This window comes from Cryptomeria japonica, chromosome 3 (assembly GCF_030272615.1).
Source record: "Cryptomeria japonica chromosome 3, Sugi_1.0, whole genome shotgun sequence".
Lineage (NCBI taxonomy): Eukaryota > Viridiplantae > Streptophyta > Pinopsida > Cupressales > Cupressaceae > Cryptomeria > Cryptomeria japonica.
The window spans coordinates 371,300,808-371,568,766 of NC_081407.1; the positions used below are offsets into that span (position 1 = coordinate 371,300,808).

At 37.1% G+C, this 267,959-nt stretch overlaps 1 protein-coding gene across 1 annotated transcript; it reads right to left on the reverse strand.

The window, feature by feature from the left end:
* Nucleotides 1-114,910: 114,910 nt before the first annotated feature.
* On the reverse strand, nucleotides 114,911-242,996 carry LOC131066334 (RNA pseudouridine synthase 4, mitochondrial). Its single transcript, XM_058001077.1, has 10 exons — nucleotides 242,560-242,996; nucleotides 176,493-176,561; nucleotides 176,199-176,359; nucleotides 176,046-176,091; nucleotides 175,870-175,950; nucleotides 174,677-174,793; nucleotides 174,410-174,511; nucleotides 149,547-149,658; nucleotides 115,928-115,974; nucleotides 114,911-115,411 (listed from the first exon to the last, which is right to left on the reverse strand). Exons 1-10 carry the CDS (start codon nucleotides 242,905-242,907, stop codon nucleotides 115,034-115,036), a joined length of 1,461 nt encoding a protein of 486 aa, XP_057857060.1. The 5' UTR covers nucleotides 242,908-242,996; the 3' UTR covers nucleotides 114,911-115,033.
* Nucleotides 242,997-267,959: the final 24,963 nt, after the last annotated feature.

The window sequence follows — 267,959 nt, forward strand, 5'->3', positions numbered from 1 at the left end:
ATTGTAAGACAATATTATCTCCGGTTATATGTCGTTAGATAAATTCTATCAGAAGTACAGTTTAATGTGGTATGAATTCATGTACCCAATGGAATAAGGCACTAATCATAGTTAAGTGAATGCCTGAGTATTTATTTACTGTTTAGAATCACCATTGCTTTGCTATAACTTGCTAAATATCAGAATACTTTCATTTTATATGAATGTTATCATATGTGTTAGTCATCTCATGCTCCAAGCTGATTGAGGATCACTGAGGAATTTGCCATTCCTAATCATTCTCCCTTATTGTTGAGTCTTTATTTCATGCATGATTTGTGAGTATCGCGTAAAATCACAAATAAGCATGGGGATCACCCTCCCTGGTTCTGCAAAGCCTAAAGCATAGAAGGATCTAGCATCCTTGTCATTGTTGGTCCAAGTCTGAATAATATTAAATAGTTGGGAGTGGCTTTCCATAGATATTTTCAGGAGAAAACAACTTGGTCTTTGCCTTTGAGTAAGTGTAAACCCATTTTTGGGCACCAACACCGGTCATCCACATTTCCTGCCCAATCAACATAAGTGAATAATTGTAAAGAAAAATTGCTTTTATATGGATACCACAATCCATAATCAACCGTCCCTCTAAGATATCTGAATATTCTCTTCACTGTTGTCATATGTGTCTTCTTAGGGCTCTTCTAAAATCTTGCTACTAAACCAACTACATGAGCAATATCTGGTCTACTATGAACAACATAATGAATTTTCCCAATCATAGATATGAATTCCTTCTCATCCACTGAGGGTGAATCATCTTCTTTTGACAATCTGCAACCTGTAACCATACAAGTTCCAACCGGGTTATAGTCTTCCATTCCAAAGGTCTTTAATACTTCCTTCACATACTTGGACTGACTGATAAAAATACAACCTTTCATCTGTTGTACCTACAAACCAATGAAATTTTTTATCTCACCTATCAGAGACATCTCTAACTCTTCCTTCATCTCATCTGCAAAATTCATACTCATATCATCATTTCCTCCAAATATGATGTCATCAACAAATACTTCTGCAACCAACATCTTGTCTCCTTCAATTCTTAAATAAATATTGTTGTCCTCATTGGTTCTCTAAAATCCTATCTTTATCAGATGTGTATGAAGTCTCTCAAACCATGCCTTTGGTGCTTCTCTTAATCCATATAAAGCTTTATGCATTTTGTATACCATATCCTTATCTACTAACAATGCAAACCCATTTGGTTGTTCAATATACACCTCTTCTTCAAGAATACCATTAAACAATGCTGACTTTACATCCATTTGGTAAACTTTAAAACCTTTAAAAGTTACAAATGCAAGTAGAATTCTAACTCCTTCAAGCCTAGAAACTGGTGCAAAGGTCTCTCCATAATCTTCACCTTCCTCTTCTGCATACCCTTTGCAAACTAGTCTTGCCTTGTTTCTAACAACTTCACCATCTTTGTTTAGTTTGTTTCTAAATACCCTCTTTGTACCAATGACATTTTTATCATCAGGTCTAGGAACAAGTGACCAAGTGTTACTTTTCTCAATTTGATCAATCTCTTCATATATTGCCTTTATCTAATCATCATCCTTAAGAGATTCTCTATCTGTCTTCGGTTCAATTGTGGAAATCAGACATGCACTTTCTTATTTTTCTTCTAGTCTTCACTCTAGCATTTTTGTCACCTATTATTTGGTCTTCAGAATGATTTAACCTTACATACCTAGGTATAACCTATTCTGGTGTAATAACCTCTCTTTGTTCTTCATCTTCATCTTCTACTAGTTAAGCATCTTCATATGCACTATTTTGCTCAATATCTTTCTGCACTTCTGGTTCAATAATCACAAGTTTTTGTTCATCATCTATTGGATCAGATTTGCTAGTATCATCAGAATTATCAGAGTATTCATTAACTTTTACATTGATGCCTTCCACAATATTATTTGTCCTTTTGTTAAAACACTTGAAATCTTTTCTCTTAGTAGAGTAGCCAAGAAATGTCCCTTCATCACTTTTAGGGTCAAACCTACCAGTATATTCATCTCTTTTTATAAAACATCTGCTACCAAAAACTTTGAAATAACTAACATTAGGAGTTTTATCATACCATAACTCATAGGGTGTCTTGTCATTACCTTTCTTCACTAGTACTCAGCTTAATGTGTATACGACAATGTTGAATGCTTCTCTCCAAAAAATCTTCGGTACATCTCCCTGTATCAGCATATCCCTTGCTGCTTCAACAATGGCTATGTTTCTCCTTTCTGCAATTCCATTCTGTTGTGGTATCCTTGGAGAAGATAACTACCTCTTTATTCTATTTTCATCACAATATCTCACAAACTCAATTGATGTAAACTCTCCACCCCGGTCAAATCTTAGGCACTTAAGATTCTTACCAGTTTCCTTTTCTACTAAGGCCCTGAATTCCTTGAGCTTGCTGAAAGCTTCTAAATTTTCCTTTAGAAAAGTAACCCACATCATTCTTGAAAAATAATCAGTAAATAACATGAAATACTTGTCACCATAAAAACTTCTAGTCCTCATAGGACCACATAAGTCAGTTTGCACCAAATCTAGAATATGCTAAGAAGAAAAATATTTACTCTTAAAAGAAGATGTAGTCTTCTTACCCAATTGATATTCTTTACACATCACATCATCTAGTTTAATAGGTTGTGGCATACCTCTAACCAAATTTGACTTGCTAACCTTAACCACATTATCAAAGTTGACATGACAAAACCTTCTATGCCATAACCAACTATCTTCAACCTTAGCAATCAAACAACTGCTTACACTAGCATTCAGATGGAATAAGTTACCTTTAGTTTGTTTGCCAGTAGCAATCAGTTCTCCTTTGCATCCTAAAGTCCTTCACACTTCATTCTTAAACTTAAGATAACCTTTGTCATTCAAATAACCAACACTCAACAAGTTATGTTTCAAACCTTCAACCCAATATACATCATCAACATTACTTTTACCATTCAAAGAGATAGAACCTTTACCTTTTACCATACAAGGTGAATTGTTCCCAAATCTTACTACACCGCCATCAAATTCTTACAGAGAAATAAACTTGTTCTTATCACCGGTCACCCGTGAAGCTATTTTAACCTTAGCTCTGTTAGGAGCTCTACCTTGTTAGGAGTAACCTTGCTAAAAGATTTAAACCCAAACTAATGAGCCACCCGATTAAGGGATTTACAAGATCAGGCCTGTTAGAACCTACTTGGTTAAGGGATTTTAATACTGCTGTAACTATTAGGAAACAACAGATAAATGATTTGATCAATGAACTCTCTACTTACTAGTACAGATCCATTTAAGCTCCAATTTGCTTCACACATGCATACATCTCAATCTGGTTCAACACACTCTCCTTCTTTGATCACTGACACACTAAACCTTCTCAAACTCGACCTAAATACACTTTTCAACTAGGTCAGTTACATAACCCTAACTCATCAACAAGATACAATGAATTTACATTTTAGATCATTACAGATCATTACAAATTATTACAGATCATCATACAAATCATTACAATAAATTTTAAGACAATTACAACCATTGAATGATCATAACACATCACCGTACATCGATCTGATAAGTTGTCAAACCCTTAACATATTCTGCTAAGCACTTTGTTGTTTCCCAAGAAATTCGATCCTTATAAGTGCTTAAATGTAATCTTATCATCAAACACAGTTTCTAACATGTCACCACTAAGTAATGAACATGATAAGATTCACTGCCAAACCATAAAACATCACCAGTCAAATATCTTGATATCGGTTCTCAAACCCTACACTAAATAAACAACAATCAATTACAAACATGACTTCCGGTTCTCCAAACATTATGTGGTTCCAATCATAGACTCATTATAATGTCAGAAGCATACATTCCAAACCGCAATGCCTAACTCAACACAGATCTCTGCCACAACCATCTCCTTCATTGTTCCTGCTTACCGGTCCACTGTCAACTTAGCAAACATTCCATTATCGATTAGGCTAGATAACTTAGATAACTTAGATGATATACCAAACATAAAAAAAACATGGTTCCCATTAATGACAACACAAATAGCTGATCATAAAGCATCATACCATAATTATATCATCACCAACAGTCCATCAATATATCAACATCATCCTTTACCGATACATCATCATCTCTATCAGTTATGCCAATATGCCAACACATTCTACTGCTAATTCCAGGTGTGCAACTTCATCCTGCATATCTATCTCAAGATATAATCATTTCTTTGTTATTTTTGCACTTAGTCTCAATTTGCTTAATTCAACTAGTCTATTACAAAAGAGGGTTAATTTACTTTCCTAAAACTTTCCAAATTTACTGCAATTCACTTAGTATTCAATCTCTTACCGTTGGGGATTGGATCTAGTGAATTGAACCCCTCTTTTGAATGTAATGTGTGAAAAATAGAAGGGAATCCTTTATGAAACTTTCATTCCTCTTTTGAAGGGAGTAAAGCTTTCCACTTGATCTCCCCTCATCATTTTCCACCATATTACATTTTGGTGAACCCGATGTCTTACATGCTTTACATTGAAAACTATTGCATACTTTTCATTTACAAATTTAATTTTCTTGCAATTTACACAAACTTAGTGGTTAATTCATTCAAAACCCTAGTTGCTAAAATTGAAATTAAACTTGTATTTTGCAAAAAAATGCTATCTATTGTTTTAGATTTGAAAAATTACATTGCTTGTCAAATTCAATTCTTTCATTGTCTTGTTCAATTTGCAAATCAAATTTACAAAAAATAAGTGGTTAATTGTCAAAACCCTAATTTTCAAACATCAACTCGAACTTGTGCAAAAATTGGATTTACATTAAATTTTCAGATTTGAGACCGTTTTCGGACTTATCTTCTTGCCGAAAATTCAAATTTTCAATTTCCCTCCTTTTTCCAAAATTCAAAATTTTAAAATTCAATGGTTAGGTCCTAAAACCCTAATTTTCAAATTTAATTGGATTTTGTGCAAATTTCAATCAATTCCAAACAATTTCAGTTTTCTAAATATTATTTACTGTGGCCCTATCCATTAGGTTTGACCTTTTTTCAAAATTACAATTCAATTTCTTATTCAAAACCCTAATAGGGTCCTATTTCGACATTCAAACCTTAATTTCACCTATCTAAAGATCGTAAAATCAATCAATTTTGGGGGGTTATCTCTCAAATCGTTGTAGCTTTCATCCTTGAAAATTTCTGAAAAAACTGGGAGGACCGTGCATAACTTACGCAAAGTGCTTATATTTTTTCCCAAAATTTTGGGAGACTGTTGTGATTGTATTTAATTGCTTAAATCCAGAAAATTGGCTAATTTAATCAAATTTTGATCTCTCTAAAATAAAAAATACTTCCCAATTTCAACATTGCAACTTTCAAGGAAACATTTAAAATTAAGTGGTTAATTATAATCTTCCCTAATCTTAATTGTGTTAATTTTAAATTTTAAATTAAGTGGTATCCCATTGGCCCTAATTTTAAATTTCAATCTCTTTTTATTAATTATAAGTCTTTCTTGGAGATTGTGTCACTTCTTCTTTCCACAAAGTTCAAATTGTATAATAATCATTTTCTTGAATTTTGTATTATTCAATTTTGCAAACTTTGTTCCCAAAATTCAAAATTTAAATTCAAAATTCAAAATTTTCCTCTAATACATGATTTTTACAACTATTAGTCCTACCTGTACTATCCTCGTTAGACGAAGCATTAGAATTAAAACTTCCCGAGGTTTAATTCCTGAAGAGATGGAGCCTAATTTGGGTGACGTCTACAATGAGGATGTTGCTAATTCTTCCCATCCTAATAATATCTCTACCTACCCAATTGATGATTCCCATGATGAAGAAGAAGCTTTAACTAGAGTTTCTATATATCAACTTTCAAAACTCGACAATCAATTTGACAATTTCCAACAATGGATGTCCCAAGAATATCCTAATAGTGAAGCTCTTCCATTAATTGAAGGTCTAAAATGCATGATTCAAAGTGATAAGAATGAATTTGATATATTGTGTGGTATTTCTCACGTTGTTGATTCTATTGTTCTGCCTATGAAGAGTTGTGCTGAGAACTTAGGTTATTCACAATCTCCTACACAAATCAATCATTATATTCCTTTGACCACTTCTATGGCTAGTATTCCTACTTTCACTTCAAACATCATGGCTACTTGAACTCAAAATATCATACCTACAACCATTAGTCATGGGGGAAATCCATCTTCTTCATTTAATCCTCCATCTTTATCTATGCCTTCAATGAGTATTCCTATTGTTTCTCAACCAATTAATGTGACACAAGGGGGAAATTCATTCAATCATTTTACTCCTCCTTTTAGTGTCCCATTCTCTACTCAATCATCACCAATGCCTAATTACCATAGTGTCCCACCACTTTATTCTGAATCAATGACTTCTTTCAATAACATCAAACCACCTTCTCAATCAAACATCTTCTAACATAAATTCTTCAACCGAAGCAACCATTAATAACCTTGCTCAAAATGTTTCTTCATTATAACAACAAATTGCTTCAATGAGTCAATCCAAGTTTAGTGTGTCCACATTTGATGTTGCGAGCCCACTTTCTCTTGATATTGTTAGAGTTGTCCCTCCTAAACATGTTGAAGTCCCTCAATTGGAACTCTATAATGGAAAAGGTGATCCTTTAACACATCAAAACATTCCAAACTTTATGTACTGACTTTGCTCATGATCAAAGATTGCTTGCCAAATTGTTTACTAGAACATTAAGAGATAAGACTTTACAATGGTATTTTTCTTTGCCTTCTTATTCTATTACTTCTTTTCAACAATTAGCAAATGCTTTTATTCAATAATTTCAAAACAACATCAGTCCTAAAATCACTTTGACTGATTTAATGCATTGTAAACAAGGTGTTAAAGAAAAAGTGACTAATTTTATTGGGATATACAAGCATTTGTGTTCTCAAATCTCTTTTCCAATGCCTGATAATGATATTCAAAGAATTTTCATTTCTAATTTGAAAAAATACATTAGGAAATACTTCTCTTTTATGAGTTTACTTCCTTTATGCAGTTGTGCGCAACACTTCACAATTATCAACTGACTGTGAGTCAAATGGAGCAATATACTCCTATGGCTTTGAGTGATAAGGGTGAGAGTTCTCAACAACCATTTGCAAAGTTCAAACCAAACAAAGGCTTCATCAAATTCAATGACACCATCAATGTGAATGCTACAACAGGTGTGCCTCCTATTTCTAAAATTTTCAAAAGAGAGAAAAAATTTACTCATTTGAATGAATCTTTGTATAGAATCACGTCTCAGTTGTTACAAATAAATGTTATCAAACTTCCTCCAATAAAATTGTTTGATCCTTCTAAAGCAAGTTCACTTAACTTTGATAATAATTCATTTTGTCAGTTTCATCTTCAACCTAGTCATGATACTGAAAAATGTTTTGCATTAAAATGTAAGATTAAAGACTTGATTGATAATAATACTATATCTGTGACAAGTGTGAATGATAAGGGAAACAAATTAGTAGCTCCTCCTAATAAAAACCTTAATATTTTCATTGATCCTTTACCCTCTCATACCTCTAACGTGATTGATACTGAACACACTTCTTTCTCTCCCACTGATTTCACTTTCACATCTCAAAATATGGTTAATTTGGTAGAGAAACAAGAAACACCTAAGGATCCATGTATCACATTTGATCCTAGTGAGAGCATTAGGGCATCTAATGGCCCTTTATACATAGTTGCAAAGATCCAAGACAAACCTTGTTATGGTGTGCTTATTGATCTCTCTTGCAAGGTTAATGTCATCACTGAAGAATATCTTTATACTTTACATTTGCATCAACCGATATATGATGATACTAATGTGTTCGTTAAGTTACTTGATGGATTTTCTTGTCCTACTATTGGTTCTATCACACTTCCTATTGAGATTCATACTAAATCTATAGATGTCAACATTGTTATCATTCCTTCATCTGAACAATTCTGTGTGAAGTTAGGCTACCCTTGGCTATCTTCCATGAAGGCTATTGCTTCTCCAATCCATAAGTTTTTGAAATTTCCCTACAATGGATAAATCATAACTATCAACCATAGCTTATTTCAACCAACCGAAAGAAGCCCAGGTGTTCCTATTGATTACTTTTGGCCTCAACAATTTAAATCTCTTCCACCAAGAAGTGATGCTCTCTTTCAATCTTATCAAAAATGGAAGAAAGATATGATTTTATCCTTAAGCCAACCTAGAACTCCAACACTTGATATTCTCATCATTCTTAAAGGTGCATCTCTTCCCCTAACAGATAGAACTAATCTTCCTCCTAAGGAAGATTCCCAACCTATTCCTATGGATGATACTATGCCTTCTCCTAAGAATAACAATAATATTCCTCCTAAGGTTAGACCTATACCTCCTCCTCATGATGGACCTGACCTCCTTCCTAAACCAAACATTCCTCCTTTATATGGTGTAGTTCCACCTCCTTCCTCATATAGAGAGAAGAGACATGCCTCTCCTCTTGTCCACCCTAAAATACCTCAACCTAAAAATCTAACTACCAAAGATGAGAATATTCCTCCTTCAACAAATATATTTGTCTTCTCAGCCTTTCGCTAAGACTAGATGGAATCGTTGTGCAAGAGAACGCCGATGAAAATATTGTACTAGAGCTCATGAAGTTGTTTCTCAAACTATTCAATATCTTAAAACACCAACAGTTGACATGATTCCATTTTCTCCTAAGCAAGATGTTGAACCTAAATCTCCAAATCATAAGTTGCAGAAAACATGTGATGGCTTTACTTCTATTCATGTTAGAGCTCCTCTTTTTATAAATATTGATGAAGGAATAGGTGAAAATGTTATTCATGATGGAAATACAACTCCTAATGCTTCTAATAGTGAATATAAATATATTGATGTTGACAATCATTTATTTGCAGAATTTTCAAAAGCCTTAATCCTAGCTCCTAGAAAAGAATAAAGTGATTTAGCACATGAGCATAGTCCTTTTTTGGATCTTGTGATAGCTCCATTTGTTGTGCTCGATGTCACTCCTCTGGCATGTTTCCTTCCTTCTCAAAATAATATTCAGCAAGGTCAGGAGGTGGATGTCGTGCTGGACTAGCTGCATTAGTACCATAGATCCTCTACCTCTCTCCTTTCTTTCTCTTTTGTGAACATTCTTCTATGTGTATCTCTATTCTTCTATTTGTTGTCCCTAGTGATGTCTACTTGAGGACGATGCACACTATTAAGATTTCTTTTGGTCTCTTTTATGTTGACTTAAAAGACACATGTTCCCTTTCTTCCAAGGTGGTTTCCTTTTTTGGGGGAATGAGGACTATTCTATGCATATATATACATGATATACATGAGGTATCATAAAGCATAATGACCCCGAGGAAAGTGAAGCCACCTCGTGCTTTGTGTTTTGTGTTCATTATCATTGATTTTATTCCTCGATTGGGGGCTAAATCCTTGCGATAACGTGGTCCCTCTCTTTATCTCTCTTTGGTGTATCCTACCTTAAAGCAATCACTCTCGATAAGGCGTGCACAATCTCTTTAATTTGGGGGCATACACTTCGTTCATATTTTCCTTCTTGATACTAGGAGTTATTTAGCAGACTTTGGCTTTTCTTTGTAATTTTTGGTATCCTTTCTTTTCATGACTCACAATGAGGGGAACTTTACTACTTGTAGTCATGGTTCTCCCTCCTGATCTTCCATTTTAATTTGTCAATCAAATTTGTAAGATCCTTAGTCCACTGGGGCTTGTTGTATCTTCCCTCCTTGACGTGGTGAGAGTATTTCAATCTTGTCTCCTTGTACTTTACTGGTAGTATTGGTGTACGTTTATACTCTTGCTAAAGTGGGGGCTAAATGTAGCATCATAAAATTGTGACCCTTGTAATTTTCAATCCCATTTGGGTCTTTGCATTAGTATATGAAACCCTAAGCCTGATCAGAGACCCCAAACATGCTCAAGACATTAATAACTTGCATTTTTCATCATTTCGCACTACCTTTTTACTATTGTCTATCTTGAATTTGGGCAGGACAGGGGCGTGACTTCCTTGTCCTGGCCCTATTTTGGGCCCCCTTTGATTCCCCCTTGCATTGGGCTTGTCAATTGTTGAGCGGAAATTTTTTTCCTATGTCGGCCTAAGACGAGAAAATATCTAAACACCCCTGATTGGCAAGTATATAAGGAGCACTTCCCCTCCTATTTGCATAAGTGGAAAATAAGAAAAAATAAGAGAAATCAAGTGCAAACGAAAGTAAGGTGAACAAGTGAGAGGTCTCCATTATCGTCATCAAGCATTCAGGCATTAAGCATTTCAAGTCTCCTTTCAAGGCTAGGTGTTGCATTCAAGACAATGATTCAACCATTGAAGAGGAGATTTCTATCAACATTCAAGACATCCTATTTCACATATACATTCAAGCAAATTCGTCTACAAAGGTATCAACATTTCAATTACATCCCCTTCTTGAGGTGGATTCTACTTCAGACATTTCCTTTCATTTACTTTCAACATTTTACAACCTAAAACGAGGTTTAACTTGAAGACAAACCCCCAATCCCAACAACATTTCCCTCTCTTTTATGTGTGTAGGTTGCAAGTGCATGATTGTAATTGCATGTTTAGGCTTCATTTTCAGAGACAGAAAAACCCTTTTCGACGTGTAATTTTTTTGGAGGACCCTACATAACTTATGCACGGTCCCTACAAATTTTACTCAAATTTGCAGGGAAGCTTCATCTCGACATTCTACTGCTAATTCTAGGTGCACAACTTCATCCTGCATCTCTATCTCAAGATATAATCGGTTCTTTGTCATTTCTACACTTCTCAATTTGCTTTATTCAACTAGTCTATTGCAAAAGAGGGCTAATTTACTTTCCTAATACTTTCCAAATTTACTTCAATTCACTTAGTATTAAATCTCTTATTATTGGGGATTGGATATAGTGAATTCAACCCCTCTTTTGAATGTAATGTGTGAAAAATTGAAGGGAATCCTTTGTGAAACTTTCATTCCTCTTTGAAGGGAGTAAAGATTTCCACTTGATCTCCCCTCATCATTTTTCACCATATTACAATGACACTTAAAAATTCTATTATTCTTTTTTAAAACACCAAAGGCCATTGAATAATTTAATTACTAAAAAGTAAAAATTAACCTTTTTTTTTTTTTAAACAAATACTCAAGACAAAATAAAAATTTCCACTAATAATTCAACAATCACTTTAACTAAACAATTAAAAATAATCGATTATCTAATTAACCACAAAAGTGCTCTTAATTTAATTTATTCTTAATTTCAATTTAATAAACATGACACACATTAATTATTAATAACCATATAGTATTAATAATTAATTACTCATTAACTAACACAAGAAGAGAATAATTAAATTCACAAAACACATAACAAACAAAACTCAACTTAAACAAAATAAAGACATGACCCACATACCAGCGTTGGAATATGGCCTACTTGGCGATCCAACAAGGTTGACAAAAGACTGACGATGCTCAAAATCGAGCAAGGCTAGGGGTGACATTTAGGGCCTTAGAGCTACCTCCTCCACTTCCATCGGGTTAATTAGTTACGCTCAGACCCGTGGAGCTAGGTGGAGTCGGTACCTTGTACTTGCAACTCCTACATCACCAAACCACGCATACATATATATACAAAAACACGATAAACACACTGGTGAAGGAGAATCGTGACTTTCCATGTCTCACCGAAGTGAGTGATGGGAAATCATCTCCTCACACCCCATAGACTTCCACACATACATGGCGACATATACATAGAGAAACTCACACGCGAAGTAAATGTGTTAGTCCATTGTTAGTAACACATAAATAAACTTAACATTTCATCATTATAAAATATAATGCATAAGCAGAGTTAACATCTACTCATTCAAAGAAATAGTGCCTAATCAATATCTACTCGTCAATAAGCAATAATGCATAATAATATTCCCCAAATCACACTCCAAAGTATCATACCAGAATAACTCATCACAATCATAATGAATCAATCATCCACATAAGCCATTGAAAAGTCAACCATGGTCAACGAGGTCAAAAAAGGGTCTGATTAGGGTAGGGGTACTACATCCTCCCCCCTAGGGTTAGACTTAGTGTTGGAAGTTGCAAGGCTAGAATGGGACAACTAGGTCACAAATTCATTGCACAAACATAACATAACTCAAAATCGTCACTTATCTTATGGAGAAAGCAATCCAAAAAATCAATATACTAATGTATAGAAATCAACATCCCAAATCAACTATCTTAACATAAACATTTCTTGCCTTTTCTAAATTAAATAGTTAACATTGAACAATATTCCTTTTACGTTTCTCAATTACGAAAAATCAATGCATTAAAAGAGTTACAACAATATGTGTCATCTTTATTACCTAGGTTAAACATACAAACATCCTTATTCAACTTCTAGGAACCACTATTCCAACATACATTCATACAAGTGAAGAGCTTCTACATAAATCCTTATCCAAAAATATACATATCATATTGTACAAAGCATCATCACTTAGTCTATCCAAACATGAAAACATTTATTTTACATCAATAAGCATCATAAAGATGATATTTACATGTCTACTACAACATCCTAATTATACACATTTCCCTGCATTACCAGGTTAATCACAACATACTCTCAGATCTAACTCAAAAATTCAGTCGTAACTAATATTTCATACTACCTCTAAGGCACATAATGCATACACATTAAATGAATAAAGGTTCATGGTGCAAAATCACATCCATAACAACACCAAAACATCACTCCTAAGGCAAGATACAACCTCATTCGAAAGAAGAAATGAATATAATTACCTACATCCAACCATCTAATGTCCACTTAATTTAATTAGGACTCATGTAGGCTTTTAAAACACTCGACGAAAATAATAAGTGTACAAATCATTAATATTTATTTAAATCTTATCACACAATCTACTAGATCTAGTTCCCACTTCTTCCTACTACATCTTAATATTCAGACAATTACCAACTCATTTCATCAAAGAAAATACACTTATTTCCTTAACTAATCTCATTATTTAGTCGGGTTACCTCATTATGCCTAGAACCACTCTCTATGGTGTTCTCTCTTAACACACTATTAGAGGTTCAAGTGAACATGATAGATATAACACTTAACACATAGCTAGGGCCAGACAATACAAACATTCAAAAGGACCACCAGAAATCTCAACAGAAATTCATCCAAATAATGATCGCTAAATACAATGATAAATAAGAAAGATGCCGACAATTTTTGAAAAAAAAAAAAAATTGAGAATAGGACAAGTGCCAAATTTAAATAAAAATAAATGAGAATTTATTGGTCATTTCATCATAAGAAATCTCAAAACAAAATGCTAGCCCCATAGCCAACAAGCATAAGTCAAAAGACAGTCAAAACACTGTCGTAATAAAAACACAAAACAAAGTGACCATTTTCAGCCACACCACATGGAGTAACTGCTACACAACACCCAAGATCACACATCCTGTGTGCGTTGGAGAATGAATAATAAACACTAAGGCTATTAGACTAACTACTTTACTTTAATACCATACAATCTCTATCACAAGTATCACTTTCCCAACATTATCATTTATCCATTTACTAGAATTCCCAATTCGAATAAGGTAAGGAAGTAACATCATTTCCATATTTTCACTGACCAAACACAACATTCTTATAGTTCTTAACAATTACACAAAAGTTTTATGAACCTAACAATTCTATTTTTCAAAATAAAATGGAATCACAAAAGATTAACTTCCTATTCTCTACACACATTCTACATGCAATGATAAGATTATCTTAATCAATAATTTTTCCCCATCATGATCTATCAACATCTAAATTATATGGATTACCTATAGAATATATGCAAAAAGTATTCCATTTACTTACTTACTCGACATGATGCACTCATAGGAAAAACAAAACACTTTGGTCTTCAATGTAGAATGAAACAGACATTCCTTAGTACATGCCTCATAATTATTCGTTTACAAACAATCAATTATTTCTATAAATCTTCATAACTAGATAGAGAGAGGAGGTAAATAATTTTTGATAGTCAACCAGTTCACACATATGCACGTAAACCAACAAGATCACACAAGTATGACTTAAATTTATCCCTATATGCCTATCATCTTTATTGTACTATTTTTCATTTCACTACTGATATAATAGAATGCAAATTGACTTATCATGATATTTCCTTACATTAAATATGCCACCAATGTCCTAATTTTCAGATGAGATCAATAAAAACAATCTTTCCTTACATGCTAACCTTATAGCGAAACCACTCACTACTCTTAATTGATAAAAATACATCATTAACTATGGCCATTCATTAAATGTCAAAATATGAGGAGAAGGAAAATGAAATTACCCATTAACTAATATAGGGTTGTGTAGGCACATCAAACACGTTCTACATTTACACATCCTATTCATACAAAGTCAATTTGATATGCCAATTGCAATTACATTATTGTATTGTTCTTATAGGTCATTATTCGAGTTGGTCATTTAAGGCACACTTGTATGTGTGAAATTTGGAATATGTATCTGAAACACAAACACTCAATAAATCATTACATGAATGGTTAGTTGATCAAATCAATGAATTTAAAACCATAACAAGTCAACCTATTGCCTCCTAAAAGATGCAAGTATAGATTTGCTCTCAGATTTATCTGCGCAATACTAGTGACTAGACTACACCAAGGCGAAGAATTTAATCTATATGAATGCAAGATTAAGCAAATTAAGCTAGATGGATGCAAACTATAATATCAAGTTATATGGTTCTGTCAAGCTAACACGATTAAGCTAATATGCAATAAGATCAGATGCAATATTCTAAATGACTCTAGAGAAAAACCAACATGATAACAATAAAATCTCCAGCCTTCTTGATTAAGAGATGAGAGCCTAGATTTATAGAAAATCCAGACAGAAAGCGACGGTTGAGATTGATTGTTGATGAGCGATCAAGATTCTCCTAGAAGTAGTACAATCCAGGTGATTTGATGTGATTGGCTGCTTTCTTTAGATTTTAAGGAGATAAGATTGACCTAAAATTGAGATAAAATCAGAAAAACAAATTTATTCCATTTTCCTTTCTTAAGGCAAGCTTTCTTTGATTTATTTCCTTTTATTCAATTTTGCTCCTTTTTTGAAATTTCTTTTTCAAATTATCTCAAATCAATTCCTTTTTCAAAATAATTCCTTTTTTTATGATTTAAATGACAAATTAATTTATTAATTAAATATGCTAAGATATTTAATTAAATAAGTAGGATAATTGATTAAAGAGATTTTGATGATTTATTTAATTGAAAAGATTAATTTTCCATGTGACATTGATGATTTAGGAATTAATTAATTAGGTGCTCAAAATTGATTTAATTGCCTTTGGCTAGGATCTTGGTGATGTAGTCAAGATTAGGGGCCCATAGTTTAGATGACCATTTTTAGGGTATTACATTTGCCCCTCTTTGAATTGATGTGTGAGCAACACATTGATTCAAAGAATAGTTGATGTCAAAGAGATACTGGTTCTGAACGTGATGGATTACAAACAAATGAAAAGTGAGATATTCAACTTGATTTGAAGCGATGAAAATAAATAGATTGATCAAAGCGATACCGATCCCGAACTTGATTGAACTAGGACCGATGAAGAGCGAAAACACCGGTCTTGAACTTGATGGATCAAGAAGCGGGTACCGATCTAGAACTTGATTGAACTAGAATCGGTTGAGCGAAGAGATAATACCAATTCTAAACTTGATTGAACAAGAATCAATTAGCGAAACATAATGTCCAACTTGATTTGATGTGATGAAACTGGACACCTATTTGGATTGAGCATGTGATCATTGTCAAAAAGACTCTTTAAACCCTTGATTAGGTTTAAATGAATAACCAACTTGATGAGGTGTGATGAAATTGATTACCGTTAAGAGACTGATTTAGATGAAGACAATATCAGCTTGATTTGGTACGATGAAATTGATATGCCCCTAGAGAATGATTTGATTTGAAGAACCTCAACTTGATATGATGTGATGAAGTTGCGATTCCCCTAGAAATGAGGTCTTGTTTGATGAGATTTGATTGATGTTCGATTAATATTTGATTGGAAAGATTTGTTGCTTGGATTTTGATGAAGATTTGAAAAAAAAAATCTTGACTTTTGATGATGTAATCACTGATAATGATGATGTAATAAGTATGCCCCTTGGGAGTGAAATTGAAAGATGGTGAGATACCACAGTGATTTGAGGCAATTTAAGTGATAAAATGTTTTAGCGATGATAATTTGAGCATGAAGAATGATTTAAGAATTGATTTGAGATAAATTAAAGGACTTCTGAGTTGATTGGAAAAGATTTGAGTGTAGAGTGATGCAAAGATTAACTTGAAGATGAATGTGTCAAGTGGTCAATGTTATGATAATTTGACTAGAAAAGTGATGTCAGATTTCGATTTTGATCCCGAAAATGGATTCATGATGTTCAATTTAGCTAGGGGTACAAATTTTGTGTCAATTGGAGCAAGTTTGATATAGGATGATTCATGAGATATTTCTGATATGCGTTATTCTATATGATGTCTTATATGTATGCATTTCCTTTACAGTATGGATGCATGTAATGCTAATGATCATGAATGTTTTTTTTTGTATGCATGAAATGAATGACTTAATGGATAAATATGATGATTCTGATGCAAATATGAATGCCATGTTTTTTCTATTTTTTCTTTTTCAATGTGATAATATGGATGCAAATGAATATGCAATGGATTTGTGGATCTATATGATATGCTCATGTATGCAGCTAACATCTCATGTAGGAATTGTGATGTCAAAACACAGGTACTGAATCATGTCAAAGATAATGATGTGCATTTGACCACTTGTCAGAGAAATGATGATCATTTTAGATTCAAGCTTCATTCAAAGGAAAGAAAAAGTAAAGTTATTATGCTGAAATTTCTTGAAATGCACAAAGCTTAGTATGAATGAAACTTAAGACTTTAGTCACCGAATTTTTTATGCTATTTATCATCACTAGGTGTTTTAAGATGTCAGAGATAGACATAAGCACCAAGGCACAAAGAGCCGAGATGACCTAAATGTCATGTCCTTTTGATTTAGCAAGCAAACATAAGCACCAAGGCATAAAGAGCCAGGATGACCTGAATGTTGCTTACGTGCAAACACACCAGACAAAGTAGAGTTTCTTTTTTTTTTACTATGCAATAATGATTATCTTGTCCGCAATGACCCTTTTTATCATTCATATCCTAGGACAGATTAAGCATGACTTCAGATTGCATAATAAATAAAGTTACTCAAAACAGGCAAGGAAATAGTTCCAACCTCCCTGTAGCATACGAATAAATGGAGTTGAGGTATGTGTGGCAATTTCACCTTGATGTAAAGGCACTTATCATAGACACCCAGTGTATGAGATGTTTCCAGATCATTGGAATCATTCCTTCAAGCAGAAAACAAAAAAAAGTGTTATGCCCCCAGTCCTTGCTCCTCTTAGTCAAGATAGACTTCCTTGAGTTACTCAAAGGGAATAATAAGTGAAAACCAATTTAAAAGACACCATACAAAGAAAATTTCAATCATAGCTCAAACAGTTTTAGTGATCATTTTCATTGTTCTTGCTTTGTGTGTTTGATGAGATGTTAATGGAAAAACCTTGCAGTTGTTATGAGACACATAACTGACTCGGATTGGATGACTCGGTACTACTGACATAAAGATGACTTGGTTAAAATTCTTAGGACATTTAGATTGATCATTCGATTATCCTAAGACTTGGCATTCATCGATTTTAAGCTATGAGGGTTTCAAGAAGAACCAAGGTGTCACAAAAGTGACTGAAGCATATGTACAAGCTAAAGCAAAGATATAGGAAAGTGGGAAATAAAGAAGGAAATGCCAGATTTGCATTGATAGATGGAGCACTTTAGTACAAGAGGTGCCTGTTTACCAGGTTTCCACCTTCTTGACAAAGATTCCTTTTTTTTTAGGACTTTTAAGTTGTATAATTTCTTCAGGTGGATGGTGTTGATCGGTTTATAGAGCTATTCTCCTTCTGGTGTTGAGAGTTGGTAAGTGCTAGAGCCAAAAACTGTGGTAACAATGTAGGGACCATGCCAGTTGGGTTCAAACTTTCCTTTTTGTTCCTGATACTGTTGATTTTTAGGATTCTCTCTCAAAACAAGGTCACCAACCTGAAATTCTCTATGTTGAACTTTCTTGTTATAGCCTCTAGACATTCTCTTCTGGTAAGCTCTTAGGTGGTCGAACACCACTTGTCTAGGTTCATCCAATAACTCAAGTTCTTGCAATCTAGATATTTTGTGATCTTCATCAGTGATAAGACCTTGCAAAGAAACTCTCAAAGAAGGAATTTCAACCTCAATAGGAAAGACTGCTTCGACCCCATACACCAAAGCAAAAGGTGTAGCCCCAGTAGGTGTTCTGATGCTTGTTATACAAGCCCATAGTGTTGAATTGAGCTGCAAATGCCAATCCTTTCCAGATTTTTTGACTGTTCTATGTAGGATGGTCAGTAGAGTTTTGTTAGACGCTTTAACCTATCCATTACCTTGAGGGTAGTACAGAAAGACCAATGTTATTTGATTTTGAACTTGTCATTGAGCTCATCTATATCCTTGTTTTTGAATTTCCCTCGATTGTCAATTCCAATTGAGGAGGGGATTCCATATCTGTAGATGATGTAGTTAAGAATGAACATAGCCACTTGTTTATCAGTTTATTTGATTAGTGGAACCGCTTCAACCCACTTAGTGAATTATTCAATGGAAGTTATGATAAACTTATGTCCATTGGATGATGAAGGATAGATTTGGCCAATGAGGTCAAATGACCATTGTTGAAAAGGCCAATGTGTGATAATAGGTATGAGCTCCCTTGATGGAGCATGTATGAGATTTCCATGCAGTTGGCATTTCTAACAAGTTTTAGAAAATTTTACAACATCTTTTTCCATATCTGGCCAATAGTAGCCAGCCCTTAGCAGTTTCTGAGCTAGAGTTAGACTATTTGAGTGAGATCCACAAATAACTTCATGGACTTTAGATAACGCACATTGAGACTCTTCAATTTCTATAAACTTAAGAAAAGTACCATCTAGACCTCACCTATATAGATCATTAGTGATGATGACATACTATGAAGCATTACAGATCGGGTTTCTTTTCTCATTGCAAGTAAGGTTATCAGGGATGACTTTGTCATGTAATTAGGAATAGATATGGTTATAGTGAGATGAGCCATGCCTAATGATATAATAGACCATTTGGGAATCAGGGGAATCACAAGTAGGATAGAAAAGATCTTCCACCAGGAACTCATAGCGGAATTGTGTTTCTTGTATTTGTTGTATAGATGTCAATATAGCCATAAGATCTGATGCTTTGTTCATTGATCTAGGAATCTGCTGAAACAAAACATAGACAAAGTATTTCTTAAATTCATTAACCATAATTTTATAGGGCATTAGTTTTTTATCCTGAGTTTGATACATATCGTTAATCTATTTGATTATCAGCTCAACTTTAACAAGCAATATAACACGAGGATGCATTTTTTGGAGTTTTTGTTTGACAAGTTTGTTCCAAGAGAAATAGAAAGATGATACATTATAAGGTCAGGATCCAGACCTGGCATATCAGAATATGTCCATGTGAAGTTGATCTTTTTCTCTATGAAAAAATCAGTAAACTCTTTCAATTCTTCTGCTAATATGGATTGAGCCACAATGTATTATATGTTGAATTTGCTCTATTCCAATGTTCATTGGTTGTGTAGGTTCAATCAGTATTGATGATTGCTATTGAAAGTGATTAGGCAGAACATCAATCATCTCACCTTTAGGTACCTTGGGAAGGTTTTCGTCATCAGATACATCTTTTATTTTTACTTTTTTCGGTTCTGATACCGCCACATTGTGGTTTTTGCCATCAGAACACTTGTTTTTCTTCTTTTGATATTTGAGACTAAGATACTTGACATCCACTTCTATCATGTTCACACTTTGTACATTGACGAAAGAGTTCATGGGTTAAACTTCATTAAGGTAACATTCTAAGGCATAGTCGTTGGAAAAAGTAGGGATATCCATGGGTTGGTCTTGTAGAGTATAGTTAATAAGCTCAGAGTCTACCAGGGATAAAGATTCGACGAATTCAAGGGAATTCACAGTATTGTCATCACAACCTTGGCTGGTCAAGTTGAGTTCTAGAAGACTACCTTGCGTTAGCGTCTTGAGACAAGGAAGAGTCATAACATGATTATCGAAGTCTACGTTAGCATTTAGATAATCTTACCCAGAACACCTACCACTAGACTCTTCTCCTACTTCAAACTGGACTACGTATTGTGGTTCAATGACAATAGCTTCTTCAGACAGAGTTTCAACATTCATAACAAAGTAGTCATAGTTTGGTGTTGAATAGGTAATATCATAGATGGAGCTTATTTCAGGTTGATCAAGGTTAGAAGATGAAGCATCTGACTCCTCTTCAAGCGACTTAGTAAAAGCATGTATGGTATCAATATGAACATCTTTTATGTTGCAAGTTCCTTCTTGTTCTGGTTCAGTAATAACCTGTAGTTCACATAGCCTTGATGACTTCACGAGTTTGTATCTTCTTTCCAATTCAACTTCTTCTAGATTGATGACCGGTCCTACTTGACTAGCCTCCAGTTCTTCAGTTGTGTTCTCATACTTGATTTTTTTTGTCTCATTAGATGGAGATACAGTAGGTGAGTGATTTTCTCATGATTTCTCTTTTCTTAGCTATTTCTCATAAGCTTCTTATCTTTTTAGTCTAACTTCCTCTAGTTCTCATTGTTAGATACGTGATCAGTCCCAAAGACACTGAGAGGGAGGGGTGAATTAGTGTCTAACCGGTAAACAAAATATTTAAACTTGTTTTCATCTTTATAACCCAAATTAATATACCGGTAAGCAAATAATAAGGCAGTAAAGAGAAACAAAAGTATAACCATCAATGCACACCATAACACAGATATTTTTGGTGAAACCCGGTAGGGGAAAAACCTCGGTGGGATTTGTGACCCATAATATTTACTCACTGGCCAATATGAAAAAATATTACTTATACAATAGGGGCCTGCACATGCAGGAAGGCCAATAGCATAGAGCTCACTGCTCAACAACAAAAATGGAGTCGCACTAACTACAATTGGATGGTTAAATCAAATGACAATGTACTACTCAAAATAGCATCTGCAATGTTGGATTCAGTACCGGTTTAATCTATGTTAGATACCTCTGCCATAAACCTTGCTTCGCTCTGCTCTGCTCTTATTCACTCATAAAATAATTACATCACAATTCATACACAATTATTCGCTCTCATATACCGCTTATATTTATTATCTAATTATATTTCAAAATAATCTATAAGATCTCATACATATATGAGTCTGTACAATACATCATGTTGGCTATACAAATAATATTACAATACAAAACAATATAATTTCCATGTCGCCTAGGAGTGTCGGTAAGATCTTATGTCGATGTGGGTTGGATGCCAGTGAGAATAGATTTGTAATGCCTTCTGGTGGCAGTAGATGATGTCTGTTGCCGGTGTAACCTGTGAACCATATTACCAGTTGCTTGCCATCAATGACAACATCAACTATTCTCATCTGAGTGTATAATTCCAACACTCGTTGTAGCTTCATCTATAGTATCATTGGATTCTTCAGGATTTTCTTTAGTAGATGCATCTGATAGAGATTTTGGACCCCATTCATACTCATTTGAGTATGTTTCTAAATCTTCTTCTGGCATCATTCCCATATATGTGATAGGAATGTTTAATGGTGCAAACATTTCTTTGATTCTTTCCAGCTATTTTCTCATTTCTTCTGGAATTTCTAATTCTAGTGTTTTTCCTATTGGTACCTTTGGAACTTGGTTATAAGCTTCTTCTTCTCTTTTGAATGCCAACTCTTCTTGTTTTTTCTCATATTCTTCCTGAGTTTGTTTTATGTTTACTTCCTTTGATGTTTAATGTGGCTGATAAGATTGTCATTTTTGACTTGATGGTTTATCTAGATGGTACCCAAGTCCGTATTAGTCCTTTGTAGACTTGGTTTGCAGCTCGATGGGTTTAGTAATTCCTTCTTGACATTTTCCCAAAGGACATGTACCTAAATACCCCATGCATTGGATTATCTGATAACCTTTACCATATTGGTCAGGGGAAATTTTACAATGTTGCACTTCTCTATCTTCATTTTCTCCTCTGTAAAGCCATTCGAGAACAACTATCTCTTCTGTTTCATTTGCAAAGGAAGTAGATGATTGCACAAAAGTACCATCATAGATATGTTTGTAGGTGAAGTTTGTGGTTTCATAGCTTTAGATGGTTTTCCAGACTATCTAGGTGATGGGGGAAGAGATATCAGTGAAAGTACAAGTTCTATCTTGTATCTGCCCATGCTGGCATCTGTGATTTTTAGTCTTTAATAAGTTCTTCATCATAGCTTCTGAACTCCCAGCTATAGAGGTTGCTCTGTTGTGAGGAACAAGAATATCAACACATTATTTTAATGTGTTTCAAGCGTAGCCGGTATCAACAGGAACACTGACCTCAACTCCATTATAGGGAAACTTCAAGCACTGATGGTATGTAGATGACACTACTTGCATATCATGAATCCATGGTCTACCCAACAAAATTTTGTATGACAGAGGAAGGTCAAGCACCTGACAGATAACAACTCTTTTCATGGGTCCTACCCTGATTGGTAATAGCACCAAACCCTTAGAGGTTCTCTCTTCTTCATCGTAAGGTTTTATTGTTATCTTCTTTCTTGGATCTATAACATTCTTAGAAAATCCCAATTGTATGAGTAGATTGTAAGTATAAATGTTCAACCCAACGCCTCCATTTATCAAAACACATTTGACTTAGTGTTTATGGATCATGGCTTCAATGTGTAATGGTTGATTATGTGGATGGGTCAAGGAATTGTTGTCTTCTTCAAAGAAGGACAGGTAGTGAGGTGAGGCTAGGTGACCCACCATAGATTGAAAGTGATCTAGATCTAAGTCTTTAGGGATATTGGTAGTGAGAAAACATTTGTCCAGGATCTATCTATGAGAAGGAGAGATATTAAGAAGTTCAAGAATAAAGATTTGAACAGTAGTTCATTTTAGTTGTTCAACAATGATATAGCCGGAAGAAGATGGTGAATCCAGCTATTTAGATGGGGAAGGCTTAGAAGTGATTGTAATTGGTTATTTGTTTGAAGATGTTGGCATTTTTTATGACATTGATGGATTTGATGATGACGTTTGATCAGAAGATGAGGAACCAACTCTTTTGAGAGTAACTTTTCCTTGAGAATGGGTCATAATGTTTGCAACTCTCAGTTTCTTTTGCTCTTCTTTGACTATGATTACATTACAATGCTTTGATTGAGAAGGTTCAAGCATGTTGATGATGTTATCGTCATTGGTATAGGTGTAATTTATCTTGGCACCTCCCTTAGATTTAGAGGAATCTCCTTGCTCATAAGTAGGCAAGGGATCTTTGAAAGTTTGTGATCAGAGTTGGTTTCATGATTCCCAACAACAATTTTGCCATTATCGATAAGGTCTTGAATCTCATGTTTGAGTTTCATATAGTTATTAGTTGTGTGACCCTTGTTTCGATGATATTCACAGTAATCATTTTCCCTCCACCATTTGGGTTTGACTTCACGATCATATGGTTTGGAGTTGTCAGGCAATGTGATTAGATCATTTTCCAACACAGTCTTAAGAGCTATTTCATAGGATTCTCCCAAAGGAGTGAAATCATGTTTAGGCTTTGAAATCCAAAGCTTATCTTTAAACCACTCTTTCAATTTCTTAGGAGGGTTTTCCGTAGCACTTTCAACAGCTTTGAGGGCCTGTGTGCCACTAGTTAGATTAAATAATACTGGTTTTAGTTTTGGTTTAACAGTATCAACTACTCCATCGTTCACAACATTTCTATTATTATCTTTATCATATTTCCAGTATTTGTTTTTCTCTTTAGAATTAGAGTCATGTTGTGTTTCCTTATAAAGTGAGATTTCTCCTTTCTTCACAAGAACATCTTCTATTTTGAGAGCATTGTCCACCATCTTATTAAATGAAGGATGTACTTGCATTTGAATATTAAACTGTAACTCAGGAATCAGATTGTTAACAAAGATGTCCATCTTTTCAGAATCAGGAATGGGTCGTGAATATCTATCTAGAAAATATTTCTCCAACATTTAAGGAAAGTGAGGAAAGGTTCTCTTGTCCTTTGTTTTGTAATGCAGAGGTCAATCATGGTGATTGGATGACGGATGTTGTAGGAGTATTGTTGGAGAAATGGTTTGACCAGCTCCTCAAAAGATTTAATTCTTGTAGGCAGTTTTGAAAACCACTCCATAGCTTGTCCTCCTAGACTTCTTGGGAAGAGACGCATAAGATATGTTTGTTCATGCATTAATTCCATACACAGAGAACATAATTATCAGACATGGTCTTGAGGATCCAAGTTTCCATCATATTTGTCAAATTTAGGAATTTTCGTTCTTGAAGGAAATGGAAGCATGTGAAGATTCTTGTCGAATGGGAACATGCTGATTGTGTCCAATGAATACTGTACTGAAAATTTATCTTTGCCTTTCATTTCTTTGATCTCAGTTTACAATACTTGCAATTGTTTGGTTACCAATGATAATGGCGTCTCTTCTTCCTTAATGATATTGTTTTCAACATTGTAGTTAGTGAGAAGTTTGGCTCCTTGTTTAGCCAACTCTAGAAAATGTTCTTTTTCCCGGGCCATTATAATTTTCATCATTTTTCTGAAATCTTTGTCCTTTTGACATTTAACTATAGTATCTTCTTCAGGTTCAGAAGGTTCAGAATCACTAGATGGGGCATCACTATTAGTAGCATGAGTGTTAATGTTATCATGAGTACTACATTCAGAAGCCTCTCTTTCTTGTCTTTCCCCGGACATATTGGAAGATAAATTGATCAAAGATTGGTTGGCTTGATGATGAAGGTTTGTCAAAGATTGGTTGTTCTTGAAAGAATGGATTAGTTTTCAATGAGAAAGACTGCCTCTTACTTTCGTCAGAATTCTTATAAGAGCTCATGGTTTGAACATGCATTTACAATTGATGTGACTGAGAGATAGAAGTGATACAAATGACAAGATCAAATCAAAGCTAGATGTTTGTTTGAGGTGATAATTGGATGAAGAGATTGAGACCAAGTTTTGTTTCAGGAACAATCTATCATGTAAAAGACATGATCTAAGAGGATTAGATTGATGGATGATTGATTGAACTAGCTAGGATATAATCGATAAAATCATGTAACACTATGGCCAGGGCATACTATCAAGATGCTATGCTTAGGATGAAAAAGACTAGGTATATGTTGTCTTGTGATGTATCAGGATTGACCAAGAAAGTATGACAGAGGTCTATAAAAGATATCAAAATCATGCAAACAAAGTTTTCTAGACTCGGGAAGACAGATTTTTGTACGAAAAAATGCCTAAGACCATACGACAAACTAGGTTACTCGTACGAGATACTGTTATAAGTGTTCAAAGAAGACAATGAAATTTGCAAGCTTGTACGACAATTCTCAGAGGCTCATACGATAATTCTCATATATCAGTATGACAAACTGGGCAATTGAGGTTTTGACTCGTACGAAATAAGATCAAACAGGAAATGAGTTTTGACAGGAAATAGGGTTTGGACCACTGAGTTTGATGCTTCAGTTTATTATTTAGGTTTTCTAGTTTCAGTTTTAGGTTGTTCAGTGATAGTTTTAGATATTTCAAGGATAAAGACACAACATACATACAATATATAAAGTGAATTCAAGCACAACACGCTAACCCTAAAGAATTTGGTTGAAAGAGAAAACCTTTGCTTGCAGACTTAGGTACACACCCAATAGATAATCAAAATACAGTCGCTAAGTCTCACACAATGGATTCTCAACATCGTATTAGACGACTCCAAATGCTAATGGGGGCACAATATGGCAAGTATCTTGGGAGAGTTACTATCTCTCTTGCACAAAGATTATCCCCCTTTCAGAGGTGAAACCGAGTAGCTTCTATCCTAGAGTTCTTAGTAAGGGTTTTCGTTCGAAGTTACCCCTTGAAGTCGTGCACGCACGATTGAGGCCTATATCCCAACAAGGTACCAAGCAAGATGTAGTTATGCAAGCGTGATTGAGACCACGAGGCCCTACAAAATGCCCAATATGAGAAATCTCAAAGAGAAAACTCAAATAATTCCGTCCTCCAATACTTTAATCTCAAAGAGGCCTATTTATTATAGTGAGTCAGAACACTTGGGTCATTCTTGCAGGGTGAGTACTTTTTCTGACTATGACAGGCCCTCTAAAAGGTACACATGCAACAAAGCAAAAAAGTTTTAAGGGTCTAGATTTCTGATTATCTATACAGACAAGAGCATACTCTCCTACCTCTATCCTTTCCTCAAACACATCATGGACACATGTTCTTTTACTAAATTGAATTTAAGTGCCTAAGAAAATAATTAAGAAAACATGATGTTTGTTTGTATCTCTTTAGGCAACCTGCAAAAAGGATGTATTAGTAGTCATATCATTTGAGCAATAGATTCCTTGACAAGTGTAAGTTTGAGCGATAGATTCTTTGACAACCAAAATCTTGGATTAATATTCTACAAAAAAACTTGTCAAGCTGTGAAACTCACTTAGATAGATAGAAAATAGATCAGGGTTAGTATTAGTGCCAAAAAATCAAATCAGAAAAACCCCTAAAAGTAAAATGTTTTTCATACGAGAAAGCAGAAAATCGTACGAACTTTCCCACCTAACCATACAAGAATTCTCACCTACCCATACGGCATAGGATAGAATATCGTACTATAATAAATATAATGTCATACGATATTTTGCAGAGAATGTACAGAAATAATTTGAAAGATGAGAATTTGATGATTTGTGAGGTCAAAAAATTGAGTTTCCTGTGCCACAGTGGGCGCCAAAAATGTGTGTGGAATTTAGAATTTGTATTTGAAACACAAACACTTAATAAATAATTGCATGCATGGTTAGTTGATCAAAATCAATGAATGTAAAAGCATAACGAGTCGACCTATTGCCTCCTAAAATATGTGAGTATAGATTTTCTCTGATATTTATCTAAGCAATACAAGGGACTAGACTACACCAAGACAAATAATTTAATCTATATGAATGCAATATTAAGAAAATTAAGCTATATGGATGTAAACTATAATATCAAGTTATATGATTCTATCAAGATAACATGATTAAGCTAAAATGATTAAGCTAAGATGCAATATTCTCAATGACTCTAGAGAAAAACCAACATGATAACAATAAAATATCTAGCCTTCTTTATTGAGAGATGAGAGCCTAAATTTATAAAATCCAGAGAGAAAGCGACGGTCAAGATTCATTGTTGATGAGTGGTCAAGATTCTCCCAGAAGTAGCACAATCCAGGCGATTTAATGTGATTGGTTGTTGTCTTCAGATTTGAAGGAGATAAGATTGAGCTAAAATTGAGCTAAAATAAAAAAAAATGATTTATTCCATTTTCCTTTCTTAAAGCAAGCTTTCTTTGATTTATTCCCTTTTATTCAATTTTGCTCCTTTTTTGAAATTTCTTTTTCAAATTATCTCAAATTAATTCCTTTTTCAAAATAATTCTTTTTAAAAAAAAATTTAAATGGAAAATTAATTTATTAATTAAGTATGCGAGGATATTTAATTAAATAAATAAGATAATTGATTAAAGAGATTTTGATGATTTATTTAATTGAAAAGATTAATTTGCCATGTGACATTGATGATTTAGGAATTAATTAATTAGGTGCTCAAAATTGATTTCATTACCTTTGGTTAGGACCTTGGTGATGTAATCGAGATTAGGGGCCCATGGTTTAGATGACCATTTTTAGGGTATTACATTAATCTGATTATATCCTAGAATGCATTTTTAGGGTATCGGTAGGGTAATTTGTATTCTATTATATCAGTAGTGAAATTTGGATTAATCTGATGGATTCTATTATATCAGTAGTGAAATTTGCATTCTATTATATCGGTAGATTATATCAAGCAATTGACTCAAATTGGATGACTCGATACTACCGACATAAAGATGACTTGGTTAAATTGTTTAGGAAATTTAGATTGATCACTCGATTGTCGTAAGACTATGATGTTGACCGATATAATAGAATCCATTAGATTAATCCAAATTTAACTATTAATATAATAGAATGCAAATGAGTCGATATAATAGAATCCAAATTTCACTACCAATATAATAGAATGCAAATTGACTTATCATGATATTTCCTTACATTAAATATGCCACCAAAGTCATAATTTTTCAGATGAGATCAATAAAAACAATCTTTCCTTACATGCTAACCTTATAGAGAAACCACTCACTACTCTTAATTGATAAAAATACATCCTTAACTATGACCATTCATTGAATGTCAAAATATGAGGAGAAGGAAAGTGAAATTACTCATTAACTAATATAGGGTTATGTAGGCACATCAAACACGTTCTACATTTACACATCCTATTTATACAAAGTCAATTTGATATGCCAACTACAATTACATTGTTGTATTATTCTTACAAGTCATTATTCGAGTTGGTCATTTAAGGCACACTGTGAAATCTTTTAATGAAAACACACCCAATTCCCTCCTATACCACAATAACCTGATCCCTTTACATATCCAAGATATATTCTAAAATTAAAGTACACACTAACTTGTCCAAGGTTCACATAAGGGTTTTAGGAAATCATAACATTTTCTCGCAACGAGAAGACATACACAACCATAAGCACACAAGATATAGATATTTTAATTTCCAAAGAGAAGAAGGAAGGAAGAAATGCATTCAATTCACTATGAATATGCACTCAACATTTTCTATGCAAGCTCTCATAATTATGACACTAAGTCCATTTACATGTATAACACAAGGGCAATCATACTTTTAGACTTAAGACAATGCATTATCCAACCTAATATGCTAGTCTAAAGAGTATACTATCGGTTAAGAAGGTACATCCAATTATCTCAGAAAATGAGAGTAATTGCAAACCTAAACATCTTACAAGAAAACAACTCACAAATAATCACATAACAAGCACTAATCATCAATTGAGTCCACATATTACACTCGTTTAGGGTTTTCAAAAAGAGTGAGAAAAGAAATCGAGCATGAAACATATAATATCTTCAAGATTCCAAGTGTTAATAACAAGCATACATCAAAGAGACAAGCATATGATGAAAAGACTATATACCACACTCCAAACTAAGGGCACAAGCTACACCAGAGATCCTAGTGTTGGAAAAACATTGGCTCTGATACCAAGTGTAATGCCCCGCCAAGAAACCCTAAAGGATATAACTACAAACACTCAAAAAGAGTGCAAATTTTTAAATAATACAGAACACATAAACGTAAAAGATAAACATTGCAATAGAAGTTGAATGTGTGGAAGACTTAACTCAAATTCCTAAAGGGTTTCCCAACATGAGTTACTTAATTAAACTAATCTTTACTTACGATCAATTAACCACTTAAGAAATATATTTAACCATTAGGAACTTAGTTACACTAATCAATTATTGTTTCATACTTTGCACGAGATAACAATAACATTACTATACTTCATTCATGATAACACGTTCAATTATATTACAACAATGATTTAATTAAAGGAATAAATCCTATCCTCTAAATCCCATCATAGTAAATTGTTCTTACATTACAAGTGTAGTACCCCTGCCCTAATCAATTTCTAATCTCGGTTTGACCTTGGTTAGTTTATCATAATATAATGATTATAGTCAGGTGTTTTGATTTTAGTGCATAGCTGTTAATGTGGTTTTCGCACCAATTCGTATGTAAGTTATTAATTCTCCTATTTTGTGTTATTATCTTGGGCTAACGTGTTCATTAAGTTTATATATGTATGCATGTATGACTCTTGGTTGCAGGAGATTTCAGGTACAGTGTCGCATGGGTGCGAGGTTCGTCTCCACCTGAATTTGCAGGTTTGAGTTTACCTCTTCAATCCTTAGAGTTGGATTAGGTGGTCACGATAACCTTGTTCGACCATAGTCATGCTCAAGTGAGCGTCATCAGTCATCGTCAGTTTTCCCTTTTGGTTGGGTTGCAGGTCATCTGTTTGTTTGGTGTTCTTGGGTTGCGTGTTTTGTGTGTATGGTTAAATTGAGCAATTAGTCCTTAGTATTTAATTTGATTAAATATGTGTTTGTGCATTAAAGATTAATGGACTAAATTAAATAGGGTTTCCTAGCGGGGCATTACATTTGGTATCAGAGCCAAGTTAAACTTTTCCGATTAAGGAAATATACATTTAAACGAACCAAAAATAGGAAAGCTTTTATTAAATCCACAAATTACTTCCTTACGCACATATAGAGACATACCAAAATTAACTATTAATGAATATATATTTATTAATCCATGATTAATAAAATATAACAAATTAATAATTAATAACAAAATTAACAGATCAAGTATTTAATTAAAAAAATATACATTAATAATAAAATAGATTTTGAAAACTAATTAATGTATATTTACCATTTATACAATTAATTAATAATAAATTAATCATAAATTATTAAATAATGATCATATTTAATCTTCATTAAAAACTTTATTAAAATTAACATTTATAATAATATTAAATTATTATATATATATTTTTTGAATAATAAAAAAATATATATTAAAAAAACAATTTAAAAAAAAAATAGAATATAAGAAGGGGGGAGGGTACCCACGTGGACCCCCATGTGCCCCCCCCCCTTGGTAGCTCACGCTGCCCTTAGGCAGTGCTGCTACCCAAAGGTAGCAGGCGTTGTCCTTAGGCAACGTTGTCCTTATCAGAGCCCATGTTGCAAACACTGGGATCTCTAGTGTCGCATGTGCCCTTAGTTGGTGTGAGGTGTATCGACCTTATGTGTATGCTTGTCCTCCTTTTTGGATGTGTGTGATTGAGTAGACCTTAACTTGTGTGTAATGCGTGTGTTCAAACCTTGTTTTCACCTTCTTGATGTTGGTGTTTTGAGTGATTGATTGTGCTTTGTTTGCTTATCGATGTCTTGGTCTACAATTACTCATATTCTGAAAGAGAGTCGTATGTACCTTCCTTATTGAGTGTTGTACTCTTTGGACTAATCCATTTGGGTTGGTCTATGCTTGTCTTGAATCTGAAAGTGTGAATTGTGCTTGTTTAAGATTATGATCTAGATTAGTGTTGTCCACTTGAAGGACTAGTATGGCAAATATTGAATGCTTATTTTGTAGCAAATTGAATGATTATCACCCTTCCTCCTCTCTCTCTCTAGAAATTAAAATGTTTGGGATATGTGTAATTATCTCTGATTTGAGTTTTCTTTTTTGCGAGAGAAAAGATTGTGATTTCTTGAACCCTTGTGTGAACCCTATGACGCTTATGTGTCTTTAGATTATAAAAGGGCTTCAGGTTGAAAGTTAATATTGGTTATTGGGAGGAAATTGTATGTTTACATTAAAATAATTCTCCATGTGTTTTGTAGGAGTAACATAATTAAATTCTATCTTAAGTAATGTGCATTAATATGCGAATAGTTGTTATGTGAAACTACTTTGTTTGTAAAAGAAGTATTAAAGGGAACATGTTATAGTAGCTTCGAGAGTGTATTAATATGTTCCACGAAAGATTGTTTTATGTGTTTCATTAAACCGGTTTGATTGAGGATTTATTTTAGCAATGCTCCATTGAACTTGCTTTTGGATATATGTAATTACTTTATTATGTTTAGAAAGTGCAAATGAAAAGCCTGTTTGATGTGTAGGCATTGATATGTATTATTTTGTTGATAGCTCCTTGCTTACCTTCTGATCGTAATTTGATTCTCAATGATAGGTTGCAAATTATGATATGTGTCTGTACTGTATTAAAGTAGTGAGTGTTCTCAAGAGGCCTTGCATCATCGATAAGATTACCTATTTTGATCTCTGTTGTTTGGAAAACTAGAACATTCTGTTGCAACCATAATTATTGGAGATGTCATGTAGTCCAATTGGCATTCTTCTAAAAACGGTAGCGAAATGAAAACCATGCAATTAAAATGATAGGTTTATAGTGATAAATTTTAGTATATAGTGTGATCTTGATTGATCTTGTTTCTTTGTAGGAAATAGTTGTATTATCAAAATCTCTTTTCCTTCTCCCTTTGCCTAGATTATAAGATTTTTAGAAATGCTATGAAGAATGCATTGATTTAAATAGAATGGTTATAAAACATGTGAAATTGTACTGTTGCATTTTGGCTTCATATTGAAAGATGAAAGTCCTCTTTGGAAAATAATTTTCATAGTTAGTAATTTAGTTATGAATGCTTAGTGAAATTTGAGAAGGATATAGGAATGATGTTATTTCCTTATGTAATTTTGAATTGATAAGAATATCAGTACTTGTATCTAGAGTAAACTTTATTCAGTTATTCATGTGGAAAGCATTATTTAAATCTTCCTTGAGTAGATGATAGCATACTGAAAAGTACTCCTCGTAAATGAGACTAAACCAATACTGGTGTATTCGTGTGTATTGTAAGAAACCAGTACTTATTGTATGTGCCCATGGGTTGGTGAAGTAGTCAACCATGGAGGATATGTTGCTTATGAGTATGGGAAACCATACTGCCTATGTGATGTTGCTTATTTGTTTCCCTACTGAGTACCAAACCTCGGGTTGTGGGTAATTTAGTATGTTAAGGGGTAGTATTAGAAGTCACCATTCCTTGAAAAGTATGGATCGACATATGAGTAATGTTGGCACGAAGCAACTTTAGCTTCTATATTTCAAGGAATGATATAGTTATTCAATAGAACTGTATCAAAGGTGTACTCAATACTTTCCCTTTTGATGAATCTATTTATAGGTTTATGTGTGACAACCTATTTCTCTCCTTTATTTGAGCATTTTGATGGCATTTCTTGAGCATAGTGATGGTGTATTTTGGAGGATCCTTCACCTTGTCTTCATGAAAGGTAGGTTTATCCACATGAGCTGCCAGTTAGTATGTGATGGTGGGCATGTGAGTGGACCTTAGCCATGTATACCTTTGGCTTACGGCGAGTATCCTTATACATACGTCACTATGCGGGACGTGACCTGCACGTGCTTGTTTCCATGAGGTACACTACCATGCAGGATACTTCCATTACGTGTCTTCTCCGCTTGGGGTATTGCCATGCCGCATGATGACGTGATGCAGGGTGATGTCAAGGTGCACACCGCCATGCCATGTGGGTAGTGTGACTATGTCACACCACATGATGAGCTACTGCGATGGCTAGATGATTGTTCCTTCCTTCCTCGTTGGTGTCTAGATGCTAGTCACATAGTGATGTTATGTGCAGTTGTGATATTCTTATTATTCCTTTGGGGACAAGCAATTTATTTTACTTTGACTTTGAAGGCTTAGCCACAATCTTGTGATCTTTTGCATTCTTGATTTGGTGTTGCAAATTCCGGATTATTTTCTTGCCTTACTATTGGAATTGATGATTTATTATCTTTATTCATCTGTACTTTGTTGGCTAAACTGATTTATCCCTATTGTTTTTGTATGCTGGTCTTGTGTTGAAATGTGAAATTCCTCTCCAAGGATGTATGAGATAGTCTTGGTAGAGTGTGTATGAGGAAGTAGATGTAAGGAACCTTGAGGATGGGGGTATGTGAGGCTGTGATGTAGCTAGGATCCACTACCTACCTATGTGTGGTGACTATCTCTTGGAGGCTAACCAACTTACTCAACAAGGGATGTTCATGAAGGTCTTGTATGGAAGGTAACACCACTATGGTGTGCCTAGCACCATCCAACCTTGAGTGAGATATGTTAGGGTTTCAAGCAGATCCGAAGCAAATATGAACTAACAATTATATGCAGATTTAAATACAAAAGATAAAGGAATAAAATAGGACACAGATAACCCAGAAATTTAACGTGGTTCACCCAGAATGGGTTACGTCCACCATACACAGCCGTCCAATCTTTCTTATTATCCAGCAAAAATAGTACATCAACCTTACAATGTCTTAAGCATCCCAGCCACTTATAACATGCATTTTTAGGGCAACAATCAAAGTCGGCCTTTTTAGGATTTTATTACAATGTCGGTTTTCATCAACAAAAAAATACCCCAAATTTTTTTTTCTCAGGGGCTCCCACCCCCGAACCCTCGCTTCTGAGTGTACAGTACTTTTCTGATCAATCGCCACATTTCAACAATCTCCCACTTGGAGACTGATCAGGCTCCACACTGAACAATCTCCCACTTGGAGACTGATACTACACAACACCACTATACATGCAGCATCTGCTGGATAAAACACTAGGACTTGACTAGTATAAATTCCACAATTATTAATCAAGAAGACCAACAGAAACTGATGAAGAAATCAACTTCTCCTATGGAAATGCCTTTGTGAACATATCAGCAGGATTCTCACTTGTGTGAATCTTCTCAAGCCATAACTGACCCTCCTCCAAAACAGTCCAGATGAAGTGGTACTTGAGCTGAATGTGCTTTGTCCTTGAATGAAAAGTAGAGTTCTTCGCAAGATGAATGGCACTCTGGATATCAGTATACAATGGGCTATCCTCTTGTGTCTGACCCAATTCCTCCAGAAAACATTGCAACCAAATCATCTCCTTGCTGGCTTATGTAGTAGCAACATACTCAGCTTCAGTGGTTGAAAGTGCAACAACCTTTTGCAGCCTAGAAATCCAACTGACTGCAGTTCCCCCTATAGTAAAAACATACCCTGTAGTACTCTTCCATGAATCAATATCACCTACCAGATCAAAGTCAACAATTCCACTTAGAGCAGCATTAGATCCTTTGAAACATAATGCCTTCGTAGTAGTTCCTTTCAAATATCAAAGAATCCATTTCACAACATTCCAATGTTCCATACCTAGATTACTCATAAACCTGCTCACAACTCCCACTGCATGTGCAATATCTAGCCTTGTGCATACCATTGCATACATCAGACTGCCAACAACTGATGAATACAAAATGTTAGACATTTTATTAACCTCTTCCTGTGCCTTTGGGCACATCTCCTTAGTCAATTTGAAATGACTAGCCAAAGGTGTACTAACTGCTTTTGCATCCTGCATGTTAAATATTTTCAACACCTTTATATATTCACTTTGGGAAAAATTCAAGGTTCTATTTTTCCTGTCCTGTGTAATCCTTATACCGAGAATTTGCTTAGCTACACCCAAATCCTTCATAGCAAATGACCTGGCTAATTTCTGTTTAAGATCATTTATATGTTGCATGTTAGACCCAGCAACAAGCATGTCATCAACATAAAGCAACAGGATAATATAACTGCCATTATCAAATCTCTTAAAATATACACAATGATTAGAATGACATCTATGATAACCATGTTCAGCCATGAAACTATCAAATTTTAAATATCATTGTCGGGGTGCTTGCTTTAGGCCATACAAACTTTTCTTCAACCTGCACACGAAGTTCTCCTTACCTTTGACCTCATATCCCTGTGGTTGCAACATGTAAATTTCCTCCTCCAAATCTCCATGGAGAAAAGTTGTTTTGACATCTAATTGTTCAAGATGTAAATCATCTGCAGCCATAAGACTAAGTACAGTTCTAATTGAAGTCATTTTTACAACTGGAGAAAATATTTCATCATAATCTATACCCTTTTTCTGTGCAAAACCTTTTACCACAAGTCTGGCCTTATATCTTTTCTAACCTCCTTCCTCCTCCTTCAGCCGATAAACCCATTTGTTAGGCAAGGCTCTTTTTTCTGCAGGTAAAGGGGCTAAGTCCCAAGTCTTATTTTTCATCAAGGAGTCCATCTCCTCTTTCATGCCTAGCTCCCACTATTGTTTGGCATCTACCTGCATTGCTTCTTCATATTCTTCTAGTTCACCGGAATCCGTTAATAAAATAGAATACAAAGAAAGAGAAAATCTTTCAGGGGGTCTACTTGTCCTCGTAGAACATCTAACACTTGCAGGAGTTTGTGGGACAATATGTTATTGCTAAGCATCAGGTACCTGCGGCATTTCATTTTCAGGAATCTCATCCAACACCACATATTCTTGTTTGTCTTGTTCATGCTTCTTTTCCTGCATCTGTTCTTTATACATAACCTTCTCATTGAATATAACATCTCTACTTCTAATTATTTTCTTATTTTCAAAATCCCATAACTGATAGCCATATTCATCTATCCCATATCCAATGAAGGTACATTTCTGAGATTTAGCATCAAGCTTGGTTCTGTTTTCTTTATCAACATGGACAAAAGCTTCACAACCAAAAGTTTTTAGAAAAGAATAATTTACCTTTTTACCAGGCCATGCCTCCTCTTGAATACCACCATCCAAAGGGGTTGAAGGTCCTCTATTTATCAAATAGACAGCAGTATGTACAACATCTTCCCAAAAATGTAAGGGCAATCCAGCATGCAATCTCATGCTCCTTGCGCGTTCCATGATAGTCCTATTCATTCTCTCTGACACACCATTTTCCTGTGGAGTTCCTGGAACTGTCTTCTACTTTCTAATCTTATTTAAGGAGCATTAATCTTCAAATTCTTTGCTGCAATACTCACCTCCATTATCCGATCTGAGACACTTCAACTTTTTTCTTGTCTCATTCTCAACCAAAGCTTTCCATTTCTTAAAAGTTTCAAAAATATCTAATTTTTGTTTTAGGAAATATACCCATGTTTTTCTGGATGAGTCATCAATAAAAATAACATAATAACAAGAGCCACCAAGAGATGATACCTGATCCGGTCCCCATAAATCTGAATGTACAAGCTCTAACTTCTCACTCTTCTTCTCTTTCCCAACCTTGAGAAATCTGACTCTTTTCTGTTTACCATAAACACAGTTTTCATAGAACTCTAAATCAATCTTCTTTAGTCCTAGCAATATATTTTTGGAGTGAAGGGTTTTCATCCCTTTCTCACTGTGCCCAAGCCTATGGTGCCACATTATCGAATTTGTTCTTGCAACATTTATTGTTGTTGTCCCTGCAGTAACTTTATCTGTAGCAGCTAAGGTAGAGTGAGTGTTACCAGTACACAGATATAATGTGCCTACCTTCTCACCTTTAGCTACAACTAATGATCCTTTAGTGACCTTCCACATACTGTCTAAGAAGGTAACTATGCAACCTTCACTACCTAGTTGCCCTGCAGAAATTAAATTTCTTCTTAAATTAGGAACATGTCTTACCTCCTGCAGAAACCAGTCATTACCATTATGCAACTTGATCTTTATCTTTCCTTTTCCAACAATTTGACAGGGCTCATCATCACCCAAATATACCTGTCGAAAATCACCTTGAACATAATCTAGAAAATATTTTCTATGGGGTGTAGCATGAAATGAAGCCCCAGAATCTATTACCCAGGAATCATTAACATTATCCAAACATAAGATTAAAGCATCTTGTAAAGTATTACTTGCAATATTAGCTTCCTTACTGTCATTTTCATTTTTGTCTCCTTCTTTGTTTTTTCGAGACCAACAGTCTTTCTTTAGATGACTAGGCTTTCCGCAGTACCAGCAATCTTTCTTTCCTCTAGATGAGAGCATCCTTTCTTTGACTTCCCTCGTGACTTCTCATTCCAAGGGCCTTTTCCTCTTTCCTTTGATCTTCCTCTGTTCTCCACATTCAAAACACTACCCGATGATGTTGGAGTCTCACTTGTGCTTTTCCTTTGCATTTCCTCGCTTAGGATAACACCAACAATATCATCAAATACCAAAGTATTTTTACCAGAGACAGAGTTATTTACAACCATAACCAAGCTATTCCAGCTTTCTAGCAAAGAACATAAAATCAAGAGAGCCCTAACCTCTTCTGCAAAGGTAATTTTTACTAAAGACAATTGACTGGTAATTGTATTAAATTCATTTAAGTGCTCCGCTACAGATCCTCCCTCACTCATTTTCAAATTAAACAAACGCTTCATAAGAAATACCTTATTTGAAGCCGAGGGTTTCTCGTACAACTTAGCCAATGTTGCCATCAAATCTACAACCGTTTTTGCTTCTGTTATATTGAATGCTATAGACGGCGCAAGGCACAATCAAATGGATCCCAGTGCCTTTCTATCTAAAATGTCCCACTCTTCATCTAACATTGTGGTCGGTTTCTTTGCCTTTCCTTCCAATGGCTACCACAAATCCTTTTGATACAAGTAATCCTCCATCTGCATTTTCCATAACTGATAATTCTGGCCGTTAAACTTTTCGACCTTGAATTTGGAATCCTCCATTGCTCCCACTTAAATCTGAGAGTCCTGCCAATTTATAGAATACCTTGCTCTGATACCAATTGTTAGGGTTTCAAGCAGATCTGAAGCAAATATGAACTAACAATTAGATGTAGATTTAAATACAAAAGATAAAGAAATAAAACAGGACACAGATAACACAGAGATTTAATGTGGTTCACCCAGAATGGGTTACGTCCACCATACACAGCCATCCAATCTTTCTTATTATCCAACAAAAATAGTACATCAACCTTAAAATGCCTTAAGCATCCCAACCACTTATAACATGCATTTTTAGGGCAACAATCAAAGTCGGCCTTTTTAGGATTTTATTACAATGTCGGTTTTCATCAACAAAAAAATACCCCCAAAATTTTTTTCTTGGGGGCTCCCGCCCCCGAACCCCCGCTTTTCTCGGGGGCTGCCGCCCTCGAACCCTTGCCCGAGGCTCGACCCGGCCCTGGACCCCGGTGAGGATACGTGTTGAGTGTACAATACTTTTCTGATCAGTTGCCACATTTCAACAAGATATTGGATATTTATGATCATATTGTGGTTATGAGATTAGGCATAGAGATGCTGATCGTGCATGTTATCTTTGACCGAGCATTAGACATGCTCACATGTGGCCTTTTGAGTTATGCATTCCAGTTATGTGGATGGTTATTATTTGTATCATGAAGTAAATTGTGTTAACTTGTCACTATTTTATGGGACATAGTCTTTGGAAAGGTTTTCATTTATGCCTGGCAAGTGTAAACAATTGTGTACTATTTGTTGCTCTTATTTCTTCGAAGTTAACTTGGTTGTAGAAATTGAATTTTGAAGCTAGTTCTATGTGATAAAGTTTTGTGAAAAAGATGTATTGGTAAAAGAAATTGATCATGATGGCATGTTTTCTGGTCATATTTGGTAGATGAGTATGGTAATTGTTGTTTACCTCTTTTAATGCTTTCATTTGGTGTAATGAAAGGAACAAATTTCTTGTATCTCTACTATGCTTATTGATAATTCCTAGAATATTTTAACAAGTTTATGGTTTTAGATGTATCTTGCCAATGGGTAATGGCATTCATAAAGGATTTTGCAATAATGTTTCATTTATTTATGGAAAGATTCCTATGTGCAATTTGATTTTTGTTGAATGAGCTTTAGGGCTAATGCGTGCGACATGATCTCCATCTAGCCTTACGACTTCCAGGAGTAAGTCGGAACCTAGGGGGGAAGAATGTAGTACCCCTGCCCTAGTCAATTTCTAATCTTGGTTTGACCTTGGTTAGTTTATCATAATATAATGATTATAGTCAGGTGTTTTGATTTTAGTGCATAGCTATTAATGTGGTTTTTAAACCAATTCATATGCAAGTTATTAATTCTCCCATTTCGTGTTATTATCTTGGGCTAACACGTTCATTAAGTTTATATATGTATACATGTACGACTCTTGGTTGCAGGAGATTTCAGGTATAGTGTCGCATGGGTGCGAGGTTCATCTCAACCTGAATTTGCAGGTTTGAGTTTACCTCTTCAATCCTTAGAGTTGGATTAGGTGGTCGTGATAACCTCATTCGACCATAGTTGTGTTCAAGTGAGCGTCATCAGTCGTCGTCAGTTTTCCCTTTTGGTTGGGTTGTGGGTCATCTGTTTGTTTGGCATTCTTGGGTTGCGTGTTTTGTGTGTATGGTTAAATTGAGCAATTAGTCCTTAGCATTTAATTTGATTAAATATGTGTTTGTGCATGAAAGATTAATGGACTAAATTAAACAGGGTTTTCTGGCAGGGCATTACAACAAGGATAACATATTATTACAGTTGCACTAAATACACCAAGTCTCATAAAAATACATAATGATTACATCAAATTACAACTATCGTGAAGGCATACATATAACATATGATACAACCAACCACATAAGGTCCAAGAGATAAAAATATGATCCAAGGGAAACAAAGAGGATCCAACTGGTGCAAGGGAATGAAGAAAATCCAAGAGAACATCTGGAGCACCTACGAAGCTAATCCCTCGCAAGAAAGAATGAACAAAATACCTGATGGAAAGTGGCACTACCACCTAACCATGTGGCCCAAAAGGAACCACCCCTCTATGCTAGGAGATAGTAATAAGGCCCTCAAGCAAGCCAAAACAAAGAATCAAATGGTATAGCATGTACATCGGGTACTCACATAAGGCATAATCATACAAATATGACTCTCACAAGAGTGCTCCAAGTAAAGCCAACACATGACTACACACTAGTGAACATAAGGAAAGAGTGTCATCACATAGCTGGTATGGGTTATCCTAGTAGGCCTCCATAGGCCCTGACCCCCATATTGGGTTATCATGGTAGCCCCTCCCAAAACCCCGACCCCCATCCATGACTCATGCATACCCAACAAACTTCTCGTGAAGACAAGGTAGTTGGTTTTCCATTCCCGGCCTTCTCACTGCATCTTGAGTCTGTACTAGCACTCAAACATGAACATGGCACAATTAATCTTGATAAATGTTTTAAACCCAACCCCAAATTATTAATTAAGTTATCACTAATTAATCAACTTCCAAGGGGTTATCCTGGCAGCCACTTTGGGCCCCGACCCTCACTTAGAAGCTACTCTTCCTTATGACACTACACAACCTCCAAAGAACCCCAAGGCAAAACACAAAAGCCAACTAATGCAAGGAGTTCAAAAAATAAAACAAAACAAGACCACAACCAAAATAAAGCAAGTACAACCACAATCAAAACTTAACCAAATCAACTTGCATGATAGACTTGCATTCAACAACATAACAACATGACATGGGAATGACTCTTTCAAATCAACACCAAAATACATCAATCAAAGTACATACTCAAAAGGGTACACTTGCACTATAAACACATCCATGTTAAGGAATCGTAACGATCACTCCAAATATAATTAAAAACTAATGTTATCTAATTGTAGCTCTTTCAATAACTGACTCCTTCATGATAAAAAAATCCACAATAGGGAATAACGCATAAAAAGGGCCTACACCCAAAAAGACTTGCACAATGCTTGATTTGAAGACCATACACCCTTTAAAAGAATAAAAACAACTCGTAGACTAAATAAGCCATCATTTAAAACAAATATAAATCTTTTCAATTAAAGCCAATTTGGCTATAAACAAATTTTATTTGCATTCAAATGTCTAATTAATGAAAATAACAATACATTATATTTGAGAACCAAAATCATTATTTAAAAAAAAAGATCTTTTCAATTAAAAATCATATCGACTGAACTTAATTGATGACTATCCATATAGCCTTTAATTTTCACAAAATAAATTACGCTTATAACCAATCAATCTTTAAAATTTAATTCGCATTGCTAGTTCCATATATATATATTGAAATCCGATCATCATTTTAAAAATAGAATCCTACTAATCAATTTCTCACATTAAAATACACACACACACACACACACACACACACAATCAAATTAAAATATACTAAAATATCATTGGCCGCCTGAAAAATATATATATAGTTTTTCAGCAGACGACAAACACATACTGTGTGGCCAATACCTCACAGCGTGAGGGAAGGAGCTTCCACGACAGTGAAGAGCTCCCCCCATGGTTAGGATGAGGAGCCTCCACATGCCGTGGAGAGCCCCCCCCCCCTACAGTTGTGGTGAAGGGACACCACTGTGGGTTGAGAGGCACCATGACTGTGGTGCCCTCTCTCCTCCCCCCCCCCCCCCCCCCCCCAACATTTTCACAATTTTTTTATATAATTTAATTTATTTAAAACACTCCTCTCTATGATTTCAAACAGAAGTATTTTTTTTAATTATTTTTTACTAAAACAAAATTCCAGCAGCAAATAAAAAAATATAGTCCCCTGCCCTGAAATAGGGTATGGAAATTTGCCAACAAATTCAATGGTAAAATATTTAAAATAATACCAAAATTTTAAAGACATTTCACAATCCATTTTTTTCTTCCCAAACAAAAAAATTGAAAAATTTCAAAACCCCATGAACCAATTGTACCCAAAAAGGGAAGGAAAAACTTCTTCCAATTTCACTAAGTTTGATAGAAACCCAGCTATAAGAGCATTCTCAACAACAAATTCTTTCAACTAGACAAAGGAGGAAAACAAACAATCACACAATCTCAGAAAATTTTATAAAGAAGAACAAGCAAAAGAATCAAGCAACCAACCTACAAATGCTTTCCTGGAGGAAATTTGAGGAAGAGTCATCCCCAATCCTTCCAAAAATGCCAGAGTTCACACTAAAACCCCAATAGCCGGCAGAGAGGAAGAATTTCTCCAGCATGAGAAAAAAAAGAATCCCTCTTTTTGAAATTTTTTCCATTTAAAAAGGAATTTCACCCAAAAATATATTTTAGGGCACAATTTTTTATTTTTTTTATCAAAATTGAAAATCTAATTGAATTTTTAAAACATTTACATTTTTCACTTAAAACATTTGCATGACATACTTAAAAATTCTATTATTCTTTTTTAAAACAGAAAAACCATTAAATAATTTAATTACTAAAAAGTAAAAATTAACTTTCTTTCTTTTTTTGAAAAAAAAAACAAAAAAACTCCAAAATATTAATTTCCACTAATAATTCAACAATCACTTTAACTAAACAATTAAGAATAATAGACTAACTAATTAACCACAAAAGTTCTCTTAATTTAATTTATTCTTAATTTCAATTTAATAAGCACGGCACACATTACTTATTATTAACCATACAATATTAATAATTAATTACTCATTAACTAACACGAGAAGGGAATAATTAAATTCACAAAACGCATAACACACAAAATTCAACTTAAACAAAACAAAGACATGACCCACATACCAACGTCGAAATAGCGGCCTACTTTGCAATCTGACAGGGTTGACAAAAGACTGACGATGCTCAAAATCGAGCAAGGCTAGGGGTGACATTTAGGGCCTTAGAGCTATCTCCTCCACTTCCATCGGGTTAATTAGGTACGCTCAAACTTGTGGAGCTAGGTGGAGTCAATATCTTGTACCTGCAATTCCTACATCACTAAACCATGCATACATATATATACACAAACATGATAAACACACCGATGAAAGAGAATCGTGACTTTTCGTGTCTCACTGAAGTGAGTGACGAGAAATCATCTTCTCACACCCCATACACTTCCACCCATACATGATGAAATATACATAGATCAACTCACACTTGAAGTAAATGTGTTAGTCCATCGTTAGTAACACATAATTAAACTTAACATTTTATCATTATAAAATACAATGCATAAGCAGAGTTAACATCTACTCATTCAAAGAAATAGTGCCTCATCAACATCTACTCCTCAATAAGCAATAATTCATAATCATATTCACCAAATCACACTCCAAAGCATCATACTAGAATAACACATCACAATCATAATAAATCAATTGTCCACATAAACCATTGAAAAGTAAACCATGGTCTGTGAGGTCAAAAAAGGGTTTGATTAGGGTAGGGGTACTACATGCATCAAATCAAAAACATAAATCAATTCAAGCAACAATAGATGAACAATCAATCAAGTATGTAATCAATTCGGTCACATGCCTAATCAATAAAGTGATCATCCCTATCTATCATCCATCAATTTGTCTTATACATGGAAGGGTACAATAAAAAATAGACAGATCGATCTTATATGGGGTATTAAATCTTTGGAACCAGATGTCATCCTCATCATCACACAAGCAATCGACATTGACAAATATCAGTATGGTTGTTGACTCAATTGGTCAAGTTAGTCTTATCTTTTATTAATTTGTCTTGGGTCATGTTCTTATGCTACTCAAGGATGTCCATAGTTGAATAGAGGAGATAGGATGGATCATGATCCTTTTTCCTTGTTTTATGTTTGTGGTGTATTTTTATGAAGTTCTAGGGCACATGTATTTTGGGTGTTTGTATTAGCATGTTCATTCGGAAAGCATCCTATGCAAAAATGAAGTTAGGGATCACTATGCTTGTGAATATCACACATACCTCAACCCTTAGTAAAACAACCCTAGAATGGATGGATACACTCCTTGTCTGTAGTATGTTTATTAATTAATGAGAAAACATGTACACCTTGGCCTTTCCTTCCTTGGTGAAAAAACCTCCATTGATACATAATAAGGCTCAATGATCAAATTGTCGTACCAAATAAGACGCACAAGAATTCATGATAGTTTCACTTCCTTATATCAACTATTATATTCATCAATCAATTCTATTCCCTAATCACTCATTTCTTATTGATTCATTCTTCTCACTAACTATTATTCCATTAATGCACATAGTCATTTTGGCATGTTACTTTGGCACACAAAAATAAGTCATTCCTACATCCATCAAGTATTCATCACATATATGGAATCTAGAATATAGATTGCATATCATATAGAAGTGTGATCATATTCATCATAAAAGTAGATACATCCATCATAAAGCATTTAAAGAACATAAAACATCACATAGGTACCATAAACCATCCACCGCATAGTAAATATCATAATATCACACATATAGAATAATGAGACATCATATAAGTTTCATTACCAAAAATGCATATCATATATAGCTCAAAAATTAAAAAATCAAATACAATGTCATCATCTCTATGAAAAATAATAACGTCCATGGGCTCACACAAAAAATACACAAATGTCTATCATTAAGAGGATCAACCGATTCTCTCTCTATCCTAAACATTTGGAGCCCTAACCCATCCCCCAATCGAAGTGCCTACACCAAGATATCTAGAAGGTGGTGGTGGCCTATGTGGTGGTCCCATAACACTCCCATTACTAGTTGTATCCCTCAACCACGTCTGGCTCTATGAGCGGCTCTAAGACCAAAAATACATGTATCTCAGTGCCCTCTAATCTATGGGTACCATACTCTCATATAATTGGTACCAATAAGATACCTCATGCCCTAATTCATACAGATGATCAACCACAATCCTCACACTAAAATCTGACCCATCTATGAAATATCTCTATGAATAGCTTGTTGTGCCTTGACCATGGTATCATCCCAATCAACCCACATATGGTATCTCTCTACAATAAGAGCATATCACTCCTATATCCACTCATCCTGATCTTCCATAAATAATGCCCTATCCTTAGCCTTGTGCCTCTTTGTTGTACCAAGTTGTGTCTATAGCATTACAATCTAACCTTGTAATGTCTGAATCTGAGCCCTAGAAACCCGTAGGTCTAGTATTTGAGTGACATCATTGCCCGCCTATACATCCTGCAACTAAACATTAGGCACCTATATATTTGGCATGGTTGCATCATCCCCACTATGTCTCTCATCTCTATCCACATCATCATCATCCTCTGAATCAAAATTGGAATCATAGTCATTAGAGCTTGAACTAGAATCATTTGAAGAGCTAATCTCCCCAGTCTCCTCCTTAGTATCCCAGATCTTCTCCACATCCATGTCCATCTCCCCTCACCTCCACTTGGTGCAAGATATGGACCAATCACCTATAAATTCTTCCTATCTCCACTCCTCATCTCCTTATACTATCCACCATAGAGCCATAACTAGAGAATCTTGTCCACCACCACCTCCATCATCACCATCTCTACCCTCACAACCTTGACCCTAACCTCTAATTGTGCCTCTCCCCCTCCTCCCTCTCCCTCTACCTCTATCTCCTCTTTTCCTATGCTCTCCACCTTGCCCACCATCTTCACCTTGGCACTATCTCATCCTACAACCTTTAGCCCCAATAATAGGTATTGTTGGATCTATCAATGAAGTTAGCCTCTATGTAGCCCACCACATATCATACTATGGTGTAGTCCTTGCATCTATAAAATTTAATTTTCAATGACCACTAAACTAGACAAAGATTGTTAAACTCTACATAAGTAACCTATGGACAAATACATGGCCCTCACTCTGTAACCTCTCTAGTTGAGCAGGTGAAGTATGTTGTCCCCTATGATACTCACAGCACATCACCAAACTATCTCAAGATCCGATCTGGAAACTGCAAATCTATGATCCTCTAACATCTCACTGTAGACCAATAAAATACCTCTATTGTCTATAATACGGACGATGTTGGTCATCATCATCCCAATTGGGGCAATCTTTGAATGGCCTTCAAGTGAAATGTTGCAATATTTTACTTTGATGTCAGCAATATAGAGGGTGACCCATGTGCCTTTGAACAATTTCATCTAAATATCTATTTACATAAGGTTGGACTACCTCCAACTATATGTCCACCATAGGTCAAAATACTATGATGTGCTCCCAATCCCACACCTTTGAGAGCATGATACCATAGTTGTTCGACTAAGTTCCTAAATATGCCACTGAATGTAACTAATGATATAATATGGTCATTCCACATATACCCCAAGAATAAACTCTGCAACCATGAATCATACCCTCCAAAACCATACCCCACCCAACAAGAAAACCATGCCCTCACCTGTCTTGAGCTAATGTAGTGTCCCTCCTAGGCTTACATTTTGATTCATAATTTGATAGACTTATCTAGACTTATGATGATGGTTATGACTTTATTTCTATGCAGTAGACATTTATGATGATATGGACATGTGTTATAATAATGACTTTTGATGATCTATGTGATGGATGATATGTTATGAATATTTGAAGGATGGATGTACTTATATGTATTCGAGATTCTTATGTGATTTATATGATTGCATGATATATGATGATGATACTAACCCTACTTCATGATGATGATTTTATAAGATGTGTTTATATTGGGTGACTGTCTTTGTGAAAGGGACAATACCTTATCACTCATCGTGAGCATGATAAGGTGTTGTGATTCTCTTTCACTTGCCTACTACTATCATGTTGTATGTATATGTTAATTTATGTTTATCAGTGGATGCGGGATTGCAGGTACTAGACATTGAATCCACCTGGTCTCACGGGTCTGAGTGTGTCCTAATCCCAATGACAGTTGTTGGAGATGAATTGGTTTTTTCTCACCTACTCATGGTCTAATATGTTCACCTTGTCAGTCGTGTTGGGTGTAAGTGTTGTCCAATCTTGAGTCGGTATCTTGTCCTATCTTTGTGTGGTTGGTTATGTGTGTGTGTATGATTTATCATGGATTGGATTAATAATCCTATGGTCGGATAATAATTATTTAATTAATGTTGAGTAATAGTTATTAAAGTTATAATTAATCAATTAATTAATGGATATTTGATTTATTGTTATTGAGTTTATTAATATTTGATTTAATAATTAATTGGTTTTATTTTGGATTTAATTAATTGTTATTTATTTAACTGATTTATTGACTATTTCTTTATTTAATTAATTTTATCCTTTTGATTTTATTTATTGTTGATTGATTTCTTTGAATTTATTTTAGATATAATTGTTAAGTTGATTTTGATTAATTAATAATTATAAAAGTATAAAGCCTATTTCTATTTCTACACTCTTAAAAAGTAATAAAATTATTATTTTGCTTATACTATGCATGGGAGGTGTAAAAATAAAATAAAGTTAATTTTACCCACCCTCCTAATTGATTGGGTGAATTTGGAATAATAGGTAAGAAATAGAATAAAATATTCTTACCTTGGAACTATACAAGATAGGTAAGAAATATTGATTTTTGAATTATTTTGATTGGTTGGAATTTTTGCATAGTTTGTTGTGTATTTTCTATTTATTTGAAATTTCTGGATGGCTGTCAGGGTTACCAGTTGGCAGGATTTTGATTGAAGCTTTGAGATTTTGGCCTGGATCTTGGTTTGTATTTGGATTTTGGAAGCTTGGATTGTCAAAGCTCTTCTTTAGTTTTCATCCTTGGATTTGCGATCTCCAGGTTGGAGTTCTTTCATTTTTAGATTTTTAGAAATTTTGTCTTCTTTGTGTCTTCTCGTGAAATGATTTATTTGTAATTGTTGAATGGATGGGGAAAAGAAATAAATTATAATTTAAATCCTTTGGAATTAAATGAATGAAATGGGGAAATTACAGATTGCTCCTTATGTTTGAGAGAGATTTTAGAGTTGTTTGTATGTGTAGTGAATAATGGGTAAATGTATATATGTATATACTTTTTCTAGGTGTTTGTAGAATGTTTTTATTGTTATTTAATGTTGATTTTGGTATTACACTCCTTGTGAACTCCTGGTTGTATTAAGGGTTGGTTTTCCTATGTCTTGAGTGCTTATGTGACCTTGTAAGAGCTCCTGAAGATCACAAAGAGTGCCCATGTCATGTTTTAGATATTTTTAGTGTTTTTGTTGGAGTATTGGAGTGTTTGGTAATGTTTTGGTTTAGTTATTTTTGCCTATGCAGAGATAGGATTCTCTCCCTTGCTCTTTAGATCCAAAATGCAGTTTTAGCAAAAATGACTATCCACTGAGTTGCAAACTCTTCCCTGTGAGTTGAATTTAATTCATAAACCATGTGTACACCCTTTCTAATTCTTATCCAACCTCCTGGTCATGCCCTTGAGGTCATTTTTGTCTCCTAATTGAACCTGGGCAGTTATCTTACCTTCAAGATCCTTCAAATTTGAGATATGACACACTTTACCTAAAACACCACCAAAACTACCAAAAATGCCACCATACTAACTAGAAATTCCACCCTATCTTTGAGGAATGGTTCTATGCATACCAGGAATGCCATAGTTCATACCCTGAAAGATAACAAACTAACCAAGAGAGCTAACCTATAGATTGAGAAAGCTGGTCTATGTACCCAAAACGCTGACCAATGGACCAAAAATGCTAAGTAATGAACCAAAAACACTATGATATGTACCCAAAATGCCACCCTAAAAACCAGGGACACCACTATGCATACCAAGAGAGCTAAATTGCTCTAGAAGGCCTAGAAAGGTCAATTTTAGTGATGTAAAGTCCTAGTATGGATTGTGTGAGTTCTCAGAGACATGTGAAGTCTATGTTGAGAAATTTTAATTTTTTCATGATGTTTTATGATGTATTTTGTGCTCCAGTAAGTTGGATCATTCCCTACCATTGAGGAGTTTCCTTATGCAGAAGTTGCTCCAGTAAGAAGTTGTTGCCTTGTTTGAGGATTGCTTCTATGGATCCAGTGGGATGTTTTGTACCTCATTGTTGAGGATTTGCAGTAGTTTATGATGGTCTTAGGTTTCATGTTCTTTCTCTGGTACTATGCCTATGAGGCATTGGTGAAGGCCCTATGCTTGTAACAGTTCATATGTATGCTCTATGTGCAGTATGTGGCCAGTGATGTTATGTGTTCTTTAAGGCCTTCTTGTGTACATTCCTTCATGTTTTGTGATGTCATATTATGTGCTACTCTATGGGTTGGCATATTATTAGGGGGAGTAGGCTTCCTTGTGATGAATGGGGTCACGTGAGTTATGTTGCTTGGCACCTAGACCTCCAGGGCACAATGGGAGTTTTCCTCTTTTTAATTCAGTGATAACATGTAATAATTTATTGGGTTTGGGTTTCACCTAATAAGATAATTCTATTTGGTTGGGCCATATGAGATGGCACGTCAATCTCCCTTGTACTCACATAGGTTGAGATAGCTCCACATGTCTATTAAGGGATTGTTTTTACCATTCTTTTGTGAGCCTAGATTGTATGACTATTAGGAGTATGGATTGCTCTTCTTTGTAAAGATAGCATACATGTCTACTATGGGTGCATATTTACCTTCTTTTTGAGGCTAGCATGTAGGAGTGTGACTAGTAAGGATGAACATATTCCCTTCTATATGAGGACAACATGTGATGACACTCCATTCCTACATGTGACCATGTCCATATGCCATGATTTATTGACGCCTCTGGAAGAATCTATTATTGACTTTTAGCCATGTGTCCTCATGTGTTTATTGTTATGTTGAGTTTTTTATGTGCTATGATGAGTACCATGGTCGTTAGGTGTCAACCTAGGTCTTGAGTGAGTGTTGGAACCCCATGTCATCTCCTAGCATGAGGGGTGGTTCTTATTTGGTTCCACATGGCTAAGTGGTTTGATGCCTTCTTCCATTAGCATGTTCTTCATTGGATGTTGCATGCGTAGACTTGGACTTCTATTATCTCTTCATTTGGATGTATATTGGAACATAATATATGTAATTATGATTTTTATCATGTGGTATGTAACTCAAAAGGATGTAATTATAAAGGAAGCCATGTAATCAATATCTTGGATTATGTGTAATGAGACTTGTAGAAGATTGATTTAGAAATGAGATATATAGGATAATATTATTGTAAATGGATATTCATGATGAATGTAATTTCCAGCTAGCAGGAATTAAATAATTGCAATGATTATGTATATCAGAGCCCATGTTGCAAACACTGGGATCTCTGGTTAAGTTTTTTGCTCTTAGTCTTGCATGATGTTCTATAATGCTCTTGAGTTGAGTTGTTCTCGAGATTTGTGATGGAAAATATTGGAATATCTAGGGATCTTGTATGTTTATGCCTTGTGTTTCTCCCTAATTCTTCCTAGAAATCATAATTGTGTGCAAAATGTGTATTCATTTATGATGCATGCTTCTTAGATGAGAGTGATGTCTATACGATTCTATGCAGTCTTACTTGTTTGTAAATTTTAATGCTTACTTGAATATTAGAAGTTGTCCTCCCTATATTAATGATCATGCTATAGGATTGAAGAGAATTGTGTGTGTTCTCTTTGTTGGCATTATGGATGAATTGATTATGTGTTGCATTTATGTTTTGTCATTAATGTCAACACTAGCTATTATGATTGGTTACCGGTAGACGGGTTTTGGTTACTGGTAGAAGATCTAGTGTTACCAACATAAGAGACTATTTGTTGGACACTTCCGACATGTTTGGATTAGTGAAGTATGTTTGATTTCATGTGTTATATGCTCCATGAGCATGTTTTGGTTATTTGGTATTGGCTTGGCAATCGGATGCTATCATACACTCTGGTAAACCCTTACCGACAAAACTTTCATTGAGGAATCATGACAGGATGCATAATTGGTGTTGGTGCAGTTTCTTCATGGATTTCAGGATTCTGAAGATGTTCTTTGATCGTGATTCAAGTTCTTGAAGATATTGATTTGGTGTGGTGGACCCAAAATAAGTGTGGTACCTATCTAGGTTATGGACCGATATCATGCTAATGTGTACTCTACATGTTACTGGGATGTTTCGAGAGGATTTATGGATTTGTTATTGTTGTTTTGGTCTTAAGACGACATGGAATTTCATTGTAATAAGGAATTATGTAATGATCTCCTTTAGGTGGTCAACCTAATTGGTTTAGGCCTTAAGGTTTGTATAAATAAGAGGTAGAAACCCTTTGTAGTGTATCATGATTATTAAAAAGGTCACGGTGAAGGAATGTAATGTGCGAATATTGTAACATCATTTAGGCATAGGAGTTGGTCAATCATTGGTGATCGAATTGGATTCAGAAGAGGATACCTCTGACACTAAGCTTAACCAGGACTGTAATTAGGCATGGTAGATGCTATCTCTGGTAGTTCACTCTATTGGATTGTTGCATCCTCTCTGTAATCAGTGAGACTCATTTTGTAATGAGTAGTACACTCTAGGCAGTGTGCCTTCCTACAAGTGCAGGCCCCTCATTGTAACACATACTTTCGACAGAAGTATCATTTGACTGTGGGTAGGCTTCCCACTGTGGTTTTTCCCTTTCTGCATTTTCCACGTACAAATCATGGTGTTATGTGGTATGATTGCTTTGCATTAATTATCTGGTTAATTGTTAAATTGTATTGTTTACCGATATATGTTCCTACCGGCATCTGTATGTGCTTTACCAGTACTTGATTTGCTTAAGGTTGTATTGTGGATTAAAAGTTATAATCTATTAACAATTGATTCACCCCCCCTCTCATTTGTTCACCAGCTATCCTAACACTCTTAACTAATGTTATGTTTGTAGGATCAACTTGTTGCATTAAGCCTCTTATGAATAGTAAGATGGAGTGTCTTTTATATGCATATAAGAATGATTTGTGTAAATCATGATCTGAAATTGAAGAACTTGTATGCTATACACTTGTATAAGAAAATAGTAGTTGTCTATGCCCTTCTCTTTCGTGTATTCTTCCTTGTAAATGTAAGGGGATTTAACTAGTGAAGTATGAGTACCAAATAGAACTTTTGGGTGTTTTCATATATGTATGATTTTTCATTTGAGAAAAGATTGTTTGAATGAATCATATCTTCTGGTAATGGCTTGAGATTTCTAACTACATTTGTAATATTAGGAGACCTCATATAAGTTGAATTTGCATATCTAAGAAAATGATGTGTATAGTTGCACAGTATGACAAACGTAACATGTCTAGGAATTTTGTATTGCTCATGCATAATTCTTGTGTACATACATTGGTTTATTGGCAAGTGTTTTTCCTTCTCTTCTTTCCATTTGGATAAAAGTATCATAGTTCTTATGAGTTTATTGATAATGAGTAGAAGCATTGGATACTTATTGGTGTAGTATGGTATTGCATTTATTAAAGGAAAAGATTGGATAAATAAGATTGTTTAAAGATTGAGATTTGTGCATTGCAACCATGATGTTTCTTAGAGGAAAAATTAATTAGAAATAATGCATATTGCATGGAAAGTGTAGGAAGTTTTATGAATCAAAGGATAAAAAGATCATGTTGATACTCATATATTGGAACGTAGAAAAGAACAAAAAATAAAAATAAAAATTTGATGCATTGCATGCATAGTATAGGAAAATTTGGGAATCATATCATTATGTCTTTATTTGGTTGGTAAGATAAAAGACTTAGTCTTAAGTAGGTATGGTGTGGATAGTTGAAATGTATGATTTGATCAAATGAATAGACTAAAGACAAGATGATATCTCCTTATCCTATTTAAATTCAAATGTAAGTGTTTTTTTCCTTGAATTCTATCATGATGAATTGATAGTGCATTGTATGAAGTGGTAGTGCAATTTCATATGAATGTGCCTCTTGATCACTAGATATGCTTGATTTGTGAATGATTATAGTTAAGGGATAGTAGGAGATAAGAACCGAGTAAGGCAATATATGTATGTAGATGAATTTGTGTGCATGGTATTAAATGGAAATTAAGTGGGGGTAAGCAAGGTTGTGATATCAAGTTTCATGTTTAATATAGGCAATTGATTGATTAATGTTATGTGTGTTAAAGTATATCATTAAGTGATTAATTGAAGAACCAACATTTTTCTCTACTATAACTTGGTAAAGGTGATCATTCTATAGGTAGATATATTGAATATTAATAATGTGTGAGTGTATGTCTGGTGCTTGTATATCTTCTTGCATATGTATTCATTCATAAATTATAGTTGCACATATTATCTTAAAGGATTTCATTGCAACAATAATGGTAAAATTAACTTGAGAATGTAAATAGATTTATGATTTAAATTTTGGTGTGCACTCTCTAACACATCCAGGGCACTAATCTTGGGTGTTGTGTAGTGACTACTCCCTTTAGAGTGACTAATGTTGGTCGCCTTGTGATAAGGATTTTGGTGAATTGGTTATTTTTATTTGAGTTATTTTCAAGGTGTTGTTAGTTTGATTTTTGGATCTATTTGCTTTAGGATTGGCCACTAAATTCTTCTTTCAATTGTTTTGTTCTTGTGGTGGCAATTGTCACACTTTATTTCTTGGTTGATTTGCTGGTAAAATTTCTCTCTTTTTTTATTTAATGTTGTATTTAATGATTCTCTCCTTTTTGGATTTTCTCCTTGTTGTCTATAGTGGTCATTTTGTATGTTGAGTTGTGGGCCCTCGTCCTATGTCAATGTTGTTCTATCATGTTTATCTCAAACCTCTGATAGTATGTGCAAGGGAGGACACTGCAGAGAAGTGCACTAGCCCTAGAGAACAATTAGATAATAATGACATTAGTAGAATATGAAATATGTTGGTAAGATGTCATGTATTGGAATTTTATAAAGTTCATGAAATATTTAATAGAAGTGCAGCAGAATTTGAAGTATTTGTAATATGTCAAGTTGATAAATGCAAATGAAACTGTTGCTTTCATATCTTCATTGAATGTTTATGTATAGGTATCATGCAAACTGAATGAGTTAGAGTGCCTTGTAATAACTGATTGGATGATATATGTTTAGATTCTTGCATCAGAGTAGCATAGTGGAAGTGTGATAATGATTGAGAAGTTTGAGTATTGCAGATTTTGCTTTCCTTGAGAATTATAGAGTATAGATTTCTGGTAATCACGAGATTCTCCTGATCTTACCCAGTCTTGAAGGAATTTTATTCAACTTTCCTCATATAGGAGTATGACATGTGGCTTCTTAAGGATGTGCCTATGTGTGAAGTAATGTGTAAAATGTATACTTGTCTTCTTAATTGCATTCAACTAGATGCTAAAGAAAGTGTTGCCATGCTTAAATTGTGTGAGTTACGATGATTTTTGCTTATAGATGTTAACTCGGATACAAGAATTACAGTTTTAGTCTTTCAAAGGTTGTTAAATAAAGTTCTCTTGAAGAGATTTCAATGATTTGTCATTCTTATTGTAACCAGTAAGAGTTTCTTTGACTTTTTTAATCCCTTATGTAATGCATTTACTTGGATAATTAAAGTGTAGAAAGAAAACTTTTTTGTAATCATTATATTACTTTGAGCTAGAAGTAGTTTGAATTAAGAAGTTTTGTGTTGATGTGTGTATGTTTACAAATTAATCCTTGGCAACTTCCAAGAGTACGTCAAGCCTAAGGGGTCCTAATCGCAATGGAAGTTGTTGGAGATGACTTGGTTTTCCCTTGTCTACTCATGGTCTAGTATGTTCACCTTGTCAACCACGTCAAGTGTAAGTGTTGTCCAGTCTTGAGTCAGTATCTCGTCCTATCTTTGAGCGGTTGGTTATGTGTATATGTGTATGATTTATCATTGATTGGATTAATTATCCTATTTTTGGATAATGATTATTTAATTAATTAATTAATGTTGAGCAATAGTTATTAAAGTTATAATTAATCAATTAATTAATAGATATTTGATTTATTGTTATCGAATTTATAAATGTTTGATTTAATAATTAATTGGTTTTATTTTGGATTTAATTGATTGTTATTTATTTAGCTGATTTATTGACTATTGCTTTATTTAATTAATTTTATCTTTTTTATTTTATTTATTTTTGATTGATTTTGTTGGCATTGCATGAATATTGCATTGATGAAGTATAGTGTTGTCATTGATGTCAATAGAAACCGGTAATGATGCAACAATGCAACCGCTAGTAAAGTAGTGATGGAAACCGGTATTGGTATTTCAAGCAAAGTGATCAACCGGTAACCCTAACCAGTTGATATGTAGAACCCTAACCGATTGGAGCTTGGTGAATTGGTTGTGATGATCTATGACCGAATGATCATCGGAGATGAAGGTGCCACGTAAGCATGATGCATGTGATGCATTTCAAAGTGGTTTTGGTGTGTGAAGACAATCATTTATCTTGGGAATGAGCAAATGCATAGAATGAAGTGGAAAATGTGTGATGAGCTATAAGATCCAATGTGCAGTGATCCAAAAGCAGTTGATGTTGTCTAAAACAATGTGTAGTTGATTGCTATGTAATCCAATGGTTATGATTGAATTGATATGTTTGTAATCTTTATGAGATTTGTAGGTTTTGTGATGTGTTACTAACCTATTATATTTTCTTTTAAGGTCGATGATTTGTTTTTAATTGTGTTGGCAATTCGGTTAAGTTTAGCAAGTTGTTTTTAAGTTGGGATTAAGTTTGGTGAAATTTTAGTTTATTTTCTATCTGCTGATTCACCCCCCCTCTCAGTAGTTGACCGGATCCTTATTGTTTCATCATATTATCAATTGGTATCAGAGCATTTCAGGTCCTCTTGTGTTTAAGTCTAATAGCTCGAGGAAAATATCTAGGAGAACATGATGAAGAAACAAGGTCTAAAGCTCAATAGGGAAAGCTACAAAATCTGGAGTGATAGGATGGAGATCTATATCAAGAGCTTAGGAAGTCAATATTGGGAACATGTTGTTACTAAATATAACTTACCTAGTGGGATTTTGTCGAATGATCAAAAGAAGGAGCAACAAAAGAAAAATCAAGCATTGGAGGCCATTATAAGTTCCTTGTTTGATTCAGAGTATGTTGATGTCCATGGATTGGAGACTGCTACAAAGTGTGGAAGAAACTGGAAGATATCTATAGTGGTAATGAGCATGTTAAGATTGCCAAAGAGGAGAGTCTGAGAGGTAAATTTTATGATATGTGGATGGTTGAAGGAGAAAACATTCAACAGTATGGTCAAAGGATCAAGGAGATAGTCGGAGAGACCAAAAGTGTTGGAGGTATAGTGGAGGATACCATAGTGGTTAGAAAGGTGTTGAGAACCCTTCTACCGGTCTACGCTATCTGAGTTGCAGCCATTTAGGAACTCAATTCTATTGATAAAACAAAGGTAACTCTTGACTCCATCATTGGTAAATTAACTACATTTGAATTAAATGGTTTTGATGGAAGTGTTCAGATATCAGAATCTGCATTTAGAGCCTCAGTTTCAACTCCATTGATAAGGAAAAGCAAAGAAGTGAGCTATAGTCATGAGTCTAGATCCAACAAAGAGGTAGATGATGAAGATAGTCTGATTGATATTGAAGCATTGTTGACCAAGCGGTTACCCAGAGGTACTGGTAATTATAGAGGTAAATTACCTTTGAAGTGTTTTGCATGTAACCGGATTGGACATATTGTTGCTAATTGTCCTAATGGAGATAATGAGAAAAAATGTGAGAAGTATAAGAAGTATAAAGGAAAAGGTAAAAGAGATTATCTCATTCCAGTAGATGGAGTAATTACAGATGAGGAATCTAAGGAAGATGCAAATTAGGACATTGTCTTTGTTTCTATTAAAGAAGAGACATCATATCAGAAGGCATTAGTCTCTCGCATGGATAGTTTTGATGATTGGATTATAGATAGTGGTTGTTTACACCACATGACCGGTGATCGGAGTAAGTTCCTTACTTTGAGAGAGTTTAATGGAGGTGTTGTGAGATTTGGGAATGACTCACCCTGCATGGTGAAAGGAAAAGGTTCCATCTCTTTGAATGGAAAAAGCAATGCAGATGATGTCTACTAGGTTGAAGGACTGAAACACAATCTTTTGAGTGTTGCTCAACTCAATGATAAAGTTTACCCACTGGAATTCAAGAATGGTGTCTGCAAGATTTATGGAAGCAAAGGTGAACTGATTGTAACCGTCAAACAGACCAAAGGTAACTTGCTTCATTTAAGTTCTAAAGTGAACAATTGTTTAATTGCAAAAGTAGAAGATAGTTGGCTTTGGCATCAAAGATTTTGTCATGTAAATTTTGATAACATTGTAAAAGCCAGTAAATCCAAATCAGTAAGAGGTTTGCCACAGTTGGACAAACTGGTGAATGCTTTGTGCAAGGAATGTCAGTTAGTGAAGATGATATCCTCAACCTTCAAGACCAAATCTTTCTCAGTAGAACATTTGCTAGATTTGGTTCATACAGTCCTATGTGGACCAATGAGGACTAGGAGTATTAAAGGTGATCATGATTTCATGATTTTTACTAATGATTTCTCAAAGATAAAGTGCTTAAGAACTGATCAAGGTGGTGAATTTACTTCAGAGTAATTCACTAGATACTGTGAAGATAATGGAATTAAGAGGGATCTTTCTGCACCTAGGACACCACAATAGAATGGTATCATAGAAAGGAACAACCAATCATTTGTTGAAGCTTCTAGGAATATACTAATTGAAGGAGGTGTAGCTAAGAAATTCTGGAGAGAAGCTATCAACACAAATGTTTACACAATGAACCGAATACTGGTTGAAAGAGGTAAGGATAAAACTCCCTATGAGTACTAGTATGGTAGATCACCTAATGTCAGTTACTTTTAGATTTTTGGTAGCAGATGTTTTATCAAGAGAGGTAATTATGTTGGTAAGTTTGATGCCAAGAGTGATGAAGGCATATTTCTTGGTTACTCCACCAAGAGAAAATCTTACAAGTGTTACGACAATGAACCAAGAAGATCAATGAAAGTGTTAATGTTCGAGTTGATGAGTTTCTTGAGAAATCAAGAGAAACCAATGAGGAGAAGGAAGAAGAAGAACCTTACACACTATTTTTGGAACCGAAACCGGTGAAGCTAGAAGTTGGAGAACAAAACAGAGAAGCCCCAGTTCAACCAAAACGGGGAGGTCCAACAGAATAAGAAGAAAGTGAAGAAGAAGAAGAATCTGGAAATATAGATCATGTCATTCCAAGGTATGTTAGACTCAATCATATCCCCGATCAGATTATTGGAGACATGAATGCAGGTGTGATAACAAGAACAAGGCTTAGAGAGAACTCTTTTATGGTTTCCACCATTGAACCAAGAACTGCAAAAGAAGAATTTCCAAATGAAGACTGGATCAAGGCTATGGAAGAAGAACTTGACCAGATAGAGAAGAACAACACTTGTTCATTGGTACCCAGACTTGAGAACAAGAATGTAATAGGTACAAAATGGGTATTTAGGAATAAATTGAATGAAGATAGAGTAGTGGTAAAAAATAAAGCCAGACTGGTATGCAAAGGATATGCACAAGAAGAAGGTGAAGACTATGGTGAGACATTTGCACCAGTTGCAAGATTGGAAGGAGTAAGGACTCTACTTGCATTTCCAGCATACAAAGGATTCAAAGTATATCAGATGGATGTGAAGTCAACATTCGTAAATAGAATATTGGAAGAGGAAGTCTACATTGAACACTCAGATGGTTATGCTTTAAGTGTAGAAAAGGAGATGGTGGTCAAATTACATAAGGCATTATATGGACTGAAGCAAGAACCTAGAGCATGGTATGAGATATTTCACTCTCACTTGGTAAAGATAGGTTTTCAGAGAACTAGTGAAGACAATAACATGTATCTCAAGTCAGAAGGAGATAAAATACTGGTAAGTGAGGTATTTGTTGATGATATCATTTTTGGAGGAAATGATGATACGTGTCATGACTTTGCCAATGAAATAAAAAATGAGTTTGAGATGTCACTGGTAGGTGAGATAAAAAAAAATTATAAGTCTGCAAATCCAACAGATGAAGGATGGTATTTTCATCACACAGTCCAAATATGTGAAAGAAGTATTGAAGACTTTTGGAATGGGAGATTGTAAACCAGTTGCAACACCAATGGTTACAAACTGTAAATTGTCTAAAGAGGATGATTCTGCATCAGTGGGTGAAAAAGAGTACAGGTCAATGATAGGTAAACTAAATTATATTGTCCATAATAGACCAGACATTTCTCATGCAGTAGGATTGGTTGCCAGATTTCAGAAAATCCCGAAGGAGACACACATGGTAGCGACCAAAAGAACTTTTAGATATCTAAAAGGCACAATTGATTATGGATTATGGTATCCATATGTACGAGACTTTGATTTAAAATTCTATACAGATGCAAACTGGGAAGACAATATTGATGACAGGAAGAGTACAATCGGAGGAGCATTCTTTCTTGGAGGAAGACTAGTGTCTTGGAGCAGCAAGAAAAAAAGTTGTATCTCACAATCAACAGCAGAAGCTCAATATGTCACATCATATATGAATTGTACCCAACCAATCTGGATGAAACACATTTTGGAAGGTTTCAAGTTGAAGATATCAGAACTAGTAAGGATTTTATGTGATAACATCAGTGCGATAAACATTTCTAAGAACCCAATGTTGCATGCTAGGACAAAGCATATTGAATTGAAGTATCCTTTCTTGAGAGAGAAAGTGCAAAGTAAAGATGTGTCACTGGAGCATGTATCTACTAAAGAATAGCTAGCGGATATCTTTACTAAACCTCTACCTAAAGCTACTTTTGAGTATCTTATAGGTAAGCTAGGGGTTATACCCCTACATGAAGTCAATTAAGCAGATGTGGAAGACATCAGTCCTAGAGCTTATTGAAAATCTTGAAGTAGGATTGGTGTAGAGTGGAGCTACTCCATAGGGGGAGCAACTAGTTGTAGATCGGTGAAGCATGGAATGGTTAACCTTCACTTTAGCATTGTTGTCAAAGGGAGAGAAGAATTGTATATGATTGATAGCCAGTTACCAGCTAAAGACATGGAGATACAATTGAAGAAGAGTACATGGAAAAATGTAAACCAGGATTCCTATACCTGTGTATGTTCATTACTCTCGATCATCACAATCAAAGGGTATTGATATTTGTATTGTCATCAACGCCAAAGGGGGGGATTGTTGGCATTGCATGAAGATTACATTGGTGAAGTATAGTGTTATCATTGATGTCAATAGAAACCGGTAATGGAGTTGTATTGCAACTGGTAATGATGCAAAAATGCAACTGGTAAAAAATTAGTGATGGAAACCGGTATTGGTATTTCAAGTAGAGTGATCAACCGGAAACCCTAACCAGTTGATATGCATAACCCTAACCAATGGAGCTTGGTGAATTGGTTGTGATGATCTATGACCGAATGACGATCAGAGATGAATATGCCATGTAAGCATGATGCATGTGAAGATAACTATTTATCTTGGGAATGAGAAAATGCATACCATGAAGTGGAAAACATGTGATGAGCTACAGGACCCAATGTGCAGTAATCCAGAAGTGGTTGATGTTGTCTAGAACAACGTGTAGTTGATTGCTATGTAATCCAACGGTTATGATTGAACTGATATGTTTGTAATCTCTATGACATTTGTAGGTTTTGTAATGTGTTTCTGACCTATTGTATTTTATTTTAAGGTCAATGAGTTGTTTGTAGTTGTGCTGGCAATTCGGTTAAGTTTAGCAAGTTGTTTTTGAGTTGGGATTAAGTTTGGTGAAAGTTTAGTTTGTTTTCTATCTACTGATTCATCTCCCCTCTCAGTAGTTGACCAGATCCTTATTGTTTCATCATATTATCATATTTATTTGAATTTATTTTAGAGTTGTTAAGTTGATTTTGATTAATTAATAATTACAAAAGTATAAAGCCTATTTCTATTTCTACACTCTTATAAAGTAATAAAATTTTATTTTTCTTTTACTATGCATGGGAGGTGTAAAAATAAAATAAAGTTAATTTTACCTACCCTCCCAATTGATTGGGTGAATTTGGAATAATAGGTAAGAAATATAATAAAATATTCTTACCTTGGAACTATACAAGATAGGTAAGTGTAGTGTCATAAAATTGTGACCCCTGTAATTTTAACCACCTCGCCTCGGCGACGACACCTCTTTCCCTAACCAAGACCTATTTGTGCATTTATAACCCTTCCCTCTTCCTTCTTCATGTCTTGTGTCTTCTTTAGACCCTGTTTGGGCCCCAGAATAAGGCAGGACAGGGGCATGGCGCCCCTGTCCCCACCTCCTAGGGTGACCTTATGTTAGGTCTGCCCGATCTCCTATGCATCTTTTGTCTTTAGGGTTTGCAATTCCTCTTTGTCAGCCTTTGGTGGTTGAAAATTAATCCCCGAGGAATGTATAAAAGGGAATTCAATACCCTCATTCATGGATGGATTGACAACGAAAAGAGAGATAGAGAGCATAAAGAGAAGATACAAGATTTCAAGGTCATCATCAAGCATTCAAGAATTCAAGTCTTCTTCATTCATCCATTGGGGAAACATTACAAAATTCACTTTCAAGCATGTGTGTGTGTTAGGGTTTTGTCATGTTACATGCCATTTCATACAACATTTGTGATTACATTCAAGAAGCAAAGCAATCATCATCAACAACAAGTTGTAGATCTACAAGGTATACATCTCCATTGTTTACATTCAAGCATTTGCAATTACTTTCTTTCTAGGTTGATTCCTCAACGGGGGTTTGACTGAGGCAAACCCCTATCCACAACCCCATTTTCTTCTCTTCTTGTGTGTAGGTTGTAGGTGTGCAGCTGTAATTGTAGGTTTGGGCTTCATTTGCAGAGATGGAAGAACCCTTTTCATTTTGTGGATTTTGTGGCGAACCATGTACATTCTCGCCATGATCCTGACGACTTTTCTCCAAATTTGCAAGGCAGATCCGCATCAGTCTAATTAGCTCAGATTCAAAGTTACAATGCAATCCCAAATTGGTAACTCTTCATTTCACTCATTTCCTCTCTTTTCCACATAATCAACAAGTCAACTTTCTTATTTACAAAAGAGGGTAAATCCTACTTCAACCACTTGCAATCCACTCAGAATTCACATCCTTGTTTCCCTTGGATTTGGATCTAGTGAATTCAACCCCTCTTTTGAATGTAAAGTTCCTCCCAAGTAAAAATCATCTTAGTGGCTTCCTTTCTTTCTCCTGGGTGGGGAGTCACTAGGATCCAATTTTCCACTTAACATTTTGGTGAACCCGACGTCTATTATAATTTCTCATTCTTAGATCTGATTCATTACAATTTGAATTTCAAATTTTCATTTTCAAGTTTGATCTATTTGCAAATTTTAGAGGATTAATTGCATTAAAACCCTAATTTTTCATTTTGAGAAAATTAAGCTTGTGAAGTGTAAAATTTGCATTGCTTGTTTCAAATCTGATTTCTATTTCAAAATTGTAATTCAAATCTGTCCCTTTATTCTGAAAATTCAGTGGTTACATCATAAAACCCTAATTTTTAAGATTCTTCTATTTTCGACCTTTGGCTGCAATTTTGACCGATCTAGACATCTCCAAATCAGTTGTTTTTTTGGATTCCGCATTAAAATCATAATCTCTATCATCCCTAAAAATTTCAAAAAAAGTTCGTTGGACTGTGTGCGTTCTTGCCATAGTCCTCAACTTTTTTTCCAAAATTTCGGGAGATGAAATTGACTGTATTTTTTTGCTCAGATCCAAAAAATCAGAATACTTTATCAATTTTACCACTCTCTAAGGTCAAACACAAAGTCAAATTTCATAAAATTCAAATTAACTTAATTTTCATCAAAAGGTCCTAATTTTAGATCTGCTTTTCCAACAAATTCAGATTTCACTTAAAAGACCTTTAAATGACAATTAATAAATTGGATTTACTTGCTCTTTCACATGTGATTACATTAATTTTTGCATATATTTATCATGTGTCGGATAAGAGTTTCTTCCATTTCCTCTTTCTTCTCTTTCTTCATAGCACTTGGCCATATTGTGTTGTTAGGATTTCCAAATTATTAGATCTCAAAGCTTTCATGTATCATTTATGTTGCATTATGGTGATGTTGTTAACAAAATTCATTTCCTATGTTAACCATCTTAAATATTTTGTAGTTCCTAACCCTTGTACCTCTCCTAGGGTATCTTGTGTGAAAGAAATGAGATCTAATGTTTTACCCAATGATCTTTCTACAAGAGAGCAAGCATTGGAAGTAATATGGATCCATCTTCTTCTCATACACACACCCTTGAGCAAGGGGGGCAACATGAAAACATCAACATTCTTACATCTTAAGATCCACCTTATTCTTCTAAGACCTATCTTCAACATCAAAGTCTATGTAGAGAGGATGATGTCATGCATTTTATTCATGACCCTTCTCCTCACATAGAAATCACTAAAAATGAGCTTTTAAATGATGAAGATGTTCTTCCCCAATCTTCCAAAAAGGATAAGCTTGATAAAGGCAAAGAGATTCTCATCCCACATGATACTCCTCCTTCATCTACACATCATTTTCTGTCTCCTTACACATTAGATTTCAAAAAAAATCATGATATTATTCCTCCATGTAGTCAATTGTAATATTCTTATAGTCGTGGATTTCATATAATTACAAAACAAGGTTTTAAAGGACAGGGAATTGGGAAAGTTGATCATGGAATTTGTGTCCCTATAAACCCTCCTACACAAACTACTACAAGAGGCCTAAGAAGTAGTACCCCTCTTTCTATGGACGAATTCCTTATAATTCAAAACTTTCAAGAGAGCCCGCAAGAATGCTTCTTCTTCAAAGCATCCTTTTTGTTCATTTCATCAAACCCATGACCATAATGCTTATGATTGCCCTGATTTTCAAAAATCTATTCAAGATGGCATAGAAAGTGGCAAAATTAGAGTTGTGGATAATTAAACTTCTTCTCCTAACAAACCCTCTTCTTCATGGGAAGATGATGTTTACCATCCTGACAGATTAGCTGCAAGAATCTATTGGAGGTTGAAATATGACAAGAACATTTCCTTTCCTCCTCAAAATAAAAACAAAAATCTTAAGCAAGTGAAAGGTATTGAATATTGTATTTTTCATGATTTATATTCACATTCTATTGGAAAATGTTATGCATTTAAGAAATTTGTTCAATTACATATGATCTTGCACACATTTTTCTCACAGAAGATCTAGTTGTCTTTCTTGGTACAAATATCGTGCCTTAGCACTTCTTTTCCCTTCATGTTGCTCTTCACCCTATGGCATAATTATCTCATTTAATGGGGGATCTTTATCATAAGTGGTGGTAGTATTTCACTTTAACATACTTTGGGGGAGCAACATGAAGTCTATTTCTCTTCTCCTTTCTATACATTTATCTCTATCTTTGTGCCTTACTCATTATTAGATCTCTTTTCTTGAATATGGTTATTCTTATGTGAGCATATCATTTTTCTTTAGTTGGAGAGGATCATCTTTAATGAGTACTGTACTTCTTCTCCTTCCTTCATTCTCTTGTAAATCTTACCTCTTCTATGGTTTTGATTATTCGCAAGTATGATATTCCCCTTAGAAGGGAATGATCTCTTGAGAAGCATGTATCCTTTCCTTGAGAGGATTTTGTTCCACTTGGATGGCATGTCTTTTGACACTAATCACCATCAGAGAATGTGTAATATTTCTCCTTGTTCTCCTCACTTGGGGGTCAAGGATTTTTTCTCCTTTCTCTTGCATCATTATTTCCTTTAGAGGTTGCATTTTTCATATGTGATTATCATTTCTTACAATGGTATTTTGTTATGACTAATCCCCCTTGGGGAATATATTATGTTTTTTTCTCTCTTCTTTTTGAAGATTACCACTTCTTGAGACATGTATTTTACATTTACTAATGTATTTTCTTGCATGTGTTCATGTAAGTTCATTTCACATTTTCTTATGTTTAACCTCTCTCTAGTAGATTGTGTAAGCTCTTCTTATTGTCCCTTAACTTGGGGGGCAATGATCCTTCTCTCTCTCTTTCTCTAGGGATCCACCTTTTCCTATTTAGTGGATGGTGTGAGTTCTATTACTTGATGTCATTCCTTGTGTAGAATCATTGGTTATTGGCTTAAGGAATAAAACCTCTTTTACACTTGGTAATGTACATCTATGATAAATCCAACCATCCCTCTTGGGGCTAAACATGAGTCATCCCTCATCAAGAATCCCTTTTCACCTAGAAATAGGAGGCAGGATTGCTTTTTTGTTCTTTCCTTTTCTTGTTCTGGAAGATGTTATATTTTTCTAAGAAACCACCTCTTGGGGGTAGATGTATTTTTAAACAAAGATCTCTTCTCCTCCAAGGATCACCTTTACACTTACAACAAGATATCTCTTTTCAACTATCTTATCCTTTCTTGAAGATTATTCCCTCTCTTGCTAGAATTTATGACATTGTTGCATGGCAAATATATTCTTTGTGATGAAGGTACGTATCCTAGTTCTTCTTTCCTTAAGATATCAACATCAACCTATGTTGAAATCTTAAGGGGGGGGGGGGGTGGGGGGGGGTCACCCACACTGCTCTTTTGTACTATACTTCTCTCATGCATTGAATAGTGGTACATTCTCGGAACTAGGGGGAAACCTCTTAGAGCAAGATGTCGTCACTTTTTGTATAGTGGGTCATTCTCAGAAACAAAGCGTGATGTCTTCACTTATTCTTGTCTTGTACAGTGAGACATTCTTGGAACTAGAGGGAAACCTCTTAGATAAATATGTCGTCACTTTTCTCTTTTACAGTGAGACATTCTGGGAACCAAAGGGAAACCTCTTAGAGAAATATGTCGTCACTTTTCTCTTGTACAGTGGGTCATTCTTAGAACTAGATCACGGTCTCTTAGAGCGAGATGACGCCACTTTTCTCTTATGCAGGATGATTATTCTCGGAACCAGAGCATGGTCTCTTAGAACAAGATATCAAACCTTTCTTGACACTTGTACTATACATTCTATATAGGTTGTAGCGTACTCAAGCATAGACTCCTATGAGGCGCTTCGAACCTCACATGCACACACAAGCATGAGGTTGAGTGGAACTAACGGAGTTATCACTCTCTCTCTTTATATGGATCACCTAGGCAAGCTCTAGGGGTGAGATTTTCCATGTTCTTCTCTCCATGGATCACCTATTTTTAGGGGTGAGACATCCATGGTTTCTTTCTTCTTCTATTTTCTTCTCATGGATCACCAAAGTGTGTATTCATGTTCTCTCTCTTCTTCCTCTCATGAACTCATAGTTTTACTATTGATAGTTCATGGATGATGTCACCTTTTCTCTTTTATGTGGTTGCTTGTGTTTATGTGATGGCATTGGTCTTTGTGTCATGATTAGTTGTTGAGACATCTAAGCTCGAGATCTCTTTGGCTAGTTAGTTTGTCATCTTGTGTCTTGTTATTGTCATGTGTCTTTTTGCGCTTTGTCTTTTTTGTGTGTGTCTTGTGACTTTTTGTTTTGTGTTGTCTTGCATATGTTGTCGTGAGTTGAGACCATAAGATTGGGGAATTTTTGCTCCTCAATATTAGTGATGTCTTATACTCCTTGTGGTTTTTCTCTAAATATCTCATCTTCATCTCTCTTTTCTTCTACTTTACCGACAGTAGTGCCATAAACCATACTCCCCCTAAAGTGGGGGCTAAAAGTAGTGTCATGAAATTGTGACCTTTGTAATTTTAACCACATTTGGGGTCCTCACCTTGGCAATGGCATCTCTTTCCCTAACCGAGACCTATTTCTGCATTTCTAACCCTTCCCTCTTTCTCCTTCATGTCTTTTGTCTTCTTTAGACCCTCTACAAGCCCCAAAATAGGCCAGGACAGGGGCGTGGCACCCCTGTCCCCACCTCCTAGGGTGGCCCTATGTTAGGTCTGCTCAGTCTCATATGCATCTTTTTTCCTCAGGGTTTGCAATTCCCCTTTATCGACCTTCGGTGGTTGAAAATCAATCCTTGAGGAATGTATAAAAGGGAATTCAATACCCTCATTCATGGACAGATGGACAATGAAAAGATAGATAGAGAGCATAAGGAGAAGATCAAGGTCATCATCAAGAATTCAAGCATTCAAGTCTTCTTCATTCATCCATTGGAGCAACATTACAGCATTCACTTGCAAGCATGTGTGTGTGTGTTAGGGTTTTGTCATGTTACATGCCATTTCATACAACATTTACGATTAAATTCAAGAAGAAAAGAAATCATCATCAAGAAGTTGCAGATCTACAAGGTATACATCTCCATTGTTTACATTCAAGAATTTGCAATTACTTTCTTTCTAGGTTGATTCTTCAACCAGGGTTTGACTGAGGCAAACCCCTATCCACAACCCCCTTTTCATCTCTTCCTGTGTGTAGGTTATAGGTGCGCAATTGTAATTGCAGGTTCGGGCTTCATTTGCACAGATGAAAAAACCCTTTTCATTTCATGGATTTTGTGGTAGACCATGTACATTCCCGCCATGGTCCCAAAGGCTTTTCTCCAAATTTGCAGGGCAGATCCACATCAGTCTAATTAGCTCAGATCCAAAGTTATAGCGTGATCCCGAATCGGTAGCTCTTCATTTCACTCATTTCCTCTCTCTTTTCCACATAATCAACAAGTCAACTTTCTCACTTACAAAAGAGGGTAAATCCTATTTCAACCACTTGCAATCCACTTAGAATTCACATCCTTGTTTCCCTCGGATTTGGATCTAGTGGATTGAACCCCTCTTTTGAATGTAAAGTTCCAATTTTGATTTTTGGGTTATTTTGATTGGTTGGGATTTTTGCATTGTTTGTTGTGTATTTTCTATTTATCTGAAGTTTTTGGATGGCTATTGAGATTACCAGTCAGCATGATTTTGATTGAAGCTTTGAGATTTTGGTTTGGATCTTGGCTTGTATTTGGATTTTGGAAGCTTGGATTGTGGAAGCTCATCTTCAATTTTCATCCTTGGATTTGCGATCTCCGGGTTGGAGTTCTTTCATTTTTTAGATTTTCAGAAATTATGTCTTCTGTGTGTCTTCCCATGAAATGATTTATTTTTTATTGTTGAATGGATGGGGAAAAGAAAGACATTATAGTTTAAATCATTTGGAATTAAATGAATGAAATGGAGAAATTCAAGATTGCTCCTTATGTTTGATTGAGATCCTTGATTTTTTTGTCTATGTAGTGAATAGAGGGTAAATGTATATATGTATATACTTTTTCTGAGTGTTTGTAGAATGTTTTTATTCTTATTTAATGTTGATTTTGGTATTATACTCCTTGTGAACTTCTGGTTGTATTAAGGATTGTTTTTCCTATGTCTTGAGTGCTTCTGTGACCTTGTAAGAGCTCCTGAAGATCACAGAGAGTGTCCATGTCATGTTTCATATATTTGTAGTCTTTTTGTTGGAGTATTGGAGTGTTTGGTAATGGTTTTGTTCATCTCTTTTGGCCTATGCAGAGATAGGATTCTCTCCCTTACTCTTTAGATCCAAAATGCAATTTTAGCCAAAATGCCTATCCACTGAGTTGCAAACTCTTCCTTGTGAGTTGAATTTAATGTGTAAACCATGTGTACACCCTTTATAATTTTTATCCAGCCTCCTAGTCATGCCCTTGAGGTCATTTTTGTCTCCTGAGTCAACCTGGGTAGTTATCTTACCTTCAGGATCCTTCAAACTTGAGATATGGCACACTTTACCAAAAATGTCACCAAAACTACTAGAAATGCCACCATACTAACAATAAATACCACCCTATATACCAGGAATAGTACTATTCATACCGGGAATGCCATAGTTCATACCCTAAGAGCTGACAAACTGACCAACAGAGCTAACCTACAGATTGAGAAAGTTGACCTATGTACCCAAAATGCTTACCAATGGACAAAAAATGGTATGCAATGAACCAAAAACACTATGCTATGTACTCAAAACACCACCCTACAAACCAATAATGCCATTGTGCATACCAAGAGAGCTAAAGTGCTCCAAAAGGCCCATAAAGGTCAATTTTAGTGTTATAAAGTCCTAGTATGGATTGTGGGAGTTCCCAGAGGCATATGAAGTCTGTGTTGAGAAATTTTAATTGTTTCATCATGTTCTATGATGTTTCATCATGTATTTTGTGCTCTCATAAGTGGGATCATGCCCTACCATTGAGGAGTTTCCTTATGCAGAAGTTGCTCCAGCAAGAGGTTGTTCCCTTGTTGTTTAAGGATTGCTTCTATGGCTCTAGTGGGATGTTTTGTACCTCAATGTTGAGGATTTTCAATAGTTTATGATATTCTTATGTTTCATGTTCTTTCTTTGGTACTATGCCTATGAGGCATTGGTGAAGGTCCTATGCTTGGAACGGTTCTTATGTATGCTCTATGTGCAATATGTGGTCAGTGATGTTATGTGTTCTTGCAATCCTTCTTATGCGCATTCCTTCATGTGTTGTGATGTAATTTTATGTGTTACCCTATGGATTTTCATATTATTATGGGGAGTGGGCTTCCTTGTGATGACTGGGGTCACGCAAGTTAGGTTGCTTGGCACCTAGACTCCCAGGGCACAATGGGATTTTTCCTCTTTGTAATTCAGTGATAACATGTAATTAATTGATTGGGTTTGGGTTTCACCTAATAAAATAAATCTATTTGGTTGGGCCATATGAGATGGCACATCAATCTCCCTTGTACTCACATAGGTTGAGATGGCTCCACATGTCTATTAAGGGATTGTTTTCACCCTTCTTTTGTGAGGGTAGCTTGTATGACTATTAGGAGTATGGATTTTTCTTCTTTATGAGGATAGCATTCATGTCTACTATGGGTTCATATTTACCTTCTTCGTGAGGCTTGTACGTAGGAGTGTGACTATTAAGGATGGCCATGTTCCTTTCTATACAAGGACAACATGTGATGACACTCCATTCCTACATGTGACCATGTCTATATGCCATGATTTATTGTACGCCTCTGGAAGAGTCTATTGTTGACTTTTAGCATCGTCTTGTCATGTGATTATTTTTATGTTGAGTTCATTATGTGATATGATGAGTCCCATGGTCATTAGGTGTCAACCTAGGTCTTGAGTGAGTGTTGGAACCCCATGTCATCTCCTAGCACGAGAGGCGGTTCCTATTTGGTCCAAATCATCGGGTGGTTTGATGCCTTCTTCCATTGGGATGTTCTTCATTGGATGTTGTGTGCATAGACTTGTATTTATATTATCTCTTCATGTGGATGTTTATTAGAACATAATCTATATAATTATGATTGTTATCATGTGGTATGTAACTCAAAAGGATGTAAATGTAAAGGAAGCCATGTAATCAATATCTTGGATTATGTGTAATGATACTTGTATAAGATTGACTTAGAAATGAGATATATAGGATACAATTATCATAAATGGATATTCATGATGAATGTAAGTTCCAGCTAGTAGGAATTAAATGATTGTAATGATTGTGTATATCATGTGGATGGTAGTGAATATTTAATAATGATCATGTATTCCTTGATTTGAAGAATGTTAATCCTTAGTGTTAGATACTCTTGGGATATGCAAATGAATGAGTAGTTGTAGATTTGTATGGATTCAATTATTCTCTATTACATGTTTGAGTTAAGGAGATGATTTCTATCCATTAGGGTTAAAATTGTATCATGTTGATTTGCTAAATGTGGATACAAAATATGTACTCTTGTGATTTGTAATATTTTTTTATATGATGTTGGAAGATAATGACCTCGGAATGTATTAAGATAGTGTTATGCCATATGATATTTATTGTGGAAGTGTTCATTAGCAGTGGGTTTGAGTTATATTATTTATGTGTTAAGAAGGGTTATCACTTGTTGTTATGATTTGTGTATGAGCATGTGGTTAGTAATCTTTATGTGATGATATGTACTTTTAAGAGATGATATAGTTTCACTTATAGAGCTAGATATGTGGTTTCATTGAAAGTTAGATGAATCTTGTTAGAATGTGAATGAGAAGAATTGTTAGTGTCATAAATGATCTTAGAGATTGAAGTAGAATGAAAATTATAATAGTGTGTTGTTGACATTTCATATGGTATGTGTTGAGAGATTCTATTATGTATGGATTGGATGGAAATGATATAGGTGTCTTAGGTGGCATCATGCACCTAGAATAATTAAGCATTGATGTTATACTTCATGTACTTGTGCATGTTAGTAATCCTATTGTTAGGCATTGTGAATCTTAGATTATGATCTAGTACTATCTTATGAAGGGATATACGTTTAGATTCATAATGAATAGAATAGATGTGTAATGATGGGGATTTTGAACGTTTGAATTGGTGCTCTAAAATGGACTTAGTTTATAGGATGTTACTCTTAAAAGTAGTGGCATTGAGATACCCTAGGGGAAAGAATGATATGATGTGTTATTCCACTTGCATAGTTGTGTTATGATGTTCTATGCTTTGTTGTAATTAGCAAAATATGTAATTTGTAATGATGCACTTTAGTAGATGATGTATTTTATATGCATTAGATGGATGTTATAAATGTATGTGTTGTTTAGTATATGAGCTTAAAAAAAAAAATCTCAATTTGTAGTTAGATTAGTTGTATTTCTCTAGGGTATTTTGGTAGGCATTACATCTGGTATCATAGCCCATGTTGCAAACACAGGGATCTCTGGTTAAGGTTGTTGCTTTTAGTCTTGCGTGATGTACTATAATATTCTCTTGAGTTGATTTGTTCTCGAGATTTGTGATGGAAAATGTTATTGGAATATCTAGTGATCTTATATGTTTATGCCTTGTGTTTCTCGCTAATTCTTCCTAAAAATTATAATTGTGTGAAAAATGTGTATTCTTTTATGATGCATGCTTCTTAGATGAGAGTGATGTCTATACAATTCTATGCGGTCTTACTTGTTTGTAAATTTTAATGCTTACTTGAATATTAGTATTTTTCCTCCCTACATTAATGATCATGCTATAGGATTGAAGAGAATTGTGTGTGCTCTCTTAACTAATGTTATGTTCGTAGGATCAACTTGTTACGTTAAGCCTCTTATGAATAGTAAGATGGAGTGTCTGTTATACGCATATAAGAATGATTTATGTTAATCATGATGTGAAATTGAAGAACTTGTATGCTATACATTTGTATAAGAAAATATTATTTTTTGATGCCCTTCTCTTCCATGTATTCTCCCTTGTAAATGTAAGGGGATTTAACTAGTGAAGTATGGGTACCAAATAGAACTTTTGGGTGTTTTAATATATGTGTGATTTTGCATTTGAGAAAAGATTGCTTGAATGAATCATATCTTCTAGTAATGGCTTGAGATTTCTAACTACATTTGTAATATTAGGACACCTCATAGAAGTTGAATTTGCATATCTAATAAAATGATGTGTATAGCTTCATAGTAGGGAAAACATGACATGTCTAGGAATTTTGTATTGCTCATGCATAATTCTTGTGTGCATACATTGGTTTATTGGCAAGTGTTTTTCCTTCTCTTCTCTCCATTTGGATAAAAGGATCATAATTCTTAGGAGTTTATTGATAATGAGTAGAATTATTGGATACTTATTGGTGTAGTATGGTATTCCTTTATTAAAGGAAAAGATTGGATAAATAAGATTGTTTAAAGATTAAGATTTATGCATTGCATCCATGATGTTTCTTACATGAATAATTAATTAGAAAGAATGCATATTGCATGGAAAGTGTAGGAAGTTTTATGAATCAAAGGACCAAAAGATCATGTTGATACTCATATATTGGAACGTAGAAAAGAAGAAAAAATAAATAAAAATTGATGCATTGCATGCATAGTATAGGAAAATTTGGGAATCATATCACTATGTCTTTATTTGGTTGGTAAGATAAAAGCCTTAGTCTTAAGTAGGTGTGGTATGGATTGTTGAAATGTTCGATTTGATCAAATGCATAGATTAAAGACAAGATGATATCTTCTTATCCTATTGAAATTCAAAAGAAAGTGTTTGTTCCATGAATTCTAGCATGATGAATTGATAGTGCATTGTATGAAGTGGTAGTGTAAAATCATATGAATGAAACCTCTTGATCACTAGATATGCTTGGTTTGTGAATAATTATAGTTAAGGGATAGTAGGAGATAAGAACCAAGTAAGGCAATATATGTATATAGCTGAATTTGTGTGCATGATATTAAATGGAAATTAAGTGGGGGTAAGCAAGGTTGTGATATCAAGTTTCATGCTTAATATAGGCAATTGACTAATTAATGTTATGTGTGTTAAAGTATATCATTAAGTGATTAATTGAAGAACTAACATTTGTCTCTACTATAACTTGGTAAAGGTGATCATTCTATAGGTAGATATATTGAATATTAATAATGTGTGAGTGTATCCCTGGTGCTTGTATATTTTCTTGCATATGTATTCATTCATAAAGGATAGTTGCCCATATTATCTTAAAGGATTGCATTGCAAAAATAATGGTAAAAGTAACTTGAGAATGTAAATAGATTTATGATTTAAATGTTGGTGTGCACTGTCTAACACATCAAGGAACTAATGTTGGGTGTTGTGTAGTGACTACTCCCTTTAGAGTGACTGATGTTGGTCGCCTCGTGATAAGGATTTTGGTGAATTGGCTATTTTTCATGGTGTTGTTAGTTTGATTTTTGGATCTCTTTGCTTTAGGATTGACCACTAAATTCCTCTTTCATTTTTTTTGTTCTTGTGATGGCACTTGTCACAATTTATTTCTTGGTTGATTCACCAATAAATTTTCTCTCTTTTTTTATTTAATGTTGTATTTAATGATTCTCTCCTTTTGGATTTTCTCCGTGTTGTCCATAGTGGTCATTTTATATGTCAATTTGTGGGCCCTCGTCCTATGTCAATGTTGTTCTATCATGTTTATCTCAAACCTCTGATAGTATGTGAAAGGGAGGACACCTCGGAGAAGTGCACTAGCCCTAGAGAAAAATTGGATAATAATGACACTAGTAGAATACGAAATATGTTGGTAAGATGTCATGTATTGGAATTTTATAGTTCATGAAATTTTTAATAGAAGTGCAGTGGAATTTGAAGTATTTGTAATATGTCAAGTTGATAAATGCAAAAGAAACTATTGCTTTCATATCTTCATTGAATGTTTATGTATAGGTATCATGCAAAGTGAATGAATTAGAGTGCCTTCTAATAACTGATTGGATGATATATATGTAGATACTTGCATCAGAGTAGCGTAGTGGAAGTGTGGTAAGGATTGAGAAGTTTGAGTATTGCAAATTTTGCTTTCCTTCAGAATTATAGAGTATAGATTTCTGGTAATCACGAGATTCTCTTGATCTTACATAGTCTTGAAGGAATTTTATTCAACTTTCCTCATATAGGAGTATGACATGTGGCTTCTTAAGGATGTTCCTATGTGTGAAGTAATGTGTACAATGTATACTTGTCTTCTTAATCGCATTCAACTAGATTCTAAAGGAAGTGTTTTCATGCTTGAATTGTGTGAGTTGCTGTGATTTTTTCTTAAAGATGTTAACTCGGATACAAGAATTACAGTTTTAGTCTTTCAAAGGTTGTTAAATAAAGCTCTCTTGCAGATATTTCAATGATTTGTCATTCTTATTGTAGCTAGTAAGAGATTCTTTGACTTGTTTTATCCCTTATGTAACACATTTACTTGGATAATTAAAGTGTAGAAAGAAATCTTTTTTGTAATCATTATCTTACTTTGAGCTAGAAGTAGTTTGGTTTAAGAAGTTTTGTGTTGATGTGTGTATGTTGTCATAGTAACCCTTGGCGACTTCTAGGATTAAGTCGAGTCTAAGGGGGGGAGGATGTAGTGTCCCTCCTAGGCTTACATTTTGATTCATGATTCGATAGACTTGTTTAGACTTATGATGATGATTATGACTTTATTTCTATGTAGTAGACATTTATGATGCTATATGGACATGTGTTATATTGATGACTTTTGATGATCTATGTGATGGATGATATGTTAGGAATATTCAATTTATGGTATTTCTTGATGAACTTATATGTATTCGAGATTCTTATGTGATTTATATGATTGCATGATATATGATGATGATACTAACCCTACTTCATGATGGTGATTTTATAAGATGTGTTTGTATTGGGCGACTGTCTTCGTGAAAGGGATGATGCCTTATCACTTATTGTGGGCATGATAAGGTGTTGTGATTATCTTTCACTTGTCTGCTACTATGATGTTGTTTATATATGTTCTTTTATGTTTATCAGTGGATGCAAGATTGCAAGTACCGGACATCGACTCCATCTGGTCTCATAGATCTGAGTGTGTCCTAATCCCAATGGCAATTGTTGGAGATGACTTGGTTTTCCCTTACCTACTCATGGTCTAGTATGTTCACCTTGTCAGTCGTGTTGGGTGTAAGTGTAAGTGTCTGTGTGTGTATGATTTATCATAGATTGGATTAATTATCCTATGGTTGGATAATAATTATTTAATTAATTAATTAATGTTGAGTAAGAGTTATTAAATTTATAATTAGTCAATTAATTAATGGATATTTGATTTATTGTTATTGAATTTATTAATGTTTTATTTAATAATAAATTTGTGTTAGTTTGGACTTAATTGATTGTTATTTATTTAACTGATTCATTGAGTGTTGTTTTAATTAATTAATTTTATCCTTTGGATTTTATTTATTGCTGCTTGATTTATTTGAATTTATTTTAGATATAGTTGTTAAGTTGATTTTGATTAATTAATAATTATAAGAGGGAACTATAAAAGATAGGTAAGAAATATTGATTTTTGGATTATTTTGATTGGTTGGGATTTTTGCATATTTTGTTGTGTATTTTCTATTTATTTGAAATTTCTGGATGGCCACCGGGGTTACTATTTGGCAGGATTTTGATTGAAGCTTTGAGATTTTGGCTTGGATCTTGGTTTGTATTTGGATTTTGTAATCTTGGATTGTGGAAGCTCTTCTTCTTCATCCTTGGATTTGTGATCTCAGGGTTGGAGTTCTTCTTTTATTTTTAGATTTTTCGGAAATTTTGTCTTCTTTGTATCTTCCCGTGAAATGATTTATTTGTGATTGTTGAATGAATGGGGAAAAGAAAGACATTATAGTTTAAATAACTTGGAATTAAATGAATGAAATGGGGAAATTCCAGATTGCTCCTTATGTTTGAGTGAGATTCTTGAGTTGTTTGTTTGTGTAGTGAATAGCGGATAAATGTATAAAAACAATAGCGGATAATTTTTTTGAATGTTTGTAGAATGTTTTTATTTTTATTTAATATTGATTTTGGTATTATAATCCTTTTGAACTCCTATTTGTATTAAGGGTTGTTTTTCCTATGTCTTGAGTGCTTATGTGACCTTGTAAGAGCTCTTGAAGATCACAGAGAGTGTCCATGGCATGCTTCATATATTTTTAGTCTTTTTGTTGGAGTATTGGAGTGTTTTTTAATTTTTTGGTTCAACTCTTTTCGCCTTTGCGGAGATAGGATTCTCTCCCTTTCTCTTTAGATCCAAAATACAGTTTTAGCCAAAATGCCTATCCACTGAGTTGTAAACTCTTCCCTGTGAGTTGCATTTAATGTGTAAACCATGTGTAAACCCTTTCTCATTCTTATCCAACCTTCTGTTCATTACCTTGAGATCATTTTTGTCTCCTGAGTCAACCTGGGCAGTTATCTTACCTTTAGGATCCTTCAAACTTGAGATATGGTACACTTTACCAGAAACACCACCAAAACTACCAAAAAAGCCACCATACTAACCAGAAATGCGACCCTATCTACTAAGAATGGTGCTTTGCATACCAAGAATGCCATAGTTCATACCTTGAGAGCTGACAAACTGACCAGGTGAGCTAACATTATAGATTGAGAAAGTTGACCTATGTACCCAAAAGGTTGACCAATGGACCAAAAATGCTATGGATTAAACCAAAAATGCTATGCTATTTATCCGAAATGCCACCCTACAAACTAGGAATGCTATTGTGCATACCAAGAGAGCTAAACTGCTTTGGAAGGCCCATAAAGGTCAATTGTAGTGTTGTAAAGTCCTAATATGGATTGTGTGAGTTTCCAAAGGCATGTGAAGTCTGTGTTGAGAAACTTTAATTGGTTCATGATGTTATATCATGTTTCATGATGTATTTTATGCTCCGATAAGTGGTATCATGCTCTACCGTTGAGGAGTTTCCTTATGCAGAAGTTGCTCCAGCAAGAGGTTGTTGCCTTGTTGTTTGAGGATTGCTTCTATGGCTCCAATGGGATGTTTTGTACCTCAATGTTGAGTATTTACAATAGTTTATGATGTGATTATGTTTCATGTTCTTTCTTTGGTACTATGCCTATGAGGCATTGGTGAATGTCATATGCTTGTAACGGTTCATATGTATGCTCTATGTGCAATATGTGGTCAGTGATGTTATGTGTTCTTGAAGGCCTTTTTGTGTACATTCCTTCATGTGTTGTGATTTCATTTTATGTGTTACCCTATGGCTTGGCATATTATTATGGGGAGTGAGCTTCCTTGTGATGACCGGTTTCATGTGAGTTAGGTTGCTTGGCACGTAGCCCGCCAGGGCACAATGGGAGTTTTCCTCTTTGTAATTCGGTGATAACATGTAATAATTGGTTGGATTTGGATTTCACTTAATAAGATAATTCTATTTGGTTGGGCCATATGAGATGGCACATCAATCTCACTTGTACTCACATAGGTTGAGATGGCTCCGCATGTCTATTGAGGGATTGTTTTCACCATTCTTTTGTGAGGGTAGCTTGTTTGACTTCTAGGAGTATGGATTGCTCTTCTTTCTGAGGATAGCATATATGTCTACTATGGGTGCATATTTACCTTATTCATGAGGCTAGCACGTAGGAATGTGACTAGTAAAGATGACCATATTCCCTTCTATATGACGACAACATGTGATGACACTCCATTCCTACATGTGACCATGTCCATATGCCATGACTTATTGTACTCCTCTGGAAGAGTCTATTGTTGACTTTTAGCCTTGTGTTGTCATGTGATTATTTTTATGTTGAGCTCATTATGTGCTATGATGATTCCCATGGCTATTAGGTGTCAACCTAGGTCTTGAGTGAGTTTTGGAACCCCATGTCATCTCCTAGCATGGGGGTGGTTCCTATTTGGTTCCACATGGTCGATTGGTTTGATGCCTTCTTCCATTGGGATTTTCTTCTTTGGATTTTGCGTGCGTAGACTTGGATTTCTATTATCTCTTCATGTAGATGTATATTGGAACATAATTTATGTAATTATGATTTTTATCATGTGGTATGTAACTCAAAAGGATGTAATTGTAAAGGAAGCAATGTAATCAATATCTTGGATTATGTATAATGATACTTGTAGAAGATTGATTTAGAAATGAGATATATAGGATAAGATTATTGTAAATGGATATTCATGATGAATGTAATTTCCAGATAGCATGAATTAAATGATTGCAATGATTGTGTATATCATGTGGATGGTAGTGAATATAATAATGATCATGTATGTCTTGATTTGAAGGATGTTAATCCTTAGTGTCAGCTATTCTTGGGATATACAAATGAATGAGTAGTTGTAGGTTTGTATGGATTCAATGATTCTCTATTACGTGTTTGATTTATGGAGTTGATTTCTATCCATTAGGGTTAAAATTGTATCATGTTGATTTGCTAAATGTGTGATGAATACTACGAGGGGGGGGGTGAATTAGTATGCCAAAAAATACTGTAAGAAAACTCTTAAACAATTTAGCAGATAACCGGTGCAGCAGATTCACTAATAAACCGGTTAAGATAAATGCAAACCAAATAGAAAACAAAGCATTCACTGACAAAAGCACAATCACCATAACACAAGATATTTGACGTGGAAACCCAAATGGGAAAAACCACGGTGAGCAGAAACTCACAAGTAACTATCTGCAGAATAGTAACCAGGTTGGTTAAGGTCAGACCGGTTAAGGTCATACAATGTTCTTCACCAGAACAGATCTTGTTAGGAATCTAGATCTCTATTAGGAGATAAGTCTTGTTAAAGACTACCCATTAGAGGATTTAAGATCCATAGTTGTGAACCACCTTGTTAGAGGATTTACAAAGGCTTTGTTGAGCCTACCCGGTTAAGGGCTTTAGAATTGTCAAAGATGTGAGTAATCAACAACTGAATGATCTAGACAATAACACAATATGCTTAATTAGATCCTTGACAACTCTTTGTTAATGTATTTCAGCATTACTTCAGTCTTCTATATCTGCACACTCTATCTCTTCACACAGACCTAACCTTCTCTTCAATGATCGCACATAATAACCTTCCCTTTTTTGTGTTACATACAAAACCTAGACACAATGTCCTTATAAAGGAATCTGATTTCATGTTGGTTCAATAATATTAGACTACAAGTTCCTAGGTGCAGTGCATCTAGACACATTTGGTAACATGGCACAAAACACCACAAAAGTGTCAGTGGCTGATAACTCATCACACATTACAATAATATTGGTTGGTAACTCATCACAGATATATATCAGTTAATAGAATATACTAATTACCAGTTGTCAAAAATGAAGACTGGAAGATCGTAGCATTCTGATAAAAAATTGACTACCGCTTGGGTCCTTCGTTCCACTTGAGATCCTTGTACCGCTTGGGGTCTTCATGCTGCTTGGGGTCTTCAGTCAATCTGTGACCGGTAAACCATCTTCTGGAAAATATCGATAGTCTAAAGACTACACATTCAATGACATACAATACCAGTTGGAACAACTACTGGTTGAGAATAACCCATACATCAAGTAAGTGTGTGTCCATCAATGACAATCAAAACATCATCAAAATACCAACAATGTGGATACAAAATATATGCTCTTGTGATTCGTAATATTTTTTAATATGATGTTGGAAGATTATGACCTTGGAATGTATAAAGATAGTGTTAGGCCATGTGATCTATATTATGGAAGTGTTCATTAGGAGTGGGTTTGAGTTAGATTATTTATGTATTAAGAAGGGTTCACTTGTTGTTATGATTTGTGTATGAGCATGTGGTTAGTAATCTTGATGTTATGAAATGTACTTTTAAGAAATGATATAGTTCCACTTATAGAGTTGGATATTTGGTTTCATTGCAAGTTAGATGGCTCTTGTAAGAATGTGAATGAGAAGCATTGTTAGTGTCATAAATGATCTTAGAGATTGGAGTAGAATGGAAATTGTAATAGTGTGTTGTTGACATTTCATATGGTATGTGTTAAAAGATGCTATTACGATGGATTAGATGGAAATGATATAGGTATCTTAAGTGGAATCATCCACCTAGAATAGTTAAGCATTGATGTTATACTTCATGTACTTGTGTATGTTAGTAATCCTATTGTTAGGCATTGTTAATCTTAGATTATGATCTAGTACTATCTTATGAAGGGATATGCGTTTATATTCATAATGAATAGAATGGATGTGTAATGATGGGGATTTGGAACGTTTGAACTGGTGCTCTAAAATTAACTTATTTTATAGTATGTTACTCTTAAAAGAAGTGACGTTGAGATACCCTAGGAGAAAGAATGATATGATGTGTTATTCTGCTTGCGTAGTTGTGTTATGATGTTCTATGTTTTGTTGTAATTAGAAAAAGATGTAAGTTGTAATGACGCATTTAGTAGATGATGCATTTTATATGCATTATATGGATGTTATAAATGTATGTGTTGTTTAGTATATGAGCTTAAAAAAAAAATCTCAATTTGTAGTTAGATTAGCTATATGTCTCTAGGGTATTTTGGCAGGAATTACAACTAACGTACCGACTATCAAGCTGCACAACACCACTATATACCTATCATACATGGCCATCGAATTTCTCCATCTAATCTCATACAAGTCATCCATTCCCAACTCCTCTGGTCCACACTCATATATTTGGCACACAGTTGTAATCTCAAGTCGTGGATCATAGGTAACCTCCTCCCCATGGATAGGAATGTGAACGATGAGCCAAACATCCTCTAAAATAATTGAAGCCTCTCCACTCGATAAGTTGAAGAGCTCGTCTTAGAATTCTAGTGTACCACAAGTACATAGTGATTAGACCTCTGTTTGTCATAACCTTGGACATAAAGCACATGTGGTATAGACCAATATGTCAGAAGTAGGCTAACTCATAATCATCCAATTGGTGGTGCCAAGAAAGGCCCTTATGCCTATTCTCTCAAGCACCAAGGACCAAAATAATGCCTTGTGAATCATACTTAATGTCAGCACATTCCTATCACATAACCTAATTGACCCGTCTCAATGCAAAACCTAGTCCTAACAGCACATAAAAAACCCTAAACGAGAAATTGTGTGAACCTAAAAAAACAAAAGCATAATCCTCAAATCAATTGTAAAACACTAATAGCACATGCGTAATCCTAATTGCAATTATGCAACTTTAACATCAATTACACAAAATAGCACAATCCAATGTGTAAATGTTAGAGAAAATGTGAGATTCATATCAATTATGTAAAAATATCATCAAATGCACAAAAATTTCATCAAATGCATAAAAATTGATACTCAATTATGTAACATTTAATATTTACCATCCTCGAAACTAAAATTCAAAATGCAATAAATGCTACTAAGTGGCAGTATGAGTTTCTAACTTTTCCCTCCGCTAGTGCCCTCTAGTTTGTTGAACATCCTGACTTGCCTTGATAGATGATGCCTATGCCCACCTCCGACCATCACTCCGCAAATGCTCAAAAATTGCTCTAAAATCACTCTGAATCTTCTAAGCTCAAAGAGTGAAAATGACCAAATGAACCCTAAATTCCCTTATTTATAACCAAATAGAGCCCTAATTAGGGTTTCCTACCCTATTGGTCATCATCCCTTTTTCCTTTAACACCTTGTAGGTTGGTCATACGAACCTCGCTTCTCCCACAAACTTCATATTTGGGATCCCGACCACATTGTCATCAAATTAGCCTTCAATGCAATTTTATTTTTTTGACCAATTTCCTGAGGGGGAAACATATTACACTATTGCCACTGTGGCATACTAGGGCATATTTTTCTTGATTTTTCTTTTAAACAACACCTAAAAATGCATTGTCTCAAAGAGGGAAAAATGTAGACACCTAAAATTGTCTTGTGCCTACAAACACAAATTTTACTAATTATTCTCCTTGATAATTAAATAATTACAATTATTTAATTACTTCATCTTTATTCTTCGATTTCATAACCCATGATTTATATCTCCCTCTAATTCCTTGATCATTTCCCTTCTGATTTTAATTAATTTATCTTCTTATTTAATTAATTTTAATTATCCACTAATTAAATAATATTTATTGTTTAATTAAATTCAATTTTTATCTTCTCATAATTAAATAATCTCTAAATTATTTAACTAGCAAATAATGTCCTCTTAATAAATTTATTTAATGTCATTTAGCCTTCATTTTGAATAATTTCATTTCCCTCCAAATTCAAATTAACTTCATTTCCCTCTAATTCCAAATTCAAGTTCATGTTTTCAAAAACACAAATTTCTTCCAAATGACATTTCATTTCAAATTTACTATATCACATGTGGAAATTCCTAACTACCATTGACACTTACTTCTAACTAGCGAGTCAACAATCACTTTTTCTAACTAGTTAGTCACTTCCCCTCTTTTTGAAATCACCTTTTTCTAAATACTCAATCAATTTAGTTCCACTCTCAATCAAATCACTTAACCAGATAAGTCAATTGCGTTATTTTCTCAATTATATCTAGTTACATTAGTGATTATCTCCAACCATCTTGTCTCATGAAATCTGAGCCACTAATCATCTCAGTTCTCAAATTGATCTCAACCATTGAATTGAATTTCAAAAAATCTATAAATTTATGTTCAATCCTCTATTTTCATCAACCACTATCTTTGTATTCTTGTGCATCTATTTTATAGGTTTTTCATAAGTGCGACTTTGAGAGCCATCATCCAACACAAGGAAAAGAAGGATAATGGAGGCCAAGTGCTTGAGCATCGGTATTGAGTTTGTTTGTTTCATTATTATTTCATTTTGTTGATTTATCTCAAGTATTCCTTCATTGTGTTACGAATGGACTTTGTTATTAGATTTAAGGTTTAGTGGTTTCCTTATTTAGTCTAATTAACATGTTGATTTCCTCTTGTACACATATACATTGTTATTTTTATCATAATATAAATCTTGAAATTTACATTCTATTTTTATGATGAATCTTATTTATGGAAGTCTATGAGCCTAGAATTATATTTGTGTGTCTACATCTAGATTTTTTGTGAGTTATTTTCCATCAATTTTCCCTTTTTACCTTTGGCATTTCTAGTTAAAATACCACAAAAATACCAAAATTTGATCATTCAACGAAGTTGCCCCTCCTCAACACAGAGGTCAGTCACTATTCCATAGCAATATCTCCAACCATTGAAATAGCTATCACTATTCCTTTGGGTGAATAAGATCATTCTTGGAGATACAATCATAGTGACAAATTTATTTACCAACAAATAGTAAAAAATGTTGGAGCTCATGGAAGAAAGTGAACTTCCTTGACACATGAGTGCATTGTTGGCATACTTTTTAAACTTCCTATTTGAATTGGCCAAATTAAAAATACCTCCAATTCACATGAAAATTAAAAATGTGATTGATTATATCGCTAATTTGTGCAAAGAAGATCTACCTCTTGTCAACCAAACTCAACCAATTGGAGCTCTAGCATTTTACCAATCTTACCAACATGTTGATCTTCCTTTAAGAAAATGTGTTGTTTCTCAAAATTATTATTATATGTATGCTAGACTTATATAAAGGATTTTAATTTAGGCACACCATCATCCATTATAGTAGAAGCATCAACTTCAAAAAAGAAATCCTTATAATCAACATTATCTTGATTAAACCTTTTGATAATAGGTGGCCAATACACATCACTATCACATATGATTATGTAGCCCATATCTATATCACATATTTGATCTAGATGTTTGTTGCCATTATCAATATAAAATTTGGTACTTAGAGATGCCTCATGTGAAAAAGTAATTTTTTTATATTGTCTCTTTGTTTCACACTCATTTAAGTGATTTGTTCTATCATATACGATACTAAAATCATACCTACAATGCACCACTTCTTCAACCATAGAAACCAAAATATTTGGTGACCTTATTGCAGCACACTCTACATGAGAAAGACAAAAAATATTATACCAAATAAATAGGTTCTCATATGTGTGCACATGATCACCATCTTCACACCCTTCAAGGAAAAGGTTTTCAAACTAAAAATAATTGATTGATCTAGAGTTTATTCCAACAATATCATCACCAAGTGCATTCATGTCTATGCCACTATTATGCAAAGAAAAATTAATATCTTTATTATCAATGATAGGGACAAAGGGAGGAAATACATCAATCAAGAAACTAGTTTCTTGTCCATCTTTAATATCATAAACATGTAAACACCCCACATAATCAATAATGAATTGATTCACTTGACTATTCAATCATGCACACATCTTCCTCTTTTTCCCTATATTACATTTTTATTGACTGGGTTAGAACTAATTGTGACTCGTCATTCAAACTTACTCCTTTTAGAACTTCATGTTCTTGAGCTAGTTGAACCTCTTTCTTGTTCATTATCTATTAGTGAATTTGACCCTTCTTTCTATTTTTTACCTTCCTCACAATAATGTTGGCACTGATCTTATATTTTTCCCATTGTGATTTGTTATTTATTCCCATGGAAAGTCTCTCTAATCTAACAATAGTATCCTTATTTAATGTAGGGACAAGTTTGAATCTCAATTGATACTCACTTCTTACTTGTACCACTCCTTCATATATATGGGCTTTCATATCTTTGCATGATGTCTTGGAATATAATGGTAGCTAAATGAGTTCCTTTGGATTTTGCATGCTATGAATGGTAACTCATACTATTCTAGATCAACATTATGCACATCCTGAAATCCCAAATCAATTGCATCATAATCACTATACTCATATTTTTTATTAATGGAGTCATATGCTAATATAAAATACCGGTCATACTTTTATTCATAGTATATAGAATAACCCCTCATGACGAATATCTTCCTCTCTAATCATGGAAAGAACATTTGGATTATTGAGGGTGGCAAGTTGAGCTTTCCACAACTTAAAGAAGTTACTATTTTTCTTGTCTAAGGTGATACCACCTTATCATGTTCAACTTCTTCTCTACATGAAAACTTGGGAGGAAGAGGATAGTTACTAGTATCATATGTTTTGACATCTAGATAAATCATGCCAAAATTTTGTGCACATTAGTATTTATCCACATTCATCATATCGATAAGGATATAATTTATTTCTAATTAACCCTCTTGTTTCTCAACAATTGTCATTTTTATTTTCGTCTCTAATCTAAGTTGATGTATCAACTCATTTATTCCATCATTCCAGTCATATGATGTATTGGGAGAAGGGGGAGATTGGTAAACATGATATATAGTACAATATCTCTATATGTCCCTTATACCGACAACCATATAATTTATTTATCTATAATTAGACTGACAAATTTTCCTATTTTTCATAATGCTACAATTATCTAATGTCTTTAGAAGTATATAAGTATTATTCCCTTGAATCAATAAATAAATTGTATTTACATGAAGAACCAAATTTTGAGACTAGATAGGTAGGCTTGGATGAATTACCATTATTTTAAGTGTCCCATAGATGTCTTTGTGCACTATTGGAACCATATATTTTCTCATATTGGAGCATGAGTTACCTTCTCTCCATCAAAAACTTTTAATTTGATTCAAGTCAGCACTCTTCGCTAGTAAGCTATAAAATAAAATAAAATATTCCTGCATTTGAAGATTTGAAATACAAAATAAGGATTATTTTCTTGTTGTGAGTTGTAAAAGTTTTCAAGATGAAAAATAGGCTTTTATATCCCTATAAATTATGTTATTTTATTGGTAATCTGAGCTATAGGTCCCAAATACCTAATCCTACATAGTCTCCTAGATGCCAAGGGTGTCAAACCCAGGCAAAATACCAAGATTGGATTACTTGAGAAACTTGTGCCCATAGAAAGTCACGAAACCACCCATTAATTGTAATGGAACTCTATGAGACATAACCTATATTTAGGTTGGCCAATTATTGAGGTGGGTAAGAGCTCCTTCGCTTATAACTTTATTGAACCAAGGGGGGATTCCCTAAGGTATTTATACAAATATCACCACAATAACTAAAAAGTAACCCTAACACAAACTGAACCCACCATATAGTGTACACATACTAAGGTTGTCACTTCATGGTTAGATGTTGATTTACAATACTTAAGTTTGAGCACCTAGTTATATCATCTTTGACATATATGTTGATGAATATGTTTTATAATGACTTCTTGTAATGTTATATATAATTAGACATGACAATTCAAAAAGACTAAAAAATATAAAATTAAAAGTATGTTATATTAATTTTTATGTGTATAGGATGATGGTAAGGAGACAATAAAATAATAGTGCTTTATCCATTGAGAAATAAAGTTGTTGAGTTTATAAAAATCATGAAAAAACTAAAACCAATGTGATACATTAATCAAGATATCATAGAAGACCAAGCATTTTAAAGTGCACAAGGAAGTTAGGATCTACACATACATTCAAAAAACCTTTAGATAATTTAAGAATATTAGATAAGTTTACTTAACAATCCATGAAATTGCCCTTTTTTTATTATTATTTTGAGAAGATACCTTGCAAAGACTTTACAAGGATTATATAATTATCTAGTTGACCAACTAAGCAACATGCATCTATAAATACACACCATACATATGGAAACACTCAACTAAGGTTGATTCTACCATTAACCATTAAATCTACAAAGGTAACAAGTTCTTATTATAAATTGGGATGAATCTAGATAATTAAAATAAAAAATGCAATGCCTAGCTCTAGAAATTGAGACCCTAAGGTTTAATTTATAAGTATTTATTTTTATTAGACGCCTCTCTAGTCTAATGTCATTCCATTCCTTCAATAACACGAATGAATGTCTTTATACCCCACTACGATTCCTTCCAAATTGCAAAAAATATAAACTTATAATCAAATCCTAAAAATCTATAACCTCAAAAATTGTAGGTGGTTCTTGTATCTCCCTATAATGTTTTTCATTATCTGATTACCTTAAAATTACCTCAAATATGTCATCATTTACCCACAAGGTATGGGGAACCACTTCAACTCACCAAAAGGCCCTACAAACATTACTTTCTTTTACACTCAATAAGTATAGAAAACCCTTATTAGGCCTTAACATAGATTTTATAATGTCGTCAAATCATCGACACACAAAGTTACAATCTTTTCACTTCAAAAATGAAAAGGTTAGAAAATTACCATCAAGCTCCAACATGTTTGTGTGAATAAGGTATTTTACCTTACTAGTTCATTGGTAGGTCCTATTCACATGTTGAGTTTACTTAGAACTCAAGAATCTTTATAGATGTCCTTACTTCTCATGTGATCTTATCCTATCTTATCTTAAGTTGTCTCATGTTATAGAATACATGTGTCATGATATTGTCTAAACTTATCTCTCACCTTGCCTATATAAGAAAAGAACTATATCTACATTTTGTAGAATTTAAACATCAATCTTTAATGAAAATTACCCATAATAAAGAAAAAAAATTCTCTTTATAGTCTCTTGTGGAAGGCATCTTTTTGTTGTGTATGTGATCTTGGAGGATTGATTCTATTGGTGACTCTAATATAGTATCAATTATTTAGATCTACAAGCCCCTTCTAAGATCTAAGAGGTAATTAGGTATGAGCTTTTACTAGGTGCACGTCGATGCAAATTGGAACTCGCCATTAAATTTATATTGTTCAAGAAAGTTATCTTTGCCTTTTGTTTCATCCAAACTAGACATATGAGGCTAGATCTGTGAGGCTTTCAAGTTGAAAGGTAGTTGCTAGATCCAAAAAGTAGCTATGATTTTGGAGTACTTTGGGCTAAAATAGACCTTATTGTTGCATCCAAAAGACCCAAAAACCCTAACATTGATCATCAAATAATCAAAATTGAAGACATTTGCCTAAAGCCCTCAAAACAATTTCTACCGTTGATCATTAGTTATGCTTGTACAGTCATATGCAACTCATATGGTATAAAATTTATAAAATTATATGAAATTTGTACCATATATAGTCATTGGATCTAACATTAACAATTTGTGGTACCTAGAAAAATATATTTAGTGTTAGCAACATATTCCATGTAGACCTATATCAATGTTGTACAACTTCTCATGAAATTGTGTGCATTACCAATCACATTGGCATCAAGTATAGCTTTGTCATTTTATTAAATAAAAAATTGTTTTTTATTTTAATTTTTATTATGCTTACTACCTATTTTCATGTTCATTTTGTGACAATTCATATCCAACAAGGAGTCGATCCTCAATAGGCAACGTGTAGGTAGTTGTCACCCCCATGCCACCACTTTGCCACCCGTCTATCACTCTATCAGAGGTGGAGTTTGCTTAAATCCAACATGTAGACCAAGGTCTTATGAGAATCATGTTTCTATCATCAAGGGCCAAATTTTCCCTCATATGCCCTAAGCAGGGTCTTTTTTGAATTGATATAATTTTCTACCAAAGTGTTAAATTTTACAAATTAGATATCGATATAAAACTAGTTTTGATAACTTTGAATTGGTGTAGGGATTTTTTGTTAATCTTATTGCAAGTGCAATTAATTGATAATTGAAGTCAAATATTCATTTGTGTCTCTTGATTTCATAACTTTTTGTCTAAATCTTAAATTTTCCTGATTTTTGCAATGTTGGAAAGGTATTGAGGATCTTCATCAAGCTATCCATCCACTTTTCTAGTTTCAACCTCGACTACATTTCTTTTTTACTTTTTCCCCTAATTTTGTTTTGGATGATTACTAGGACATGTTGACACTTGAGAAGGTAGTTTTTTAATTAGATTACTTCATTCTAGCTACTTTAAATGTATTGATCTATGATAAATCATTTGAGTGTATTATTATTATAATCATGGTTTATCCAACTCATCCTTCCATATTCATTCCATCTAAGGACAATTATGAGTACTAGAAAAAAGGCATCTTGAAACATTGTAGGTGGCTCAAATTTTTCCTCATATTTGTGGACTCATCCTTAAGTCAAAGACACGATAGAAGAAATTAATTTGGGGTAATAAAAATGACCACATCATAGGATTGATTGGTACAAGTCTTAGTGTCAACATCTTTTCGGAGGCCTATTATCGTATCTTAAGAATCAAGTGTCCACACATGATTTGGACCAAGACTTGGGAGATCTATGTAGATCCATAAAATCCTCCACTCCTATATGACCTTGGATTAGATTACCTCATTTTATTTGATGGTGTTGATAATCTACCCTTTAATGATGATAAATTAGAGGAGTTTGAATATGATGTAGAACTTGAGCATCTTGATAATCAAGATACCTCTCTTGTAGCTCCCACTTCTCCAATTAAGATCATAAATTTAGATTTTATTAATTTATCAAAGTTTAGAGATGCTTATTCAAAATCTTTTGGTGACTCTTTGTAGTGGGTAAATCATATTCTTTCAAGTACATCTTTGTGGGATGATTACTTGATAGGTATTTTAGATTTGTTTGTAGTCTCATATTTTAGATTTTGAGGAAAAATTTGAGTGGTTATCTCTACTCTTTGATGGAAACTGCATCATAGCTTTTGTCACATCATTTTTGTCTTTGGATATAATTCAAGTTTAGTTACCACTTGATCCTAGTTTGTCACCTTCAATATTGATTGAGCATATACATTATTTGATTGTGGTAGCATCATCTACCATGGACATGATGATGCATGAGAATATTTTAAAGCCACAAACATCATACATTTGGATTCTTCTTCCTATTAATTTTTATCCATAATAGGAAACATTCTTACATTTGTACTTGGTTTTATTTCTTTCCAAGGGGAGACAAATTATTTGTAGATAATGGATCATGTTTTATCTTCAAGCATCTATCACTTTTGTAGGAGATTATACATTTTTAGGGGTTACATAGTCCCTCTCTTTCCCCTTTATGTGAGGTCTATTGATCGTATATTTGTGATAGATGTAGTCCTTCGAGGAACATGATGATTCATCCATTCATAATTTTGTATCACTTGTACATAATTATTTTCTTGCATTCTCTCTTTTGGAGAGATTTTTTTCTCTTTTGCTAGGTTTATAAGATATATTTTATAAATGGGTACCTAACGTGACCTTGTAGCTAGGACTCATAATCCAGGCATCATTTTCATTTGTCTATTCCTCCCTAAGTTGCACTTAAGGGGGTGGGGTGTATTGGTGTGAATAAGGAATTTTACCTGACTAGTTCACTAATATATCCTATTCACATGTTAAGTTTACTTAGGTCCTATGAATATTTCTACAATTCCAAGCAAGGATATTCAAACCAAAATATACAAACCATCACAAATCATCACCAACTTGACATATTGCAACTCACCACTAACCCAACTAGTTTAACTCAACTAGACCACTATAAATGTGAGTGTGTGACAACTCAGTAAGGCATATATATAATATTACCAAACCAAATTACTCTCCAAAATGATACTCTTCCTCTTGTTCGGAGGCTTGTTCATTTCTTGCATCCAACTTAGCACATCACAGCAATAATCAGTTGTTATTAAACCATATATATACATAATATATTTCATATTCAAAATACCTTATTGATTGCATAATCATTCATATAGTTCCTTATCAAGATAAATATATTCAAAACATATTCATGTGTTAAATCATTTTAACTAAAACAAGTAATGCTAAATAGTAATATTGCAATGGGTTGTAACATATCCTCCCCCTTTTGAATCATCATCCTCGATGATTTTTTAAGTATCAACTCTAACATAAAGCATAAACTAAAAACATAGTAGCATTTCTTTTATGAATTTTCGAACTCAAACAAAACATAAGGAAATTTTTGCTTAATCTCAGTATAATCCTCCTAGGTAACAGAATCTTTAGCATATTGAATCCACTGGACCTTGTGTTGCAAAACTTCTCGCAAGTGGAGCTTGCATGTTTTGATTACATTAAGAGGTTTGACTATTACCACTCTTGGATCTTGTACTTGCAAGGCATTCCAATCAAATACATGGTTATCCCTTGGTATGTACCTCTTAAGATATGATACATGAAAGACATTGTGCATCTTGACAAGAGCTAGTGGCAATGCTATTCGGTGAGCAATAGGATTAACTTCTTCGAGCACCTCAAAAGGACTGACAAAACGTGGAGCTATTTTGGATGACTTTCCAAACTTTATGGAACTCTTATGAGGTTTAACTCTTAACTATACCTTTTCCCCCACTGAAAAATGTATAGGTACCCACTTGGAATCTACATAACTCTTTTGCCTATCATTAGCTTTTGTTAGTCTCTACTTAATTATACGAACTTGCTCCTCCATTTCTGCTAGCATGTCAGGTATAAGATTTACCCTAGCCTCAAGCTTATCCCAGCTTATAGGGGTTTAGAACTTCCTTCCATACAATGCTTCAAATGGAGCCATCTTAAGTACATAGTGATAAGGGTTGTTATATGAAAATTCTACTAAGGGTAAGTAATCTTCCCACTTGTATTGTTGATCCATGTAATATATTCTTAGTAAATCTTCCAATACTTGGTTTACCCTCTTAGTTTGACCATTAATTTATGGATGGTATGATAAAATTATATTCAACTGAGTCCCAAGTGAAGAAAATAAGGTTTTCCAAAACCTAGATGTCGCACAAGCATCCCTATTAGAAATAATCTTTTTAGGGATTCCATGTAGTCTAAATACCTCTTGAATATATTTTCATGCTATAACAGGAGCTCCATCAATTAAATTCCCTAGAATAAAATGTTCTACCTTGCTAAGCTTGTCCACCACTACCAGAATGACATTATGCTTATTCCTTGACATAGGTAGACCTTGAAAAAAATTAATACTAATGACTTACCAGTTACTTTCAGAAACTTCATGAGGATACAACAATTCTGCAGGGTGATGATGTTCTTCTTTTACCCTCTGACATTCCAAGCAACTTTCTACAAATTTTACAGCATCCTACTTCATCACTTTCTAGAAATATAATGGCTTAACTTCAACCAACAACTTTGTTACTCTGATATGTCTAGAATATGGTGTTGTATGAACTTCTTTCCATACCAAATTACTTAGTTCCTCGGAGTTAGGTACATAGATTCTTCCCTTAAACCTCAATAATCCATTGGATTCAAAAAAAAATCCTTCATACCTTTGGTCTTGTGGAATATCTAAGAGTGCATTCCTAACTTTCTCATAATACTCATCACCCTTGGATTTCTGCAACACTTGACCCATGAAATGAATTTGAATTGATAGCATTGAGGAGATATGCCTCCTTCTACTGAGCATTTGCAACTTGATTCTCCTTTTCCTTGATGTAATTGATATTGAAATCATAATCTGATATCAATTCCAACCATCTTCTTTACCGAGCATTCAAATTTGGTTGGGTAAATAAATACTTCAAACCGTGATGATCATTTTTCAATTCAAAGGGTTTTCTGAAAAGATAGTGCCTCCACATTTGTAATGTGTGGACAATTGCAGCTAGCTCGAAATCATGTGAAGCATAGTTTTTATCATATGGCTTCAACTTACTTTACTCATAGGCTATGACTCGCCCTTCTTGCATCAACACTCCACCCAATCCTTCTCTCGATGCATATGTGATGATTACAAAATCACCATCTAGATTAGGTACTTTTAATACAAGAGTTGTAGTCAACTTCTCCTTTAGTTGGTCAAATGCTACTTGACATTTTTTTTACCACTCAAAATTCTTCCCTTTTCTTTGTAATGAAGTAATGGGAAAAGATATCTTAGAAAAGTTTGCTAAAAACTTACGATAATACCCAGCCAAACCATAAAACTTCTAACTTTTGATACTTTTCTTGGTACTAGTCATTTTCTTGGTACTAGGTATTCAAGTACTTCTTTTATATTTGCAGGATCAACTGCAATTACTTCTGCTAAAATCACTTGACCCAGATATTGTACTTTCTTCTGAAAAAATATACATTTGGAGAGTTTCCCATACAACTTATGCTCTCTTAACCATTGTAGGATGATTCCCAGATGTTCAAGATGCTCCTCCTTATTCTTGGAATATATGAGAATATCATCCAAGAAGACCAACACAAATTTATCTAAGCAATATCTGAATACATTATTCATCAATTTCATGAGTGTTGCAGGTGCATTCGTTAGTCCAAAGGGTAGGACCATGAACTCATAATGACCATACCTATTTCTAAAGCTATTTTGAAAATATCCTCTTCCTTGATCCTTAATTGATGATATCATGATCACAAATCAATTTTTGAGAACACTACTGCTCCTCGCATTTAATCAAATAGATTATCAATACATGGTTTTGAGTACTTGTTCTTTATTGTTTTTTTATTGAGCAATTAATAATTAATGCACAAGTACAGTGTACTATGTTTCTTCTTCACAAAGATCACTAGTGCTCCCCAGGGTGAAACACTTGGTCTGATTAATCCTTTAGACAACAGCTCCTCCAATTGAGTTTTCAACTCCATTAACTCCATTATGGTCATCCTATATGGAATTTTTGATATAGGTTCTAATCCTAGAATGATGTCAATGGAGAAATCAATCACTCTCTTGGGAGGCAATCTAGGTAATTGTTTTGGAAATACATCCACATATTCCTTAAGTATAGGATACTTTTCCATGTTTGACTTTCCTAATTCCCTTATCTCACCATACTCAACTTCTTGACAGTCTTGGGGTCCATAATACATTACATCATCTTGTGTTATAAACTCATTGCTTTCCTCGAGTTTTTCCATTTTAATAGCAAAAAGTTTACAACCTTTCTTCTCGGCCCAATGCATTTGTATGACACGGGTTTGTTGCAACTTAACTTCTTTAAGAGTTCCTTGAATAGATACCTAATTTCCCAGATCATCTAGGCATTCTACAGATTGGCATGGCAATCCACTTCGGCACTATGTTTCCATAGCCAATTCATCCCTAAAATAACATCATAAGAACCTAAGGGGGCTACATGAAAGTTCACTTCTATAGGAAAACTTGGAATTTATACCCTAGCTTCAAATAGAAATTGTTCCACCTTAGCTCTTGTTTGGTTTGTATATTCTACAAATCAATATTTTTCTATATAACCGGTTTTTCTAGAAATGTTACTAGCTTTACTAGGTGAAACAATATCCCTTGTGATCCCTTCTTGATTCATTTGTATTGTTGCAGTATCCTTTGTCCCTTTCCTTTGAAAACCTTGTCCATCATTTAGCTTCTTTGGAAAACTGATTATCTTGTGACCACTTAAACTTCTTTTGACTCCTTTCTCGGTAGTTTTAGATGGACTTAAGCCTTTTCTCTTGCTTAATATCTTTTTTGTACACTAATTCCATGGTGGTAGGACCATGTACATCTACCTCACATCTGATTTGAGCATTAAGACCCATGATAAACTTCCTTATGTGAAACTGCTCATCCTTTTGGTACATGGGTACATACTTTAGAAGACAGGTGAATTTCTCCTAGTATTCATTCACCGTGGAGTCTCCTTGCCTCAGGTTTTGCAAATCAATATAGAATAATTGTGGTAACCACCACTTTCAAAATATTTCCACAAACTCACTCCAAGGCTTAAAGATCTCAACCCAAGCTCCATTTTCTTGTTCATCCACTATTTGGATGCTTCACCAACCAACTAATAAGCTCCCCAAACAAATTTAGTATTTGGATGCTTCACCAGCCAACTAATAAGCTCCCCAAACAACTTTAGTAATCTTCAAATTAATTCCTAATCTCAAAATATTTTTCCATTTCAGTTAGCCATGCTTCAACTGCATCCCCACGAGTGGTTCCTTCAAACTTCAGAGGAATGACTTTCTTCATGTCACAGGATAATTCACTTGCAAGCCTTTTTCTTGTACTCATTTCCACACTAGTTTGTGTTTCCTCATTATTGTGATCACTTGCTTGTGATTGATCATGATTATTCTCTTCTTCCTCATCATCGACAACTTTTTTCCTATGCCTTTATGTTTCCTTAACCTTTTTCTCTAGGTTCTCAATTCTCTCTCTACTTTTGTTCATCATAACTAGAATACGATCCAATTTTGCCTAAGTGTTATCCACACCTTGGCCTTCTTCTTGGCTACCCTCCTGGTTGGTTCTTGTCCTAACCATTTTTCACAATTTTGGTTCACCTGGAGGTTTCATTTGTATTAGATTCTAGGAAGGTTATAGATATTCCAAAAATAAAGCATCATTCATTCAAGCATGTAAGTCTAAAGAAAATTTATGCACATGTTTTGTCAACCCAAAGTTTTATTTATATAATAAGGATTTCAAATATCCTATCATTTACATAGAATGACTATTCAGATGGTCAAGGGGAGAGTACCCCTCAAATTCACTTTCAGATACATAATCACGAGGAAAATATGCCTCTGATTTTTGTTCAAATTCATGGTCAAAGGGTATATAACCTATAGACTCATCTTTAGATACATACTATGGGGAATATATCCCACTGATTCATTACTAGAGGAAATTACAATTATTTCCAACAATGTGGGTATACGAGGGTCCCTACATATCATGTGAAGACCAATACTCCATTCCATAGGCATTTCTCTAGAAAGTGGTAAGGAGTTTGACTTGGCAAGGGAGACAGGAGGTACAACGTTAACTACTTCTTTTATCATCTTTTTCTCCCGACGACCACAAGATAAGGCATGATTGAAAGTCTCACTGTCACTCAACCATATTGTATTATCATGATTGGTTCCCTCTATGGTTTTGACAATGGCTTCTTTTTCCTTCTTGACCTTGAGGTAGTACTCATTTCCAATTACTGACTTCCTAGTAGTTCTCCTAATATGCACCATCATGGCACAAGAATTCTCAACATTAGATTCTTTTAATGATGATGGAAAAGTTTAGTGAGTACATAGGTTCTCGAGATGAACATGGTAGCTTTGATACCACATGTAACATGCCCATTGTTTTACCCATTTGATTTACAAAGTTTTAACCCAAAAGTGAAAGAAATGCATTGCCAAAATACCACTAATAAAAAATTTCCAAATTCCATTTCAATAATCAAGGTGCATATTTGAAATAAAACTCATTCTGACTTTTTCATTGCATTGTAAAGTATGTACAATATCATATTCATAAACATATGAAAGCATTTACATTTCCCGCTTCAAATTTCCATTTACTTTAGGAATATTTTAATACATACAAGCTTCTATGAACTTAATGACACATAAGTAATACAAATGGTCCAAATGTCCTTGTTGGCATACATCCTCAAATATTGGTTGTCAACTGCATGAGGAAGAGCATCACTCAAGCACTTTTGAATCCAACCAAGACTTTATAGTCCCCAGTGCCTCTTCTAATAGAAGCGAACCAACCCTTCGACGAAGAGTTTGGTTTGGTGAGCTCACAATAATAGCCTTATGAGCATAGTATTGTGTCCTACATAACTAGAGCTACCATATATTGGTTACAACCTACATGTATGGCGTTCTCAGTCTAGTATGTAAACCTAGATCACAATGAACCGATAATGTAGACAGTGGCAACCTTCACTACTTTGCCCAAATAATTCATCACCTAGTACTTCAAGTGAGTCGTATGTCCACCCACTTCATTTCTCTATTTTTTAAACTAACCATTTATTCTATACCCATACCATTCCCATGAGATAATAATATAATTATTTTCTAGGTTATTCCCATCCACGAATTGACCTACCCCTAGGATTAGCCAACTCAATCATTCCTATTTACTAAGAAGCATATCATTGCATAGTTCTAACTTAGCTATCACACACACAAATATTTTCATAAAGATTAACAAGTTTCTATCACATAAGAATGCATATACTATAAGTAACATAATTTCAAACATTGCTTAAGTTAAGCTCACACAATATCATATAATATATCTCAATATAAAAGAAAGGAATAATCCTCATGCCTGTAATATAGCTACCACGCAATACCGAATCCTTCCTCCGATTACACTAGCTTCACAACTTATCCACTAACGTAGAAATTCCCAAGTCTCTACTCCCTCATGATTCTTAAACTATTATTTTCTCTCAGTTAAGAACAATAAGCAAAATGAAAAGAGATTATGGAGATGAAAAGTTGAGATGTGATGAGATGATCTATGCTCCAAGAGAGCTCCTCTATTTATACATAAGTTTGAGATACTTAATGCTATAATTAAGTTCTTTGAATTGCAACCACTCTCCCTCTCATCGCCACCACTAAAACTATGCGTCCTCTCTTCTAATTACAAAGTCAACATATAAATAATCCTACAAAATACTACTATGAATCATCCTTAATATTATACTTAGTAAAAAATAATTAGTTATCATTAAACATTACCTAAACAATTTAGACTTCTATCTCTAGTCACCACATACTAAGCGACCAAGTCTACTCATGATTATTTGCATTAATAAATGGGTCGATGCTTGGTCAAATGTATCGATTATATTAAAAAACCTACCTTATAAAGTGGGGGGGGGGGTGGGGGGGGTTAATGAGCGTATAGCGGTTCCCACACATAGCGCTTACCATAGCATGAAGAAAGGAGAAGGTGGTTGTTTACCACCACTTCACCCTCCTTTAAAGTAGGGTGCACCACCTTCCATGGTGGGCATCCCTTCCATACCTCCCTCCTTCGTATTCATGGCATGCTAATGGGGAATAGACCAAGTCAAAAGATATACGTGGAAATCCATAAAAAGAAGACTGGTAATATATATATATATATATATATATATATATATATGAAAGCATAGAGATCTAAACCTATCATAGAGATTCATTCCAAGAAAGGATATTCAAACCAAAACATACAAAACATCACATATCATCACCAATTCGACATAAGGCAACTTGCCATTACCCAACTAATTTAACTCAACTAGACCACTAAAAATATGAGTGTGTGATAGCTCAATAAGGCACATATATAAGATTACCAAACCAAATTCCTCTCATGTGTGATACTCTTCCTCCTGTTTGAAGGCTTGTTCATTTCCTGCATCCAACTTAGCACATCACAACAATAGTAAGTTATTATTAAAAAATATATATACATCATATATTTCATATTCAAAATATCATATTGATTGCATAATCATTCATTTGATTCCTAAATAAGATAAATATATTCAAAATATATGCATGTGTTAAAGTATTTTAACTAAAACAAGTAACAGTAAATAGTAATATCACAATGGGGCGTAACATTATATTTAGTTATCTCATGTTATAGTATTAAAAAACTTGTCATGATCTTGTCTAACCATATCTCTCATCTTGCCTATATAAGCAGGGAATCATATGTACACATTGTATAAGTCCAATATCAATATAATCTATTGTGCCCACAATTAGGAAATATTTTGTTACTCTCTTGTGGAAGGCAACTATTTTTGCAGGTGACCTTGGAAGATTAATTATGTTTGTGATTCTAACACAACAAGTTTATGAAAACTTTGTTGGTAGCTGACACGAATTTTAGAACCTCTTCATATAGTTGATGTCTCTCTAAAAAATGTTTTTACTTCAAAAAAATAAGAGGTTAGAAATGTACAATCAGGCCTCAACAAGATTAGGAAATGTTTTTTACTCCCAACACTAGTTTTGAAATCCCGTCTATGTGTCAACAATATTTCAAATAAAACAATTTCATTGAGCCAAACCAAAGGGTTTAAAATCTTGTAAAAAATACAAATGCACTACGGTATTCACCCAACATAAATACAATCCATAGCCAAAAGAAAGAGGTAAGGACAAAATGCAACAACATGTAGAACCAAAAAAGCTAAGAGACATAACAAATTGGGGTGACAGGACATTCCAAAATGCATAAAAACATGGCCCAACACCACAAATTTCCACTTAACTAATGAGGATAGTGGATACTATAACAAATATTGAGGTGACTATAGTGGAGTTTGATGTAGGAATAAAAAACAAAGAGAATAAACTACATGTTATAAATGTGGAGAAATATGACACTATACAAATAAATGTAAAGAAGATAATAAGAAAACTTGTGGATTTTATAATAATTAAGAACATGAGTTATTCACATGTGAAAGAGCACAAATATACTTAAAAAAAATGCACCACTACAATATTAAGAGTGTAAAAGTGTTGGGTAATTTGGACCCAAGTCAACAAAAGAAAAAAATTATATGTGAAAAGTGCCCAAGAACCCACACCATGGAGAAAGCTTATGCCAAAGAACATATGACTTAAAGTTTATAAAAATGTAGACACAATAACCAAAGAAGTGTTAGAAAAAAAATACCTTGGGAATAAGGAAAAACAAGACAAAAAACCTTATCTAGATATAGAGGGAAAAACAATGTTGTAGTAGTCACCATAGAAGGGAAAGGCACTAGTAAATCAAGACATTAGATAGATAACATGGTTGATGAAGAAGATGATTCTTTTTATACCACTAAAAAGAAGAATGAAAAAGTCATAGATGAAACTAAATAAATAAAAAATTAGAATAAGATAAAAAAGACTATTATAAATCCTACTTTTCGAAAAAGAAGCCTTAACATTAAAATAGTTAGCCTCTTTTCTAGATTAAAAGAAAAAGAAAACAAAACAGTTTTTCAAATATTAGAATAAATAAATATAATCAATTCCTCATATTATAATCTTGACAAAAATTTCAAGATAATAGAAAACTAAACCAATAATGATAAACTTACACATCAACCAAAAACATATTAAACAAGTAATGATTGATTTAGGAGATATTAATATGACCCCCAAAAGAGTATAGGCATATTTTAGGAGACCACAATTACATGAAACCTCATACAATATCAATCTAACATATAGATCAACTATAAGCATAATGGGTAGATAGAAGTTATTCTTTTAGGAACTAAATAAATAGTAGGTTTTAAAGCAATAGAAATGAAAGAACCATTTGACACCTTCAACACCCTATTCAGTTTACAATGGTTTGTAAATAGTAATGGTATTATTGATTCTAGGAGAGACGCATTGTTTTTAAATGTAGATAGTGAAAAGGTAGTACATATACCTCTAGACATTGAAATGACTCATGAATATGTAGAGGGCTTAACACAAGACAATTATAAGGAAGAACCAAAATAACTCAAATTCCTAGAAAAAATTACTAAACTAGAACCTTTTACTGAACCAAATTTAAAAGGATAAATCTACAGTAACAGTAGTAATGAGCACAAATAGTGAAGATGTATTAATGCTTATATAAGGGAAGAACTAAAATAATAATTTAGGAAAATAGGCTTACCACAAACATAGATACCCCATTGTGAATAAGGAGTAACTTCATTTGGTACAAATATCAATCGTATTGTCTAGATTTCATGTTGATTCAACCTAATTGCACATGGTTTATTCCATGTTTAAGTTACCAAGATACTTCGGGGTGGGTGACTTGTCATATCTAGAAAACATGGAAATAACATTTAATAAAGAATACCTAACATTAGATGCACTACAACTTACTTTAATTTCCTGAACCACACAATGTTGTAGCATATGGAAACCCAACATCTTCATATGGGAACCCCTTAAATGTTGATACAAAACACATGAACAATATTTGAACACATTAAAACAGTGTATGAAATATGATAAAATAGTATATATATAATTTTTTTATCAAACACTTACACCAATCTCACAAACTGGGTACAATAATTAGGAGAAAGGGGGTATTATAACAAAAAAAATCTCTCTCCAATCCAAACAAGACCGTCCACAATGCACTTAAAAAAGGGATATTATCTTCTTATCCACAAAAGAAGACCAAAAAGAAAAGGAAAAGGAAAAGGAAACATCAATACCCTCATACTAAAAATGCATATAGAACCTTGTAGAATGTATGGATAAACATGAAAATTGATTTGAAAAAAGGTGTTATAACGCATAGTAGAATAAAATGGAGGATGATGAAGAACTGTAGTTACAAAAATGGGATATTGAAGTTAGGGAGGTGAAAAGGATAATAACATTAGAAACTACACCAAAAAGTAAACTATATTATAACAATCTATTAAAACTTAGAGAAGAAAACATAGGAATCGGGCATAGAACTAAAATGGAAAAGATAGGAGATTACTAGGATGATAAATAGGTAGTGGAGGTTGTAAAAATCCTAACAAAATATGAAGATATATACCTCAAAAAATTATAAACCATAAACAAATTAAGGAAGAAGTAGAAGCTCTAAAAACCCAACCCAAAGAAGGTGTGAAACCCCAAAACAAAAGACCATATTGGATAAACCCAAATATGAAGAAAAGGTAAAAATAGAAACAAAAACATGTTGGCCATGAGTATAATTAAACTATTGGAGGATGCTCAATGGATTATTCCCATGGTAGTACAAAATAAGAAATCTAATAGAATCAATATATTTGTAGACTTTAGAGAACTTAATGAAGTGTGTGTCCATGACCCTATTCCCACGCCATTAATAAAAAGAAGTCTTAGAATCAGTCATTGAAAGAAATATACTCATTTACTAATGGATTTTCTAGATACCGCCATGTCAAGATCCAAGAAGAAGATCAACCTAAAAGGGCATTTGTAGTAGAATGGGGATCTTTTATGTATATAGTTATTCCCTTTGGTCTAAAAATTGCACTACTAATATTAAGTCAAGTAACGATTAATATATTTAAAGATTTTATATGTGACTACTTAGAAGTCTACCTATACGATTAGGCAATCTATGAGTTACTAAAAGATCACATGTCCAAGCACTTTGGCTAATTCTAGAAAGATGCACAAGTTTACAAATCTCATTAAATCTAAAGAACTGTGTGTTTGTGATACCATTTGGCATATTAATTGAACATATGATATTTAAAGGACTTTTGGTCAATTCCCTAAAGGTGGAACTTATTATAAATACACTACCTCCAAAGAAAAAAATAGAGGAATTTTTTTTCTTTATAAATCAACTATCACAAAATATTTCTCCAAGGTTATGCCACAATCATTTTACCAATAGAAGAATTATTGAGACCTTGTCATCACCATCATCATCATCATATGATCATGTAATTATAAGATATAGATAAAGATGTCCCCACATAAATCATTCAAGAAAAATATTTTGAATTTTATTAAATGAAACTTTTTATTTTCACATTTTAGCATTAAAATGTAATAAATAAATTAATAACTTTCATATTAAAATGGTGGCATCATATTATTTTTTACACAGTTTTCTAATGAGGGATGAATTTTAAGAAGGACGAGGAGACAATGATGTGTGGATGATGAAGCGGCATTGGTGGTGCAAATAAATATAATACTTAAAGAGTTAGTTATAAAAACATGTGTGAGGAATAAGTAAAAGAATTACAAATGAAAATTTGGTAGGTTAAGTTTAAACTACTAAACATTACAAACATGACAATGGTTACATTGAAAATTAATAATGGTAGGTGGAGGTTTGGGAACAAATTTCTCAATAGTGTTGAAGGGTACTGCCCGTCATGGGTGGTTAGAGACATAGCCCCTAGTTAAATTAATGGGCGGTGCCCCTCGTGAGGGTCTAGGGATAGAGCTCTTGTCACCAAGAACAAATTAAGGCCTTTAAAACCACATAAACTTTCATGGTAAATGTCATCTTCACAATTCTCTCACTTACATTTTGCAACACCAAGTCCTTACTGTTCTAAAACTTAAGAATAATTTGAATGGGTTAGAAGGAAAACTTATAGTGTTTGGGGTTTAGATGAAACTCATGGGCCATTAGGGTTAAGGCCTAGGCAAGAGTTTCAAAAAAATGCACTTTTTTTTTGTCTAACCAAAAGAGACGCTTACGTGTCCTTGAGACATCTATGGGTCTCCTGAATGTCCCCTAAAAATCCTTAAAAAGGGGACATCACAAAAACATCCCTGAGACAACAAAGCAAATGATGGGACAAGTGGACATCCTTGTCTCAAAAATGGGAAAATTTTAAAGGGTGCATCTCGTGATTGTTAGGATTCCCCTTAGATACTGAGAGGGGGGGCTGAATCAGTATCTGACCGGTAATTAGAATTTCTTAACTTAAAACATGAAGAGCATATTATAACAGTGTACCGGTATGCAAGAAATAATGCAATAAACAGAAATGAAAGCAACCACATAAGAAACACACCATAACACAGTATTTTAACGAGGAAACCCGGTGTGGGAAAAACCTCGGTGGGATTTGTGACCCACAATATTCACTTACTGGCCAATATGAGAATATTACTTACAAGAGGGGCTTGCACATGCAGGAAGGCCAATTGCCTAGAGCTCACCACTCAATGGGAAGTCTCATTGACTTACAATGTGGATTATATAAATCCAATGTCTTGTACTACTTTACAATAGCATCTATAATGTCATATTTATTACCGGTTTCTGCTCTGCTTCTTACATAAATCCTTTAACCTATATTTCGCATAATAGGTCTGCCTAATAATTTTTCCTTCTTCCTTCTTCCTTCTTCTCTTACCAAATGTCTACAATGATCTCTCTTATATATAAGAGTCATTTTACAATGATATCAAGTCGGCTTTCAAAGTTTTTACAATAATAAACAAAATATAATATAACAAAAATCTTGTCGGCCTCTGTGCCGGTATGCTTCCTTTCTCTACCGGTGCCGGTGGTCTGAGTGCTGGTGTAGAGTGTGATTTGTTGATGCCAGTGTAATGCCTTGCCGGTGCCATAGGATTGTAAGGTTGCCATCAATGACAAAACCTTCAATCACCTACAATGTCTCATTGGAGTGTGCATATGCCAACAATCTCCCCCTTTGGCATTGATGGCAACACTCATGAGAAAATTCAAAAGTGTATCCAAAAATATGTTACCAAAAATGTGTTAACAAAAATGTGTGTGCTCCCCCTAAGCATATGATTCCTGTGATATTGGATTTTCTCATACCACTACTCCCCCTTTGGCATCAATGACAAGGTTGTCAAGGTGTCAATAGAGTTGTAGCTTCAACCTTGTACCTGTGTGGTCACCATTTGAAAAAGATCAGCCAAAATTAAGTTTATACTATCCATAAACCTCTTGCTATCCTTTATAGTTGCATCTGTTCTTTGAACTGTATCGGTGAGGTGCTGCATATGCTTTGCCGGTGTTCTCTGTCCCTGTACAAGTGCCTCAGATATTTCCTTCCGCATGTATGCTAGATAGTCCAATCTTGGACTCAGTCTTAGTCTCAAATTCTTTGCCTTGTCTATTATTCTCTCCTTTTCTCTTCCTAGCTTAAGTAACTCTTCCTCAAAACTTGTTATCTTCTATTCAAAAACTGATAATGTATCAGGTGAGTTAACAAAACTATCTACAAGTTTATTGATTTCATCTTGTACCTTGCTCATCTGCTTATCTATGTTAGTTGTTAGTAAGTTTGTCTTGCATATGTCTTTGGACAAAGTTTTGAACTCTTTTAGTAAGTTGCATAGTGCCGGTAGAAGTGTGTCAAATTCCCTTGTACACTTCTTTATCTAATTTTCAAAGAATTTTTGCTTTTCAAGTTCCATCTTATCCTTTAATGCCTCTTCCTTTATTTGCTCAATTGTCACTGTGTTCTCAGTGATGTACTTGGACAAAATGTCAATTTGACTTAATGAATCTTTATTGTCTATGTTACAATTAGGACCTAGCCTCTTCAAAATTGGGATTGTGTTATCTATAGCTTTGTAAGCCTGTGAACTACAATCAGTTATCCTTTTGATTGAATCTAAAAGTACTTCTATTACATTAGTTGATTTATAGCCTGTTGATGAGGAACCAACATTCTGAATACCATCGGTGGTAGAAGTAACCAAGTTTGTAGTGACCTCTGGTAGGTCTGTTTGTGTTTGCATTTCCTTAAGCAATGGTTTTTGTACTTCTCCTGTTGCCGGTTGCACTGTTTCCACATGAATCTGTTCCTGTACCTGTTCCGGAGCCTTTTGCTCTTCTTGTTTCTCTGTCTGAATCTCTGCCTGTTCTCCTGTGTTATCATCTGCCAGTTTCTCTTGTGTTTGATCAGTTTGCTTAGTTATCGGTGGCTCACTAGCCATGTCTGTCTTACCAGTTGTATCTTTATCTACCACAATGTTGATCTTTTGTGTATCAACATCTACTGTGTATAAGACTTCAGGATTAGGATTTATATCTTCTACATTCATACTTTCAACTGTCGATTGATCTTCTGTAGTTGTTGTTATTACCGGTGGAGTAATCAAAGGAGGTGGGGGTAAGTTGTCTTTTACTGATACTAGGAGGTCCACCAACTTTTCCTTTACCCTTGTCCTTGTCCTTCTGATATACCTTTATAGGTTTGTGGCTCATGTACTCTTCATGTTTTTCTTTTTCAACTAGGAATATATCCCATTCATTTTTTGTTTCTTCAGTTACCTCATTGACTCTTCCAACCATTAATGCAATATGTCGGTGTGCAGTAGAGAATACTGACCGGTTGGCTTCTGCAATTAAATCATCTATTTCTTTAGGTGAGTTCACTGGGTAAACAACAAGTAATTTTTCTATCTTGATTTTCTTGTCAAGCTCTACAACAGCTTGTCTTCTTGCTTCCAGTCTTTTGAACAAATCATCTAGTACTTCATCTACCACTTCCATCAAAAATTTCTTATACATGTCCATGTGCAAAATAACACTGTTCTCAACTTGTTTTTTTTCATCTCTTGTCAAAGTACCATACAATTTCTCTATATTCTTGAGTTTCCCTTCCTCTGTAATTTAATTTAGCAATATGTCAAGAGGGGCCAAGTTTTGTTGAGTCCTCTTCCTCTTCTTGGGTGTCAGTTTCTTCTTTGGTGTAGTCTTTCTAACCGGAGATCTCATTGCTTGTTGTTTCTGTCTAGTTCTCCTAGGTGAGGGTGTGGTTTCCAGTGAAGGATCTCTTTTCCTTACAACTCTCTTAAAAGTTGCAGGCATGTCATTCTCCGAAAAAGTACCTACCGGTGATAGGTGAGTTTCAGGTTGTAAAGTTCCTAACTCTTCCTTAGTGATACCGGTTTGTTTCACCACATCTTCTTTAATAGCCTTTGTCTCTCTAGAACCTCTTCTCACAACTAGTTCAACCTTTTTCACTCTCTTCTTAGATTGAATTTGTTTTTCTATGGTCTCAGCACTACCAAATACTTCTTCCTTTGGTTCATTCGGTGCTTCCAGAAGTGCTTTAGCATAAGTTTCAATGATAAGGTCATCAGTCTCATAACCCATTTCTATTACCCAAGTTGTTCTTGGGATGACTGCTTCCATCTAGATCTCATCCTTTTTTATTACAAATCATATGTTATCCTTATACTTGTCAACAATCTTCTATGATAATCCGATTCTCTTCTTCATTTTCGCCTTAAGTGCTTGAAAGTATTCATGGATATTATTTTCTTTGTCTTCACCCATGTTATTAAATAGGTCTGTTAACTATTTCCCTACCGGTATATCCAATCCAAGTTCTTTATAGCCTATACCGGGAACCTGTTTTGTTATGTGTAGCATCAAGCATACAAGCAAATTACCAAACCTAAAAGTTCCTTTCTTATCCTTCTTGATTTTGCCTAAGTTATCAATCAACTCATCTTTTAACCACTCACATATATCAATTTTCACATTGTTTGTAATCATGTCATAAGAACTCTTAATGCATAAACTTGAAACTGAGTTGAGTCTATTTGCATGAGTAGCTTTATACCCTAAAATCGTGCTAATAAATCTCACATTTATATCTGTTACATCATTTACTCTCAAGGACCTTCTATCTGATGTTGCACCAGTTAGTTTAGTTACTAGGTCATTTGAGACCTTTTTAGTCTTGTTTGGTCTTTTACCAGTGGAAGGTAACCCTGTGACAGCTTTCACAGCTTCCTTGGTAATTTTGTGAATTGCATCTAACCAGAAAAATTCACCATGTACCCTGCTTAAGACTATCCTAATCACATCCTTGGGAAATTCAGGAATGCTAAGGATTTCAGTAAATCCTAGGGTTTCAATGATTTTATGTTCCAGTTTTACATTTCCGGATTCATCACATATGATAGATTTATACATTGTTTTGATATCTTCATCTCCTAATTCCTCTATGTTGCAATGGATGTAAATTATGGGGTCTTCAGCATAAACAACTCCTTTTGGAATTTGAGAAAAAGCACCTACAGTATCATCTTTCTTTGCTACCTCGAGAACTAGTTGAAACACGGGCCTAGGGCGTTTTATAACCTCGACTATAGTAGGGTTTTATATATATTCAAGTGCAGAGGTGGATGCCATGATGATAAATACCTCTTTCTGTCTTTGGATAGATTGATTGTTGAAATGCATTTGCCTCTATGCTCAAAATGCTTTAGCTCTGCAAATTTCGCGATCTTCGAATGTTTGAAATCTTGGTGAAGTGAAATGGAGCTAAAATCACAAATTTATAGAGTCTATTTGCCATCTACCACATTTAATCCATGTCGGTTAAATAGTCACTTAACATTGTCTACCGATAATGAAGTAATTTCCAACTTCTTACCATTAACCAAGGGAATAATAGCATATGTCTCATTTATTGCCAAACCCTCAAAAAAGATTTTCTTCAATTTGATGAAGAGTTTCCTACTGGTGGAGTACTACTCTGTCCTGTCAGTGAAGCACTACTCTGTCCTGCCGGTGAAGCATTGATTGGTTCTACCGGTGGAGGAGTATTCCCAACATTTAGGTCAGCCTTTCTAATCCATTGTTTTGAGAATTCTTGCTTAACCTCTTCAACTTTTTATTTTCCTTTCAAGCTAGAACTTTTGTTGTCTGTTGGTGATCCTTTACTTCTACAGAATTTTGCAATATGTCCAATCTTATTACATGCATAGCAAGTCACATTATTTTTCTAAATAGCTTTGCCATAACCTATGCCGGTTTGTGTTCTACATTGATTAGATAAGTGTCAAAATCTTCCACAAACATAACATCTTACATTCATTCTGCAATTTTCAGAGTTGTGACCAACTTTGTTGCATTTTGAACATTGACCGGTGGGTGTGTTGATGTTCTGATAATTTCTAGATCTACATTGATTTTCTCTATGCCCATACTTATTACAGTTAAAGCATTTTCCATTGAATTTATAAGCATTAGTTTGCCTTACCGGTTTGCTGTGATCATGAGTGTTTGAGTACTGGAGCTTTCTCTTGCTTCAAAGCCAATTCCACAAGTATCACCATTAGGTTTCTGAATCTTCAACATGTCACCAAGTTCTTTTGAGCTTTTCTTGAATTTATCTTTGTGTTGATTTGCAATATCCAGTTCTCTTTGTAAGATCTCTTTCTGTCTCATCAGTTCATTGGAGTCATTCTGTGTATGCATCAGATCTGTCTTCAATAGGTCATTTTCATAACTAAGTCTTATGTTCTCATTTGCTACATCACTTAGTCTTTTGGTCAATTCTTCTTCATTCTTCTTCCTATCTTCAATTTCTTTACAGAATCTCATGGTCATATCTTGCATCTCATTCTTCATTGTTATGTTCTCCAGTTTCAGCTTGCTTATCTCATCATTAAGTGATTCATTTTCATCATTCTCATTTTGCATCTTTTCACATAATTCTCTTCTCTTGTTTCTTGCAATGCTAAAATTCTCTTGAAGTGCCTGAATGATATCATGAGCTGCTTCTAGTTGCTTCATCAGATTTTCCATCTTTATCGATGTCAAGATCTTCCTCAAGTTGTTAGGTTTCTGAAAATAGAGGACCAAGCTCTGATACCAATTGTTAGGATTCCCACAGATACTGAAGGGGGGGGGAGTGAATCAGTATCTGACCGGTAATTAGAATTTCTTAACTTAAAACATGAAGAGCATATTATAACAGTGTACCGATATGCAAGAAATAATGCAATAAACAAAAATGAAAGCAACCACATAAGAAACACACCATAACACAGTATTTTAACGAGGAAACCCGGTGTGGGAAAAACCTCGGTGGGATTTGTGACCCACAATATTCACTTACTGGCCAATAAGAGAATATTACTTACAAGAGGGGCCTGCACATGTAGGAAGGCCAATTGCCTAGAGCTCACCGCTCAATGGGAAGTCTCACTGACTTACAATGTGGATTATATAAATCCAATGTCTTGTACTGCTTTACAATAGCATCTATAATGCCAGATTCAGTACCGGTTTTTGCTCTGCTTCTTACATAAATCCTTTAACCTATATTTCGCATAATAGATTTGCCTAATAATTTTTCCTTCTTCCTTCTTCTCTTACCAAATGTCTACAATGATCTCTCTTATATATAAGAGTCATTTTACAATGATATCAAGTCGGCTTTCAAAGTTTTTACAATAATAAACAAAATATAATATAACAAAAATCCTGTCAACCTCTGTGCCGGTATGCTTCCTTTCTTTGCCGGTGCCGGTGGTCTGAGTGCCGGTGTAGAGTGTGATCTGTTGATGCCAGTGTAATGCCTTGCCGGTGCCATAGGATTGTAAGGTTGCCATCAATGACAAAACCTTCAATCACCTACAATGTCTCATTGGAGTGTGCATATGCCAACAGTGATTCACTATTAAATATGTTTTAACAAATTCGTAAAACTCTTTTACATCGAAGAATCAACATAAAACTACTTACCGATAATAAAAATACTACTATTAGAATAAATTTAATGTCTAATAATACCATACTAAAAGAAAAATGAAAATTTAATGTCCAATAATACTATACTTAAAGAGCAATGAAAAAATAAAAAATATTAAATTTAAATTCAAATTTAACTTCAAAAAATAAAACAATAGATGAAATGATAAGAACAACAAAATAGTAATGCAATGGAGAGCCATACATCTCTCCACCCACGTGAAATGACACTAGGTTCTTGCTTGTAGATTTTCTTTTAATGTGCATGATCAAGAAGGGCTATGAAGTTTTCCACCTAGATCCAACTACTTCTATTTGGTTTTGTTTATTTTATTCACTTTTCAAATTTGTACAACCCCACACCATGTTAAAAGGTATCATTTAATTAGTTACTCAATTTCAAGACATGGTTAAATGCTTAGAAATTCTTCTCGGTTAAAAGTTGCTTTGTAATTATTTACTAACATGCATATGTTAAATGGTCATAAAAAAAATTACTACTTATGAAAACTAGTCATGAAAATGACTTCTATTACAAATAACTCCATGTCGTGAATCCCTCAACATGTACACCAATTCTAAAGCTTTATAGTTTCGTCTTTCAAATGTTTATATGGTCTTACGTACTTTTTTTTAGAGCTTTTCAAGTGCTTATATCTATTTGTGTACTTTCTCTACCTCTTTGTTTTATTAGTAGAAAACAATTAAGTACTAAAATGTTAATTGGAAATAGCATTCAAAGGTAAAAGTGCAATCTGATGGGAAATGCTAAAGATGTGCACCCTTTATAGGGAGTATTAATATAGAATATGTAGTGTTGAAAATTGCATACCCCTTTGTAATTCGACCTATATCTTTTGTAACCACTTTGGTGTCCATTCCCCTAACACCTAAGTAGGTTCACTTCAGCCCTTGCATCAGCCTTTTCCCTCTTAGGATGCTCAAGACACCTTTCAACAGCTATCCTTTATATTTTGTTCCATGTTAGCTGCGTGTTTCTCATCACTTGTTGTTTTGTCTCGACACTAGCATGTCACGCGGACGTCCCACGACATCTTAACGTTTGAATGTCAGTTTTGAGCGCAGCTTTCCACTTGTCACCTATCTTGGTCGATGAAAACGACTTAGAATCTTCTGAAACAGCTCGCCAACCCTCTCTTTCCCTCCTTTTCTCTCATTTAAACCCATCTTTCTCTTCTTTTCAAGCTCTCTAGATTATGGACACAATATCTCTCATTCTTTGGACTCTCACAGCTTTCTCCGGCTCTCTCTCGCTTGCTACAAAAGTCTCTATTTTTCTACAACACTCTCAAGCTCTCACAGTATCTTTTGAAACTCTCTTGGCTTTCTCAAGCCTCTTTGGTAATACTATCATTCTATCTATCTCGTCTTTGAGCATCCTGGGATTTATCACATCCCCTATCTACTCAATTATTTTATCATTCTACTTATTTATCTTTCAATCTATCTATCTATCTAGGTTGTCCATGGAGGTGGAAACACCAAAACAGGGGTCTGAGGCAGACTCCAAAACACAACCCCCAACATTTTCCCTTCTTGCTTGTGTGTAGGTTTATAATCGTGGGAAAGTTGTTTTATTGCGAGAGGCTCCAATCGTGGACCGGTTGTGAGTTCCTTTTATCTTTTCCTCTTTACTTTATCCTAATCATTTCGTATTTCACATCTGTTAGCTTGGTTTCATAGTTTTCTGCACTTTCATCACATTGCACCCATGTCCTGTACTTTCTGTATGACCTCTGCACTTCATCTATACAGGACGACAGTGCGCCGCGCTGGTGTCCCAGCCTTGCACGCTCGTCCTTGGGACAGAGGCTTAGTAGAGTCGTCTGAGAATCTAAGGTTGTGGGTGGTTCCTCTAGCTTGTTATTTTTATCCCCTGGCTCACCTTAGTGCCAGTTTGAGTGAGGTAGCAACGTGTTGATTTGTTCTTTGAGATTCGTCATCTTGGAAGTGACAAATCCCCCCCTCTACAAAATATATGAGATATATATTAGAATAATATATTTTTTATTATAGTTAAAAAGTTGTTCAATTGGTTGCACACAATTGGCAAGAATAGTAGCGTGTTCCAAGATTTTGTCATCCAAAATACAATATAAGGGAAAAGAACATAATCATCCTACAAGTTACTCTCACAAAATGGATACCCCTTAATCTTTAACTATCCACCAAAGAAATACCATCTTAAATCGATAACCCCGATACCAACTAATTACAAAAATGACGAGTATGATGTAAATCCCTTAGAAAGAAAAATATATATAGTTAGAAATTAGGAAAGTTACTCTCACAAAATGGATACCCCTTAATCTTTAACTATCCACCAAAGAAATACCATCTAAAATCTATAACCCTAATACCAAATAATTACAAAAATGACGAGTATGATATAAATCCCTTAGAAAAATATATATAGTTAGAAAGTAGGAAAGTTTCAAATCATTTCTTCCATAAATGTGGTTTGTACTCGAAACATTATTTCATACAGCTCTTTAAACAAAATCATGTTTGAACAAATTATTTCTTCTCTAGTTGTGTTTGTTACACTTAGATTATTGCTTAGGACTTTTTAACTATTTTTTCTTTCATATTTTGTTTAGGTCTCTTACGATTGGTTTTTTCATGCTTCCTTCATGTTTTATAAGTTGGGCATCTATCTTAAGTCGAACAATATCTTTCTTTGTTTTGGTTCACTTAAAACCATGCGCTACCTTCATTGTAGCTTACAAGCATCTTTGCAATAATTGCACCCTTGGTAAGTCATTTAACGATTGAATGTTTTTAATAACGTCCACGAGGCCAAACCGCCTATGGGACCCACGGATAGCTAGCAAATCATGCGAGACCCAAACAAACCCAAACGGAAAACTGTGACTGCTAAACCTTGTTCTCCTTCGACAACTTGAATCTTCTGTTGTGCATCTTGGTTAGGAAATCTGCAACTCTGGTTATCTTTTCTTCATCAAATAGGTTTGTCAAGGTGTTTACATTTAGTGTCTCAACATAATTGATCCAAATATCATTGCAATCTGGATACTCCATGATATAATGTCATTCTATCTCCACCACCCCTTGAGTGCAATATCTACATCTTCTATCTTCCCATTCCTATTTGAGTGCAATATTTACTCTTATAAAATGCCATACACATCTGAAAGATAGCCTGTATCAGTTAGTTTATGTTGAATACGGACCCTTAGAATAGTCCCCTTAAACTGTGCCCTGGAATGATGAGGCTAACGTATCCTAGAACTCTTGTCCGAAATTCTTTTCTTTTACAATTAAATATTTTCTTTCAATACATAGATTTCCTTATAGAAAGCTCATTAAACGTCCTACTGGTGCAAAATTGGATAAATTATAACAGATCTTTGTACATAGGGGAGAGGACACATAACTAGGTAAATGTTTTCAAAGTACAGACAAGATAGAATTGACATAAATCTTCTGGAGTGGATTAACGTATAACAAACAAATCTTATCAACGAATTTCAAAAAATCACTTACGTGATTGCTGACACAAAAATGTTACCATTCTTTGAACATACAAAATGTTCTCTTGATTCACTAAGAGAACAACAGATAATTAAGTGCCACCTCAAATTAAATGCCCTTTTCATGGTTGAACTATAAACCACAAAATTTCAAGAATTACTACAAGAACTAAAAAAAACACTAGGAATAAAGTTGAAGAAAAAAGTGCATTTGTCTTCAGCCACTATAGTCTTACACCCATACAATTTAAAATAGCTAAATCAACACAAGCCAACAACGTACATCAAAAATATGCATAAATTGAAAAGAAATGAGTGCCATATGCAAGTGATTTTGAGATTCAGATTATCCTAACTAAAGGCTTCTTAGATTCAGGGAATGTTGTTGAATGGTCTTCTAAAGAAAAGCATGAAAATTGGAAACCCGATTTCTTTTTAGAGAAGAGTTTTGCATTCCAATAAGAAAAAAATGTTCAAACTATCTCCATGTTTGTGCTTTTGTATGGGAACTTAAGTCCAAATTATCTCCAAGTGCAAACAAAATATAATTGTGTTAGACCAATACTTTGATAATTAAAGACTAGAATAGATAATGTACACTGTTATAAAATGCACAATAGGTTTATATGCCATATTTCTTGAAGAAGATGGTAACACTCAAGCAGAACACACCATTTCTAATCATTAATTAACTAGAAGCTTGTTTCTCTTGTGATTCCACACATAAAGACATAAAATCCCAGCTTGCCAACATATGATAAGGCAATGGTGCAACAAATTTTAGCATGTCAGTATTGGTATCTCTCTGATCTGGCATATCCAATTGCTCCAGGGCCTTATTGACATTAGGAATTGCTAATTTTCTGCAGTGAAGATGGAGCAAGGGTGTTTTTGCCAACACACTACCTTCTTCCACATTGGCCTCTTCAGTCCTATTGCGCTGTGTTGCAAACTCTTGACTAAGGTCCATTTTGGACATTGGCGACCAAGCCCTGTGTATAGACCATCCATACTTAAAATCCCCCACGATAGGTGTCCCCAAGGCTTCAGCACAATGAACTCGAATCTACAACAGTAAGACTTAAGCTTGTTAGATTGGATTATCATAAAGAAAATAAAAACAGTATTCCCTATTTTCCAAGTGTTCATAACTATCACATCGTTTCTTCCAAGTATATGAAAAGAAAGGCAACAAAAAGAAAGGGGCAAGAAACTGCTTTCAACCGAAATGACAAATATATCTGGGTATGATAAAAATGTGTAGTGTGAAGTCAAACAAGTAGGAATACAAATTCCAGGAAGTAGTAGGCAACATGAGCTAAACTGAAAAAAGCTTTACAATTCTTTTTGACCAGGCAAGTTGCATGTTCTGTTTTCCCATTTGAAAGGTAAAAGAAATCATCTTTAATTCAAGTTTCCCCATGTTGTTCAGCGCCAGTTTTCAACCTCTCTTCCATTATGCACTCCTCCGCTGGTGGTTTTCTGACCTCATTATTTGTTTCCATCTCCAAATTATAACCTTCTAAACACCAGGAAAAGCAAAAGAAAATGAAATGTAAATTTTCAAAGCAAAGAATTGTACCTGATGTTTTCTCCCAGTAAATGGGAAGAGCTCAAGCCATGTGCAACCTACACAATCAAACAATGTTATTTTAAGAAAAAGCAAGAAAGAGAAAATTTATACGTAACTACCTTAAGAATGCATGGATGAAAGCTAATAAGCTAACATAAGAACAAATGAATAGTGATCACAAGCACCTTACCAGAAACAAAAACTTAAAGTATAGGAAAGGAAAAACATATATGCTTATATATTTCATGTATATATTCTGATGAAGAGAATGACACTGAGTTGAAGACAAACATGGGGAGAATACTAAACAGGCATGTCATAAACCAAACAAGCATTGAAAGGTTGTAAGTTTTTATAAAAAAAATAACTAAAATGTTAGATAAGTGCTTTACAATTTTGTTTTTTTTTTTAACTTTTTTTCCCCGTCTTGGCCGAATCTAGTGAGTCTGCCAAGACTCGGCAAGTCCGGGTCTAGAGTCCCATAGACTCTACAGAGGTGGCTCACCTTTGGACTTGCTGGGTCATGTAACACTATTCTAACGTTGGAAATATTAAAAGGGACAACTAAGTGTAGTAGCTCATTTTAGAGGTGTTGAAAAGTTATTTCTAACAGAGGCTTTAAAAAAAAGACTTTATTCATGAACAAACATGATTATTCATCAAAAAGATGAAAATTGCTTCATAAAGTTAATTATTTATTTTATAAAAGGAGTTTTGGAGCAATCAAGGAAAAAACTAATATTTTATTGCTTCAAAAAGTTATAAAAGGAGGTTGGGGGCTCATTGTTTGTGTTGTTGATAAATTTCATTTTACTTCTGCATTTTAGACTCTTGGAGAGAACTTGTGCTATTTTCATAAACCCTTAAGGACGAAGACCCTATTGAGTTTGCTGATTTTAATGGTGAAAGACCCTCCCTAGCTAGTTTATGGTGGTTTCACTTCAGAAATCACATCAGAGCTTCAATGGAATATGACGTGTGAGTTATTGAGATGGTTTGCAGCTTGTTCTAGAGTAATTCTTGGCTGTATGGAGGTGCTTGGTTGTAGAGATTCTGTATGAGATGATTTGTTGTTGATCAGATTATGTTGGAAGATGTTTGGGGTTTGTGGCACTAGGGTTGGATGGTGTTTCAGACCTCCTCCTTTCTGTTTCAGATTTTTGACCTGCATATGATAGAGATTTTATAATGAATAGTGAGTTTGAGGGTTCCTATATCAACTGCAGTGCTTGATCAGTGATGGGTATGGTTCATTGTGTTATTTGAGTGATTTCTACATGATATTCAATGCTATTTCAGATTCATATTAGCTGTTATTTAATATCAGACCTGCGTATAAGTGTTTGACAATGATTTTCAATGTTACTTCAGTGATTTCAAGGCTTCTCCGTCATCTTCTACACCTGTCCTTCACTTGGGTATAATTGCTTTCGATTTCATATAATTCACAGTGATATTACTTCATGAAATGTATTGCAGCAATATTTCAGTTTGAAAATCAGATTTAGAGCTTATATTGCAGCTCATGTTAATCATTGTAATTACTCATTCTTACTTACAATGAGATATGTTTGTAATATCCAAATGGTTATACCATCAGTTACTTTTGTGCATGCATTTCTCAGATTGCAATATTGGACTGTTTACATCCAGTACATATAGCATTTCATAACTGGCCAAGCCTGGTATTATCAACCATTTTGGTTTGAATCAAAGCTTGACTCATGCCAGTAGTTTGCATGTTCATTCTGTTTATCATGCACGTTGCTGAAGAAGAGTAGAAGTGGTGAGCTCAACCGCCTAGTGCATGCTTTGTGGGAAATTACAAACTCCATTGAACAAATGTGGCATTTGGTTGTCGTGGACACCTGTTGTGTACGTACTCATTTGCATGGTATTCATTATAATAGCAGATTGAGTAGAAGTGTGGTACTTAGCACCACATGCCCTCGCCTTGCCTATCTTGGGATCTAGGTGATCATAAGGTGTATTGGAGATTGCCTATTGCTTGGTTTATCAGTTGAGATTGTTTGGAAATAAGTAGGGGTGATCATTACATATTACCCAAAGAAGGGAACACCTCCCACAAAAGGAATTGGATGCCTATAACCTTGTTAAAACTTTGCTAAGGTGTTGGTTAGGAGAGTGAAAGTCATTTTACCTCAGATCATTTCTCCTACTAGCAAAAGACTGGTTGAGGGGAGGTATATTTTGGATAATATTTTCACTGGTTGGGAGGTGATGAATTGGGCTAAGATATCTAAACAGAGTATGTGCATCTCTCTTATTGAATTTGAAAAGGCTTATGATCATATTGGATGGCCCCTTGTCCTTCTAATTTTGAAATCTTTGCGTTTTGGGGAAGCTTTCTACAAGTAGGTTAGTGTGCTGAGAAAAGATGCTTCAACACAAATATGTGTTAATGGGTAACTATATTCCTCCTTCCCCTTGCACATCTGTTAGGCAAGGATGCCCACTTGTTCGTTCTTGATCTTTTATTATTGTTGAAGCAATTCACCTATTTGTTCAAGGATTGCTCCTTGGGTCCACCTATGAAGGGACTTGCTCAGCCTAATGGGGACTCACTATTGAAAGTTGAAACTACAATTTGCTAACGGCCTTGCTCCTTTTCCTAAAATGGATGAAGAATATTTTTGTGAATCTTAATAGGAGTTGAAGTGTACTACCTTGCTTCTAATTCAAAAATAGCTATTCATCAATATAATATACTAGGCTAGAAAGTGAATCCCCTAGGTGGCTAGTTGATTAAAGGTGGAGCAGGGTTGGTCCTTATAAATTGTGTAATATCTCTTGTAGTGTTTTAACCGAATATGCAAGGAATGTTTGCTAACAACCTGTCTTTTCAATCTGCGTGTTATGCAACTTTGATTTTTGTGTGTTTGCTGATGTATGTCTCAGAAGTTTCAGTTTGATATAAAGGACGTCAAACACCTGCTCCTTATGGAAGAAAAACTACAAATGTCTTGGAAATGAAAGTATAATTGCCAAGAATGCATAGACAACTTCCTACAGATATATCAAATTTGGTTCTCAAATATGGTCAACTACTAATTGGCATTATGGCAAACAGTTGTCATACATCCTCAGAAAAAGTTATATAAGATGCAACCAATACTCCTTCAATCTTAATTCATATGATAACCCAATATGTCATTACAATGATAGTGATATAATCAAACACATGGACTGATAGCAATTAACCATTTTCAGACTTCTGAAGACAAATGACAGTCCTAATCTTATGCACACAAACTGATAATTTCAATGAAGTTTATTTGCAAATGAACCTGGGGTAAGGCGCCTTGAAGAAGCAAGCAATATCATGAGTGAGGGAGTCTTCAATGTGCCATTTCAACCCTCAATACAAATCGCCCCTGCTGCTGCAACTGAAGTCGGATACAATGATGATGTGGTGGCTGCAAGTCCTTTATTCTCCTTCAAAAATAATCGCCCTTCCTAGACAAGTGTAGCACTGTCCCTATAGCTGAGATTCGATGCCAAATAGGTGACTTGTTAGGAGCTGCCTGCCACGATTTTTGACTCAGTCTGATTTAGCATTGATTCCTCCACAAAATCAACCTAAAATTGTCTTCAAAAGAATCGCCTTACTCCACCAAAAATATCGCTGTCCTCAAAACCTTGAAGTGATGCATTCCCAATGGCCTATGAGCAAAATCGTGGTGGAGGAGGGTCTGCAGCAATGTGTCTCAGATCTGATATATCACCTGCAAACTACACAAACTCCTCCAATATGCTTCAAGAACATTCGCCTAGCCTCTCCAAACGTGTAGACACAATTATCACTATTCATTCACTCAATAGCTGAAGTCTTCAACAAAAATTGTACACCATGCAACTGATATAAAACTCCAATTAGCACAATATGAAGTACTGAATGTCCCTCAGCAACCCTTCGGAGGATCTCTCACCCCCTCAGTTATGCAGATCAAAGGGAGGTATCGTTCCCTAAGACCAAATCTGCGGACAACCCTTGGCTCCACAACCACAATACAAGAGAAGATAACAAATAACCAATGATGCACAATGAACCAACCTCCGATATTTATCCTTATTTCTCCACATGATTGGTTCCTTCTAGAAGATTCTTCTCTAACTCGTATTCTCCTTTTACACTTTAATTATTAAAATAAAATAATATTATGTTATAAAGTGCAATTATAACATCACACGTGTGATCTCATCAAAACCATGTAGAAATAAAAATGTGAAGCCATGCATATCCGCCAAATCAACCCTCTATTCAACACCTTGGCCTAAGAGGGTCAAATAATAGGCCAACCTCGTGAATGTCCACATGCTAAGGAGAAGGGGACATTACAATCCGCTCTCCCTGAAATTGATTGCCCTCAAGCAATCTCAATGCTAGATGCTGCAGAATCTCCTCGCTCTCCCGGGTACCATCCTCAACCGACAAATCCTTCCATTTGATTAAATATTCCTTGATGACTCGTCTCCTCAACTGATCCTCCCTTACATCCAAGATAGTGAGGGTACTAAAATCAACTTACCCTCATCATCCAAGGGTGGTAGAGTTGTGGAAGGGATCACATGATGTACGAATGCCTTCTTGAGGCGTGGGACATGAAACACATTATGCACTCTGTTGTCTATCGGTAACTCAAGCTCATAAGCCACCTCCCCAACACGCCTGACAATCCGATAAGGTCCATAATATCATGGCTTAAGCTTTTCTGCACCACTCTTCTTGAGAGTGGACTGCCCATATGGCTGCAACATCAAATACACCATGTCACCTACCTCAAATGAACGCTCTACTCTCTTTTGATCTACATACTGCTTGTGCTGATTTTGTGCCTTTTGTATATTCTCTCGAAGAGCCCTCATAATATCCCGATTCTCCTGTAACATGTCTCCTGCACTAAGCACTCTAATGTCACTCATCAACAAATCAAGCAAGCTAGGCGCCTCATAACCATATAATGCCATGAATGGTGTCATCTGAATAGAATGGTGGTAAGTGGTATTATAGCAATACTCACAAAGATATATCCACTTGACCCAACCCTTTTGCTGCCTTGCAATGTAATTCCTAAGATATCCCTCCACCCACTTATTCACTATCTTTGTTTGTCCATCAGTCTACAGGTGGTAGCTCGTGCTCGAAGTGAGCTCGGTCCCACAAAGTCTAAAGAGCTCCTGCCAGAAATGGCTCATAAACCGGCTATCTCTATCACTCACTATACTCTGAGGTAAACCATGCAATCTAAATATCTCACGAAAGAAAAGCTCTGCTACCTGTGTAGCTGGATATGTAGTGGTGATTGGAAAGAAATGAGCATACTTAGTCAAACAATCAACCACCACATAAATACAATCCTTACCCTGCACCTTAGGTAAACCTATGATGAAGTCCATGGAAATGCATTCCCACTTCCTGTCAGGAATCGGAAGTGGTTGGAACAAGCCTGCAGGGTATGTGTGGTCCTGTTTATTCTGTTGGCAAACAAGACACTCTCTAACATATCAAAGAACATCTGATTTCAAACCCTTCCAAGTGAACCTCTCCCTTTTCTGTTTGTATCTCTTGAAGTAGCCAAGATGACCTGCCATAGGTGTATCATGAAAGATTCTCATCACCACGTTCTTCACATCCGATCCTGGGGTCAGAAATATCCTCCCCTTGTAAATGATTAAATCATTCACAATGGAGTACCTATCATCATGAATCGACCCCTCAATTATACCTGAAGCCCAAGAGTCCTTGGCATATTCTGCCACAATCAGATGCCTCCAATCCTCTGAAACCTCTGCCATGGAGCTCAAATGTGGACGACGAGACAGTGCATCAGCAACTACATTTTGCGTACCTTTGACAAAGGAAATGTCGAAGTCATGATTGCAACTTGCTTACCTATTTTTGCTGCCTATCATTAAGATCTCGCTGCCCAAGGAAATGTCTCAAGCTGTTATGGTTAGTTTTTACAATGAATTTGCTGCTTACCAAATACTGCCTGCATTTGGCCAAAGCGTGCATGGCCAACATTTCCTTATCATATATGTTGTAGCTCCTCTCAGGACCTCTCAACTTCCTGCTCTCAAATGCAATCAGATGTTTGTCGTGCATAAGGACAACCCCAATCCCTTCACCTAAATCATCACACTGCAACTCAAAGGGTTTGCTGAAATCTGGCAAAGCAAGTACTGGGCAGGTAGTCATAATTTGTTTGAACATCTCAAAGCATTCCTGCACTTCGGGGGTCCAAACAAAAGCTCCCTTCTTAGTCAAATATGTGAGTGGAGCTGCATGCCGTGAGTAATCATTAACAAACCTGCGATAAAAACTGCACAAGCCCAAAAACCCTCTAAGTTGTGTAAGATTCACAGGTATAGGCCATTCTACAATTGCCTTGACCTTGTCGGAATCCATATGCACTCCTTCAGCACTAATGATGTGACCTAAATAAATTAACTGTCATACCCAAGTCACACTTGGATTCTTTGGCATATAGAGACTCCTTGCCAAGAATACCCAAAACTGTATCAAGATGTGCAATGTGTTCCTCCCATGTCCTACTGTACACCAAAATGTCATCAAAGAAGACTAGCACAAATTTCCACAATTGTGAATGAAACACCCTGTTCATCATGGACTCAAATGTAGCGGGTGCATTGGTTAGGCCACATGGCATAACCACGAACTCAGAATGTCCACAATGACAATGAAATGTCGTCTTCTCAATGTCCTGCTCCCTAGCCCGAATCTGATGATATCCTGACCTCAAGTTGATTTTAGAAAAATACTGTGCACCACATAGCTCATCAATCAATTCATTAATTCTAGGGATGGGATACCTGTTTTTGATAGTCTTTTTGTTCAACAACCTGTAGTCAATACACATCCGCAACGTATCATCCTTCTTCTTGACCAAAACTACGGATGAAGAAAAGGGTGACTTACTAGGTCGGATATGTCCCATAGCTAGCAACTCCCTAATGGTTTTTTCTATCTCATCCTTGAGCCGCTTAGGATGCCTGTAGGGAGTGACTATCACGGGCTTAGCAACCTCTTCCAACTCAATGAAGTGCTCTATCTCTCTATCTGGAGATCTACCAAGTGGAATCTCGCTGAAGACCTTATCATGCTTGATTCTCAACTCCTAAATGTTAGGTGGGTAGATAGGTTTTTGTTGCTCTTCCTGTGTTGGCTGCAAAACACAACCTGTTGCCCAATCAACCATGTCACGTCGCAAGAGACGCTCCATCCTCCTAAATGATATAGTCCTGCAGCTAGTGTCCCGAGTGCCTTCAGCACGTGTCTTTCCATCCTTTTCAAATCACATTTCCATATCACGGAGGTTGAGGGTGAATATTCCTATGTCATGCAGCCATGTCATTCCCAAAACCATATCTGTGTCCCCCATGTTTACCACATAAGAATCAGCCTTGAATTCAAAATTATTCAAGCGCATAGGAAAATTCAAAATCATTTTGTCACACTTGAGAGTGTAACCATCAACAACCTTTACACGTATTCCCACAAAATCCTCGGTGCGTATGCCTCGTCTCTCAACAAGTCTTGCATCAATAAAATTGTGTGTTGCACCTGCATCAAGTAGAGTGATGATTTTCTGTCCAACAAGTACTCCTCTCATCCTAAAAGAACCCTCATGTTGGATGCTAGTGAGACGCGCCTCCTTAAGCTTCACTTCAGACTCTAACTTCCCCTTCTTGTTCTGACTTTTCTGATTTTGAATCTTCATAATCTGATTGCTGGTCAGAATCTGATCCTTCATAGAGAGCCCACATAGCCCTGTTTGCTTTCCCTTTAGGCCTTAAAGGATAGTCATGATTAGCATCATAAGGCCCCTTACAATAGAAGCACAATTTCTTCTTTCTTAAGTCATTAAGTGTCTCAAGATCAAGCGGAAAAGTTGACTTACCCTTTGCCTTATCTTCCTTCTTTGGAAATTTCTTGTTGTCGCAGTAGGAAGATGACTCCTTTGATGTAAACTTGCTGGTAGGTGCGGCAAATTCCATCCCACGTTCTTTCTTCATAGCTTCTTGTAAAGATGGAGGATCGAAGGCTTTCAATCAGCCCTTCAGTGGTTCCATTAGCCCTTCAATAAATAAGACTACCAATCTTCTTTCGCTGATATTAGGAACCATGACTGATAATTGTTGGAAATCAGCAACATATGCTTCAACGGAACCATGTTGCTTAAGTTGTGCTAGCTCACGAAAGCTTACCTCGGGGTCTTTAATGTCAGGTCTTTCAATCAGTTTTTTAGTGAGCTCATCATTAGTGGTAATTAAGTTGTGACCAAGAGTGATCAACCCGTGGTACCACCACTCATGAGCAGCTCCTTCAAAATGTAAGGTGGCAAATCTTATTGCATCTTCTTCAGGCATAGGTCTTAATGATAGATAATTATCAAGTTTTTGTACACAAAATCTAGCTGTACATTTGTTGCTTCCATCAAAATATGGCAGAGTGATCTTGCCAAGTGTTTGTTGATAATCATTTCTTGGCAGAATATAATGATCATTTCTTCCTCCTCCTCTCCTATTCCTTTGATTCATGAATTGATCAAAGGTCCATTGATCCTTCAAATCAGCAGGTAATGCATTGTACTCTTGGTAAGCTTGCCTTGCTTCATCTCCAGAGGTTGTGGCTGCAACAACTGGAGATTGTTCTTCCCTTGGTGTGAAAGTAGGGAAAAGTGGTCTAAAGGCTGATTCTCTACTAGTAGTTATGTGGACAGAACTGTCTCTTTCAATATTCCTGATATTTTCATTCTTTCCGTTGTGTTCAGCTTCATGACGTTGACGGAAGTTATTGTTGTTGGACTGCTGTTCCATTTTTCCCAGCAATCGAGACATCATGTCTAGCATGGTGTCAAATTTCCTCTCAGTCCGTGCATCTTTGTCTTCTTCTACCAAAGTCTGAATTGTCTTACCAACGGCTCTTTCCCTTAGTGCTGCTGACAATGTATCTACTTCAGGTACTTGTGGATTTTGGTACTGCTGTCTCTGTTTATTCCCTGTTATAGTACCTGATTTCTCTTGCACTCATTCACCAAAAATCTGATCACAGGATGGCAGGATGAAAGTTCTGATACCATTGTTATATCCCTTGTAGTGTTTTAACCGAATATGCAAGGAATGTTTGTAACAACCTGTCTTTTCAATCTGCGTGTTATGCAACTTTGATTTTTGCGTGTTATGTTGATGTATGTCTTAGAAGTTTTAGTTTGATATAAAGGACATCAAACATGTCCTCCTTATGGAAGAAAAACTACAAATGTCTTGCAAATGAAAGTATAATCGCCAAGAATGCATAGACAACTTCCTAGAGATATATCAAATTTGGTTCTCAAATATGGTCAACTACTAACTGGCATTATGACAAACAGTTGTCCTACATCCTTAGAAAAAGTTATATGAGATGCAACCAATACTCCTTCAATCTTTATTCATATGATAACCCAATATGTCATTACAATGATAATGATATAATCAAACACATGGACTGATAACAATTAACCATTTTCAGACTTCTGAAGACACATGACAGTCCTAATCTTATGCACACAAACTGAGAATTTCAATGAAGTTTATTTGCAAATGAACCTGGGGTAAGGCGCCTTGAAGAAGCAAGCAATATCATGAGTGAGGGAGTCTTCAATGTGCCATTTCAACCCTCAATAGAAATCGCCCCTGCTGCTGCAACTGAAGTTGGATACAATGATGATTTGGTGGCTGCAAGTCCTTTATTCTCCTTCAAAAATGTAGTGTCCTAAATTGTACCCGGTGCATTTATGACACTTGTGCATGATGCCTAAGGCATTTATGACGACCCTGTGATCGAAATTGTAACATTTTGTCATCGTAAGGCCTTCATTCCAAGGATCATTGCTTAGCCCTGCCAACCCTTTGGGGCCTATTCCCGACAAACGGCAACGCGACGCGGGGATGTTCGTGCACCGCACTAACATCCCAGAAAATGGTTAGAATTCAAAAGTGTCGGTGACTCAGATGCACGCCGACGCATGTCCCTAGGCCTGCGTCGTGCCGTAACGGCTCCCCGCGCTTGCTTCGAATTAAAAACCCTCTTCAACTCATTTGAAAGGGTTCCCAATTTGGGTTCTTGGCTATCTTGATCTTTGTGCTCTCTCAAGCTCTATCAAGGAACATCAATATCAAAGGCAAGCTATCAATACCAACATCAAGCTTCTCGAACTCATAGAAATATCGGATGAGGAGTATGAAGAGGGAAATTTTGAACTCAGGGGCATATTTTGTCGTCTATCCATCTCAAGGGAACCGAGATTTGGAGGATCCAAACTACCGACCCTCGATCAGAGGGAGCACAAGGACGAGTCAAGGCTTGGAAGTACCCGAAGTGTTGGGGACACTAGAGGTGGACGTGTAGAGGATGCGAGTGTGGTTGAGAATGCAGGGAAAGCATCGAAATGTGGCGATTGGAACAGTCCACCCAAATCTGGGACACAAGGGAGTAAGCGAGTGAGAAAGATGGTGTCTCCTTCGACAAGTCCGAACGTGGATCAATAGAAACTGCCAAATTTCACAAGCAATGGGTCAAAGGATCCTACACGACACTACAAGACGTGTGAAACCATTTTAATTGGCAAGCGGCCAATTAGATAAAGGCTATTGGTTGAGGGTGTTTCCTACAACATTACGAGAAATAGCCATCAATTGGTTTTTAGGATTAGAAGAGAAACACACAGAATCGTGGGATAGCCTGAAGAAGGCATTCCAAGAGGAATTTAAACTCCTAAGAGACAACAATGAAATTGTTGCTGAAATCTACAATACCAAACAAGGGAAGCATGAGAGTGTACGGGCATACAATCGTAGGCTCAAGGAGTTGCTAAGTAAGATAAAGAACCAGCCAGTTGACGAGTTGAAGAAGAGGTGGTTCATCGAGGGATTCACCCCCTCACTGCGCAAGAAGATGAAATTAGTGCCTTTGTCCTCATATGTTGATGCTTACAATTGGCCGATGGACACCGAGAGTGAAAACAAAACATCCTCCCAAGGGAAGAGGAAGATCAACGATGATGAGAGCACCAAAGGTAGCAGTGATGAAGAATCCAAAACAGTTCAAGCCCTTTGACAAGATATGTTGAGAATGATGAAATAATTGAAGGCCGAGAAAGGAACCAAAAAAGAAAGTAATGAACTATGGTGTACTTAGTGCAAAATCGAGGGGCACGCGAAAGGTAATTGTCCTAAAAAGATGTTTTGTAAGATTTGCTAGGTGATGGGTCATTCAATAAAGGAGTGTCCACATAATTTGAAGACTAGAAGTATGCAAGTACTCTTCACACAAGGAAAATCTAGCCCATCGAAACCACATAATGTATTGTAAGGCAGTCATGGAAATCAATGAGGGCAAAATCAAATACAGTATGACTCCAGAGGATGTCCTATCATACAGTGTCAACAATGTAGTGAATGGGAACACTTTGCTTGAGATTGCTAAAATAAGGAAGACAACATACAATTATTGTGCAAATGGTGTGGATAGGGGAATCATGAAGACATTGACTACCCGAAGCAAAAGGGCATTAATATGCTAGATGTGGCAAAACAAGATGAGGCAATTCTGGCAATCACAAGAGCACAGATGTAGAAGGCGGTGTTCTTAGACCCTTGTACGGAGAAGGAACAACTTCGAGAAGCCAAAGTAGAAGTAGAACAAGTGTTGGTAAAGGACCGAATAACTTCCAATGGAATTGCAAGTATGTCATTGCGGGAGTCATAAAAGAACATAGTTCGACAAGTGCTACAGACAACCATACCCATCAAGGTGACACACCTCCTTCAAACTACGTCACATCTGAGAGTGGCAATTACCAATACGGTCAGTGATGACACAATTAACCGAAAACAATGTAAACCATAAGAGGAACCGATAGGGAAACCACCACATGAAGGGATGAGGCCAATGATCCAATGTTGTTGATGGTGAGTATCGGGTGGAAGTCAACCGTCGTCGAGATGGAAATAATGGGGAAGAAGTTGACAAACACCATCGTCAATGGAGGCTCAAGAGTAAACGTATTGCCAAAAGATACTTGGAAATGCCTTGGAAGACCAACGCTCTGGTCGGCAACCTTTCACTTGGTAGGTGTTGACCAACACAACATCAAGCCATTGGAAACATTGACGGCACAAAAAGTAATGATTGGGACACAAACATTTTTTCTTAGATTTCGTAGTCATCCTGTTGTAGAAGAAGGCATATGATGCACTCCTTGGGAGGGGATGGTTGATTACTGCCAAGGTGAATCATAATTGGAAGTGGAACACACTCTCGATCGAGAGTGATGAGAGGAAGTACGTCATCAACCCGAGGAACTAGGTTGCGAGTGAAGAACTGGCATCTTTCAACTTAGTGTCTAAGGGTGGAGATTTTCGGATGGAGGAAGGACGAAAAACAATGGAACCTAATGACGAAGTGGTGCTCGAACTAGAAGTTTGCTCTGAAGATGACACAAGTTCCTTGAACGGACTATTCGATTGGCAAATGGAGGACTACGAGGTATTTTTGCCAATGTGTAATTTTCTTGAAGCTACAACGCATGGTGAAAAGGAATTGATGAAAGTGTGTAAAGTTATGGACGATACATTTGACAATGAGGAGATGAACAATGGAAGGAAAAACAATACGAAATTGAAGAAAATTGAAAAACTAAGGCAAAATATGGAGTTGGCCAATGAGAATTTTTTTTTAAAATGGAAGTATTAAGTTGGTACACCACCCAACACTAGTACGACACTCAATACTCAATGCATGACCTCTAAGGAATTTTATAGTATGGAATCTAAGTCTTCAATTCATACAGCAGCATTTGGCAAAGCCCATCCAACAATCTTGGTACCACACCTTAAGGAATTGGCAACTGCATTTTGAGGTTAAGGCATACTATACAACATTCCCATACCCTTGCTCAGGATCCAAGACCGTATGCCACAAACAACCTTGCGAATTTGGGCAGAGGAAGGGACATTAGCACATGCCTGTATGAGAACATTAAACTGTATAAGGAGCAAATTGGAAGGTCGTACGACAGGAAGAGAAGGAAACTGGATGAGTCATACGAACAAGAGAAGATCAAATTGTATGGATTGAAATCGTACACCAAGACATTACAAATTGAACCGAACATGTCATATGAGGAGAAAAAGGTGTCGTACGAGGAGAAGCATAGGTCGTACATGAAAGTAAGCACTGCATACGACCAAAGTAAGTTGTACGAGGACATTGGGCTGTACGACAAAATTGAGGACTATAAGACCGTATGTGGAGTACTGCATCAACCATATGTGAACACCATTAGCTTGCACGTAAGGTTTCAAACTGTACGTATTTTGTTTCAGATTGTATATGACTTGTATCAGACCATACGTGATGTGTATCAAGTCGTATGTGAGGTCAGGTGAGCCATTCGTGGCCAGGTTGTATGGGAAGGGCAAAGAAAGCAAGTGGTAGGAGAGAAATCTATATTTTTTGGCTTCATCAACAATCTTTTTGACGTCTTAAAAAATTAAAAAAATGATGTGCTGCCCCTCAACCCTGCAAGGAGCATTGCCCCTTGATCCCATTGGAGGAGCTGCCCCCAGACCCCCGCAAGGAGTGCTGCCCCTTGACCCTGTTGGGAGTGTTGCCTCTAAGCCCCCATGTGATTTGGCAGGTACACTACAAGTTGGGGTTGTCCGATCCAAGTCATTGTCTACACTCTTGTCATTAGTCTTCCCAAATATTACTTGATCTATACTTGTAGTTTGGAAGACAACTTTATCTTTTTCTGGGGGGGGGGATGATAAAGTCAACATAAAATGCCTATTGTTATGTTTGATAATATTGGTTATTCGACAATGTATTAATTGTCCAAATTAAGTTTGTTGTCACTCTCAGGTAGTTAATGTATCGATTGGTTGGCAATTGTGCTCCTCTTAGCAATCATCGGGTCCTTTAAATATGTTGTGTACCATCAAGGAAGGTAGTAGGATAGAGTGAGATCATTTATAATCCCTAGCCAACCATCTTTGGTCTTATTTTCTACAATAATTTCATGTGCAAATAAAGATATATTTTACTCATGCAAGCCATTTTAGCCTCACGCCATCCCTTGGCCATGCATGTGGCGAAAAGGGTGCTAGGAGACGAGGTCATAAAAGCCTACCATCGCTACAGGGTGAACACAGACATCACATCGATGTTCTTGGCTATGTTGGTTTACATGGGAGTGTCAAAGGCAAAGGCCAAGCGTCTATGCCAGATGGTGTTCAAACATGTGCTTTTAAGAGAAATTGATGTTGTGTTGGATAATATGGACGGCAACCTCCTCATTCCACTCCCACATAACTACTATATGTCAGGTGGGTGTGGGGCGGAGGTAAGAAAATTCCCTATAGTTCACACCCAATTGCTAGAGATGCTTGAAGAGCAATGGGATGGCATGGAATGAAGCATTACTTTCCTGTTGTGGCTTGTCCAAATCAACCAGGAGCCAAAAGGCGAATGGGTGAAGAGCTACATGGAGCAAGAGGGCCTACTAATGGAGAGTGATAGTGAGAGTGGGGAAGATTGGGGTTTTGGCACAGGTGAAGATTGGGTGGCGAATGATTTCAGAGATGTGGAGGAAGTGGCGGCCAGCTCTGCTCATGACGCATGCAACGACTGTCTACTGGTGGCCAGAGCCATGGCAGTAAGGAAGCTGAAAGCGAGCAAGGAGGAAGATTGATGGGTAGGCGCATCCTCCCATGATGAAGATACATTTTCTTTTTTGAAGTTGATACTCACTGGTACCATTTTCCAATTTTGGTGACAATTTTGTGGTTTTCTATTGGGGTGGTGTTGTGACCTTTGTTGGCGGCAATATTGTACACGGAAATAAAACTAGTTAATTAAGTTGTAATTGTGTTGGTTAGTTGGCAACCGAGGGGTGGCAGTTGCGGTGCGACGGTTGGTGCTCGCACCCCCTCAGTATCTTTATATACTTCTGAATATAACTTGTGAAGGAAAAAACGATTATGAATGGAATAACATCTGATATATTGCATCTGATATCTATGGCATTATTATTCTGCATTACGTGCTTTATCTGTGTACTTTAAGTTATTCACCCGAGGAGGCAAACATTTGGCACCGTTGCCTAGATGTACTCGGGAACGGAAAACGCGGATGGCGCACGGACACAATGGGCCTACCCGTTGGTGAGATTAACCCAGAGGCCGACAACGCGCAAACGGAACAATCGTTGTGGCACGCAGAGCGTGATGGCAAGAGGCGAAGGGGAAATTGAACCCTGTAATAATCTCGACACAATGTTGAGATAAATTGTGGCCGAAAGGAAAAATAATAAAAGTTTTTTTTGTGTACATGGCGTGCGCTTGCTGTGTACGGAAGTGATTTATGCCCAATATATTAAATAAAGATAGAAATAAAAAAAGCAGAAACGGACGAGTGGGAGGCCGCGCAAAGGGCCTTGATTCTGGAGCAGCAAGTAGAACGTAGATGGAGGCTGAGGCAACTTGCCGAAGGACGACCTGCCGAAGGGTGGCCCGAGGGGAACCAAGGAGGTGTCACGGAGGGTGTAAAAGCCGACGGAAATTTCTATGCGTCGCCAGAACACCGTAGGGTGCAGAGCCACGAAGAGTTTCTGGAGGAAACAAGGTTAAGGAGACATCTAGTCGAAGAGACCCGGGATCAGTTCAGAAACTTATCCCTTACACCACAAAGTGAGGATCATCAAAGGGAGCCAGGAGTGGGCGCAGGTGACAACGAAGGGGAGGATAACCATACGGTAGGTGCCACACTCGGCAGGCAAAACACCGTAGCTCCAGTCACCCATGCAGGACACACCACCGGCACCGGAGGGATCGGAGGGAGCGGCGAAGGGGCACAGACACAGCCACAGCCACCTCCAGGAAGACGACCTCCATCGATGGGGAGTAAACAGAAACTGTCGAAGTTCAATGGCGAACGGTGTTACCGACCAAAACGAATGGGTAACACAGTTCCCATCAACTTTAAGGGGAGTGGCCATAAACTGGTACTCAGACATGGATAAGGCCAAAGTCGGCACATGGCCCGACCTGAAGGAGGAGTTTGGAATAGAGTTCCGCCTCTTGAGAGATGACAACGAAATAGTCGCCGAGATCTATGGAACGAAGCAGAACAAGAACGAGACTGTCCGAGCCTATAGTCGGTGGCTGAAGGAACTATTGGGAAAAATGGAGAGTCAACCAGCAAATGGGTTGAAAAAGCGATGCTTCATGGAGGGACTAAAGCATTCCCTCCGAAAGAAAATGAAAATCATTCCACCTACATCGTACGAAGAAGCATACAATAGAGCGATGGATCTCGAGAGCGAGACCAAGACATCGAAGAAAAAGAAGAAGGATAGCTTGTCCGAGGAGGATGACTCGTCACAGGAAAGCAGCAGCGACAGCGAGGCTGGCAAACGGGTGCAAGCGCTCCAGAAAGACATGGAGCGAATGATGAGGGAATTCAAAACAATAAGAAGCACCGGTCGGACTGAAGGGGACATATGGTGCACTGAGTGCAAAGAGGAGGGGCACACAAAGGGTACTTGCCCAAAGAAGGCATCCTGCGAGATTTGCCAAGTGATGGGACACTCCACCAAGGAGTGCCCATACAACATGAAAACCCGGAATACGCAAATGAACCAGCTGCTGTTCACGGAGCAGGCCACAACGTCCACACCAGCGGGTACGGGCCAACAAGCGAACAGCAATGCAACCTCGGGAGGCTACCGAGATAACCAGTGGGGAGGACAAAACAACAATAACGACACAACAAGGAGCCGGATCCATTACAACTCCAAAGGTTGACCGCCGGTACAATGCAGAGCGTGCAGCCAATGGGGGCACTTCGCTCGAGACTGCCCGAAGGGAGAGGCCACACAATATTTGTGCAAATGGTGCGGACCGGGAGACCACGAAGACGCCACCTGCTCGAAGTCCGGCGTCAACTTGCTCAATGTCGAGGAAACCGAAGAAGAGGAAGTGCTGGCCGTAACCCACGCCCAAGCCAGACACGCAATGTGCCCAGACCCTTAGATGGAGAAGTGAAGGGTACGGGAAGCACGGGAAGAAATTGAGAAAGAGATACGAGAAAGGGCGAAAGCGAAGGGTACGGCGAGTACTTCCAGCCGACCGGAGGCGGAGGATGCTGTACTAAATCAAATTTTAAAATTAAAACTGGAGGTGCCTGTGAAGGTACACGACCTCCTCCATACGATGCCTCAATTACGAACGGCGTTGCTAAATAATCTCTCCCAACCACGCACCAATACCAACCACCGCACAGATGTTCCTGGGGGGTCTGCAATAGACCCCATGCTGCTGGCAGTTAACACTGGAAGGAACCCGGCCATTGTGGAGATGGGTATCCTTGGCACCATTCTAACCGATACCATCGTCGATGGTGGATCAGGAGTGAATGTTCTTCCAAAAGAAACCTGACGGAAGCTGGGGAAGCCGACGCTGTGGCCATCTACATTCAATCTGCTCGGAGCAAATCAGCATGGAATCAAACCCATCGGGACACTGATGGGCCAACAAGTTACCATCGAGATGCAACCCTTCATACTGGACTTCATGGTAATCCCACTAAAGAAAAAAGGGTATGATGCGATCTTAGGGAGAGGGTGGCTGGTGGCAGCCAAGGCCACCCACAACTGGAAGAACACTCTGTCTACGGAGAATGGAGGAAGGAAGTTTATCATAGACCTCGGGACACAGTTAGTTAGTGAGGAACTGGCATCATCTTCGGAATCAAAGGGTGAAGGAGAAGGCAACCTGAGGAACGAAGGACGAGGCTGCAGGGAGCCCAACGACGAAGGTCTTCTCAAACTAGGAGAGTGCTCCGAGGATGAGACAGGGTCATTGAACGGGCTCTTCCATTGGCAGATGGAGGATTACGAAATGTTCCAGAGCTAAAGGCTCGAAGTAGAGGAACCAGAGCAAGTAACAGAGGAGGTGTACTTGCCAGAATACATAGAATATTGGAAGGGAGACGCCCCAAACCTCGGTGAAGTAGATAATCCGAAGATCAATTGTGTTGGCAACAATTGGAACCCTGTGTGGAAGACCGCAACTTTCAAAATCTTTATTATTCTTCTTCTTCTTATGTACGGGAAGGAGACCGTGGTCCCTGTAGAATTCGTGGTTCTAGGTCTTCGGATGGCCATGGAAAATAGACTTGCCACCAACGGATCCAAATTGAAACCCTACCACGCAAAGCGCGCAGGGGACCCAAGAGGCCGGAAGGACGCCCAAGAGGCCGGAGGGGGACCCGAGAGGATGGAAGGTAACTCGAGAGGCCGGGCAGGCGACTTGAGAGGCACGGGACCAACTGGGCGAGGAAAACCGAGAAGGATGAAGGGCGATCCAAGAGATAGGGGACCCGAGCCGACGACTCTCTAGACAACTAAATTAGGAAATTGGATTAAAACACACACACACACACACACACACACACCGTACGGTCGTACGGCTGGGTCAAAAAAAAAATTAAAAAAAGAAGGGGCATGGTGGACATCGGTCGTGGTAACCACCGTCATGCGGTGGCACCCGCAACTACAAAGCCCGAAGCCTGCAAAGACAAAACAATTAAAACGAAAAAAAAACATAACCCCCGCAAACACATAAAGCACCACGTAGCCCACGCACAAGGAAAAAAAAAAAAAAAAGAGAAGGATCGCAAAGGGAGAAAAAGAAAAAAGAAGGCGAAGGAAACCCACAACCGTCATGCACGAAGGAAAACACGTAGCCCAGTGCGCACAGCAACGCAGCCATAAACGCAGCACCGCACAAACAAACACACAGCCATACGGTGCAGGGGTGTTGACCGCACGGGAAGGTGGTCGTACGATTGGAGGTATCAGTGTTGTTGTTGACCGTACGGGGAGGTTGTATGGCCGGGGTGCCATCGGGGACATTAAAGAGGAAAAAATTTAAAAAAAAAAAAAAACGACGACGACGACCAGATTGAAAAATCATTTGATGACATCTAGAGCCAGGACGCTGAAAATATTAGAGTGGAGAAGAAGGGTTTTTGAATCTTAAAATATCACATAAATGATGTGCGCCATGGACTTTCGTATGGTTCTGAGGGTTGTAAATTGGTGTTGGCGGCTAGGGCGCTGCCCCAGACCCCAGTTTATTTTTGAGCTACAGTACACTTGTTGGAGTTGGGTGAAGGGCATTAGAGACGTCACGAGAAGTGTTGTGGTTGTCCGTACTGTGAGAAAGAAGCCTGCAGCTAAGCATTGGCGGGGAAGCCATAAGCCGTAGAGGGAGACGGATTTGGAGGTTGGGAACAAACAGAGTTTGAGGGAAGGCATTGCAGGTCCGCGCAGTTGTATGACACCGAGGAGTTATTCAGTTCAGTTATTAGCCTTTGGGGAGAGTGATGGAGGATTTGAGGTGTCTCCTAGCCTTTGTGCCAGCAAGTTGTGGCCACCTCCAAGCAAGAATGGTACGCTTTGAGGAACTTGGAGTATGTCTCGGCTGGACGTGAGGTTGCCTTGGTGGATGCAGAGAGGGCTCAGGAGGAGCTGACCACCAGGTTGGAGGCAGTACTAGCGTGAGACGTAGCTCAGCGTACCTAGGAGTTGGATGTCGAGAGGGCAGTGCGGGTGGCTATCGAGGACAAATTGGCTAGGGAAGACAGTATCATTTGAGTAGCAGTTGGTGGAGGCTGAGACTGAAAAGCATGTTTTGCAAACAAGTTTGGTTTAGGCACAGGAGGACTTTGATGTCAAAAGAAGCAATAATGGTGAAATCCGCACTTGAGCATCGGATGGTAGCAGAAAAGGGTTTTCAGGCGAGGACGCAGCAGGTGTATAAGTTCCGGGCTCGACTGGCATCAGCAGTTCTATTTAATGTCATCTCTATTTTGTATTAAGTGGTCCGAAGACGACTTCTTTTCTTTTGGGGGGGATGATGTTGGCGGCAATATTGTACACGGAAATAAAACTAGTTAATTAAGTTGTAATTGTGTTGGTTAGTTGGCAACTGAGGGGTGGCAGTTGCAGTGCGACGGTTGGCGCTCGCACCCCCTCGGTATCTTTATATACTTCCAAATGTAACTTGTGAAGGAAAAAACGATTATGAATGGAATAACATCGGATATATTGCATCTGATATCTATGGCATTATTATTCTGCATTACGTGCTTTATCTGTGTACTTTAAGTTATTCACTCGAGAGGGCCAACAACCTTTTCACACATCGCCCCATTGCAAACGAGGACCCCCTCTTCCTGCTTTCTATGTTTTGTTAGTTTAGGGTTTCTGGCAGTCAGGTGGCAATTTGAGTTCCCGAGTCACATTTTTTATATGATCATGCCCAGAGGTCTTCAAAGTGCTAGTAATGTTTAAATTTTAAGTTTTGAAGCCAATAGGATCAAGTGTTAGAAAATGTTAAAATGTCAAAGTGATCCTTAATTTTGCCTATGTATTGAGGTTGCAACTTCTTTTAAATTTGAGCGTAAATGTGTTTTGAGTGTTGCAAATTGGTGAGAATTTTGTGCTAGAGCATCAAAGGTCCCTATAGGATTCATTTTTCCACTCATAGGAGGTAGAACATGTCAAGTGAGCACAAAGTCCCAATGGACCCTAGTTTTCCACCCCTCAAATCCAGTTAAAATGTTAAAAGTTCTATTAGAAATAGAATTTTCATTGAGCGAGAAGATAGAATTTGACAAGTTTGGGCTTTTACAAGTTGAAAATCATCATAGTCCTGATGGAGAACATTTTTCCCCCATGAAATTAAGGTATTAAAGTGATCTGTCCCGATGGGAGCCATTTTTCCATTGAGTTTCAAGTGTTTTGGGGAAAATCTAGATGCATCTAGATTCTCCACTATGGTTGTCTTGATGGAGTCGCGTTTCCACCAAGCCATTATGAGCGAAAATGTACAAGGAAAGTGAGTCCAGATGACCCACGTTTTTCCACCAAGAGGTAAATGACCAAATTAAGTGCAATTACTTGTCCAGATGAGGTTCGAATCTCCACCAGAGAGAGAAATAAGCAAGATAGAGTGAAGTGTGGACAAATCTATGTTGTCCCAATGAGGTGCATTTTTCCACTAGGGTGAAACTGTGAATTTTGATTGATTTTAGTTGTCCTGATGGAGTTCGATTTTCCCCTGGAGACCATTTTGATGAAGTTTGACAAGTTTTAATGAGATTTTTTAAGTCCAATGGACATTTTTCCACTAGAGATGTTTTTACATGAAATGATGAATTTTAATTGTCCAGATAGGCATCAATTTTCCCTTGGAGTCAATTTGGGGATGCAAGTGAATGAAATGATGAAACTAAGTTGTCCAAATGAGGGTAGATTTTCCCCTTAAGGCTTTAAGTAACAAATGGAGATGAATTTAAGAGAAATTATGTGTCCAGATGGGGTTTGATTTTCCCCCAAGTGGCTAGAGTTGATTTCAAATGAAGTTTAAATGACAAGTGTGCCCCAAATGATATTAATTTTGCATTACCACCAGCATTTAATGATCAAGTGAAATAATTTTAATGCAAAGTCTGGAATCCCTATGCAAGTCGATTTTCCACCAGGCTGATAGAAGAGAAGTTTTATCCCACATTGCTTGTTTGGTGATCTTGCAAGATAAAAACAAGAATAAAAGGACTCAGCCAGCAATTAAATAATATGATAATACAATTGATGTGACAGTTTGAAGGCAGATTGGAGGCATACCATTGCTAGTTGAATGTTCGAATTTGTCCAAGTGTGGAGCTGTGCCTCTATTGGAGAAGATTTCCAAGCTTTTGTGTGGCGCCATTGCTGATTAAGGCAATTTGGTGTATGTGGCGCCATTATTGGAGGGCTGGCAATATCATTTTGGGGACGCCATTCTGAGATTTGTGAGCATTTGGATTTGACGCCATTGCTGGTAGAGGGGTGACTTTGTCTAAATTAATGTTTGGCGTCATTGTTGGGTGAGTTTGTGGCACCATTGAGGGGGCGATATTGCTGGTTCAGATCTGAAGTATCATTTCCAGCACCCTAGACGCAGCATTAACTTGTTCTCGGTCCACATTTGCTGGTCCAAACTTCATTCCCCACTGGAATTGTGTTCTCAGAACTGACAAAAGAGAAATCAGACCTGAGACGTGTTGGAACAGCCAAGATTATACATTTTTCAGACCCAAAAGGGGCATATTCAGACTTTGTCCTCAGAAATCAGACTTGACACAATGTTTTAGCATTCAAAATCAGTCAAGTTCTGAGCATTGACAAGTGTATTCAGACCTGGAAAAGTGTTTCAAACAGCGAAATCCTTCATTTTCTGAGTTTATTGGGGTGTCTTCAGACTTTGCCAGTTTTGTTCAAACTTGTATTACGTCAGAAAATCAAGTTTTAAAGGAGGCAATATGCTTTATTTGATCAAAATTTATCTAATTTTCAGAATTCATATTATTCATTGTTAGAATTTCTGATTTTGAATTCACAAATGCAACAAAATCTTTAAAAATCAGAACTTAGAGAATTCTGAAAATAAGCTATTAGAATTATTTTTAGCATGATATTAACTTCCAGCTTCGTACAGGTGCCATGTCTAAGGCATGGATATCAGCAAGAAAGAATCAATTGAAGATCATACAAGAGGGCTTCAATCCGGATTCGCATATATCATCCCGATGGAAGAAGGTAGCAGACACGAACATGGAATACCTGGACATGAAGTGGATGAGGCAGAGAATGTTTGGAACAAAAAATCATCTTCCATCCACCTTATCGGCTAATATCATCAAGAGTGGAATCTACCAGGCAGCTGGTTTTCCACCATCCATTCAATGCTATGAGCTTGTAGTCAAGTGTGCGAAGCATTATGATCACAAACCAGAATGATCAATTCACCTGAGGCGGCAATACTGACATACCTAGCTGAGGAATCTATTGCCCTAGGTGTACAAACATGCAAGAAAGGACCAAGGAAGACGCCCAAGATAAATTTGACAGAAGAGCGGAATCATGTATGATAATTATCAACAACGAGTGGGTCCTTGAGACAAGGTGTCACCACTCCAGGTTACCCAAGAGGCTCTTAAGTTCGGAATTCAAAGAGGAGTACAGTAATCTAATATTTCTACTCAGCCGAGTCATGGGAGCACCTAAAGGGATGCTATTTGAAACGTGGATGTACTATTTTATTGATAGCCGGAGAAATGGTGATCAACTGGGCGAAGATAATTAATGATAACCTTGACATCCAGTTGAGAGGTTTGGAGAAAACGAAGACATTCAATATGACCTCCTACCTTGTCTATGTACTTGCCAAATGTGTTGTGTACAAAGGATTGATACGCAAGGGCGAAGTCGGGAATGGTCCAAAACAATACAGAGTTTACAAGTACTATTTGCAACCCCACCTGCACGAGATTGAACATTATAGAAGGGTGAACAATGCTTTCACCATGTACATCACAAGACTCTTGCAAGGCAGGATACATAAACGGTTGTCCAAAGAGTGTACAAAGGATTGATACGCAAGGGTGAAGTCGGGAAAGGTCCAAGACAATACAGAATTTACGAGTGCTATTCGCAACTCCACCTGCATGAGATTGAACATTATAGAAGGGTGAACAATGCTTTCACCATGTACATCACAAGACTGTTGCAAGGCAGGATACATAAACGGTTGTCCAAAGAGACAACAATACTTATAGAGAAGTACAGATCGTAGTATATCCAGTTTCCTACCTTCATATAATTAAGGATTCGGGGATCCACATCGGAACCATACAAACTTCCTGGCTATCAGATAGACAGGATGGTTCTACTTGAGGTGGTGGGATAGCTTTTGGAGTATGATTTCCTCCAAAAGGAGAAGCACAAAACAGGGATAACTTTTCTGATCACACTTGGAAAGATGATGGAGGTATGCCACAACGCAACCGTAGTAGATTCCGTCAATGAGGAGTTGGAGTTCTATCATCTTGAGATCTATAAAGGCAGAGATCAATTCGACCCATTTCAGAGAATTGTAAAGATTAAAGGAGGGAACTTATACACAAAATCGACATCGAAGACTATTGGGCCAATCTCATGGATGAGTTCGCAGTTAGAAGGAAGATGTGGTCTTGAATGATAGTGGACTTCATGAGAAAATGTAACCTCTTCTCCATTTCAGATTAGGTGCAAGATGATGGGGATCACATCCATCCGCAATATGTAAATGAGAAAGACAAGCCTATCACATCGCCTAGTTGGACACAACCTGAGTTGGTAGATTCGAATGTTTTGATGAGAAAAGTAAATGATTACTCCAAGGAATAGGTGCACAAGTATGTCAATGAGTTGAGAAAAATGAAAGTCCCCTTTACCTATGATAAGATGAGAAATGAGGACTCCTCTCTTGATGATGACGAGAGAACAATAAGCAATGTTAGGGCACATAACGATGACGAGAGTCAGGCTCCCAAAAGAAGGAAAGGTATGTTTGGAGAATCGCAAGCTAAATGCAAGGAGATTGTTAGCCAGGAGTCAAGGCAAAAGAAACATAAGTCTAATACTCCTCAATCTACCATGAGTTCCTCATCCATGAAGCAGAATGATATGACAGAGAAGGACAAAGACTCCGAACAGAGTTCCGACACAAAGATCCTACCGGAGAATAACCAAGATTTACATGCTACGACACAATCAACACCACATGATGATGATGAAGAATAGCCAGTATCTCCCATAGTTCAGCTGGAGGTCGACTTCGGCAACAATGTGGTAGATTTGACTAAAGATAAAGATACAGATGATAATATTATTTCAGCCTTGAGAGGACTGGATGAAGAACAACACCTTGAGTATGGGATGGAATTCTCTACCATTTCCGATTGGTTGTTGAGCAACATGCAAAAAAAGAAAATGATAGAGGCGCAGCTCGTAGAAGATATTGATGACTTCCTAGCTGGGGTTGGCAAAGAAAAGGAGCAGAAGAAAGCGAAGACATTCTCTAGGATTACTAGAGATGATACAGGAGAACACATTGCACAAGTGGTTGTCTTGATAGGTGATAAGACTAGAGATGTGGTTACTCCTATGGATTATCAGGTTACCATAATTGACCTTGGACCTACTACGAAGAAGCAAGAATTCCAAGAACTAGATGATACGGTCAAGGCAATTGAGGCCCAATTGGATAGGACTATTGAAAAGAAAGAGATGCTTGAAAGTGAGAACAGGAGACTCAAGGAGTACATTGAAGGGATGAATTCCCTAAGGCGTGAGGATCCTACCTTTGTCTCACCCATTGCTATTGCTCATTGATCCCCCTTTGATAATGAGGCAATGAGGAATACATATCAAGAGGTTGGAAAATGGATAGAGGATGTTTCAAAGCAAGCAAATGATTTCCTAGCTCAGTTTGCTCAAGCATTTGACAAGACAGTGATGTTGATATTCAGGATGCAGTACTTGGGAGGAGTTTGGGAAGATTTCCAACCAGTGCAAGAGAAGACTATTCCTCGCTTCAAAGTGTTGAAGTGAATTCCAATGTCCACATTGATCTAGGAGGGAGTTGTTTAGTTGGGCAATGTTTATAATTTCCATGGTTGGTATTGTTCCTTGGCCATGCGAAAGATTGTGCATGATCATGCAAAGCAAGAGTGCGTGGAGATGGAAAAATTTGTTCAAGAGATACAATCCAAGATCCTTGCATCCATTGAAGGGATATTGGGACTAGATGTCCATGCTTCCAACCGTTTTAACTTGGAAGAATTGAAAGAGAAAATGTGGTTTATTTACTTCAAGCAGTTGGAATCTTTGAGGAAGAATCAGCTAAATGACTTGGTTTCTCTCGTGAATCACATCAAAAACTTGCAGACACTTATACTAAATTGGGAGAGCATTTTATATGCTTGCTCAGATGGCTTGGATGTGATCGATTTGCCATAGGAAGGTCTACCCAGTGTTACAATGGAGGAACTCAACTCACTCTTAGCTAGATTAGTTGATTATGCAACTAGAGAGAGGGATGTAGGTCAAAATCTTCTAGAAGATTCCCTACTTGATGACTAGGTGTCATCCCATTGGACCTCCTTTTTATATTCCACTTTTTAAGTAAACCCTAATTGGGGCAACATTAGGACAGTGTTGGCATGATCTTGGCCATTGATTCTAGAATGAATCTTGGCCATCCATTTCATTTTGAACCTCTATATAAACCCATTTGACTCTCATTCGTACGAGAGATTTTTGAGAATTGTTGTCTACACACTGCAAATGTGAATATAATCATTGAAGTTTGGTGATTTTGTTTAAATTTTGTATGCATTTGTGGTTCTCAATGCCTCCAAATTAAGATTAGAATTTGTTTCAAGTATTTTAGATTGGATGAAAGAAGTGTTGAATGCATTTGAATGAAATTCGTTTAATCCATACCACTAGCTTCTTGCTGATTGTAAGTTTGCCTTGTGTGGTCAACTGGAATTTGAATTGAACTTAACTTCAATTAATGCTCGTCCATTGACATGCATTGCCTTGATGGTATTGATGTTGATGGTAGTAATTTGAACATCTCTAAATTTACCTTAGATGATTGCACTAGCTTGTGTTGAATTGTTTTTTGATGGTGAAAACTGGCCTAGTTGAATTTCATTGAATCATTCATTGCCTCTTGCATTCTAGGTCAGATAGGATTAGATTAGAACTCCTAAACCCTTATCCTTTTACATTTTATTTAAAATCTTTGTTAAAATAGATTGAGAGCTTAATTGCAAAATCATAAGTCATCTGAAATCATTGGCAAATCTGTGTCCATTCATGATAAGTTTGAAGTCATAAGAACAATTGTGTAAGTCCCCGAGTGAAAACAGCAAATCACGTCAACCATTTTTACATTGAGTTACCCTCATGTCAAGAACTCACCGTAGAAACCTTGGAATTGTCTTAGTTGATCAGACATTTAGCATTCGAGGTGATTTTGTTCAAGAGAGGGTAAAATATTTTGGTATTTTATTTTGTGTTCAATTGTGCCTAAGAAACACATCAACAGGTGGCTAGGCACTATTTTGTAAGTTGGGGGGTACTTTAGCTATGGGTATTGGTAGGGCGTACACACCAGACTGTATGGATTCTGTAGATATTGAAACATATATGTCAATAGTAGGGGTGGGGACTGAAATTATAGTCAATGATGAAAAGTCTACTAGGAATAGTTAGTATGGAGCAGATGATGGTAGATATGGACCAATATCAGTCCATTTGACAATGTAAATATTTTTCCTAATTAATACAAAGGGTTCTGCCCCTATCAAAATTACCAAAAAAAAAAGACATTTTTTACTCCTGTATCTGGTATGCATTGTTATCTGTATTATTACTTCCTGTATTTAGTTTATCAGATATAGCAGTAAACAAGAACATAACAGAACTTGCACTTTATTGAAAAGAGCAAGATTGAAGGGTGCAAGAAGAAGGTTTTACTAGTCTGAAGAGGAACTATGGCCCACTATAAGTTGGGTTGGAATCACTAAATTGTTGAATGCTTCTACCAAATTCTAAGATTCTTTTGTTCTCTATTGTCTTTCTCTAATCAATGATTTTGCAAACTCAATCCTCTATGAGGGATGTCTAATCCAGCTGATATTTGGGCTAACATTCAGTGTCCTAGAACTAGAATTGCATGTAACTGGATACAAAATCAGATACAAATATGGTATCAAATTTCAATTAGTAAATTTTCAAGGTCCCTTGAGAGAAAGAAGACTAGATAAGACAAATAGAGAAATATACATATATTCAATTGTTTATACATCTAATGGTATAGAACATAACTTCAAATATATTTACTCATCTTGTATATATAATCATAATGATTTTATATTTGAGTTTACAATACTTATTTTGTTATATAATGTTTGCGTCTTTAGTGATCTATATGTGTGTATGGACAAATTTTTATTTTTTTTGCAAATTTTGAATGTTTATACATAAAGCCTAAACCGGTTACAGCACCAAACAGCATGGTGTCATATCCACATATATTAAATACAGCTCAAATGTAGGCCCATAGATACAATATCCATGTTGTATCCAAGAGTATTGTCTCTTTATAAAGTATCCAAAACACATACATGTATCCAAACTAGGAAGGAAAATTATTTGACAACTTTTCTCAGAACCAAATAACTCCTATCATTGGTTATTGTTGCATCAGAAATTGACGGTGGGGGATGATTGTTATTCTATTGAATCTAAATAGTCTTGTGTGTGGTCATTTGGAACTTTTTTCACTTATTTAATGACTTTCCTTTGGCTAAAATGGTTTGGAGCTGTCTTCTATCTTCTTCAGTTGCTTGTTCTAGCAAAAATAGAATTGATTGGATGGATACAGTCTTCAGTTTTATTAGCAGTAATGCTCCCTTGTCCAAATTTTTTGTCCATGGCATGGTTTGTACGCTCTTCTGAAAAACTATGGTTTATTTGGACTGAGAGAAATAAGGATGTTTTCCAAAGTCATAGAAAACTGCTAACTGATCACTGAAATTGCCATTTGTATCATTTATTGGCAAGTTGGTTTGTTGGTTCATAGAAGTCAAGAAGATGTAGAGAAATTTGTCCAACATGGTCCTCCTTTTCTTGATTTTCAATTTGAAGAAGGGACTCATAAATGAACTGCTGGTGCTCACAAGGTTGTGCATGGAGAAGATGGCTTGCCTGTGCAGGTTGGTGGCTATGATGGATCTAGTTTTCCTACTAGCTTCACCCATGTTGTTGTAAACAGAGACTCCAAGTCAACCGGAAAAGAGATGGCACATGGTGATGAAGAGGTTCCAAATTCATAGTAATGACAGTCTTAACAATGATGAATTAGATGATGCTTCTACCATGTACCCTGCTGTCCCAATCAATGCTTATCCAAATTGGTGGCTGTGAGAATGTATTAATTAAGGATTAATTCTTTTTAAGATTCAAATTGAAAATTTTATCAAGCACTTTAATCAGAAGAAAGTTGACAAAGAAAATAAGAAATGCGAAATGGTATTCTGTGCTGAAGTTTGTTCATACACGTTTGATTCTAGGTTAAGGGTTTCTTTTCAATGCTTTAATATCCATATGCTTCTATGTACTTTGTTTTTCAGATTGGATGTAATTATATCATGTATTAGTCTGAATTGTGCTCCCTAGGAGCCTTCTTTGGTTGTATTGGTTCTCAGCTTCTGGTTTGAGCCATACTTAAACACACTACTCTAATATAAACAACAACAACAACAACCAAAAAAAAAAAGAAAATCAAAATCAAATGACTGGGTATTTTTCAATCCATTTCTGTTACTCAGTGGATAATTTTTTTTCATGTAATATGTGCTTGACACTATCATGGTCCATTTGAACAAAACATTAACCATCGAGCACGTATTCTCTCATTTTTCAAATGCACGTATAATCAATAGAATCTAGTCTCTTTAGGTTCAATTTTCAACTTTTGAAGGCAATCAGATGATTGTCGTCCATTACTAAAGTACAATACCAACACCTAATGCATCGCATTCTATCACAAATCGCTAAGTTGTTGAATCAGGTACGGGAACAGGTACGTGGGTATGAAACACCAGTACGGCATTAAAAATTTTGGGGGCTGCGTACGTTTATACAAAAATTATATATATATATGTATGTAGCTAAAAAATAGAATTAAGTTTAGAATGTCATATACCAATACATATGCTAAACAAAACCATTACAAATTTCAATTTTTTTTATATATTAAATATAAGGTAAAAAAACTTTTACATAAATAAACCAACAATGTCTAGGCTGTCAAGCCATGAGGAGCACACCAGTGAGAGTCAGATTACAACTTCATACATGAGAGTGCTAAGAGCATGATCAAAAAATTACAGACCGCATAGGGTGTGCACCAGGATACAGCAGTATATAATAGTATGTACCAGTATGTAACATTATATAACATAATATGACAGTATATAACAAAAAGAGGGGGAACATATGAATAAGCACATCTCAGCTGTCAAGCCACGAGGTCCACCGCATCTGGCCTTCCATTTCAAATTTCAAAACATAACATACTAATTTAAATTCAATTTTCAATATCAAAAAGATCAAACTAGAATCTCATGATAGATAAGTTATTAGTTCACTAATCAACATTGTAGGTCCTAAGAATATCGAAAAGATCAAACTAGAATCACTAAACATTTTGGAAACATTTTGTCATCTAAAAATGTGAACCCCAGAGGTACTCACAGCAGATTCATTTCAGAATCCAATTCCGGTACGTTTTGTACCTGGAATTGCCAGAAAAATCCCACGATTCAGCAACTTAGACAAATCGTTTGGAAAAATCACAGCTGTTATCACTAAGGTGGAAGATGAAGCATCCTAAGCGTGGAAGAACTACTTTTTGCTTCTTCAATTGATGCCATTTGTATCATTTATTGGCAAGAATTCAATTTCCCATTAGCCTTGGTTATTATTTATTAGTCTATGTCTAATGCTCTCAACATTGAAAAAGACTTGGTAAAGCTCTCTATACAATTTTATTAAAAGAGGTTTCTTTTTTATGGTAAGGATTTTTGTAATGTCCCCTATTGGGATTGCCCTAAATCTTGCCCTTATTATTATCAACACTGCTCGCTTCCTCTCTTTATGAATTCTGAAATTGGTTATGAAGTTCGATGCTCCCTTGAATGGATCGAATCCGATCGATTGATCTTCTTCTTGGTTTGATGCCTTCTTCAAATGATGTCTCCTTCACTTTATACTCTTCATGGACACCAAGGGTCACATCTTTTGGTTATGAAAAGATACATCTATTTGGCAAAACAGTTCCCTTTTTACTTCTTATCGATGTAAGGAAAATTTGTGATGACACCAAAGTATTAAAGAAAGATATCAATGCTAAGATTGTGAGCACCAAGCGTGCAGAATCCCTGTGACAATAAGCAGACAGTTATTTGAAAGAAATCATTGATCTTGGAATGGATAAGCTGGCAGTAGAGAAAATCTTGCAAGGTAAAGATGATACTTGGTGTCAAATGTGGAGAAAAAGTATTGAATGGAAATTTACTTTCTTGGAACAGAATGTTTAGACCAGAATTAGTTGATAAAAGAGTCTAATCAAGTCAGATCTGATATTCAGAAAGATCTGTCGAGCATTGGAGTTAATTTGAAGAAGAAAGATAAAGCAGAAGATGAAGAAGTAGAAACATTGAAAAGTGACTTTGAGAAGATGATTGAGGAGTTGTTCAATGAGCAATCGTTCAGCACAGAGAACATCACGAAGATAGCCACAATTGACTCTGGTCTGGTATATTGTGATGGTTGTCCAGCAACCTTTACAGCTAAACTGGATCATGTCAAAGGAAACAAAGCTCTCTAGAAGCTACGAACTATAAATGTCATCATCCCACAACACGGTGAGATACCAGTGGCTACCCAAGCATTCAGATAATACAAGGCCAAATGTGCAACCCACTCATCACAAGGAGAAGACTACAATGCTGACTAAGCTAACATGCCACCTCAATAGTTTATTTCATCAATGAAATTATTTTGAAACTTTTTAAGTTGTATAATGTAAAGTCTGTTTTAAAAGACTTTAAAAAATCAGTTATTCGGTTACCTTAGAAGTTTTAAGTATGTAACCAAAGACTTTACAACAATGATTATTGTTTTGATACTCGACTAAAAAGATAGGCAATAGAAATAAAATTTTGCCAATTTTAAGAAGGTTGTGAGTGTGTGCTTGCAATTTAGAATATTTAGAATAAGAAATCTATTATTGTCTATGAGACATAACTGATTTCTATATCATCATTCTTTTATGTGAGTGTGGTAATTCTTTTGGAATATTTGATCTTCTCTTGGTTGGTAAACATTTCGTTGAAGAAAATATTCATCTCTGGAGGTGATAAGTTAGCCGGTGTTCTAAGCATTGCCTTGAGAGATCCATGTATTTATAAGCATAAAATTTTCAAATGTTATCACTCTTTTGATTTGAATAAATATTTATATTCCTTTCCTACTTTCTAGTAAAAAGCATATCATCGATTTTATTTAAAAAGAAATTCAATCTTCAGAGGGAATTCTACCTCCAAAATTCAAAGAAAAGTTGATAGTCTAAGATACCAGGTACGGGCCTCGGAGCCCGGGTGTGGAGCTGGGTTGGATCCGGGTCTAGTCCGGTCCTGATGCAGCCTTGGTTTTGACCCAAAATCAGGGACTTTTTGTGCATAAGTTTTGTTTTTAAATTTAATTAACCATTTGCCTCCATCCTCGACTCTCTTGCCCTCCACCTGCAAAAGCCTCCGCATTCAAATAAAACTTATTTTTGAAGTCCTGTTTTTAATTTAATTTTTTGTGTTCACATAAAATTTAATTTATTATGTTTTAAATCAGTCATTCAGTATTTACTTTTGTTTTTTACTAAATGTTGAAATTTAATATTTTAATATATTTAAATTAAATTTAAATTATAATATATTAATTATTTATATTATAATATATTTATTATTTATATTATTATATATTATTAATATTTTAAATCAAAATTATTATTTAGTTTGTTTTGTGTTTAATTTTATTAAATGTTCAAGTATATTAGTATATTAATGTTATTTTATTATTCATTTTAAATTTATTGCTTATAATTTAAAATATGTATATATATATTAAATTATATATATTAATGAATATATATATGTATGAATGTACCCATACCCATATCGGCAACTTAGTTGATAATCATACAACTTACCCAACTGCTGGTTAAGGAATATACAGTTAGAAATATTAAGGTTATATAAAGACAAATATGTTACCCAACAAAAGTCAAACTTGTACTTCTCTACCTTAAAGTTATCTTTCTAATTTCTTGTTTAACATAAATGTTGAATTCTAGTGAAGTTTCTAGTTTGTAGTTTCATATTGCTTTAAAAAATAGCAAAATTTTCTTATTTAATTGTTTTATGTTACTTTACATTTTTTTTTCTTAAAGTTTACTATACTTTGTAATTCTCATTATAATTAATTTTTAATTTTAATAAACTAACTATTTTTTATTTTCTTACTGTTTTTTTTATTTCAAAATTTAGTAGCTTCGATTTAGAACTCAAAGCTATACTAAAGGATGGGGTAAAATAAAAATAGTTAGATTCACCACGATGAATTGATTTCTAATATTTCGAAAGTTTGTTATAATAAATAAAAATAATTATAATTTAGTTTGAGATGATGTCACTGTATATAATAATGTTAACTTTTATATATTTTATATTAATTATACAAAACATACCCAAATGAGTCAGCCAAAATTTTGAAGTTGGGTTTTCCCCGTATGAGTCTTTTACAAATATCGTCTACAAGCTTAAGTTAGTATTTGATTAACAAAGAACAACAAACAGTATGTTCACTAGAAGAAGAAACTTTTCTGCACAAAAGAATCATCAAAATGGTACTGATGTAGCAACAGTTTTCAAGAATTAAATATAATTTGTACCTTCAAAACCACAAGCGTCCACATGAAAGTCAAAAAATGAGTATATCCACAAGATTTTTCCAAGAAAAACTTTTTAACTCACCATGAACTGGAGGTCCTATCACTCGATAGTCTGTTATAGCATCTTGTCCTGAGTCTGCTCCAGAACCATCAGCAATGAGTATCCTTTCTGACTTTCCATCATCCAAAATCACCTGTGACAAATAAAACAAGTAAAGAAAACTTCACGAGGTGAGAAGAAAATGGAGCATGTGCATGTCCAACACACAACTTATACACGCATTAATATAAAACATATGAAATTCAATTTTAAAAAAATTGGAAAAAGAAAATCCCATACCAGTATGAGGAACAAATGGATGAACGTGAAAGACAAAAATTTAATAGAAGAAGAATGATTTTAACTTCAAGCCCATTATTCTCAGACAAATTCACTATACATAAAGGATTTAAATTTAATAAATTAGAGAAGCATTTATAAAAAAAATACGAAGGCATCCAGAATATAGCTACAAAATAAAATTAATGTGAAACCTTGGAATAAAAGTATATAATACATCAAAGTACATTAGATCCATTAACAATTACTATGAAATTCATTAATCTATCCACCTGCAAATTAGAAAAAGAATAGATCAATAACATCATATTCCACATGTCATTCATCAATATAATTATAAAAAAAAAAGACAACGAAACCAATACTTAAAATGAAAAATCAAAATATCACTCCAAAAAGAAGCACCCAGCTCAAAAGTAATAAATAAATAATTGCATAAAAATCTCCCCACAACTCATCATCAATGTCACCATCCCTTCTGCAGCTATTTGTCTTAAATTTGAGAAATTTTGATTCAATACCAAAAGTACAGAAATCTTACTTGCCTAGTCAGAGCATAATATTAAATTAAAATTCAACGCAGATTCAAGGAAAGAGGGAAAGCGAGTGATTTTGGACATGCTTAGTCTAACTTGATGATATCATCCAACCCAAATATTGTCAAAATAAGTCAAAATGGGATCACATGAATGATGATTATATGAGGTCATGCAATGTCATTCCTATATGTCCTAACTCAAGTTTCCTCCCTGCTCTCTCATGAGGTTATCCTATATTACCCTGAAGATATTGTAAATAGATTCATTCTAAAATGGAGGTCTATTCATGGTTGTAATTTCTCCATCTGGCATCCACTCATGGTATAACTCTCATGCAGACTTTCTTTTTACCATTTGGGTTTGGTGATTTTTAAATAAGTTTGATTCCACACATAGGTAGGAAGCGTGACTTGCAGATTGCAAACTGCACCACTACATATAAAGAACATAAGGCAAAATAGTATTTATACAAGAAACATAAGCACCTACCTCTACTCTGTTATACTTCTAGTATAAGCATAAACATGAGCAGTATTAATTCATAAATTCAAGTAAAAATGCAAATTGTACACAAATCCAGATAGCACAAATGGTTTTATTTTTGAAGTTATCGAGGATAACATAAGTAGTAATTCTTTTACTTTTGAAGTCACTAAGGAAAGGGTAAAACTATTGCTTTTAGTTCTGAAGTTTTTGATGATGATTTTTCAAATTTGCATGATTTTGATCCAAGCTCACTCCATAATTCACAACCATAGAAGATGACAGGTGTAATCAGGAAAGAATGCTGCTTCATTTTATCCCAATTCCAGAGACATCTTTCTACTTGTTTTCTAAAGTGTAAAAGACTTTCCAGCATCCATATATTCTGTGAGATTTTGCCAAGATCAAGAGGCAATGGAAAGCACAAAAATAAGAGAGAACAAAATAGATGATAGAAATAAATTGTATTCCATCAAGATGAAAATACCGATCAACTGGATCATCAAGCGATACATACAATGAATATGAGCTTGCTTATATAGGCAAGGCTATATGGATATGTGAGCACACAAACATGACATGTGGCTCAATAAGAAACAAGGGTAGGTAGGAAATAGGTGTGGGTAGGTAGGAGAAACATTATAATATTCCACATGAGGTGGATCACCCACTAAATGTGGAGTGTAACAACAAGATCAACACCATAAAAGGTGGAAATTCTCCTACACACACTATCCCAATGTGGCACAAACACCCAAGTGTCTCATACCCAAACTACTATGAAATGCATGTACCCAAGTAAACTTAAGTAAGGTGTAATAATATCCAAGATGAATAATTATTTACACCAACATATTCTTTCAATACAAAGATTTCAATTCACTGATTGTATAAGATCAAGTCTAGGGTGTTTGTCAAGAAGAACGTGCTCTAAAAGGCATTTGTAGAAAGAAACTATAGGTTAAGTTGTTTTCTTGGATTTGATAACCATGATTTAAGTTTTATCAAAATTTAACATTGGATCTGAATTATTGTCAAATACATGTAAAACGGAAAACCATTAGTTGGTATTTAAAGTTCCACAAGGTGATTAGCCAGTTGTACAACATTGTTGATATATGGTGTAATGTCCCCCTTGGGGATTTATCAGCAATCAGTCCTAAGACAGCAATTCCAACTTAAAGTGAGAATGGTAATCTATCAATAAATAGAATTCTATCAAAACTGAAGATATTGTATTACAATATTTAATTTAAAAATACTAGAACTAGTTCGTGAGACAGTACTTATATTGATAGCTTTCCTTGATTTGACAATGGATTTATGCTGATAATCTTCTCCAATCCTTAATGGAGAGGGTTGATTTCTGTTACCGGTTTGACTGTAAAAGCCTGCAACAATGGAGGTGCTATTCCTGATGCAAATCCTTTTAACATGCAACCTCTTATGCCACTAGCAAATGATGCTCAAGAGAGCTGATCCGCTAAGGCTACAAGTAGAAGACCAATGCCACAATTGATGCTTCAGTGGAATGAATTTGTTCCTTATTAAATATCTTGCAAGATATGAATGGATGCAACCCTTGCTTGGGAAGAGACACATCCTTGTCTTAGACGCAGCATGCAAGATAATATCAATTATTGTCTTTTAGAACCAATGACACCCCTTACTTCAAATCCGATCATACCTCTTCATGAATGAATCTCTGTTTGTTAATGTTTGTGCCTTTCCATGATCGCTGTTTTTATTAATGTTTTGCCTAATGAGTCATACCTTAGAATCTGACTTAATCATTCTTATTAATGACTTAATCATTCAAGGCAAGGCATCTTCAAATTGCTCGATCTTTCACATCTGTAATCTGCTCATATCTTGAGAATAGTTGCTGCTTTAGTATATGTATAGACTTTACAATATCAGTGTTGTTCTTTAGCCTTGATCCATTCACCTGATAAGAAGTAAACAGTGCTATTAAGGAAGTCTTTTCTAAACTTCTAAGCCCTTTGTGCCTTCATATTAAGCACCTTGTTGTAATGTCTCCTTTGTTAGATTTGCTGATTCATACTTATGTTCATGTTGTGAATTGCTTCTCTTACTTGCTGACCAAAGCGTATCCCTTTTACTGTAGTATACTTCCATTTAATTGTTTCACCTTAGTACTCTTATATGCTGATCCTTAATGAGATTATCACCACCTTAATCATGAATGCAGTCAACTGTTCATAAAGTCGACACTGTCTGATATTGACTGTCTGCATATTGAGATTGAGTTCGCTGTGTTGTGTAGACACTGCATGGTGAGAACGCTGGAACAGCATACACTCGAGATAGATCTGTAGGATGTAATAATTGCCATCTTCTGATAACAGATTCTACTTTATATGTTTCTAATGGAATCGCACCTGTCCAACATAGGATAATCGCTTCTCTGTCATCATTATTGACTTGGGTACTTAGGAAGTCGACCATAATCTTCTGCACAGTTGTAATGTCCCCATGCATACCACTAAGAACAACGATGTTACTGCCTGTGACTTAATAACAGGTTTGATCTGATCTGATCGATGGTGTTCCCCATGGATGCTTTTGATTCCTTTCCTTTATATCTTTCCATGTGAGGGTAAGGTCACACCTCTTCATCATGTATGTCCTTTAGCAAGAGACACACCCTTTCACCATTAGCACCCTTTGAAAGAGTGCAACTCTTCATTATATCTACCCTTTCAATGGGACACAACCTTGCAAAATCAGACCTGTACTCCTTATTTAAATCAGATCTGTACTTCTGATTCCCTAATTATCCCCCTTCAAATGAGTTCTCCTCTCCCCTTTTATACCTCATATTTGGGGGAGTCACAACTTATCATTTCATGCCTTTTGATCATTCATTAACTCTAATCAATTTTTAATTATATTTAATTATATTCTTTTATATTTTAATTTAATTTTTATTTTTATTCTTTTGTATTTTAATTTTATTATTATTATTTATTAAATTATAGTTCAAAGTAGGGACATGACATATGGTGATAATTTAATGCTTCAGTTGTTCAGATTGCTCCTAATGCAACTTGTCTCCTCTAAGTGATTTCTAAGCTGTTTGTGACTATTCCAAAGAGGATAGTGAATAGAGGAAAACTTTATTTAACACCAATATTGTAATGTATTTCTTCTGACCAACCTTGGTTGGTGTTGAGTTTGGAAATGACTAATGCATATAATCTGTAAAATATTGGTCTAAAATCATGGGAGCTTCTAATCCTTCCATACATAAAGTCTCCTTGACAATGTCCAAAGCTTCTTCTGAAAACAACAAAGAAAACAAAGATATCTTTTTGTCAGAACACATTTGCAATTATTACAGTTGTGAGAACATGATGAGAAGTACTCTGTTAGCTTTTTAAGACGACTTGCCATTCAACTCTTAGTTTGTTGTCATCTCATTATTGACTTGTTTTTTGTAAGATAGCAAATAAATCGCTCATATTTAAAACCTTGTAAAATCCTTAGGTGAAAAAGAACATTAGGATATATGTCGAGCCCAAAGGCTCTAATACTTTGGATGTTAGTACTTAGTATAATGGGTATTGTAATGTCCCCAAATTATAAATACCCAAATTTTTGCCCTAGATCACAATTTTTAATTGATCAAAGTAGGTTTAGAGATACCTTTCACTTTGATTGAGGTCCTGCAAACAAGTTAGGAATCATTTAGAATCATAATTCGTAAAACAGATCTCTTTAATTAGAAATCAACAAGCATATATCAGAATTATAATTCCAATCACAAGATTGCTTAAATTAGTTTGAGAAGGCTCAACCATAGAAGAGCTAAGATAGGGTGCCCTAGAAATCCTTTACTCTAAGCCCAAGGTTAGGACCGTATTCTCCTTGGCCCCATGTGGTCCTTAACAGATGGTCCTCAACCATCTTTACGAGGTTCCATACCTAGTGAGGAATCTATAACTGTTCCCCTCAATTTTGCCCCTTCTATCCTACTTCACATGATTGAGCATTCTTAATGCATTTATTTGCCATGACAGAGAGCATGAGGAGCATTCACAATAGGGTTCCATGGAAATCCATCCTTTCTAAACCCAAAGGCAGTACCCTTTGTACCCCTTTGGCCCATGGGACTCCCCGGTCTTATACCATGAGGTAGTGTACCTAGAAGATGACCCTAACACAGTTCCCCTAGTTGTAATTCCCCAATTTCTCTACCATGGCTGGTTACGGCAGTCAGACAGTATAAATATGCATAACATCTTATATCCTAATCACATATTTCCTATGTCCATATACTAAACCAATCATAGATAGTAACACACCATGAATCAGCAATATATCTATTATGCTATGTCAGGTAATCATAAACAGCAATGCATAGTAATTCAGAAGTATGCAGATATACACAGAATCGTTATAAATACCATTGTAGTATGCTTGTCAGATGATACACAGAGTTATTATGCAAAGAACTATTATTATACTATGTATGGAAATCCATACCACAACCAATATATGAATTGCACTTGTAAGTATTATTGCTTTCCTTGTCATTTGATTTTCTTGTTATTCCTTCAATGCTGATGAAGTCATATTATACCCCTCCATCGGGTCTATAGAGTGGTGTCATTCCTATAGAGTCATGACCCATGGGAGGGTCATGTTGGTTTATTTGCCCATCACACCTCCTCTCATTTAATCCTCCTTTGATTTGAGTTTGTTAATCACTATATCGGTTAGAGCTGGGTTACCCATTCATTAATGCTTAATCGTCCCATTGGTCAAAGGAGAATCGCTGTTCCCAGAGGAGAGAGAGGGCAATTCACAAGGCAGCGCTCAGTGGTTACAAATCTGTTCGGGGTGGTGATTACGGGCTGCGGCAAACAGTCTTATGATTAAGAAATTGTGAAAGTGAGACAATTTCTAATTAAAAACTGTTGAATCTGGTTGGGGTCATAACAGGTAGTTATATGACGATATACCCATATGTTTGTCACATACTATTGGAAATAAGCCGCACCCAAACCAAAGATGGACCAACCACAAAAGAGTCAATAGCTCAGTGGTAGAGCACTCTAACAACAAATGGAAAGTCCTAGGTTCAAGTCCTAGCTAGTCCATGAGCAGTAACTCAACATGGTATCAAAGCCAAGCCAAGCTAGGAGCCCCAAGCACCTATAGTGTGGCTTAAGGAGGGGGAGTTGGAAATAACTTACACCCAAAGGAAAGATGGGCTAACCACAAAAAGGCCAGCAGCTCAGTGACAACACTCCATCAGCAAATGGAAGGTCCTAGGTTTGAGTCCTAGCTGGTTCATGAGCAGCAGCCTAGCACATACGATTGTGATTCTACTTTCTTATATTGAGTACAATGCGATTTGAATTCTCTTTGTTACACTCTCCAATTCTTCAACATTTCATGTTCTACATTACGTGTTGTGAGTATTCATTGTCTACTACTTTTGCAAAATATTGCACTCAACACTAACATATTTTAAGAACCTCAGGTTCTTTAACATGTGGTTCTTTATATTCTTAGCAACTAGTGAAAACATTTCAACAATGAGGGTAGTTTGGTCAAGCCAAGTATTGCATTACGAGTCAGCTTTTCTAGAGAAGAGCTCTAAACTCCACATACAGGTAGTTTAAAGACTTCGTCTCTAGTATATCTATAGAATCCTGAGTTGTTCAAAAGAGAGGAAGCTTGAATGGAAAAAGGAAGTTGTATAGTTTATGTAATGTCCCCTTCCTAGGTGACAGGTAGTTGAGCAGGGATTGGCCTATCATTGGGTTCCCGTAGCCTAATCGAATGGAGAGGGGACCCATACTGAGGCTTGTGGAGTTACGCATGGGCTTTATAGGCCATTTTGGATGTTCAGTTTGTTCCTATTTTTTTAGGAGGGATCCCTTTTTTAAGGGAATGATTGAGAGTAGGTTCCGGGGTGTCTACAGACCTTTCCAGATGATTTGCAACTATCTCCTATTTTTTAGGGGGGACTGCCAGTTGACTGGTTCACCACCAGGAGGACTGGGGAGTCAAGCAGGAGCCCTTACGTGCATTTTCAGTTGATTGGAGACAGTCTCCTAACTTTTCGGAGAATCCCTATTTCCTAAGAGGACATTGTCAGTTCACTTGCTATATTTGGACATCACCAAGATGGCACATGCATCATCAGTTTTCAGTTTGGGGGAGGCCAGGTGATGGAATTTGAATAGATTAAATGTTACAGTTTGACTTTAATATTTAATAAAAAGAAATAAAGTTAAATGATTATAATATCACTTTATAATAATTTAATAAAGTATCCTAATATTATAATAAAGGGAACCACCTTGGGCCATGATGGTTAGGGGACATGACTTTGTTTTTAAACAACTTAAAATAATAAAATGAAGCCTAGGAGAAAAGGTACGTCCAGGATAGGGGAGAATTAATAATCAAATAAATTTCATAAAGTATCTTTTAAGTGGCAAAGAGAATATCCAAAAGGGATCGAACTTTTGGAGGGAAGAGGAAAAAAGGTAAAAAGTTAATTTGGGCTTTCATTTCATTCATTCATAAAGTTATTTTTTGGAGAGCAGCAGCTGTGTGCAGAAGAAATTCTCAGATCTACTGTGGAGGACGAAAACCCTTCATAGTTTGGTGGTCCACGGGTGTGAGAGATCATCCAAGGGATATTATTCTTCAGTTTGGGACAGGTTATCAGCCATTAAATTGCAGAAAAAGAGGATTTAATTGGCTGGTTGCAGAGAATAGCAGCGATCAGCACCTTCTTGGAGCAGTACAGGGACAGTCGTTTACAGATTGGGCCTTCTAGAGGTCAAAGCTACTAAAAAATTGCAGTATCTCAGCCAGCCATACCATTTTGTGGACATGGGCTTCAAACCCTAGGCACGTACATTGGGTTTCTAATAGGTTTTGGAGCTGATCTATCATTTGTATTAGCTGGGAATTGCAAATCAGATATGGAGCAGAATTTTGAAGTTCTGTTGAGCTGAAAAAAGACAATTTGTTATTCCAGACTTGTATCAGACCTTTGCATCCAATTTGGGGTACTTACAACAGCCTCTTATATCCATTTCGCCCTCTATTTACGTTAAATGTTTTCATATCAGCAATTTCTTTAGATCAGCAGTCATTAAAACTATTGCAAAATCAAGAAAACATAAAAAATCACAAAAAATCAGAAAACACCAAAACAGCCCAAAAAACAAACCTCTTATCTCGCTGGTCAAAGACAAATCAGAAAACCAAAAATCAGAAATTTTGGATCAGATTCAGCTTGGGATATTTCAGTTTATGCATGATGTTTGAAAAGGAGAACTAGGGTTTTTAAAGTGGCCCTTAATCAAGAGAGTAATATATGGCATCTTATCATATACATGGATTCCTTGCTGGGGTGCTTTTTCATTGCATTGAACAATTACTTCGTGTAAATCTCCGAATATGTGCTCAAAGATTCAGGGCTAAAGAGCTAGATGTTGCAATGGATCCTCCCAGTAGGAGTAAGGAACTAAGGGACTAAGTGAAAAACAACCAGAAAATACTGAGAGGGGGAGGGGGTGAATCAGTATTTTAGAACTAAAAACTTTTAATACACAAAATTGAGACAAGATAAACAAAGAGAAGATGACACAGATTTTTATCACGTGGAAAACCCAGTAACCCAGTCGGTAAAAACCACAGTACTCACTAATTCAAAAATTGGGCTACAACCCAGTACAACCAAGAGCATCTACTCTGAACAATAGAGGCAACAACCTCAAAGAGCACCAACTTCAGATCTTTTACACAGGCACCAACCTGGACTTGCAAAGTAAATTTTTAAAACAAAATGAGAACAAGATTAGCCCAGACAGGCTGTGTGTTCCGACAGTTAAGTTCACAATAAAATCTTCACCTTACAGTTTCATTTCAAACTCAGTATTTTATAACTGACAGTTTCTTCTTACTTCAATCAATTTCACAAAGTTATTGATATGCCTGTATATTCTCAGTTTAGAAGAGCTTACTCCAGAGAAAATTCATTTCAGAAACCCCCTTTTTCATACACCATCAGCTTGTGAAGAATCTTCAAAAAGGCTATATAATTCAAACATTTTCAGAACCCCCAAAAAAAACCTTCACCACAGCACAATATATTTTTTATTAAAACAGCTCCAGTTTTTAAAAATTGATGCTTCAACTTGCATCCAAATCTCTTTTTCATACTCGAAAAAGACAAACGTTATCATCACCGACCTAAGTCACCAGGTTCGAATTCGAATTCGAAGTTCAACAACTTTGAAATTCAAATGAAGTTTGATGAGGGAAAAATTCGAAATGTATAAAATTCGAATTAAATTCGCCATATGTAATTTTTAAATTGTTTTAATAAATATATGTAATATATCTATAAAATTGTCTAAATAGTTTAACATTGATAAATAGATTTGAAATCGTTACAAAAAGATGACATATTTATAAAATATAAACCATAGGAAACAATGAAACATATGCTTGGGCACGAACGGCGGCAAAAACGGCAGGCAAAAATTGCAAGCGAACTTCTCCTTGCAGGCTGCGACTATCACGGGTCCGCGACTACTTCTCCTGCAGGCCGCAACTCACGACAGACTGAAGATGTGTTTAAAAAATATTAACAGAAGAAGAAGGCCAAAAATTAAAATTAAGAGAGAAATTTAAATTAAAAAAAAAAAAAATTAAATTCGAATTTCAACGATTTTTTTTTTTTTTGAAGTTCGGCAAATTTCAAACTTCAAGGATGAAATTCGGCCAAACCTGGTGACTTAGTCACCGACTGTCAAAGGAAATGCCACATCACCACCTGTGCGTTTTCATATTCTACACACCTGCAACCCATTAGAAGACAGACCACCGTTTTTTTAATATCCAAAAATTTATCAGAATATAATAAAGTTTTTAACGCATCACCCAAATGCTTTTTTCATCTATTTCAAACTGCGAACTAATCAAAACGTATATCCACAACCTTCAAAGAAGAATATAAGGACCAACTGTTTTTACGAACTTCGCTCGGTCAGAACAAAAGCCAAGGAATAAGAATCGACGCACTAAACCAGTAGCCAGGTTGCAAGAAAAAAAAACAAAAAACACCCACTCCAAACATCTGCCGCATAAAAGTTAATAACTCCAAACAGCTTGGTCTGCACCTCACAAAATGTCAGATGGCTTCAAAAGAAAACAACCACACTTATTAAATCATTTGCCGTTTTAAAATATATCCAGCTCATGAAAATTCTTTGGAGGTTTTATTAGATTTTTCTGACAGCAGCACACTGTTAAAAAATTTCGAAAGAAAACACTTCAGCAATGTAACACAAAAACAAGATGACAGTCAGCACTAAGTACTCCAAACACGACAGCTGCTCTTTTAATTTTCACCGCTCCAAAACACAGCAGCTGGACTCTGAACCACTGACGACTTCTGACAGAAATTCAACCAAAGTTTTGCACACGTTCACATTTTCTGAGTTTCCACAATCTCTTCGATCATCCAAAAATCACTAACAACAAAAACGTCTTATTTACCAGCAAGTCGAATGATTTCCATCTTTAAAAAATGTTCCAGCCAAGCAAAAGAAATAAAAACGGCTTCGACAGGATATGACACTGACAGAGCAAAATGCCTTCACAGTTCGCAGTGCTGGTGACAAACATTCTCCCAGAGCAAATACATAATAGCCATAATGCCACATATTTCTGGCATTACAATGCCAGCAAGGAAACACAATGAAAGAAAACATTTGTTGTATGCGACTCCCAAAGACTGAAGAGATTTAGCCACATGAAGAGCAGGCGTTTGACATCAATGACACTTACCACTAAGGACCATGCAACATGTTTCTAGCAAGGGCAAAGGCAATAGCTGTCTAGCTTGTTCATAAAATTGAATGGGGAGAGTGTGAGTGCAGCATGACAAAGATCGAATGATAGTGATGGGTTGTTCCTCTAAGCCAACATTCTGCAAGGATTTTCTGGTACAATTGATGTATGATTTCCATTACAGCCAATATTCTCAAGTTGACCATTGAGTTATCAATGCAGAGACTATTAGACACAATGCACCACTGAGAGGGGGCTGAATCAGTGGTTCTCAAGCTTTTCCCTTTAACTATCCCTATGAAAGTATACCAATTAACAGATCTAGCTGAATGCAAACTTACCGGTTAGCGAGGAGACTAGACACAAATCCATTCACAGAAAGGGGCATCACATAACACCAATATATATGAGGAAAACCCAAGATGGGAAAAACCTCGGTGAGTAATGCTGCTGGAGACTAACGCTCCAATCCAACCTCACAATGGAACTCTATTACAATGTTTAGGGCACCAACTCAAGGAGCACCAACCCCTAACTTATGGGCTACAACCCCTACAGCGAGCTACAACTCAGAGACCACAAAAACATTCAAATACAAAAGTAATATCCTGGTTACAAAAGAGTTTTGCGACCTCTGCACATAACTTCCTTTTGTCAGTGAGACACCTTCTCTGCTACACCGGTTCACTCTTTTGTTGCTGCATTGTTGGTAACCTTTGCTGATTCACCTCTATTCTTCTTCTACTCTGCTAGATCTCCTCCTCACTACTCTACTCTTCAGTCCTCTCAACTGTCTTCCTATCAGTAAAAGCACCTACCGGTTATCTCCTCAGATGCACTCTAGCTGCTATACGGGTTGCTCAAACCATACCAGTTAACTCTCTGTTAAACCCTATCACTGGTTTAACCTTTGCTCCCTAAGTCACTTGTTGTCGGGGATAATCATTATGTTATGTTGTCATATTATGTTTATGTCGTCGTCGGTAATAATGAGTTACAGCAATCAGTTAGTTAGTCGTCCCGAAGGGCAGTCGGACGCGACGGTTGGTCGCACCCCTTCGGGTATTATATATTGCATACCATTCCTTCGTGGTGGCATCATAATAGTTGTATCAGATGTAATGTGATAGCACTTGATGTACATGGACTGTTGAATTAACACAGAAATCGATTATTTAATATATTTCCATTATGTTCTGTGCATTTACTTTCTGCATTTAATCGTTTACCCATATGAGGCAAACATTTGGCGTCGTTGCCTAGACATACTTGGGAAAGGAAGGAGCGGATGGCGTACGGACACCATGGGCCTACCGTCGGTGAGATTAACCCAGAGGCCTACGACGCGCAAACGGAACAATCGTCGTGGGATGCAGAACGTGATGGCAAGAAGCGAAGGGGAAATTGAACCTTGTAATAATCTCGGCACAATGTTGAGATAAATTGTGGCCGAAAGGCAAAATAAATTATTAAAAAAAAAAAAGTTTTTTTTTGTACATGGTGTGTGCTTGCTATGTACGGAAGTGATTTATGCCAAATATACAAAATAAGGATACAAATAAAAAGATACAAAGTGACGAATGGGAAGTGGCACAAAGAGCGTTGAATCTCAAACAGCAAATAGAACGAAGGCGTAGGCTAAGGCAGCTTGCCGAGGGATGACCGGCCGAGGGGTTGCTCAAAGGGAACCCAGGAGGTGTCACGGAGGTTGTAGAGGCAGAGATAGACGGAGAGAATTACACTCTCTACACTGTCGTAGGGTTGCCCGAAGGGAACCTAGGAATCACGGAGGGTGCCTAAGGAGAACTCGACAATTCGCCAAAATACCACCGTAGGGTAAGAAGTCGCGAAGAGTTGGTGGAACAAACAAGGCGAAGTCTAAACCTAATCGACGCTACCAGAGACCTACTAAAGAACTTGTCCATTTCGGAGGACAACCGGAGGGAGACGACCGAAGGTGATGGTACGGCCGACGGTGCCGAGGGAGCACAAGAGTACCATACGGGAGGTAATTTGTTCGGTTCGGGGTCAACAACCTTCTCCGGAGGACCCACGAGTGGAGGGTCAAGTGCAGGAGGCAGAGGCGGAGGATCACCACGTACAAGCACACAAGGCACCAGAGGAGCGAGACCTAGCGGTGTGATGGTAAGTAAGCAGAAGCTGCCGAAGTTCAATGGCGACGGGAAGGAAGATCCCGTCCGCCATTGCCGCACTTGCGAAACCATATGGTTAGCGAACGGTGTTACCGACCAGGACGAATGGGTAACACAATTTCCAACAACCTTAAGGGGAGTGGCCATCGACTGGTACTCAGATATGGATAAGGCCAAAGTCAGCACATGGCCCGACCTAAAGGAGTTCCGGATAGAATTCCGCCTCCTCAGAGACGACAATGAAATAGTCGCCGAAATCTATGGCACAAAGCAAAACAAGAATGAGACGGTCCGAGCCTATAGTCGGCGGCTCAAGGAACTGTTGGGGAAAATGGAGAGTCAACTAGTGGATGGGTTGGAAAAGAGCTGGTTCGTGGAGGGACTGAAACACTGCATCCGGAAGAAGATGAAAATTGTTCCACCGACCTCATACGAAGATGCATATAATAGAGCAATGGATCTCGAGAGCGACACCAAGACATCCAAGAAGAAAAAGAATAAGGATAGCTAGTCTAAGGATGATGACTCTTCCGAGGGAAGCAGCAGCGATGGCGAGTCTGGCAAAAAGGTGCAAGCCCTGCAGAAGGATATGCTGAGGACGATGAAAGAGCTGAAGGTTATGAAGGGAGGTCCGAGCAAGACCGACGAAGGGGAGCTTTGGTGCACGAAATGTATGATGGACGGCCACACAAAAGGCTCCTGCCCAAAGAAGGCCTATTGTGATATATGCCAGTTGATTGGGCATCCCACCAGGGAATGCCCCTACAACATGAAAACACGAAGCAAACAAGTATTGCTTATGCAGCAACAACCAACTACATCGGGCGGTACCGACAACTCCCAGGCGAACAACAATGCAACCTCGGGAGGCTACCGAGATAATTGGTGCGGAGGACGAAACAACAATAACCACAATAACAATACAAGGAGCCGGATCCAATACGACTCCAAAGGTCGAACGATGGTACAATGCAAAGCATGCACCCAGTGGGGGCACTTCGCTCGAGACTACCCGAAGGGAGAGGCCACACAATATTTGTGTAAATGGTGCGGACCGGGAGACCACGAAGACGCCACCTGCTCGAAGTCCGGCGTCAACTTGCTCAATGTCGAGGAAACCAAAGAAGAGGAAGTGTTGGCCGTAACCCACGCCCAAGCCAGACACGCAATGTGCCCACACCCGTAGATGGAGAAGTGAAGGGTACGGGAAGCACGGGAAGAAATTGAGAAAGAGATACGAGAAAGGGCGAAAGCGAAGGGTACAGCGAGTACTTCCAGCCGACCGGAGGCGGAGGATGCTATACTAAATCAAATTTTAAAATTAAAACTACAGGTGCCTGTGAAGGTACACGACCTCCTCCATACGATGCCTCAATTACGAACGGCGTTGCTAAATAATCTCTCCCAACCACGCACCAATACCAACCACCGCACAGATGTTCCTGGGGGGTCTGCAATAGACCCCATGCTGCTGGCAGTTAACACTGGAAGGAACCCGGCCATTGTGGAGATGGGTATCCTTGGCACCATTCTAACCGATACCATCGTCGATGGTGGATCAGGAGTGAATGCTCTTCCAAAAGAAACCTAGCGGAAGCTGGGGAAGACGACACTGTGGTCATCTACATTCAATCTGCTCGGAGCAGATCAGCATGGAATCAAACCCATCGGGACACTGATGGGCCAACAAGTTACCATCGAGATGCAATCCTTCATACTGGACTTCATGGTAATCCCACTAAAGAAAAAAGGGTATGATGCGATCTTAGGGAGAGGGTGGTTGGTGGCAGCCAAGGCCACCCACAACTAGAAGAACACTCTGTCTATGGAGAATGGAGGAAGGAAGTTTATCATAGACCTCGAGACATAGTTAGTTAGTGAGGAACTGGCATCATCTTCGGAATCAAAGGGTGAAGGAGAAGGCAACCTGAGGAACGAAGGACGAGGCTGCAGGGAGCCCAACGACGAAGGTCTTCTCAAACTAGGAGAGTGCTCCGAGGATGAGACAGGGTCATTGAACGGGCTCTTCCATTGGCAGATGGAGGATTATGAAATGTTCCAGAGCTAAAGGCTCGAAGTAGAGGAACCAGAGCAAGTAACAAAGGAGGTGTACTTGCCAGAATACATAGAATATTGGAAGGGAGACGCCCCAAACCTCGATGACGTAGATAATCCCAAGATCATTGGCAACAATTGGAACCCTGTGTGGAAGGCCGCAGCCTTCAAAATCTTTATTATTCTTCTTCTTATGTAGGGGAAGGAGACCATGGTTGTCGTAGAATTTATGGTTCCAGGTCTTCGGATGGCCATTGAAAATAGACTCGCCACCAACGGATCCAAATTGAAACCCTACAACGCGAAGCACGCAGGGGACCCGAGAGGTCGGAAGGACACCCAAGAGGCCGGAGGGGGACCCGAGAGGCCGGAAGGACACCCGAGTGTCTGGAGGGGGACCCGAGAGGATGGAAGGGGACTCGAGAGGCCGGGCAGGCGACTTGAGAGGCACAGGACCAACGTGGGAGACTCTTGGGCGAGGAAAACCGAGAAGGATGAAGGGTGATCCCAGAGACAGGGGACCCGAGCCGAAGACTCTCGAGACAACTAAATTAGGAAATTAGAAGAAAAAAAAAACCGTATAGTCGTACGGGTCCGCACGACAATTGACCGTACGGCCAGGAAAAATAAAAAGTAAAAAATAAGAAAAAAAATAAATAAAAAATTAAATAATTAAAAATAAAAATAAAAACCGTACGACTGGGAAAAAAATTTAAAAAAAAAAAAAAAGCGGAGACACCGTACGGTGGGGACCACGTTAGTGGCACCGCAGGGTCCACCGTGCGGTGGCACCCACCGTACAATGGCACCGCGGGGTCACCGTACAGTGGCACCGTGGGGCCACCATGCGGTGGCACCGCGGGGTCACCGTGCAGTGGCACCGCATGCCGCCATGCGGTGGCACAGTGGGTCACCATGCGGTGGCACCGCGTGCCATCGTGCGGTGGCACCGCGGGTTACCGTGCGGTGGCACTGTGTGTCCACTATGTCGTGGCACTGTCTCCACCATAAATAAACTGCAGCGCCAAAGAGAAAATTCCAACGCAGGCAAGGAAAAAATCACAAGGCAGACAAAACAAAATCACGGAGGAAGGAGATTGAACACCGCACACCAGCACGCCAAGTACATCGCACCCCGTCATACACCATACTACCAACTGACACGAGCAAGAGAAACGCTGGCAGCTGGAAGCAGAAAGTGGTGGCAACTGGGTAGTTGGAAGGAGGAAGTGGTAGAAAGTGGCAGCTGGCAGTTGGAAGGAGAAAGTGGCAAGCCTGAAGGAGCACGGCAGCGGTGGTTTACAAGAGGGTGAGAGGGAAAATACCATGGTACAGCAGGGATAAAGGTGGTGATGGCATGTGAAAAACAAATTAAAAAAAAAAAAAAGATGACCAAATTGAAAAATCATTCGATGACGTCTGGAGCCAAGACGTTGAAAATATTAGAGTGGAGAAGAAGGGTTTTGGCATCTTAAACTATCACAGAAATGATGTGCGCCATGGACTTTCGAGTGGTTCTGAGGGTTGTAAATTGATCTTGGCAGCGACGACGCCACCCCTCGCCCCCGCCCTGTACTGCGGGGCGCTGCCCCCGGACCCCGCGAGGGGCGCTACCCCTCAACCCCGTTGGGGCGCTACCCCAGACCCCGCGAGGGCACTGCCCCTTGACCCGGCTGGGGGCACTGCCCCTTGACCCGGCTGGGGGCACTGCCCCCAGTTTATTTTTGAGCTACAATACACTTTTTGAGTTGGGCGAAGGGCATCAGAGAAGGCACGGTAGTGTTGGGTTGTCCCGTACTGTGAGAAAGAAGCCTGAAGCTCAGCATTGGCGGGAAGCCCTACGCCGTAGAGGGAGACGTATTTCGGGGTTGCGAACAAACAAAGTCCGAGGGAAGGCATTGTAGGCACGCGAAGTCATACGACACCAGGGAGTTATTCAATTCAGTTATTAGCCTTTGGGGAGTGTGATGGAGGATTCGAGGCATCTCCTAGCCTTTGTGCCAGAGGGTTGTGGCCACCTCTAGGCAGGAATGGTACGCTTTGAGGAACTTGGAGTATGTCTCAGCTGGACGTGAGGTTGCCTTGGTGGATGCATAGAGGGCTCAGGAGGAACTGACCACCAGGTTGGAGGCAGTACTAGCGTGAGACTTAGCTCAACGTACCCAAGAGTTGGATGTCGAGAGGGCAACATGGGTGGCTATCGAGGACAAATTGGCTAGGGAGACAGCATCATTTGAGTAGCAATTGGTGGAGGCTGAGACTGAAAAGCGTGTTTTGCAAACAAGTTTGGTTTACGCACAGGAGGACTGTGATGTCAAAGGAAGCAATAATGGTGAAATCCGCACTTGAGCATCGGATGGTAGCAGAAATGGGTTTTCAGGCGAGGACGCAGCAGGTGTATGAGTTCCACGCTCGACTAGCGTTCGCAGTTCCTGCAGTTCTCTACCTTGGTTTTGTTTGATGTCATCTCTACTTTGTATTAAGTCATCCGGAGACGACTTCTTTTCTTGGGGAGATGATGTTGTCGGGAATAATCATTATGTTACGTTGTCATATTATGTTTATGTTGTCGTCGGTAATAATGGTTACGGCAGTCAGTTAGTCAGTCGTCCAGAAGGGCAATCAGACACGACGGTTGGTCGCAACCCTTCGGGTATTATATATTGCATACCGTTCCTTCGTAGTGGCATCATAATAGATGTATCAGATGTAATGTGATAGCACTTGATGTACATGGACTGTTGAATTAATACAAAGACTAATTATTTAATATATTTCCATTATGTTATGTGCATTTACTTTCTGCATTTAATCGTTTACCCGTATGAGGCAAACATTCTCTTCTACTATTTTCACTCTGACTGATCTAACTCTCTCATACAGCGCTCAATCACTTCGCAACAGCTCTATCTTCTTCCATTCAGCAGCACTTAACAATATCTTTGGCTTGCATATTTATAGCCCAGTCTTCCCGCCAAAAAACAATTCAAATCACAGGCGGTTAGGGTTTCCTCATCAACCTCGAGGCAAACCAAATCCAATCAGATCTCATCCGATCTGATCGCCCAGACAGTTGTTTGCACAACACCGCCATTAATGCGCCTTCCAATGCACGTTTTCTAAACTTAGCAACCACGGTCCTGTATCTCGACTTGCATCTGTCAAAATGCCATTAATATCTCTGTTGTTTCCTTCTCGAGGTCTTCTCACAATCTGATTTTCTTGCTTCGATTCAGGTGCCACCAACTCCCTGATCTTTCTCTGTCGTTCACTCTTTCTCGAGCCACACTCCTCTGATCCGATCCACAAATCACGGGATCCATATTAAATGCACACCTGTAAAAACACCTATCCCTACATGGCACTTCACCAACCTCTACAAGCTTGCAACTTCATCTCTAAGTGGCGTTCATGTCAGCATCCAACTCTTCTCGAACAGTTGTGTCGGTATGGATTGCATCACCGACCAACTCCATTACCGGGTTCATCTACCAGCTTACTAACCCTGCCGGTAAAACCTTCAAACCAGTCTGTCATCAACCTTGCACTTTGCTTCTCTTTTGGTGGAACACTCAACCAGTCAGCACTCTTGCTAACCAACCTTATGCACATCTTCATCAGATGGGATTCTTCCACATCTGCACTTTGTCTGTATTATCGGTGGACATACATACCAGTAAACACTCTTGATGACACTATGTCATCAACCTTCACTAGACTCCATCTTCAATCCGACCATTCTCTTCTGTCTGCATCTGCTCACCCTTGCCTCCTTCTTGATCAGCTCAGACCATATCTCAACCAGTTTGTCAAAGAGACAAACTGATCACACTTCATCTGTTCCGGCAACTCAACATGCCTTCTCTGTCGGTCCAGTGCATATCCCTGATTTCATGCACTTGAGGCATTCCTTTGATTCACCAGTAGATCCGGTGTGAGCCTTCAAACACCTGCCTTTACCCCATCTTCCTTATCTCACAGAACTATGATGCACATTTATGCATAATAGGAGATAAGCTCCACTTATCGATGGTAGTGATTTCTTGTCATTTGCATCCTGCAATGCACTCATGGCTTCCTTGTTTGTGCAGCGTGTCTTCAACTAGGCACATGTGGTCAGGTGTGGGCACATTCACTGTCAGTCATCTCTTTGCATGGTGACTACATCTTCATCCGATGGGAGTCCTGTTGTTCTGCAACCTCACAGCATACCGGTGACCTGTTCATTCTTCTCCTCTAGTGTTGATGTGATTTAGATAACATTCTGCCTCTTCATCACAAACAACATCCAAGCATCCTACTCATTGTCAACACTTCACTTATCAGTTGACATACTCTCCTTACCGATGATACACTGTACCGGTAACCTTACCATTTCATCCACACAAGTCAAGCACTAACTTGTGTACCGGTGACTCGAGTGGTCATTCCTTTGAATGACATTCTCTTTCTTACCTTACCGGTGTTCTGCGACACAAGGAGATATCAAAGATATCTCATCCTGTAGTCCTCCATGACAGTGTTGCACATACATTTCTCATACCGGTAGTTATCCTATACAGGTTGGCATCAATGACAACACAATGCCAACAATCTCCCCCTTTGGCATTGATGTCAACTCATGTAGTATCTGGCATACTACAAACTCTTTCTCCCCCTTTGACAACAATGGCAAAGGGCATTGTCAGGATATCATTCCTCCTTGTATTTACCGGTCATTGACAGAATTCTTTCCCCCCCTTTATCTTCATTGGATGCATCTCCTCCTTTGGTACCACTTGTTACATTTCCTCAAGTCACAGCGCTTGAGATGGAGGACTCAACCATCAACTAACACCAATTGAGCATGCAAATCTAATACTATTTGTTAAAACACTCAATTACAGAAGGATGTGTCAATGAATACTACTCACCTGCCGGTCAAACTGCATCACTTCCCGTTTGATCCCAAATTTCTTTAGAATCAAATGTGATTGTACTATGAGTACAACCAACCAAATGACAAGTAGATACCCATAACCATGAAATTCTCTTGGGTAATCCTACTACACTTTCCAACATCTGCAGTTTGGGCAATCAATTACCATACAAGTTCAAGCATGACGGCTCTACATCATAAGCACTTGAACTCCCCCTGAGTGATACATCTCAGGTCCTCATCTCCGATCGGGTCTACCGAGACTCCAATCATTTCCATATACCGGTTGAATTGTGCAAGAGAGATCATCTGATTATCTTTCAGCTCCATTATTTCACCACAGCCTACGACATGATCTAGGATGTACACAATGCCATACAATGTCATCATCAAGTCATAGATCAAACTGGTTAGCCCAAAAACATGCGAGCATGCATGATCAACCTCTGGGCCAACATATGTCATTCAGGGCTTTTCCGATACCACCTAAGACACAAACTCCACATTCCATGCTACTGGGGCTATTGCAGTGATCTCCAGACTCATTGTCTTACATAACCTGCAAGTAACTCATAGCATTCATGTCGATAACATCCTACACATATCGGTTTCCTGTACCGGTCCATCATCACTATCGGAGCACCTTCCTGTGACTCCTAACATTTTGTGTCACCTTGTTTCTGATTCCAATTGTTATCTTGTCATACATTGACACATGCAGTAGCGATCCAACTCTGATTTGTAGGTGTGTAGCCAAGTTAGCCTCTACACACACTTATCATCTCATATCCATCCATCATACCGGCAACACCTTGTTCTTCCAAGTATCCTACTTCACTAAGGGGGTGAATGATCTAGTTCAATATACTACTCCCCCTGAGATCCTACATCTCTTTTAGGCCTTAGAAGATATCACCTGTACATTGAATGCCCAGTGCCGGTCCATGGTCTTCTTCCTCCATACTTGCTTGGTCTCAATCTTCTTCCCATTTTCAGGCTTGGGAGCAGGTCTTTCCTTCTTCTGCTGATGGGTCCTTCCATTTCCTAATTTTGCCTCACAGCCGGAAGTAGTGCTATAGTAGCACACAGCATCCATCCCAACTTCATGATTGGGGAATCTCTTGACATACCGATTTGACCATCTTCTTCTAGTCATGTTGTTGTGACTAGCAACTAAGACCGGTGGACCTCTTGCTTCTGCAGAGACATTTCTTCTTTGGTTCCATGCAAGCTTCTGACTTCCATATGCTCTGTATCCACCTTTTTGCAGAGCATAGTTGCTATATCAACCTCCATATGACTACAAGTTCCTCTTCCTGCAATCAAACACACTATGGCCAATTCCATTGCAATTATGACAAACAATATTTGCATAACCGGGAGAGGGGACATGCATGTATCTACTCTTGGATACATTTTGCTCATATGCATGATATCTATGAGATCCTAGATTATTCCTTCAAGATCTCTTTCTACAATCTTTTGTCCTATGGCCATAACTATTACATGCAAAGCAATAACCAGTAAAGGATGGCATATGACTTACAAATTTATTTTGCCATGCATGGGGAGATCTTACCGGTCTAGCATCTCGATTTCTCCTCCTTTGAGGATGGATCCTTGGTTGTCCATTCTTTGCAGTCCTTCCATCTGGTCTCTTCTTCTCCCACACTTGCTTTGACTTGTGGGTGGTAGCACTTCCTTGTCTTCTACCAGTAGGAGGTCTTCCTTGTTGTCTTCTCATGTTCCTGCTTCTGATGAAGCTGTCTTCTCCCATCTTCCCTTTTCCTTTGGGATCTGCATTGTTCCTCCTTCTTGCAGCACCAGTCTTCATTCTTGTCTGCAAGTCTTCACCAGTTGTATTTAGGTCAACCTTCTTCCGAGGTGCATTTCTAACTGTGAAAGTTTCCTATGACCAAAAGAGGTGACACATCAAACTGGATTGCTTGGACTATTTTGAATTTTCTAATCCAATCCCAACTAGACAATTAAGTGATTATATGTACAATATGGTTATGGGATGTTACAAGTAGTTACAAAATGATTCATGTCCCATAATTGGTGTAACTTGATCTTCCAAATACCAATGGTTGGGTTGCTGATAGTTAACAATCCAATTCCATGTTCTGCAGATGAAATGTTATGCAAGTGTCATGTCTGTGAGGCTGTTGATTGCACAACTGACCAACAGCTGGCATACAAAGGGTTGCACTATATGCAAAGTGTTGCACAATGTCACAAATGATTGTGCAGTAGCACAAACTGCTATTGGAACCGGTCTGCTACAGCAAGGGCCTCTAGTCATCGGTGCAAGGTTCCTTGAAGCTTGTGGAACTGCACTGTGATCACAATATCTGCATAGCAAACCTCTACTATGCATCATGCATTAGGCCATCTCCATGATTGTCTTATTCCTCCTTTCAAGAACCCCATTCTGCTATGGAGTGAAAAGGGCTGAAACCTCTCGTTCTATACCCTTCTTCTCACAATTTTCTTTGAATTGTTTGGAAGTAAACTCTCCTCCATTATCTGACCTAAAACTTCTAATATGTCTACCAACTTGATTCTGTATAATAGACCAAAGAATTCAAACTTGCATTTCCAAAGAGAAACCTACATTTCTCGAGAAAAGCTCATCAACCACTAGAGAAACATGTCTTGCCAATGATGTTGTAATTAATTTTCATTATGATTCCCACAAGTCATTATAAATAAGGTCATCTAACCCTTTGGGTTGCCATGCACTTTCAGTTGGAAACAACTGCCTTCTTGTTTAATAGCTAAGCACACTATACATATCTCTTTCGTATTCTGAACAAAGGCAGCCCATGAACAGTTTCAATTCAACTAAGTGCCAAAAGGTACTGAAAAATTTAAACGGCCATATTTTTCATGCAAATGGAAGCCAATATTCTCCTCCACAACAAGTACATGCTCACTTATTGTGGGCAGCTAAAAAAGCTTGTATAAACCTCCCTGAGCAATATAAAGAAAAACTACAATATTTTGTTTGGCATTTAAGAGCAAGCATTTATAACCATTGAAAGTCAAACTGATATTTGGCCCCTAAGTGAGTTGGCTAATTGAAAGCAACTTTTTCCTTCATTTCTTAGAAACATAGATGGCATCCCAAAATACATATTTGACACATCATTTGAAATGATATGAACATCAACCCTTTCTTTGATTGCATGAACTTACCCATATCCCAATGAAATTTCCTCTATACAAATATTACCAATAATATACTCAATATACCAATCCTTGCAACAGGTAAAATGTTGCACTGCACCAGAATCAAAGTAATAACAACCAATAGCATCCCGGCTTTCTTGGGAGACAGAAAAGCTGTATTTCTCTCTCAAAAATTGGTCTTTATCCATTTCTACCACATTTACATGTCTGTGCTTTTTATCAAAATGATCATATCATCTTATGATACAATAGAAACACTTCACCTTCACGTTGGGTAAAGACTCTGGCTGATGTGTTTGTCTTCGCCATTGTATTTTGCTGCAAAAACACTCTCCATGTGTACACAATTATACTGTCCCATTTGTCTCCATTCATTTCGCAAAAGATCGAAATAGATCTATTCAAACAGTAAAGTTTGAATAATCGTGATTAACTGCACACATGTTTCAAAGGAATATAGCAAACCATTCAACATCAAAATAGCCATGTTTTTGTTATCTACCTCTTTGTTAATGGCTAATAACTGATCACCCAGTTCTTTTAACCTAAGCCACTTCTCTTACAAGGATCCTCCTCCAACCAGTTTTGTGGAAAACAACTAACTTTTCAATCAAACTGTCCATCATCTAATATTTTAGTTGCATAGGAAGGTGAAGCAGATATAATTCTGGAGATGATAACTCATTCCTTAAAGGACCATATGTGTCTTTTGACTTCACTAATCATCTGGATGTCTACGGTGGTTGCTTCATCAGATTTCTGACAAAATCTATTGAGTTTACTTTCTTCCTTCAAATGCAATAGGCTGTTATATGTGCTGCTGTAGATAAACTATAATTCTTCAGAAATAATAATGTCAACTACTAGAAATTTACTATGCAAGGGGGTAGAGGGCAAAAGTATCAGTCATAAGCAATTTGACATCACTCATGTATTCAATACACTGGACACCTACCTATAATGCTTCCAGAATATGTAAACTATTAGAAATTGTCACCATTCTAATTCATTTATTAACATTTTTGAGCATTGCAAATGGTAAACTGAACAAATAACTATCTTTTGTATATGAGTTATATTATTGAAATTTTCAAAACAGACTTAACAAACATTTCTAGACAATATTAGATTTGAGTTAGCAATATAAATAATCATTCAAAATGTGTATACATATACAAGTTTATGAGACAATTGCATCCCACATGAAGAAGCAAACTATGTCTGTATAGAAAAAGCGCAAGAGTGCAACATACATCCAACAAAAAATTGACCTCCTAGCTCAAAGTTGTAATCCCCGTTGCAGTACTAAATGTACAACATGTGTTATCTGTAAAACTAATACACTTGCAGAATAGAAAAACGTTGCATTAATGTCGACAATAAATGCATTGCACACAGCAAGCAGTATACCTTTTTAAGGGGAGCAACTATTCGACCTTGCTTTTGCTTTAGGATGCCAATAACTAAAGCCCAGTATCTTCGCTTTATGTTTCTTCCAGAAGAATCAAGATTCTATATAGCAGAATCAATCAATCAATTGAACTGGAGGGCTAAAAAGATCTGTTTAAGAGAAATTAAAAATGCAAGAAAAGAGACATGAAACCCCAAAAACATTTTCCTAAAAATGAACTTAATCAAAAACAATAAAAAGACGTAATTTTAAATGCATGCACATACATCGGACAAGGATGTTGTGTTAGTCTTTTCACGAAACAAAGTATGAAGTAGTTTTGCACTTTCACGTGTCCGCCCCATCACCAAAATTCCACTGCACTCTTTGTCAAGTCTGTGCACCTAAAATTGCAACAAATAGCCAATGTTAATGAATCTTAAACCCCTGCTTAGTTCCACAACTTCGAATGTTAATGCATTATCTAAAAAATTACAATCCAACCATTTTTCCTGAAAAGGAAATAAGTGTCAATAGAAAGAACTTGTCCAAACAAGAATTAATGCATATGTATGAACTGCTTGTATCATATCATCTACTTAGCTATGGTGCCTTTAATCTCTTAGGCAAAATACTCCAGAGAATTCATACGTAGCCTGTCAGGGATATGTATTTCTTAGTGACCATAAATTGTGCAAATCATTCAATACCTTAAAATTGCATCCGGATTCCAGAAGCCCAATGTCTGGTAGAGGCCTCTCTGTCAGGTGATATGGCTCCACATTAAACTAGGAAGAAAATTAAGACGAAAACACATTGCACACAAAGATAAAGATAGTGGCCAAAAATTATGCTTTTATCATTGATTGAGGCTAGGTCAACCAACAGGAGAGAAATTCTCGAACACCAAGCAGAGAAAAAAAGAAATATGTAAGCGACAGGGAAGAACAAAAGATAGTGGTCAAAACTGATGCCTTTACATTCTTTGTTAGTGCAGTTACAAAGGTATAGAAGGATAAGGATGGCTTCTGGCTGGAGAAGCCCACGCACATCTAAAAAGCCCCGCAACAGAGAGTGCAGGTTACATGTTAGTAAACTTAGTTTCAATTCAATCAGAAAGGGTTCCATTCAATTGGCCCAGGAATTCATGAAGATATTTAGAATGAGTGTGATATTTACAAGGTGAGAAATTCCTATGAGAATTCTCCTCACAAAACCAACTTGCTTTCCCCCATCAATACATCAGTCAACATATATTGGCAAATCCTCACTATCGTTTTCAACTTTAATCTCATTGGTAACCATCACAAAGGAAATGTGATCTGAAAAATAATGCAAGAAACTTAACAGAGCAAGCTGAAGAAAAAGACAGCCAAGCTGATCTCAGAACCCTCTTTTGTATTATTGAAATAGTTCTTATAGCTCAGCTGATGGGAAAGGAGCATATGAATGTTGAAACACCTTTGTGCATCAGGCTTACCAATCGAGGAGGTTCCATATAGTCATATTTCAATGCTGCTGCTGCCAATGCATCCAAGCTTTTGTGAATGCCAGTGCCACCCTGTAGCAAACATACAAAGATAGTTTAGCCACCATTCCAGGACATGGAACCAATTATTCACACAGAAGAAAATATCATGGTTCAAAATGGCAAACCTGAACAGGTAAACCTGGAGGCTTATTTAAGACAATTATTGCCGGATCCTGAAATAACAGATTACTGTAGTTAGTTTAGATTAGGCCATGCTGCTTACAGTAACCAAGTTTGCAAATAAGACAGCTTGAAATTAGAACTGAGTTTGAGGGTATTCCTTGTATATTTCAAGACTCCGTATGTACTTTATTTCATCTGTACTTGGGTTGAAGGTTTTTCTTTGGACAGGATTGTCTTTTTTAGGACTTTTACTCTCAGAGACAGTAATAGGCAAGTATAGTTTTGTCCCTGGCTTCATAATTTCTTTTCCTAACACCTGCCATTAAACATTATGTTAATAGAGAATTAGGATTTCATCATTGAAAAAAAGAAATCAAATCAAAGAAACAAGAAAGCATTCAGTACAGTTTAAAACAAATACACTGACACTTGAAATTAAAAAACCGCACCCGTTTCAGTTGAGGCTTATGTTTTTCTTGCTCGTGCTGACTTTGTGAATCCATGGAATGCATTCTAACCTGCACATTAGCAGTATTATGGAGCTCCAACTTACCATTGGGAGATGAATAATAATTTACAAGTGAAATAAATGAATTAACAAAAATCAGGCAGGAATAAAAGGGTATCTCGTGTTTCTCTTTTAACATACAAAATCATCAGAGAAAGCTATCTAGAGACATGATTAAATAGAAGCTCATCAAACCTTTCAACCTCTAAAGGCTGTTAGAAAATTAGAAAATAACAGATAGTAATCCAATCATCATGTTAAATTAAAAAAGAAATGATATAATAGGAAATTAGAAGATTAATACAATTATCAATAAAAGACTGTTCATTTTGATATTGATCTATTATGTTGTAAAAGCATATTCATCGATGCATCCTCTTTGAGTGTTTTCCAAATGCTTAAATGATCAAAATATTGTCATGTAGAGAGAAAGATGAAATAAATTATATTAACATCCACAAACAACCAAAACAGATCAATGAAACTCAATAGCACAAGAAGTTATAAACACTCAAGGATTTGAAAAGTAACTAAACACTCAAACAATGTAAACAAAGCTAGAGTGGGTGAACCTAAAACATGTAAACCCTAACCGTTTGATCTCAGTACAAATATAATACCATGTAAGAGAGAGGCCCCTTAAGAAAACAGTGAGCTACTTAAGATCAAAGCTGGAGACTAAGTTTGGAAATCAGCAGTATCACATAATATTAAACAAAACAAAAACAACCATTTCTCATTCTCTCTGCCCAATATTTGATGTTCTCTTTCCTCCATTATTACTACTTTGCAATATGGTTTTGGGATGTTAAATTTAAATAAAGCTATTGTTCTACATACACCAAAGAAGAAAAACTTGAAAAGACACTAATTGTATGTTCAAAGTTTTGATTTGGCAGGAATCCTAAATATAAATCTCTATAACAGATCATATTTGTCAGTTCCAGAATCACTTAATGAACAGTGACAATCTCACAAAAAATAGTTTTCGCAACTAAGCCACCTGTTTGACCTAATAAGAAAGATAATGGTTACAAGTAGCATTCTTAATTGTCCCCCTGAAAAATGGCAATACCTAATAGATTGAAAACTACAGTTTCAAAAATAGAGGGTTAGAATGATAAACAAAGATATTCAGACACGAAAATGGACAGAGCACACAAAAACAATATACTATAGTAACAGTAACACGTGACTAGCATATGGGCTAGGACAATTGTCTAAAGATGAATATTATCCCCCTTCCATTTAATCAGATACAACAACTGTTTTACAGCACTATGGTAGTTTAAACTTTGACCACCTAACAGTATTCTGAAGACTACAGTCAAACAATATCTTTAATTGATATTGCAATTATATTGCCTTGCCTGATGGCACTCCATTACAGTGCACCAGCTCCTCCTCTTTATTCTGATTATATGTTCTAGCATCATTTGATTGTATGACCAAGTATTGATTATACCTTATTTACTATTCTTTTTATAACAAGAGAGGCGTGCTAACTGAACTAACTCAGTGGGAGTAAAGATATTCTATTATGACAGTTTGAAAATCATATCATGAAACTTAATATGATTTATTTATGCCATTTATGTATGAGTGCTGTATTTCTATTTGATGATGATGTCATAATTTGAGGTCTCATGTATGGCTTTTAATGCATTGAAATTAATGGTATTCCAGTTACTAGATGATCACATGAGCATTTTTTATATATGCACTATTTTTGGATGCACTGCTTATTCTGGATATTATGATTCTTTATATATAGATTAAATATGGGTATGCTTATTTTTTATATCTATTTGGCTGCTTCAATGGGACATTACATGGAAACACAAAAACATTTATACATTTAGCTTCCACTGCACGGGGTATTGCATGGCAGCATGATGACATGTCAGCGCCACAATCCTATTGAGGTAGATGATAATGCTTGTGTGCTTGAACCTTGGATGATTGTACATATTGGACCGTATGACTTGATAGAAATTCTGCACCCTCTTAGAGAATGTGAGCATGTTTTAAAGTAAATCACTTTTCATAAACTTTGGATGAGGATCTATCATATTAGTATCAAGTTCTATTGGCCCTTGGAGGAGAAATGCTTTATTAAACAATGCCTTATTGGACCTTGGGGGAGGAACTTTTTATTAAACAACACCTTATTGCCCTTTAGAGGGCATTTTTTATTAAACTAAAGTTATCTGGATTTCATGGCCTTGCAGAAGAAGTTACTTTATCAAAATCATGTTCACTTAAAATTTTGATTTTCAAAATTAAGAAAAATGAGCATCTGACCTCTTCTAAAGTTTCACCCTCCCATGACAGCTAAAAAACATAAGGTAAACGCTCCACTCTTGTGAAAGTTGACTCGATGGTGTTTCCCTTGTCATGTACGAAATGCAAGCTTTCACACACATGAGAGAAGAATTCTACCTTCTTCCGATATTCAGATCAGTGGTCTCTGGAACTTTATCATTCGGAGGCTATCACCACTCAGAAAAAATCCTTACATACAGTCTCTCGAGATTCTCGAGCCCCCAAGTTGATCACTCCTTTCAACGCATTTAGTAAACCAGCAGCCTTAACATCTTTTGGATATCATTACTACTTTAATAGATAAAGATAGCCCTATGAAACAGCATCTTTCATCACATTTACTTCAACATGTTCCCCATCCACATCATGTTCCTATTTCTTCCTAACAGCATGGACCAACTTCTTCTCACCAACACAAATCTGTTAATTTTGTAACGTCGGTCGTACTATTTCATGCTTCCAATATATATATATATATATATTTGATTACATATACTAATATGTTGACGTTAACTAATGATAAAATAAAACCAAAGTTAACTTATCGCGTTTGAACCAACAGTTACACCGTTCATGGTATCGGGTGGTAAAGCGATTCTCAAACAAGTCACACTCCTTCCGATCAAGTAAGTAAACGGTGACTAGTTTATATACTGTGGTGAGAGGTACGTAGGGAAGAGATGTGTCTTCCCACGTGGGAAGACATATCTCTTCACTACGTAACCCCTCATCCACTTACATAGCATGCTTACATTGGGGAGGATGAACACACCGAAATTGATAAGTGTGGTGCATCTTTAAAACACGCTATAGCAGATAAAATACAACTTTCAGATCATATCTCCATCTCTTCTATTTTGATCAAAGAATTTTGAAAGAACTTAATATGGTATCAAAGCGAAGTTAAGGAAGATCATACTAAAATTCTGTAACGATCTCATAAACTTTCACCAGGCTCTTACTAAGATCACATTCCCATAATCCTAATGGCAACAGGAGTTAGGTTTGAAGATAGATTAGATGGAGCATCAAATTTTGTATCTTGGAAATTCAGGGTCATTCTTGTTTTGAAAGAAAATAAAATTGACTCCCGTGTCAAAAGTGAAATTCCTAAACCCTCTGATGATACATAGAAAATTCAGTGGAGCAAGGACAGTGAGAAGGCCCTTAAGATAATTGTGGATTCAATAAGAGACCACATTGTACCAGTTATTTCTAAATATGAGATGGCCTTTCAGATGTTCAAAGCACTAGCTGACATTTATGAAATCAACAACACTAGCAAGTGTTTGCCCTCTCGGGTGAATAACTTAAAGCATAAAGTACGTAATGCAGAATAAGAATGCCATCGATATCAAACAAGTATAAGATATGTTATTCCATTCATAATTCGTCTCCTACACAAGTTACATTCGGAAGTATATAAAGATGCCGAGGGGGTGCGAGCTCCAACCGTCGCACCGCAACTACCACCCCTCGGTTGCCAACTAACCAACACAATTACAACTTAATTAACTAGTTTTATTTCCGTGAACAATATTGCCGCCAACATCATCCCTCCCAAAAGAAAAGTTGTCTCCTGACGACTTAATACAAAATAGAAATGACATTAAACAGAATTGCTGACGCTAGTCGAGCTTGGAACCCACACACCTGCTGCGTCCTCGCCTGAAAACCCTTGGCTGCTACCATCCAATGCTCAAGTGCCTCTTTGACATCACAGTTCTCCTGTGCCTAAACCAAACTTGTCTACAAAACATGCTTTTCAGTCTCAACCTCCACCAACTGCTACTCAAATGATACTGTCTCCCTAGTCAATTTGTCCTCGATAGCCACCCGCGTTGCCCTCTCGGCATCCAACTCCTGGGTATGCTAGGCTATGTCTCACGCTAGCACTGCCTCCAACCTGGTGGTCAACTCCTCCCGAGCGCTCTCTACATCCACCAAGGCAACCTCACGTCCAGCCGAGACATACTCCAAGTTCCTCAAGCGTACCATTCCTACCTGGAGGTGGCCACAACCCTTTTGCACAAAGGCTAGGAGACACCTCAAATCCTCCATCACACTCCCCAAAGGCTGCTAACTGAACTGAATTACTCTCTGTTGTCATACAATTGCACGGACTTGCAATGCCTTCCCTCAAACTCTGTTTGTTCGCAACCTCCAAATCCGTCTCCCTCTACGGTTTATGGCTTCCCCGCCAATGCTTAGTTGCAGGCTTCTTTCTCACAGTACGGACAACCACAACACTTACCGTGACATCTCCTATACCCTCCGTCGAACTCCAACAAGTGTACTGTAGCTCAAAAATAAACTGGGGTCTGGGGGCAGTGCCCGCAGCGGGGTCTAGGGCAGCGCCCCTCTGGAATGTCCCCGATTGCACCCCGGCCATACAACCTCCCCATACGGTCAACAACAGCACTGACACCTCCAATCGTACGGCCACCTTCCCGTGCAGTCAACACCCTCCTTACCGTACGGACACACCTCCAGCGTACGGACAACATGCTCAACTGTGCACACCGTACGGTCCTCCTTCCGCACGCCCAACGCAATGCAACCATACAGTGACCACTGACGACGAAGCGGTTGCATGTGTGTTTGTGCGGTTGCGTGGTTGTGCCGCTGCGTCTTTTTTTTTTTTTTTTTTCGCGTGCGTGGGCTGCGTATTTTTCCTTTGCGTGCGTTTTTGTGTTTTGCACTTTGTTTGTGCGGGGGTTTATGTGTGCAGGTGTCCACCGCACGGTGGTATCCACCGTCGATGGTTCCACCGCACGGTGGACCCACTGTTTGGTGGCTCCACCGCCGGTGGTCCACCATACGGTGGCCCCCACCATCGTGCGCCTTCTTTTTTTTTTCTTTTTTTTTCCCAGTCGTACGGTCAACTGTCGTACATACTCGTACGGTCAACTGTTGTACGGACCTGTACGGCCGTGCGGTGTTTTTTTTTTTTTAATATATAATCTAATTGTCGAGAGTATTCAGCTCGAGTCCCATGCCTCTGGGATCGCCATTCATCCTTCTCGGTTTTCCTCGCCCGACAGTCTCCTGTTGTGGTCTTGTGCCTCTTGAGTCGCCTGCCCGGCCTCTCGAGTCCCCTTCCATCCTCTCGGGTCCCCCTCCGGGCTCTCGAGTGTCCGGCCGGCCTCTCGGTTCCCCTACGCTCTTCGCGTGGTAGGGTTTCAATTTGGACCCGTTGATAGCAAGTCTATTTTCCATGGCCATCCGAAGACCTGGAACCACAAATTCTACAAGGACCACGGCCTCCTTCCAGTTAATAAGAAGAAGAAGAATAATAAAGAGTTTGAAGGCTGCGGCCTTCCACACAGGGTTCCAATCGTTGCCGACACAATTGATCTTCGGATTATCTACGTCACCGAGGTTTGGGGCGTCTCCCTTCCAATATTCTATGTATTCTGGCAGATACACCTCCTCCGTTACTTCCTCTGGTTCCTCTACTTCGAGCCTATAGCTCTAGAACATTTCATAATCCTCCATCTGCCAATGGAAGAGCCCGTTCAATGACCCTGTCTCATCCTCGGAGCACTCTCCTAGTTTGAGAATCCCTTCGTCGCGGGGCTCCCTACAGCCCCATCCTTCGTCCCTTGGGTCGCCTTTTCCTTCATCCTCCGATTCCGAAGATGATGCCAGTTCCTCGTCAACAACCTGGGTCCTCAGATCAATGGTGTACTTCCACCCCACTTTCTCCATAGAAAGGGTGTTCTTTTTCCAGTCGTGGTTCACCTTTGCTGTAACCAGCCACCCTTTGCCTAAGATGGCATCGTACCCCTTCTTCTTGAGTGGGATTACCACAAAATCTAGTATGAAAGGTTGCATGCCAATGGTGACCGGCTGGGCCATCAAGGTGTCGAGTCGCTTGATAGCGTGTTGGTCTGCACCTACCAAGTTGAACGTGGGTGGCCATAGTTTTGGCTTCCCCAGCTTCTTCCACGTATCCTCTGGCAGTACATTCACCCCCGAACCTCCATCCACGATGGTGTCTTTGAGGATAGCCCCGAGAATTCCCATCTCTACTACAGCAGGATGCTAACCACTATTTAAGGCCAACAACATTGGGTCAGCCGAGGGGCTAACCGGAACTTCCGCCCGTGTGGCACACACAGGTGCTTGCGCAGTGGTTTGTATGGAACTAAAAATGGCGGTTCTTAACTGTGGCATTGTTTCTAGAAATTCCTTTACCCTTATAGGTACTTCCATCTGCAGTACTTGCCCAATGATGTTATTTTCCGCTTCCGTACGGGATGATGTACTCGCCACCTCGTTGTCCCGTCGTTCGGTCGTCATCTCTCGTTCAATATTGGCCTTTGCCTCCCGTAATCTCTCCTTCTCCATACGGGGGTCGGGATAAGTGGCTTTTTTCGTCTGGGCGCGAGTGATCACCAGTACTTCTTTCTCACCAGTCTTCTCAGCCTTCTCAATGTTGAGGAGATTAACCCCTGCCTGTGGGCAATTTGCGTCCTCATGGTCGCCTGGCCCACACCATCAGAAGAGGTGCTAAGGGGTGGCTTCCTTCGTGCAATCACAGGCGAAGTGCCCTCACTGATTACAGACCATACATTGGATAATTGGCCGGCCCTTGGCATCATACTGGATACGGCTTCCGTTATTGTTATTGTTGCTATTCCTTCCGCCACCGCATCTGTTGTCCCGGTAACCTCCAGATGATGTCGTCGTGTTGGTTTGCTGGGCCATACCCACTGGAGCAGATGTTGTGGCCTGCTCCGTGAACAACACTTGGCTCATTTGTGTACTTTGGGTTTTCATGTTGTATGGGCACTCCTTGGTGGAGTGTCCCATCACTCGGCAAATCTCGCAGAATGCCTTCTTTGGGCAAGTACCCTTTGTGTGCCCCTCCTCTTTGCACTCAGTGCACCATATGTCCCCTTCGGTCCAACCGATGCTTCTCATTGTTTTGAATTCCCTCCTCATTCGCTCCATGTCTTTCTGGAGCGCTTGCACCCGTTTGCCAGCCTCCCTATCGCTGCTGCTTTCCTGTGACGAGTCATCCTCCTCGGACGAGCTATCCTTCTTCTTTTTCTTCGATGTCTTGGTCTCGCTCTCGAGATCCATTGCTCTATTGTATGCATCTTCGTACGATGTAGGTGGAACGATTTTCATCTTCTTTTGGAGGGAATGCTTTAGTCCCTCCACGAACCATCGCTTTTTCAACCCATCTGCTGGTTGACTCTCCATTTTTCCCAATAGTTCCTTCAGCTGCCGACTATAGGCTCGGACAGTCTCGTTCTTGTTCTGCTTCGTTCCATAGATCTCGGCGACTATTTCGTTGTCATCTCTTAGGAGGCGGAACTCTATCCCAAACTCCTTCTTCAGGTCGGGCCATGTGCCGACTTTGGCCTTGTCCATATCTGAGTACCAGTCTATGGCCACTCCTCTCAAGGTTACTGGGAATTGTGTTACCCATTCATCTTGATTGGTAACACCGTTTGCTGCCCATATGGTTTCGCACGTTCGACAATGGCGGACGGGATCTTCCTTCCCGTCGCCATTGAACTTCGGCAGTTTCTATTTACTCCCCATCGATGGGGGTCGTCTTCTTGGAGGTGGTTGTGGCTTTGTTTGTGCCCCTGCGCCGCTCCCTCCGGTGTCGGTGGTGTCTCTTGCGTGGGTGACTGGAGGTACGGTGTTTTGCTTGCCGAGTGTGGCACCTACCGTATGGTTATCCTCCCCTTCGTTGTCACCCGCGCCCACTCCTGGCTCCCTTTGGTGATCCTCACTTTGTGGTTTAAGGGATAAGTTTCTGAACTGATCCCAGGTCTCTTCGACTAGATCTCTCCTTAACCTTGTTTCCTCCAGAAACTCTTCATGGCTCCGCACCCTACGGTGTTCGAGCGACGCGTAGTAATTTCCGTCAGCTTCTCCACCCTCCGTGACACCTCCTTGGTTCCCCTCGGGCCACCCTTCAGCAGGTCGTCCTACAGCAAGTTGCCTCAGCCTCCGTCTACGTTCTACTTGCTACTCCAGAATCAAGGCCCTCTGCGCGGCCTCCCACTCGTCCGTTTCTGTTGTTTTATTTCTATCTTTATTTAATACATTGGGCATAAATCACTTCCATACATAGCAAGCGCACACCATGTACACAAAAAAAAACTTTTATTATTTTTCCTTTCGACCACAATTTATCTCAACATTGTGTCGAGATTATTACAGGGTTCAATTTCCCCTTCGCCTCTTGCCATCACGCTCTGCATCCCACGATGATTGTTCCGTTTGCGCGTCGTCGGCCTCTGGGTTAATCTCACCGACGGGTAGGCCCATCGTGTCTGTGTGCCATCCGCGTTTTCCGTTCCCGAGTACGTCTAGGCAACGACGCCAAATGTTTGCCCTCTCGGGTGAATAACTTAAAGCATAAAGTACGTAATGCAGAATAAGAATGCCATTGATATCAAACAAGTATAAGATATGTTATTCCATTCATAACTCGTCTCCTACACAAGTTACATTCGGAAGTATATAAAGATGCCGAGGGGGTGCAAGCTCCAACCGTAACACCGCAACTACCACCCCTTGGTTGCCAACTAACCAACACAATTACAACTTAATTAACTAGTTTTATTTCCGTGTACAATATTGCCGCCAACAGCAGGGCTCTCACCGTAAAGAATCAACTACACCATATAAAGATGAATAAAGGAGAAACAGTAACATCCTATTTCTTGACAATCACTAAGCTTAGGGATCAACGGTCCACTATTGGACATCTAGCAGACAACAAAGAACTTGCTATGATGACCCTAAATGGACTTCGTACCTCATGGGAATTGTTCATTCAAGGAATCAGTGCTCGTTCTAAATTTCCTAAGTTTGATAGATTGAAAACCGATTGCATTCAAGAGGAATCTCGGCTTGTCACAAGAGGAATAAAACAAAACAATGGTAATGAAGACATTCAAGTTCTAAACTCTAATTCCCACAAGAAACGAAAGAAGAAGAACTTTAAGAGAAAGAGGGACAACAGCTCAAATGGGAAGAGGTCTTCAAAGAAGAAGAGAGACATTTCTGAAGTACAATGCTTCAGATGTGACCAATATGGGCACTATGCAATGAAGTGTCCAGACAGGATCAAACAACAAGCTTCAATGGCAGAAATTAAGAAAGGGAGTAATTCCGAGAAGCTAGTCTTCTACTCAACCCTCTCTAGTCAAGTAACCTCCAGTTTCAACACATGGGTGATTGATAGTGTAGCATCTTGACACATCACTGGATTTCGTGAGCACCTAGACACACTTGTGGAAAGTTCATATGAAGAAGTGACAATTGGTGATGACTCAAATTATCCAGTTATGGGAATAGGAACCTGCAATATCAACCTAAAGTCAGGCATATCCCTACAGCTAACTAGAGTTCTATTTGTACCTGGTATAAAGAGAAACTCAGTCTCAGTTTCTGCACTTGAAGATAAGGGTTACAGATTAACCCTTATGGAAGGAAAGGTACTTGCTTGGCCAAAGAACTCCGCCATCAAGAAAGCCCACACCATTGGAGTAAGACAAGGGAGCCTTTACTGACTTTGCACCACTCCACCTCTAGCCTCGATTCATGAGACTCCAGATTCGAATGAACTTTGGCACAGAAGATTAGGGCACCTTCATTTCCATGCCCTACCTAAGATAGAGAAGATGGTGATCGGCTTACCCAAGCTAAGTCAAAAATCTGAAGGAGCATGCAAAGGGTGTGCCTTGGGAAAGAATACTAAAGGGTCTCTTAATTCAAGCAACAGTAAATCCAAAAATGTATTCGAATTACTTCATTTTGATTTATGTGGACCCATGTCTGTACCCTCATTAGGGGAATTTTTATATTATGTAATATTTGTAGATGATTATTCTAGGAAGACCTGGATATATCTCCTGAGGTACAAAGAGTCTGAAGAAATCCTTTCTAAATTTAAGAAATTCAAAGCTCTTGCAAAGAATATGACAAGTAAGAAAATCATAACCTTAAGAACAGACAATGGGGGTGAATACACTTCTTATATGTTTAAAGATTATTGTATAAATGCTGGGATTAAGAGGGAGTTAATTGTACCTTATAACCCACAACAAAATCGGATAGCTGAAAGAAAGAATAGGACTATAGTAGAAGCTGCTAGGGCTATGTTGTTTGACCAAAATATAGAAACCTCATTTTGCGTTGAAGCATCTAGGACAATTGTGTACATTCAAAATAGATGTCCTCGTTCTCTTCTTGACAATAAAACCCCCGAAGAAGCCTTTATTGGCAACAAACCTAACATAAGTCATTTCTTGATCTTTGGGTGTCCAGTCTATATTCATGTCCCCAAAGAAAAGAGGTCAAAGTTAGAACCTTCTAGGAAGAAAGGAGTATTTGTTGGGTACAGTGAAACCTCTAAATCCTACAGAATATACATACCTGGTCAAAGACAAATTGAACTAAGCAGAGATGTCATCTTTGAGGAAGACATAGCATTCAGGAGGTCCAAAAGCTCTAATGAATTAGAACACGAAGATCCTCCTACAAGTTTGGATGAGGATTCCACCCCTGAGATTTAGAGGGAGACCCTTGAAGATACTGAGCATGAAATTCAAGGCTTACCTTTAGAAGAAAATTATCCTGAAACTAGGAAGAGATCACTTTGGGCTAAAAAGATGCTTCAAGAAGCTGAAAATTATGCTGCTCCAAAGGGGACCTTCAGAGAAAGTAAGAGACCTAACCTATTTTCCAGTTATACTGCCTTGATATGTGAGATCATTGATGCAGAACCTTCCTGTGTTGGAGATGTGCTCAAGCATCAAGTTTGGGAAGATGCTATGTCAGAAGAGTATCAATCAATTCTGAAAAATGATGTCTGGGATATTGTGCCTAGGCCTAAAGGCAAATCCGTGGTATCTTCTAAATGGCTATTCAAAATCAAACATGCAGCAGATGGCAGCATTGAGAAGCACAAAGCAAGGTTTGTTGCCAAAGGTTTCTCACAGAAAGAAGGTATTGACTATGAAGAGACATTTGCTCCTGTTGTCAGATACACTTTTGTCTGAGCAGTTTTGGCTATTGCAACATCTAAGGGATGGAAAGTCCATCAAATGGATGTCAAGACTGCTTTTCTGAATGGTAAGATTGAAGAAGAAGTTTATTTGGACCAACCTGAAGGTTTTGTGATTCATAAGGCTGAATCACATGTCTGCAGATTAAAGAAAGCTCTTTATGGACTGAAACAGGCCCCTAGAGCATGGTATGAAAGAATTGATCACTATCTCTTGGAATTAGGGTTTTTCAAGAATGAAGGAGATCCAAATCTCTACTACAAGGTAATCAATCGTGAATTATTAATTCTAATTCTTTATGTTGATGATCTACTAATCACAAGAGAGGATAATTGTATTTCTTGATGTAAGAAAGAATCAGCCTCTAACTTTGATATGAAAGATTTAGGAATTCTTCACTACTTCCTTGAATTGGAAGTTTGGCAGCAGGCAGATGGTATAATCCTTAATCAAGGAAAATACATCATTGATATACTCAAGAGATTTAGAATGTTGAATTGTAGATCCATGACCACACCTATGGAGACAAATCTGCACAAGCTAAAGGAAACAGCAGTAGAATCAGAGTTTGCAGATCCTACACTCTACAGACAGATCATTGGATCTCTGATGTATTTGGTAAACACAAGACCTGATATATGTTATGCTGTAAATGCACTAAGTCAGTTCAAGTGTGAACCCAGGGAAATACATCTTGTTGCTGCAAAGCATATTTTGAGATATCTTCGAGGAACTATTGGTTTTGGTTTGAAATATAAACATGTAGAACTTGACCTACATGGATTCACTGATTCTGATTGGGCTGGAAACATAGTTGACAGGAAAAGCACATCAGGATGTTGCTTTAGTTTAGGATCAGGAATGATCTCATGGATATGTAGAAAATAGTCTTCAGTTGCTCAGAGTTCTACAGAAGCTGAATACATTTCAGCCTCCATGGGAGCAAGAGAAGCTATATGGCTCCGGAAATTGCTTGTAAGACTGTTTGGTCAGCCCTTAAATCCTAATGTCATCTACTGTGACAATCAGAGTTGCATCAAGCTTTCAATGAATCCAGTATTTCACGACAGGTCTAAACACATTGAGATTCCTTATCACTATGTTTGAGATATGGTGGAAAGGAATGTGATTCGACTGAATTATATTAGTACAGGTGATCAGATTGTAGACATTCTTACCAAGCCTCTCTCCAGGATCAAGATTGAACACTTTAGAGATAAACTTGGTATGGTTGAAAATGTTATTTAATTTTGAGATAGTCTCTCATTTATTCTGATATACTAATATATTTAAAGATGTTTAGTGTGTAAACTCTTTTATTTGTCATGTGTGTGACTCCATGACTGCATGGGCCTTCTGTGAACATTATTGAAAGGTGACGACTTTTCAATAATGAACATTTGTTTCAAATTGATATTGTAAGGCGCCGATTTTACAATTATCAATTTAACTATCTTGATGGATATCATATGACTTGATATCTGTGGACATGTCATGATAGTATATATATCTCTAATACATTATGGTAGATATCTGTTGATTGATATCATTAAATAAACCATAATTATGATACAGATCTTTATGATGAATATTATGAACATAATATTTGTGGACATGCCATGAAATCATTATCAGTATGGTATGCATCATGTGACTTGATGCCAGTGCACATACCTTACTTGATAACTATGAGTTATGGTGAGTATCATGAGACCTGATATTCATTCTTGAACCATATCTCTGAATATCACTATGGTGTGATATCTCCTCTCTTCACAATCAATGGATGAATTGTGATGTTTTCTCTAACATGAAATGTGTCCTCCCTAGTTAAGAGGGAGTGTTAATTTTGTAACGTCGGGCATACTATTTCATGCTTCCGATATATATATATATATATATATATATATATATATATTTGATTACATATACTAATATGTTAAAGTTAACTAATGATCAATAAAACCAAAGTTAACTTATCGCGTTTGAACCAACGGATACACCGTTCATGCTATCGGGTGGTAAAGCGATTCTCAAACAAGTCACACTCCTTCCGATCGAGTAAGTAAACGGTGACTAGTTTATATACTGTGGTGAGAGGTACGTAAGGAAGAGATGTGTCTTCCCACGTGGGAAGACATATCTCTTCACTACGTAACCCCTCATCCACTTATATAGCATGCTTACATTGAAGAGGATGTACACACCGAAATTGATAAGTGTGGTGCATCTTTAAAACACGCTATAGCAGATAAAATACAACTTTCAGATCATATCTCCATCTCTTCTATTTTGATCACAAAATTTTGAAAGAACTTAATAAAATCCACTCCTCTCCAACCACCCCCTTGGTCACAAGGGCAAATGCCTATTACAATCTTCTTCATTACTACAAGGGTTACTTGGGCTTTGGATGTTAAATGCTAGGTTATCCCAAGTTTCTAGGATGGGGACAACATGGGATGCAGGAACGAATTTCAGGGACATCTTTTTTTCAAGCCATTTTTGGAGACAAGGGATGCCAAATGGGAGGGCTACATAAAAAATAGGGAAATTCCAAATATTCATATGATATCATTGATAAAGCATTCATCATATACATTATAAATCCTTAATACATATCATTTGTGTTGAATTTGAGAGTCCACATAAGAGTCAAACAAATTAGCACAAAGTTTGTTCAATGTTCCAATCTGTTGAGTAGAGGTCCTCTCAATCAACAAAATTGTGACTGTGTGATCCAACACCATGAAGATAACATGAACCAATTGTCTATTGAGGCAAGTTGCCGAATTGTCTTTCACCCTTCTTGTGCTTGATTACCAAATGGAACTATTGCAACAATGACATCCACTTCATGTATCACACAATTACTAACTTCCTTTGTGTGTGTTAGTGGCAAAATGAATGATCATCTCCTTACCCAAAAAGTGTCACCATTGCTTGACAACTTATACTATGGCATACAATTCTTTCTCATAAGTGCAGTAATGTTGCACTCTATCATTGAACATCTCTGAATGGTAGGCAACCAAATGCCCTATTGAATGAGCACTATAATAAGTGCATCACCAAATGCATCAATTTGAATCTTAAAGGAGCATGCAATGTCAAGAAATGCCAAAATAGTGCTTTGCAAAGTCGTTGGAGCTCCTCAAAAGAATTGTCACACAAGTGAAAAAACAAATATTACCTTCACATGCATGATTTGACTAAGCAATGAAGTGATGTACAAGAATCAAAGAACAAACATATAGTAGAAGTTTGCAAGTCCACAAAAGTTGTGCAATAAAATGACATGTGGAGTTGGCCAAATCTCAAATCACTCTATTAATCTCCAAATGGCATGGATGCCCATGCACTCAATGATGTGCCCTAGATGTTGAATTTGTGTTATGCCAAAGGTACACTTGCCTAAGCTAGCTTGCAACTTGTGTTGGAACAGAGTGTCCAAGACGTGCAAGTCGTTCTCAACATGTTCCTCCAAGTCTTGTTGAAGATAAGATGCCATCCAAGTAGAAAATGACAAAGGAATTGGTGAAGGGTCCCACAATGTTTTTCATCAAGCAAATTAATGTCAGTGGAAATTTGGTTAGGCCGCAAGCCATAACCATCCATTCGTATAGTCCCTCCTTGGCATTGAATGTAATTTTCCAAACATCTTTCAAATGGCTTGATACATGGTGATATCTTGATTTGAGGTTGATCTTTGTGAAGAATTAAGCATTGGTGAGCTGTTCCAATCGATTGTTGATACACAAAAGATGATATCAATTCTTCACTATGATCTTGTTAAGCATGAATTTGTCAATGTTGAGGCTCATGTCCAATCTTTCTTCGGTGCAAGGACTACCAAACTGCCACATGGAGAAGAGTTGGCCTTAACCTTGCCCTAACCGATCAACTCCTAAATTTAACACCAAACTTCATCACTCTAATGAATAAATTTGTGTATTAGGAAGAGGATATTTGGGGATTGAATCAATCCTATTTTGCACCACATATGTGCCAAAAGGTTAGTGGACTCTTCAAAGGTGTTTGTGTATTGCTGCAATTATTTAAATTATTGTTTTTATGATGTTGTTTACTCAACATTGTGTATTGCCAATGTGCACTTGCTCCCCTATGCAAGTATCACAGGGTGAACCATGAGAAGCACAAACTTTTTCAAGTGCAAGATGATCTTGTGCCATTGCATGGAAAAACTTAAGAGGTATTTGGTTTTCAATGACGACTCGTGAAGTTAGAATTATCAATTATCAACGTGTGCCATCCATCTTTGTGGTTTCACATGATACACATCATCTTCATCATATACATATGGCCTCCCAATTAGAATACTGCAAACTTCCAACAATGCAATGTCACGGGTGACTATCCTGCATGCATGAAAGTGCATTGTCATTTAATCTAAACATCCTTACCTCGCTACAACCATCCTAAAGAGTATGGCTTCAAGTGTTCTTTAGTGGAAAGATCTAGGTACCTCACAATATCTAGCACAATGATGTTCTTTTGGCTGCCATTGTCAATGATGATATGCAATTGTTGTTTGTTGACCTAGCACCCCATGTGGAATAGATGCTCACATTCCTTCAAAGTATCAATTGTTAAACCACTTGTGTTGATACACAATGCCTCCCAATCAATATCATGCCTCCCAATCAATATCCTCAAATTGTGCAAGATCTAATGTGGCTTGCACAATGAGAGATTGTTGCATGCAGCATACAATATCATTGTGGGAACTTGTGCGACCAGGAGGACACCAAATATCACCTTGTTTCTTCTTGCCCTTGTCCTTGCTTACCATAGACAACGTTGTGGTGTTTGACTTTTGAACAAATAATTTGGAGTTCTATTATTGTTTCTACAAAGGGGATTTTTACTTCTATGCCAAAGGCTTGGAGGTGGTTTCTTGTGCAAGCTTGTTCTTCAACAATGAAAACTTTTGCTTGAGATTCACTTTGGCTTTGATCTTGTATGCATGGAATAAAGCATGCCCCAAAGTTTTCAAGGCTAGAAACTCCATCTTTAACAAAACATAAGGTGATAACCCACTTTTGTAATTGATCACCTTGTGTTGCTCAAGAGTGTCTTCATCCAAAAGCACAGAGTAGTGTAGTTCTTTTGTTTGCTCCTTACGCTATCACAGCAGCCAAAACATTGTATACTCATCCTCAAAATGTCTGAGGGGTAGTATTCCTCTTGTCAACCATTGAAAAGGACCTTCATGTCCAAATTGAATTATGATCCCTCTCACAATGCACATTGAACTTATGTTATCAGTAGTACACTACTATGGACATTTTCAGCACCATTAAAAGAAAACTTTTCTTCATCTATGAACTGATTTACAGAGAAATAAGCTTCCAGTTGTCACAATCAACTATCCAACATTGTGGCATCAATTTTTCCTTCGAATGTCAATGTATCCATGTTGACTTGTACTTTCAAAGAATTTTGAGGTTGCTCAAGAACAAGTGGTTTGATGCATTGTGGTGTGAGTCCAAGTTGGACCATAAGAATTTGGAACTACCTCAACAGATCCATGCAATGTACTTCTTGAGCATCGTTGATCATGTTTTGAACATCTAAAAACACTTTTGATGATTTCTTTGCGCCTACCATGTTGCTCTTGTTCCAATGTACACCTAGTAACTCAAAATCAAAAGATGAATTGAGTGAACAACTTCCCTTTTGTTGTTGTGTGCAAATTTGTACTAGCATATGAAAACAATGCTAAAACACTAATGATCAAAATCCTAGGCAATCTGGGGGACAAACCCCTCTTGAAAAAGATGGTGTTTATAGATCATAGGCAAGAAACAAAGAATTAATCACTAACATACAATCAAATACAAACGAAAGACTTTAGGCAAATATGCTACTTCTATTGTTTGTAATGGGGTACCTATATAAACCCTCCTCTTCTCATTTGTAAAGAGAGAGATTTCTGAGAAATTGTTGTAGTGATACTTCTTAAGTACCAGACATAATTCATTGTTTAATTGTTGGTGAATCTTTGTCCACTTTTGCAAGTTAGGATGGTTTCTCGGCTCTTATTAGAATAGATTTAATTTCCAAGTTGATAGATTGAATGAAGGATTTGATAAAATTCCTTAATGTAGAGTTGATGTGTTTATACCTTTTATAATTGGATGATTTTCAATTATTTCGCAAAGTTAGCCTGAACCAGTAAATGAGAACTTAACTTCTATCGCTATATTCATGGTCCAATATGTTGGTGAATATCAGTGATATGAAAATCTAGAAGATAGCACCGTTCTTGCGTAGTTGTTGAATTTAGCGAAACAAGAATTTGTTTTGAATTCCACTCTTGCAATTTCTATCTCCAGAGTTCATAGGATAAGATTATGGTTAGATTTATCTTCGTAAACCTTCATCCTTTTGCTTTTTTTTCAGGTCTTAGTAGAAGTAGGATTGAACAAAACTTATTGAAAAATTATTTCAAAAAAGAAAGTCAAGAATCAAAGGGATCTTTAGATTAATTAGCTTCTTGAACAATTATGTAAGTTCCCCTTGAGATTACCAGCATATCACAATGAACCAACTAAGACTATCCGTAATAATTTGGGAACCTTGGAGTCGACTCTGTGATCACACAGTTCAACTGTTTAGCACATAGAAGATTTTGATCAAGAGAGAATAGGATATCTCTCGGTATTTTATTCTGAGTTGAGCATGCATAAAAACCACACCAACAAGTCTATACCAGATGGATTGGGAAGGTGAGCTTCATCGACGGAGGAGATGGCCGACAGAGAGAAGATGGTAAGGTGTCTTCTAACCCTAAGGTGTCTTCTAACCCTAAAGTGCGTAGGTGGCTTTTACTGCTTAAAAAATTGGTTATTGGTACTATCTTGCATTCCTATGGTCTAGATTCTAAAATGTGTGACATTTGTGGAACCTTTGAGTCTTTTGAACATCTCTTCTTTGATTGCGTTTGTGCCAAGGCTATTTGGTCTCTCTTTTTTGGACTGCGAATTAATTGGAATGATACTTGTGGCTTTTCTTGGCATGAAATCCTGGCTGGTTATGTTGATGCCTTTAGCCCTAACTTAAATAATTTTTGGCTTGTTTTTACAAATGAGGTTCTTTGGTTTATTTGGAAGAAAAGGAATGCAAAGATTTTCCAGGGCATTAGAAGGCACCTTACTGAATTCAAATGTGAGCTCACCTATTTGATTATTATGTTGCAGGTCTCAGCTTCCCTTGAGATTCCTAAAGAACGCTTCATGATTCTACTTAAAGAAGGCATTACAATTGTCTACAAAATAGAGATTAAGTCAGCTCACTTCTTCCCCAATGGAAGGAACAACTTTAATCAGCGGGAGCTGGAACTTCTTAACAAGTTCTTGGAGGAGAAGAAGATTTCTAAAACAACACATGATGAAGATCCCAAAGTAAAGAAGACTGCAGATGACTACACGGTTCCAAAAACTTAACCCCCCTTTGATTGAGCCACCCCTTGGACACTATGAAGAGGATAAGGCTGAATGTAGTAATAATGTGTTGGTAAACAGATTTCTCACTGCAATTGTTTCTCTGAAACTGACCCTGTTCACCCGAAGGGCAGTGAAAAACGTTCCAACAGTTGGAGAGATTGCAGTGAATCCACAATCTTCCTCTGTGTTTGAGAAGGGCAGCTCCCTTGTATGATAGGGGTATTTAGGATTTTTGTGTACTTTTAACCTAAAAGTACATAAAGGAGAAAACATAAAACTAAAGAGATATAAAAGGTACAAACCCCAATGATAGACATAGGAACATCAACTGAGATTTCCCAACCGGTAACAAATCACAACAAGAGTTTATAACATAATATGTTTAGCCATGAGATGGTGATAAAAGAAGAATGACAGATCTCGACATAGAAAGAGATAGGCTACTCTAACACATTCAAACTGACATACCAAAGATTGCATGTGTATCATCACATCAATTACACAAATCCCATATGCATAACAAGACTACAAATTTAACATACGAGAAATTGGTAATGATAACACATGAATACATTTAGAACACGCGAACTAAGATGCATTCTTCATTATCCTTTTGAAAATATACAAGTTCAAAATCCTTTCTATACATGGTGCAAATAAAAATGTCATTACAAGTTTCTCTGAAAATTTCTACAAAGTTTCCCCTCTGTAAAAGTCCCCCTCTTTAACAATAGAAATGGCCTTGTATTTATAGGCCTCACAAGATAATTACCTATTAAATAACTTTCATTTTCAGGTTAATAACTAACTCATTTTTGCGTAAATAGAGTCAAGTTTTTAACCTTTCCACTTTTGCGCAAAAAGAGTCAACTGCTTAACCTTTAATTATAATGGGTGACATAAGTCACATTTACAAAAAGACAAGTTCAAACTTGTAACTTCAATGAAGAACCAAGTCAAGAGACTTTATGTTGAGGTAGTTATCTATCTTCATCCACTTCACCTATAGTTGTCATCATCTCACCATTTAGCCATTTCAGGACACAAAATGTATATCCTTACTCCACAAGGATGAAAAAGAATTTTATTCAAGGCTGCATGGGTACTCGTACCCAGCCCTTGGGTACTCGTACCGGAGACTCGAACGCGTCTCCCACACCAGAAACTTCATTGGAAACGTCTCCACAGAGAGGAGACTTCTCACTAACGTATCCGCCCATCTCCCATCGTCTCCAAGCCAACAAAAAAAAAGGAAACCTTAAAATGTTTAAAAAAAAAAAAACACACAAGCAACAAAATAATCAAAATGTAGTACAAATGGAAAAAAAACAATGCTCAAAACAAATGCAGGTCATAAGGATTTCTTAAAACGTTGCAACAACCATTAGTAAATTATTATATTATATTTAATGTTCAATGTCATTATATTTTCAGAATTTCTATAAATTATTAAATTATATTTGAAAGAAATTGGCATCTCCAAGTACCCACGTCTCCTATTTTGCAAAAATAGCCGTACCAGTACCAACACCAGTCTCCAAAGTCTCCAAGTACCCCTGTACCCGTGCAACCTTGATTTTATTTGTACCACAAAGTATCCACACATGTTGAAACATATTTCTTTTTCTTTCCCAAAAACCACCATGAACTCCAAGTTCAAATGCTATTACATCGAAGTTTGTATCATCTGGATATTTGTTGAGCAACATAAATTTTCCCACATTTGCACCTTTAAATAGAGAATTCTGGTCCATCAAGCTTGCCAAGCTTCTTAGGGACAAATGCAAAGGAATATTCCATTGAATCAAATGAAATTGGCAAATAAATGTAGCTTCATATACAGATCATCAATGTCTCTCATAAACATAAGGCTTGTCTTCAAACTCGGTAAAAATCATTCAAGAAAACGTTTTATAGGAAACCATAGATAATCAAATACAATATTCAACATGGGCATTCTCAGGTCGCCGCAACAAATGTGATGTCAATTCCAATCCAACTTCAGTTGATACCCCTTTGTAATGGATATGCCATTTTAACCCTTCTTTATGGCCTCGCAACAATACAATTAACGGTTGGGTTCCATGTCACATTGAACAAATTAATCATGGTCGTGCTAAATTGACATCATTACGGCTTCTATATTACACAGAACATGGAGTATATTGGCAAAGGTTATAGAGCTTGGCACTGCAAATTGCATTTTCTCAAAAAATTCTAATGCCATTTTAACAAATTTATTTTGTGTACATATTGCAACATTGCATTACATGAGATCAAGTCCCTTCGAAGAATTTTGTCAAACACTATGTGCACCTTGTGTAACATTCCACATTTTGCAAGCATGTCTACCAGACCAATTCCAACTATAATGCCTTGATTCAGTCCATGATCTATTTTCCAAAGCTCCCAAAACGGATTCAACAGATCTATTTTGTACATACCCTGAACACAAATCTGCAAAAAGATATCTCTTCAAGTCATTTCATTGAGCAACTCATATTCTTTCCATGCAATGACTTTTGAGCACTAGCTACATACGAAGAAGGATACAAAATATGTTGTAGAGATGGGATTTACACATGTCTGTCACATATGTTCGGAAGTTTTTAGACCACTTTCAAACAATCCATAGTGTCCATATTCTACAATTATTTCAATTCATCCCTTGCGATGGCATCTTTTCGAGGCATTTTGCAAAACAATTTAGGGACAATGTTTGTGCTTCCTATGATGTCCCCTTCCAGTTGACATCTGTCAGCTGAGTAGATTAGCCTATCACTGACACTCGTAGGCTAATGAGGTTGGTTAGAGGGTCTCCATGAGATTGATTCTTCATCTTCAGAGTGAGCATTACAGGACTGGCTTTCATTTGAGGTCTCCAGAACTCCGTTTGAGACACTTTCTATTTTTAGCAGTCCTGCTACTTTTAGCCAGTGGGTTGGGCAGTGGCAGAGTATGGCTTGGCAGTCTCTAGTTGTGACGGCAAGCAATTCTGATGGATAATTAGAGAGATATTAATATTTAATTACTTTAATTAAATATTAAATGGCGAAATTTAATGTTTTAATATTTTTAAGTCAATTTAAGTTATAACTTAAGTGAGGGTCTATTTCTCATTGGATGGGGCCACTTTTATATTAAACTGAAAAGAGATTTATTTTTGAAGTTTAGATAGTCAAAAATAAATATTAAAAGTTAAAACATCATTTAATGCCAAATCGTACTTTTCTTGGGAATCATGCCAAACCCTAAAGGGAAGAGATAAAAGAAGTTTTTAGGTCTTCTTTTCATTATTTGAAGATTTGATATTGAGTTTTCTCTGAGGAGACTTTGGCTTGAGGGTTTCAAAAGGGGTTTCTTCCTGTAGATGATCTAAAAGTATCGATATAGGAAAACGGTGGATTTTTGTGCTTCAACATTAGAGGTTGTGAAATATCAGTTGATTTTCCTTTCAGTTGGTTTTATCCAGAAACCAAGATCCCAAAGGAGATGCCTAGCTGGTAGCTTCAGTTTGAGCTGCTAAACTCACCATTCCGAGTAGTTTCGACTAATAAATAATTTTGCTGTCATTATTTGTTGTTGTACGGCAGCAAGGATAAATAAGGGGTTTCATAAATTTGAGGTATTTGACAATAAATCTTCCTGGTCTTGTCTGATTTCTTTATTGAAGGTGTTTATGCAAATTGGATGTAATAAGGCTTTGATAATGCTAATTTTATGAAGTTCAATTAATTTCCAGCTCTCTCCAATGTTGCTTTTCGCATACTATTTGTTCAAAACTAGCCTTGTTGTTAGAAATTGCAAAATACAAACATAAAACGCAACAAGTTCAACTAAACCTTCGTTGTCTGAGTTGAGAACCCTTGGTAGGTTCTTACAGTGGTATCAGAGCTAAATCCTGCCATCCTAAGGGTTTAGAAGATACATGCAGTCACAGGAAGCGAGTTCACACAGGTATTACACACGCAGAAGAGCCCTCCTTGAAGGAGAACAGAGTCTTAACAGGCAGTCAGACACTATGGGTGATAGGCATACAAGCAGCCCACCCAGAGGCCACGGAGCTGAGGATGACGAGACGAGAAATTTGTAGGACTATTGCTACGAGGCAGCAACAGACAGGCACTCACCACCATGATGGAGCGTATGAATCCTCCAAACCAACACAATCAGGAACCAAAGGATAATAGGAGTGTAGCCGATATTCCTAGACCTCACAAGGCAGCTACACGCACAATTGATAGGCCTTCAAGGGCTAATTTCTTGGTAAAGGAACCTGAGGCTGTTGCTAGAGCTGAGGCAGAGCCTGTCTTTGTTGATAATGTCATGACGGTACATGATGAGTGGAGTGTGATAACCCTCTACTGTATCACCTGATGTAAATCTTACCTCAGTATCATAAAATCTACTCTTTATTTTTGCATTCATTAACGAGTTCAATAGAAATATATAAAATGAAGAAAACAATTATTAAAATAATATTAATGTATTAAATAATCTTAATATATTAAATGAGGAAATAAATTATTAAATAATGTTAATATATTAAACAAGGTTAATATAAGAAATAAATTATTAAATAATTTAATATATTTAATATCCTAAATGATGAAGAAATGAATTATTAATAATTAACTAATGTTAATTATTAATTAGTATTGACATATTATATAAAGCTTAAGTTTATTTTAAAAAAAGAAGGAAAGATTTAATGCAAACCACGGAGATTACCCCTTCCCACGGAAGGGTTCCTGTGGTGGGTCGCAACCCCTCCCTCCACGGGTATTAAGGGAGACAAACCACAGACCGAAGCGAAGGGCGGAGAGTAAGGAAAAGGACAAGAACTGTGGCTACGTCAGCAGAGGCGGTAGAGAAAGTAAGACGATAGCATCGACGCAACAGGTATGTGTATACGTGTGTGTCGCACACACACATATATATACTTGTATTCTTTTGGTAGATCTGTCATACGAAGTATGTCTCCAATCTCTTTTACAGAATTATATTATTATTATAATGCTGTATGTTACAGAATTATATTATTATTATAATGTTGTCTGTTACAGAATTATATTGTTATTATAATGTTGTCTCATACAGATATATAAATATGCGTACAGGTGTGTATCCACACACACATATATAGGTCTATATACCTGCAATCTACTTGTTCATGTAGAATCGATAATAGGAATAAAGAAGTAGGTAAAGGCAAACATAAATTATAATTTAAATGATGAAAATATAAATTGTTATGAAATGTTGGCTATTAATGAATGAAAATAATTTGGCTATGTGATGGAGGCTAATGGGAGAAATCCCCCTAGCCTAATTCAAGATTATGATAATCCCTGGTAGGCTGTATATACTGAGTATTTATATGCATATGTGTTAAGGCTTGGGTGTCAAAAGTTCACCAAAGAAGAGAAGGATCTGGTTGGTCCTCTCTGGTAGACTTGGATGATAAGATGTATCATCCAAGGCAAGGAATTGATCATATATGATGATCTTCCTTGGTAGGCTTGGATGCAAGATGTTACATCCAAGACAGGTATCGAATTACCCATCGATTTCCTCGTAAGGCTTGGAACCATGATGGGTTCCAAGAAGGCGAGCATTACAACCGCCTAAGGACATGTCCCAATACTGCATTTGTATCCTTTTTAATAAATAAGAATTGAGGCTAGTTTTAATTAAGTAATTGAAGTTTAATTACAAATTAGATTAGCTATATATATATATATATATATATATATTTGTTGCATTCTAACAGTCTGTTCTGCAGGACACAGATCTCTAACTAGTAGGGACATTACAGTGGTATCAGAGCATAATCCTGCCAACCTGTGGAAAGGAGTCTTTGTTTATGATCACATGTCAGAGGAAGAAAGGCACGAAAGCAATGGCCGATCAATTAGCCAAACAACTTCAGACTTTCATGGAGCAAACCAATGAGAAATTCGAAAGAATGAGCCAATTAATCCTCCAAGCTACAAACAGCAACAATAGAGATGTTCCAAACCCTAGAAGAGAGACACACTCTAATCACGTCGATAACGAACGATCTCCTCAAAGTTCTAGACAAACAATTCCCGAATTTCTTCCAAGAGAAGAACATATGGGAGATGAAGAGGAGCAAGCCACACTTGGGGTGGAAGAAATCGCCCAAATTTATGCTAGATTAGAGCCGGAAGTTCAGAGGGTGGTTTCCTTCAGGGACTTCTGTAAGTCCAAGACTAATGAAGGTAGAAGGAGGAAGCCTATGGGTAAAGACCTCAAAGCTAAAATTAACAAAATGTCCCTACCATGCTTTGATGGGTCAAGGAAGGATATCGCCCAGGCTTGGATCCAAAAACTAGATACATACCTTTCATGTGGCCCCATGACCGAAGGAGATGCTATAAAGTTTGCCATACTCCATTAACCAGAGCAGCCCATAATTGGTGGCATAATGGTCTCATTACCCTAGGCCACAAAAATATCTCTACCTTTAATGAGTTTACTCAAAAACTCATCAGCCGGTTTGATCAGAAGGACTCAGAATGGTACGTCCAAGAGTTAACCCACCTTTAGCAATCAGGAACCATTGAAGACTATATCGACCAATTCCAAAACCTATCAGTAATGGTCCCTGACCTATCCCAGAGAAGGCTTACTTACATGTTTTTCGAAGGCTTGAAAGACACTATTAAAAAAATTGTAAAACACCTGAAACCACAGAATTTAGTAGAGGCCATTAAGAAAACTAGGATGCTCGAATATAATGCCCCCAAGAACATCCCAGCCAAAACACCGCATAGGAATGGGGGACCCCAGAGGGACCATCGGAAGAGGCCCTGCCGCTTTTGCAAAAAACCTTGGAGTATGAATCACCGATGTAAGGAGAGAGAGGAACTCATGGAGAAGGGGTTATGTTTCAAATGCAAGGCCCCATGGGGGAAGGGCCACGAATGTAAAAGAGGACAGTTAAATAACACAGAAGAAATACAAGATGAGGAAAGACCCTATAAAAGGGCCAGGTTTGAAGGCAACGAGCCGCGTACCTTGGCAATCATCACTCAAGGAAGTGAGAAAAGATGCTTCAAACTCAAGGGGATAATCAAAGGACAGAAAGTAATCGCCTTGGTAGACACAAGAGCCTCACATGATTTCTTTAGCAAACACTTAGCGGCAAAGAGAAGGTTAAAAACTCAAGAGTTTGGAGGGTTTGAAGTGATCATGGACAACGGAGTCATAGACAGGTGCACTAAAATTATACCTCAATTAGAAGTCACCTTGGGGGGACATACAATTAAGAGGAACTTCTTTGTGGTGAATTTAGAGAACGACATCATTTTAGGAATGCCATGAATAAACTCATTGGGCCGGTTCACCATGGACAGTCCAAATCGAGAGATATGCTTCCAACATGAAGGGAGAGAAATAACCTTAAAAGGAATCCCCGATGGCTCTCCAAAGATAGTATCATGTAATAAAATGGAGAAAATCCTTAGGCATGATCAAGGAGAGTGGGTCGCCCAATGTAAGGTCTTGGATAAATCTCTGACCGAAAGGTCAAACCGTTCATAGTGATATACAACCCATCCTTAGGAGACACAAAAAAGTCTTTCAAGACATTCCCTCGGACTTACCCCCAAAAAGGGGATTTGAACACTCCATTGAATTAGAAGAAGGAGCAAAACCCGTCATTACAACTCCTTACCGCCACCCCCACAAATTCAAAGAGGACATTGAAAAAACCATAAAAGAGTTATTAGAAATGGGACATATCCAACCAAGCAGCAGCCCCTTTGCTTCATCAGTGGTATTGGTCAAGAAGAAAGAAGGGACGATGAGAATGTGCATAGATTACAGGGCCCTGAATAAAAAGAATATAAAAAACAAATACCCTATTCCGAGAATTGGCGAATTAATGGATGAACTACACCGAGCAAGATATTTCTCTAAAATTGATCTAAGGTCAGGATACCATCAAATTAGAATGAGGGAAGAGGATATTCCCAAAATAGCATTCAGATGTCACTATGGGCATTTCGAGTTTTTGGTCCTACCATTTGGTCTCACTAACGCCCCGGCCACCTTCCAGTCATGCATGAATCATACATTCAGGCAACAATTGAGAAAATTTCTTCTAATATTCTTTGATGATATATTTATTTACAGCAAGACATGGGTGGAACATCTCCGGCACATTGAGGAGGTATTAAATATTCTTGAGTCTGAATCATTATATGCCAAAGTCTCCAAGTGGTAATTTGGGATGAAAGAAATCATCTACCTAGGACACAAAATTAGTGAGGCCGGAGTGAGTGTGCGGCCTGCAGGCGTAGGCGTGTGCGGCTGCGGGAGTGTGCAGGCTGAGGGCGTGTGCGGCTGCGGGAGTGTGCGGCACGTTTTATTTGCACGGTTGACGGTGTGCGGTGACCACAACACGGTGGCATCCACCGCCGGTGGCCCCACCTCATGGTGGCTCCACCGTCGGTGGTCCCACAATCGGAGGTCCCACCGTACGGTGGGCCCACTTTCGTTTTTTGTTTTTTGTTTTTTTTTTTCGAGATCAGATTTAGTCTATTAAGCATCCTGACTGGATGGTCCGGGCTCCCTCCATTCGTGGTAAATTTTTAATTTTGACCCGTTGACGGTGGTCCCACCATACAGTGGGCCCACTTTCGTTTTTTTTTTTTTGTTTTCTTTTTTTTCAAGATCAGATTTAGTCTATTAAGCATCCTAACTGCATGGTCCGAGCTCCCTCCATTCGTGGTAAATTTTAAATTTCGACCCGTTGACGGCATCTGGTATCTCTTTCCCATCCAGCGTCCACAACTTAATTGCCCCGTTGGTATTGACCTCGCATACCTTGAAGGGCCCTAGCCAACGCACTTTGAATCTCCCAGGTTTGATTTTGTTCCTTCCGTTGAATTTCAACACCAACTGTCCAGAAGTAAACTTCATTAATCGGAGATGCTTGTCGTGCCAAACCTTTCATCTTTGCTAGGCTGTCTCTGTCACCCACTGAGCCATCATCCTTCGTTCGTCCAATTTGTTCAAAGCGTACAATCTCTCCCTAAGGCTTTCCATGTCGCCAAGTCGATTATCGATGGCGATCCGGAGACTCGACACCATGAATTCAACTGGCACCACGGCTTCTTGTCCATACATTAGCTGGAAGGGAGTCTGTCCAGTAGTTACCTTGTAAGTTGTTCGGTATGCCCAAAGTACTGACGGTAGGCGCTCCTCCCAGTCATCCTTCTCCACTCCGCAAGACTTATAAATCACCGACATGATTATTTTATTGGTCGCCTCGGCCTGCCCGTTCGCCCGTGGATAGTAGGGGCTTGATAAGGTGTGGAAGATTTTGAACTCCATTGTTAGCAATCGGATTATGTGATTTACAAAATGGCCTCCTCTGTCACTCGTCAGTTGGATTGGAATCCCATACCGCGTAATGATGTGTTCATAGATGAATTTTGCTGTATTGACCGCCGAATTGTCCGGTAAGGCCCGTGCCTCCACCCACTTGGTCAAGTATTCTGTTGCCACTACAATGTATCTGCATCGTCGGGCTCTACTTGGTTTTAATGGTCCGACGAAATCCAATCGCCATCTCTCAAACAGTTCTTGGGCATTCGATGGGTTGAGGGGCATAAAATCCCTCTTTAATGGTCCTCCGGCCCGTTGGCATGTATCACAGCTTGTCACCCACTCTCTGGCGTCATTATGTATTGTCGGCCACCACAGTCCTACCAACAAAACTTTCCTGGCCGTGCTGTCGGGCCCCATGTGTTCACCTGCGGACCCTTCATGTGCTTCCCTTAGGACGCCCGGAATTTCCTCTTCTAGGACGCATCGCCGTAGGATCTCGTCGAGCCCCATTTTATACAAGAGGCCATTAATGAGTTGGAATGTCCTGCTCCTCAGTACCAGTTTCCTTCTTTCTCCTGGTGGCATCTCCCTCGAGAATCATGATGTCGACAAGTATTCCCCCACGCTTGCATACCAGGCGGGGAGAACCGCGATGCAAAATAAGTGAGCGCCTGGAAAATCTTCATTCACTCCTTCGGCTGGTTCTCTTGACTGGATTCTCGACAACTAATTAGCTATCACATGGCTCTTCCCAGGTCTTACTATAATGTTGAATGTAAATTCCTACAGCAATAGCAGCCATCGGCTGATTTGTCCTTGGATAATTGGCTTGTTTACCAAGTACATTAAAGCCTAGTGGTCCACATAAAATGTGAACGGGGTGGCCAGCAAGTAATGTCGAAATTTCTGGACGGAGTACACCATCCCGAGGGCTTCCCTTTCTGTGGTGCCATAATTTTTCTCTGCCTTCAACAGGAGTCTGCTTGCAAAGTAGACCGGGTGATCTAGCCCGTGGTCGCCAACCTGCGCCAATGTGGCCCCTATGGCAAAGTTGGATGCGTCAACGTGTACGTGGAACTCTTTGTCCCAGTCAGGATATGTTAGGATTGGCGCACCCACCAACTGTGACTTCAGTTCTTGGAAGGCCTCCTCCTGAGCCGTCCCCCATGTATACCGTTCACCTTTCCTTGTCAGCTTGTCCAGAGGGCAAGATACACGAGCAAAATTTTTGATAAATCGCCTGTAATACCCTATGTGTCCCAGGAAGGATTTGACTCCCGTGACATCTATCGGTGCCTCCATTTCCACTATCACCCGAATCTTGTCTGGGTCAGTCTTGAGTCCCGCCTTACACACTGTGTCCTAACAGCTTCCCTTGAGGCACCATGAATCTGCATTTTTTGGGGTGAGTGCTAGGCGAGCTCGCCTGCATCTCTCCATGCATTCGCCAAGTGCGGCCAAATGTGTATCTTGGTAACTGTAGATGGACCAGTCGTCAAGGAACGCCCTGAAGTTCCCTACTGACATCTTTTCAAATATGTGAAGGATTATCCGTTGAAAGGTCGCTGGTGCGTTGCATAATCCGAACGGCATTCAATTATACGCATACACACCATCCTCCACTATGAAGGTGGTTTTTAATTTGTCTTCTTCGGCGATGGATATCTGGTTATACCCAAAAAATTCATCCATGAATGAATAAATTTCATGACCGGCCACTTCTTCCAAGATGCTATCCGTAAATGGTATTGGAAACGGGCTTTTATGGTGACCGCGTTAAGGCATCTAAAATCGACGCATATTCGGATTTGGTTTGCCTCCTTTTTAAGGGATATCACTATGGGCGACACCCACTCGCTGGTCTACACTTTAAAAATAATCCCGGCTTCGAGCATACGTTCAATTTCATCATTCACTCTCGCCGCATAGTTTTTATTCATTCTGTACGGCCTCTTCCGTACATGTACGGCCCCAGGTACGAGTGAAATTTGGTGTACGCACAGTTCTGGCGGCACCCCTTTGAGGTCCTTATACGTCCAAGCGAATACATCCTTGTATTCCATGAATATTTTAAACGCGGCAGCTTTCAGGACTGGATTCCAGTCGTCGCCAACCAAGATGTTCCTTGGCTCTGCTTTCGTGCCGAGGTTTGTAGGTTTTACGGACTCTTCGTACCGGATTGGTTTTGTCATGTCAAACCTGTGTGCTGGTACTTCGTTGACCGGGGCATCCCCTTCGGTGTATTCCCCGTACGCCGACGGAAATTCATTCTCGTCCTAATCCTCGTCAACCTGCAACATGTTACACCCATACAGCAGCTCGTAGTCCTCCATTTGCCAGTGGAAGAGCCCATTAAGGGAATCGGTCTCGTCCTCAGAACATCCTTGGATTCCCAGGACGCCTTCCTCGTTCGGTTCCCTTCCGTACTTTCCTCCATCAACTCCGCCTTCGCCATCTGATTCTGACTCTGACGCGAGTTCTTCACTCACAAGTTGTGTTTTCAAGTAGATAATAAATTTTCTCCCGGCTTTCTCCATTGACAACGTGTTACACTTCCAATTGTGATTCACTCTGGCTGCCACCAACCACCCTCTGCCCAGAATGGCGTCGTATCGTTTCTTGGCGAGCGGAATCACCACGAAGTTGAGGACAAATAGTTGTGTCCCGATGGTCACTTGTTGCGCCATGAGCTTTCCAAGGGGTTTGATACCATGTTGATCCGCTCCCAGTAAGTTGAAGGTTGACGGCCATAGTGTCGGCTTGCCAAGCTGCTTCCAGGTTTCTTCCGGAAGCACATTCACTCCGAACCCGCCGTCGACGATAGCGTCAATCAGAATGGTGACCAGTATTCCCATTTCTACCACCGCCGGGTGCCGGCCACTATATAGTGTCAGGACCAATGGGTCTGTAGGTGTTCTGCTGGAACCACCAGTACTCCGAGTCGCTTGACTATGCGGGGTGACTTGGACCGTACGTAGGAGTGTCGTACGTGATTGCGGCATCGTTTCCAAGAGGTCCTTCATCTTCACCAACACTTCAATCTGCAGCATTTGCTTCAGCATATTTTCCTCCGCTTCAGAGCGGGAACTACTTACCGCTTCCTGGGTGCTCCCTTGTGCCAACATTTCCTTCGCCACTTTAGCCTTCGCCTCCAACGCCCACTGCTTCTCCGTGCGAGGGTCCAGGTATGTGGCCTTCTTTGCCTGTGACCGTGTGATTGCCAATACCCGTTCCTCCGTCCTGTCGATGTTGAGCAGGTTCACTCCTGACTTTGGGCAAGTTCCATCATCGTGGTCTTGAGGCCCACACCATTTGCATAGTTTTTGTGGAGTTTCTTCTGAGGTGCATTCCCTGGCAAAGTGGCCCCATTGATTGCAGGCTCGGCACTGGATCATTATTATTGGTCCTCCCCCCTCGCCGGTTGTTCCGGTATCCGCTAGATGATGCATTATTGTTGGCGGTTTGCGAAGTTCCGACGACCGGCTGCTCTTGCGTGAAGAGAACTTGTTGGTTCCTGGTTTTCATTTTTTAGGGACATTCCTTTGTCAAATGTCCTGCAATCTGACAAATGTTGCAGAAAGCCTTCTTGGGGCAGGACCCTTTGGTGTGTCCGTCACTCCTACAGTTGGTACACCACACGTCATTTTCTTCAGTCTTACTTGTACTCCCTTTCATGGCTTTGAATTCTTTCAGCATTCGTTCCATGTCCTTTTGGAGAGCGTGCACCTTTTTACTCGATTCGCCACCGCTACTGCTTTCCCCGTCAACATCTTCATCATCGTCAAATGAATATTTATTACTTTTCTTCTTCCTTGATGTTTTGTATTCGCTCTCTAGGTCCATCGCCCTATTATAGGCGTCGTCATATGACGTCGGGCGTACAATTTTCATCTTTTTTCGTAGGGAGGATTTCAATCCTTCAACGAACCATCGTTTTTTCAAGCCCTCTGCTGATTGGCTTTCCATTTTACCCAACAATTCCTTCAGTCACCTGTTGTATGCCCGTGTTGTCTCCTTGGTACCTTGTTTGGTACTGTATATCTCCGTTACAATTTCGTTGTCATCACGGAGCAACCGAAACTCCTCCGTGAATTCCTTCTGTAGGTTGGCCCACGTGGCCACTTTTTGCTTATCTACATCAGAGTACCAATCTATGGCAACTCCACGTAACGTGGCTGGGAACTGTTGTACCCAGTCATCCTGGTCTATCACTCCATTGGCGGACCAAATGGTTTCACATGTACAGCAGTGCCGCAAGGGGTCTTCCTTGCCGTCCTCTGTGAACTTTGGCAATTTTTGTTTACTCGCCATCCCGAGTCGTCTTCCTGGGGTTGGCTGTGCCTGTGTCTGTGGCCCTATGCTGCTTCCTCCGGCGTCGATGGTGTGTCTTGCGTGGGCGACTGGGGGTACGGTGTTTTGCCTGTCGTGTGTGGCACCTACATCCGTACGGTTTCCCTCCCCTTCGCTCTCACCCGCGCCCACTCCTGGTTCCCGTTGGTGATCTTCACTCCATGGTGTAAGGGATAAGTTGCTAAACTGATCCTGAGTCTCCTCGACTAGATTTCGCCGTAACCTTGTTTCTTCCAGAAACTCTTCGTGGCTCCGCATCCTACGATGTTATGGGGACACGTAGAAATTTCCGTCGGCTTCTGCACCCTACATGACACCTCCTTGGTTCCCCTCGGGCCACCCTTCGACAGGTCGTCCTTCGGCAAGTTGCCTCAGCCACCGTCTACGTTCTACTTGCTGCTCCAAAATCAAGGCCCTCTGCACGGCCTCCCACTCATCTGTTTCTGCTTTTTTATTTCTATCTTTATTCAATAGATTTGGCATTAATTGTCGCACATTTCCATAACTCACAATACATAAATCAAAACACGTCTTTATTAATTCATCTGCTCAAATACAACTCGTGTCAATGACACTTTTATTTGAATATAAAAAGTTCAAGGTTCAATTCCCTCCTGGCCTAGCGCCATCCCGTTCCGTTTCCTGTCGGCTGTTTTCTTCGTAGTATCAAAGGATCTATTGGCATCGCTCTTCCTGGGCAATCTCCTCCAGGTGAGCCTGTTGTGCCAGCGATGCCTGTGCAAGCAACCGGGGGAGGTGGTTCATCAACCGGTTTACTGCCGGGCTAACCTCCAGAACTGTCCACACAGCACTTGGTGGGATTTCCGCCTCCGCCGCCTCTCATCGGACGTAGGTCTGGATGGCTACCTAGAGCAGAATTGAAAATTCTCTCGTTGTCGTGTCTTCTCCTGTGTACAATTTTGTTCACGCGTCGTCGGCCTCTGGGTTTATTTCACCAACGAGTAGGCCCATCGTGTCCGTGCGCCATCCATGTCTTCCGTTCCCGAGTACGTCTAGGCAACGGCGCCAAATGTTTGCCCTCTCGGGTGGATACTTAAAGCATAAAGTACGTAATGCAGAATAATGTCATAGATATCAGACAAGTATCAGATATGTTATTCCATTCATAATTCGTCCCCTTGACAAGTTACATTCGGAAGTATATAAAGATACCGAGGGGGTGCGAGCGCCAACCGTCGCACCGCAACTGCCACCCCTCAATTGCCAACTAACAAACCCAATCACGACTTAATTAACTATTCTTATTCCCGTATACAATAATGCGGCTAACAGGGGATTTGTGGGACTATGCAGCTACTATAGATGTTTTGTAAAAGGGTTCCCCAAGATTGCAGCACCCCTTACTGATCTAACTAAGAAAGGGGCTTTCACAAGGAATGACCAAGCCCAACAGGCTTTTGAACAACTTAAAATAACCATAAGCTCATGTCTAGTATTGGCCATTCCCAACTTCTCTATACCTTTTGAACTACAATATGATGCATCTCGGGAGGGAATTGGGGCAATCCTCATGCAAAAGAAACACCCCCTAGCCTTTGAGAGTTGTAAACTTACCGAAGCAGAAAGACACTACTCTAATTATGACAAAGAAATGCTAGCCATAATGCACGCCTTGGCCAAATTTCGCCAATACCTTGTGTTGGCGGCATTATTGTACACGGGAATAACATTAGTTAATTATGTGTAATTGTTTTGGTTAGTTGGCAACCGAAGGGTGGAAGTTGCGGTGCGACGGTTGGCGCTCGCACCCCCTCGATCCCCTTTTATACTTCGGAATGTAACTTGTAAAAGACACTTATTGATGAATAGAAGATCCGATATACTTTGTCTGCTATTTACGGCATTATTCTGCGTTATGTTCTTTATGTCTTAAGTTATTCACCCGAGAGGGCAAACATTTGGCGCCGCTGCCTAGACGAACTCGGGAACGGAAGACACGGATGGCGCACAGACACAATGGGCCTACCCGTTGGTGAAGTAAACCCGGAGGCCGACGACGCGCGGACAGAACTTTACACAGGAGAAGACACGGCAACGCGAGAATTTTCAATTTTGCTCCAGGTAGCCATTCAGACATGTGTTCGACAAGAAGCGGCGGAGGCAGAAATCCCACCAAGTGCCGTGTGGACAGCGCTGGAGGTTAGCCCGGCAGTAAACCGGTTGATGAACCACCTCCCCCGGTTGCTTGCACAGGCATCGCTGGCACAACAGGCTCACCTGGAGGAGATTGCCCAGGAAGAGCGATGCCAATAGATCCTTTGATACTACGAAGAAAACAGCCGACGGGAAACGGAACGGGATGGCGCTAGGCCAGGAGGGAATTGAACCTTGAACTTTTTATATTCAAATAAAAGTGTCATTGACATGAGTTGTATTTGAGCAGATGAATTAATAAAGACGTGTTTTGATTTATGTATTGATATAGAATATGTAAAAGGGGTGAATAATAGGGCAGCAGATGCATTATCCCGAAGAGCCCACCTCAATACCTTTACCAGCATCTCAAAAGACTAGAAGGAAGAAATCCTTAATGAATATGATCAAGATCCACAAGCAAAGGAAATTTTGAAGGGAAACCCTCCCAATGAAGATTTTAAAGTTAGGGGAGATCTCATCTTGTACAAGGGAAGGGTATACTTGACCCCTCAGACCAGATTCAAAAGCAAAGTCCTAAAAGAATTCCATGATAACCCCCTGGCAGGACATCGAGGATACTACAAAACGTATAAACACATTAGGGAAAAGTATGCATGGAAAGACCAAAAAAGAGATGTCCAAAAATATGTACAAGAGTGCCTAACCTGTCAATGCAATAAAACCGAACTCATCCACCCAGCTGGTTTGCTTCAACCATTACCTATTCCCAATCAAAAGTAGGAGAGCATTTCTATGGATTTCATAACAAGGTTGCCAAGGGCACAAGGAAAGGATAGCATTTTTGTGGTGGTAGACAGACTCACGAAGTATGCCCATTTTCTTGCAGTTTCCACAGAATACAAAGCCTACCAAATAGCCGATCTATTCTTCAGGGAAATTTTCAGACTCCACGGACTCCCTCAGAATATTGTCAGTGACAGAGATAGCAAGTTTATTAGCCAATTCTGGCAGGAAATCTTCAGAATGGCAGGAACAATCTTGACCCCTAGTACCAGTTACCATCCTCTAACTGACGGGCAAACTGAAATAGTGAACAAATGGATAGAGGGCTACCTAAGGAATTATGTTACAGGGCAACAGACTTCTTGGGTTAAGTGGCTACACCTAGGAGAATATTGTTACAACACGACACACCACATGTCAATAGGGATGAGTCCCTTCCAAGCCTTCTACGGCTATGAGGCCACAACTTTTGGGGAATTAATAACCCAAGAAATAAAAGTACCAAGAGCACAAGATTTTGTTCAACAGAGTAGGGACATCATGAAGACCTTGAAAGAGAATTTACAACAAGCCTAAAATCAGCAAAAGATCTATGCAGACAAGAAGTGTATGGAAAGGACGTTTGAAGCCGAAGATCTAGTGTTTTTAAGGTTACAACCTTATAAACAATCTTCCCTCAAGAAGAATGGGGCTGAAAAATTAAAACCCCGGTTCTATGGACCCTACAAGGTAATTTAAAGGATTGGGGAAGTAGCTTATGAAGTAGAACTTCCCAAAGAAAGTAAAATACATAATGTGTTCCATGTCTCCCGACTTAAGAAGGTTCTCGGACAACACTTGGCTCCATGCACTGAACTACCTCCCCTAGATGATGAAGGGAAACTCACTTTGTACCCTGAGATCATTTTGGATATGCGGAAATGGGAACTTAGGAACCGAACCATTACCGAATACCTGATTAAATGGAGGAATCTCCAAAATGAGGATGCTACTTGGTAAAAGGAAGAAGATCTAAAAATGCTTGAGGACAAGCAAAGTTGAAACAGAGGGACAGTGATAACCCTCTACTGTATCACCTAATGTAAATCTTACCTCGGTATCATAGAAATCTACTCTTTATTTTTGCATTCATTACCGAGTTCAGTAGAAATATATAAAATGACGAAATCAATTATTAAAATAATGTTAATGTATTAAATGATAACATATTAAATGAGGAAATAAATTATTAAATAATGTTAATATATTAAACAAGGTTAATATAAGAAATAAATTATTAAATAATGTAATATATTTAATATCCTAAATGATGAAGAAATGAATTATTAATAATTAAATAATGTTAATTATTAATTAGTATTGACATATTCTATAAAGCTAAAGTTTATTTTTTTTAAAGAAAGAAAGATTTAATGCAAACCACGGAGATTACCCCCCCCCCCCCCCCCCGGCGGGAAGTGGTGAGACGGGAGTCTGAGCCCTGGGCTGCAACCACCGTCACACTCCTTCCCACGGAAGGGATCCTGTGGTGGGTCGCAACCCCTCCCTCCACGAGTATTAAGGGAGACAAACCACAGACCGAAGCAAAGGACGGAGAGTAAGGAAAAGGAGAGGAATTGCGGCTGCGTCAGTAGAGGCGGTAGAAAAAGTAAGAGGATAGCATTGACGCCACAGGTACGTATATGTGTGGACGTGTGTGCCCCACACACACATATATATACTTGTATTCTTTTGGTAGATCTGTCATACGGAGTATGTCTCCAATCTCTTCTACGGAATTATATTATTATTATAATGTTGTATGTTACAGAATTATATTATTATTATAATGTTGTATGTTACAGAATTATATTGTTATTATAATGTTGTCTCATACAGATATATAAATATGTGTACAGGTGTGTATCCACACACATATATATAGGTGTATATACCTGCAATCTACTTGTTCATGTAGAATCGATAATAGGAATAAAGAAGTAGGTAAGGCAAACACAAATTATAATTTAAATGATAATGAAAATATAAATTGTTATGAAATGTTGGATATTAATGAATAACAATAATTTGGCTGTGTGATGGAGGCTAATGGGAGAAATCCCCCTAGCCTAATTCGGGATTATGATAATCTCTGGTAGGCAGTATATACTGAGTATTTATATGCATATATGTTAAGGTTTGGGTGTCAAAAGTTCACCCAAGAAGAGACAGATCTGGCCCGTCCTCTTTGGTAGACTTGGATGATAAGATGTATCATGCAAGGCAAGGAATTGATCATATCTAATGATCTTCCTTGGTAGGCTTGGATGTAAGACAGGAATTGAATTACCCATCGATTTCCTGGTAAGGCTTGGAACCATGATGGGTTCCAAGAAGGCGGGCATTACAACCGCCTAAGGACATGTCCCAGCATTCGTATCCTTTTTATTAAATAAGAATTGAGACTAGTTTTAATTAATTAATTGAAATTTAATTGCAAATTAGATTAGCTATATATATATTTGTTGCATTCTAACAGTCTGTTTTGCAAGACAGAGATCTCTAACTAGTAGGGACATTACATGAAGTCTTCTTCCACCTAATGTTAGGCAGAATCTGAATTTTGATCAGTTCATGAAGCAAAAACGGGGAGGTGGAGAGAAACAAGCAAGAGAGGAGGCCTCGTTTCCAACATAGAGATCTTGAATTTGCCACAAGCAAGCTCACTCTACCTTATTATGATGGCAGCTGTGAAGTAACAGCTAGGTCTTGGATCCATAAACTGGATACATACTTCACACTGAGACCCATGATTGAAAGGGATGCAATTAAGTTTGCAACCTTACATTTGGACGGTACTGCACATGAGTGGTGGCATAATGGACTCATCACTCTCCAACATGATGAGATTACCACCTATCAGGAGTTTGCTGATTTGTTAGTGGAGAGGTTTGATAAGAAAGACCCAGAGTCTTACTTCCGTGAGTTAGCACAGCTGAAACAAATAGGGAACTTGGAGGTGTATGTTTCAGAGTTTTTGAAATTGTCATGCATGTTTAATAACATGTCAAATCAGCGGTTAGTAGTCTTGTTTATAGAGGGACTCATGGAGCCTTTGAGAGGTTGGATCAAAGCATTTGATCCCCCAACACTTCTACTTGCCATTAAAAAGGCACGAAGTATGGATGTGACAGCCACACAAAATAAATTTGGGTCGAAAGGGTCAACGTCTTTCAAAAATAATAAGAATTACAGCAAAGAGAAGGAAAAATAAGACTTTAGAAATGATTACAAAGGAAAGACGGCAGCTCCCCCCTTAGATCGTGAGACACTTAACGATTTGAGGTAGAAAAAACTATGTTTTTATTGCAAAGGTCCATATGATGCCAACCATATTAGAATAATATTTTATTATTTTATTAGTAATGCTCAAAATTGTAAACTTAGTGTAAATATCTTAATAAGATCTTGCTCGATCTTATTAACAATTTCTTTTTAGAAGCTTGCCCTCTTGTAATTCTTTGTAATCCTATTTATTGAGCGTTTGCTCATTGTTAATACATTCAATTTTTTACCAATTACTTGCGTAATATGGTATCAGGGCCTTGGTTATTTTCGAAATAATTTTTCAATTAAAAATTCGTCATGAATTTTTTAACAGTTTTTTTTGAAAAATTTCTTTGTTTATTCGAAATTGCTACTGGTTTGTGTGGATTGGTCGAGGGTTTTTTTTTCGCATCATTCTTTCTGCTCATGAATTGTGACATGATTTAAAATCGCGTTTTGTCTTCTGCAGTCTATTTCCACGATTCTGTTTTTTGGCAAATTGTTTTGGCTGCGGCTACTAGGGTTTTCAGCTATTTTCTAGCTATTTTCTGCCCTCCCGCGACCCGTCTCTCCTACAGTTAGCGCGACCACCCGACGTGACTTTTTTCTTGCTTGCAATTTTTTTTTCAGCCATTTTTTGGACCGAAATCTGCATTTTCGACTAGGGTTTTTTCCCTTCAGATCAAGTCAAATTATTTTTTGATTGCAAATTCTTGATGGGTTTTTCGAGATCTCAACTGGGTCGTCGTCAGAATTTTTTTCGTGCCTTGATTTTTGTGCCAACGGATCCAGATTCTGACAACAAATTCTTTTTGGGTTTTTTGCAAGGATTTCTAGGTTGTCTTCAAATTTTTTTGGGTCATCTTGAATTTTTTTCTTGAAATTTGTGCCATTTGTACTTCATTTTTTGAAGTTTGTACTTGCATCTGCCTTTGTTTCTGCATTGGGATTTGTATTTTTTGAATTTTGTGCCAACGCCTCTTCTCAGTTTTTTCGTTTTTCGTGCATTGGGAAACGTGCAAGATGGCGTCATTGACCAACTTGATGTTGGAAGGCAGTTAGTGATTTAATGGGAAAAATTATAACACCTGGAAGCAGCGCATGCTGACTATTTTTGAATATCGCCGCTTAGATAATCTTGTTTTGGGCATGAAGTCCCGTCCTGAAAGACCTGGAGCTGACCAGGACAATTTTGATGACCGCAATCGAGAAGTTGTTATGCTTCTCAAGCTCTCTGTTACAGATGACCAGCTACCTCAGATTGCTTCCAACAAGTCAGCTGCAGAAATCTGGAAGCATCTGAAGGAGTTGCATGAGACATCCGACAAGAGTTGAGCCTTTTTTCTAAAGAATCAATTGTTCTCCATTATGATGGATGAACGCATGTCCTTACATGAGCATCTTACAAAGATTAAGGACATTCGAGATCACCTCGAAGCAATTGGTCAGCAAATGGAGGAAGAGGATTTGGTAGTCATAAATTTGAAAAGTTTACCAAAACCGTATGAGCACTTTATAGAGACTCTCAACATTACTTCTACTAATGTTGATCTGAAATTTCCAGAGTTATGCACCAAACTTCTGCAGCAGGATCGTTGGAAACAACTGTTTGTTAGCGGTGCTACTTCAACCTCCTCAAAACATGCCTTTGCTGCCAAATCCTTTCACAAGGATAAAGGCAAATCCCATTCATCCCAGTCCTTTCAGCAGAAGGGCTCTTCTCAGTCTCAAGATGGTTCCAAGAAAAAGAAGGTGCAATGCAATTACTGTCACAAATTTGGTCATATGATCAAAGATTGTCGTACCAAAGTGGCTTCCGAGTAGCGAAAGAAGGGAGGGTCTCAACCTAAAGCCAATGTTGTTGAGCACACAGAGCAGAAAGAATCTACCTTTTATGCCTTCATGGCTAAAAGACCTGCAGATCATGTGAAGTCTTATACCTGGTACATTGATTTTGGTGCTTCTCGTCATTTCACTCACAAGCGTGATTGATTTGTTGAGTTCTCTCCCTACACTGATTCAGTTATTTTTGGAGGTGGTGAAGAGTACACTGTTGTAGGCAAGGGCAACGTTCAGATACGATCTGGAGGGAGGAATCTCATATTCCTCAGTGTGTACTATGTTGCTGGTATGGAACTTAACCTCCTTTCTGTCAGTCAGATTATGCGGCATTCTCCTCAGCTGGATGTCGTTTTCAATACACATAAGTGCTTGATTGTTGATCGTGCTTTTAGCACTCTTGTAGTTGTTGGCATTGAGGATCATGGTCTCTATAGACTTGTGGATACAGGCGATTCTCTTGAGCATGCCATCGCAGCTAAATCTTCATCTATCAACAGTCTCTGGCATCAGCGATATGGTCACCTGAACATTCATTATCTTGCACAGCTTGTTCAGGAAGACTTAGTACATGGTCTACCTGATATTCAAACTAAGAATTATTGCGTTTGTGAAGCTTGCCAGGCTGGGAAGCAGCACCGAACACCGTTCAAGAATGGTGACTCATGGCGCGCCTCTAAGGTATTGCAGTTGGTCCACGCTGATGTATGTGGTCCTATGAATACTACTTATGTTACTGGGTGCAGGTATTTCTTGCTTTTTGTTGATAATTTCAGTCATAAAATGTGGGTGTATTTCCTTAAGCAAAAATCAGATGTGTTTACTGTATTTCGAAAATTTAAGGCCTTAGTAGAAAAAGAGTCTAATTCTTCTATTATTACTCTTAGGTCTGATAATGGGGGGGAGTTTTGTTCTTCTTCTTTCTCTACTTTATGTGATACACATGGCATAAAACGTCAGTTAACCACACCATACACCCCTCAGCAAAACAGCATTGTAGAACGTTGTAACCGCACCATTACAAAAATGGCTAGGTCTATGATGGAACATAGAAACGTTCCTAAGAAATATTGGACAGAAGCAGTGTTCACAGCAATCTATCTTCTTAATAGGTCACCCACTCATGCTGTTAAAAATAAGACTCCTGAGGAAGCATGGTCTGGTCGCAAACCTAGGATCAGCCATTTGAAAGTTTTTGGCTCTTTAGCTTATGTGTGAATTCCTGATGCCAAGTGCACTAAGTTGGATTCCAAGAGTTAGAATCTCATGTTTACAGGGTACAGTGACAACCATAAGGCTTACCGACTGATTGATGTAGACTCTGATCGTCTTATCTTCAGTCATGATGTTGTCTTTGATGAAGAACGAGGACCATTTCATCTTTCCTCGTCTCAGCAGCATTCTGAGGATCAGCCTTTGAAGGCTTCTAACTTAGTTATTTGTCTTCCATTCGTTTCACTTGATGGGAGGGATGATGCAAATTCTATATTTGATGATGCACTACCTGAGTTTCCTCCAGAAGATGCTAATCTTCCTCCTACTCCTGATCCTGATCCGCTTTCTCTTCCCGTTATTCCTCCTGCTCCTGATGTTGGCACATCTACTCTTCGGCCTAAATGGTGGGCTAAGACCATCAGTGCTCTTCGTCCTCATGAGCTCATTGAGGGTAGAGCTTCCAGAAATAAGGGCAAACAGCAAAACACAGTTAATTTTGCTCTTATGGCTAACATCCACAGTATCTATGAGCCTCAAACACATGCAGAGGCCAAAGGGATTCCAGAGTGGGAACAGCCAATGGATGCTGAGTTGCAAAGTCTTCAAAAGAATCACACCTGGGTTCTTTCAAATCTTCCTCCAGGGAAGAAACCCATTAGTTGTAAATGGGTATATAAGGTCAAGTATCATGCAAATGGTACCTTAGATAAATATAAGGCCAAATTGGTTGCTCGAGGATTCACACAGCGAGAAGGCATTGACTATGAGGAGACTTTTCCTCCTACTGCCAAGATGAGTACCATTCGTCTTCTTCTCGCCATTGCAGCTAAGTATGGTTGGAAAGTCCATCAGATGGACGTGAAGAGTGCCTTCCTCAATGGTGAATTGCAGGAAGAAGTCTACATGATGCAACCTCCTGGTTTCAAGGTTGTCGGTTCAGAACCGCAAGTGTGTAGACTCCGAAAAGCAATCTATGGACTTAAACAGGCTCCTCGAGCATGGTACATAAAAATTGATCAATACTTGGTTGCTCATGGTTTTCAGCGTAGTCCTTCAGACATTAATTTGTATATCAAACACTTTGGTAATGATGTTCTCTTTCTTGTTGTCTATGTGGATGACTTGATCATTACTGAGAATTCAGCACATTTGATTTCAAAAATCAAACAGGATTTGTGCAGCACTTTTGATATGACAGATTTAGGAACTCTTCATTATTGTTTGGGTGTTGAGGTTTGGCAAACTGATAGCAGCATCTTCCTTTCTCAATCTAAGTATGCCAGAAGCTTGCTTGACAGGTTTCGAATGCAGGATTGCAAACCTGCTTCCACACCTATGGAGACTGGTCTGAAATTGTCAGCCAAGTCTGATTCTCCTCTTGTAGATGAAACACAATTCAGGCAACTAGTGGGCAATCTCATCTATCTCACTGCCACTAGACCTGACCTTAGTTTTGCAGTGAGCTACATCTCACACTTCATGACAGCCCCCAGGGCTGATCATTAGGTAGCAGCGAAGCGTGTCCTACGCTATGTGAAAGGCACCTCGGATTATGGACTTCTTTACATTAGGAGTGATGATCCTAGACTCAGTGGATTCACAGATTCAGATTGGGCAGGCTCAGTTGATGACAGGAAATCAACCTCTAGATATGTGTTCAGTTTGGGATCTGGTGCAGTCAGCTGGACTAGTAAGAAGCAGCAGGCAGTGGCTCTCTCTTCGACAGAAGCAGAGTATAGAGGAGTTGTTAAGGCAGCTTGTGAGGCAGTTTGGCTTCACCGGATGCTTGGAAATATGCAAATATCTCAAGAAGGTTCGACTCCCTTGTTTTCAGACAATCAGGGAGTTCTCAAACTTGCCAAGAATCCAGTCTTCAATGAGAGAACCAAACCTATAGAACTTCATTGTCACTACATTCGGCAGTTGGTTGAAGATGGATCCATTCAATTGCTGTATGTTCCTACCTCGGAGCAGTCAGCAGATATTTTCACCAAACCCCTCAGTCCAAATAAGTTTGTAAAATTCAGGGGGTCTATTGGTGTAGTTGACAGATTGAGCATTAAGGGAGGGTATTAGAATAATACTTTATTATTTTATTATTAATGCTCAATATTGTAAACTTAGTGTAAATATCTTAATAAGATCTTGCTTGATCTTATTAGCAGTTTCTTTTTAGAAACTTGCCCTCTTGTAACTCCTTGTAATCCTATTTATTGAGTGTTTGCTCATTGTTAATACATTCAATTTTTTACCAATTACTTGCGTAATAAACCATGATTGTCCTTTGAGGCCTAAGGGCAAGGCAAACAGAGTAATGTGAGCATATTATGAAGATTCAGAATCTGATCAAGAAGGTCAGCCTGCTGGTTATGATGATTTAGAGGCTGGTAATGACACACCGGATCCTCCGAGACTTGACAAAATGGATACAAAAGGTGATGAACACCTTAAGGAGGCACTCCTCACTAGTATTCAGCAGGAAGGGTCATTTAGAATGAGAGGAGTACTTGTTGATCAGAAAGTTATTACCCTACTAGATACTGGAGCCACACATAACTTTATTGATGTCAAGTTAGTTGAGAAGAGAGGAATCCAAACAGAGGAGTTTGAGGGCATCTGTGCGAGGGTGGCAAATGGTTACACTTTAAAGTGTAACAGGTTACACAACTCCCATTGCGTGTAAACAATTATGAGTTCAAAACTGATTACTATGTGGTTCAGATGGGTGATACAGATTTGGTCCTTGGTATGAGGTGGTTGCATGAGCTAGGCAAGTTTACACTTGATTTGCAGGAGATGGAGATGTCTTTCACTGTTGATGGAAAGACACGTGCTGAAAGCTATTAAGGACAGCAACTTTAGGATGATTACACTCAGGCGGATGGCCAGGCTTGTACGCCACGATCAGACTAAGTGGGCAGCAGAGTGTATGATTATGCCTATACAGCAAGATGCTCAGAAGTTGAATATCATCCTAACATTCAGATACTGAAAACCAAACATAACAAGGTTTTTAGTGACATACCATCAGGGAGGCCACCAGATAGGGGCTTTGAGCACATCATTGAGCTAGAGGAGGGTGCGAAGCCAGTAATGATTACTCCATACAGACATCTAAAGCGCCTGAAAGATGAAATAGAGAAAACCATACAGGAGCTTCTGGCTATGGGACATATTCGTCCTAGTAAGTCCCCCTTTGCTTCTTCAGTTGTTTTGGTGAAGAAGAAGGAGGATGGCACATTGTGGATGTGTATTGATTACAGGGTCCTTAATAAGCGGACGATCAAAAACAGATATCCCATTCCGCATATTGATGAGCTCATAGATGAGTTACATGGTGCCTATTATTTTTCAAAGATTGATTTGAGATCAGGCTATCACCAAATTAGTGTCTGTGAGCAGGATATTGAGAAGACTCCTTTTCGTTGTCATTATGGACATTTTGAGTTTGTGGTTATACCATTTGGGCTAACCAATGCACCTGCTACTTTCCAGTCCACAATGAACAAAGTCTTCAGACATCAGTTGAGGAAATCAGTATTGGTGTTCTTTGATGATATACTAGTTTACAATCATACTTGGGAGGAGCCCCTCAGTCACTTAGATACAGTTTTGAGCATTTTGGGTAGGGAGTCCTTGTATGCCAAGGAATCCAAATGTGACCTTGGAATGACTGAGTTATTGTACTTGGGCCATATTATCAATGCAGAGGGAGTGCGGATGGATCCAGAGAAGATCTTTGCTATTGTAGATTGGCCTACTCCAGTGAACCTTACTCAGTTGCGTGGGTTCTTGGGCCTATGTGATTTCTATCGCCGCTTTGTTAACAGTTATTCATGCCATGCAACACCTTTGACAGACTTGATGACGAAGGGTGCCTTCTTATGGACTGAGGCCCAGGAGTGTTTTGATAGGTTCAAGGAGCTCATGACTTCATGTCCAATACTTGCTACACCTGACTTCTCGAAGTCATTTGAGTTACAATGTGATGCCTCTGGTGAGGGCATTGGGGCGGTGCTTATGCAGGACAAGCACCCTATTGCATATGAGAGTAGGAAACTCCGTGGACCTGAGAGGATTTACAGCATTTATGATAAGGAAATGTTGGCCATAATGCATGCACTGGCCAAGTTTAGACAGTACTTAGTGGGCAGCAAGTTTTGCATTAAGACTGACCACAATAGTTTGAGACATTTCCTTGGGCAGCGTGACTTAAATGACAGGCAACAAAAGTGGGTCAGCAAACTTCAAGCTTATAACTTTGATATTTCCTATATCAAAAGCACATAGAATGTAGTTGCAGATGCCTTGTCACGTCGTCCCCACCTGAGTTCTATGGTCCAGATAGCAGACGATTGGTAGCATATTATATTGGCAGAGTATGCCAAAGATAGCTGGGCTGCAGGTGTGATAGAGGGATCAGTAGTGGACAGCAAGTATACAGTTGTAAATGACTTGATCATTTACAAGGGGAGAGTGTACTTGATCCCAGGATCAAAGTTGAGGAGTAGGGTACTGCGGTTCTTTCATGATGAACCAATGGCAGGACATCCCGGGTTTTTCAAAACCTACAGACAGGTTCGTGAGCACTTCACTTGGAAAGGGCTCAAGGCGGATGTTCTACAGTATGTTAGAGAGTGCCCTGTTTGTCAGCAAAATAAACAGGAGCATACATACCCTTCTGGTTTACTTCAGCCACTTCCAATTCCTGACAAGAAGTGGGAATATCTATCTATGGATTTCATCACAGGGTTGCCGAGAGCACAGGGACGTGATTGCATATTTGTGGTTGTGGATCGTTTGACGAAGTTGCCTACTTCTATCCGATTACCACCACTTATTTAGCTATTCAAGTAGCAGAGTTGTTCTTCAGAGAGGTATTCACATTACATGGCTTGCCTCAGACTATTGTCAGCGATAGGGATACTCGGTTTAAGAGCCACTTTTGGCGAGAGCTTTTCAGACTCTGTGGGACCGAGCTTACACCGAGCACCAGTTACCACCCTCAGACTGATGGTCAGACTGAGATAGTTAATACATGGGTGGAGGGATACCTCAGAAACTATATTTCAGGGCAGCAAAAGGCATGGGTGAAGTGGATTTACCTCTGTGAGTATTGTTACAATACCACTCACCACATGTCCATTCAAATGACACCATTTACAGCACTGTACAGGTATGAGCCTCCTAGTTTCATTGACTTATTGTTGAGTGCCAGTAGGGTGCCTAGTGCGGGAGACATGCTACAGGAGAGCCAGGACATTGTGAAGACTCTTAAGGAGAATATAGCCAAGGCACAGAATCAGCAAAAGCAATATGCTGATCAAAAGAGGACAGCGAGGTCGTTTGAGATAGGAGACATGGTGTATTTGATGTTGCAGCCATATCGGCAGTCTACTCTAAGGAGGAGTGGAGCAGAGAAGCTCAAGCCACAATATTATGGCGCTTTCAGAGTGACCAAACATATAGGTGAGGTGGCTTATGAGTTGCATTTACCGGCAGACAGCAAAGTACACAATGTGTTTCACGTGTCACGTCTCAAAAAGGCATTGGGACACCATATTGTTCCTTCTACAGTTTTACCACCCCTGGATGATGAGGGGAAATTGACTCTTGTACCTGAGGCTATCATTGAGTTCAGGGAGAGGAATTTTAGAAGATGTACTATCACAAAGTACTTGGTGAAATGGAAGGATTTGTCGGTAGAGGATGCTACTTGGGAGAGCGAGGAGATCTTATAGCATCCGGAGTTGAGACTGCTTGAGGACAAGCAATTTCAGGAGGGGTGGACTGTGATGTCCCCTTCTAGTTGACATCTGTCAGCTGAGTAGATTAGTCTATCACTGACCCTCGTAGGCTGATGAGGTTGGTTAGAGGGTCTCCCGGAGATTGATTCTTCATCTTCAGAGTGAGCATTACAGGGCTGGCTTTCATGTGAGGTCTCCAGGACTCCGTTTGAGACACTTTCTATTTTTAGCAATCCTGCTATTTTTAACCAGTGGGTTGCGCAGTGGCAGAGTATGGCTTGGCAGTCTCCAGTTCTGATGGCGGGCAATTCTGATGGATACTTAGAGAGATATTAATATTTAATTACTTTAATTAAATATTAAATGGCGAACTTTAATGTTTTAATATTTTTAAGTCACTTTAAGTTATAACTTAAGTGAGGGTCTATTTCTCATCGCATGGGGCCACTTTTATATTAAACTGAAAAGAGATTTATTTTTTAAGTTTCAACAGTCAAAAATAAATATTAAAAGTTAAAACATAATGCCAAATCGTACTTTTCTTGGGAATCGTGCCAAACCCTAAAGGGAAGAGATAAAAGAAGTTTTTAGGTCTTCTTTTCATTATGTGAAGATTTGATATTGAGTTTGCTCTGAGGAGACTTTGGCTGGAGGGTTTCAGCAAGGGTTTCTTCTTGTAGATGATTTGAAAGTATTGGTATAGGAAAACGGTGGATTTCTCTGCATCAGCATTAAAGGCTGTGAAATATCAGTTGATTTTGCTTTCAGTTGGTTTTATCCCGAAACCAAGATTGGGCAGATTAGAAAGGGTTTTATTAATTTTATACAAAGGATTGATTGCAGCCATAGAGTCAGGACAGAGGCAGAAATAAGTGTGTTTACAGCTAGGGTTTTTGTGCATGTACAGCCTGCAGATCTGCCGTACCTTTCTTCCTTGAAAGGGTACGATTTTGTTGAAGGAGTCGTCCAAAAATTCTGAAATAAATCCCAAAGGAGACGCCTAGCTGGTAGCTTCAATTTGAGCTGCTAAACTCACCATTTCGGGTAGTTTCAACTGATAAATAATTTTGCTATCATTATTTGTTGCTGTACGGCAGCAAGGATAAATAAGGGGTTTCATAAATTTGAGGTATTTGACATAAATCTTCCTGGTCTTATCTAATTTCTTTATTGAAGGTGTTTATGCAAATTGGATGTAATAAGGGTTTGATAATACTAATTTTATGAAGTTCAATTAATTTCCAGCTCTTTCCAATGTTGCTTTTTGCATACTATTTGTTCAAAACTAGCCTTGTTGTTAGAAATTGCAAAATACAAAACATAAAATGCAACAGGTTCAACTAAACCTCCGTTGTCTGAGTTGAGAACCCTTGATAGGTTCTTACACTTCCACATCTTGTATGCATGTTGATTGCAGGCTGTTGCAACTACAATATATGACAAGGGTCCTCTAGCTTTTATGCTTTGATATATGTCCACAATCTATTCATAAGCTTCTAAACTGGCACGACTGGGAGGATGTTGGTAGGGATTGTGGAATTTGGCTTCTCACATACCAATTGCATTTAGTTGGAGTTTTCAAAGCCTTTTCAACAAACCCATTCTGCATATATCCAGGAATCGTGTTTTCCATAAGGCATTCTATTAAACAGATCGCAGAGTTGATGTTCTTATCTATCTTTACACATTTTGTATGCACAACTTTCTAAGCATTTCCAACTATAACATCTGACAAAAATCTTCCTATCAACAAGTCTTGATGGATGTTTATAACCTGTTCCAAAGTCTCTGGGCGGTGATAGCAAATTATAATACCACACTTCATTTTATTCTTTTTTCTTTTGTCAAACAGTTCACAAACTTTGTCTATCTTCTCAAATTTTGCAATGACTTTCAATGAGAGTACTTTTGAAAGCTTTCTCAATAAAACCGTTCTATGAATATCCTACAATCATTTCCATTTCATTTGCCTTTGCGCATATACTCTACAATCATTAAACATTTGATTCCTTGAAATGACATCTCTTGAAGGTACTTTGTCAATCAATTCAAGTGCAATATCTATGAAACCACATTTTGCATACATTTTTATCTCTTTATGTTTCAAAAGAGTTCCATGTTCTTATCTCGGTGCTCTCATTCTAATGTAGTGTGTGAGGTATGTTGGCAAAGTTTGTTGAATTGCATCCATCCGTTGCGTTTCTAAAACCCTTTTCAACACATCCACAATCTGAATGCTAATAATCATTGCCTTTGATGGAGTGACATCTAAGACACTTTGTAAAATAGTTCACACGCCATGCATATGGTTTCATATTTGAATGCATGTCTATTAGAACATTTCAACTATAATGCCCAAAAAAAGTCCCTTCATTATCTATGCTTTGATGAGTGTGCATACCCTGCAATGATTGCATTCTCTTCTTTGGATCATTCTTTCAAAAACAGTTTGCATGCCTTGGCATACCCTTCCATGTAAATGTTATTCAATTTTCAATTCAAGATGCAAGTTATATTCAAGCTTATCTTTTCTTTCAAAATATGTGTTATATCTTTAATATGATAAATCAGATTATCGTCTTGTATGTTGCAGATGAGAGGAGTATTTATTGATTTCAATATCCTTCTCACAAATGCCGATTGATATATATATGTAAGCAAGGGGGATCAAGCAAAACCTTGACCAATCATGTCTATTAGACATGACCGATCAAGACATTACTTGATCGCATCTTTTGAGTTATCGTAGTATTTACCAATCGATGTATATCACTTAACAACCACCCAATACTTAATCGGTGTGTCTATCATATGCAAGAGAACCGATACTAATCGGTATGTATTAGTTACATATGATAACAATTAATGTTTCACAGTTAATATGTTAACCGATATTAATTGGAGTGCATTGGTTAAGCCTAATAACAATATGTTAACCGATATTAATCGGAGTGCATTGGTTAAGCCCAATAACAATATGTTAATCGATTTAATCGGAGTGCATTGGTTAAGCCCGATAACAATCAGTGTTCATATGTTAACCAATATTAATCGGTATTCTATGCTAACCGATGATTATCGGTAGTTAAGCATTAATCGAACTTTGCAAGGATATATAAATTGAAGAATGATCATGAAATGAAGGAACAATAGCTTGAAGTCTTCATCATAGTTTATTGATAGGATAGATGATTGAATGAGGGACTTCATTTATCTCTCATTCAATCATTTATCTTACCGAGCCTATCATGCATTAACACTCCCTCATAGCTAGGTAAGATAAATGAAAAACAACATATCAAGCATCACAATTCAAATGATGGTTAGTATTCATTACATAATCTGACTCTTCAGAAAATCATATCACCTAATCACATGACATGAAATATCACCTAAACACGTGATACAAATGTTCATCACATCAATCTTGTGATGACAAGATGTCACCTAAGCATGTGATATCAATATCACCTAAACATGCAATACTCGAGGATAAACATATGAGGGTGATTAAATTCTCATCTTATCCAAGTTGTGGTATGTGCACTAACATCTTATACAAATATTTTACCACAACACAGTCATGGCACATCCATGACATACCAGAGATCCAACATGATAACCGATTTGAACATCATAAGATTGTCACCTTATAAAGTCTACATACAAGTGTTCATCATCTTGAGAGATCGTCACCTCTTAGATATGAACCCAGGGGATAAAATCAAAATGTCCTAACATGACAAAGAAGTTTACACACTAAACATCTTATTGATATGTAAAGCAAATTACTTTTCTATCATACCTAAACCTTTTCTGAAGTGATCAACCTTCACTCTGGAAAAAGATTTGGTCAGAATATCTACAGTCTGATCTCTTGTACAAACATATTCTAATTGGATCACATTCATGTCTACCATATCTCGCACATGGTGGTATGGAATCTCAATATGGTTGGATCTGTCATGGAACACTGGATTTGCTGAAAGTTTTATGCAGCTTTGATTGTCACAATGTATGATGGTAGGTTTCATAGGCTCTCCAAACAATCCCACAAGCAACTTCCTAAGCCATAATGCCCCTCGGGCAGCCATGGAAGCTGCAATGTATTCGGCTTCGGTGGAACTCTGAGCCACAGAAAACTACTTTCTGCTGATCCAGGATATCATGGTTGAGTCTAAACTGAAGCAACACCCTGAAGTGTTTTTCCTGTCAGTCACACTTCCAGCCCAATCTGAGTTTGTAAATCCGTGTAGGTCTAGATCAACTTTCTCATATTTGAGACCAAGGTTTAGAGTACCTTGTAAGTATCTCATAATGTGTTTTACTACAATCAGGTGGATCTCCTTAGGCTCACACATAAACTAACTTAAGGCATTAAATGCATAACATATATCTGGTCTCATATTTACAAGATACATCAGGGACCCAATCATTTACCTATATAGAGTAGGATCTGAGGGTTGAGATTCTGTTGCTGCTTCCTTAAGTTTATGAAGGTTTGTTTCCATTGGAGAGGTCATCGGTCTACAGTTTAGGATTCCAAATCTCTTCAAAATGTCTATGGTATATTTACCCTAGTTTAGTATAATGCCAACAATATTCTGCCATACTTCCAAACCTAGGAAGTAATGAAGGAGTTCGAAGTCCTTCATATCAAATTCTTTAGCAAGGTCTTTCTTACACTAATCTATGAAGTGATCTTTTCCTGTGATTAACAAATCATCAACATATAAAATTAATATTAGCATATCACCTATGTTTTGCTTATAGTAGAGATTAGGATCTGCATCATTCTTGGAGAAGCCTAATTTTGAGAGATAGGTATCAATTCTTTCATACCAGGCCCTAGGAGCCTGTTTAAGTCCATAGAGAGCTTTCTTGAGTCTACACACATGTGAATCTGCATCATGAATCTCAAACCCTTTAGGTTGCTCTAGGTATACTTCTTCTGAGATCTCACCATTAAGGAATGTTGTCTTAACATCCATCTAATGAACTTTCCATCCCTTTGATGCTGCAATGGCTAAGACTTCGCTTACTGAAGTGCATCTGGCTACAGGTGCAAATGTTTCCTCATAATCAATTCCTTCCTTTTGAGAGAACCCTCTGGCTACAAATCTAGCCTTGTGTTTTTCAATGCTGCCATCTGCAGCGTGTTTGATTTTGAAGAGCCATTTGGAGGTGACAACAGATTTCTCAGTCGGCCTAGGGACAATTTCCCAAACATCATTTTTCATAATGGATTAGTATTCTTCAGACATGGCATTCTTCCATACTTGATGTTTAAGTGCATCTGATACATTAGTAGGTTCTGCTTTTGAGAGATCATTCAGGGGAGCGACGTAGTTGGTAAGTTTGTTAGGCCTTTTGCTTTCTCTGAAAGTTCCTAAAGGGGCAGCATACTTCTGAGCTTCTTCTACAATTTTGGTGGCCCATAGTGGTCTTTTCTTGAAATTTTCTCTAGGTGGGTTTTGAGTTTCGCTTTCATTTTCCTCAAGACTCTCCCTCTGAAGCTCAGGAGCAGGGTCTTCATCTATGCTAGAGGTAGGGATATAGACTTCGGGTTCTATTGAGCTTTGGGCTCTTTTGAAGGCTAAGTCTTCTTCAAAGATTACATCCCTACTTGGTTCAATATTCTTCTAGCCAGGTATATAGATTATGTGGGCCTTGAAGGTTTCACTATATCCTACAAGTATTCCTCTTTTTCCAGAAGGCTTTAATTTTAATCTTTTCTCCTTAGGTACAAGAATATAGATAGGGCACCCAAATATCCTAAGGTGGCTGATATCTAGTTTTGAATTAGTAAAGACTTCCTCAAGGGTTTTATCTTCAAGATGGGAGTGAGGACATCTATTTTGAATATATACAGCAATACTAGTTGCTTTTGCCCAAAGATTGACATTTAGATTCTGATCAAGAATCATAGCTTTGGCAGCTTCTACAATTGTCCTATTTTTCCTCTCAGCTACCCCATTTTGTTGAGGATTATAAGGTATTGTTAACTCCCTCTTATTCCCTAAATTTTTACAAAAATCTTTAAATAATTCTGATGTGTATCCCCCCCCATTATTAGTTCTTAGAGTTTTAATTTTATTTCTTGAGTAGTTTTTTGTTAGTGATTTAAACTCTTTGAACCTATTGAGGATCTCTTCTGATTCTTTACACTTCAGAAAGTATATCCAAGTTTTCCTAGAGTAGTCATCAACAAATATTACATAATACAAAAATCCCCCTAAAGAAGGTACGGGCATAGAAGGTACGGACATAGGTCCTCATACATCAGAATGAACTAACTCTAAAATTTTACTTGTTTTCCTAGTACTATTTTGAAAAGCACCCTTAGCATTTTTACCTAGGGCACATCCTTTGCATGCCCCTGAATGATATTGCTTTAACTTAGGTAGGCCTGTGACAAGGTTTCCCATTGATGATAAAGCTCTAAAATTCAGGTGACCTAGTCTTCTATGCCAGACTTCATTATCATCTGTAGTTTCATGGATTAGGGCTAAGTTGGGCTCTGTGCACAGCTCATACAAGTAGCCTTGTCTTTGACCAATGGTTTTAGCTTTCTTGATGGATGAATTCTTTGGCCAAGCCAACACTCTGTTGTCCATGAAGGTCACTCTATATCCATTATCCTCTAGTGCTGATATGGAGACTAGGTTTCTCTTGATGCCTGGGACATATAGTACTCCTTTAAGTTGTAATGATACGCCTGACTTTAGTTTGATGGTGCAGGTTCCAACTCCTCTGACCGGATGTGTGGAGTCATCTCCGATAGTCACTTCCTCATCATTCTCCTCTATCATGGAGTCTAGCACTTCTCTGAATCCTGTAATTTGTCTGGATGAGCCACTGTTGATCACCCAGGAGTTAACCTTGTTTGATGCTTGGTTTGTAAGTGCTGAATAGAGTACATACTTCTCGGAGTCATCTTCCCTTTTAGATTTTCCTGTTTTGGCAAATGTGGCTTGTTGTTTTGCTCTTTCTGGGCATTTGGCAACATAGTGCCCAAATTTGTCACATCTGTAACATTGAATCTATGAAAGGTCCTTCTTGAAGGTGTTCTTGCCATGACGACCTTTTCTCTTCCTAAATTGTTTCTACTTGCTTTTCTTGTTTGAGTTTGTATTTAGAACTTGAAGATCTTCATCTATATTCTTTTGCTTGATCCCTTTCTTATTTAACCTTGATTCTTCTTGGAGACAATCTGCCTTTAGCCTATCAAATTTTGAAAATTCATCCCTTGCACTGATGCCTTGGATGAATGTTTCCCATGTACTAAGCAACCCATCTAGAGCAATGAGTGTTAATTCTTTGCTTTGGATCTCATATCCAAGAGTTGCTAGTTCATCCCTTAGGGCTGATATTCACATGAAGTAGGCATTGACTGATTCTCCTTTGATCATGGCTATGTGATTTATTTATCTTTTTAAAGCCAAGGTTCTACTAGCATTGGATATCTCAAATGCATCTTCAAGTGCTTTGAACATGTTGTAGGCCATTTCATGTTTTCTTATGATGGGCATAATATTATTTCTCACCCCATCAACCATGATTTTGATGGCCTTTTCATTTCCCTCTCTCCAAGTTGTTTTGTCAGGTTCAGTCTCAAGTTCTGCAGTTTCAGTTTTTACAAATTATTCAACTTTATTTTCTTTTAGAATCATCTGAATTTTGAACTTCCATGCTGAGAAATAATCACCTCCGCCGAGTCTATCTTCAAATCTGATAGCGCTAGCCATTAGAAGAAATGTGATGTTGAATATATGCTTGTTTTCAATTTTCCACAAAATTGAACAGCCTCAGGTTCGATTTAACCTGGCTCTGATACCATGTAAATGTTATTCAATTTTCAATTCAAGATGCAAGTTATATTCAAGGTTGTCTTTTCTTTCAAAATATGTGTTATATCTTTAATATGATAAATCTGATTATCGTCTTGTATGTTGCAAATGAGAGGAATATTTATTGATTTCAATATCCTTCTCACAAATGTCGATTGATATATATATGTAAGCAAGGGGGATCAAGCAATGCCTTGACCGGTCATGTCTATTAGACATGACTGATCAAGACATTACCTGATCGCACCTTTTGAGTTATCCTAGCATTTACCAATTGGTGTATATCACTTAACAACCACCCGATACTTAATCGGCGTGTCTATCATATGCAAGACAACCGATACTAATCGGTATGTATTAGTTACGTCCGATAACAATTAATGTTTCACAGTTAATATATTGACCGATATTAATCGGAGTGCATTGGTTAAGCCTGATAACAATATGTTAACCGATATTAATCGGAGTGCATTGGTTAAGCCCGATAACAATATGTTAACCGATTTAATCAGAGTGCATTGGTTAAGCCCGATAACAATCGATGTTCATATGTTAACCGATATTAATCAGTATTCTACGCTAACCGATGATTATCGGTAGTTAAGCATTAATTGAACTTTGCAAGAATATATAAATTGAAGAATGATCATGAAATGAAGGAACAATAGCTTGAAGTCTTCATCATAGTTTAGCGATAGGATAGATGATTGAATGAGAGACTTCATTTATCTCTCATTCAATCATTTATCTTACCGAGGCTATCATGCATTAACATTCCACATCTATAGGCATGCCTACAAGGGTAATTGCAGCTATAACATTTTACAGAATTCATTCTCCTTCACACCACAATTCGCATATATGTCCATTCTGGTAGTTGCAATTGATGTTTTCTTCATTTTGATGTACGTTTATAGCCTATCCCAAGGTTCTTATTGAGCGTAGGCAGGGAGGATTTTGGCAAAGACTTTGTTTCTGTCTCACCAATTGCATTTGCTTGAAAGCTTCTAAAGCTTTTTGAATAGAACATCTCGTGCTGCTTCTTCAGTAATTGCATACATCAATAATAAGGTAGTTGAAATTCCACCACACTGCAACAATCCTCTATCCTTCATGCCCTGATGGATGTCGATACACTGTAACTGAGTTACCATAGCTGCTCTCTTTTTGTTTTTCTTTAACTTTCCATAGATTCTTGAAAAGTAGTTACATACTATTGAGATAATTTAAAAAATCCCCGAATAAATGAGGTTGGAAAGCTAGGATTTTCCAACATTTGAGCATAAAAGGTTAGGATTGCTCAATTTTTGAGCATTTCTAACCATTTGGGAGGTTAGGAAGTTCGAAATTTTGAGCATGTGAGCACGTGGAGGTTAGAAAGTTGGATTTTCAAAGCAATGGAGCACAATGAGGGATAGGAAGAGTGAAATTAAATGCCTTTTAATTATTCCCTCCAAAGACATTATAATGGGAAATAAACAAAGTTAACTTAAGAATATTAAAATTGTTTTTGAAAAATAATTTAAATATTTCCCATTAAAATCATAGTGACCCGGTTTGAGAAAATAATCATAACTTTTGACTGGTAAATGATTTGGCTTTGAAATTTCAACCAAGGATAGAGGGGGTTGGGCTGACCATAACCCATAAACATCTATTCATGATGAGGCATTGAGAATGATTTTTTGAAGATAGGCTCTTAAAAATATAAGTATTAAAATCTCAGAACTAGTGAAATGGGTCCTCTTGAAAATTGGCCAAATTGCCCGTAATGGTAACAATTACATGCTCATAAGATGGTTCCCCTTGACACTTCATAGTTCTCAAGACTTAATTGTTTTTGTGCCTTGGCCAATGCATGACAGGACTATACATAATAGGACTCGGAGATTATGGTCTTTGAATTCAAACTATATAATTGTATATGCTGAAGACTTTTGACAAGTACACATTTTAGATAAGCCAGACATTAGATTTAGTGCAAAATTTTAAAATTTTAAAGTTTAAAAACTGGGGCAACATAATGTCATAGGTTCTTGGGACTAGTTTCTTCTAATCTTCTTTTTGGTGCAATATCATGTATATCAGATGTAGAAAGAAAACTTTGTCTAGATTTTGATTCTGCCTGATACTTTCTGAAGTTCTTGCTCCTTATAATGTAATCTCTATTTTGATCTACTATATTTAATAGAAAAAAAAATTAATCCCCTAATCCCAATGAAGGCAACCTAGATTACAATTTACAATATATATAATTAGGCACTAATAAATGACATATAGGGATTAAATGAGTCATGGTTGGTCATCACATATCCCCATACATCTAATGGGTTAAGGGCATAGCATGCCCTTCACCTTAAACAAATGGCATCCTCAACACTGATTAATTGTGGATGCTTGTGCATGAAATAATTATCTTTCCATGTAGCATTTTTGAGAGGAAAATATTTCCACTTGATGAGGCTCTCCATGAGAATCCTAGTCCTCAACGTAATTGAGTGTTTACGAAGAATTGCTTCAAGAACCAAGATGACTCTTCCCTCTTAATCAAGCTTAGACAATGTTGCTTCTTGTTAAAATCCAATTTTTAGTAACTTTCTTTAGAAAGGAGAAATGAAAAATAGATATAGTTCTATTGCTAGAGGCAACTCTAATTTGCATGCCATACTACTAATCTTTTGTAAAATATGATAAGGACCAAATAATTTGGGTGGGAAATTATTATTCTTCTTTCATTGCTTTAGGGACATTTGCTTATATCGTTGAAACCTCAAAAGAACCCACCCTCCCACTTTGAAGTTCCTCTCACGCTATCACTAGCCATCCAATCTCATTGCTTCATTGGTTTGGTGTCATGGCAAGATTCACCTTAAGAGAGTGTTTTGTTTTTATGTTGAGTTTGATCTTCAACACTAGAAACTCTTGGTGGTAATGGTGGAGTCTCTAGAAAAAATTGCCTCAAAACTTGTTGAGCCTTTCTTGAGCACAATTTACATTTGACAAGAGTTTACCATTTGTGGATATATGCCATCAAAATTGTGCATATCTATATTTGAAAAGAAGTGCCTGAAACTTGCAATAGAATTAGTTGGTTGTTGATCTTGAATTAAATTTAAATTAATGAAACAAAAGAATCCTCATTTCTCTTAGAAAGACACATTTGCTTCCCGACTTGTGATGTGAATCTCCTACTTCAAAATTCCTTTCACTCTGATGTTGGTCATCTCATTGTTTCACTTGATTTAGTGCCAAGGCAAGATTCATCTTGACAAATGAAAGTACTAACTTTTGCTATAGAATGCAGTCTTCCACTACATGAATTCTTGGTGGTGACGGGGAAATCTCTAAACAAAATAAAGTTTCCCCAAAACTTTTTGAAATTTTTTTCTTGAGCAATTTTAGCATTAGATCTGACTTAGGAGCTATTTTCAAAAAAAAATTGTACTTGAACTTAGTGGTTGTTGGATTGAAATTAACCTCAAAATCTACGGACAACATCTCTTCTATTGTCGGATCCTCTTATCCAGATGCTTCTATGGTGTGATTGGATTTCCTCAATTGTTGTTGAATCCCCTACCATGATATCACCAACTAATTTCACCATAAATTATTCACAAATCTAAATTTTCCATAGAATTTATTCATAACTTCTTGAGTCCAATACTAACTTTCAGTTAAAAAATCCAGAAAACTCGTTGATTTTGAAACTTAGAAGTGAGTGTGGTGAAAAACCCTAATTTTGCAATTACTCCTTCAAATTTCCTCAAACTCATGATGCAGCTTCTTTGATGTGTCCCTAATCATCCCTCCATATTTCAAAAAAAAATTGTGTATGAAATTACTTAGCACAAGAGAAGAATATAAAAGAAAAGAGATGAAAATATTTGATTACAATAAGCCACTTCAAGGGAGCAACCTTCAAAAGTCTTACAATACAGTCATGACCCCACCATGATACCTTCTCACACCATTCTTAAAAAGAGAACGAAAATGCCAATGCTCAGAAAACTGTCTTATTTATAGGACTTCACATTTTTTGTGCCTTAGATTGAAGGAATGAATGCATCACGCAGCAATCGTCTCCATAACGGCAAAGATGAGAAGACAACGGTTCTATCACATCGAAGGATAGCAATCCAAATCATCATAAGTACATAAACTTATGTAGACACGGCGATCCCTACACAAGACAACAATACAATGCTAAGACTGAGGCACATGTCAACGATTTGTATTTCAACTTGTGCTTAGTTTAGTACAAGTATTACTAGTCATTAATGAGGAGCAATTACACCTAAACAGCAGCCGGTTATTTGTGAAAAGGTAAAGGACAAGTCATGAAGAGACACTACTTGTAAGAAAGTTGTGATCTTGGAAGGGGCATAATCCTCCACTATTGCTTGGGGGATATATATATACAGCATATCGGCCACTCCAAGAAGGCATCGAAAAGGACCAGAAATCATTAGATGTAATCTGCACTCATAGAAGGAGGTCAGATCTGATAAGTAATCAGCATTCAAGAATAGCAGTCTTATAATTTAGCAAGTGACTGTGGTATGCAATGTGATGATTTGGTTATGTGATTTACATATTTTGTTAGTAATTAATAATGAGATTTTCTTTATTTAATCTTTATATATTTTGTCATAATTATTAATGAGAATGGTTAATCTAGTTAGACTCTTTAATTATTATTTAACTCCCCTACAACAATTATGTGAGCATTAGTAATGATACACATTAGGGAGAGGCAGCAGACCGGTTCCCACGAATTAAGTAGGCCACCCTCTGTGGATGGACGAGAGTGTTAGATTTGTGTGAATGTTGTAATTGATGTCAAACCCGGTATTCCGGTTAGTACCGGATGTGGCATGTTGAGCAATAGTGGAAGATAGGTATGTATGTGATATTGGGCAGTAGAGCATGTATGGTTTACAAGAGTATTTTCCAGAAGATCCTCTTCTCCAGAATCTTGTATTTTGCTAATCATGGTTTGTATCAAGTTTCAATATTAGTTGTGACAATTGAATTGCTATCCGAATGCGAATGTTTGTATTGCATTATGATTTATGAATCCTATGCTCCAGAATCTGTGGTGTTTGTATCTTGAAGATGGAAATTGTTTTGCTTGGAATGTGTATTTATGGGTCCGTGTCTATGGGTCCAGTAGACCCTTGTTTGTTTCGGTAATTGAAGCGTGTGAAGGAAGCATGTACAAGATCAATGAAGCCTAACTTGGTTACCCTATTTTTTGGTCAAGGCATGTTTTGGTAGCGTGTTGTTCCGCGCAATGCTTTATTGTATATCTTTTGTGTTTGGCCAACATATTATCTCAGTGTATGTGCTTACTGGTATATATATCTGTTTGTGTGTGCGTGTGCGTGTGCGTGAGTGTGTGCGTGGGTGTGTGTGCGTGTGTGTGTGTGTGTGGATGTGTGAATCAATATAGAAGAAGTGAGCGTGGTATTCAAGCAAAGAGAGAAGATAGAGGAACAAAGTCTATGCAAGCAGTGTGAATTGTGGAGTATGATGTATGTGTAAGAGCGAAGGTGTATGTGGAAAGTGCGCGTACAGTTGGCACTAATCCCTTACCGGATCTGTTGCAAGCAATTGGAGTGATAGAGTGAAGTTAATGTTGCAATAATCCCTTACCAGATCTGTTGCAGGCAGTCGTGTTGACAAATTGGAGAGATCCCTTACCGGATCTGCTGTGAGTTGTGGTTTTGATATTTGAGCTTATCTTGGAACTGACCTCATGCATTTGGAGATGCAATTTTCCTCAGTTCACTTATTTCTATTGCAGTGAGCATTCCGACAGTGAGCCGCACTGTAATCAGGTAGTGAGCCATCCGACAATGAGCCACCCTTTTTGTAAACACCATATAACTAGTTATATTATCTTGAGAGTTAACCCTCTCCATGGTTTTTCCCATTTGGGTTTTCCACGTATAAAAATCCGATGTCTATCTGTGGTTATGTTTTTTGTTAACTATGCATTTGTTGTTACATGTTGATGAGATTATTTGCTAAGGTTTAATTATCCGAAAAGTTTTAATAGTGTGGGAATACTAATTCACCCCCCCTCTCAGTATTCCGGTCCATTGAACCATCCAACAGAGAGTTCCTGCCACTTGTGAGTCAAGGGGTGTCATGTCACACTCTTGGGCTTAATTGTGCTAAACAATCTCTGGGCACCCTATCGTGCTTCCCCTTTGATCCCTACAATGGTTGGTTGTGGGAAGTGAAACTATAACCTAAAACAATCATATATAGAAAAGAAAGGATACACGTTGGGGATAGGCAACAGACCAGTTCCCACGAATTAAGTAGGTCGTCCCAGGTGGATGGACGAGAGTTCCTACCACTTGTGGGCCAAGGGGTGCCATGTAACACTATTGAGCTTAATTGTGCTAAACAATCTTTGGGTGCCCTATCGTGCATTCTTCTCCAATCCATACTATGGTTGGTTTAAGGAATGAATAATGGATTAGATTCAAGTAGGATTATTATTCAGCATTTCATTTAATGTCAATTGTTCATTTACTCTTAAAGTTCAATAACTATTAGATGAATTGATTATAGGATGCTAATTAAAAAATTAATTATATTGTTGGAATTGTTACTATTAGGCAAAAATAGGCCTATCACAATCAAAGGACATTACAAATGGGATCAAAACTTCCAATTCCACACTCAACAACTACTCGCAAAGTCTTACTTATGGGCATCATTGGGCAATATTAATCCCCTTATCCCAATAAGGCCAACCTAACTTACAATAAATACAATTAGGAACTAATAAATGACTAGTAAAGGATTATACAAGTCAAAGTTGGTCATCACATATCCCCATACATCCAATGGATTAAGGGCATAGCATTCTAGATCACTTAACAACCTCATCATCTACAATGCATGCCAATGCACTATTTTAGTGTCGAAGTCCTTTGAGGGTGAGATTAAAACTTGACATAGCAATTTCCTAAGGCAAGATAGACACTAATCCCTAGATAATTGGGTTTGACAACTCAAGACATATATTTCTATTATTGTTTCACCCAGTGAAGCAACAATCGCCAAACAATCGCGATTATACCCAATTAATCGGGAATTGCCCAGGTTGCCAATTTTTCCCCCCCGATTTTTTGAAAAAATCGTGTATTTTTGGTCAACAACTTTCAACGATTTCTTCAGCGTTTAATCACGATTAAACAGTTCGATTAATCAGGTATTAAAATCGCGCCAAAAAAAAGCCCTTAAATCAACGCTAAAACCCAAAAAAAACCACAAACGGAGAAAAAAACCCTACAAACTGCCTATATAGCAGCTCGCGCGACATATTATTTCCACACCAGCTCGAAAACGACCAAAAATCGCGTGACGAAAATCGTGTGACGAGTTCCTGCAATCTGTAAATTTGGCCATAGTTCGGCGAATACAGGGTATATAATTTACGCCAAGAGGGGTCTACAATCGCAGCCACCCGTTGACGTCTATAAATAAAAACTGCAGAGTAAATCACGGTTTGAACTTTTAATCGCCAGCGTTCACCCTATTTCGTTCAGCTTAATATTAAAAAAAAAATTCATTCTTTCCATCAATGCAGCTTTGAGGGCGGGAGATTTGTGGAATTGAAATAACTATATTTGAAGCTTCATGCGGAATGAGACACGTATCCTCTTCACTTTTTGCTCCAACACAGTTATTTTAAAGGAATACTGTTTCTATTAAAATAATATTACGAATTTTATGGTGTTCAACGTCATTTGATAAACTTAAAGTAGATTTAAAGTGGAGATGTTTTATGCTTTAAAAATTTAATTATTAAATTTATTTGAACTTTTTTATAATAAATAAAATAATATTTTTAAACATATTAAACTTTATTTTTTATAATTAAATTAATTTTTTTTTAAATATTCAATTTCATTGTCATAATATAAATATTATGTTTATTTAGTGGAATTTTCAAAACATTTATTCATTTGTTTAAGTGAGGAATTACATTTGATTCATATTTTTCTAATATTGTTAATACTAATATTTAACAGTATTAGTATTAGTATTAGTATTACTGTTAACTGTTAAGTTAGTATTAGTACATTATTGTAACAGTATTAGTATTAGTATTACTGTTAACTGTTAAGTTAGTATTAGTACATTATTGTTAAATATTAGCATTAGTAAAATATGAATACAGTTAAGTGTTAGTATTAGTATTACTGTATTAGTCCCTGAGATAGCATCAAACAAAAAAATTCTTAAGTAGCTATTTTAAGGTTAACAAGAAGGTAAAATGTGCACAACCTTATAGTCTTACTCCTTACCAGAAAAGATGAAGTAATCAGTGATATGAATATAAACAAACAAAATCTACAATTCATATGTTGAAGTGTCTATTTTATTTGCCTACAATATCTCTATGCTATGGAAATGCCCTAAAATATTTTTAAAAAATGATTTTTTATTTATTTTCTACATTTTTTTACGTTTTTTGTAAATCCGATTTTTTCCTGATTTTTTCAAAAAATCTTATACTTTTGTTTTGCCAATTATTCCCCAAAAGATTAATGCTTCTTTGGTTTCACCCATGAAAAGAAGATTGTGGTCACCACACTAAAGATGTCCAAGTCAACCCTACAAAGGTAGAAATCCTTGGCACAAAACTATGACCTTGTCAACACTACAAATAAGTCAATAAAAGCTACTTGTGGATGTTATCCCTTGAAGTACTACAAGAACAAATACATGACATTTTAGTAGTTCCAATAGTGGAAGAATCAACAATTCAAGAATATATAGTCAAGATTCATGACATGTTAACAAACTTGAGAATTTGTGATACTGAGCAAAACAAAGTGCTACAGTAAATCAACAAAAGTTAGCCTTACATTTGTGCAAAGATGTAATCCCTACTCTCTGAAACCTTGGGACACACCTATCATCAAGCCTTTAAGACGTTAGAGAATGCCAAGTTAAATAGAAAATTTGTCCTTTTTGGCTCAAACCAAACATGCCAACAACATGAAAAACCAACCTAGACAAAAGTAGAAACCTTCGCAACAAAAAAATAGTCTCCCACGCATTAAGGCTTTGGTTACTCTAGCACAAGAGAAAGGTAGCGGGAAGCAAAGGAGAAAGTGGTTCATACATCACAAAACTCACACCCACAACAACTCCAAATGTCACACACAATAATCTCTAATTGTGAGAAATTGACCCTAAAAGAACATGTTTTCTAATTTGTGGACTACAAGTCAAACAGAAATCCCTTATTTTTGTACTGGGATAAAACAATATTTTTCTCTATAACATGATAAAATTGTATCCCCTGCCTGACCAAAAACAACATATTGGCCTTACTTTTAATATTGATGTCTCCTTGGCAAGTGTAAATAACACGTATTACTGATACCTCCTCTCTCATGACTATCTCATCATTACATCTTGGAAATACTCAATGGTTGCCCCTACAATTATCTTTGCAACGCAAAAATGTTATGCTGTCTATGATAATTTTATGGTGGTGAAAAGAGGCCAATGCTTAAATTTTTATGTTTCACTTGACATCAAGTTTTTGTTTTTTAAAAATATTCTGACAACAGATTCTAAAATGTCATGAGCACTAAAGACATTTCTTTTCGGTCATTTTAAGAAATGATCTTGTTCAATAGTTAAGAATTTTAGTCTTTAAATATCTCTCTCAGAACAAATTTGAAAATGTCTTGGTAAACACATTTTGGCTACAACTTTGGTACATGTATAAAATTTATATTCTGGGTCTGGTTGAAATTCAAAACATTGGAAAAAAACCTTTTCCTTTATCATATTAATAAAGTTACTAAGTATAAGGTTAATAAAGTTACTAAGTATAAGGTTTACTTTGAAAGAATTTGGTAAAATATCAGAAAAAGTATATTCAGCGTTTATATAACTGAGACCAGAGTAGTTTAAAAGTTAAAACAGTTGCATAAAGGGCTTGTTGAGGTATTATATAATTGAGTCTAGAGTAATTCGGCAAAGTTGCATTAACTAAGCCTTCTGGGATGTAGATGACTTGTTGAAGTGGGGTATTGTCATGCAAGAGAGCAAGGTTCCAATACCCAGCGAGCAGAGCTATGTGTGAGAATGGTGTTGAATTTAGGAATATTTCAAATTTAGGAAAGAAAGAAAAGAATGAATGAGAGAGAAATGCTAATAGCTCTCATTGGGTGGAAATATATTTTTTCTTCAATTTATTTTTTTAACAGAAAACAGAAAACGTTCATATTCAAAGGATTTTTTCTGCAAGAAGGAAAACGGAAGAAAGCCTCCCATGTTCAAAATAAATGGTGGTCATGGTCTAGTGGTTGAGATGGATATAACCAATTCAAAACATCAACGTTCAAATCCTGGTGGGCATAGAGCCCTCCCATCTGCTTTGGAATGGTGTTGAATTTGGGAATGTGGACCAACCAACTGTCCAGAAAAAGGGATTCGAGGCCTAGTAACTTCTCCTCGATGCAATTCAATTCAGAAAATGAGTATTTACGACTGGCGAGGCTCAATGGAATTACTAAAAATTAAAGGAATCGTAGGTCTTGTAGCTCTCTTTACCTGTCGCAAACGAAACAGCTTCTGAATAAGCGTATGAGGTATGTGAGGGCAACACTGCGCTACCCATTTGAGAGCTGTGGTCGGTGAAGGCGTAGGGTTGTTCGAAGAAGAGTTGATCAAGTGCTTCCCAAGCGCTGTACTATCCACTGTTGAGGTAAACGGTGGAAGTGTCAGCCATCTTCTCGAACCCTTTTCTTCTGCATCTTCATTGTGAGTGATGACGGTGGAGAAGGGAATGGAATGAAGCTGCTCCTTTAGTGCATTTTGATAGCCACTTCCTCCAACTTTGCCTGAACGCAAAACAAAGAGAAGATATGCTGATGAAGAACAAACCCGCCCCAGAGCCATTTAGATTCTTCAAACTCTTAAACAGCTTGAATTTGAAATATACAAGGCTGAACGAAAAGCGTAGCTTGCCCCGCCTCTACTTGCTATTGTCTACCTAGTGTCAGTGATCTTATTTATTAATTAATTGAAAATCGGAATATAGTGGAATTTTTATTTCCAATTAAATAATAAATGTGATTTTTAACTAATTTTTATTTCGAATTAATTAATAAAAATGATCAAATGTACATTCTAAAGTTTGTATACACACCGTTCTTATATTTGTAGTCTATATGAAAGATATTTGGATGTACGAATTTACATTCTAAAGTTTGTATAGACACCATTCTTATATTTGTAGTTTATATGAAGGATACTTGATGTACAATGATATTTACATGTAAATCTAAATACCAACCCTTAAAGCTATTGCTTGGGTGTATCATGTAAAAACCGTTAATGTTGTCATGGTTGATCTAGGTCATGACAACCACCTTTCACCTCTTCTTATAGGCATAGTGCTTCTAAAGGTTGTATAAATACCATTCTCATATTTATAGTCTATGTGGAGGATACACAATGATATTTACATGTACATCTAAATTCCAACCCTTAAATCTATTTATTGGGTGTATCATGTAAAAAATGTTAATGTTGCCCACGGTTGATCTAACTCATGAGAGCCACCTTCTACCTCTTTTTATAGGCATAGTGCTCCTAGTTGGCTTTTTTCGGTTGTCATCTCTACAATTCATGCTCAACAATCTTAGAGGACATTTCTGATGAAGAGGGTGTTCTTACTCAATGGATGCCAATTGATGATAATTATACTCTTGTGATGTATGGCAAACCCCCTTCCTACTAATATTGCTTTAGGGGAGAGGGTCGGATGGTGGTGTGGGCTCCTATTGTGGGGATAAGAGTTGACTATTTGAGCTTCACTTCTTAAAAATTTATTCATTAAAGTTAAATAAAGAATGCCCCATTTTTCCAAATATTCATTATTAGATAAAAACAAAAGTACTCATTTACTTTCATAAAGGTTCAATCAATGTTTGGCTAATAATTGTATGTTTTCTCAAATAGATTGTCATTAAATATTAATATTTTAACAGTATACATTCAATTTTACAAAAATAGTGATGTGACATGAACAAATGGAGTATATTTTCATCTATGTTTGACATGACATTTGTCCAACTTGCAAATACATATAACAAGATTACAAAAATAACTATTCCACTTATCATTCCTGCTATAACAACTTCATGTTCCACTATTCCCAAGTACTCCATCATCTACTCCACATAAAACCTACAATTACTAAACAAATAATCTCGAGCTCACCTTTATGAAGTATACATGTATTAATTAAGAATTATATATATAAACAAAGAGATAGAATTAGATATAACTTGAAAACACACACATATGTGTGTATGTGTATGTATATGTATAAACATATATGTGTATGTATATACACACATATGTGTGTGTGTATACAAATATGTACATATGCATATACGCATACACATATAAACACATATGTGTATGTGTATATATACATGTATATACATAAATACGCATGTATGTGTATATATGTATATATACACATCAAAACACACACACACCAAGAGAGACCCCCTTTTCTACTCAATCAAGAATCCCCCCAACTAGCACTTTATAAGTCAATGCATTTACAATGCTTGAGTTGTTTTCTAGAGTTTTACAATGCCCAAAAATGGACTTAAATGCTAACAATACAAAATTATCTTAAAATGAGAACCTCAAAATAGCACCAATGTGTAGTGTGCTTAGAAAATTATTCACTTTCAAAAAAAAGAACCACTTCAATCAAAGGTCGTATGTGAAAGTTACATTTGTTTCAAGTTCAAAAAATGAGGATTGTCTTTTAGATCTGATGATAAAAATAATTTTCTAGAAAATTGGGATCACTTGAGAAAAATTGATTGCACCACTGTATAAAATGTAAAATTTTACCCTAAATAATAAAAAAAAATATTTTGAAAAAACAACTCTGTATGATCAAGATATCGCGATCTATAGTTCAAATGCAAAATACAAAACCTCAATGGAGAGGGGCCCATAATTTAAAAAGTCAACTATTGCCAAATCTGGCAAAATTTTGCTAAATCTAAAGATCTGTCAATTTTAGAGGACTTCCAAACAAATTTAAACCCTGCCAGATGTACAAGATCTTCAAGTTTAGAAAATCTACCACATAAATTAAGACTACAGACAAAGATGGAGAAACCACCAAAACTACCACTAACTTTAGTGGGACTACCAAGTTTGGAGGATGTGCCAAAAGGATGGCACAAAGGCCACGGCGCTAGCATAAAGGTTGAGGCCAAACGTAGGTAGAAGTGCAATTTTACAAAGTTATTTCTCTTTTCAAAAAAAAATCACTAATAAAAAAAAAAAATTAAAAATAACAATAATTTGTATTGGGTTGGGGGGGCAAAGCCACACCCCAAACCTAAAATAAAAGTGTTTGTGGCCCTTGGGTCCATGGCCACTATGTGGCGCAAGGCTCAAGGCCACCACAAGCCAAGTGCAAGGGCTGACAACTTCTTACGCTCGTTGGTGCACCCTGGTACTTCAAAATATACTATTATTTTTATTTGATTTTATAATTTTCAAAAAAGCTTTTTACAATATAAGAAATTCTACCCCTTTTTCTAAATTTTTTTTTTTTTTTTTTCTTTAGGCAAATCTAAAATATTGATGCAAAAGAATCTTACACAATTGAATCTAGATACATCACTCGTTATTTTTAACATAGGCAATGAAAATTTAATGTCTTTGAGAAATACATAATATTTTAATGTTTGTACCCTACTTTGTGCAAGTGGGTTGTATGACTCGCTTGCAAATTTGTTTTACCACAAATTTGACTTTCTTTAAAATTGACAAATTGACAATCAATTTTAACATTTTTGGGTCTTCTGAATGCATTGGCAAGGTCCATTTCATCTCAAAGAGTCCCAAAAGAACAACTACCCTCTTGATCTAGCTTTGAAATCTCTTCTTCGGACCTTCATAGAATTGACCTTTAATGTACGATCTGAACAAAATTAAAGATGATTTTGACTTTCTTAGCTATGTAGAACTCAATGGTGAGCTTGAACTTCTTCCAGGGAGCCCCAAAATACTCGCATTATGTTGTCCTTGCTTTTGTTTCAAGCAAAAACAAGACAACCCCTATGAATATTTATTCAAATTCGATCTCATTTCTCTAAGGGTTCATTTTTCAAGGCATTTTGGCCGCCTCATTAGTCTTTGGGAAACTTTGTTTTTGTTTCCCTATTTTTGTTTTGTTGGTTAAATTTGAAAATTTAACTTAAAAACAATTTTTTTGTCTTTTGGTGTAAACTAGGACTTAAAGTCTGAATCTAAACCATCTTTTGGTCCTTTGTGCAAAGTTGGATTTTAACTCTGATATTGCACTTGTTAATCCTAAAATGGTGCACTCCAAACTCACAAGTCCGAATTACACCCTTCTTGAGATTTATGTGCAAATCGGACTTATGAGTCCGAAGTGCACATTTATTTAGCACGACTTAGCATATTAATTGCAAGGTCTTTGGAATTGTTTTGATTTCTTTCCCTCTTTATATTTTTTCGTTTTCTTCTTACCCTCATTCATTTATGGTTTGAGGGGGTCGTGGTTGCATTGGAAGCACTGTAAATACCGAAATTCTCTTCCTGGGTGAGTCCCCTCACTTCCTTTCATTTCATTCTACAGTTATTTTTTTTCATATTTTCTTGCTTACAGTGTATGTTCAAGATTTAGACCCGTCATACACTATTGTTTTTCCTAGTTAAGATGAGTTTATGGTGGGCCTTAAACCCAAACATACACTATTTTCATCCCTTTGCCAATTCTTGTATGGAAAATGGTTTATGTCAGGTTTGTAACCACGACATACACCATTGTTCTATATGGTGTGTGTCGTGGTTATTACCCGGCATACACCATTGTTGCACGCTTCCTTACGATGCATGGTAGGGTCAAAACCCCAACATACATTGAAAGCCTTCCTTACGGTGTATGTTGGGGTTGTGGCTCCACCCTACAACGTCTTCGTTGATATTATGTGTTGTTTTTACCAAGTGCGGTGACATGGTGCATATCGAGGGTATAACCCCACCATACACTATGGTTTTTTCTTTTGGTGTATGTCAAGGTTATAACCCCGACCAGCACCAAAAGCAGTGATCTTTTCATTTCCTCTTTCCAAATCATGTGAATTGGGTTTCTAAGCCTGATTGTTACCATTTTTTATTGTTTGGTCCCCCATGGTGAACATCGGGCTTCTAAGATTGGTTTACACCATTGATGTTTTTTATTCCAAGTACAAATTGGACTTATAAGTTTGAAATGCATCTTGTTTTTCTATCACCAATTTTTGCTGAAAATCAAACTTATAAGCATGATTAACACTAGATACACACACATGTAGATTGGAGATATAAATCCCGTTCGCATACAAAGGTATTTTGTTTTATCAATAAATTTAGGGTTTTGGAATCCTAATAAGGTGATGCTAATGAGCTAAAGCATGGTGATGATGTTTTTCCAAATGTTGCAGTTGTTATCACAATCAAATGACAGAGCCATCACCAAGAAAGAAAGCAATGAAGTTCAAAACACAAGATCATCATCTGATCTTCCCGTCTTCATATGTGTCCTTTGACATTGACAATACAAGGGACATAGACATAAGACACGTAGATCTTCAAGGTTTCTTGAAGAGAATTAAAGAGCCGCCACAATATTACAAAATGGAGGCAACCATCAACAATGGCATTCATTTGGTTGTGGCTTTCCCCATGTCAACACAGAACCCTAACTTTTTGTTAGCATTAGCTAACAAATATGATCCAGTAAGCAAGTTAGTCAAGGATGCAGAGGGGGAAAAGACTCAACAAATTGGATGAGGATTTCCGTGACGCCATTTTCAATTGTCTAGACATATAGATCAATATGACAATACTGACATGCAATCAAGACTGACATATTATGACAACAACTCTGATAAGTGCATAAGAAATATCAATGATAACAAGTTGAAGACTCCAAGGCCTACTATTGCAAGATGGTTAGAGATTATCCAACGAAGTGATTTCCTTGAAGAGGTCAATGATTTAATTATTCTTATTAGTAGATTAAAGGACTTCCCATTTAAAATGCATATCACAAGTGGATGTATCAATACATCAATATTATCTGGAAAACTAAGAAGATCTATTGGGGTAAACATATAGTTGATTCTTTGTGTGAGAAACTGATTGAAGTTCCTACCACTCTGAAGTTATATATGACTTCATAGCTAGTTCATGCAACAACCTCAATGTTGCATTTTCCAGGGTTGTCAATCATAGGAGAAAATAGTCAAGTTCCTGTATACCAATATTTCACACAGTTCACTATCAAGAATAGTTTGCATCATTTCAGGAGGGTGAATGATGCTTTCTTTTATCATTATATGTGTATGTTTGATAAAGATCTTCAGAAGAAGAGAGTATTGGCTGAAGCATGGAATGTGGTGAATCGGTATGGTGCATTTTCTTAGAATTCCCTACTTTCACATATCTTAAAATAGGATGTTTTGATGGTGAGCCGTTTATGCTTCCTAGGTACACCTCAGAAAAAATTGTGCTCATGGAATTAGCTCGTCAGATGGTGGCGGTGCATGAACATCAATCCGGTTTGCACAAGACTGGTTTCAAGTTTAATCTCATCATTAGGAGATATTAAATTAATTATATCAACAAAGCCAGAGCCATGGATGAAGAGATGAGAAGAGTCAAAATGAGGTTCTTCAAGGCCACGAAATACTTTGACTTCAGAGGTATGCAGAACAAACTAAAGAAATGTTAGACTCATGTTCACTAGGTAGAGGAAATTTGGATTGATTGTAGCACAAAGAAGGATATCAGAAGGCTTGATTATTGTCACCTTACTCTGGAGCAAATTCAGAACCTCAACCTTGTTGATATCCCCAAGGATCTTGAAGATGATGGAGACATTTAGATCATATATATAAAAAGAATAAGGTTGTGAATTCACCTCTGCCTCTTATTCAATGGTCCCAAAAGGAATATACTTCAATTAGGGCCATATTTCAGAATATCCTTGCCAACACCAAAGTTTTGCTAACACAGAAAGGGATTCAATTAAAACCTTTCCAAACTACATCTGAAGATGATATTACAAGGTCTGTTGAGAGAACTTTTGAGTTGAGAACTAAGAACGCACAAGATCCAACAACTGCAAAAGCTCCAAAATTCAAATTCTTTGTTGGAAAAGGTAAAGATAAGAGTCAAGGAGAATCCTCAGCAAAAGACACTCAAACACAAGCTAAAGTTGAAGAAGAGTTGCTCGAAGAAGAGATTAAACAAGAAGAAGGAAAAGAGTTAGCAAAAGGATAGGAGGAAGGGTATGATGAGGAGGGGTTACCAGAAATTCTCAATACTTCTTTGTCCAAAGAGACACGAGAAATCATTCCCCCTTCATCTCATGATATTCTAGGTACAATTCCCCCTCAAGTTTCAGTTTCTAAACCTATTCCTTTTGGTTCTACCATTTCATTTGCATCTGAGACTCCTGGTGTAGTGATTCACACTATTCCTTCAAAAACAACCGGTGAGTCAACTCTTGATACCCCACAAGACAACATTGATAATGTCTTCCTTCCTGAATTGTTTCAAGTGACTTCATCTATGTTAGAAGATTTTGACAAATTCATGTCAAATACTGATCTTCCTCCCAAGGTTTCAGTTGTTGAGAATCTACTTGTCATTGTGACTTCTACTCCTCCTATTGTGACCACAAGCATACAAAATCAAGAGCTTCCATATGAAGTGTTGGCCATTGCAGTAGAAGATGATACACCTTTGCCACCTTGGCTAGTCTCCAATAACCCTAAAAAGGAAAAAAAAAAAGCCTTCTCCCCATAGGACTTTTGACTTTAGTTAGTTGGTTCTTGTCAAGCCCGAGGGTACGAAGAAGGCCAAGACCTTATCTAGGGTGAAAGTGGATAAGTCAAAGAAAAAATATGTAGAACTAGTAATTCCTCCTCCAAATACAGATTTAGATAAAGTTCAGCCCACAGATTATGTTATCAACAGGATTGATCTGGGAAATCAAACTCATGAAGGAATAGTGGAAGATGCTCAAGCATCTTTTGATAACCTTGTAAAAAAGTAGAATGACGAAAAGATCAAGAAGCATAGACCGAAGAAACAAGTGGAGCAACTCACCAATGTCTTGATCAAGATAAAAAAAATAATCAAAGGTAGTTGAACTAGTCATCTCATTAGTTGATGAACAGTCATCAAGCAATCTGAACATGTCAATTCATGAGGAAGATTAGTTGGTGAGTGGATAGACAGGATACTGAATATGTTCTGTGGTTACCTTAATAAATAATCTAGAAGATGTAAAGTCTGAGACAAATAAAATATTTGATCTATTTTCAAAAGAGTTGGAGACACAAGAGAAGAACTTTGACTCGTGGTTGAAGTTTGAAGATTTTCAGTTAGATGTTTTAGTTGATAATGGAGTACTTCCTTCAAGGGATATGTATATTGAATAAAGAGAGGCATTAGAACATCAAATGAACACCCTTGAAATGCTTATCAAGGATATGAGAAAAGCCCAAAGGGAATGTTATGATAAAGTCAAGGACATTGTTGAAAATATATCAATGCGTTTCCTTGTACATTCCTTGACGAAAATCAAAAGCCTCTTCATGAAGATGTTATTATTAGAGAATTCAATTTGCTTATTCGAGAAGAGGTGGACAAAGAAATTTTCTCATTATCTTCCATTGATAAGTTCATAGAAATTCAAGTCAATATGGATGATTTGGCTTCTCTTCTAAAAAAGTACAAGAAACGCTACATGACCATCGAAGATTCCATCACTGGAGTCAAAATTATCATGAGCCATACCAAGGGACCTGATGAAGAACAAATGAAGATAGCTCTACAAGAAATTCAAGGAGTTCATGAAGCAAGATCATAATGGAGTGGCTGGTGACACTTAGTATTTTTCATATTTTCTAAAGTTGTAGGTGCATTTTTGTAATAAGACTTTGACACCTCAAATGTCATTTTATATTTATGTTTTTACATATAGAGTATGCATGAGTTCTAAGTCAAATAGGACTCTTATTTTCTTTAGTCATAGTTTTCCTCAATTAGCTCATTGTACCTCACCTATATAAATGAGATTGCTCATTACAATTTTTATCTTTCATCTTATTCAACGAAACTTTTCTGAAGTGAAGAGCAAAGTGAAACTTTGACTTCATATTGTTGTTTTGCAAATTTGATCAAATAAGAAGGCACCTTTGACATTCAGACTTTGTGTTGAATACATTGTGGTTTATGGTGAGAGTGTTCTTACGTCAATCTTGTGATAAAATCTTGTTTTGATCAAATAAAAGCTTTGTGTTGAAATAGTATTAAAGAGTAGAATAATTGTTGGTTTGTAAAATGTGTTACATTTGAGCTCTTGTTAAAATAGAATTAAAAATTAGTACAAAAGGTAGTGATTTGAAGACTTTGACCTTCATTTTATTATTTTCAAGAAAAGATTATCAAAATTGTTATTATATGTCAATACAAAGACTTTGTGCTTTTCTTTATTATCTTGGTCAAATATCGTGGGTTACAAAAGTTGTTTGTAAAAGGTTGATACAATTATAGTCGTTACAAAACTTTGAGCTTGAACATTGTTTACTCGTCGTAGAGAAGCAATGGAGGACTTTGTGCCTTTATAGAAATTTTGTTTCTCTTTATGTGTATCATTCATTAACACTCTTTACGTTATTTTGCAATGACTTCAAAGTTGAATCAATCATTACTACTCCAATTGTAACTTCAAATCTGAAAAAAAGAGAAAAAAAAAAAACATCTATTCTAAAGAGAGAATATGATGTTGTATCATCAAAGTTTAGATTAGGAATCGAAAGTTTGTATTTTGCACTAAATAAAGAGAGTAGTAAATAAAGGTTGAGCCTTCCCTTATAATTAGGAGAGATTCAATCTCATGCATTGTGGTTGAAACCACAATTTTGTGAACTTCCCCAGTTTACAAAATTTTCACCCAACACACTAAAAAAAGAGAGAAAGGAAGCCCCTCGAAATTGCAAATTTTATCAAATGTTTATGATCCTCAATGTCATCATTGGATGCAAGAGAAGAGCATACTTTACTTTCAAGAACAAAATGACTCTACATCCCTAAAAAATTGCTAACCTGCAACCCACAATTAGCTTCGATACCATGTTAGATTTAGTTGTCAGGCTACCCAAGATCAAAACAATTAAAGGAAAGCAAGACAAGAATATAGAGATGAACAAAACTCAACACTTCCTTAACACTGAACTAGCACTCATAATCAAGTGAACTAGTGAAATCAACATAGGGATAGATGAGGGTTGTTTATATATAAAAATATGGAAAAATATTTCCAAGAGGAGTAATAACTCATAATTGCTCAAAATAGGCATGAATTTTACCAACTTGGTAAATGCTAGATTCCATTTTTTATACCTAAATAAATTAGAATGTAAATAATGCTACAGGGAAGTGGCTAATAAATCCAAAAGAGGGTGTGAGACTCAATTACTTAAAGAGATGGGTGTGAGTGACACGTGTAATTGAAGGATTGTGATGTGTGCCCTCATACTAATCATTATAATATAACCTAAGAAAGCTTAATAATATGTGTAGGAAAAATAAATAATCCCTAACATAAGAAAAACAAAAACCTACACTAACATCTCTTACCCTAGATGAGTCATTGTCAAGGACATGCCTCATCAACTTTGGTAATTATTGCCATAATTTATTTCCCCAATTTGAAAAACTTTAAAAGTGGAAGAAACCAAAGTTTGAATGAATGTTTTAATTGTAAAAAGGCCATTTGAGAAAAAAATGCCTCAAATTTGTGAATTAAAACATTGGTGACCCTAGATTTTGTCCAAAAGTTGATGATCCTCAATGTCATCATTGGATGCAAGAGAAGAGCATACTTTACTTTCAAGAACAAAATGACTCTACATCCCTAAAAAATTTCTAACCTGTAACCCAAAATTAGCTTTGATGCCATGTTAGATTTAGTTGTCAAGCTACCCAATATCAAAATGATTAAAGGAAAGCAAGACAAGAATCTAGAGATGAACAAAACTCAGCACTTCCTTAACACTGAACTAGCACTCATAATCAAGTGAACTAGTGAACTCAACATAGGGAGAGGTGAGGGTTGTTTATATATAAAAATATGGGAAAATATTTCCAGGAGGAGTAATAACTCATAATTGCTCAAAATAGGCATGAATTTTACCAACTTGGTAAATTCTAGATTCAATTTTGTATACCTACTTAAATAAGAAGGTAAATAATGCTAAAGGGAAGTGGCTAATAAACCCAAAAGAGGGTGTGAGACTCAATTACTTAAAGAGATGGGTGTGAGTCACACATGTAATTGAAGTATTATGATGTGTGCCCTCATACTAATCATTATAATATAACCTAATAAAACTTAATAATATATGTAGGAAAAATAAATAATCCGTAACATAAGAAAAATAAAAACCTACACTAACATCTCTTACCCTAGATGAGTCATTGTCAAGGACATGCCTCCTCAACTTTGGTAATTCTTGCCACAGTTGATTTCTCCAATATCAAAAAGTTTAAAAGTGGAAGAAACCAAAGTTTGAATGAATATTTTATGTGTAAAAAGGCCATTTGTGAAAAAATTGCCTCAAATTTGTGAATAAAAAAATTGGTGACCTTAGATTTTGTCCAAAAGTTGATGATCCTAATTAAAGAAAAAGGAGAATGTGGAAAACCCTAATTTTAGAAGTGTAAACTTTGTTTTAATGATAGATAATAATGAGAGATAGGGTAAGTTTAAGGAAAGTGATGAAAATATGGTAATCGAAAAAACAAACTTGAATACTAATAACCATAGGGTTAAAAATGCAAGTTCTAGCAACAATGGTGATTTTAGTATAAATGATGTCAATGACTCCATTATAATAACATAAAGTAATGTGAATTTAGGGGTGTTTAATAATAACCCTAATGGAAATAATTTAACATGATGATTGAATCAACAAATTTAATGGGGAATCACCCTATTGACAAAAATAAAACTTCTAGCAATAATAATGATATCACTGTAAATGATAACAAACATAACATTGAAATTAATAAATCAAAACTGATAGATCAAATTGACACAAATGTTGTTCAAAAGGATAGCTCCCCCCAAATGTTACCTAATACTAAGAATGGCCCTAACTTATTTTTTGTGCCTAATTCTAACCTTAGGCAAAAGAAAAATGCCTAGGAATTAGTCTTAGACAAGATTAAGTATAGCATTGCTAAGGCCAAAATTGACGAAAAGAGAAAAGGGAATAAAATGAAGAACCAATAGGGGTTGCAAGGTCCTTCTCTAATGAAGAATTTAGAGAAGGGATTTTTTACCCTATGCTTGATGCTTCTCCCTTCACGAGTGATGATGAGTTAACAAGAAATGATGACACTCTTCATCTTGTAAATGGATGGATAAAAGTTGATAATAAAAAGAGACAAAGGAGTAGATCTTGAGCAATTGAACTTTTCTCAAGGAGGAAAGGCAAAGATGCTATAATCCCTCAACACTTCGATAAATTTAGGAATCCTAAGGAATATTCTTCAAACACAATTACTAATGATACTTAATTGCACCAGTTGGAATGTTAGGGAACTAGAGTCCCTTAACAAAAAATATTTAGTCAGGAGGTACATGAACCTTATTAAGAATAAAGATGTTTTTCTACAAGAAGTAAAAGCTGTGAAATTCCATCTTGATACAACCCTGAACTTTATATGAAAAGAAGTTACCCATTTTTGTACTGAGCATGACATGGGTCGAGGTGGATTTGTCATTTTGTTGTCTAATTAATGGACTCAATTTGTGATTGATTCCATAATATCTCCATGCAATACAGTAGTTTGGATTACTTTTGAAAAAGATAATAAGACATTTGGTATATCCTTAGTATATGCCCCCTATGAATACAAAGACAAAATTAATATTTGGAAATGGTTGTATGGCCTTTAAGAGATTTCATGGCTAATCAGAGGGAATTTCAACATGAATGAGAACAATGAGGATAAATCTAGAGGAATTGATATGGAATGGAAAGGAAATGAAAAATAGTTTTTATACAAAATGAAGAGCAAACTCAATCTCTTTGATCCTCTTGAAGCATTGAAAAAAGAGAATAAGAACATTTGGTTTACTTGGTGTAACACTCGGAAGGGAGATAAGAGAATCTATTGCAAACTGGATAGGTTATATGCTAATAGAGGCTTCATCAATCTTGACCAAAATGATGTTGGTATAAGGGTTAAAGTTTACCCTTGTTCTTTATTTGACCACCGCTTTGTCATTGTTAAAGTCCTTATAAGAAATCAAAGACCTAAGGCTCTTAGGAAGGATGGCAAATTCCTTTTAAATAACTCCTTGCTCAAGGATGGGGACTATAATGAGACCATCTTAATTCTTAGAGAAATAAATAGTTGGGTATTGAAGGAAAAATCAGCCATCGACATATGGAATGCTAATGTTAAAAAATATATTGCTATATTCTAGACTATTGGAAAAAAGAAGGCCATGGATAATACAAAAAAGGAAAATGATTTACAAGAAAAATCATTGAAGTTAGAATTTGAATTGCAAAATGACATTACTAATGTGGGGTTCAATGAGGACTTAACTTCTACTAAAAATAGTTTGAGAAGCCTACAAACCAAAAAAAAACCAAGGATTAAGGGTAAGATCAAAGACGAACTACTTAAATTACGGGGACAAAGGCTCTAAAATTTTGTTTAGATACATTAGGGACAAAAGTATAAAAGAAAAAGTTGAAAATGTGTAGGCTGATAATACTCTATTTGAGTGACCCTGATGAAATTAAAAATCCATTCCACCATTATTACAAAGATTTTTTACATCTGAAGAAGGTAATCTAGAGTGGCACAATGCTAGGAAATTTTGTATAAATATGATACCAAATAAGATCTCTAAAGAAAGATTAGAAATTTTCACAAAACACATCCCAAAGGAAGAAATTGTTAAGGCTATTTAGGCTCTAAATAATGACAAATCCCCAAGGATTGATGGTTTGCGTGTAGAATTGTTTGAAAAACACATTCAATGGATAAGTGATGATTTTCTATAGGTTTATACAAAAGATATAGATAAAGGATCTTAAGGTAGTGTAGCGTCATAAACTGTCACTGGTACAATTTACACCTCATGATTGTGCTCCTACTGTAGCATGTTCTATCCCCATCCACTCTCTGGGTCTAATTTGTGCTTATTACCCAGCTTTGATGTCATCTACAACATGTTGTGGGTCCCACAAAGGGGTACCCACCTCCCTAACACCTTATTTTGGTCCCCTTTGTAGTGAGACCAGGGCGTGGTGCATCCTAGTATGGACCATGACACCCTAAAATACCATGGTCCTCCTCAAAGGGATCCCAATTTGAAATGTGACATGTGTTATGTCTCCCTGCCAAGATTTCACCCCTAGGGCTATACATGACCATTGAAGGTTCACCTAATCGATAATCTACCTAGAAACCCCTATATAAAGACATCATATCAATTCACTTGACATAAGTTAAAATTCTTAATATTTGTGCATCAGTGAAGCATTCAGTAGTAAGCATTTTTAAAGATCTTCAAGGCTACATATTCATCATCAAGCATTGTGGAGAAAAGTCATGTCATTTTTCATGCAAGCATGTATCTGTGATTAGGGTTTTGTGTTTGTCATGCCATTACATACAACATTTGTGATTACATTCAAAGAGCATTGCATCATCAACAACAATTGTAGATCCGAGGTATATTTTCTTAAATAATATTTCAGCATTTACATTATTTCATTCAAGGTTGTTCCAAATAGGGGTTTGACTTACACAAACCCTTATTCCCAATATATTTCCCCATTGCTCTATGTGCAGGAATAGGTGCAAAGTTGTAATCAGGAGGATTGACATAATTCATAGAGACGAACAAGTTCAGCTTTCGAAGGTGGAGAATTCAGAGGACCATGGCAAATTGATGCTACCCGCTCCTGAAAAATCAGCCCGAACTTCATGGAATAGATCTGAAACATATTCTTTTGCCCAGATCTAGGTTGGTTTCTTTGTGCGACATCCATATCTCGCTGTTTCTAAAAGTTTGCTTCAATAATGACATATTTTATCCTAATTTACAAACATTCAACATTCCACTTAGAAAGAGGACTGATCAACTACACACCCCATTGAATCTAATCAGAATCTTAGTCTCTTTCCTACAAGGATTGAGCCTAGATCTATTAGGTTAAATCCTCTTTCAATGTAATTGGGTTAATTGGGCTAGTTAGTGGTTTTATTATTTAAAACCCTAATTCCTAATTTTCCTACCATTTCATTTTGGTGAACCCGACTCCTTGCATGCTTATTTCTTATTTGTAGTCTCAGATTTAATTTTTAGACATTTTAAAAATAAATTTTACAACCATAAATCATAATTACATAATTTAATGGTTAATTTCATAAAAAGCCCTAATTTATTTTGCTAGTTTTGGCTTGTGGGTTGCATAAATTTTCATGTAGATTTTCAAATCTGATTTTAGCCACTTAGAATGGAAATTAGTAAATCTGATTTATTTGCTATTTCACATATGATTACATTGTTTTTTAGTTGCCTTTATCATAACCATGTGTTGGATAATGACTTATTTCACTTTACATTGCTTCTTTTCATCCATAGTACTTTTGCATGTTGTATTTTAGGGTTTCTAATTTCGAAACATATCTCGAAGCTTTTATCTATGTTGTATGTTGTTTTATGAAGCTATTTTTAAGAAAATGCATTACATGTGTAGACCTTATAAAATCTTTTGTAGACAATGATAACCCTAAAGATGATATCCATAAAACTAACACTTGTGCCTCTCCTAGGGTATCTAATGTGAACGAGGACAAGGTTAATACTCCTGTCAATAATCTCTCTAATGGAGAGAAAGCATTTAAGAGCAACATGAAACCATCCTTTTCTCATAGGCAAACTCTAGTGCAAGGGGGAAAGATCAAAATGTTGGTTTATCACTCTCTCTAGATCATCATGCTTCTTCCACATATACTCCTTTTTGCTCATTTCATCAAACTAACGATCATCATGCTAATTATTGTCCCAATTTTCAAAAGGGAATGCAAGAATTAGTTTATAATGGAACTATCAATATCATAGAAGACAATCCTCCTCCTTCTAGCAACCCTTGTCCTACATCTCAAGAGACAAGACTTAATCCTATTGATGACCAAGAGAAACTAGCTAGAATAATTTTTTGGAGATTGAAGTATGATAGGAATGTTGTTTTCCTTTTCATTAAAATTAATTATAATCATAATAATAAAGAAGGTGACGAGCATTGTCTTTTTCATTGTAGTTATTCTTATTCTCTTGGAGATTATAAAGCATTTAAAACATTTTTTCAAGACCAATTTGATAGAGCTCACATAGCTCTTAAAATCAATCTTGCACTCTTTCTTGCTGAAGAGGTAGTGCCTTAGCACTGCATTCACGCTATCGTGTTGCTCCTCACCCTATGGCACTAGTAGTTAATTTAATTGGGGCCTCTTTATCATAATAGGTGATGCATTTTGAATTAAAATCATCTCGAGGCAGCAACATAATTCATTCTTGCATCTATGCTTGAGGGGCAAGAATATTATCTTATCTCTACTCTCTATCTAAGGTTTCACTATTTCCTTTATGGGTTGCATTTTTCATAACTTCATGTTCTTTCTTGCATGGAATTATCCTTCATGTGAGTACATGTGTGTTCCTTGGTTAGGATCTATTCCTTGCTTAAAATAGTACATCTCTTATGAAAAATCTCTCTTTAAGGCGGTTTGTAATCCTTCATCTTAATTCTACATCTTTCCTTTTCAAAGATTACCTCTTCTCTAGAGTTGTATTTCACTGATGTTAAATATCTTTTCTTGCATTGAATATTCCTTCATGCAAGTACATGTGTGTTCCTTGTTAGGACCTTTCCTTGCTTAGAGTGGTGCATTTTTCTTATGTATAATCTCCCTTTGGAGGTTGTGTACTGCTTCTTTTTGTCCCTTTACTTGGGGGCCACTGATTTTCCCTATCCTTTCTAAGGATCCACTTTTCCTTTCTTGAGTGGTGTTTGCTTATGATTTGATGTCACTCTTTGTGTGAAGTTGTTTATTGGTTCAAATATTCTCTCTTATGCAAGAGGTGTGTATCCCTGTCTACAACCTCTTTACACTTGGCAATGCATATCTATTATAAACAAATCCCTCACTTAGGATCAGAAGTGTGTCACCCTTTATCGAGAATCCCTTTAACCAAGCATAAGGGGGAAAATATGAATTCTTGTTCTCCTCCCTTTCGATGATGTTATTTTTGTTCAAGAGCTCCTCTTGGAGATAGATGCCTTTTGAGCAAACATCTCTTCCCCTTCAAGGATTTCCTTTACGCTTCTTGCAAGATATCTATTTTTCAACTATCTTGTCCTTGCTTCTAAGAGTATTGCCTCTTTAGCTTGGATTTATCAACATTGTTTCTTTAAAAGGATATCTCCTTGATGTTGAAGGTGTGTATCCTTGTTTCTAGCTTCCTTTAGACATCAACATAGGACTTTGTTGACATCTTAAGGGGAGGGAGGGGCAGAGCATATCACTCTCTTTGTCCTATATCTTTTGCATGTCTTAAATGGGGTGTTCATTCTCAAACAAAACAAACTCTTATACAAGATGCTTCATGCCCAAAACCAAATGGAACATTTGTATATGTCTTACATGGGGTTACACATTCTCGAAACCAAACAAAACAAAGTCTTACACAAGATGTTCCTGAAACCAAACATATATTTGTCTTACACGGGGTTACACATACTCAAAACTAGACAAAACAAAGTCATACACAAGATATTTACGAAACTAGACATTTTTGCATTTATGATGCTGGAGCATCCCCGGTGGTCGGTTCATAGCAATCTTGCATCAACCAAAAATATTCTCCTTTTTGTTTTGCTTTTTGTTTGCAGTTTCACTTTTCCTTTCTTTGTGTCCCAGTTTTGGCTCACCAGATCCTATGGATTTGAATTATACTTGATCATCTTTCTTGCTTCAAGACCGCATCGCATTTGGATCATTTTTCGGCAATATATCGCTACCAATTTCCATGATAGTTTCTTGTTACCAGTTGCTTGGACCTATTTTGGTGATCTACCGGAACCCATTCTGAAGCTTGCAGAGCCTTGGGCGTTGATTCTGATGTTCCTTGACGTGTGGCCGACCTTTTACTGTGATCTATGTTTCATCCTTTGGATTTTCCAGAGGAATCTCTTGGCAGAGGCTAACCTTGTTTATTTTGCATGTTAGGTCTTGTTCTTCGGGGTTTGATCCCTTTTGGGCCAACTGGATCATTTGGATCGATATATATTATTGTAATTACGCATTATAATGGAATCAATCAGAGAATCAAGTAGCTAGACTGTGCGTAGAAGATAGATCCCACGATTCAAGGTCTCGGTTGTGACCTATTCTGTATGTTCTACCAGGCTTGTGAGTCGGTATGTTGTAACCCAGTTGTTACCGGTTGGATGTAATCAGTTTCATAAAATAAACCAATCTGTTTTGCATTGCCTCCATCATATCTTTGTGTTTTCGTTGTGTTTACTCTTGTTGACCGGTCCAGATTGATCTCTTTGACGTCCCTCCTCACCGGTGACTACATCAAGTGGTATCAGAGCAAAGTTTCATTTCTGAGGTTGCGTGTCCTGAATTTTTTGTTGTAGGGTGGCGGATTGCGGATCCGACTTGCAGCTGCAGAGGAATAGCATGAACGATGGTGCGAAGAGGAGCTAGCAATGGTGGAGCACGTGGGAATGCAGACCCTGCTGTGATGGAGATGTTGCGAGGTATAGAAACCCGATTGGAAGTCGTGGAGACAACCCAAAGAAGAGGCCGACATATTGAATATGTGAGTGAAGATGATGAAGAAGAAGCCCCGACAGAACAAGCACACCCACTGACAGTTGATCCGGATGAGGAAAGGTTTTTGAGGGTTTTGAGTAGGGCAAATACTAAACCTCATTTTACCCCACTGAAATATGATGGGAAGTTAGATTCAGATGAATTGATGGATTGGATCTTGGAGATGGAGAAGTATTTTGATTTTAAAAACACTGCAGAAGAGAGGAAGGTGAAATATGCCCGTACCCGGTTGAAAGGTCATGCATCTCTTTGGTGGGAGCATTTGCAAGTTGATAAACAGAGAAGAGGTAAATAAAAGATTAAGACATAAGATCAAATGATTGCTAAGTTGAAATTGAAGTTTGTGTCGGCGAATTATCAAGTGGATTTGTTTCAAAAGTTGCAGAATTTTAGACAAAAGGAATCTAGTGTAAAGGAGTACACCGAAGCATTCTACAAGTTGAATATCAGATCTTGACATGTTGATGATGAAGTTGAACAAGTTGCAAGATATTTGAATGGATTGTGGATGTCTATACAAGATGATCTAAGTTTAATCAAATTGGAGAGTGTTGAAGAGGCTTACCAGTATGCCCTAAAGGTAGAAGAGAAGTTAAACGAAAGATATGAGCAGAGGCAGAGATGCAGAGGTGGAAGGTTTATCGGAGGAAGATTTCAAGGAGGAAGAGGATATACCAGAGGAGGAGGAACCAGTACAGATCAGAGCAAGGACAAGGAAGTGAGCAAAGAAGGTAATTCATATCGAAAGGATGATAGAATTTCTACCAGACGAGAGAACCAGATGGTTACCAGAATGAGAATTTTGGAAGGAAAGACAAGAGGACATTTAGAGGAACCTTCTTTAAGTGTGGAGGAGAAGGACATCGTGCATTCAAGCATAAGAAGACAGAAACTACTAGAAGAGAAGCAATGGTGGAAGAAAACCGTGCCGCATCAAATAATAAACCAGAAGATGGAGAATTGTTGGTTATGAGGAGAGCTTTGTGTCATACCAGAGGAGATGAAGAGCCCTTACAGAGGAAGAATCTATTCAAGACCAGATGTAAGGTATCCGGTAAGTGTTGTAAAGTTGTTATTGATAGTGGTAGTTCAGATAATCTTGTTTCAAAAGAAATGGTGAATAAGTTGAAATTGGAGAGATTGAAACACCCTAAGCCTTATCAAATAGCATGGATTTAAGATGAACATAAGTTGTTAGTAAGTGAACAATGTTTGGTGAAATTGAAAATTGGGAATAATCATGATGAAGTCTTGTGTGATATTATGCCTATGGATATTTGCCATATTTTGTTGGGTAGACCTTGGTAGTTTGATGGATAGCCAATACATGATGGGAGGAAGAATACATACACTATTGTATCCAATGGGATGAAGCAAACCTTGTTACCCTTGGAGGAACCTTTGACGAATGAAATCTGTAGGAATGCTAGAATCTATTTGGTAGATGGAAGGAAATTACTAGATGGATTGAGACATGAGAATGTGTGTTTTGCCTTAATTCCTAAAAAGAATGAGAAACCAGAACCGGAAGGAGAACACCCATAAGAGATAAAATATTTGTTGACAGAGTATGAGGACATCATTTCAGATAATGTACCTAATGGACTACCACCTGTAAGAAGTATTATTCATTGCATGGACTTGGTTCCCGAAGCTAGTTTTCCTAACAAAGTTGCAGGCCAGTTGACACCGACAGAGAATGAAGAACTGAATAGACAAGTGCAGGCATTGTTGAAGAAAGGTTTGATCAGGGAGAATTTGAGCCCTTGTGCAGTACTAGCAATATTAGCACCTAAGAAGAATGGAGAGTGGAGATTGTGTACTGATTCCAGAGCAACAAACAAGATCACAATGAAGTACCGGTTTCCTTTGCCTAGGATGGATGACATAATAGACTGTTTGAGTGGAACAAAATACTTTACAAAGACAGATTTAAAGAGTGGATATCATCAAATCAGGATCAGAGAAGGTGATGAGTGGAAGACAACGTTTAAGACAAATGAAGGACTACATGAATGGTTGGTGATGCCTTTTGGATTGACTAATGCATCAAGTACTTTCATGAGGCTAATGAATGAGGTATTGAAGAAATTCTTGGGTAAGTTTGTTATTGTGTATTTGGATGACATTTTGATTTTTAGTAAGATAAAAGAGGAGCATTTATTGCAGTTAAGACAAGTTTTGCAGAAGTTGAGAGAAGAGAAGTTGTTGATCAATATCAAGAAGTGTACCTTCATGAAGGATGAATTAGTCTATTTGGGATTTGTGATATGTGAGGATGGTTTGGAGATGGACCCTGAGAAAGTGAAAACAATTGTTGAGTGGCCTACATCGGAAAGCATTGGAGAGCTAAGATCATTTCATAGATTGGGGAGAATTTACCAGAAATTTATTAGAAATTTTAATTCAGTTTGTAACCCTATGACTGAGAGCATGAGAGGAGATAGGAAGGAATTCAAGTGGACCACCGGAGCAAACAAGAGTTTTGAACTGTTGAAGCAGAAAGTGACTGAGCAATCTGTATTAGCTTTACCGGATTTCAACAAGGTATTTCAAGTGGATTGTAATGCACGTGGAACAACGATAGGAGCAGTCTTGAGTCGGGAAGGGAGAGTAACAACTTATTTCAGTGAGAAATTCAATCATGCCCGAAGGAGATATTTAGTGTATGATCAAGAGTTTTATGCCACATTTCAAGCCTTGAAGAAGTGGAGACATTACTTGTTGCCTAAGGAGTTTGTGTTGTATACAAATCATCAAGTTCTGCAGTATTTAAATAGTCAGAGTAAGTTGAATCAAAGACATATGAGATGGGTAGAATTCTTGCAGAGTTATACCTTTGTGTTGAAACAAGAAATTGAAAATCTAACAAAGTTGTTGATGCATTGAGTAGGAGAAGGAATTTGCTGATAGAGATGAGAGTGATAGTATTAGGATTTGAAGATTTGAAGACCTTGTATGATGATGACCCATATTTTGTAGAACCTTCGAAAGCATGTAGAGAATCGATTATGGTAGATAGAAGTGAGTGGTTGGATTACTTCATTTAGGATGGGATGTTATTTAGAGGAGTTCAGTTGTGCATACCTAAGAGTTCTATGAGGGAGAATCTGATAAAGGAGAAACACAGTGGAGGACTAGCTGGACATTTTGGCATTGACAAAATAGTAGCATTGGTGAGTGAGCAATACTTTTGGCCCCATATTCATAAGGATGTTAAGAGATATGTGTAGAGTTGTAGAGTTTTTCAAGTTGCAAAGGGTAGTAGCCAAAATGTGGGATTGTATAAACCTTTGACAATACCGGTAAGACATTGGGAGGATATAAGCATGGATTTTGTACTTGGATTGCCTAAGACATCGAGAGGGAATGATTCTATATTTGTGGTAGTGGAGAGATTATCGAAGATGACTCATTTCATACCTTGTAAGAAGATATCAGATGCATTGCATGTAGCAGACCTATTCTTCAAGGAAGTGGTGAGATTGCATAGATTACCTAAGAGCATAGTTTCAGACAAAGACACTAAGTTTGTTGGCTATTTTTGGAGAACACTTTGGAAGAAGATGAAGACAGATTTGAAGTTTAGTTCTACTTTTCATCCACAGATTGATAGACAAAAAAAAGTTGTTAATCAGAGTTTGGAAAACTTGTTGAGATGTTTAGTGGGAGATAAAACCAGAAGTTAGGATTTGATCCTTGCACAAGCAGAGTTTGCCTACAACAATTCAGTGAATGGAAGTACCAGAAGAACACCTTTTGAGATTGTTACCGGAGTGCATCTTAGAGGTATATCAAAATTGAGAGATATTAGTAGTGAAGACCGGAGAAGTTTAGAAGCAGAAGACTTTGCAGATCACATGGCAGCATTGCATATTCAAGTTAAGTAGAATTTGGAAGACATGAACAACAAGTATAAGGAGAAGGCAAATGAAAAGAAGAGACATAAGGAATTTGAAGTTGGCGATGAAGTGATGGTATATCTGAGAAAAGAGAGATTCCCATTTGGAACTTATAACAAGTTGCAGATGAAAAAGTTTGGACCTTGTAGGATTTTGAGGAAGTTCAGTTCTAGAAATGTATATGAAGTGGAGTTACTAGATAGTCTAAGTATTTCACCAGTATTTAACATTGCAGATCTTCATGAGTACCATGAACCAGAATTCAGTGAGGACAATGTTGCGAACTTGGAGAAACAATTACCCCAAAAGGAACTGAATGAAATTGAAGAGATTTTGGACAGTAGGATTGGGCGTAGTATTCGAAGCAGTTAGTATAAGGAATATCTTGTGAAGTGGAAGGATAGACCAGTTGAAGAATCATCTTGGATTTCTCAGGCAGATGTAGACCGCCTTGGTTTCCCTCTAACCCCAACAAAGTGAGAGGCTCAATTTTTCAATAACCCCATATGTTTGATGTAGGAGCATCCTCGGATCATGACAATCTTGCATCAACAAAAAAATTCTTCATTTTGTTTTGTTTTCTGTTTGTAGTTTCACTTTTCCTTTCTGTGTGTCCTGGTTTTGGCTCACTGGATCTTATGGAGTTGGATTCCACTTGAAGACTTGATCATCTTTCTTGCTTCCAGACCGCATCACATTTGGATCATTTTTCGGCAAGATATCGCTACCAGTTTCCATGACAGTTTCCTATTATTGGTTGAAAGTCCTTTGTTACCGGTTGCCTGGACCTATTTTGGTGATCTATTGAAACCCATTCCAAATCTTGCGGAGCCTTGGGAATTGATTCCAATGTTCCTTGATGTGTGGCCAACCTTTTCCCATGATCTATGTTTCATCCTTTGGATTTTCCAGAGGAATCTCTTGGCGGAGGCCGACCTTGTTTATTTTGCATGTTAGGCCTTGTTCTTCGGGTTTTGATCCCTTTTGGGCCAACTAGATCCTTTGGATCGATATATATAATTGTAATCACACATTAGAATGAAATCAATCAGAGAATCAAGTAGCTAGACTCTGCGTAGAAGATAGATCCCACGATTCAAGCTCTCAATTGTGACCTATTCTATATGTTCTACTAGGCCTATGAGCCGGTATGTTGTAACCCGGTTGTTACCGATTGGATGCAATCCATTTCATGCAATAAAATTATATGTTCTGCATTGCCTCCATCATATCTTTGTGTTTATGTTGTGTTTACTCTTGCTGACTGGTCCAGATTGATCTCTTTGAGGTCTCTCCTCACCAGTGACTACATCAACTTTTGTATTACATGTCTTAAATGATGTGTTCATACTTGAAACCATAGAAAACAAACTCTTATATGAGATGCTTCATGCCCAAAACCAGACACCAATATACACAACAAGAAGAGTGGAACTAGCAAAACACAACTAGACTATTCCAACTCTTCTCCCCAACATGGATCACCTAGCAAAACATAGCTAGCCTGTGAAATCCATGTCATCTCTCGCTCTTCTTCTCATGGATCACCTAGTAAAACACAACTAGAATGTAATATCCATGTCTTCTCTTTCTTCTAATCATGAGATTATAGCTTTGTTGTTTGTGGTTCATGGTTTGGTGTATGCTCTTGCTCTTTTTATGTGATCGTTTGTGTTCTTGTGATGACAATTCAAATGATATTAGTAGTTGAGACATTTTGATTATCAAGGTCTCTCTGGCTAGTTGACTTGAGGTCTTGTTTTGGTTTTTAGCTTTTGTCGTTTTGTGTCTTTTGTCTTTGTTGGTCCTTGTTTGCATTTTTTGTCTTTGTCTTGTTTTGTGCGTCCTTGCATAAGATTGTGTGAGTCAAGACCTAATATTGCGGGCTTGCTTCCTTAAAATTAGTTATGTATACTCCTTCTGATCTCGCTCCTAATTGCTCCTCTCTCTCATATTTCTACTTTACCGCAAGTATTTGCATAGGCTCACACTCTTGTTAAAGAGGGGTCTAAATGTAGCATTGTACATTGCCACCGGTACAATTTTTACCTCATGTTTGTGCTCCTACTTTAGCATGTTATATTCCCATCCCCTCTCTAGGTCTGATTTGTGCTTACTACCCAACTTTGATATCATGTACAACCTGTTGTGGGTCCCACACAGGGGTACCCACCTCCCTAGCACCCTATTTTGGTCCGCTTTACAATGGGACTAGGACGTGGAACATCCTCGTCTGGACCATGACGTCCTAAAACATCATGGTCCCCCTCAATGGGGCCCCAATTTGAAATGGGGAAGGTGTTATGTCTCCCTACCAAGATTTGACCCCTGGGACTATACATGATCGTAGGAGGTCGGCCTAATAAGTAATTTACCTAGAGATCCCTAAATAAAGAGATCCTATCAATTCATTTGACATATCCTAATATTCATGCATCCATGAAACATTCATTAATAAGCAATTTAAAAGATCTTTAAGGCTGCATATTCATCGACAAGCATTGTGGAACAAAGTCATGTTAATTTTCATGCAAGCATATGTGCGTGATTAGGGTTTTGTGTTTGTCGTGCCATTATATACAACATTTGTGATTACATTCAAAGAGCATTGCATAATCAACAACAATTGCAGATTTGAGGCATATTTCCTTAAATAATTATTTCAATATTTATATGATTTCATTCAAGGTTGATTCCAAACCAGGGTTTGACTTAGGCAAACCCCTATTCCCAACATATTTCCCCTTTTCTCTGTGTGGAAGAACAAGTATAGAGTTGTAATCGAGAGGATCAACATAATTGACAGAGATAAATAGGTTCAACTTTTAGAGGTGGAGAATTCAGAGGACCATAGTGAATTTATACTACCTAACCCTGAAAAATTAGCACGAACTTTTGGGAACATATCTGAAACATATTCTTTTGCCCATATCCAAATTGATGGCTTCATATGACATTTGTAGCTCACTATTTCTGACAAATTGCTTCAATAATCACCGATTTTGCCCTCATTTACAAACATTGAACATTCAACTATGAAAG

What these genes read in the sequence shown, in the direction of transcription:
- LOC131066334 (XM_058001077.1), bottom strand. Translation starts at nt 242,907, where the DNA reads ATGGCTCTGGGGCGGGTTTGTTCTTCATCAGCATATCTTCTCTTTGTT. An exon ending in ATATGGAACCTCCTCGATTG is followed by an intron (nt 174,794 to 175,869) that starts GTAAGCCTGATG and finishes TTGCAATTTTAG; the next exon opens with GTGCACAGACTTGACAAAGA. An exon ending in ACACAACATCCTTGTCCGAT is followed by an intron (nt 174,512 to 174,676) that starts GTATGTGCATGC and finishes TCTGCTATATAG; the next exon opens with AATCTTGATTCTTCTGGAAG.